At 47.1% G+C, this 227,762-nt stretch overlaps 2 protein-coding genes, 1 long non-coding RNA gene and 2 pseudogenes across 3 annotated transcripts; 3 read left to right on the top strand and 2 right to left on the bottom strand.

Moving 5' to 3' along the window:
- Window positions 1–11,261: 11,261 nt before the first annotated feature.
- On the top strand, window positions 11,262–210,000 carry LOC146205967 (putative E3 ubiquitin-protein ligase HECTD2; annotated as a pseudogene).
- LOC146205970 (uncharacterized) lies at window positions 63,446–102,173 on the top strand. The gene is made up of 3 exons (XR_014703232.1): window positions 63,446–63,712; window positions 70,965–71,053; window positions 102,010–102,173. It is a non-coding gene; the product is annotated as an uncharacterized LOC146205970 (long non-coding RNA).
- Window positions 78,220–91,894, bottom strand: LOC146205971 (uncharacterized). Its single transcript, XM_084587553.1, has 2 exons — window positions 91,674–91,894; window positions 78,220–79,998 (listed from the first exon to the last, which is right to left on the bottom strand). Exons 1-2 carry the CDS (start codon window positions 91,892–91,894, stop codon window positions 78,324–78,326), a joined length of 1,896 nt encoding a protein of 631 aa, XP_084443679.1. The 3' UTR covers window positions 78,220–78,323.
- On the bottom strand, window positions 126,924–129,868 carry LOC146205969 (uncharacterized). The gene is made up of 3 exons (XM_084587552.1): window positions 129,758–129,868; window positions 128,290–128,934; window positions 126,924–126,953 (listed from the first exon to the last, which is right to left on the bottom strand). The coding sequence occupies exons 1-3, from the start codon at window positions 129,866–129,868 to the stop codon at window positions 126,924–126,926; spliced, it is 786 nt and encodes a 261-aa protein (XP_084443678.1).
- On the top strand, window positions 189,883–206,029 carry LOC146205968 (putative E3 ubiquitin-protein ligase HECTD2; annotated as a pseudogene).
- Window positions 210,001–227,762: the final 17,762 nt, after the last annotated feature.

Raw genomic sequence — 227,762 nt, 5'->3', positions numbered from 1 at the left:
TGAATACAATAATAAAAGATGTATTTGGTATACACACTAGCGCAAATATTATTTCAAGACATTTTCGTTAAGAAAGAATGTGCGAAGGCAGCCTTAGCCCGGCTAGAAAGGCGGTCCCTTGAATCTGCCATGGCCAAGCGGGTAAAAGAAGGCGATATTTGTCTTGTCTAGGTACATTACGAAATTTCTGTACCGACGACAACTAGTGAAATACGGAAGAGCAGTACTGAATGCAATGCGTTTTATTTCTTTTATTTTTCTGAAAAAAATCTCGAAGAAATTTTCATTTTCATTTCCGCGACTCCAAGGTTACTTGCCGAGCCTCCGTATTATGCAAGGTTGGTCCGGACCCCAGTGGCCAATCTCTCAACGTTATATAGCTATGCACATGCCCTGCCATGTTCCGTATCCTCATTTGTCATTATTAAGGCATAATTTAAACAACCATTAGTAGAGGATATCCACGTAGTGCTGGGATAACGGTTACACTGACAAAAGTTTAGCGTTTTCAGAGTTCTTGGTACAATAATGTGTTAGAGCTACATTGATACTTTGTTCGCATTACCAGTAGCATTGCAAACTGGCGCGTACAAGTCAAACTTTAAAGGCTCAAAATGCAGAGTTGTAGCGCAACTCAAGCTTGGTCAGGGAGGTGCCTGCGCGAGCACCCCATCTCAGCTGGGCTAACCCACTTCACCATACACTTAGATCTATGAGCTCTTGTCTTGATGCATTTCGTTTCCTCGGCATGCAACTGGCCGTTTCTGTACGCAAAGCTGTTCAGAAAATTCCTACCTTCTTCAATGCCACATAGGTGTTTGATTTGTGTGGAACTTTCTTGCATTCACGTGTCACGCATCGAATGATAGATACTAGCTATGCATTGACAAGCGAAATCATAGCTAGGAAATGCATATACGAAAAAAAAAGTCTGCCAAAGGCGTTGAGTGAACTTTACCCGACTAAAAAAAAAAAAAAAAACAGCAAAAAAAAAAAAAAACCGCATTGAGTTCGACGAGAAGCTAAACACCCACTTGATAGTTTGGCGTTTCACGATCTCCCATGCACCCCTCTTCATCCAGTAGCATATTTAACCTTCATATTAAAACACATGCACGTGACAACAATAGTTCGAACTCGGGAACTGTTACAGAGGAAAGGTGAAAAGACTTATTTGGAGGAGTTCGAGAAAGGGTGCCAGCGTCGCCGCGAAGGCATTGAGGCGAGAAAAGGACTTGAAAATGAAGTACACTGAAGACAGAGTGCGGTAAGAGTTAAGAGTCCCAGAATGGATTGAGAATAAATTTCATCACATGCAGATCAACACGTTTCATTTACTTCGTGCCGGACACATGTTGCAGATATCCTCAGAAGTATCCTCAAAGACACCATCAGCAACAAGTAGGGCTCACTCCGTTATCAACTTTACTTAAATTTCGTAAAGCAACGAACTCTGACGCCTCCACACTTAGTAAAATACGCGATAATGTAAACTGGCTTCTACATTTCATGCTAATTTGCTTTCAAACTTCCCGATATTATTGTGCGCACCGGTGCAGTAGCGATGCGACATTGGTCAACGAACTAACTCCATGAACGGAAGCTGAAGCTTATATATAGGAAGAGCACATGAACGCACTTCGCGTTGAGGCACTCGGATTTTTCCAGCAAAGTCCCAGCTTGTAACAGGGCTTTTCGTCTCGGCAGGCCTAAGTTTTATTGCCTTACAAGAAATCAGAGAGGAAGAAAAACTTTAGGTGCTATTTCAGCCCTGCGTAGCGCCATTATTTGCTGCTACGACTGATATCAACGCCATTGGCTGTTTTATATCAGTCGTCTGCTCCGCCGTCATGTTGAGGCTGCCGGAAGCATGGGCTAGGCCGATATCGTCGAAGGTCTGGTGGATCCTCCTTCTGGCCGCCAATATTTCTACGTCGCAGACGTGATTTTCTTTGACGTAAGTTACTTAATAGCTGTGACTTTGGGTCGTAAGGTGGGCTGTTTGGGAAGTTCTATACAATGTGAAAGTGTCTGGCAGTAACGTAACACGTCAGCCTCGCCGCTAGCACATTTAATTTATATTAAGAACAAGATGCCGGCTCTACTCAAGCACTGTGAACCTCTGGCGCCTCCGCTGACACGTGAGCTTCCGGTCGATCTGGAGGCCGAGGTACTTCACTTGGTCCCTCCACGGCAGTACCCAGCGCCCTTCGGGCGTTAAATGAAGGTATCTGTCTTGTTAGTGAAGAGGTGGAGTCCGGTACCTTCTACATAGGCCTGTACAGAGTCCAGAACACCTTGGAGGATGTTGTGGGCTGTCTTGAGGCAACCGTGAGGGACACGAACGTAGATGGTCACATCGTGGGCATAGGCGGAGCATGACCTGCCCGGCTGAAGTCCATAGATACAGTTCACCGGACAGTCCTACATTCGTATCTGGGCCTCCCTCGCACCTGTTCTATCCCGACACTTATGCTGAGCATGGCACCTGCTCCACCCAGCTTCTCCAGACCTGACTCTGGCATGTGGACAGGCTTCATCATGGTCAGGAAGGCGGTGCTCTCATGGCCAGGCTCTGCAGCATCGCAGCTTGTCGTATTGTGTGCCCCCTTCTCCTACCAGACCTCCTATGGAGGTCCACTTCAACCTATCTGGCTGCAAAAAGTTGCGGACCCAGCTGCTGCCATGCGGCAGACTGCCTTGTTATTCAAGGAGACCCCGGAAAAGCACATCCTGGTCTACACAGATGGCTCGATCAGTCTTCCTGTTTACAGGACAGGTGGTGGCAGCCTGTCACATCCCAGCTTTGAGGCTGTATTCTTCCTGCCACCTCACTTTCCAGGTGAGCTCACCGGCTGCTGAGCTGGCTGGCCTCCAACTCGATGCGGCAAGTACCGTGAGCCAGCCAGTTGCATCCTATGTGTCTCTCGGGTGGCCCTGTTGACCCTTCAGAACGGGGGAGGCACGCAGCCATTCGTGACCGTTCTTCGAGCGCTCATACTGGCCTTTTAAAACTCAGCTCATCCAGCGAAAATTCACTGGCTTCCTTCCCACATATGCGTACTGAAAATGAGTAGGTGGTCCGACTGGCCAAAGCCGTGTGCTCACAAATATGGCTCACCCACCCCTCTTCAAGTCACACCATTTAACTTCTTCAGGAAGGTGTTAAGCCAGACATTCTCCACTCTTTATCCAGACGCTAGAGTGAAGTCTGAACATCGGCCGCGGCTCCTGCCTGACAAGCTTTCCTGTTCTGACCAGACCTGACCTTGCTGCTCCGTCTTCCTACTGGCTTGTCATGGGCGGCCTCGAGACTTCATTATAGGCGCGGCCGGGCCTCTTACACCACCTGTGGGAAGGACGAGACAGTGGCCCACCTGCACCTGTCCCTCGTTGGCTATCGCTCGCAATCTCCAAGGGATGGGTACCACCTCCTCGGGCTTTCAGCTGACACTTAGGCTGACATTCTGTTCCCGAGACGCTCCCTGTTTTCGGCCTTCAACTACTTAGTAGACTTTCTCAGGACCACCGGAATTGCCTCCCGATTTTAGCACCTCGGAGTCATATTCTTGGCATCTCCAGGACCACCACCGGAGCTCCATTACCACGCCACGCCTGGCATCCCCGCTGACCTATGCCGGCACGCTTGCCGTCGGCAAGCCCCCTCCTGCTTCCCTCACACCACGGCAGGCGAGTGAAGTCTCATACGTCCTGGTCAGCCCTTAGCCTTGCTGCACGCTACAGCTTGTCTTCCATTACCATCGAAGCTGTAATTCCGGTGTCACTGCAACTAGTCCCCTGCCCTGGACTGACCAAATGGTCTCTGGTCGAGCCTCCAAACTTGCTGCTTCTACTCGTGCATTATTTGTCAAGAGGTCCACTTGATCCCCGGCATACCCCTACCACCAATAACTTCAAGCCGTGCTGACACAAGCTGGACAGCAGTATGCGAGTCCTTCATCATGCATACACTATTACTCTCACTTCATACTTAGGCACCGGCTGCGTTCTCCTATGATGGCTTCTATGACGCTTTAGAACGGCCATGGAGTCCCACCGCCTCCTTGCAAACTATTAAATGTAATTGTTTGAGCTGCTAAAAAAAAGCGCCGCAGTGACAGCCCATAAGAGAAGAGAGCCCCTTCTTCCAGCCTCATAACATCTCTCGTTGCACGTGCTTGTAAACTCTGCTCAGCGTCTAACACCCAGCGAATGTTCAAAGCGCACGAGGAATACTTTAATACCTCTTCAAGGCTCGCACGCCATCTGCTTCAGCCGTCAAAGACAGCGACTGAAGTCGCTACACGCCCGCATCTCAATTTAGCGGAGAGCGGTGACGCATTCTGTATCTCTTCAGCGGAAACTGGAGACGCCGGGTACCCTCAGAGAGAACTTCCAATCTGGTACGAACCTTTATTTCTTCCACCCAGATCCAGTGCATGAGATGGAGTTGGTACCTACTAGGGGAGCGCCCCTTGCCTATTGGTAGCTGAGCCTCTGTTCCATGCGGTGATTATGAAACACTGGCTATAATCTGCAGCTCCGAAAATCACGATATTCATGGAATCGCCTGTACACGCGTAATGCGCGTGTAGACGAACTTGCGCCCGTCATACAGAACTGCAGCTTCGGCCACAATGTTACGCCACTCGTGTGAAATTCTAGCCAAATAACATTTACCCGATTGTAGGAACTCAGTAAACCGCAAAGACAAAAAAAAAAGTCCACCTCTGGCGTCCTATTCTGACTAGTGTGGTTGGTGGTTCAGCTGCTGGAATGCATCCGTTTTCTGTCACTCTATAGTCAAGGGTTCGACAGAATCCTGTCTTGCTAGGAACAAACATAGTGGCTGAAGAAAACGTACACTCGCCAACTACCGAAAAAAAATGGTATAAAACATGACATTTCGAGACCTCTACGGGTCCCTTGATTAGAGTGAAGAATGTGCGGTGTGGGCCGCCTCTTATAAGCGTGCTTGACAGCGTAGTGACTGTGCGTTTCGTAATACCGTTTCGTTATTAACGTTAATCGTCGTGGTCTCTATGTAAAAAGATTCCTGAAGTAATCGCGAAGATAGATTTCTTCATGTCCGAGATTGTGGTGTGGTCCCAATCAATAGTGTATATTAGTCGTTTGAAGATGCTCAGCAAGGGCGTTGGAGGATGTTGTTGCTGAACATGCAGCAGACGGTTTTGGTCTTTTGCTGCTGCGCGCGTGTTGAATGATGACTGCCTTATGTTTCAAAGTTTGTATCCTCTTAGCGGCGTTATTTACCCTTTATGGATCACTACCTTGTCGCGGCGGAGGGGCTTGTGAAACTCGATGAAGTCGTGAGCTCTGCTGTGTAGGGCCACCCAAGATAGACAGGTCACGGCAGAGAGTTCTTACAAAATGTGATTCACTGGAGAAGGTAATGGCAATTGCCCACTCCAGTATTTCCTGCCAAGACAAGCCTGTGGCTAGTCACAATAGCATTAATGATATGGTGCCGGAAGATGAGCACCCAGGTTGGAAGGCGTCCCACATGTTACTGGGGATGAACAAAGGACGATTCCTAGTAGTTCCAGGACGAATGAAGCGGCTGGGCTAAAGCCAAAAGGACGCTCAGTTGTGGATGTGTCGGGAAGCGACCGGAAAGTCCGATGTTGCAAGGAGATATATCACATAGCAACATGGAATGTAAGACATATGACGCAAGGTAAACTGGATGTCGTCAAGCGAGAAATGGACCGATTGAACATTGATATCTTGGGCATCAGCGAGCTCAAGTGGACCGGAATGGGAGAATTTAATTCCGGCGACCATTGTGTCTTTTATTGTGGGTACGAATCCAGGAGAAGGAATGGGGTAGCTCTCATAGTAAACAGAAGAATGGGCAAAGCAGTGCTAGGGTACAACAACAAAAATGACCGAATGATTTCACCTCGGATCCAAGGTCACCCTTTCAACATAACAGTTATCCAAGTCTATGCACCAACCACTACTGCCGAAGAGGCTGACGTTGAGAGATTTTATGCTGACCTGCAATGTCTTTTAGAGCGCACTCCATCATCAGACGTCCTTTTTCTCATAGAAGACTGGAATGCTAAGGTGGGGAGTGAAGAAATATCCGGAATTACAGGCAAGTGCGGTCTTGGTGAGCCAAATGCAGCTGGGCAGAGGCTAATAGAGTTTTGTCAAGAAAACAACCTGACCATAGCGAGTACTCATTTTCAACAGCACAAGAGGTGCCTATACACATGGACTTCACCGGAAGGTCTGTACAGGAATCAGACTGATTATATTCTGTGCCAGCAGAGATGGAGATGTGCTATACAAGCAGTAAAATCAAGGCCTGGGGCTGATTGTGGCACCGATCATCAGCTTATTGTTGCCAAATTTAAGCTTTGATTGAGAAAAACGCAGAAAACTAGAAGGCTTTTCAGCTATGATTTGGATCAAATTCCATCATATTAAGCTGTGGAAGTGAGGAATCGATTTCAAGAATTAGATTGAGGAAGCCAATTGAGGAACACAACAGCTCTGTATAAGACAATCAAAGATATCAAAGGAAGCTTCTGGGCTAAGCTGGCCGTGATAAAGGACAAACGAGGCAGGGACCTCTCTGAAGCCTCAGAGATAAAGAAGAGGTGGCAGGAATACACAGAACTGTACAAGAAGGACCCGGATGTGCAAAGCCAACATAAGACTGTTGTTATTACTGATCTCGAGCCGGGTATCCTGAAGAGTGAAGTTGAATGGGCCTTAGCCAGCCTTGCTAAGAACAAAGCTAGCGGAATTGATGGCATTCCAGGTAAGTTGCTTCAAAACCTCAACCATGACGACGTTGTTAACGTTCTGTATACATTATGTCAGCAAATTTGGACAACCCTGCAGTGGCCGCAGGATTGGAGGAGGTCAGTTTACATGCCCATTCCAAAGAAAGACAGTGCCAAAGATTGTTCCAACTACCGCACGATTGCTCTTATTTCGCATGCTAACGAGGTGATGTTGAAAATCCTCCAAGGTAGGCTGCAGCAGTATGTAGATCGGGAGTTTCCGGAAGTGCAAGCTGGGTTTCGCAAGGGCAGGGCAACTAGAGACCAGATTGCCAACCTTCGCTGGATCATGGAAAAAGCAAGAGAGTTTCAGAAACCCATCTACCTCTGCTTTATGGATTATGCGAAAGCGTATGACTGCGTAGATCACCGCAGATTGTGGCAAGCTCTCCAAGCGATGGCAGTTCCAATTCAATCATCTGTCTCCTCAGGAACCTGTATGAAGGGCAAGAGGCCAAAGTCAGAACTGGGCATGGTCTTACTGACTGGTTTCCGATTGAGAAAGGAGTGAGACAAGGCTGCATACTGTCGCCCTGCCTATTTAACCTGTATACAGAGTGCATTATGAGGAAGGCCGGTCTGGACGAGTCTTCAGCTGGAGTTAAGATTGCTGGAAAACGTATCAACAACCTTAGATATGCGGATACCACTTTAATGGCAGAAAGTGAAGTGGAATTCAAGAGACTTCTGATGCGCGTACAAGATGAGAGTGAGAAGTTTGGGCTTAAACTCAACATTAAAAAGACAAAGATCATGGCGTCTTGCCCTATCAAGTCCTGGAGCATCAAGGGACAAGAAGTGGAAGCTGTGACAGATTTTCTGTTCTTGGGCTCCAAGATTACTTCGGAAGGAGACTGCAGCCATGAAATTAGGAGATGCCTGCTTCTGGGAAAGAGAGCCATGGCTAGCCTTGACCGCCTAGTAAAGAGCAGAGACAGGCTGCCAACCAAGATGCGCATAACTCGTGTTATAGTCTTTCCAGTTGTGATGTATGGATGCGAGAGTTGGACTGTGAAGAAGGCTGACCGCCAAAGAATTGACGCGTTTGAATTGTGGTGCTGGCGGAGACTCTTGAGAGTTCCTTGGACTGCCAGAAGATCAAATCAGTTGATATTGTCGACCATAAACCCTGACTGCTCATTGCAGGGTCAAATTCTAAAGTTGAAGCTCAGCTACTTTGGTCATCTGATGAGAAGAGAGGAGTCGCTGGAGAAAGATTTGATGTTGGGATGTGTTTTAATTCCGGAGATGTCTTCAGTTAAGTTAATGACATTTCCGAAACGTGCGTGAACGGTCATATATGTGTACACGTAGTTTCATAACCATTAGGACACTACGGGCAGAGGGTTTTTGGTTTCAAAGCACCCTAACACACGACCTGGGGAAATTCCACTTGCATACTGTGCACACTGCACACACAACGTAAAGGTGCCCCTATGTCATCCACAATTTTGCTCTATGCCGCGCCACTCCCGAAATCCTAATACCTCTGACGTCAGCCCAATTAGACAATGAAATCTAGTTCCATTTACTTTTGACGCGACTGTTGCGCATGCTTCCCGTAAACATAGAAAGAATGCTCAAGCCAGTGGCTTGGGCTTATATTGGCGCCACTCAGCATTAGACGCAGCTGCAGCTCGGTCTATTTGCGGCGGCTGATGACAGGCCTGCACAGCTACTATAGCATGACCTTGGACATAGCGGTGTTAATTTTAGTCCAGGCCACCCACAAGGTCATTCGCGTGAAGTTTATTGGCAGTGGTACGTAGACAAGAGTAAATACGCGTGCACTGTCCCTCTCCGTGTATCAGTTTAAAGTGTGCTGATGCATATGGAGCAAACGAGTGCTTCTATGGCAATAAAAAAATATTACTTAAATTTACTGCATTCGCACACTGCTTTTTGGGGAGCTTGTTTCACTACAAAATGGCCTCAAAATCTTTGGAGATTTATATGTTTGCCACAGACGCTGTTCAGCTTTGCAATCTTTGAGGGTCCTGCAGGAGACAATGTGCTTCGGCCATTTTTTGGTGCACGTCCTGCCGTTGCCAAATGCCGGCTGGCTTGAATAAAGGCGGGCCAAAAAAATTATGACGACCCTTTGCTTTAAGCATCGATAATGGGAGTCATTAACGCTTTTCCGTCATGCGTCTGTCCTATTTTAAGTGTCCACACTATTTTTCCCTACCGCTGTCTACGGCGGTGGCGGCTTTTCGGCGGAACAAGCTATACACGCTCTCTCGTAAAATTTACTTCAAAGCTGTAGGTGGCGGAAGTGTTTCCCTGATTGGCCGGCGGTTGATGTGGTGTGACTTTTTGGGCGACTAGCTAACTGGGTCTGTATTCACTGGTGGATCTTTAAATGAGAGTGCTGCCTTGAAATGTTGGAGAAGAAAGCGGTGATCATGTTGGCGTTGAGTGCAGAGGACGAATTTTTTTCCCGCGTAATTTTAACACGACGGGCCGCACTTCATTACGCCCATCCTGCATGGGGATGGCTCGACAAACAGGGCCTCACAAATGACCCGCGCTGTGCCTGCTTTACTAGCGCGAGTTTTTGATGCGGAAATAGTATGAGTGCCATGAAGGAGAGAAATGAACTCCGGGTGTCTGAAGCCTCTGCTGCCTGCCACCTTCCACGGCTGACAAATAGCGAAAGAGAGAGAGGAAAATCACCTCCCTCTTCTTGCAATGTCGAGGCGGGAGAGACGAAAGACTCGTATATAACGAAGAACTTGGATTCCACAAATGACCCGTATATATATATATATATATATATATATATATATATATATATATATATATATATATATATATATATATATATATATATATATATCTCGTCGTGGTCTGCTTTCAAGACTACTTTTTCCGATATTTTCGGCAGGCCTGCAGTGCGGAAGCTGCGCGCTGAGCAACGCTTGCGCGACCGTGCACAGCTACCCGGCGAAAATTGCACTTACAAGTCATATTGCAGATGTTGTAGACCTGTGAAAGCGCGTGGACGCCTCAATGACAGAACATGCCAAGATTGGTCATATTTTACAAGGAATCGACGATGGCGCGTTCCAGATGCTTCTGGCCAGAAACCCAGCAACCGTGGTCGACGTAATCAATGCATGCCAAAACTTCGAGGAATTACGCAAGCGCCGTCAAATCACTCGTTCTTCGCTCTCACACCAGGATCCTCTTGCAGCTTTAACAGCTGACGCAGAAAAGTCCCCCTTGCTGCAACAAATCAAGCAGTTCGTTCGAGAAGAAGTTGCCCGTCAACTGTCCCTCGTTCTCCATCGTCCTGACGCTTCCTCTCCTTTGGTGCCAAAGTTGCAGCAAGTCATCCGCGAACAAGTCGCAGAAGCACTTCCCACCCTTCCTGAAGCTCCTGCTGTCGCTCCCTCCACATACGTCGGAGCACCAGTACAATATAACCAACCTTCTGTCCCAGCCCCTTTGAACTACGCGGCAGTGGCTGCGCTGCCTATGCCTGAGCCGTTACCACGCATGCAGTCTGTCCTACGCCATGCACCGCGTCCTTAAACGGCTCCGCTTCATCCTGCGACTCCGCGCTGTTACAACCCGTGGCGCACTTCGGACAATCGCCCAATTTGTTACTACTGTGGTTGCCCTGGACATGTGGCCCGTCGGTGCCGTCGTCGCATGGCTGCGCGTCCCGAGCCTGCGGCTTCGGAGTACTCCCCACCACTGCTTCGTTCTGCTCCCTCTTCGCCTGCATACGCCGCCGAACAGCGTTCGTATACGACCCATCGTTCTCCTTCTCCACGTCGCAGGTCACTGTCACCAATGCGCCGGCGACCACCCCCTGCTGATGAGGGTTCCGCGGTTCATGAGGCGGGAACTGCGTGCTCTGCGAAAAGCTCAAGGCCTCATATTTTACCCACGAACGTTATAGTAATCTCCATCTATGGTCTGTCTGTATATGCGCTGGTCGATACGGGTGCTGCAGTGTCTGTGATTCATGAGCGACTTTGCCGACGATTACGAAAAGTTACAACGCCATTTAACGGTTTGTCCCGCCGCACTGCCAGCGAAGAGAGGATTGCACCTTTAGCAGCATATACAGCGCGCGTCGTCATTGAAGGTCTTTTTTACAGTGTCGAGTTCGTAGTTTTGTCGTCTTGTTCTCACGACGTGATCCTTGGATGGGACTTCTTGTCTAAAAATAACGCCGTGATCGATTGCGCCCGAGCTGAAGTGGAATTTTCTGCACTGTGCGACGTACTGCCCGACGACAACCGTTCGGTGTGTCCTCAAAAGCTCACCATCGCTGAAGATGTCGACGTAGCTCCAGAGGCTTGTGCCCTTGTGCCTCTTTCTTGTCCTGCCGTGTCAGCCGTTAGTGTTCTATTTACGCCGTCTGCATCCTTCATCGACCGCAAGCACCTGCCGCTGCCGTCTGCTGTTCTCGATGTTCACGCTGGCATCATGAAGCTACTCGGGAGAAACAGTGAGTTAAGTGACTGGTCGGCCGAGTGCGACGAAGCGTTCACCGCATTGCGCCATCCTTCTACATCGCCACCAATCCTTCGCCACTAAGACCCGACAGCACCCACCGAGGTCCATACTGATGCGAGGGGCGTTGGCCTCGGAGCTGTCTTGGCTCAACAGAAAAATGGCTTTCACGAATACGTCGTCGCCTACGCGAGTCGTGTTCTCTCTAAAGCTGAATGCAACTACTCAGTTACGGAAAAGAAGGGTTTGGCAATTGTGTGGGCACTAACGAAATTCAGACCCTACCTGTACGGTCGCCAGTTTGACGTCGTCACGGTCCACCACGCGTTATGTTGGCTGTCCTCTCTTAAAGACCCGTCCGGCCGCCTCGCACGATGGGCCCTCCGCCTTCAGGAATTTGACATTCGCGTTGTATATCGTTCTGGCCGTAAACACATGAACGCTGACGCTCTGTCTCGTTCTCCCCTATCCAGCGAAGCTGCTTGCTCCACGGCGGCTGATCCCGTCTTCTCGTCTCTAACCATCGCTGACATGCCTGCGGAGCAGCGCAAAGACCCGTGGCTCGCATCTCTTATCGATATCGTGTCCACTTCTGCTAACGCTGCTGCGCCTTCTCGGGCTTTACGCCGTCAAGCACCACACTTTGCCCTACGAGACGGTCTTCTCTACCGCCGCAATTATATGACTGATGGTCGACGGTGGCTTCCCGTCATTCCCCGCCATTTACGACATGAAATTTGCGCCTCTTTCCAGGCCGAACCTCAGTGTGCCCATCTTGGTGTAGTCAAGACGTTTCAAAGAATTTCTCAACGCTACTATTGGCGTGGCATGTACGGTTATATTCGCAAATACGTCCGCTCCTGCATCGCCTGTCAGCGCCGCAAGCCATCCACACCTCGTGTTTCTGGCCCCTTACAACCCCTTCCATGCCCGGCCCGTCCTTTTGATCGCATTGGCGTTGATCTTTACGGGCCACTTCCCTGCACGGTCTCTGGGCACAGCTAGATTATCGTCGGCATCGACCACCTCACCCGATATGCGGAGACCGCTGCCCTACCTGCCGCTACTGCCCGTGAGGTTGCCCTGTTCTTGCTTCATCATTTTGTTCTTCGCCACGATACGCCGCGTGAGCTGCTCAGTGACAGATGCCGAGACTTCATTTCCAATGTCGTTGAAGCTCTACTGGCCGAATGTCGCATCATACATCGGACCACCACAGCCTATCACCCTCAAACTAACGGGATGACTTAGCGTTTCAATCGTACTCTAGGAAATATGCTCATGATGTACGTTGCCGTCGATCAGACTAACTGGGACGCTGTTCTTCCTTTCGTGACGTACGCTTACAACACCGCCACGCAGTCAACCACCGGATTTAGCCCTTTCTTCCTCCTTTATGGGCGTGAGGCGTCGTCCACGATGGACACTATATTACCGTATCGTCCCGACTCCTCCGAGTGGACTTCACTTTCTGACGCTGCAAAGCATGCGGAGGTATGTCGCCAGCTGGCCCGCAGTTTAACATCGGAATCTCAAGGCCGCCAAAAGCATCGTCACGATAAAGATCAGACGCCACATGTTTTCCCTACAGGGTCCCTCGTTTGGCTCTGGGTTCCTGGCACCCCACCGGGATTGTCATCGAAATTTCGAACAGAATACCACGGCCACTACCGCTTCGTTCACCAAACCTCCCCTGTAAATTATATCGTGGAGCCACTCACTCCCCCTTCGGACATGCGTCATCGCGCGCGCGAAACTGTGCACGTGAGCTGCCTCAAAACATACCACGACCCGCTCGTCTTGCCCTCGCTATAGGTCGCCAGTGTGGCTCCTCTTCGCTCCCGGAGAAATTGTAGTGAACGAAGAGCGGATGTCACGAAACACGAGGAAGAGAACAACGAAATGCCGCTACGCTGCTAGAGCTCGCTGGTTTGTGCCTAGACGGACTGTGTTCCTGTGCTGTTCGCCGTGCAGCTTACAGAGGGCTATATTCCCTGTTGAACCCTCAGTAAGACCCATTTCAGTATATATATATATATATATGTGTGTGTGTGTGTGTGTGTGTGTGTGTGTGTGTGTGTGTGTGTATTTACAACGTGTGGATTATTTACAACGTTGTTCAGTATTTGTGACAAAGCAGAAAATACATTGCACTATTCCACGAAGGCGTTAAGTTCGCAGGTGCGAATTAAGGCCGATAAATTACATCGACCGTAAAAGGACAGCAAAACACTGCTCTTGTAAGCGTTGTATAAGCTGTCTTAGTAAGTTTTCTTGATTGAGGAAATTAAGACATATGTTCTTACAATTTTGTTTGCCATATTATATGGGCGCGCATGCTTCCTGTTTCTCCGCCCTGCTAGTTATGTGCAATTTTTAAGAAGATTTTGGTGGCATTTTTGTTCGAATACATCACTCCTCACTTTTCTAGGAAAATCCAAACCAAGACGATGCAAAACTTGATGACCCTGAGATTAAAGCCGACTTGTTGCACGCTGTTTATGATACGTTGGAAGAACTGGTGAGTTTTTCAACCCGTTTCATGATGGCACAATTTTTTTGCGGCTGGCAGCGGAAATTCTGAATTTACACCGCTCTTTTGCAGCCTGCATACGTCAGCAAAGCGGTTTTAAAAGGAATTATTAATTCTTTACTTGCTACAGACATCAGGTAAACTGCAGCACATGTACCTGTTCGATTTGCTCGTGCCAATGATTTGCTGACTGCTGATTCAATCGTCTAGCCGAGTTCGCACATAATGATTTCTGATCATTTCTTTGCAGGTTGAAGCCGAAAGACGACACGCGTGCTGCATATATGCTGCTTCAGGTATCAAGTAGTTTTGATTTGTTAAGCCTTGTTTTTGGAACCCATTCTCTTTCTTATCATTACTGGGATATCAGTACAAGATACATTTTACCGCCATTTCAGAACCCCATTTTCAGTAGCCAAGCGTCATACACCGTATTCGCGCATCTTCTGCTAAAGTGGTGTCCTTGAAAAGTTCGGATCACCAACTGCTCATTCACTGGTTTTCAAAGTGAGTAGCGTTTAACCATGCTGCCGGTGTGTGTTCTGATACACCCGAGCACATTCTGATCATTGCGTTATGAGCCTATGTATCAATATATTTGATTATTTCACCTTCATGCTTCTCGTGAGTACTTGTATCGGAAATGAATTTAGTGGTTTTCATCACCAGCAACTGTATGCTTAAAAGTCTGTGCGTTGTAGCTTCCCTTGCGACCAAGTACAGCATTTTCAATATTTCTGTAACTATGTACTATATGCAGGGAGTATGAAAAAATCAAGATAACATATGATAAAGACACATTTGTTATGCATAATGAGATAGCTTTTAGGGTTTCAGCACATTCCTGAAAAAAAAAAAAAAAAAAAAGTTATGGTTAGGTGCTACTCAATACTGACGCTTACCTTGCCAAACAAGCTGTCAAGAATGGGAACCCACAGAAGCAAGTGAGCCATGCTTTAATAACCTATTAGAAACTCAATATGTACTATCGGGGACAAAAGTTTACAGGACGCATCATCAGGAATCGAGGCCAATAGCTCTAGCTTTAGCCGGTATCCGGGGACCATACTTAATTACCGATCAGGAAATAATACTCTTATATTGTGACATCATATAGTGCAACCAATAGATTGCCAAGGAATGTCGCGCTTGTAAGCCAAATTTACTTTTCTCTTTTTTTTTTTTTTGCCGGACTTTGACAGACATCAAAAGACATCGTAGAAAAAAAGTAAAAACCGCCAACTCTTACGAGTATGGCTTTGACACAGTAAAATATAAGCGCAACCAAGGGCTCTAACCTGAAACAGTAGATCACTTATTTTTGCACTGTTGGGAAGGGGTTTATTTCCGGGACGTGCTACAAAGAACTATTAAAGAAGAGTTACCGCTAACCTCGTATGAAATTAGATTTTTGCCTATAGATAATGAAGATTGTTGTCCTTTTGATTTATAGTTATGCTCGTGGGCCTCTATTGTATATGGCGCTCCCGAATGGAAGGGCATCACTATGATATGGATGCGCGGCCTGCACGCATGTAGTTTCGTGAAAGTATTCACGAGTTTATTGAGGTATTGAAACTTCAAACATATGTTACCTGGTTACCAAGGCCAAATTTGCTTTTCTCGTCTCCTGGAAATTTTTTTCCCAACAGTACCTCCCATTTGCAGAACAGTCTTTAAAAATTATTTTAAATTGTTGTCCTCATTTTGATGGTTGTGTGAGCAGATTCTAGGACACAGTGTGATAAAAAAACTCGAGTATGGAAAAAAATGGGACCGCTCCAAGAGTATGCTTAATTTAATTTAACGTAAAGGGGGCATTGCGGCTGATTCATAACAAATATGCGTGCACTGATTCACCGACTAACCTTGCGGCCATTTCGGGCCTAATGACGTGCCATCTAGAGCGAAACTAGCACGACTAATATATTTATTTCTGCTGATTCATGGCTACTACAAAATAGACCTAGCAAAATACATATCGTTTTCGCAGTCACGACCATCAAGGCATAACATGCATGGGCCATAACAGAATTCTCATGTCACAACGATTGCATTCACGTACTCCTATACTTCCTCCTCGTGATCAGAGAGTGGAATCGCCTAGATCCTTTGCTCATTTCTGCAGAGTCTTACCACAGTTCCCGTCGCGGCTGGACTTCATGTAATGTAATCAATAATACTCTTGGCTAACCATTCAAACGCCTCGCAACACTTTAATAGATTGCTGTCACGAAGGGAATTTAATTTTTTTCTTTTTATGTTTTCCGTTTACTGACAATGTGACGATACACCTGGCTACTGCTTATGTAATCATTGTTGTAGTGTTTGTTTGTGCTTGTTTTTATTATTCCTAAACTGATTGCCATTTTGTTTTTACCTTTGTTTCAGCTATTTACGCCATCCGTGAATGCGTAGTACATACCACATTGCTCCAATTTTGTATGCCCACCAGCCTTGGTCTCAGATGAGACTGGCAGTATTGAAAATAAATAAATAAATAAATAAATAAATAAATAAATAAATAAATAAATAAATAAATAAATAAATAAATAAATAAATAAATAAATAATTAAATAAATAAATAAATAAATAAATAAATAAATAAATAAATTTAATCAGGTCCGCAACGTTGCGTCATGCCGCCTGTCAAAACTTTCATTGCGAAAAGACTGTACACTTTAGTTACAATATTCTGCCTAACGATAATCCCTCAGCCATTGTTATTTTTTATTTATTGTTGTGGCGTCCTATCTTTCAGCTCTTCACCGGAGAGGCTTCGGGCTTTAGTCAAGCGCCTGTTGCAGTTCATCCCCATCAGAGAATTTCTTCCCGCAAACGGGCACAAACTGCCTTCTTTTAGTAAGAGTAGGTGGTGGATTCCCTGTGCAACGAGAGTGCTGGCCCTTATCAGTGCGTACACTGTAATTCACTTGTCTGTTTTTTTTTTTTTTGGCCGCCCCTCGATTCTGGTGTCCCGATCTTCCTCACTGAACGCGGGAACTCAGGAGAACATAGCCTTCGAGAAAAGCTGCAGCTGCTGAACAAATTTGTTTTAATCGCAGGCTTACAAACCTTCTTATTTACCACGCAGAGCTGAGATCAATTGTTCCTTTTTAACTTTAATTATTATTATTTTTTTTTGCTTTGTAAGCTCTTGTTTCAAAGTGGTCGAGTTAATTTGCCTTGCGAAAAAAAAAAATTGGTGCGCTAAATTGGACAAACATACACATAACTGTTTTTTAGAGGAGTAGATGAATGTTATCACGTTATAAACACTAATCACAAATTGTCATAAACGCGACTATGGGCCTGCATTTGTATTAATTATTTTTCTTTGGGGGCGGGGGGGGGGGGGGGGGGGGGGGGGGAGCACTCGTTATACAGCTCACTGCATGCCTGTAAAGCGTGCTCCAACGCGTGCTTGCTTGCTCAAGGAGATGCTGACTTTACAACGACCTTGAGAAGTGCTTTGTGCATTTTGATCGATTTCGCACGAGTTGTTTCGAAATAGCAAGTCAGATTACTTATGCCCGCCAAGTCAAGAAAGCTAAATAGTTCCCGCGAGAGATAACGAACAGAATTGAAGGGAAGGACGCGCACTCAGAAAGGTGCATATGGTGTGCGGTTGCGGTCTCAATCTTGACCTATTGAGCTAGTCGGCCGAAATGGATGGTACATGACATGCAGAACAGTAACTGGCGAAAATTGACGTCCTCGAGTGACTTTGAAGCCTTTAATGCCTGAATTTCATAAAAACAGTGATAAAGGTACGAACTAAGATATGGGTACTATATTGTGCGTTTTGTTTAGTGTGTATATTTAAGTTTATGAAAATAATTTTCAGGAAGAGTCAACTTTCTAAAGGCGACAACTCTTGATAAAAGTGCAGAGAATTTCGGCTCAAATTCTAATATTGTGGGAAAGTGGGTTCGCACAATCTTTTTGTGGCTATGGGCTTGATGTACTGCAGTTCCAGCTGTACATGTGGCGCCATCTAGGAGCCGCTGTGTCAAATGACATATGTTGAACCGTACTTAAACCTGATCATAAAGAGCAAAATCATGAGCCGCGATGACTCAGTGGATATATAAGACGCTCGGCTACTGAATCCGAGTGCATGGGCATGAACCCGACCAATGCGATCCAATGCGATGTTCTTCTCTGGCTTGAAAGAACTGGAGGAGGTCATGGTCAGTCATTGGTCAGCCATAGGCTCCATCGCTCTCTCTCTGTTGGCTGGCGAACTTGAAATATCTGTCGAGAAAACTCACGCGTTGGAGCCGCTGTACCGGATTCAGTTTGAATTACCCGCGCCATGACACGTGGTTGTGACTTCACAAAGCAGCGTAGCCAATCAGAGAGACGGCACAAGAGTTAGACGAGACTTCGACGCTCTGACCTGCCGGATTATTGCTTTATAACTAATATACGAAGAATGTTTCAATAGGGACGAGACTAGTCGCATTCATTTCCAGGGTGGACACGAACGCAGGGAAAATGCATGCAGCCGGGACCATCTCAGGCAGCACCGTTTTTTTTTTTTTTTGTGCTAATCTCGCATACAAACAGCTGCACTCGTAGCAATTGGATTGCTCTCAAGAAAAAAAAAAAAAAGAGAGATCAGGCACTTTTATAGAGTTTTCGCAGTCATTCTTCGGATATCACCCAGACGTCTTAATGTTTTTCGAGCAATGTGGCAACGTAACGAGCGGTGCAACAGGAAGGCGCAAGTCGAAAGATAAAACTTAAGGAACAGACACCATCGCACTGATATTTCTATTTGCTCGTCGTGGCATAATCTATTGACTGCTTTCAATGTTTCAGATGCTGCAAACAACAAGAAGAATCCTAACATTTTGAACTAGACCGAATTCTACAACAGTGCCTTGGACCATATCGACCTGATGTCTGAGTACTACCGGTGGCAGTCTCCCGGCAAGCACACCAAGTAAATTAGTTTCGGCATTTCTACACATATAATTTTTTTCCTGATATTATTATATGCTACAGGTAGTTTTTGAGGTCCTTGGAAAACAAAGACGTTCTAGGTACAGTGACATAGACATAAAAAAAAAAACAGCCATTAGGGGCCACCTGTTGCTTTCAGATTTTACGCCTGAAAACATTCCGCACTGCTGCTGTGTCAGAGAGGACAACTAATCAGTCTGTTCACTGTGGACAACGACAATACAGTGATCATCATCCGTGTGTCACCGGCGAAGCAAATAAGAAAAAGAAAATTATATGTGGTTCGGGCTAACAATGTCCTCAGCAGTATAAATATTTTGGGCTTAATTAAATTTTCGCGCGATGTAAGTGCGCTACAATTCCGCCTAACAGGTTCATACTTTATTGCAGGTTTTCGTACTGCCAGTACCCTTTTATTTTGAGCATCGTGGCCAAGAAATCCATCTTACAGCGAGATTCGGAACAGCAGATGATATTAAACGCACGGGTAAGCACAATAATAGCTCTCGAACATCGTGTACTCGTTCACAGCGACAGCTGCACAAAATTATGGTAAAAACCGGCTAGGCAGCTTTAGACTATGCGCGCGGCGTTCTTTTCACGTTCCTCTCGCTAACGGTTCACGCACACTAAAATGAACGTGATTCTGCACGATTATGTAAGGTGGCAGCTGCTGATAGGCACGCTTCTTTTCTCTTTCATTTTGCGACGTGGAGAAAGCCCACAGTGGGCTCTATTTCTTGAATCACATCCTTGAATCACATCCGGTTAGGGAGGACGTTAGGCAAGTTAACTTAGAAAGACGGGCTAGTTGGTCTTGATATGTAGACTGCATATTTTGGCAGCGTAAAATTAAAGACAGGACTAAAGGAGAAAGACAAGGGAGAAACGCTGAACTTCAACTGATAGTTTAATGGACGTAACATCAATATATACAAATACATTTTGTATATATTGATGTTACGTCCATTAAACTATCAGTTGAAGTTCAGCGTTTGTCCCTTGTCTTTCTCCTTTAGTCCTGTCTTTAATTTTACGCTGCCAAAATATGCACTCTAGTTAGGCAGGTATTCTTTGGAATTGGAGGAGGGAGAGGAGGCTGATCAGGGGGGCAGGAGGTAAAGCTATCGCCTTCACTTTGCCTTAGAAGAGGAAAGAAAGCCTGGAAGTTTTGAAGCGAAAGGTTCACTATGCTCGGTAGAGCCGATCTTAGCGGGGAACTAAATTTGACCTTAAAGTGACCTTGACCTAATTAAACGTGGGTGCCCACGATTCCGTGGCGTCCATACAAAAGTATACTGCGCCTTCCTTTCTCCAAAACCTAGCTGAAACGGAGAGACAGCCCTCTTTTGTGCGATGTCCGCGCACATTAAAGGCCCTCTGGTGGCCGAAATTACTCCGTAGTCCTCCACAACGGGAACTCTTTCACTCTTTCCGCTTTCATTTCCACCTTCCTCTCTTCCTTCAAGTCTGGCAGATACTGCGCCTGTCCTTCCTTATAAACCAATGTACAATTTACAAGCGAAAAAAAAAACGAAAACGACCTTGACCTGTTTTTGTGTAGGTGTCCACTATTCCATGGTGTCCACCTAAAGGACAATTCGAATTCCTTTCCCCATAACCTAAGAAAAATCATAAAATAAAAACCCGCGGATTGAAAAGGCGGTGTTACAGAGGCTATCGCTGCAACACTCACAGCTTTCGCTCTGTCACTAGGTTCAAGCCATGCTTTACCCTCACATTATTTATATATTCATTTTTGCAATACTTCTAACTCTTTCATCCTCAACAGAGGAGCCTGCTGAACCGCGCACTTCACCACCAGGCGCCGGATATTGATGTGTTCTTTCTCAACCTGAACGTTCGAAGGTCTCATCTCGTGTCGGACTCCCTCAACGAGGTGAGCAAGCAACTATGTTACCTTCTTTTTGTGCTTTCGACTGAGCACCGTTCACAAAGAATTGTATGATGCCAGAGAATACTTAGGAACAACACCCATCTTATCGCTTTCTCAGATTGCCCGGAAACAGAGTGATCTGAAGAAAAAACTCAAAGTTACTTTCGTGGGCGAACCAGGGCTGGACATGGGAGGGCTCACAAAGGAGTGGTTTGTGCTGCTTATCAGGCAGATATTCAGCCCTGACTGTGGTGGATGATATATGTGGCGATATGTTAACACGGAATTCACGCGATTAATTCATGCTGCGCACTTACCACCCATCGTTTCACTGATATTTGCAGGCATGTTCGTATACCACAACAAAGCAAGGTGCTACTGGTTCAGCACTACGCAGCTCGGGAACCTACGAGAGTACAACCTCATAGGCGTTATATCCTTTACTGTGCGCAAAGTAGGATGCGTTGTTGGGAAACTTGGTCGGTACCGAGTATCGCTTGATGGTTCATCTCGATTGTAGTGCTCTTCTCGTCTTGCCTGCCTTGCGAATATCCTTTCAGCGCAGTACACCTCGGTTGCCTTTGTGCTGCACGGTACAGGCCTGCCTCATCACTAGCAATAAGCTCTCGTGAACTGTAGCGGACTACGTAGAGCGAATTTGTTCTATTCCTTAAATTTAGCACCTAATGGGGCTCGCCGTCTATAACTCAATCATTCTGGACCTCCACTTTCTTACGGCGTGCTACAAGAAACTGCTCAACCCTCCTGTCGTGCAGCACAACATTGAGAATTCGTACGTCGGGATCTGCAAGTTCACTACAGATGACCTGGCAGAAGTGATGCCGGTAAGGTAGATTCGGCCGGTCACAATTCTTCGTTCTTTTTTTTTTAAAGCTCAAGTTCTTTTTTAATAAAAAAAAAAGAGGGGCAAGGAGTAGGCAGTGAGCCATTTTGGGGCTTGAAATTCCACATGCAACTTGGTCCTTACGCGACAAAATTATCTGCCAGCGTTCTTCCCTTCTGTCGTGTCTCCCGCACCCCATTTCCATTATAAGTTCTAAGTCTGTTCTTTCCGTTATAAGTCTGGGCTTTTACTGAATATATATGCTTAGAGCTCACGGCAGCCTTTCTGAATTGTTCAGTCGAGCAAACGAAATCCAACAAACTAAAACGACAAAATCGAAGTTTTAGCCTCCCGTCGAACACTGCTCTAGGTCTTGCAATAAAGGATGGCAGAGACATGACCGGCAAAACCCCAATGGTGAATAGCATATATTTGAGTATAATAGCAATGAAATTTAACGGAAAGATGCCAAGGGTAGAATAAAGGTTCACAGTGCAGGCGAATGACGATGGTAGTGATTTAATATCGCATAGACAGCGCTATGAATGCAGTTACCTCATCAAGGTTTTCCGCTTGCGATTTAAATCGAGCAGTCTGCAAACCATCTGACTATTTATGCACAACGTGAGGATAAAGTCGCATGGTTTGTTCCCGATGCGCAAAGTGGAATCCAGGGCGATGCATATAGAAGGGCATGTGGCTGAAAGAATGCTTCGTACGGTCAAGTGTTGGTGACAATGGCGTGGGCAAAAAAGGACAGACAGGCGTTGTAGCCCTGAAATCAAGCCTTTATTGGGCTGACTTGCGCCCGTAAAAGAACTATGCAACTCTGCGGCAGCGATAGCAGCAAACCTGCTCGCTAGTCGTTGAAGTACGAATACCCGTTGCACTCGTCAGTGCTCAATTCAAAGTCGTCGAAGAAACATCTGGATACGACCACCAAAGGTGGTTCGAACACCCTGGAAAAATGTGAAACAGGCGGGCGTTGTTGTAATCATTCCGGATACATCTCGGCCCATTTTGCGTGACACAGAGAATTAAAGATCCGAGTCTCACGCCACTTTGCGTAAACAAACAAAGAGCGCAAGATCGTTTCGTGCCCTACAATCACTGTGATGAGGCCGCATACTGTCGGCTGTTGCAAAACCAACAAAGAAAGGCTTCTATGGTTCGCGGCAGTATTTTCACCCAGAAGTTTTACTTATCGTTTTTCGACCAAGCCTGGTTATCAGCAGATGCTGCAACTTGTTCCACGTATCTTATACATTTGTGCACAAGCGCCTGCTAAGTGTGATGCAGTGTATCAGCTAACGACCAAAACCGTTATTTTTTCAGAGCAACATTCCGCCTCTACTCGAACTCAGCTGCTTCCTGTACCTGTTCAGGAAAAATAGGCGCTAATCATCAAGTGGTCCGTTGGCATTGTATAGTTATATTGGGTTAAAATACTGAAGTGACTTGGGCTATACAACAAAAGGGCACCGTAATTGAGGATCCGGGTAATTTCGACCACCCGGGGGTTGTTTGACAAGCACTGGCATCTCGCAGCATATGGCGTCTTGCGATTCGTCCCCTCGAATCGCGGCCGCCTCGGTTATAGGACCGAACCCCCGCCTTCGGGATCAGCAGTAACCCTAGCGACTGAGCCATTAACGGCGGTGTCAATGGTGCGTTCTATATGAAGCTTGAAACATACCTAGTACAATAGCACTCATTTTATAAACCAGGAGATACAATGGTTTCCGGTCCTGAAAAGGGTGAAAAAGCCGCGCTCCGCCGAGAGCAAGGCGACGAAGAAAAAAATGAGGAAAGCTCGCACTCTCGTGATACCGCGCGACACGTTCGCTCACGAACTGAGCTCGGCGTCTGCCACGTAGCCAACAAGAAGCGCCCGCTAAATATTCGTTAGGGCTCATTCACGGCTTGCGTTTCATCTTCAGCCATCCGACACCGAACGAAGTCCTCACTCCACCGCCAATTCTCGTTCAGGTCAGTGAAGTCACGCTTCTCTACCTCCTTCAACGGAAACTGGACGCAGGTGGCTTCCGGAAAGGACTTCGACTGCAGGTATAGCGCAACAGTTCTTCCATCTGGAACCAAACGCAGCGAACCAGTTCGAAGTTCCAGCCGCTACAAGGGGAGCGTCGCTTCTCTATAGGAGGCTGCTGTTCTCTTCCGTATTTTGGTGGCGCAGCACTGGTCGCACAATTCTGAGATGAAAGCACGTTCGCCTTGGAACCACTTCCTTGAGCTGGCCGCCTACATCGAGACACTCTTCCTCAAAGCAACGGAAGAAGGAGTTTCTCTTCCCTTTGGTGAGCTCAAGCGCATGCGGGAGTCTGTCCAGACCCAGGCACTCAATCGTGATATTGCTAAAGATTGCGACCTTGAAGCGCCCAACATAAGCCAATCGCCATCTGGCCTCGGTGGCGTCAAGCAATACGAGGAAGAACTTGGCGACCAGTTACTATCCGTCTTCCAGGGGGCCTACTATGTTGATGCATCGTTGGTGCTAGCATCATCTAGCCACAATGGCATCAAGAAACAAGAAATACTTGGCAGCGAGTTCCAAGAAGTCTTCAAAAAGGGTCGTCCTGATGTTGCACCACATGTGCTTCTTTCATCTTGCCGGAGTGGCTTCAAAGAAGTCGACGTATTTCGTGACGAACTTACAGCACTCTTCAAGAAGGGTCATCCTGCTGATGAACCGCATGCTCTACTGCCATATGTCCACGGTGGAGTCAAAGAAGGAGTACATGGCGGCGAGCTTCCAGCCGTTTTCAAGACAGGTCATACCGTTGATGCAGCGCGTGCGCTTCTGTCATCTGGCAGCGGCGGCGTCAATGAAGAGGGAGTACATGGCGGCGAGCTTCTCGCCTTCAGCAAGGGTCGCCCTGTTGACACACTGTGTGCGCTTCTACCACGTGACCGCGGTGCCGTCAATGAAGAGGAAGTTCATAACGCCCAGCTTCCAGCCTTCCGCCAGGGTCGCCCTGTTGATGCACCGCGCGCGCTGCTGCCACTTGGCCTTGGTGGCGTCAATGAAGAGGGAGTGCATGGCTGCGAGCTTCCAGCCTTCTTCAGCAAGGGTCGCCTTCTTGATGCACCGCATGCGCTTCTGACACCTGGCCGCGATGGCTTTCATAAAGAGGGGGTGCATGGCGGCGAGCTACCAGCCTTCTTCGGCAAGGGTCGCCCTGTTGATGCACCGGGTGCGCTTCTGCTACGGGGCCGCGGTGGCGTCCATGAAGAGGGAGTGCATGGCGCGGAGCTTGCAGCCTTCTTCAGTAAGGATCACCTTGTTGATGCACCGCGTGCGCTTCTGCTACCAGGTCGCAGTGGCGTCCATGAAGAGGGAGTGCATGGTGCGGAGCTTCCAGCCTTCTTCAGCAAGTGCCGTCCTGTTGATGCACCGCGTGCGCTTCTGCCACCTGGCCGCGGTGGCGTCCATCATGGCGGCGAGCTTCCAGTCATCTTCAAGACAGGTCATGCTGTCGATGCACCGCGCGCGCTTCTGCCATCTGGCCGCGGTGGCGTTAATGATGAGGAAGTGCTTACCGCCAAGTTTCCAGCCTTCCTCAGCAAGGTTCGCCTTGTTGATGCATCGCGTGCGCTTCTGCCACCTGGTCGTGGTGACGTCCATGAAGAGGGAGTGCATGGCGCGGAGCTTCCAGCCTTGTTCAGCAATGGTAGCCCTGTTGATGCACTGCGTGCGCTTCTGCCACCTGGAAGTGGAGGCGTCCGTGAAGAGGGAGTACATGCCGCCGAGCTTCCAGCCTTCTTCAGCAAGGGTCGCCCTGTTGATGCACCGCGTGCGCTTTTGCCATCTGACCGCGGTGACGTCAATGAAAAAGTATATGATGGCGACCTTCCAGTCGTCTTCAAGACAGGTCATGCTGTTGATGCACCGCGTGCGCTTCTGCCACCTTGCCGCAGTGTAGTCAATGAAGAGGAAGCACATAGCGTCGAGCTTCCAGCCTTCTTCAACAAGGGTTGCTCTGTTGATGCACCGCGTGCGCGTTTGCCATCTGACCGCGGTGGCATCAATGAGAAGGTATATGATGGCGAGCTTCCAGTCGTCTTCAAGGCAGGCCATGCTGTTGATGCACCGCGTGCGCGTCTGCCATCTTGCCGCAGTGTCGTCAATGAAGAGGAAGTACATGCCGTCAAACTTCCCGCCTTCTTCAGCAAGAGTCACCCTGTTGATGCACCGCGTGCGCTTTTGCCATCTGACCGCGGTGATATCAATGAAGAAGTATATTATGGCGAGCTTCCAGTCGTTTTCAAGACATTCCATGCTGTTGATGCACCGCGTGCGCTTCTGCCACCTGGCCGCGGGGGCATCAATGAAGAGGAAGTACATGGCGGCGAGCTTCCAGTCGTCCTCAAAACAGGCCATGCTGTTGATGCACCGCGTGCGCTTCTGCCACCTTGCCGCAGTGTAGTCAATGAAGAGGAAGTACATGCCGTCAAACTTCCTTCCTTCTTCAGCAAGAGTCGCCCTGTTGATGCACCGCGTGCGTTTTTGCCATCTGACCGCGGTGACGTCAATGAAGAGGTATATGATGGCGAGCTTCCAGTCATCTTCAAGACAGGCCATGCTGTTGATGCACCGCGTGCGCTTCTTCCACCTGGCCGCGGGGGCATCAATGAAGAGGAAGTACATGGCGGCGAGCTTCCAGTCGTCCTCAAAACAGGCCATGCTGTTGATGCACCGCGTGCGCTTCTGCCACCTTGCCGCAGTGTAGTCAATGAAGAGGAAGTACATGCCGTCAAACTTCCTTCCTTCTTCAGCAAGAGTCGCCCTGTTGATGCACCGCGTGCGTTTTTGCCATCTGACCGCGGTGACGTCAATGAAGAGGTATATGATGGCGAGCTTCCAGTCATCTTCAAGACAGGCCATGCTGTTGATGCACCGCGTGCGCTTCTGCCACCTGGCCGCGGGGGCATCAATGAAGAGGAAGCACATAGCGTCGAGCTTCCAGCCTTCTTCAACAAGGGTCGCCCTGTTGATGCACCGCGTGCGCTTTTGCTATCTAGGCGCGGCGGCGTCAATGAAGAGGGAGTGCATGGCGGCGAGCTTCCAGCCATCTTCAAGACAAGTCATTCTGTTGATGCGCCGCATGCGCTCCCGTCATCTGGCCATGGTGACGTCATTGAGAGGCAGTACATGGTGGCGGGCTTCCAGCCTTCTCGAAAAGGGTGATCCTGTTGATGCACCGCGTGCGCTCCCGCCATCTGGCCGCGGCAGTCTCAAAGGAGACCAGGAATAACTTGACGACCAGCCGTTGAATGCTCCACTGAATGATCGTCCTTTGATAATTCGACTCCATTTCCACAATGTCAAGAAATGTCTGCTTGGAGGAATACAAGGAGGAACTTGGTGATAAGTTTTTGACTATTTTGTGCATAATCAATATTCGACGTACCGAGTATGCTTATATCAACATGGTCTCGATTACATCATTGGAAGAGAATAGAAACTTCAGCTGCTACCGTCTTCATCCGACAGTCAGATGCCACAGTTGCTGACTGCCAGTGAGACATCTCAGTACAGTAAGGGTGCCGGCCTGATGCCTGCCAGCAGTAAAGCCAATATTTATCAAGAGCTTTGATGTCTGAAAGCTACATAGAGCGCCATATTTTTTCGATGTCGTTGATAGCTACTGACATTGGTCTTGGATTTGACAAGCCACATCTAGTGCATGGCTATGTGTGTGAACTGAGGAACTCTTCCTGGCTACCTCCTATAGGACAGGCAGCTTTTGAATATTTAAAAGGACCCCGCCAACATGTTATCGATAATTTGTGTTGTATTCAAAAACTCTGAGAACAGCGTTCGAAAGGATAGATGGTGGAACGCATAATAAATACCAATTTCACGGAGTTTGCTCTTGTGTTTTTATTTTCTTGTTTCGTGGTAGAAATTTTGAGACCGTCTCGTAATGAATGGCTTTTTATTTCACCCCAGACTAAGACGATATTTCATTTTATTGTCAGTCGCCTCTATATTGACTTGCCATACAATATTAACATTTGTTAACCTTAAGGTAGCATAAATACTCGGCTATTTGCGTTTCTGTGTATCGTTTCCAGAAACAACGTTCTTTTTGTGGAGATAATTCGCTAGCTGCTGAACACTTAACTGCTTGCTGTGCCGAGGGAAAAGCACTATTTTTCCCCTTCAGTTCAGGGTTTCAGTTTTCAATGAGCCATACGTTTTAGTCCAAACCAGCTACAAGCTCAGTCGATGTCGTTCTAGATTAAGTTTCAAAGGTGTATTCTTGTCTGGTAACAGTATGCTCTCTCGCAAACAGCATACAAGAAATGCGGCTACTTCGAACGGGCAGCCTTGATTATTTTTGTCTCAAGCGAAGACCAAAGGGTTGGTTTCCGACCCGTCTATTTTGGCTCTGGCGGCGCACACGAAGTTACGCATCTCAAAAGAGGGAAGAAAATGTTTGAATTCATCTCGCTGATATTTTGTTTTTCACTGTGAAGAAGCTTCTCAAGTATCGTCTATATCCTTTACCACGTCGCGATTGCTTAGTGGTATAGGTCGCCTTACTACTGAGCCGGGACGCCGGGTTTAACCATGTCAGAGCCAGCCGCTTTTCAATAGAGGCAGAACGTCAGACAGTAATGTTGATGAAATGGAGCTGGCTCGAAGTCTTATTCAGTGGAGTGGAGAAAAAGGGACAGGGAGGTCACAATTGGACGTTTATGCCTGCCTCACGTGCAAACTCCCAGAGGGATAGCAGCTTGAGTCGCGCCCGTGCGTCGTTGCTCGGTGTAGTCCCAGCATTGAACGTGGTGAAATGGCTTGGAACCTATTTTCTTTTGATAACCAGGGCAGTCCTACAACACGTGTTTTTTGGGCGAAATGTAGGACACTTGTGTACTGTACGATATCAGTTTACGTTAGAGAACCTCAGCTGGTCGAATTTACCTGAAGCTTTCCCCTGATACGGCGTCCCTCATAGCCAGAGTTGCACCCCGTCATGGTGGCGCAGTGGTTATAGGGCGCTCGACTACTATGCCCAAGGATGCGGGGTTGAATCCCGGCCGCGGTGGCCGCTTTTTTATGGAAGGGGGAAAAAAGGCGCCCGTCTGCTGTGCGAAGTCTGTCTGTGCACGTTAAAGAACCCCAGGTGGTCGAAATTTCCGGATTCCTCCACTACGGCGTCTCTCATAGCCTGAGTCGCTATACGTTAAATATCATAAACGAACTAAACCGATCAATCTTAGACAGGGATGCTGTGGGTCGTCGTTAAACCCCATGAACCAAAGTAAACTATACCGTAAAAAAGCAAGCAAAGTGGCTCGAAGACTTTGCACCAAAAGGCGCACATAGTTATAAGTAACTAGGTATAAAGTCATGCGTCATGCCATTAAATCGAGGTGTTATATAGTTTATCTGCGCCTTCGGACAGAGTGTGCCATATGCCTGAACAATGTTCCAAGTCTCGAAATTTCCTTGTCAATGAAGGAAAAACAAAACGCAAATAAAAGATCAAACGTGCACGCGCACTTCAGAGGACAAGACAGATCAGCTTAGGAGCTTGCCGGGCCTTCTTCGCAGTGGCTACAGGAAGAGTGTAGGTTTCATCGACATCAAACAATGGCCTCTTTTTCTAAAGCAGGAATACATTCGACGGGTACATTTCTATCTTCTTTTGTCCTTCCGTTCGTCCGTCCGTCAACACAGGGAGGAAATAACTATTTTAAATGGACGAAGTAGATTCAGGTAAAGGTCTACAGTCTACGAATCGACGCCAAATTTCTCACGCATATGTTCCCGTAACCAGAGCAAAGTAAATGAGCTGAAAAGGGGGAAATTCTGTTGGGTGGCTTGGGAATTCTAAAACCATCGGAATGCGGGATGGGCACACTGCCCATACAGCTCGAAGGGTCAAACTGAAAAGCGTTTGAGATCGCTGCGGTCACCTGCATTACACGAATACGGAAGCACGTCGCGCGTTGCTAGGCTGCGCCATAGCAACCGCGTCTTATGTATCTCATATACTGATTACGTAGTTTTGGACCTCTTTTTCCCTTATGTATGCTTTAATTATACTTCTCTTGATTAATTAACACGATTTAAACATTTTCTGACCACTTTCACTCGTTATTCAGCTCTTTCATGTCCAAACACGTCCATTTTCGGGTTTATGACATCGCACACTGACGCCAAATCCGACGTCGACATAATTACGTCACTATTACGACGTCTTCATAGGTAACGTGGCAGGAAGTGAGATACCACGTGATCACTTTGGACGTCGAAATCAACCCTTTTGACTATTTCTACGTATAATTGACTGCATTGGCTTTAATTAATTAACCAATGACTCCGCAAGCACCAAATTTTTTCTCTGGCGACATTTTTCAATCCTCTATAGACTACAACCATTCGCTTTTCCTATCTCCTGTCACTTTGGCCTAATCCTGCCGACAAAGTTCTGGTGACAAACTTTTCAAACATAGCTTCTTAATGCTTACACATTAATAAAGATAGGTCTAATGAACATGCGATGTGAACGGATGGGACACAGTACTACAAATACGGTCAGCTCTTAAGCAAACATTTATTTAAAAAAGGTGACATAGGAGAAAAAAGTTTTATCATTTAATGAATGCTATATTTCCTCTCGGTATGACCAGAAATAGGGCTCTTGAAAACCTTTTTTTAAATAACTTTTAAATAAATAACTAAGAAATCACTATAAAGGGTGCTTTTCTTTTTAGTGCGTTCTCAGTTGCTTTCGAGAACGCCCTCGTAGCCTCCTTCCTCGTGCGTGTTCTTTTGTGCGCTAGCATGTGCTTGCAATGACCGCGTTCGTTTTCTTTGTGGTTGCTTTTGAGCGTCTGGTTGGCTCGTCACTTGCACAAAATGTCTGCAAGTATGTCTATACGCATGCTATAACATCTTCGATGCTTGCATCTATCAGACGAGCTTCGCCTAGAACACGGGTCACGAATGCATAGTAAAAGATGTAAGAAAGAAATGCGTGAGCTCAGACGCCGATAATAGTTGAGGGGTATATGCGGTACACGCTACGTCATCTCTGTTGCCATGTGGGTGCGGTATAATTAAAAGAAGGAACAAATGCTTCTTTAGTGACATTTGTCTCTGTGCTTTCCTTGCGTATTTGAATGGCATCAGAACTTTGAACAACACGCATGTGTTCTGCAATGAGATGACCTAGCTGGAGGATGAATTTGAGGGCACCTTTTTTTTTTTCTATGCGCTATTTTGTACTGCACTCTTTTAACTCTGGTGGCCGTTCACGGGCGACATGAGCGCAACACCCCGTAGTAGCCATGCAACACAAGCGCAAGGAGCCATTCCTCTCATCGTGGCGTGATTCATTCATGCTGAATGATGGACTATTTTGTAAAAAAATATCCGGCTGGATCGTGTTATCAATCAGCAACGAAGAATGCCAAAAAACTGTCATTAACGCGTCCCTGTCAAAAATACTTGATGGCAATTGCTTGAGCTTATGGGCACATTCAGATTGTTTGTGTAACCCAATAAACTGTGGATCATGAGTCTCATAGATATTTGAGGTATCCAACACGCCCGAAATTGGGAATGTATAGGTTAGGTTGCCGGTTACCTTCCTCTCCAGAGCAAGAGGCAAAGAGGAAGAGATATGGCAACCGAAGGGCAGCCGCAAGAGTGACAGTGTGCAAGACTTACAAATAATTACAACTTTCTTCAATTCGAGGTGCAACATCTTTATTTTCAACGGAAAACGACAAAATCAGCTTTACCAGAATTATAAAGCAGACCTCCATAAATACTGCCTTGAAACCGACTGCCAAAGAAATGAGTTATAAAGGTTCATCATCATCATCATCAGCCTGATTATACCCACTGCAGGGCGAAGGCCTCTCCCATATCTCTCCACTTAACCCGGTTCTGTGCTAGCTGCATCCACTTGACCCCTGCGAACTTCTTAATCTCATCCGCCCACCTAACTTTCTGCCGCCCCCTGCTACGCTTTCCTTCCCTTGGAATCCAGTTTGTTACCCTCAGCGACCATCGGTTATCCTCTCTTCGCACTACATGTCCTGCCCATGTCCATTTCTTCTTCTTAATTTCCACTAGAATGTCGTTAACTTGAGTTATTTCTCTGACCCACTCTGCACGCTTTCTATCTCTTAATGTTACCCCTACCATTTTTCGTTCCATAGCCCTCTGGGTTGTCCTCAACTTAAGTAGAACTCTCTTGGTTAGTCTCCACGTTTCAGCCCCATAGGTGAGTACAGGCAAGATGCAACTGTTGTATACTTTCCTCTTGAGCGATACCGGTAAGCTGCTAGTTATAATCTGCGAGTGCTTGCCAAATGCGCTCCATCCCAATCTTATTCTTCTTGTTATTTCCTTTTCATGATCCGGATCTGCGGTTACTACCTGTCCTAAGTAGATATATTCGCCTACTACTTCCAGTATTTCGCTACCTAATGTAAAGTGCTGTTCCTTCCCGAGGCTGTTGAACATTACCTTAGTCTTCTGCATATTGATTTTCAAGCCTACCTTTCTACTTTTCCTGTCTAGGTCATCAATCATTATTTGCAGTTCATCTCCCGAGTTGCTTAACAAGGCAATGTCATCAGCAAATCGTAGATTACTGAGGTATTCTCCATCTACCCTTATCCCTAACTGCTCCCATTCCAAGTCTCTGAATACTTCCTCTAAACAAGCTGTGAATAGTACTGGGGAGATTGTGTCTCCTTGCCTAACACCTTTCTTTATGGGAATTTTGTTGCTTTCTTTATGTAGAACTATGGTTGCTGTGCAGCCACTATATATATCTTCCAACACTTTCACGTACGGCTCGTCTACGCCCTGATTTCGCAATGCCTGCATCACCGCCGAGGTTTCAACTGAGTCAAATGCTTTTTCGTAATCAATGAATGCTATGTATAAGGGCTGGTTATATTCCGAGCATTTTTCTATCACCTGATTGATGGTATGGATATGATCGATAGTAGAGTACCGTTTCCGAAACCCTGCTTGATCCTTTGCTTGATTGCAGTCTAAGGTTGTCCTGATTCTATTAGCGATTACCTTAGTAAATACCTTATACGTAACAGACAGTAAGCTGATTGGTCTGTAATTTTTAAGGTCCTTAGAGTCCCCTTTCTTGTGAATGAGGATAATGTTTGCATTCTTCCATGCTTCCGGTACCGTCGATGACACCAGGCACTGCGTATACAGGGTGGCCAGTTTTTCTAGCACGATATCCCCCCCGTCCTTCAGCAAATCTGTAGTTATCTGATCCTCTCCAGCTGATTTCCCCCTTTTCATAGTTTCTAGTGCTTTCTTGACCTCGTCCTTCGTTACTGGTGGAACGTCTGACTGTTTTTCCCTACCGCCAATCTCATTACGGTCCTGACTACTTTGGCTACTGTAGAGATCTGTATAGAACTCCTCGGCTACTTTGACTATCTTGTCCATATTAGTGATGACGTTGCCCGCCTCGTCCCTTATCGCATACATCTGGTTTTTGCCTATGCCCAATTTCTTCTTTACCGCTTTAAGGCTTCCCCCGTTCTTTACAGCATGCTCAATTTTCTCCATGTTATACTTCCTTATATCGGCCACCTTGCGCTTATTGATTAGCTTTGATATCTCGGCCAATTCGATCTGGTCTGTTGGATTGGAAGCTTTCATACTCTGCCGTTTCTTAATCAAATCTTTCGTCGCCTTGGACAGCTTACCGGTATCCTCTCTAACTATCCTACCGCCTACTTCTACCGCGCACTCAGTAATGATATCTCTGAAATTATTGTTCCTTGCCTCTAGGGTAATGTCGCCATCCTCAGTTAGAGCTGAATACCTATTCTGTAGCGAGATCCTGAACTCTTCTGCCCTCCCCCTCACCGCTAATTCGTTGATGGGTTTCTTTCTTACTAATCTATTGCGTTCCTTCTTCAGATTTAGGTTAATTCGGGACCTCACCATCCTGTGGTCACTACATCGAACTTTCCCGATTACCTCTACATCCTGCACAATGGCGGGGGTTGAACACATTATGAAGTCGATTTCATTTTTAGTCTCTCCGTTAGGACTTTTCCATGTCCATTTTCGGTTCTTCCGTTTGCTGAAGAAGGTATTCATGATTCGTAAGTTATTGCGCTCTGCAAACTCAACTAGTAACTCCCCTCTGCTATTCCTAGAACCAATGCCATAGTCACCTACTGTCTTGTCTCCTGCCTGTTTTTTCCCTACCTTGGCATTGAAGTCGCCCATTAGTACAGTATACTGCGTCTTTACTTTTCGCATTGCCGATTCTACATCTTCATAGAAGCTTTCAACTGCCTGGTCATCATAACTCCATGTAGGTGCATAGGCCTGTACAACCTTCAGTTTATACCGCTTATTAAGCCTAATTACGATGCCTGCAACCCTCTCATTAATGCTATAGAATTCATCTATATTACCCGCTATATACTTATTGACAAGGAAACCTACTCCTAGTTGTCGCCTTTCTGGTAAACCTCGATAACACAGTACATGCCCATCCTTCAGTACAGTATATGCCTCATTCGGCCTCCTAACCTCACTAAGCCCTATGACATCCCATTTCATGCCCTCTAGTTCCTCTAACAGCACTGCTAAACTAGCTTCACTAGCTAGAGTTCTAGCATTAAACGTTGCCAGGGTCAGTTTCCAATGGCGGCCTGTCCAGCGGAGCCAGGCTTTCTTAGCACCCCCTGCTGCGTCACAGGTCTGACCGCCGCCGTGGTCAGTTGTTCCGCAGCCGCTGGTGACTGAGGGCCGGGGTTTTATGGAGCTTATCATAGGAGGTTGTGGCCAATTACTGCACTAGGGTGGCCAACTCCTGTTCTGGTGAGGGAGTGCGTTGCCGGAGGTGTTCACCGGCATCAGGTCGCACCCCAAACCTGTATATGCAATTCCATCGAAACGCGGATTTTTTTTTTTTTTTTCATCCGGTGGAGAATTGCGCGGCACCGGGATTTGAACCCCGGTCCTCTTGCATGCGAGGCGGATGTTCTACCGCTACGCCACTGCTGCTGTCGTCGGTAATAGCAATCGCGGAACAGGTGACCAGCTTCGCCACAGTGGAAGCACAGCGGGCGATTATCGCGAGTGCGCCAGACGTCGCTTTTGCGTGGACGCACACAGGTTACACAGAGATAAATTCTAAAGCAAATATTTGCCTCTTACACCAGCATTTTCCTTTTCTGAGGAAGTATAGCATTCAATTTTTCGTCTATCCAGGGCAATACATTTTTTCTTCCTTGCCGCAGAGTGCATATGGCGTAATAATGGCGACTAGATGACGTGTAAGCAACCGCTTAGTTCTTTTAATACGCCTCAGTAGAGATGCTTCGGAGAGACCGTTTTCTTTCGAGGTCGTCCTCTGATAAGAAACTCTTTTATCGCAGGCAGTGGCACACACACAGAGTTCGAATGCCGACAACAGGCAGCCTAGGCAGGGTGGTTCTCTTTTAATGTGTTTCTTGCATATAGGTCTATTTATGAAGACGAGAAAGCACCAGGACTGACCGCGGAAGTGCTGTGCACTTTAAATACCTACTGCAGTTAATTGTACTCGATAAAACATTTTGAAAATGACCAAACGTGTCCTTGCTCAAATCAGGCAACTGTCATGCCTATTATTCTGGCGCGTGGGCAATTATTCACAAAATTTATATGACCAAAGCGCATGTGCCCTTGACTGGCCGCTGCACGAGTGCTGACCAACAAAGAAAATCTAACTAAAAAGGCCCCGGTCAATCATGGTTTGCGCTTACGCAGATGTTTTGTTAACATCGCCCCAGTTTTTGTTGCCGTAATGGATATTTGGTTATATTTGCGCATGACTCATATGCCACATGACCTTACGAGAAGAAAAAAGCTATTTCTGTGCACGCCTTCATCTCTTTCACTTTTTGCGTCCAGGACGTCGCTGTGGGTTTGAACGAGCTGCTGGCATACGAAGGCAATGTTGAAGAGGACTTCTGTATGAATTTTCAGGTAGTGAAAGCTCCAGAAAACTAGCATTTTCATAGTTTTTCCTCGCTCTTGCATCTTTTGCGTTCGCTTTAACATTGCAGGCTCGACTGTTTCTTTTTTTCTCATGAAAGGTATCCGTCGAAGAGTTTGGAGAAGTAAAAACTCACACACTCAAGTACGGCGGTGAGGACATTCCAGTTACAAGCGAAAATAGAGCAGGTGAGCAATCCATCGTCCACAAAATTGTTAAGAGAGAGAAAGAGAGAGAGAAAGAGAGAGAATCTTTGAGGGCAGCTAATCACTGTTGGGAATTCGACGGCATCAGAAGCTGATACCTTTACTTCGAATTTGTTCCCCACCGCTGGCAAAAAACGAGTGACACGCACCTGGAGGTACCGCTCCTTTTATACCTTTCCACTGCTTTTCCATCACTTTTTCCACTCAATATTTTTTAAGTGAACTGTCATTTTTGCCGCAATTATTGGGTTTCCCACTTTTTTTTTTTTTTTCTGCGATCTTTTGACAGTTGTGCGACCAGCGCCATATTATTTCTTAGTGGAGCTCCTGCTTGCAATGAACGCCAATGCAATAGAATTACTGCTTGTAATGGAGGCCACGTGAGGCGCTTTCAATTTTATGTTAAACGTTAAGCATTTAGCAACGCACTGAGGCATGGTAAGAGCGCAATGATGTCAGCATTGAGGACTGGCAAACGAATGTTTGACCGTCCTCGGTCTGCTCATTCTGGTCTTTGTGTCGCCACGCTAGTACTTCGTCTCATTGTGGCGAAAGATACCAACAGGCCCAGCTGTCTGTATTAAGTGATATACACATCACAAACTACCACTAGACGTAAGAAACCATGTCATAACGTGCTTATAGATTTGAAGAGAGAAAAGGAAATCAGCTAACGTACATTTGAATGAAGTGGTACACAAACGCACCTTCGAGCGCAGGAAAATTATTGGTGTATAAACGGCAGCACGATTTGCCTCTTCCTGCGCAGAATACGTAGACCTGTACGTGGACTTGGTCCTCAACAAGGCCATCGCTCAGCCATTTAAAGCCTTCTATCTGGGATTCCACAGCGTTTGCGCTTCGAATGCGCTCATGGTAAGTAACACAACGAAAGAGAAAAATATATTATCTCAAAGGTAACGATTCGTGGTTGCGTTGCTTTGAACGGCAGATGCTTCGCCCTGAAGAAGTGGAAATGCTCGTCTGCGGCTGTCCGAAACTGGATCTGGACGAACTACGAAAAGTCACCGTGTACGACAGCTTTCAAGAAGATGAACCAATTATCAGGTAACAACTTCTTCTGAGTTTATGGGCAAGGACATTATGAAAAGAGATCTAAAAGCATCAGCCCTTGATCACCTAAATTGTTGTTTGCATCTGCGCGCGAATTAACTTGGAGCAATTAATTAGCGACAATTTACGGCTGCTCTTTGTCTCTTGTGCTTGCTATCTGCCAAACGTGCAAGACGAGCAAGCCCTGTCAATGCTGCGATAGTGCTTACTGTGTAGACCATTTTGATTGGCCTCCACCTCATACTAGAGAACCTACTCAGTACGTCTAGCAAGCTGTGACAAGTTCGCAGACAAATGCAGCCAATACGTTCCAGAGCGAGGCCCACAGTACAGGCGCGGATTGACGTGGTGAAGCCTCTATTATCCGCAGGGTCCTTCGCAGAGCCTCAACTCGCAATACGACATAACAGCGATTATACACATACTCTCGTTTGTTCCAGAGAGAGACTCAGTATTACAGGTTGGATAGAGGACATCTCAAAATACTGCGACGGCTCGCGGCCTGAGCTGTGACCTACAAGGTCAGAGAAGCAGCGCTCTGACGTCGCACTTGAAGCGCGTTCGTGCAACCTTCCACAAAGATATGACCACTCAGTGCGACGAGCTATCGCCACAGCTGACGTCACACTCTTTGCGCTGCTTTGTGGAAAGTTAAACCTACATAATTGTGATCTATACAGGTTGTCCATCAGTGGCGAGGCATCGATAAGCAATGGAAGCTCGGCTACTGCATCACTATTCTTGCTATGATGAAATAAAGCCTTCCCTGTGCTCCGGCCCGCTATGCTGCTGTCAGCTGGAGTACACGTTGTTTTGCGTTTGAAGAAAAAGATAAATAATCGATGAGAAAGAAAAAGGGGAAATAATGTTTCAAGGGAAATACAGTGGAGATAAATGAGTGAAAACTGGCAGCGGCTTAACCATGCTTGAACGTAGTTAGCTCAGTTTTGCATGACTTTCGGGGTGTTAAGCGTTTGATTTTGGATGCTACTCATCGAAACCTTTTCAGCGATATGGCTTGACGTGGTGACGTAAAGTTAGATTATAATTTACAATAAACTAATTATCGGTAATTAGTCAAGACCCGCAGTTGTTCTGTTTAATTTTTACTCGATGTAAGCTATCCAACAATATGTGACTTGAGTCTGTAGCATAAAGTTAAACTTTCATCACAATGAAATAATTAATTTAATTACGGCACGTAATTGACGAAGCGATCAGTTAGCCATGTGGTCATATAATAGCTAAGAACAGTACTACGGCATTTATGACTTGTTATTTTCATGAAGTGCATACCTTTTTATTGTCATCCATAATGTACGTACAGTGCAATAAATGACTATGTGTGCACTGATTAAGAATTATTTGAGCTTAATAATCGGTCCACATTTTTTCGTCGGCATTTGAAGCCGGACGAAACAATATGTGCCGCGCTATATTAGACAATGTGCAGGAAACTAGCAATAGTGTGGCTCTTTCTTAAAAAAGTTTTCCTATCAAGCAGTGTTCAAACGAAGGGCTTTTCTATATTTATGATCTCGCAAACGGAGACATGCTGTAATTTTGATTTAGCAGTGCTTCAAAATGTTCTAACACCTTCAGTGCTACGCTCTGTGAGGTTTCAGGTATCCATAAACAGCTACACTCCGTTGATGGAAACGAATACATCTTGTTTATACTTTTTTTTTTCTTCGCAAACACCACGTCCGTACCACGTCCGGACGGCGGACGTGGTTCTTCGTACCACGTCCGCCGCTATGGTTGAGGGTGGCGCTGGTGAACACTCTCAAGGTTCGTATACAGACAACATAAATACCCAAGCAAGTTGTAGGGGGGACAGCGGCCGATGTAGCTCAGTTGGAAGAGCACCGGACGCTATATTCGGAAGTCGTGGATTCGGTTCCCACCATCGGCACGTTGTTTTTTCTTCTACTTTGTGTTTAATTATCTTTCCCCTAAACAGATTACATCACTAATTTCTGTGATTATCCAAGTAAACATTAAAAAAAATACATAAAGTACCATCCCCAACGCTTTCCTTGGCCTCGCCGACTGTTGGCTTCTTTCCTTCATGCATTATAACGAGTACCCTCATTTCCCCTTAATTGATCTGCTTGTAGCTTACGGGGGTCTCGGTTCTGGCAGTCTTGAAGCCATAGGTAGCGTAAGAGGGTTCTAGCAAAGCTTTCGCCCTCGCTCTTGATCACGTTCTACGTGACGCTGGCGGTAATAAAGGACGTACCACGTCCGCCGCTATGGTTGAGGGTGGCGCTGGTGAACACTCTCAAGGTTCGTATACAGACAACATAAATACCCAAGCAAGTAGCAGGAGGGACAGCGGCCGATGTAGCTCAGTTGGAAGAGCACCGGACGCGATATTCGGAGGTCGTGGGTTCGGTTCCCACCATCGGCACGTTGTTTTTTCTTCTACTTTGTGCTTAATTATCTTTCCCCTAAACACATTACATTACTAATTTCTGTGATTATCCAAGTAAACATTAAAAAAGTACATAAAGTACCATCCCCAACGTTTTCCTTGGCCTCGCCGACTGTTGGCTTCTTTCCTTCATGCATTATAACGAGTACCCTCATTTCCCCTTAATTGATCTGCTTGTCACATTTAACAAGAAGAGACAATTACGCAACGATGAGATCACAAAAACTGTCACAAATGTGTAAGTTTACCCCTGATCCTAATGTTAAACATGTTCGCCGGTCGTAATCAACCAATAGAAGCGGGGATAATTGGTCGGTTTGGGACTGATTTGCGACTGTTTTTGTGATGTGATCATTGCTTAATTCGGCCCAAATATGTATTATGCGGGTGCCGCATGACAATGCGCTTCTGGTGTCGAGACTGACACATTGTGCTGGTCTCGACAACAAAAGCGCATCGTAAGAGTGGCGCCCACATGCAGTGCAGCAGGGTTCGGAATTTGAAGGGGGATCTCTTGCTTTTGCTCACTTAAGTATTTTCCATTTTCGTAGAATCTTTAAAATTTTCTTCGATATAGTGCGCGATTCAACGAAATGAAGAAACAACACACCTCTGTGAAAAACCATGGACGGTGTTACAACTGGATTCGTAGTTGTTGAATAGTCCTATGTGTATAGCACATGCTGGCTACTCCTCCTTCCCCACCGCTCACAAAATGTCAGTTTTCAGGACTTGTGTGTTATGGAGATGCATTCAGCTTGCATACTAATTTTGCCATCAGGATGCTTCAAGCACATGCTCTATTGGAAAATTTCGCTTGCATTTCAGTGCGAAGGGACTAATCCGGCAGTGCAGAGCGTAGGAAAAAAAATCGTATAACGTTTGTATAACCTCTCAGACACGCTCAGACAAGCAGACAGATGAGCTGGAGCAAATCAAACTGTAACTTGAATTTTTAAAATTTAAAAGAGATTCATTCATTCATTCATTCATTCATTCACCTCGGCGTTGCCTTCAGAGTATTTCAATAATCTGAGGTGACCAGTATGTTTCACAGTCAAAGCATCAGCTGGTTTGTATTCCTGAAGTTGAAGTTTCAACCGTCTTTAAATATTTGCTCTTGCTTCCCGGGTTCTCGCTTATTTTCCAGGCTAAAAAGAACACAAACACTAACTGCAATTCAGAAACGCCATTTTCGGATCCATCCCAGCGAAATAATTATATTGTAGCAATCACTGCTCCCAGCCTTTATCGATATATGCAGGCCTGTCCTCCACATCCCCTGTCTAATCTAAAATCGCACGCACAAAGTAGTAGGCATGCATCACTATTTTCGCTGAGTGTTCTCGTTCCTTCATATTCAGATTCACTCATATTCAGCCAAAGCTAAAGGTCTTCTCTGTATGCTTGTGCAGGTTACCCGTGTCTCACACCTGCTTTAATCAGCTGGTGCTGCCCAAGTACAAAAGCAAGGACATCCTGCGAGAGAAGCTCACCATCGCGAACTCCAATGCCGAAGGCTTTGGCCTCGAGTAGGACACAGACCAGTCATCAGAAGCCGACAGGAATGGGGCCTTAAAAAGTTTTTCCACTTGTAAGCAGTCCACACTGATTTTACACTGGGGCCGCGCAAGAATGTATAGCATTGTACTGGGCACTGACAAGTTCGCCGCAGTGTCTTGGTGCAGAAGTCTCTCTTACACCGCCCTTCGAAGATGACCTAGAATGCTTTTGAGTGTTTTTAATTTCATTTTTATCAATTGCAATACAACAAATGTCCAGATATTCAAAGCGCGCAGTGTTTGAGCGTCTCTGTTGGAGTTGAAAGAATATGCTCTTTTATATCCGACGAGGGGACCTTGTAAATGTCAAGTATCACCTATCAAATGAATGTGCTCTTTGATATCCACGGCTGCGGAAAGCGGCAACTGATATAATTCGAAGAACAAGTGACGTCTTCTGAAGAAAATACGGAACGCTTTCACGTGGGAGACAGTGATTCTTACGTGAATACAATAATAAAAGATGTATTTGGTATACACACAAGCGCAAATATTATTTCAAGACATTTTCGTTAAGAAAGAAAGTGCGAAGGCGGCCTTAGCCCGGCTAGAAAGGCGGTCCCTTGAATCTGCCATGGCCAAGCGGGTAAAAGAAGGCGATATTTGTCTTGTCTAGGTACATTACGAAATTTCTGTACCGACGACAACTAGTGAAATACGGAAGAGCAGTACTGAATGCAATGCGTTTTATTTCTTTTATTTTTCTTTAAAAAATCTCGAAGAAATTTTCATTTTCATTTCCGCGACTCCAAGGTTACTTGCCGAGCCTCCGTATTATGCAAGGTTGGTTCGGACCCCAGTGGCCAATCTTTTAACGTTATATAGCTATGCACATGCCCTGCCATGTTCCGTATCCTCATTTGTCATTATTAAGGCATAATTTAAACAACCATTATTAGAGGATATCCACGCAGTGTTGGGATAACGGTTAAACTGGCAAAAGTTTAGCGTTTTCAGAGTTCTTGGTACAATAATGTGTTAGAGCTACATTGATACTTTGTTCGCATTACCGGTAGCATTGCAAACTGGCGCGTACAAGTCAAACTTTAAAGGCTCAAAATGCAGCGTTGTAGCGCAACTCAAGCTTGGTCAGGGAGGTAGGTGCCTGCGCGAGCAACCCATCTCAGCTGGGCTAACCCACTTCACCATACACTTAGATTTATGACCTCTTGTCTTGACGCATTTCGTTTTCTCGGCATGCAACTGGCCGTTTCTGTATGCAAAGCTGTTCAGAAAATTCCTACCTTCTTCAATGCCACATAGGCGTTCGATTTATGTCGAACTTTCTTGCATTCACGTGTCACGCATCGAATGATAGATACTAGCTATTCATTGCCAAGCGAAATCATAGCTAGGAAATGCATATACGAAAACAAAGTCTGCCAAAGGCGTTGAGTGAACTTTAACCGACTGACAAAAAAAAAAAAAACAGCAAAAAAGACAACCGCATTGACTTCTACGAGAAGCTGAACACCCACTTAATAGTTTGGCGTTTCACGATCCCCCATGCATCCCTCTTCATCCAGTAGCACATTTAACCTTCATATTAACACACATGCACGTGACGAGAATAGTTCCAACTCGGGAACTGTTACAGAGGCAAGGTGAAAAGACTTATTGAGAGGAGTTCGCGAAAGGGTGCCAGCGTCACCGCGAAGGCATTGAGGCGCGAAAAGGACTTGAAAATGAAGTACACTGAAGACAGAGTGCGGTAAGAGTTAAGAGTCCCAGAATGGAATGAGAATAAATTTCATCACATGCCGATCAACACGTTTCATTTACTTCGTGCCGGACACATGTTGCAGATATCCTCAAAAGCATCCTCAAAGACACAATCAGCAACAAGTAGGGCTCACTCCGTTATCAACTTTACTTAAATTTCGTAAAGCAACGAACTCTGACGCCTCCACACTTAGTAAAATACGCGATAATGTAAAATGGCTTCTACATTTCATGCTAATTTGCTTTCAAACTTCCCGATATTACTGTGCGCACCGGTGCAGTAGCGATGCGACATTGGTCAACGAACTAACTCCATGAACGGAAGCTGAAGCGTATATATAGGAAGAGCACATGAACGCACGTCGGCGTTAAGGCACTCGGATTTTTCTAGCAAAGTCCCAGCTTGTAACAGGGCTTTTCGTCTCGGCAGGCCTAAGTTTTATTGCCGTACAAGAATTCAGAGAGGAAGAAAAACTTTAGGTGCTATTTCAGCCCTGCGTAGCGCCATTGTTTGCTGCTACGATATTGAAGGTGGACGCCATTGGCTGTTTTACATCAGTCGTCTGCTCCGCCGCCATGTTGAGGCTGCCGGAAGCGTGGGCTAGGCCGATATCGTCGAAGGTCTGGTGGATCCGTCTTCTGGCCGCCAATATTTCTACGTCGCAGACGTGATTTTCTTTGACGTACGTTACTTAATAGTTGATACTTTGGGTCGTAAGGTGGGCTGTTTGAGCAGTTCTATACAATGCGAAAGTGTCTGTGGCAGTAACGTAACACGTCAGCCTCGCCGCTAGCACATTTCATTTATATTAAGAACAAGGTGCCGGCTCTACTCAAGCACTGTGAACCTCTGGCGCCTCCGCTGACACATGAGCTTCCGGTCGATTTGGAGGCCGAGGTACTTCCCTTGGTCCCTCCAGGGTAGAACCCAGCGCCCTTCGGGTGGTAAATGAAGGCCTCTGTCTTGCTAGTGAAGAGGTGGAGTCCGGTACCTTCTACATAGGCCTGTACAGAGTCCAGAACACCTTGGGGGATGTTGTGGGCTGTCTTGAGGTGACGGTGAGGGACAGGAACGCAGATGGTCACATCGTGGGCATAGGCGGAGCATGACCTTCCCGTCTGAAGCCCATAGATACAGTTCACCAGACAGTCCTACATTCGTATCTCGGCCTCCCTCGCACTTGTTCTATCCCGACACTCATGCTGAGCATGGCACCTGTCCCCCCAGCTTCTCCAGACCTGACTCTGGCATGCGGACAGGCTTCATCATGTTGATGAAGGCGGTGCTCTCATGGCCAGGCTCTGCAGCATCGCAGCTTCTGGTATGGGGGACCTGTGTGCCCCCTTCTCCTACCAGACCTCCCATGGAGGTCCACTTCAACCTACCTGGCTGCAAAAAGTTGCGGACCCAGCTGCTGCCATGCGGCAGACTGCCTTATTATTCAAGGAGACCCTGGAGAACCACATCCTGGTCTACACAGATGGCTCGATCAGTCTTCCTGTTTACAGGGCAGATGGTGGCAGCCTGTCACATCCCAGCTATGAGGCTGTATTCTTCCTGCCACCTCACTTTCCAGGTGAGCTCCCCGGCTGCTGAACTGGCTGGCCTCCAACTCGATGCGGCAAGTACCGTGTGCCAGCCAGTTGCATCCTATGTGTCTCTCAGGTGGCTCTGTTGACCCTTCAGAACGGGGGAGACACGCAGCCATTCGCGACCGTTCTTCGAGCGCTCATACTGGCCTTTGAAAACTCAGGTCATCCAGCGACCATTCACTGGCTCCCTTCCCACATATGCGTGCCTGAAAATGAGTAGGTGGACCGACTGGCCAAAGCCGTGTGCTTACAAAGATGCTCACCCACCCTCTTCAAGTCACACCATTTAACTTCTTCAGGAAGGTGTTAAGCCAGACAGTCTCCACTCTTTATCCAGACGCTAGAGTGAAGTCTGAACATCGGCCGCGGCTCCTGCCTGACAAGCTTTCCTGTTCTGACCAGACCTTACTGCTCCGTCTTCGTACTGGCTTGCCATGGGGTGCCTCCAGACTTCATTATTGGCGTGGCCGGGCCCCTTACACCACCTGTGGGAAGGACGAGACAGTGGCCCACCTGCACCTGTCCCTCGTTGGCTATCGCCCGCAATCTCCAAGGGATGGGTACCACCTCCTCGGGCTTCCAGCTGACACTTAGGCTGACATCCTGTTCCCGAGACGCTCCCTGTTTTCGGCCTTCAACTACCTAGTAGACTTTCGCACGACCACCGGAATGGCCTCCCAATTTTAGCCTCTCGGAGGCATATTCTTGGCATCTCCAGGACCACCACCGGAGCCCCAGTACCACGCCACGCCTGGCATCCCCGCTGACCTATGCCAGCACGCTTGCCGTCGGCAAGCCCCCACCTGCTTCCCTATCACCACGGCAGGCGAGTGAAGTCTCATACGTCCTGGCCAGCCCTTAGCCTTGCTGCACGCTACAGCGTGTCTTCCATTACCATCGAAGCTGTCATTCCGGTGTCCCTGCAACGAGTCCCCTGCCCTGGACTGACCAAATGGTCTCTGGTCGAGCCGCCATCATTGCTGCTTCTGCTCGTGCATTATCTGTCAAGAGGTCTACTTGATCCCCGGCATCCCCCTACCACCAATAACTTCATGCCGTGCTGACACAAGCTGGACAGCAGTATGCGACTCCTTCATCATGCAGACACTATTACTCTCACTTCATACTTAAGCGCCGGCTGCGTTCTCCTATGGCTTCTATGACGCTTTAGAACGGCCATCGAGTCCCACTGCCTCCTCGCAAACTATTACATGCAATTGTTCGAGCTGCTAAAAAAGAGCGCCGCAGTGACAGCCCATAAGAGAAGAGAGCTGCTTCTTCCAGCCTCATGACATCTCTCGTTACACGTGCTTGTAAATTCTGCTCAGCGTCTAACACCCAGCGAATGTTCACAGCGCACCAGGAATCCTTTAATACCTCTTCAAGGCTCGCACTCCATCTGCTTCAGCAGTCAAAGACAGCGATTGAAGTCGCTACACGCCCGCATCTCAGTTTAGCGGAGAGCGGTGACGCATTCTGTATCTCTTCAGCGGAAACTGGGGACGCCGGGTACCCTCAGAGAGAACTTCCAATCTGGTACGAACCTCTATTTCTTCCACCCAGATCCAGTGCATGAGATCGAGTTGGTACCTACTAGGGGAGCGCCCCTTGCCTATTGGTAGCTGAGCCTCTATTCCATGCGGTGATTATGGAACACTGGCTATAAACTGCAGCTCAAAAAATCACGATATTCATGGAATCGCCTGTACACGCTTCATGCGCGTGTAGGCGAACTTGCGCCCGTCATACAGAACTGCAGCTTCGGCCACAATGTTACGCCACTCGTGTGAAATTCTAGCCAAATAACATTTACCCGATCGTAGGAACTCAGTAAACCAAAGCCGCAAAGAACAAAAGTCATGAAAGCATCCACTTTGGCGTCCTGTTGTGACTAGTGTGGTTGGTGGTTCAGGTGCTGGTACGCGTCCGTTTTCTGTCACTCTATAGTCAAAGGTTCGACAGAATCCTGTCTGGTGAGGAACAAACATAGTGGCTGAAGAAAACGTACACTCGCCAACTACCGAAAAAAAAAATGGTATACATAAAATATGACGTTTCGAGACCTCTACGGGTCCCTTGATTACAGTGAAGAATGTGCGGTGTGGGCCGCCTCTTATAAGCGTGTTTGACAGCGTAGTGACTGTGCGTAGATATCAGGGAGATTGCCCTACGTTTCGTTAATAACATTCGTCGTGGTCTGTATGTAAAAAGATTCCTGAAGTAATCGCGAAGATAAAGATTTCTTCATGTCCGAGATTGTGGCGTGGTCCCAATCAATAGTGTGATTAGTCGTTTGAAAATGCTCAGCAAGGGCGTTGGAGGACGTTCTTGCTGAACATGCAGCAGACGGTTTTGGTCTTTTGCTGCTGCGCGCGTGTTGAATGATGACTGCCTTATGTTTCAAAGTTTGTATCCTCATAGCGGCGTTATTTAAGAGGGAATGTAGCCGGGTTAATTGGAGAAATATGGGAGAGGCCTTCGCCCTGCAGGGGGTATAGTCAGGCTGCTGCTGCTGATGATGATAATGATGTAGCCTGCGCGCAGCATGTCAGACAACAAAAGACGCTGTCGGGATTGCGAGAAGCACTCAGCAGATAACGAGCTTTTCAGGCGGTTCTTTCGTCGTACAAGGTGGGAAACAGCCTCAAAAAGTGACAAGTTTTAGTATGCATTTTTCGGGTGCTTATGGACTGTAGGGCCATCTAGAATCGACCAACAAAAGATATCTGCTTTCGCCTACGTTGTCGTCTAAAAACTGCTTTTCTTTCTTTTTTTTTTCACAATTAATTATCTCTATGGCTGTTACATATAATATATTTCGCTACTACATCTCTTCAACTGATTTTATTTGCCACATTGTTGTGCATTTATCAACAATCTGAAAGTTTGCAGCTGCGGGAACTTGCACAGCTTGTAATAATAAAAATCTGATTTTCAGGGTCATGCCAGTCTTTATAAAACATATTTATTGGGATATTTTAAAAATAAATTGACTTCAAAATGAGACATCATATTTTGTCACACTTTTTGTTCATAATATTCGCTAATTATTATTTTATTTATTTATTTATCAATACTGCAATCCCCACAGGGGATTTTAGCAGGGTGGGACACAGCATGTATGTAAAGAGCGCAATAGTAACACAGGTAAACAACAACAACAACAACGAAAACAATACAGATGGGATCAACGGAGCTCGAAGTTCGCGGTTTGTAGTCCTTTTTAAACAATGCTGGAAACAGACGCCGACAGTGATTTCAACACTTGGTCATGTGTCAGGCGATTCCATTCTTCTACTTTTCGTGAAAAAAAGTTGTTACGTGCGGTAAATGGGGTTATTGTACGACAATGCCTCTTGCCTAGTAGCATAACCAGAAGAAAAAAAAAATAGTATTTCCGTGAGGTCTATGTTATAGTGGCCGTTAATAAGTTGAGATATGAATTTAAGACGTGACAATCGGTTTTCTTGCGTTAATAGCGTTTGCTTTTGTTAAGAGTCCTGTTACTGAAGTACGTACAAATCTATTATAAATGAACATTGAGCACATTTATTGGTGCTCTACGAAAGAGGAAAATTATTTTGGCAAGTTTTCATTAGAAGTGCTTTCATGGGCCGCGTTCCCGACTAGTATCATCATTTCTTTACCGATGTTTTAAAAATACCCCGCCTCTGAAAATGCGTTCCATACTTTCACGTCATTCTACGATGCTCATGGTTACTCAGCGCCGAGTCATAACCTCATAGGCGCATTCTGAAATGAGAAAAGGGCTGTGAAATCGTTTGGTTCCATGTGGGTCACTGCCTTGTCGTGGTGGAGGGGCTTGCGAAACTCGATGAAGTAGTGAGCTCTGCTGTGTAGGGCCACCCAAGATAGACATGTCACGGCAGAGAGTTCAGACAAAATGTGATTCACTGGAGAAGGTACAGGCAACCCACTCCAGTATTTCCTGCCAAGAAAACCCTATGGCCAGTCACAATACCATTAATGATATGGCGCCGGAAGATGAGCCCCCCAGGTTGGAAGGCGTCCCACATGTTACTGGGGATGAACAAAGGGCGATTCCTAGTAGCTCCAGGACGAATGAGGCGGCTGGGCTAAAGCCAAAAGGACGCTCAGATGAGGATGTGTCGGGGAGCGACCGGAAAGTCCGATGTTGAAAGGAAATATATCGCATAGCAACATGGAATGTAAGATCTATGACGCAAGGTAAACTGGATGTCGTCAAGCGAGAAATGGACAGATTGAACATTGATATCTGGGGTATCAGCGAGCTCGAGTGGACCGGAATGAGATAAATTAATTCCGGCGACCATTATGCCTTTTATTGTGGGCACGAATCCAGGAGAAGGAATGGGGTTGCTCTCATAGTAAACAGAATGGGCAAAGCAGTGCAAGGGTACAACCCCAAAAACGACCGAATGAATTCACTTCGGATCCAAGGTCACCCTTTCAACATAACAGTTATCCAAGTCTATGCACCAACCACTACTGCTGAAGAAGCTGACGTTGAGAGATTTTATGCGGACCTGCAATGCCCTTTAGACCGCACTCCATTACCAGACGTCGATTTTGTCATAGGAGACTGGAATGCTAAGGTGGGCAGTGAAGAAATATCCGGAATTACAGGCAAGTTCAGCCTTGGTGAGTCAAATGAAGCTGGGCAGAGGCTAGTAGAGTTTTGTCAAGAAAACAACCTGACCATAGCGAATACTCATTTTCAACATGCACAAGAGGCGCCTGTACACACGGACTTCACCGGACGGGCTGTACAGGAATCGGACGGGCTGTACAGGAATCAGATTGATTATATTCTTTGCCGGTAGAGATGGAGAAGCGCTATACAAGCAGTAAAAACAAGGTCTGGGGCCAACTGTAGCTGGGGCCGACTGTGCACCGATCATCAGCTTCTTGCTGCCGAATCGATTGAGGAAAACGCAGAAAACTAGAAGACCTTGCAGGTATGATCTGGATCAAATTCCATCAGAATATGCTGTGGAAGTGAGGAATCGATTTCAAGAATTAGATCTAGAAGACAGAGAGCCTGAAGAGATGTGGACTGATGTTCGTGATATAATACAAGTTGCTACTAAGGTAGTTCCAAAGCAAAAAAAAAAAAAAAATGCAAGAAAGCAAACTTGGTATCTGAAGAGGCTTTGCAAATAGCTGAGGAAAGGAGGATGGCAAAAGTTATGGGGGAAAGAGAAATATACAAGGTTCTCAATGCGGATTTTCAGACAATAGCAAGAAGAGATAAGAATGCCTTCCTAAACATACAGTGCCAAGCAGTTGAGGACAACAGCCAATGGAGGAACACAAGAGCTCTGTATAAGACAATCAAAGATATCAAAGGAAGCTTCTGTGATAAGCTGGGCGTGATAAAGGACAAACGAGGCAGGGACCTCACTGAAGCCTCAGAGATAAAGAAGAGGTGGCAGGAACATCTATATATCTACCCTCAAAGAAGAATGAAGCAGCGAATACAGTTAGCAAATATGCCCAGCTAAAACTGTATCTCACTTCATACCTATAAAATACTCCTTACAATACTCACTCAATATCACCAACATGCTGCAAGTTCAGGCAGTTTAAAAGTTGGCTTCAAAGTTTAGTTCACAAAACCAAATGAACGGATATACAAATATACAACTGCAGGCACGCAAAAATATACGTCGTTTAAGGGGCGCGACAACTTGCCTTCAGATTTTGCAGGATGAAAGTGTTATCTTGGTTCAAGGATGCCTTATTTTTGCAGTCAGTCAAGTTTCACCTACCTGCAGACGTCACGGCAAACTGGCCTTGCGTTGAAGAAGTTCTTACAGGCATCGTTGAGCAAGTCCAGGTTGACGGGAATGTCGTGTCATGCATGGGATGTTGTTTGAAAGACTGTTTTATATTTTTCTTTAAGGTCATTCCCCCGTTGTCTTCGAACCACTCTGATAGACCGCGCCTATCGCGATACCGAATGCTTCAAACTAGCTTCTTACCAAGAGCCTGGGTTCATAGTCTTTAACAAGAAAAAGTGGCATCTTGCAGTTCGCTCCGTTGTAGAAAACGTCAACGCCGGCGCTACCCAGTAGTGAGAGGATCGATCTGCCTTGACCACGTCCTCGCTGATGAGAGTGCACTCCGCTGCGGAGTCCATCTCGAACTGCAGCAAATGGTGGTTAATGGTCAAGTGAGCCGCTGCTTACACCATGTGCAGATGTTAGCAACGGTGTTAAGGTCGTACAGTACTGACGGCGCTAATTGACCACGTTGCGTCCCAGCTTGTGTATACCGACTTCTGAAGCGTCTGCACTGTGGCTACGTGAATTAGCTGTTTTATCTTGCTTCTTTATCTTTATCCGTGCGTCCCCGCTGCAGGTTGCTATCAAACGTTGAACGTAAATACTTGAAACCCGACATGTCTGTGGAATGTGTTCTTCGTCACAGTGCCAACAGCGGGTAACTTTTGTCCTTTTTTAAAACTCGCTTTCGCGTTGTGGCTCTGCATGTGCGAATGGCTTGTCTAGTGCACTATCTCGATGGGCCGCCATATGCTTTTTAGAACACCACGTCCTTTCCCACAAACAGTTATATACGGCTTCGTCTCGATGTCCACACACAAACCGGTCAAGAAGCGCGGCTTCCATTGTGAGCACAGTGGGATAGCAAGCGATAGCGCACAAGATACTCCAGCGGACTATTCGGTGACGGCTGTGCTGGTAGGCGGTGTTTCAAATTTTCAGCCGGCAGCTTCTTAAAGGGGCGATGACAGGGCGTTCGATGTATTGCAGTTTTATACTTCTGTGAATAACATACGGGCCTGTGATTCTATTCGCAAAGTTTTCGTGCCTAGCGCACGGCGCATAATACAAAAAATGCGATAGAAATCGGAATTGGGAAGCTCCTCCCACCAAGAGCAACCGCCATTTTGAAATGCTGGTGTGACGTCACAGAGTATAGACCAACACCGTGTTTACAAACAAAGGGGGCGCTCGCAGCGCCGCAGCCGACTTATGTACAGCCTGCATGGCTAACCTGTTATGTACAGGTTAGCAATGCAGGCGGTGAAATTAAAGGTGCAAACATGGGTTGAAAGTAACAAAATACTCGCAGAACTTCCGAACGGCTTTAGAAATGGTAGGCGCTTAGATGATAGCCTGTTCGTGCTTACCCAATGCATCGAAATATCTAGAGTGGAAAATAGACATTTGTATTTGGCCTCCCTGGACATAAACGAGGCGTACGACAACGTAAACAGGGAACTCCTGTGGAACATATTAAAAGAAGAAGGTATCGGTTATGAGATAATAGAGTTCCTACAGGAAATATACCGGGATAATAAAGTAGAAATTACGTGGGAAGGGATAAGAAGTACGGAGGATGTCAAAGTATGCAAAGGATTAAGACAAGGCTGTCCTCTATCACCGCTGCTGTTCATGCTTTATATGATAAACCTGGAACGGAGGATACAAGACAGTAACCTAGGTTTTAACCTGTCATATAGATTAGGTGGAAGGGCGGTATAGCAGCGCCTCCCCGGTTTGATGTATGCAGACGATAGTGTGCTGCTAGCTGAGAGTCTGGAAGAATTGGAAACTCTAGTTAAGTATTGCGGAGACGAAGGGGACGCTCTAGGCTTCAGTTTCAGCGCAGTTAAGTCGGGTCTGATGATTTTCAACGGCTCAACTGATCAGGGTCTTAAAATACAAGGCCTTGAAATACCTAGAGTAGCAGAATATAAATATCTGGGGGTATGGGTAAGCGAAGGATTGGCATACATTGGAAAGCATGAGCAATCACTTAAGGCCAAAGGGCGAAGGAATGCCGGGATAATGAAGCACAACCCTTTCCGAAAATGTTTGGAAAGACAGCTGAATTTTTGGATCTGGGATATAGTCCTGCTTTTTTTTTTTTTTGCATTTTGCAGACGTTGCACAGTGAAAACCTGTATCCAAGCCCGAACCCAACAGGTCAAGAGCAGCAGAACAAGGGAACCTATATCCAAGCTCGAACCTGGTGGACCGAAAGCAGATGTTTTGTGACCGCGGTGTGTCAGCCATGCTGAGACATGGCATGAATAAAGCCAATCCAGGTGACCACATGTGTCTTTTCCAAGCATGCATGCTTTACACATGAGGCATATCTCATGGAGAGCATCATTTCTGCAAAACATTTTGTCGCAACTGCAGCAAACACTGATTGAGGCCTTGCACAAGGCCTAAAGATGGGATATTAGTATATGCGCAACACAAACATGAGGAGTGGTGTAGGAGCCTTGCAACCATGCAGAGTATCACTATAGCATGGTAGCCTTCCTATGTCAATGTCTCTCGTCCTCTAAGATCACACTGCTGTTTTGCGTCTTTTGAGTCCTGAGTCTCGAACAATCCTCACGCTGTGTGCGGGTCGGTAACCACGCACAGGTTTTTGCATGCCGTACCTTTTGAAGCGAAAGCTTGTCTACGCGTATCAGACTAGTTCTGCGCATGCGTGTGACGTCACAGCCAAGGCCAGCTGTGCAGCCTCTTCGCCAAGCTCTGCCAGCATTGCCTAGCAACGCTTAAGAGGTGTGCGACTCCTCCTCAAAAAAAAAAAAAAATTGTCTCCACCGGGAATCTAACCTCCATCCCTTGGATCCCCAGCCAAGTGCTTTACCACTGTGCCACCCCCAGATCGTTAAACGCTGTTCATAATTCCGCTTGTCTACCGTGATCCAATGGCTTGGCGCCACATTTGAATGTATCAAATACTAAAATATAGTTAAGTCAGTCAATTAGGGTGCGGCCGAGATGTATCAAATACATGTTAATTAAACCAGTCAAGCTGACGTCACGCTGCCTGAAGTCGAGCCAAAAAAAGGGCATAGGAAGGGATTGGGCGTGCAATTTGAAAGTACCAAAGACTAAAATAGTCAAATCAGTCAATTAGGGTGACGTCAAGGATGTGACACGCAACCGGAAGTAGAGCCGGAAAGGGGCATAAGAAGGTGTTGGCACGCAATTTGAAAGTACCAAAGACTAAAATGGGTAAACAAGAAGTGAATTAAGCAACCAACGGCAGCATCCGTGCTTTCATATTACTCCAATGCAGATTCTGCACTGCTCTAATTTTTTACACACCTGTCATGCAACAGTAGTACGATACATATTTTCAAAACATATTGATGCAAATACAAGAATTGTAACGCAGACTGAAGAGTCTCCAAACATAAATTGTGTGACATTACACTCCTGCTACATATTAAGGTTTGCACTTGATCGACGATGTCAAATACATGACAAGAAAGCGCAACTTCCCAATTCAACCTGCGAAGGGGGCGGGCAAATCAGGTGGTGATAAACTGATTAAATTTTGGCATGCAGCAGACCTCAAGGAACAGAAGAAAATAGGACATGAAACATCTGGCCCACAGACCAGTGGCAGTTCTTAACATACAGCTCTGCATATATACGCGTTTAGTTTTGTGATGGGATTACGCAGTCATGCATGTCATGTATGTCGTACACTTCACGTAGGCTGTACGGCCACGTTGGGTGTACGTTCACCTAGGCTGTACGTTCTCCTAGGCTGTACGTTCTTCTAGGCTGTACGTTCACCTAGGTTGTACGTTCACGTTGGTGTACGCAGCAATAATTGCGTACAGCAGTCTTGTACAAATCTCGTACAATTTTTCCAGTAGGGAAGGCATTGTGGGGATACAATAGGTATGAAGTTTTGAGGGGTATTTGGAAAGGAATTATGGTGCCCGGACTTACTTTCGGAAATGCGGTTTTGTGCCTAAAATCAGAGGTACAGTCGACATTAGAAACAAATCAGAGATCCGTTGGACGATTAGCACTATGTGCCCACGGCAAAACTACAAATGAAGCGGTACAGGGAGATATGGGCTGGGCATCTTTCGAAGTGCGGGAAGCTCAGAGTAAAATATTATATGAGGAACGCCTGAGGAAATTGGACAGTAACAGATGGGCAGCTAAAGTATTTAAATACCTGTACCTAAAAAGCGTTGACTCACAATGGAGGAAAAGAACTAGGAAACTAACTAGTAAGTATGCTAGTAACAAGAACGGAGAAATAAAGAGCATTAAGCAACAGGTGAAAAACACAGAAGGTAAAAATTGGATAAATTCGATGGAAAAGAAACAGAGTGTGGAATTATACCGAAAGTGGAAAATGCAGATCAGGAAGGAAGATTTCTTTGATAACTCAAGAAGCAGTGCCCTACTTTTTGAAGCTAGATCAGGGTACCTTAGAACACGCAGCTACAAAAAGAAACTTAACAATGGAGATGACGCATGTGCTGTATGTGGAAACTCCAGTGAAACAATTGCCCATATTATACTCGAATGTAATGGTATCCATCCGGAAGTTGGTGCAGGCGCAATCACTGTTCCTGAAGCTCTGGGGTTTAGAGATAACAGTGGCCGGGTGAATAAACTGGCGGTGGAAACTAGCAAAAAACGACTGGAAGATTGGTGGCTTAAAAGCAGAGAAGTGACATAATGTTAGTAATGTAGAAACAAAATTTAATAAATAGAATGATGGTTTAGTTAACCATTCTAAATCAATAATTAAGATATAGGGAGAAAAATGAGCATGATAGCTACTGCTACCACCCCGTTTCAAAGGGGACGCTCCTATATTCCATCCATCCATCCCATCCGACTAGGGGTGAAATATAGCGTTAGCATCCATAGGAATACATGGAATCGAAATATTCCAAAGCAGTTTTCTCATTTCACGGGGCACCTGTGATGTGATTATTCAGTACAAAGCAACTATGGACATCCTAGAACAGATCGTCAAAATATGAAATCCCATTACCGAGGCGAAGTATTTTTAAAATACCGCGAAACATGTTGGGGCGCGAGTTGGGAGGGCGACCCGTAGAAATACATGTAAACACAACTTACCGGAACATTTTTCTCATTTCGCAGAGCACCAGAAGTGGTGGCCGGTCGTTAAACGTTCACCGGCGCTTTGAAGAAGTGTGTGATAAAGTATGGTGCTTCATTACGGAGGCAGTCTACTTTTAAAACTCTCCGAATAACCTGTGTTATGAATCCAGACACCGCCAAAAGGCAAGCTGGGTGTAGCGAATCGCGCAGGTTTGCTTACAGTCTGATATCCTGCCGCATAGGGTAAATAAGCTTGATGATACTGTCGCTCCAGTGATACGTGCTAGACAGAATTACATTCAAAGAGCAGTTGTCAAACGCCATATGGCAATATGAACCGAACGAGATTCGCGCATTGCAGCAGACGACAGCGTAGCTGGCGATACCCACCGCGGCCGCCTCCAGCTCCGGAGCGTCTGCTAGTGACAGCGCCGGTGGTGCATTGCCGTCTGCAATTGTGCGCGGTCAGTTTATCGTGCTGTGAACGGTCCCGCAATTCGTCAGACTTGCAGTACTTGCAAGGGAATGTAGTATGCCATGCAGCATGATGTCGGAGCGTGATACAAGACGTTCACCAAAAAATGAGAAGGGTTCAACGCTGCTGAACCGAGTAAAATATGTTGCGGTAAGTTGTGTTTACATGTGTTTCTATGGGTCGCCCTCTCCACTCGCACCCGCATACGTTTCGCGGTGTTTTAAAAATACTTCGCCTCTTTAATGAGATTTCATACTTTCGTGATCTGTTCTAGGATGTTCATGGTTGCTTTGTACCGAATAACGACATCACAGATGAGCCGTGAAATTAGAAAACTGCTTTGGAATATTTCGCTTCCATGTATTCCTATGGGCGCTAAGCCTATTTTTCACCCCCAGTTGGACCACGCTGGCGATAGAAGCGCCACCGCATCGTGCTTACGTCACAGATCGCGATCTGTGACGTAAGCACGACGCCCCGACATCATGTTGCATGGCACACTACATTCTCTTGCAAGCATAGAGTTTCTTACTCTTACCTAGAGGGAAAGCTGTGCTGCCGTCTATGGGAGTTTACATGGAGTTTTCAGACGGCAATTCAGCTCCCATGGGCGCTCAAAGCATCATGGGCCGGAGAGCTACCGAGTGCAGAACTACAACTTTTGGCCAAAATTAATGTAAAGATAAACGTTGTTTTACCGTAAACAACGTCCTAAGATTGAATACTGTGACTATAAATTGCAAAAAGAGAGAGAAACAGCATGTCAGTGTGAAGTTTATCCAATATAAGCGATGGCTCTTTCTCCTATTGGCTTAGTTTTGAGCAGCACAAATACCAAAATTTCACACTTAGTAGGCAAACTTTGAAATAAAGAAATGTTATGAAAATATTTATCGTTGTGCAATCACTTAAGGAAGTTTTTAGTGGCATTTCGGGAAACAGAAACGATTTATTGGCGACGTCTGCTTTTGCGCCTTCGCTACTATGGCTTTCGCAGTCTATGTACGCACCTTCAAATGATGATGATGATGGCGAAAAAGAAACATCGCAGTAACGCCATTCCACGTACCCGAGAAAAACCGACACTCCCGCAACAAGTAGCACACCGGCCCATGATTCTTAGCGCACTCATGGTGGCTGAAGTGCAGCTTTCCCTCTAGTTAGTGTAAGGAACTCTATGCTTGCAAGTAATGCAAGTCTGACGACTTGCGGGACCGCTCACAGCGCGATAAACTGACCGCGCACAGTTGCAGACGACCATGCAGCTAATGCAGCACCCGCTGTCGCTAGCAGACGCTCCGGAGCTGGAGGCGGCCGCGGTGGGTATCGCCAGCGCGGCAGTTTCGCTGTCGTCTGCTGCAATGCGCGAATCTCGTTCTGTTTATATTGTCGTATGGTGTTTGACAACTGCTTTTTTAATGGAATTCTGTCTAGCACGTATCACTTGAGCGACAGTATTATCAAGCTTATTTACCCTCTGCGGCAGCATATCAGACTGTAAGCAAAACTGCCCGATTCGCTACACCCAGCTTGCCTTTTGGCGGTGTATGGATTCATGACACAGGTTATTCGGGGAGTTTTAAAAGTAGACAGCCTCCGTAATGATGCACCATACTTTATCACACACTTTTTCACAGAGCTGGTCAACGTTTAACGACCGGCCACCACTTCTGATGCTCTGCGAAATGAGAAAAATGCTCTGGTGAGTTGTGTTTACATGTATTCTACGGATCGCCCTCCCAACTCGCACCCCAACATGTTTCGTGGTATTTTAAAAATACTTCGCCTCAGTAATGAGATTTCATATTTTCACGACCTGCTCTAGGATGTTCATAGTTGCTTTGTACCGAATAACGACATCACAGATGCCCCGTGAAATGAGAAAACTGCTTTGGAATATTTCGGTTCCATGTATTCCTATGGACACTAACCCTATTTTTCACCCCCAGTCGGCTGCGGCGCCGCGAGCGCCCCCTTTGTTTGTAAACACGGTGTTGATCTATACGCGGCGGAGGGTCGTCTGCAATGCAGGCTGCAATATCAAAGAACACGCTTTTTTTTTTTCTTAACGATTGACGGTCGTCTCTCCTGCAGAAGTGCTTGGTGAAGATGTTACCGCACGAAAGCGATATAGAGTAAGGCATGTTTTCCTCAGCACGCTCACAGTCAGTGGGCTGCACGGTTCCTTAACTTATCGACGCACTAATCTTTCTCATTACACCGGTGACGACGCCACCATGACCAAAGGTCGCCTATCACCGTAGTGTGGGCTAGGTTTTCTGCCCCGTGACACCGACGGAACTGATCTGAGGACGGTCGTCCGATCTGTTTTGGTCGGATCGGAGGCCGAGCGAGAACTTGACACCCGATACTCGAGTGAACGGCCTGAACAGCTGCGCTCGTCTGCACCTTAACCGAGTCAGAAAAAGGCAAATAAGAAGCTACATTTTATATGTTCCCCCTTGTCACCAGCAATGACCTTGGCCAGAAATGTCAGTCGGCGCCGAACTGCCGGCTCGTTCAGCGACGAGTAGGTCTAGCGCGAGTACGTGCGTTCGGGTCTAGAGTTTCGGCGATTACGAAGCGCGCATTCACAAGCTTTAGCGGTTGCATGCGGCCATAGAGTGTAGTTCTGGCAGTAGCGACCCCAAATCGACGACTGTTTACATCACAAAGCGAGTGTACATTGAGCGGGAAGCGTCGATATATGTGACCCTGTCTAGCGAGCGCAGCAGGAAGCTGTCGGCGCCGCTTGTGTGTATACCCAGCATAGGCAGGGGATGGAGCTTCCACGGCTCTTCTTGCAGCGCAGTTGTAGTTTGTGAACAAATAAAGGGGCAACTAGTGCAAAAAGAAGTGAGTTTTGGTATTGCTAGCTCAGCTTGCATTTTATGCCGTGTGCACGAGCGGCATACATCCAGTCGTTGCAAAAGCTATGTAAACAAACACGCTGGGGCGCAGTCGTTAATCCGCGAATTAGGGAGCCTCGATGCGCGCGCCCTATGCTGAGCGGGCGTGCATCGGTACCCTACCGCGAATCGGCGAATTCTTGCGGGAGTCTAGGGTTCACGCACTAGATACTAAATGGTGTATGCTTACGTTGAAGCACTCACGAGTCATTTGCTGGAGAAGCACTAGAAATATGCAAGGTGAGGCCGAATCCGTTGAAGTCGCGCGCGCGGGTGCGGGGGAGGCCAGACGGATACGGAGGCGACTGGGGGCTCTTGTTCGGTGCGGGCATGCAGTGAAGACTGATGAGCAATAGAATCGCGTTGGGTACGATGACGGGATTGAAGCGGCAGAGGCGGCACCTGCTTTTGTGCGCTGGCCGTGTCCAGACTGAACATAGCTTTGCAAAAATGCTTTACCAGTCGAAAGTTTTAAGTCCGACTAACATGCGGATATAACAGCAAGTCACGAGGTAGCGATTCGTCCAAAACTTTTGGCTGCTCTTCTAATGTCGCAAGGTATGCTCTCACGTCATTTTCTCTTAGTTTTTGGACCCAAAGAGCGACGGCAATAGCTCGACAATCAGGAACATAATGCTATCCCCTCCCCACTTTCGCGACACATGTACACGGCCGAAGGAAACATTGGACAAGTGCCTTTTTATATGCTGGAGCGCTTGTTGCTAAAACAAGCTCTCTCATAACGTAAGAATAATACACTTCTGATTGCATGCCTAAATTATACAGCATGAGCCCGTCGATTTCGGTCTCCTCAGCAATCACTAGACGAAGCCCAAAACAAGTCCGAGAATCTCTAAGGTCGCATATTATAGTGAAGGCTTGTCAAGAAAAGAGAATATGTCAATAAAACATTTTTGCCGAAGAGAAAAAAACAAACAAACTCAGTGACTACCATCCACGACGTGCATGCAAGAGTGCAGCCGGTACCGCGAATTGCAGACGACATGGGAACGTCAGCGTTGACGTTGTGACGTCAGCGGCTAATGGTTGCCAGACCAGAAAGCTGATTTCGTTAATAATAATAAAAATAATTTTAAAAATATGTACGCCTCATTCCTCAAGACTGTCGAAAAATTATGTACGGCACGGAATGAGCTCAAATTTCGAGGATTTATAATTTACCGTATGAGGACTGAAATGCAATAATCAGTTTATGCTCAGTCATTCTGTCATGACCCCCTTAAGTACCGCGAATTATAGACACAATTCTCCCTCAAATTGGTCTCGTGGTTGGAGGCGAGCTCGGCTATAGATTTCAGATGGCCTCGGGTTGAAATACTTGTGCGGTGCAGCTAAGATGCCGTTGTGGGCCACGACAGCTAGTATACTTGGCTTGACCACGTCACCGATGGTGTCTTGTCTCCCCGCACATCGTGAGCAAGTGAGTTTTCTATCCTCCTCTACTGAAAAAGTGTGTGCGAAATGTAAGAACTATGCGATTTGTACAAGAATTTAACGATGTCTCGTAGAGTTGTACGAGGATTGTACGATGTCGCTAGGGCGTCTACGTTGTCTCCTAGGGCGTCTACGATGTCTCGTAGGGTTGTACGAGGATTCTAAGATGTCTCGTACAGATGCACGAGGACTCAAGCAGCTTGTAGAAGATCTCATACAGTTCATGTAAAACCCCGCAGACGCCGTACGCGGTCTCGTAGAGCTCGTACGTTTAGTTGTAGGAGACATCGTACAGCTCGCGAAAAATCAGGATGCTCGTACAGCACCAGCACTCGATTTCGCAGTGCTCATTCAGGGTCCATGCGAGTTCAGTTGGCTCACTAAGCCTCCCGTAAAAAAATGAAACCAGTTGTCATAACATGGTTCCATTCGGCCCCACACTGACCCAATTAGATATAGTCATATATGAGCTCAAATGGACACAAAATTACGACCAGTTTGGCAGCTAATGGAATTACCCAAATGGTTTTGCAAACAATGGACACTCCCAATTGTTCCCACGTTCATAATCATCATTTAGAATTCCAACTGGATTTTCCATATTATACAAGATTCCAATTCATATACGTCCTATTCTATTGGATATTCAAATTGGCTTTGAAAATTTGAATTGGTTCCCGGGATTCCAAATGACCCTTCATGATATATCTCTAACTTAAATGGATATATTTCTCAATTGGATGTTCTAGTTGGTTTGGAAGATTCATAGGTGTATGTCCTCATATTAACCAGTTAAATATAAAAGACTATTAAGAGAATTAAAGTTTGTGTCATAGTTTTACAGTTTATCACCGAGTTAGACTGTTCATACCAATTTCCTTCATCTGTTTGGTGAACCATATTGTATTTACATGTTAATTCATGAAGAATCATTGATATATACGTCATATATATTTCAAGTTTAATGCTTACACATATCTACATGGGCGTGCTGCTTATATTGAATGTAAAATATAGGCAATAAAACACATATTCTTTAATAATATACAGAGTTCAGCATGAATACATCACAAAACAAAAATGTATCCGCAGTATATATTATTGTATGAAAGAAATGCGAAAGAAATAAGGTGAACTAAGACAAGATTTGAGCATCGTAACTTAATTTCTTGAACACACATCAATTGCATAACATGCAAAAGATCAAGGAATAATTATAATTATCAGTGCAAAATATAAGAAGAAAAAGTAGTTACACAAAGTTAAAAATAATTCGGGCACTTCAGCTAGTTTACCTCAATAATAGACGTGACAGCATCTTAAACATGAACTGCCTTTTCATTCTGCAAATTTTTATATAATTTTTCTTGTTTAAGGTTATCTACTTTTCAAAATTATTGCCAATGTAACAGCATTCACTAAATGCCCCACTAACACACCTTTGACCCTACGTGGCTATAGACATTGCATGCAGAGGGCACACATGGGTTTGAGCCTCAATATTAACATATTTATTTTATTAAACTAATATTTTCTGAAATGCCCTCATTAGAAGAGCTTCCTTGATAATTGGCTTCATTTGCACCCTCCCCTATTTTGTTAGCTTTATTTCACTGTGGGATGTTTTGAAATTTTCATGCGAGGTCATGTAACTGTGACGTCATGACCAATATGTCGACTAATCAGGATCTTTTCGGTATTTATGATGCAGCATCTTTTCAGTAGAATGAGAACTGTTCACTTAAAGTTTAGTAAATGATGTTTCTATTGCACACCTCGACTAGCACTGCCCTTCGTTCATTGTATCTGCCACTATGCTGTGTGCATAATGTTGATGTGTTACCTGCCATGTACACGATAGTCAAACTAGCAGTCAAAATCCCCCTTATATTGTGTTTTGCATATGAATGGAGGTGATGCACTATAACTGCACAGTATTACCACCATCAGGCATCACAAGTTTGTATGAAGAATTGGCTTGGAGTTTCATCTGTAGAAGGAAAAGTAAATGTGATAGCAGAAATGTGAAAGCCAACTCCAGTACTGAACTTCAGGAGCTCATAATTTCTTGCAAAGACCACAGAAAGACAATTCTCAAACGACTGAACAACACTAACAGATGGATGGGAGAGAAGATGACAACAATTCTGCTTCTTTCTCTACATCACTCATTTGACTGATTATAAACAACCGGTGTGACTCTCTTTTTCAGCACAAGGATATGCTGAGCAAAAAAGCTGCTACAGTCTTTTGAGTTTTGACTTGCACATCTACATCTATACACCATTTTTAAGTTTCCTGAGACTATTACAAACCCTTGCTGAACTGAACTACTCTGAATTGAGTCTTTCTGCTGCATAATGACACTTGCAAATGCTGCCCGTCTCATTGTCAAATGCAAAAAAAACAATGAAAAAAATAGCAACGGTTGACTTGGTGATCTTAGACTGATGAAAAGATGCACAAATCCTAGTACTTTATGAGAGGCGATACCAACAGTATATGTGTTGCATCTTGAAGCTATGCATACTACACTTATATATATGCTGCAGCATAATATTGCAAGGAAATGTATTTTAGATGGCACATTTTTCAGTGTCACTGTAGGTTGCATCGCGCGAGATGCGTAACCTATTGAAAAAAGCTGCACGTGCAACTCCACCAATATATGCTGTGCAGTTTCCAACAGCAGTGAATAATTAATTATGCTGCATGGAACAAGCAGCTTGGCTGCTTTAGCTTCTTTACTGCTTGTGTGCTGTAGGCCACAGAGACAAGTTGAAATATTTGTATGGTCAGTTTTATTAGTCCTTAACTGAAGTAATGTGCACGCAAACACCCCACACTGCCTTCACTTGAAGCTTGACTGGTAAGCTATTTTTGCATGTCGCATATCTTGCCTGACTGAGGAGCCATGCTTTCACACAACTGCTTTTGCTATAAGCTAGAGCCATTAAAAATGTCGTCACCATTCAAGAGTTGAACACTGGTAGTAGTGATGCACACATCACAAAAGAAAGTATCGCTCGCAGGTGACCAGTGGAACAGTGGGCGAGCACGATTCGGCGTCTTCTGTTTCCAAACAGATCAGATCACTTGATCTTCCAAAATAAACACACAACTAAAACAATGGCCACTGTCACTGTTTATGATCAGCAATTTTCGCAAGGAACTTGGCGATGCATTGGGTCAACGCTCCGATTTGCTGAACCACCGCAACGCATTTCTAACCTGTCAACCCAAGCGCGCAGATAGTTTGTCCAGCATCGCAAAAATGAAGCGAAACTCACGGTGGTCTTTTCCATCACCGCTAGCTTTCGTTAGCCCCGCCACATTTCTGAATGCGCAAACTACAGGCGCGCATACACGACAAACATGTAGCGTTAGCGCGTAGACACCCGACATATCGTGATTGCCGCTGTTAGGCGAACAGCAAAGCAAGCCGTTTAAGTCGGCGAGTTCCGAAACCGAAACAAGTCGAAACCAGCTGAAACAGCCGAAGCTGATCGAAGTGCTAGCCATAGCCAATATGAGTTGGTGGTGGCATAGCCGGCTATGGTGGTGGCCATTGGTGGCGGCGTCTCGCAACTCGCGCCTTCTTTTGGGCTTGTGGCGGCGTCATGCTCTCGAGATTTGCGAGGCACAAAGCGCAGCAAAATAGCTTGTGCGATGTGCAGAAGCGTCGTCAGGTTCTGTGTAAACCTGTGCAAAAAGTGTGCCGGCGTGTCCAACAGATAGTGCGTCTTCCTTTGTGCGCTTTCACTGGAAACACTACGCTGACGGCGGGATATTGGAGGGCGGTCACCACCCGGGACACGTTTGGCATCTCAGATGTAAGTAAATTTCCTTCTGTCCTGCATATTCTCCTGAAAACAGCGCAGAACTGGTCATGCATGCCGACACAACTCTAGTTCGCAAGTTCGTAAACGGTTGTTTGCTTTTGATAAAGAAATGGGGGGGGGGGGGGGGGGGGGTTAATGCGTTTTTGCAGTGTCTTGGAAAGGAGACAGTGTCATGGGCTGCACGATCGAAGTAGAATATGCCGTACAAATCATCATTCGTAAGCGGGGTGCATGATGCCGGCGCCGTACTGTGCAAGAATTTAGAATGGGCCACTTCGTAACTGCCTTGACCAGGGCCTTATGTTGCGCTGCAGTTGAAGTTCCGGCGCTTGTGCAATTGAGTCTACACGGGCTAAATAAGCGGTAAAACCTACCTGTGTTACGACAGGGCTAGCTCATTATTCTTATGTTCCATAAATATTGCGGATTATGAGATGAGGAGCCGGCGAGCACGCGACGGCAGTATGATTCAGCTGCAACCGTACTTAAAGCTCCATTGTTGAGCCTTGGGTAGTAGGTCAAAAAATTTTTTTAGCTGTTTTGAATTTTTTCACCTGTATTGGCTTGACATTTTCTCTTGCATAATTTGTTTTGACTGAAGTAATCCACAAAAACTATGAAGTGCATATAAATGACAGACACCGAACTCAGGCCTTCAGTCCAGAAATGGCAGTAAGGTGTAAAGTTATGTATTCAACACTACCAGTAGTATTGATTTTCTTGTTTAATTGTTTACAAATGAAGCAAAAAAAGATCTGAGCTAATTGTGCTGAGATTCCCCATCGACATCTTCCTTGGTATGAAATGTGTATCAAAATGTGTGCAGTTTTTTCTGTCTCAGTGTATGAAATTCATGCAGGTTTTAAATTGAGGAGTGCATGCAGAATTCTAAGCAAAACAATCCTTTGCTTCTTAAGGTATCATTCAATTGTGGTGTTTTTGTTTAAATTTATGCATGTTTTGTAGAAACAACTGTAGATGTTGATATGGAAGGGGTTTCGTGGGGTGGCTGCTCCTGGCCCTACGGTGCTGGGATTGGTAGGTCACCGCTGCTTGCGGCGGGAGCTAGCCTGCCACTAGATTTGTATCTGTTGTAGGCCGTCATTGCGCCTACTATCGTTTCGGTGGTGGACAACAGCTGTCGCGACACGTTTCTCTCCCTCTTTTTTTCTTCTCTATTTTCTCTTCTGTCCGCACGAGGCAGTGGAGGTGGCTCAGCTACAGAGCCATTAGCAGGCCTGTGAATTTTCGTTTTCTTCCTTTAGTCACAACAACAACAAGTGGTGTCGTGTCTGGATCTAGCTCATGAATGGCTACCACATTTATGAATCGCTTGGTGGCCGCATGCACTTCCATACATGGTTTGAACAGTCACCTTACATTCTGCAGTTGGTTTCTTTTTACTTTTTTGAATCCATGTGTTTCCACTTTTGAGTGCGTAGCCTTTCACAATTCATAATTTATCGCGTGAGCGCGTTTTGACATGATAAAAGGTTTGGCAGTTCGAGAGCATTGGCCCTTCATTCATGATGCACAAGCGGCAGAATGCTTGCTGCGCTGGTGCCAATATCTTCCTAGATATCACTCGGTGATCATGTCAGTGTTGTGATCATTTAATGGAAGTGTGCAGATAGCTATAATCCCACATTTTTTGACTGGCTTGCAGGCAGGAACTTGTCAGCAAAGCAGCTTTAAAAAGGAAAGCTCACAAAAATGATTTCTCTAGTTGGCTCTTACAGCTGGAAAAAATTATTGTATAACCAGACTACTCGCTCACCATGTCAGCTTTAGCAAAAAAAAAAAAAAGGTTGGATAATAGAGGCAGTTGCACTGCAGTCCTGATAAATATGTTGAAGTTGTTGAAACATAACTTGAGCTTTGAGTGCAAAATGAATCCCAGCTAGATCTGCTAGAGAGCAAGTAAAGTTGAAAGGTGGAAACATGGCACTTGACTGAATTCTCTTGTGAAAATTTATATATCTGGTCCGACTCTGCGCATTCTTCAGAGGACATAGTGGGAGCTAGGGATGAACTTTTGCCTTTCTTGGTGCACTGCTCCTGTTTCGTTCAAAGAGCCACCACATTGTGTGTAACCAGAGTTGGGGTGCAAACACTGCATGTTCAGAGGGTGGTAGGGGAACAAACTTGGTGGCACTGGGAAGGCTATGAACAATATTATGATGATAGGCTGCCTTTAGACTGACTGGCTTGCATTCCGCGGTGTGTTTTGTATGTGCGAGTGTTCCATAAGCTTCCACATGTATTAAAACTTCCTGCTGGGCGAGTTGGTAGTTCATCTTGATGTAGAGGTTTTTGAGCGCAAACAAAGACAAAGACAAGAAAAGCGAGACGTACACACACAAGCGCTTGTGTGTGTATGTCTTGCCTTTCTTGTCTTTGTCTTTGTTTGCGCTCAAAAAGCTCTGCCACATATATGGCTTGGATTTGATGTTGAGGTGACTGGAATGATCAAAAACTCAATGTGATGATCGAAGTCCTCAGAACATGCTGTGATTTTACTCCTGGATCTAGTTGCAGACATTGTTTGCTGGGCATACATACCTTTGAGAGTAAATCTAGTAGATGAAGCTACGGGCAGAGGGTTTGCTTAGTATTCCAACCTAACTGCCCCAACATCATCACCGTTTTATGGAAACAGATTGTTAAAGCTTCCAGCCTTCCGGTTGTTCACTCGTGCAATACAGTGAAGCGCATTTACGCCTTGGCACATGGCAGGCTCAGGGGCTTGTTCATCGCCACTGTACTAGGTTAGACCTCAAGTGGACTCGAAATGCCTTTTGCCATTGCCATGAGGTAGGTTTGATGACGGACATACTGTTTGCTCTTTTAGCAGGTAACAAATAGCATAACATTTCTTACGAGTTGCATTATCTGGCACCTCTTGATGTGTGTTGTGCCTGCTACGGGCACTGAATCCTTTGTGTGAGATCGGAGGTCCCTGCAGGATCAGACTTTTTTAATGCTACTTAAATTATGAGCAGGTTGAGGTGGTAGATAGTAAAACTGTTAATTGTGAGTTCCAATAACAGACTGTGGTCACTTACAGAACATTCTTTTCTGGAGCGATTGCTGAGCCAAGATAGCTCCATGGAGCAGTCTGGATTGCTCTGCCGAAATCAACAGGACCGGCTGGAAGTTTACTTGAGTATTTGTTCAGCCACACCTACCATTTCCAGTAGATTTTCTCTGCTGCACTGGCTGTACCCTCTGCACTCCATAATGGACTATTGATACTTGTCGATGTTACGAATGTAAATTGCTGTCATGAACTAGTGCTCACTCTTGAGGACAGCAAGTCTGAGAGCAGCAGTATTCTGCAATAATCTTTTTTAAAGACTTCAGCTCAGAGTGTGACTGGAAAACTACGCGCGGAAACAATCTTTATGTGCTATTTGTGAACTCGGAGCCATTCCTCAACTCTGAAACAGTGAAAACGGGGATCTACGTCTTTGTTTTATTGGAGAATAGTGCCAAAGAAATCTTACCGTGCTTGCCCGCACTCGACTATCTGAAAGAATGGCATAAACTGTTGAGGTCAACACCATTCTAAGAAGCAGCAGGAGAAATGCAGACCCATTACAGGTTTGAAAACAGATGGCGTGTGTACACGAAGCACAGGCTAGTGTGCAGAATGACGGACAATTCTTGTGTCAGTTCATGGGCACTACCTACTTGCGCTAGCATGAGTTCCAAACGCAGTCGAGCTACAATCTGTGCAGGTGATCTGTCGTGGAGCGCGCAATCCACTTAAGTTCTGGGATTTTAATTCACTATGTGCGGAGGAAAAGCAAGTGAACAAGTCTCTCTGCTGGCATATGTCACATTGCTTGCTGCCATCGCTTTTGGTTTCAATATATGCTAGTGACAGGAATGCTCACAGCACAAGTGGGAGTGGAGACACTGATCTGCGCCATTATGGAAATGCCAAGATGTTAGCATGGGCAAACATCTCTTTGCATCACCACGAAAGTTGCTAAGGCTCAGCTCCATGTACGAACAAGCTAGCACAATGCTGGCATATGTCAGACAGCTCGCTAGCTATGGGCCTACAGCTGCAGCTGCCATACCTTTAATGAGAACTCTTGACTAAAAAGGCAAAATTTTTCAAAAAGCAAAGTGAATGATGAGAATGACTTTTTCTTTTTTTTTTTTTTTATTTAACAAAGCAGGTGGTCACAGTGATTAACTCATGCCACGACTGTTAATATGCCTCTACTGCCCCATTTGTAAAGCAAGCAGATTGAAGTTCTCGAATGAGCATGGTTACAGTCGTGAGCAGCTCTGTTAGATGTGTGTCCGTAAGGGTGGCACATTGTTTCATTGTTCAAAAGAATTCTTAACAATAGGTGGTTTGGAATTTAAAGGGCAAAGAACAGAGAAGCTGGCTGCAGATGCAGAAATACTGTGAATGGTGAGAGGTGGACAGGTGCCAAGCAGTCGTGAGCTGCACCTGGACTTTGCAAGGAGCCTCGTGCTACTCATGAGCCGCAGCTTGGCCATACCTAGCTAATATAAGCTTGGCTTGTACAAAACATGCCTGCAAATGTAACCCTGCCTCAAGGCTACCGTGGCAGCTTCAGCGTTTAGGACATTTGACTAGTGAGCTGGGTGAACCGGTGAACCCGGGCTCGGTCCGAGCTGGGGTGGTTACATTTCGATGGTGGAAAAACGCTAGGGGCCCATGTGCTTTATAGTGTCAGTGCACATTAAAGACGCGTAGATGGTCGAAATTATCCAAATCAAGGCTGCCTACTGTTAGCATTTGTAGAGTACCTTCGTAATGCCATAAAGTCTGCCCCTCACCACACTCCTAAATTTCGTTGTTTGCAACTCTACTTGGGTTACTTACAGCTTGATGACCCCTTTTCTTGAAACAGTGGCAGTTGACGAAAAGAAGTTTAAAAGCATATCTCACGCCCATGCACTGAACTCCAAGAAAGGTGTTGATTTGGTCATGTTTTTTTTTTTTTTTTCGTGAGAATTTGGTCAGTGTCATAATATGACCCTGAAAAGTCATATCTCTGCTGAAATGTTCATGTGACAATCTGGGTAGCTTTTATAGATGGCTTAGATATGATATCAGAAGTGCTGTGATGGTGAACTGTGCTTAGTCTCTGCAATACCTTCATGATGAAGGTGGTGAATGCAGATTAGACAAGATTTTTGCTGCACTTTTGGTTCGCCAGTGGGTGCCTGGTGAGTCGTCAGTGCAAGCTATCCATAGGTTCACTTTCATGCAATTTACATAGCTGTGGAGTTCTCATAATAGTTGAAGTATCATTTTATGGGTCACTAAGTTCTGTTTTTGTTTTTTTTAAATATAAGTAAATACGCCATCAGCAACCTTGGAGTGCAGCGTGCTCTTTACCTGGTATTACCTGTATATCATGGATAGATCAATGGTGCTGTACTCCTGTGCTACTTTCACTGTTCAGTTCTACAAGTCTTGATCACGGTAGCACATCACTATACTCGGGGCTAAATGTTTGGCTATGCAGCTGAAGCTAGGCAAGAAAGAGGAGGCAACATACTTCTCTCCCCTTGCCATGTAGAGTGGGTTACTTCAGCCCTTGTGACCTTGCATTAACTCTCCAACTTTCTCCCTTCACTTCTACCCTGCACACTCCTAGCCCAAATAGTGAGCAAACCACTTTCCACGGCATAGGGACTGAAACTTGTCTCCTTTCCTTTTGTACTTCTGCTGCATAGCCCCACAACATTGTCTCCGTGTACAGTAAGATTCAAAGCCACATTTCCTCTCACTGTTGGAGCACCCTCTGCTTGCTCTGTACCACCCTTGCAGCAGCCCAGTGTTTTGTTTACCACAGAAATTCATGTCTGTGCAAGCTACACTGGCATGGAGAGGTGCATTTTTAAGCAAACTTTCATGCTTTATGATGATGCTTTCTTTGATTGCCTTTAAGTTTCATCAAACCTGGTCATGTGTGTTGGTCAGTACCACATGAAGTAAATTTCTTTGACTAACATACTTTGAGAAGGATGGCAATTTGCACGAGTTGGTAAGGCATCATCTTGAAAGTAGCAGCTCGAAAAAACAAGGATGTGAAAGGAGGCAAGCAAGCAATAACTCGCAACTAAATTTTGTTGACGCAAACATGAAATATATAAAGCCAAGCAACACCGCAAACTGCTCAGTCACTGATAAGCAGACAGCAAAATATGAATCTCTAAAATATCCGAACGGTTCCATTTGTGTAGCTATAGGTAGAGGTAGCAACTTGGCTGTGCATTGTAAAGAATGCACTGGTTGCTTTCAGTTTCTTTCAGCTGCGCACATTCTGGCTGTCATCCATTGCAAATCAGCCGGGAAATCATTGAAGCTGAAGACATTTTTCGACTAGGTAATGAATGTGCTAGTGAGCCGTCCATCGTGTTAACATGCAGTGAGTTGGGATATCTATATTAAGGAAGTGCTCTTAAATTTTAGTGACTCATGTTTTGCTTTCTGCTTATAAGTGATTGAGTGGTTTGCATTGTTGCTTGGCTCCTTTATATGTTGCAAGTTAGCGCCTGTCTTGTCTCCTTTCACAGCCTTGTTTTTTTGTGCTGCTTGTTTCAAGATAAAATACAATTTCTGCTACTTCGGTCATAAAATGAATTCTAATGAAGTTCCGCATCTCTTAAAAAAGTAGTATTGTAGTTGCAGGCATGTAGTAAGGCCCTGCACTACAAATTAAGAGGCTCACTCGATATAAAGCATAAAGAAAGGGAGAGCTTGCCTGATCTTGGGCCTAGTGGGCACTAGTGGATTATGGATAGGTTGATGTTAAAATGCACTTGCAGTTAAAATCAAGTAAATGCTTTGTTATTTGTAACTAGGGGCACTGTGATGCCTGACCTGCTCTTTTGCCAGGCTGGCGATGAGATGGAGTGAAAGGAGTTATTTTATTTCAGTGTTGGTAGGTCTCGGGTGATGTCAACATTGTTTCTTCTCTGGCTTTATAGGCAGTCACCCTTCAACTAATTCAATCCTTAAGTGAAAGTTTGAATCCAAAAAGATAATTAAGATTATTTAGCCAGGCAGAGGTGAATTCATAGTGACCTACATCAGCACGCCACGCATCATTTCAAGGAAAAAAAAAAACAGTATTGTGGTGTTCCTACTCTGTGCCTTTATTTCTTGCTCACAAAGCCTCTGCATGTAGGTCTTGCACTATATTACGCTTTAATTTGTTGGTTCATGGTACTTTTTACCTTACAGCAAGCTCCATGTGGCTTCATAAGCAATGGCTTCTTCAAGCTCTGCCGGAATCACACAGTGCTATGATGGGCAAGAAGCAGGACATTAATGTAAGTGCTGAAGACATTTTTCAGCATGTGTAGTTTCTTACTTGCCTAACCTACTACTGCATTTGTGACCCCTCATGTTTATTTTTAGGCTTCTTCATTGTTTTCTTTGCTTGCTGTCATTGCTATTGGCTATGACATTTGGCTGCTGAGCATGAGAATATGGAATGGAATGGTGCCTGTAGCCTGTCGATACAGGCAAAATGCAAATTTGCCTACATGTTGGGCAGTGCCAGAGCACAAACTTTTTGTGGAAGAGGGAGGGCTCTGGAAATTTACCCAAAGCCCTCTTTCATGATGTTCCCGCAGGGGGCACCCGTTAAAGCAGGTGTTTGTGTGTTTCTGGGGCCAGCAGCCTTTTGGGCTGCTGGCCCCAGAGCCAGCAGCCCAAAAGGCTTCTCCCCCAGAAGGGAAGCTTGCAACCAACACTTAATTCTCCCCAAACGTCCAAAGCCCCTGAGGCAATGGACACAACACCTTCCTCGTCCACGCTGCAGCGGCAGCATAACTCTCTGGAAAGAAAACGGAGAGAAAATACTTGTATAACAGGACCAGACAAACCTGAAACCTAAATTCAGGTACATTCCAGAGAGAGAGAGAACAACTTTTATTTAAAATGCCTGCAGAATCGGTTAGGCTCCCTCCAAGCAGGGAGAACAAGCTTTTACCGCGACGCGGCCACTACGTCAGTCTCGTGCGTTGTGCTCCTTGAGGTCTTGTTACGTCCCTCGCTACTTCCGCGGGTTCGAGAGGGCCGCCGCCCCCTTCTTGGGGGTGCTGCCCCCCCTCTCCTCGGTTTCGCTCGGTCGCTGCCTGTCTAGAGCTGCCGAGACCTGCTGGACGGCCTTGAGTTGTGTCTCTTGATCATAGCTCCTCGTTGCAGCCTCTAGCTGCGGCGGGATCGTCGTCTTCTCGCTGGCTTCGCGCGGATTTACGCTACAGTCCCAGAGGATGTGAGCCGCGGTGGCTCTCTCCTTCGCGCACAGTCTACACATGTCGCTCGCGTGCACACTCGGACACATGTGCTTAGCTAGCACCGGGGTGAGCAGGGACCCCGTCTGTAACTGTCTGTATAACACTGCCTCCTTCCGGGTAAGCCCCGGGTGAGGTGGCGGCATAGTCTGTCTGTTCAGTCTGTACCATTTCACTATTTCGTTGAAGGTGGTCATCTTGTCCTTGGCACTGCGCCGCGACCAAGACTCCGAGTCGGCCGTGCTTGCAGCCGCGCGGTTGGTTAGTCCTCGCGCGGCCGAGTTGGCCGTCTCGTTGTGGTTCACGTTTTTGCGTTCCGACACGTCACTGCCCATGTGGGCCGGAAACCACTTGATCACCACAGCACTTTTGCGTCCGATGTCTTCGGCCTTGCACAGTATGCGCGCGGCCTCACTACATACCCTACCCTTGGCGTAGTTCTTCACTGCCGTTCTAGAGTCACACAACACTGTAGTGCATCCGGGGTCGGAAACGGCCAAGGCGATGGCCACCTCCTCCGCCCGGTGCGCTTCTCGAGTCCGGACGCTCACCGCGGTCTTCGTTGCACCCGTCGATGCCCCGACAACCACCGCCGCGTATACGTCGGTGTTCCCTCGATACTCCGCCGCGTCCACGTAGGCGGCGCCTTCTTCTCTGGCGTGGAGGTCTACGAGAGCCCTGGCCCTCGCCAACCTCCGCTCCCTGTTGTGCTCGGGGTTCACGTTCTTCGGGATCGGGAAGACCCTGAGCTTTCTGTTGATGCTATCTGGTATAGGTACGTCTTTCTGCTGCTTGCCTTCTCTCGGTTCGAGGCCAAGGTCCCGCAGTATCTGTCTTCCGGTTCTCGTTTCAGAGAGACGCTCGAGTTGCGCCGTTCTCTGTGCTTCGGCTATTTCGTCCAGCGTGTTGTGGACTCCCAGCGCCATGAATTTTTCGGTGCTCGTGCCCCCGAGGAGACCGAGTGCCGCCTTGCGTATGGTGGCGTCTATCTTGTTACGTTCACTCGGCCTCCAGTTGTGGAAGGCGGCCACGTACGTTATGTGGCTAACTGCGAAGGATTGAACGAGCCTAGTCAGGCTCTCCTCCTTCATCCCCGGTTTTCTGTTGGACACCCTTTTGATGAGTCTCATTGCCGCAGCCGCTTTGCCCGCGAGCTTGTTGACCGTTTCACCGTTGGCTCGGTTTCGCTGGATGAGCAGCCCGAGTACTCGAATCTTCTCGACATCCGGTATTACTTGTCCTCCCGCCGTTTTGACCGTGATCTTGGGACGCTCGTACTTGACTTCCATATTCTTTCTTTTCCTGCCCGATCCTTTCGGGGGAATCACCAGCAGTTCTGACTTGGCCGGAGAGCAAACGAGTCCAGACCCGTCCAGCTGCTCCTCGATGGCGTTGACCGCTTCTTGCAGCGTTGTCTCGATGTGTCCGTCGCTTCCTCCCGGTACCCATAGCGTAACGTCGTCGGCGTAGATGGTGTGCCGGACTCCCGCTACTCTTTCTAGCCGGGTGGCCACCCCGATCATCACGAGGTTGAAGAGTAGCGGGGAGATTACCGACCCCTGCGGAGTTCCGACGCTGCCCAGCTTCTTCTCTTCGAGCTGCAGGTCTCCCGCACAGATTTCGGTGGTCCGTTCCGTCAGGAAGTCTTTGATGTACTGGTATGTCCTCCTGCCCGTATTTAGCCTGGATACTTGGGCCAGGATAGCCGAGTGCCTCACTTTATCAAAGGCGCTCTGCAAGTCCAGCCCGAGTACGGCTCTGTTGTCCTTGGTGCCCGTCGTATCGTCGATGATCTCGTTCTTCAGTAAGATCATGGCGTCTTGCGTCCCGAGTTTGTTCCGAAACCCGATGATGGAATTTGGGTAAAACTCCAATTCTTCCAGGTAACGCTGCCACCTGTTCATGAGAACGTGCTCGAGGACCTTTCCCACGCACGAAGTGAGCGAGATCGGCCTGAGGTTCTCTATGTTGGGCGGCCTGCCAGGCTTGGGGATGAGGATCGTCTTGGCTGCTTTCCATTGCTTGGGTAGCCTTCCTTCTTGCCAGCACTTGTTGTAGAAGTTCGTGAGCGTTTCGATGGCCGCTTCGTTGAGGTTCTTGAGCGCTCTGTTGGTCACTCGATCGAGACCCGCGGCAGACCTTCCATTGAGATCCTGCAGGGCAACTCTGACTTCCCAGGTCTGGATGTCGCGATCTAGCGTCTCGTTCTCTTTGCCTTGGTAATCCGGGTGTCTTTCCGTGGGGGTGGTCGGCAGGTACTTGGCGTCCAAGCGCCGCTTGACCTCGTCTTCCCCATGTTCGCAGATTGCCTTGTGTAGGATCCTGGCCAGGTTGTTGTGTTATTGGCCCTTGGTCTTGGTTTCGTCGAGAAGGTTCCGCAGCATGTTCCACGTCTTGCCCTTGTGCATCTGTCCGTCGGCTTCGTTACAGGCCTCGTTCCACTGTTGGGTGCATAGCACCCTGCAGTGGACCTCGATCTGCCTGTTGAGCTCGGCGATCTTCTTCCTTAGACTTCGGTTGGTTCGTCGCTTCTGCCACCTCGCCTTTATGGACTGCTTGGCTTCTATCAGGTGGGCCAGCCGACTGTCCATCTTGTCTATCCGTTCGTCCGTCTCTAGCTCTTTGGTGGCTCCTTCCGTCGTCTCAACGACGTTGGCCGTCCATTGCTCGATGTCCGTAATGTCCACTTGCACCGCGGGTAGCGCCTTTCGAAAGGCGTCCCAGTCCGTAATGCGATGCTTCCTTATGCCGGTGTTGCCTTGGCCTTCGAGCGGTACGACGACCTCCACGATGTAGTGATCGCTGCCCAGCTCTTGGCCCGTGTTTCTCCATTTCGCTTCTCTTGATCCTCTGTCAGTTTTGACGAAGGTAAGGTCCGGAGTTGTGTCTCTCGTAACAGATGTGCCGATCCTGGTGGGAAAGGCCGAATCCGTGATTAGGTTCAGTCCGACGTCGGTGGCGTCTTGCATCAGCTCTCTCCCCTTGACCGTCGTTCTGTGGTAGCCCCAGTCTTGGCTCGGAGCGTTAAAGTCTCCGCACACTACGAGCGTATTGCTCCCCGCGACTGAAGTTGCCTTGTGGAGCAGTGCCTTGAATTTCTGTTGTCCGTGGGACGGATTGCTGTAGACGTTCACCAGGAAAGTGCTCTCCTTCCTCTTCTTGCCCGTGATTACTTCCACCGTGCAGTGTTCAATGGCGCTTCTGCCGATCATTTCGTGTTCCACGAAGGTGATCCCTTTCCTAACGAAGGTGCAGACCCCTCTGCCCTTGCCCTTGGACGTGTCCCTTTTGCTCGGCGGGCTGTCGTGCGACCGGTAGCCCGGCAGTCTCGGTGTCTCTTCGCTGTGTGTTTCTTGAATCATTATGACGTCTGGTTTCCTCGTTAGTTGCTGCAAGTGTTGCTGCAGCACCGCTCTCTTGCCGGTAAAGCCGTTGCAGTTCCAGTGCCAGACCAAGAGGTCTCTCACTGGTGGTGTGGATGTTGCTGTACGTGCTGTCCCGTCCATGATTGCTGCAGTTTGGCGATGATCTGTGCTTCCATACCTTGTATTTGTGCCTGTATATGCGTCTGCAGCTGTGCTTGCGTTTGCGCCATCATGTTCTGGATCGTGCTCTGTATGTTCGTTGTCATCTGCTGAACCGTTTGCTTGAGCGCAGTAAGGCTTTCGTTGGTTACCTTGCTGATCGCCTCGAGACGGTCGAGTCTGTCGTCCTGTTTTTCGATTCTCTCCATTGTCTTTCGTTCCTTGGCGCCCTCTATGGCTCTCCTCTTGGGAGCCGGTCCCGCCGCTTTCGTGGCTCTCAGGTCCACCTCGACCTCTGGTTCGTCCTCGGTTATCTCTTCTTGTTTCCTCTCTTGTGCGGGGTTCGGCAGCAGCTGCTGCTTTTGCTGCATCGCAATTAATGTCGTTAGCTTCGCGTTGATTTCCTTGATGGTTGCGTCCTGTTCGGCGATTCTCTGCTTTAGCTTCTCGTTCTCGTCTCTTAGGGCTTTTATTACCACCCCGTTCTCTTCTTGGAACTTCTTCGTGGCGTTTTGCGCCGGTGGTTGTCTCTTCTCTGCCATGTTTGCCTTGACTGTTTCGGCCCAGGCGACTCTTTCCCCCGATTGCGACGGTCTGTGGCGGCTGGCGCTCCTGCCTCCCTTGCTGTTGTCCCTCTTGCGGCTGCTGTCGCGCTGCCTCAAATCTCCGCGGGGTCTCTCGGCAGACGGCTCTCGCAGCGGCGGAAAGCTTTTCGGATCCAGTTGTTGCTGCTTGGCTTCCATCTTGCGTTCCCATTGCCGTTTTTTGAGCACATACGGCATCTTGTACTTGTTCTTGCATTCCCTCTCGCCCGTTGGATGCTGTCCCCCGCAGAGCCTGCACTTGGGCTTGCATTCGCGTTTGTGATCCTCGCTGGGGTTCGCGATTCCGTAGCCGAAGCATACTCTGGTGTTGGGATTCGGGCATACGTCTCTTCTATGGCCGATCTTGCCGCATTGCCTGCACACGTCAAAGTGCTTGCGGTAAAGTCCGCACCTGACTAATATCGAGCCATACTTGACGTAGTTCGATACTTTCTCTCCTGCGAAGAGTACTATCACCGTGGTTGTATTGCCGATTCTGTGCGCCTCCACCGCTAGGGGGTTGCACGGGTTCACGATGTTTTCGGCTATCTCCTCCGGGGTGTCGTCTACGGCTATGCCTCGGATGACTCCCTTGACCGTGCCGTCCGGCGCCGTTCGGTAGGCGCTGACTTCGTATGTCCTGTCTCCTACGTTAAGGATTTTGACCTTAGAGTACAGCGTGGCACACCTCTCGTCCGGGGTGCTGACCACGATGATGTTTTGCTGCGCGTTCGTGCAGATGGTGTCTGCTTTGGCTTCTTCCTTCGTTACTCGAGCAGCCGTCATGACAGCCGACATAATTATTGAAACCTCAGTTCTCGCTACGTTGAGACCTCCCCGTGGTCTCATGACTATCTTAGTGTCTTCCTTCGGCATGTCCATGGGCATCCTCGCCGCTTTCGTTACCAAGGCTGCAACTCTCTTAGCAAAGCTGGCCCTAGTCTTGGGTCTAGACTGGCGAGTAATGGCGGCGGACTCACCGTTTTCCTTGCCGGCCATGATCTGCTTGACGCGCTTGCCGGAGGCCGACCAGCCTTCGACTTCTTCCGGTGTAATGTCCTCTCCTTGAACTTCAATGCACGTACGCCCGCCGAGACTGCCGATGCTCGGTGCTGACGTCATGCTGTCTTCCATCGACGTGGCCACTTCCATTTCGGACGCCATCTTGGTCGTACTCGTCGCCGGGTTAGGCCTAGCGGCCGGGCCCGTCGCCACCGGTGGCCGTACTCGTGGTAGGCCGACGTTAGGCTTAGAGAAAAGTCCGCACCGCACCAGAGAAAAGTCCTCGTAAATCGGGAGAATCACGTACCGCTTGGTCAAAACTGGTACTGGTCGATGCCCCGCACCTTCGCGCACACTTTGGTACCAAATATATCGCGGTAACTGTAAATTAACACTGCGTTAATTGGCATAATATCAGGGGCCGATGAGAAGCACGTCCCCTCCCGTCGGCGACCGCAGCGCAGAAAACCATTCCATACATTCCATAAAAAAAAAAATACACTGGAACTGTCGAGGTCTCATAAACAACTACTATGATATAAAAGACATTTTACATTAATTTTCTCCTGTAGCCCTTTGCCTACAGGAAACTAACTTAGGACCACACCAAAACATTTTAAGGGGGGACACTGGTCTTAAAGCCATTTTCTTTAATTTTTGAACTAAAGTGATGAAACTTGGCACACGTGTGCAGTTCCTGGTGCTGATTCCAAAAATATAATTAGTTTTTCTCTGAACCAATTAGGCGTTGAGATAATTAAGAACAATGGTGCACTTGCTGTGAAAACAATAGAAAAAAAACCACTTCACAAAAACTTCTTAGCTATATACTAGAATGAATAAGGAACACAATGTTGCAAGCAGATTTTTGATTTAATGATTATTTTTCATTTTATTGCACATTGAAGTTTAGTAGTCGTAACATGGAAACACAGTGGTCACAAAAAGTGCCATTTTAAAAAATTTTAAAGCAATAATTAAGAAATCTGCTTGCAACATTGTGTGCTCCACATATTTGGCTTAATGCTGAAACAAAAATCATTGCTGTATCTGCAATGGGTGTTGAGATATCTCATTCACCAACTTGACAGGAGACCAAAATTCACATCTTGAGAAAATGAGAAAAACAAACGGAAGTCATTTTTAATCACTAAAAGTAAAAAATATGTACATGTCAACTACCAGACATTGTTAATATGCCCCAGGGGCATAGTCATTTTGAGCACTACCACCTTTGTGGCGCTTTTTCAGAGCACGCTGCAAATTTTCTGCCGATGCACGCTTGCTTGTAGATGCAACGGACCGAAGCTTGTCCTTTTCTACCATACGCCGCGCACTTCTCTGGCCAGGATTCAAACACAGCTCGTTCAAAATTCCTACCGAGGTCCTTTGGTACCCTATATTAAACTTCAAGACTGCTTCTGCAACTGCGGCCTCAACACTGAAGAGGGATGCGTGCCTTTCTTTTGGTGCCAGTGCCCATATGAGAGAGTGCAGGCTCTCATTATTATTTTGGGTTTTTCCCCTTGCACATCGCTCAAGGAGCTTCTTGTCAGAGAGGCGCTCATAAATTGGTCGCAATGCCTTGCATACATGACTAGGAAGGCTGTAGCGGTGCCTTGGGGCTGGCTCTCCTTTGGCACTGGCAGCATTTTGCCAGCACCAGGAACTTGAACCTGTTGGGCAAAGGCTGTGATCCGACTCCTGATCATTTGATGTCACATGATAATAGGTAGCCATCACCGCTTTTGCCATTTCTTCTATGTTGCCACTGTGGGACTTGAGTGCCCAGCCATAGTAAGAACTTAGCTTGTTGACTAGATCACCAGTTAGTCTGCCTTTACCACCAAGTGGTTCCGAGCCTGACCCTTTTTGTTTTGACAGCAGATTGCGGAGAGCTGTCCCCATCCGCTTTTGAACATGGTTAATGCAATCTTCTTTGGTGACCTCAACGTAGCCATACACTTCGTCATCTTTCAGGGCGAGGAAGGACCGGCTGTCGCCGTCTGACAGCACCGTTGTATATCTGAGGTTGTGCTTCTGGAGCGATCTTCTAAATAGGATTAGGGCTGCTTCTACTTCCATCTCACCAGCCTTTTTATCAGTATTTTTCTGGCAGACGTGGCTTGCTCTCCATTCTTGGTACGTGGGGTCGTCCACTTTCGGTCCCCGCTCACAACCTGCGCAAAAATTGCTCAGGACAACGTAGTCTAGGACAAGCTCCGTAAAAAGCTCGATGACAGTGCCGACTCCGATGTGGGAAGAATGCCTACGAGTCATCCAAGTCCCATCGTAGGACACGGCTACGTTGCCAGGATTGTCAACGTTCAGTTCATCGTACAGCTTCCGGACTGACTCCGGGCATTCAACGGTCACTTTCTCGGCTGCACGCGTCGCGGCAGGCGTCAGCTTTTCTTTTACGTAGCTCTGCCACGTTTTCGTGTGCAGTCCACGATGGGAAATATTCATCGCGGCAAAGATGTCGTTGAATGCAGTCCGCTGGTTGCCGGTACTTTGCATCGCGCGCGCAGCCAGAATGTTCACAGCGAAAGGATTTACACTTTGCTTTCCGTCCACACGCGGCGAACTCCACGCCGATGCCTTGTCGCCGCAGTTAACACATGTCAAGAAAAGCTTGACAGCGAGGCCGTATTCGCGATCACCTCGGCCGATTTTAACACTCCCTCCACACGTTTTACACTTTGCACCGTCAAGAAGGCTGTTGATCGACTCGATGCAAATCACGGCGAAGCTCGTCTCATCAAGCGGGCAGATCGCGGCATCGCTGGCGGCAAAGTCTGTCTTACGTTTTGTTGCTGGCGTTGAATCCAACTCCCGCAGTTTGGCGTCGGCTTTTCTCTTTTCACTTGCCAGATCGGAAGGCGTCAGAAGCGTTGTATCGTGACGAACGCGGCTGACGACGTCCGAAGTGTGCTCGCTTGACGGGCCCGCTAGGCCTAGCTGATCCGTAGGTTCGTCGACACGGTCACTGGACGCAGGAATCTGCTCGTTTTCGGCGTCTCGCAACACCAAAGCACCTTTCTTAGCATTGCCGATCGACGACTTTTTCCTTTTTTTGCCGTATTTATGACGCATCGCAAACTTTCTCGTTGGCGTAGACATCGCTGCGAGATCTCCGAGGCGTTCGAGGCTGACAGCACTAGGCAAGATGGCGTCTAAGGGCACGGCTCCGACTGCCCTGACGCGCGCAGCAGACGACGCGAGACGCGAACGGCCAATCACAGGGTCCCTTTTTGTCACATGCACCGAAGCAACGAATAGGAACGTGTGCTGTGGCTTTTTTTCTTTTCTTTGTTTGTATCGAACCAATGAGCGAAACGACGCGCAGGAGCGCGAAATTTGAAGGCGAAAAGCCACTCTTTCGAAAGAGACCAAAATCGCCGTGAGCGCGGCCGTGGAACGGAAGCTATACTTTTTTGAAAATGCGCTATTTTAGTGAAAACATCAGCTTGAAATGAGCCAGCCGACTTGTTATAAATTGATATTACGCCTCAAATATTGACACGAGAGGTGAGAAACTTGGTGGAATCAGAGAATAATAGTTGTAGATTCTAATACTTCACTTTTCTAAAAATTGATTTTTGGGTGATTTTTCCGCCTTCAAGACCCGTGTCCCCCCTTAAAAGGACACAACGTCTTTCGCTGTGACCGAAAAGAAGCAAATAGGCTATCTGGAGGTGTCGCTATTGTAGTGCAGAATGGAGTAGCAACACATGAAATTAGCCTCAAAACCAAGTTCGAAGCTGTTGCTGTCTCTATCATTCATTATAAAACAATAACTATATGCTCACTGTATCTCCAACCGCACCTAATTGTAACTCTTCATGATCTGGAAGAGCTTTTAGAACAACTGCCGGAACCATATCTGGTTGTTGGAGATTTTAATACGCACTCCACTTTTTGGAGAAGCGATCAGACAGACACTAGAGGTCGTATATTAGAGGATTTTATATTATGCAATGATGTCTGCCTGCTAAATACAGGAAAGCATACATACTGCTTCCCAAGCACGGGGAAAATGAGCGTTTTAGATTTATCATTTAGCTCCCCATCAATTTTTACTGATTTTAAATGGGATGTCTTTGACAATCCTCTAGGAAGTGATCATTTGCCTGTCATTATCAGCCTAACACCCTCACCCTCCATCACTCTAAACAAACCCAAGCGGTGGAAGCTGCGCCTTGCGAACTGGGCTCTATTCCAGTCTGAAGCCAGCCTTGAAAAGGTCTTTTCCGAAAACCTCAGTGTTGACGAGTTAAATGAAAAATTTACGGCCTGCATCATTGACGCAGCACTTGTAGCTATACCACAGTCTTCAGGAGTGGTACTGAAAAATCGCAGTCTGGTATTCTCAGGAGTGCAGAGATGCAAAGAAGAAACAAAACAAAGCTTGGGGAACCTTTCGCAGGTACCCTACAAACGAAAACCTTGTAAAATTCAAACAGGCGAAAGCTAGGGCACGGTACGTCCGCCGAAACGCTGAGAAGACTTCTTGGCAAAAATACATATCATCAATAAATAGCTCAATCACATAAAAAAAAATGTGGGAGCTTGTCCACAAACTGAATGGTAACTTCTCCCCGTACACAGTCCCCTTTCTAACATCTCCTGGCACCCAAACAAACTTACAGGAACAGGCAGATATTCTAGGCGAGCATTTTTCTGCAATTTCAAGCTCACTACATTACCCAAAATCTTTCATAACATACAAAAACAAGGCCGAAAAAAAAAAACTGCCAACAAGTGGAAGTACAAATGAAGCATATAACAAGTTAATAACACTACAAGAAATAAACACGGTTCTATCTGCCGGCAAGAAGACTGCACCTGGCCCAGATCAAATTCACTATCAGATGCTTGCACATCTTTCTACACCTGCTTTAGAAACTTTTCTGAAATTTTTCAACAAAGTATGGGTATCCGGGAATATTCCTGAGGCCTGGAAAAAAGCTATTATTGTGCCTTTCCTGAAACCAGGAAAGCCACCAACAGCCCCCAGCAGTTATAGACCCATAGCTCTCACAAGTTGCCTTGCAAAGTCTTTTGAAAGTGTTCTTAATACCAGTTTAGCCTTTGTCCTTCATTCCCGAGAACTTCTAGACATTCACCAATGTGGGTTCAAAACAGCATGTTCTACCATGGACCATCGAGTCCGCCTTGAAAACACTGTTCGTGAAGCATTTATTCACAAACAGCACTGCCTTGCCGTCTTCTTTGATATGGTAAAGGCGTATGACACTACATGGAGATTTGGCATTCTCCGTGATCTAGCAGATTTAGGCAGCTGGGCGTGATAAAGGACAAATGAGGCAAGGACCTCACTGAAGCCTCAGAGATAAAGAAGAGGTGGCAGGAATACACAGAAGAACTGTAAAAGAAGGACCCGAATGTGCAAACCCAACATAAGACGGTTGTGATTACTGATCTCGAGCCGGGTATCCTGAAGAGTGAAGTTGAAAGGGCCTTAGCCAGCCTTGCTAAGAACAAAGCTAGCGGAATTGATGGCATTCCAGCTGAGTTGCTTCAAAACCTTAACTATGACGACGCTGTTAACATTCTGCATACATTATGTCAGAAGATTTGGACAACCCTGCAGTGGCCGCAGGATTGGAGAAGGTCAGTTTACATCCCCATTCCAAAGAAAGGCAGTGCCAAAGATTGTTCCAACTACCGCACGATCGCGCTTATTTCGCATGCTAGCAAGGTGATGTTGAAAATCCTCCAAGGTAGGCTGCAGCAGTATGTGGATCGGGAGCTTCCGGACGTGCAAGCTGGGCTTCGCAAGGGCAGAGGAACTAGAGACCAAATTGCCAACTTTCGCTGGATCATGGAAAAAGCAAGAGAGTTCCAGAAACCCATCTACTTCTGCTTTATTGATTATGTGAAAGCGTTTGACTGCGCAGATCACAGCAGATTGTGGCAAGCTCTCCAAGAGATGGGAGTTACAATTCACCTCATCTGTCTCCTCAGGAACTGTATGAAGGACAAGAGGCCACAGTCAGAACTGGGCATGATCTTACTGATTGGTTTCCAATTGAGAAAGGAGTGAGGCAAGGCTGCATACTGTCGCCCTGCTTATTTAACCTATATGCAGAGTGCATCATGAGGAAGGCCGGTCTGGACGAGTCTTCAGCTGGAGTGAAGATTGCTGGAAAACGTATCAACAACCTTAGATATGCGGATGATACCACTTTAATGGCAGAAAGTGAAGTGGAACTCAAGAGACTTCTGATGCGCGTACAGGAAGAGAGTGAGAAGTTTGGGCTTAAACTGAACATTAAAAAGACAAAGATCATGGCGTCTTGCCCGATCAAGTCCTGGAGCATCAATGGACAAGAAGTGGAAGCTGTGACAGATTTTCTCTTCTTGGGCTCCAAGATCACCTCGGAAGGAGACTGCAGCCATGAAGTGAGGAGACGCCTGCTTCTGGGAAAGGGAGCAATGGTTAGCCTTGACCGCCTAGTAAAGAGCAGAGACATTAGTCTGCCAACCAAGATCCGTACAACTTGTGCTATGGTCTTTCCAGTTGTGATGCATGGATGCGAGAGTTGGACTGTGAAAAAGGCTGACTGCCGAAGAATTGACGCGTTTGAATTGTGGTACTGGCGAAGACTCTTGAGAGTTCCTTGGACTGCCAGAAGATCAAATCAGTCGATATTGTCGACCATAAACCCTGACTGCTCATTGGAGGGTCAAATTCTAAATTTAAAGCTCAGCTACTTTGGTCACCTGATGAGAAGGGAGGAGTCGCTGGAGAAAGATTTGATGTTGGGAAAGGTTGATGGTCGCCGGAGAAGGGGTAGGCAGCGAACGCGATGGTTAGATGGCATCCTCGAGGCACTGCAGATGAAGTTATGTGATGTTAGGAAGATAGTGAGAGACCGGAAGGCGTGGCGTGACATGGTCCATAGGGTCACGAAGAGTCGGACACGACTGAACGACTGAACTGAACTGAACTGGTAGGATGTTAAACTGTCTAAAGGACTTCTTGTCAAATCGCTCATTCCGTGTGCGCTTAGGCTCAACCTTTTCAAAGAACTTTGTACAGGAGAATGGCGTACCACAGGGATGCGTCTTAAGCACAACTCTCTTTATAGTAAAAAGGAATTCTGTGAGCACAGTTATCCCGAAATTCGTAATATATTCAGCTTATGTTGATGATCTACAGATTGCGTACACATCCTCTAACGTATCTACATGTGAGAGACAGGTGCAGTTCACCATAAATAAGCAGCATGGGCAGACACAAACGGATTTCAGTTTCTCCTCAAAAAACAGTGGCTGTTCTTTTTTCTCTCTCAAACAAGGCTTACAGACAGATCCTACACTACACCTGAACAAAACGAAATTACCGGTGAAAAACGAACACAAATTTCTAGGCGTAACTTTTGACAAAAAACTCACCTTTCTTCCTTATATAAATGTCCTGAAGAAAAAGGCTTCCAAATCTCTAAACATACTAAAAGTTCTTTCCCGTAAACACTGGGGCGCTGACAGGACATGCCTTAAACACATTTATAGATCTGTCGTACGTTCCTCCTTAGACTATGGCTGCATAGTGTATGGGTCAGCTAGACCATCATACTTAAAAAAACTAGACCCGGTACATAACACAGGACTTCGACTCTCATGTGGAGTATACCGAACTTCTCCTATATTCAGTCTGCTTGTGGAAACAAATTCACTATTCACCAACAAACCCAATGCAGTGAGACCACTGCTCCTAAGATTTGAGCAAATGTGTCAAGAGGTTGAGCTACCGGATTGTTTACCTAGTACAGTTGAACCCCCTTTTAACGAACACGGATACAGCGAATTATCGGATATAACGAAGTAAAAGCAAAGTTTGGTTGGCTGTGCTTTATTTCCATGGGAGTTCTATCTGTATAACGAAATGAAAAACTGAAAATTTGACACTAAATCGGTTATAACGAAGCATATTTCGTATTCACACGACTCAAAATCCGCAAAGAAAAAAAAAAAATTTTCAAAACGCTAAATTTCGGTTTTATCAATCGCCTCCACCTAAAATGTGCTTGAATCACCCGCGCTTTCGCACGCCATGCCATCTAGGGACCGCGAATGAATCTAGCATCAACGGCTGCCTGGCATGTGACCGGCACGTGATCAAACCACCACCTGCGTCACCTCCACCTAAAATGTGTTTGAATCACCCGCGCTTTCGCACGCCATGCCATCTAGGGACCGCGAGTGAATCTAGCATCAACGGCTGCCTGGCATGTGACCTGCACGTGATCGAACCACCGCCCGCGTGCCCCTGCCCCTACTTTTTGCCGACCCGCGCGTGTGCTCACTTTCCTCGAGGTCGTGCCGTCGTCTTGCAGCATGGCGGCGCCGAAACGCAAAGCAGTTTCTCTTGAAACAAAGATAAAAATATTCAGGGCGGTCGACAGCGGGCGCAAGAAGAAAGAGATTGCCGCAGACTTCGGCGTTGCACCTAGCACTCTGTCAACCATACTGAACGCAAGGCAGAAGATAGAAAACGTGCACTCTGCAGGCGCCGTGAAGAACGACAGGAAACGCGTCAGGTATTGTCACCACCAGGATGTTGAAGATGCCTTGTTCGCGTGGTTCAAGGACGTTAGAGCGCGCAACCTGCCTGTGTCTGGTGCCGTGCTTCAAATGAAGGCAAGTCTCGCTTGCGTCTTAGGGCACGATGACGTCTATGCAAGCAGTGGCTGGCTGCAGCGATTTAAAGACCGCCACCAGATTGTTTGCCACACCTTGTCGGGCGAAGAAGCAGCCGTCGATGTAGAGAACTGCGGGAAGTGGGCAGAAAGCTTCCGCATGCAACTGGATGGCTACGAGATGCGCGATGTCTACAATGTGGACGAGACTGCGCTTTTTTTTAAGCTGCTCCCGGAAAGGTCACTCGTTGCGAAGAACGAACTGTGCCGATAGAGGCAAGAAAAGCAAAGACCGCGTCACCGTTGTTGTTTGTGTCAACAACATGGATGGGTCAGATAAAAGGCGGCTAACTGTTATTGGTAAATCTGCTCGCCCAAGGCGCCTGCGCAACGCCCGGAATGTCCAAGCGGACTATCGCTCGAACAAACAGGCGTGGGTGACGTCGTCACTCTTTGAAGCATGGCTGAAGGCCTTCGACAAAGACATGGCAGAGCAGCGCAGAAAAGTGCTCCTTATATTGGACAACTGCTCTGCCCATAAGGTGTCTGTACCACTTGAAGCGGTCCGCCTAGTTTTTTTGCCGCCTAACTCGACCTCAGTGCTGCAGCCATTAGACAGGGGCATCATTCGCTCACTAAAATGCTGCTACCGAAAGCGATTGGTTACGCAGCTCATATTTGACATAGACAGGGGCATATCAACGGCCATAAACCTCAAAACTACGCTGGACATGCTGTACGGTGCATGGAACGAAGTGGCACAGTCGACAATAAGAAATTGCTTTGTTGATGCTGGCCTAGCCCCATCCACCAGCGAGACTGAGCCCAACGACGCCCACGATTCTGAAGGTGAAGCGGACAATTTCGACGAGACGACATGGCGTCAACTGGCAGTTCCGAATGTTACGTTCGAGGACTTTATTGCTGCCGATGACAACCTGGCTGTGGCGCCCGAATTGACCGAACAAGAAATTGTCGATCAGCTGCTTCCTACAGATGATGCTTTGAGCAGCGATGAGAGTGAAGAAGGCGAAGAGCGAGCTCTCAGCAGCACCGAGGCCGCCGATATGGCGAGGAAATTGAGAAGGTACCTTGAGAACCTACCTGTGGCCAAATCAGCTGACATTGGGAAAGCGCTGCACAGTGTCGGTTTCGTTGAGAAATTTATTCTATCGAATAGTGTGAGGTGCCGCCAAATGAAGATTACGTCGTTTTTTAAATAAATCAGTTCTGCGTGGCCTAAATCCCGATTTGTGTGCTCATTTTTGCTTGGCAGTGTAAAATGAAAGGTAAGGTTTCACATGCTTATACCACGCTTTAAAGAAAAAAAAATGCTTTTTTTTCAGCTCTGTGCTTTCCATTCTAGGGTAGCCTTTACTTGGGCTTGTGAACAGAATTTGTTTTTGTAGGAATTTGTGTGTACTTTTACAATGAATATCGGATATAACGAACAAATTTCCGTGCAAAATGAGACTTCGTTATAACGAGGTTTGACTGTATTGCCAAAAGACCTAACCCTCTGCCTCCTTGGTACTTGGTCCCTGCAGTTTGCGACCTCTCTCTCACACAGTTCCAAAAAACAATAACCCCACAAGAGCACATCATACAAGAATTCCTTCAGCTGAAAGAAAAATACAGTAGCTTCACGGACTTTTACACGGATGGCTCGAAAACAGATCATTGTCGGAAGTGCAGTTGTTCAAGGCGAATGGGAGGAAATAATAAGACTTGCACAGTGCGCATCCATCTTTACTGCTGAATGCTATGCTGTCTCTGTTGCCATAGAGAAAATAATAAAAGAAAACCTCAGGAGAAGTCTTATTTACACAGGTTCCTTAAGTATAGTCACAGCCCTTCACACAAGAAATGCAGTTATACCAATACTGGGAAACATCATACACAGCATAGCAACACTTACAGATGAAGGACGAAGCATACAAATTTGCTGGGTCCCCAGTCATGTAGGAATCCAAGGTAATGAAAAAGCAGATATGTGCGCTGCCAAAGCTCGAGACAAGAAAATAAAAGAAGTGCAGATACCATCTCAAGACTGCATGAAATTGATGCAAAGTAAACTGATACAAAAATGGCAGTCCACTTGGAACACTGAAACAAATAACAAACTACACCTCATAAAGCCTGTAATAGAAGAGTGGAAATTGAGCACCCACCTTGAACGTTCCAAAGAAGTGGCTCTATGCCGTCTTCGCATAGGACACACACATTTAACACATAGCTTCATTTTAACTAAACAGGATAAGCCCCTGTGTGATATATGCGGACACGAGCTAACAGTCACCCACATTTTAATTTCATGCAGACAACTTGAACAACTAAGAAAAAAACATTTTACGCAGTTTTACAAACAACACATTCCTCTTCATCCAGCGTTGCTTTTAGGTGAAAATGCACTCATTGATTTGCCCTATGTTTTCAGGTTTTTAATAGAAGCAAACGTTCTAAACAGAATGTAAGTTTAAATTACATAAATGCAAAACTCTTAACCTTGAAGCGCATGATAGCCTAAGTTGCTTATGCGCCACTAAACCCAACACATCTTTCATGTCTCTTATAGCTCATGTTCATCTTTAGGGTAATAAAAGGACATTGAGGACAAGCTGAAGCTGGCTTGTGTTATAAATTTCTGCATTTTATTCACTAAAATGCTATTTTTTCTGAAAATGCGATTTTCTTTTTAAGGTAGGAAAAGCCAGAAGTTTTGAAACAGATGTCATTACCAGCTGATTTCATAAGATGTGAAGATAGTACACCTCGAAGTGAAAGCTCATGCACCTTCACTCTGGTTGCTGCAGTTGTTGGGCTAGTTATATTCCTCTGACTGCAAGTTAAATTAGCAGAACACAGTAGTGGCAGGGCAGTCGATATGGGTTTCAGTGGTCTTGACATTGCACTGCTTTCGCAAAGTACTACCATCTTTCATTTGATAATGAGTGACAGTATTCTGAGTGGTAGCAGGCCGGCCGCATGTGATCAGAGTTCGTGAGTGCTTACTGGTCAGATTTTCACCATACCGCTATGGCTGGGATGCCACGTACCAGGATGCGAGTAGCACTGCGGCAACTGAGAAGTGGTTGAGAATTTAATTGGGTGGAAAAATTCAGTGTTATCTGTACTTTTAAGCGTTAAGCTGATGTAATTTGTGCGTGTGGAAACATGTCGAGCAGTTTTTACTTGTCGGCTAGCTGTATTGGCTGCGGAGGAACTACAAACTACTGAGGAAAGTGTTGCTGGCTTCTGTCCTCATTGAAATGGAGCTGCTGAGGATAACAGATGTGGCAAGAAACAGGTGGCCTTGCTTCCACCTTGAAATATGTGCGTGTTTGTGAAAAACATTGTTTTGAGGCTTTAAGGCAATCGATACTATACCCCTTCCATGGAGAGTAGACAGCACATCCTCATGATTTGCAGGTGAGGAGGGAGAACTGACAACTTTCAGCAAATGTAAATGGCGGTATGGGGTTGTTCTGGCAGAATACTTCTGCAGTGCTTCTCTCCTCAGCGAAAACCCCTTCACTGTGGCGGAAAAACCTGTTTTGGGGGCAGAAATAGGGTGCTGCCAGGAGACATCTCTTGTTACAATGACCACATCCATTACCTGCTCCACTCTGCCTTGGTTTGCTCTCACTATTAAGGAGATTAGGCGCTTAAGAGCACCTTAACCTCCCAGGTACCATTCATAACCCCCTCCCTTCCCTTCTGGTTTTCTATAGGGAAGGCATGTTCCTCCCCAGATTCGTGCATAATATGAGGCTTGATACAGAAATATTCAGCGTTGCACCCAACTTCTTTTGCAACGGGGATTAGGAGAATATTTTTGCAGGCCCTCAGTGCACAATCACGTGATACATCATTGACATAGCCTACTATATGTCACGTACACATTACTCGTGCAGTTTGTATTCTTTTTTTTCCTTGAGAGAAAAGCACTGCTCAGTCAAAAGGCACGATGCGGGGGAATGTGGAGTGAGCACTGATTCTGTGTGTTTGCAATTTTTGCTTAGCTTTCGTTCTTTTTTTTCTGGTGATTTGGCAGGGTTGCTGATATTCGAGCGACACAAGAACTAAGTCATGAGTCTGCTTCTTCGCAGTGCGCTGCAGGGATTGTGCGTTTGCTTTCCTCATTGTAATGAAAACGTGCAAGGTTACTGACCCTATGTGGGGCTGCAAATATATTTATAGTGCATAAGTTATTTGCACACACACACACCACACGCATGCAGTTTTGTAGTGGCCGGAAAGAAATAACTGTCAAGACTGAGAGCATCTTCTAAGGGCACATAAAAGTTGATGTTTGAAATTAAGCTGTGAATTTATACAAGATGTGGCTTAGCTTATGAACAAACAATTTTTCAGCACTATAGTTGTTTCACATAACGGGTTTAATTTAAGGTACAAAGGTGGCCGATTGAGCCCTGTGCTCTAACACGCTGTGCACAGAAGCAGTCAAATCTTTAGTGCTCCCTATCTGCTGCTCGGGCCAAAGCAACCCATACCTTGTTGACTCAAAAGTGACGTGTCTATGTTATTCCTGCATATCCTGTGTGGCGTTTTTTTTTTTCTTTTTTATTCTACTGGGAGGAAGGAAGAAAAGGGCTGCAAGGTCTTTCTCGTCTATGTAGGAAGGACGAAAGGGTGCTGGGAGGTTGGCTGTCAAAGTGCTTTAAAACGAGTGACTGCTTCAAGCTGCCCTGGGCGCTCGATAAATTGTGGGTGGGTGGGAAGGGGGAGTGGAGGTAGTGGGAGGGGGGTCTAGCTGTCCTCTGAGCTAAGCGCACAGCAGCATGCATGCTTTCTTCTTTCTTTTTTTTTTTTACTTAGCAGTGCGGAAAGGATAAAAGAATGGTGGTGGAGAGGGGGGTTGGGAGGCTGGCCAACGCAGGTGGCGCTGTTTCAAGTGAGTGACGGCCAGGAGCGGCCCTTGGCAAAGTACAGAGCAGTATGCACGCTTGCTCCTTTTTTTTTGTAGCAGTGAGGTGTGTGCTGTGATGGCCTGGGTGGCAGTGGAGGAAGCACTGAAGGTTTGGCTGCTTCTGTGCCCATGCACTGGGGCAGGTTTTGTACCTTAAAGGCCCACTGTCCACCCTCCGGTCGAAAATATTTTCTTCCCCGGTGACTGTGAGACTTCGCCCCTGGAACGCAAGGCCGCAAAATGTTTTTGAAAAGAGTAACTAATAACGCAGTTACAGCCACCGCAATCACCCGATTCTATCATGCTTATCTCCTTCCGTTCCCTCGCAAAGGTTTTTCACTCTCCTGCCCGAGGTCGTCTAGCCTCTGCAATACAAATTCCCCTTCCTCCTCCGCGTTTGGCGGGAGGTGGGGCGTGGCTCTCCGCGAGCGCGGAAAAAAAAAAAACGGTCGAGGGAGCGCGCGCCGCTGGATTCAGTCTGGTCGTGGCGAGGGAAAAGCGCGCTGCGAGCGGTAGACACCCATCCTTTTCCCGTCAGTCAGCGAGACGGACCAATGGACAGCGTTCGCGGTACGTACGTCATTGCTGTGGCCCGTCGGGCCAGCGCAGGAAACGGGGAAGCTGGCTTCCCAGAGGAGAGCATGAGAGAGCTTTGAATTGTATTTTCGATGCTTTGCGGCGCGCATGTCACTGTAGCATTTTGCACAGACTATCTCCGGTACCTGATCGAAACACTGGGCTCCTTTGCTTAAAAGGGCCTTCCCTGGACAGTGGCCCTTTAAGTCCGCTATGTGATACAAGCCTGAATCACTTTGGGGCGTTAAACCCCATAAACCAAACCTTATGTGAAACATCTTGTATACAGTTTCATGGCCATCAGCTAAAATACTCTCCACAGTATTTTGCAGGCATGTTGCCACGCCACTGTTAATTCTGACATACTCTTCAAATTTTATGCCCATCGCAGCACAATTTTCCATCAGCAGATCTTCCTCGGCTGCATCGCAGACATCAACATCAGGCTCGTCCTGTGTGCAGGGTTTTTCTGCCGTTGAGGCAAACCCAGCGTGTCTGAAGCAGTTGGCAATGGTCGTCGCGCCAACCTGCTGCGAAGCGTCAAGAATATAAATGGCACGCACCTTGTAGTCTTTCCCTCGGTCCATACATAACACCGTCCTCCGAAAAAGGATTTTGCGGAAGCGCGACTTCTATGCTTGAATTACACCCTGATCCATATGCTGTAGTAGTGCTGTGGTGTTGGCTGGCAGGAATTCCAATGTGATGGACTTCAGCCCCGGCACAGTGCCATGTCCGGGGCAATTATCCACAAGGAATAAAACTTTACTTTTCTCTCGCGAAAAGCGTGCATCCTCGCGACAAATCCATCCTCTAAAGGTGACCTGCATTATCCACGCCTTACCGTTAGCCTGGTAGGAAACGGGCAAGGTAGCGACATTTTTGAAGCAGCGAGGATGCCTGGATTTTCCAATCACTAGCGGCTTCAGTTTGTCGCTTCCAGTCATGTTCGCACCGATAGGACGGTCAATCTGTCCTTACTCAGCTTCCCGCCGGTGCACTTCTCTCCTTTGAATGAGAGGGATTTTGAAGGCAGCAACTTGAAAAATAATGCCGTTTCATCCATGTTGTAGCTGTTTTCAGGGTCGTGCTCCTTCAAAAAACTTGAGTTCTGATTAACGAGATTTTTTTACATTGCGTTGATAGGAAACCAACCAACTCTGATGAGTTTCCGTTTAAGCGTCTGTTCCGCGTAACCGATTTCCATTTATCGAGAATCTGCTGTAATAGCAAGTTTGCTCTGCATGGTGACTTCCAGAGACAGGGACACACTTGTGGGGAAAGGCATGTTGCATACATACCTTCCAACCTTTGGATTTTCCAGAAAACCAGATTTTTGACCGAACTTTCTAATTGCACGATCACTGCCCCAAATGTTCCGATAAGGGGCTTCTGCCTGCAAAGAATGGCTTTTGCAAAACCGGCACTGAGGAATAAGCAGCCACATCATAATTGCCAGCATCTCCATCAGAGGCGCCACTAGCACCATTGGCATCATTGGCTAAGAAGGAAATCAATCAAGGCAGACTTTAGCTGACCGAGAGTATGTGTGGCTGGCTGCACACACGGTTGGTGTATTGTGTTTCTTGTAGGCAGCGGTACGCAGCCAATGCAGGCACAGTAGATATAAATGCTTTGCTGGCTTCGCTTTTGATCTCAGCTAAGGGCAGCTGCTCGGTGCACTTGACATTAAGGGGGCACACCCCTCTTAAAACTTTTTTCCTTATTTATGGGTGGATCTGATTGAAACTTGCACCATTAATGCATTTTTGCCTGCGGATTTCAAATATCTGATTAGTTTTCTTGTAGATGAAATAGCTTTCAAAATATTACCTAATTCATGTTCTTCGTTTGGAGGCGAGTTAATTACTAAACACTTTATGGCATGATGAGAATAGCCCTGCCAGAGTGATCTAGAAGGATCATAGAGTGCCGCTAGTCAGGAATTAACGTGGTAGAAGAATTTGAACCAAAGTTACAATAAGTCACTTTTATGACTAAAAGCCCAAGTTGGCACCTAAGATTGATAATTAATTCTGTAAGTGTTGCCGCATAATAACTGTACATATTTTAGTCCTACGGCACTGTCGAAGGTTTTCTCTTTCTAACAAGACAAGAATGAGAGCCATAGCACAAATAGATTAAGAAATATCTCTCCTCTAAAATTGCAGCACCCTCAAAATTGCAAGTTTTGAGAAAACGAGGAAAAACACTTTACAGCATGTAGGTGTAAATTATGTCAATAATTGATATGTCAACAAGATCAGAAATAGGTGGAAAGTGATCTGAAGCGAAAATTAATGGTCTATGCCAATTTGAGCCAAAGTTACGCAATAAGAAACGTTTGAAAGGAAAATTCCATTTGGGTACCGAAAACAACATAACCTTCCCAGCAAATTTTCTTTTGTGGTCACTGCATTTACCTTGGTTTCATGAGACTCACAGGATTCCCTTTCTAGACAAAAAAAATTTTAAAGCAATAGCAAGAACAGGACCAGAGATATTGATCTTTCAAAAATGCAACACCACCAAAATTGGGGGATTGTCGGAAGCACTCAAGCCTCACAGCATTTAATCAGGAAGGGCAACCCCAAAGATCTCATGCTTTTAAAATGCACCAGGTGCATAGTCGGGGTGCATGCTGTCGCGGTGTTTTCTTTTTCCTGTTTTAGCAATGCCAAGCGAAGCCGCCCGCTTCTTTGCAGAACGTGCGCTACGGCGCAAGTCCTTTTTTTCAGCTCTCCTGGAGCCAGTTGCTGTCACGTTTGTACTGCATTCTTGCAGAATTGCTACTGCTGTATGCTTGTAGCCGGCATTGAAGCGCAGCACAGCTTCTGCTGTGGCTGCTTCCACAGTAAACAGTGATGAGTGCCGCTCTTTGTGGATCAAGGTCCAGAGGATGAGTGGAAGCTTTCGTTCGAGTTCTGGGTCTTCCCCTGAATGCACCTCTGCAGCAGGCTCTTCTCTGATAAACGACTATAAACAGGCAAAAGAGCATCAGCCACATCGCTTGGCAGACTGTAATTGTGCTTTGGTACAGGCTCTTCTTTTGCCTTTGCAGCGTTGTGGCGGCACCTTGGTTTCTCACCGGTAGGACACAAACTGTGATTGGGGCAGTCATCAGTAGATGTGATGTGGTAATATGTCGCCATTATAGCTCGCTGCATGGCATCCACATCACCTACATTTGATCGAAGCGCTCGGCCATAATATACTGCCAGCTTGTCAACTAGGTCAGCTGTGAGCCTCCCTCTGCCGCCAAGACTTTGCTTCCCTGCACCCTTGTGCCTCTGCAAGAGGTTGCGCAGAGCTGCTCCCATACGCTTGTGCATGTGATTTATGCAGTCCTCTTTGACTATTTCAATGTAGCCATAGATTGCAGCATCTTGAAGAGCATTGAACGTGCGACTGTCCCCATCGCATAACATGGTTGTGTAGCGCATGTTGTGGCGCTGCAGAGACCTTTCAACTAGAATTTTGCCAGCCTCTACCTCCATTTGACCAGCCTTGCAGTTGGTGTTTTTTTAGCACTGGTGTCGTGATTTCCAAGGTTCGTAGCCGTCGCTGTTTGGCTTGGGACCAATTTCGCAGCCCAGACAAAAGTTTGATAACACCACATAATCAAGCACATAACCATGAAGAGTTCCACCACGGCACCGACGCCTATATGTGATGAGTGTCCGCACGTCATCCATGTGCCGTCGTAGCACACGGCAATGTTCCCCCTATGCTCAAAACACGTCATCGTAGACCTTCGCCACTGTCTGTGCGGCTTGTGTCATAGCGGCCGTGGCGGCTCGGGTGGCAGCAGGTTGCAGTGTGTTCTTCAGATGTTGTTGAAACGTCTTGTTGTGCATCCCGCGCCGCGACAACCCCATCGCCAAAAAGATATCATTCATTGCTGTCTGGCCGTTACCGGTCGACAGCATTGCTCGACTAGCCAGAATACTCAGCTCGAAAGGATTGCATCTTTTCTCACCGTCAACCCTCCGCGAGTTCCACTCGGCTGCAATCTCAGCGCAGTTGTCGCACAGCACGATCAGTTTTACGGCGAGGCCATAGCTCTGGTCGCTGGTGATTAAACGCACGCATCCACGACACGTTTTGCACTGTACGGCATCCAGAAGGATATTCGCTATGCTGAGGTCAATTACCGCATAGGAGGCTGTTCCGTCCGCATCTGACTCTGCGGACACACCACTTGCATCGGCGAACAGCGCGGTCTTTCGTGCCGGCGCCGCCGTCGATACCAGTCGATTAAGCATAGCCTGCTCACGGGCACTCACTTGAGTTACGTCACTGTTAGTGACAGGCGCGGTGTCAATTCGTACACGACTGCAGTCTGCACGAAGAACGGCGCCGTTGTCCAGTGGAATCGGAGAAGCGTCGCCGCCCGCAACGTGATCGTCACACAGTCCCACAGCACTGGCACTTGCTTCTTGCACAGGATGCAACGTTGTCGCATTTTTAACGTTCTTTGGTTGCTTTCGCCCGAACTTGTGCAAAGAGCGGTACTTCTTTGTGCCTGGCATGACTCTCGCGTTGCACTAGCGTGGTCGGCAGAAAGACAAAATGGTGTCGCCGGGAGTCCGCATTTCAGGGCTAGCTTGCCGGAACCAACCAAACGACGCCATTTCGATCATGTGCCTTAACCGACCAGTAGCAGCGTGCGCTGCATGCTATCTTTTTGTTTGTTTTTTTGGGGGAAGGCGGAGCGCACAGGGTTGCTTTCCGAAAGAAAAAATAAGCCAAAAGAGCGCGCGCTTTCGAACGAGACCAAAATCGCCGCGGTGGAGTGCATAGTTCTCATGCGCCGCGCGATCTAAATTGGGTGTCGTTTGTCCACAATTTAAAGGGCAGTGGGTGTGGTACTGCATTTTTTAATCGCTATAACTTCATAAATACGCGGGGTATAAGGACGAAAATTTCCGTGTAGATGCGGAATGATGCGAGGATACGATAATGAAAAAATTGAAAATCTGATTTTTGGGCCGATTTTCTGTGCTAAAGAGCCGTGTCCTCCCAGGCTTTTCCCAAATGTCACGTCTTCTGATCCTCCTGTATTGAGCTCAGCCGCATGCCTCATGTTACCAAGCTGCTCTATGCACAACAATGGCGTGATAGCTCTTCTTTTAGAACCATCGCAGCCAACAACGGTCGCAGACGACATTACGTGTAAAAGGGGCTAGTAATGGTTTAGCATTGAAAACTTACAGCGCTCCGATGGTGCTGAGAAAACTGGTGGTGGTGGGCGCGAAGATCAGTTTTGCGTTAGCTATGGAGACTTAGCGAGAACACTCAGTGACGGCCTGTAGATATCTCGGCGCATACCTTTAGACATGCATTGCACGCTTGCTGCTGCATGTGTGTATGCTCACGATGTTTAGATTAGGATGCATCTGACACTGCTTGAAAGTAGCAGTCCCCCCCCCCCCCCCCCCCCCTTTCGGACATTGAAACATCAAACCACGGCCGGTCTCGAGGGAGAGAGCGCGCGCTCTTTCTTACGGCCTTCTCAATCGCCGCGGGGACAATGGGAACTTTTCTCCTTGAGTTACGCTCTCCGCCACCGCAAGGGGCGCGACCTGCTCACTGTTCGCTCCGCATCTGCTTCAGCCTCGGCGGGTGGCGTTTGCCTGGTTTCGCGCTGCCGCTCGCGAGTTTCGTGGTGAGTGCAGCCCTGAAATTAAAGAGCACAGAAGGTAGATGCTGCAGCGGCATGTCGTCAACGTGCTACACACGTGAACGGATATAAAAAACACTGTCGTTCAGCAAACGTTCGACAAGCATGGTATACACTGCGGCACGGTAGCTACTTTTGTCCATTTTAATCCGAATTTTCCCCAAGCCTGTACAAGAATAGGAACAAAAAGAAAATTGAATGAGCAGTGATCACATCGAATCTTCTTCAAGGCTGACATGACAGCAACTCGTCTGCAACAGCAAAACCGTCTTTCAGCGCTAGATGCGAAAAGATTCATGTAGCACCGAAGATGAAAATAATTTCATAAAAATGTAATGTAAATTGCAAAATGCTTGCATGATATAAAGTATTAGTATAACAGTCAAAGTAAACGTTGTAGGGTTGAGTTTTAAATGTTATTACAATTCATATATTACGCAATGTGTGGTATTATAAACATTATTTTAATTTTGGAAATAAACATTGTTTTCATGAAATTTTTACATGATATGCTCATTATGAAGACAAAAAATGGTTTGAAATTCATGACACCACTAGTGCTCGAAGTGGTAAAAAGAGGCCAATAAATGATGAAGGTGATACTCGATGCAGTGACTTACAAATGAGTTCACCTGCTATATCGAAAGTATGCAAGAAACTTCTAAAGCGTTAAAGAAGGACACTTTCACTGAAGACTCATTTCAAGCCTTATATAGCGACCCATTGAGGCTCTCTTCGGGAAAGTAAGGTTAATGTGCGGAAGGGAATGACATGCTAGATGCGAGGGCCGTAACAGCTAGCGGCACATGACTACATTGTCAAGACGGATGTTTCATCTGAGAGCAAAATCAAGGCACTGAAGGAAGTGATGGCATCTCCTACCATCCCATTTCCCACTGTCACTTCCGGTTCACCTTACGTTGCTGGATATATCGTTTAGTTAATCAACTTCGGGTGTGACGCTTGCGCTATTCTTCTTGAAACTAGTCAAAGAAGCAGCTCCATGTAGTACGCTCTTCTACGAGGACAATGTTCTGTGGACTGCATTATTCGAAACCAGAGCTTGTTGCCCTATTGGACAAGCTTTTTTTTTTTTTTTTCTGAAAAAGCTGCCGTGCACCTACTACACACAAATGTTCTTGAAGTACTGAAGATCCTGATTCAGTCAGCATTTCAGAACTCAACACTGAGTTGCCCGAAAGGAATTGACAACAGCTACGTTATCAGGTCCACTCTTTGATATTTGAAAAATTTCTCAGGATTCTTCTTCTCAATTAATTATACCAGGAAAGTGACAGAGAAGACCGAGAGGCCAACTCCTTATGTGCACAAGCCGTGCAGGAAGATTTTGAGCTGGAATTTTCTAGACGCAGGTCGCATTTTGATGAATTTATGAATATATAGTGCAATGTGTAACTTTGAAGGATAATTTTTTTATTGTTTGCCGCTCTTTTCGATTCTGCTTAACTGTTTATGCTCATTTCCTTGATTAAAATTAGTTGCGAGACTACATATATACATCTTCGGTGTTTCAACCGACTGATATGTTTTAAACGAAGCTAGAACAGCCTACTCCACTAGACAAGTGAAAATTCTATTATATGAGTAAATTTTTGTTCTTTACTCTGAATCTGAGACGCGCCATGAATTTTTGCCGGTGCCTCTTCTGATCTAAACAAAAACGGTAGCGGTCGACAGAATTTCCACCCAACAGTTCACCATGCACTCACGTCAGGTCGCGCTACACCTGCTTAAAACATTCAAAGGCAGATTGCATAACCTGGTAAATTTATTTTTGTACAAAACTTAGGGGTAAAAAATGTTGAAGTGCACCCGAGGCTTCATTCGACCTAGCACGGCCGCACTGATGAAGGAGCGCGCTCGTGAGCGGATTGTTGACTGTATTTTATTCTTCGTACACGATAAATGTTCGATGTTGATGACGGACTTTGTATAAACCATAAGGGGCCAAAATGTCAGGACCTGCCGGTTGCAACTGACGCGGGCGAAGCTAAAAGCGAGCGCGCGTTTCCCTTGCGCGTGAACGGCTGTAGCGGAGGAGCAGCAGTGGGGCGGTGGCGACCCCACCGAGGCGCGGCGGGCGGTGGAAACAGACCCCATTGGAGAGGCCGTAAGAGAAGAGAAGCGCTCTCTCCCTCGAGACCGGCCGTGATCAAACATGGTCTCTCCATCACCCCCAGTTGGGCAGTCTTCCCATTTTGGTCTTAGTTCATACGTATAAAGGAAGCTGTGGAGCCACTAGCAGTGCAGTTGAGCCTTTGTAACAACGTGAACATTTGTGCTAGAGGCATCAATGGCTTGGTTGTCATGTCAGGGTAGTACATACGTCTTCGGACACGCAGTGCTGTCTAAGCGGCTGGTTCACTCGTTTTGTGGACACACATTCATGGTAGGCAGAAGGCATGGCTTTTCAAGCACAGTAACCATTATGGCTCCCAGCTTTGTTTGGAAAATGAAATCAGGGAGTTCAATTCTTTGGTTTCGGTGTATACGTTGCAAAGCAGCACACATGCTCTCTTCCCTTGCCCCTGAGCCCTGCAAGGTCAAAGAGCAAGTGTAGCAGCAGCTTCAAACCAAACCTGAATAAATAAATTTGGTCACTAAATTTCACATTTCTCAATGTGTATGTCATGTTCTACATGAACTGTATCACAGTGGCAGCGAGATTGTTTGACATTAAAGTGTTTCCCGCTGTTTTTCACAGCTGCCTTTTCATGCATCCTGGGAAACATGTTCTGCTAGCCTGTGAATATCGAGGTTGCTTCTTAATGTTCAGAGGACTTGACATTAGGACATGAGTCTGTTATGCCTGTGGAACAGTTTTTAATTCAGATTTTGCCCTTGTGGTCAAATTCACAAATGTCTCGACTTGACGCTACCTCAGCTCCATAAAGTGAAGAAAACAGTCTTCTCTACTTAAGGTTCAGTTGAGATTCTTGAATGCTTTTCAGCATTTCCTATGACTTCGTATCCTCTAGAAATATCCCTTCACTCTAGACAGCACAAATGGCATACGGGAACAAGACTAAGGCTAAAATTTGGCCCGGAAAATGCATGCCACTACGTGTAACTTGCTAACTTTCTAATGTCAAGTCCTGAACAACTTCCACAAGCTGCCTCAAGAGTCACAGCCTAGTAGGTTGCGGCAGCCGCTTTTCGAGAAAATTAAGGTGCCTGTGTGCTATGCAAAATCAGTGCACATTGAAGAACCCCAGGTGATTGAAATTTCTGGAGTCTTCCACTACAGTGTCTCTCATAGCCTGAGTTGCTTTCGGGCGTAAAAGAAAAAAGTCACAGCCTAGTAAAACTGCTCTGTCGTGGCCAATAAAAGGCAGACAGCCGGGAACGGAGGTGAGTTTTATTCACGAACGCCTCGGCCTATATAGCCCTTGTTTTGCGCAATATCAGATGTCAGTTTAGGCGCATGCGCAATGCAAGGGCTATATAAGCCGAAGTGTTTGTGAATAAAACTCGCGCTCCTGGTTGCCTGCATTTGTCTTTCTTCGGCCACAACAGAACAAAAATATGTTTTGCAAACTGCATGAACAAGGCAGCTGTGAAAAATGGCTGAAAACAATTCACGTCTGGCAACATTTGCTGTTGTTGACATAAAGCTCGTGTAGAACAGGATTTAGGCATTGAGAACTGCTAGAATTGCTGTGAAATCTAGTGATCTAGTTGCGTGTTCGCCCTCGGATCGCTCGGCGCTGAGCGTTGAGCACATGTGAGGTGTAAAGAAGCATGTTGCAGCGCATGCACCTCAGCCAACAAATTTGACTTTCCAGAATCAAATGCTGCTTGTTTCCAAGCAAGCTAGGAGCTGTAATTGTAAATGCACTTGAAAAGCCATACTTTTCACCTATTGCGAATATCCCTGAGCCACTCAGAAAACAGAATTGAACTCCGCTTCCCACAGCACCGTGCGTCTAAATACATACACCGAGGCAATCGGCAAGCCATGTGTGCAGCACAGGTGTTCTGTGGCACAACTGCACCTCCAGTGCCTCCCTCTTCCTATTTAATTTATGCCATTCCCTACAATTGCACTACTGTCTACAGTGGTTCATAGAAACCCCTGCACATACTTTGTTTGCTGTTAGCTGTCAAATGCTTGCTGCAATTTGGCACTCGGTACGCTCTTGCTTGGTATGCAGTAGAATGAAGTTCGCACAGCATGTGAATGCTACAATGCCCCATGTTTGCAAGTGGAGGTCGAAGTGTCCCCATATTAGTGTCATTGCCACTTTGAAATTCGTGAGAAAACTAGTTTTCTTCTGCACTCGAGGGGCGTTTAAAGTAAAGCTTCATTTCTAAAAAAGAAAAAAAAAAACGCCTTGAGGACCGTTGGGAGTAAAGGTTTCAGTCAAGGCATTTTTCCCGATATAGCAGTTAACCTAGTCTCCATGCATTCTTTCCGCATGGTATTTTTCAAGAAGACCTTGTTGGAAGGAACGCTCGGGGGCCATCATGAATCCTAACCAAGCCTTGAGTAAAGGAACGGCTGTTTCCTTAACTCTGGAGCGGAGGCAGAAGGTTGAGTCGAGGTGTATCTTCATATGATCGTATATGTAGGATTGCATAATCTTTCAGGTTAGGTTTTATTCCTTAGCCATGTATGCTGAGCCATATCCAAGAGTGCACACTTCTACTTCTCGAAGGCCATTTAAATCTCCAGTTTTGCACTGCTCTCTAGACTTGGTAGTTATTGTAGCTTTTCATGAAGCAGTGCTCAGATGTCATTGATCGATAGGATATGGTTCGAAGGCCCTTGAAATATCTGTTCGACTGAGGTATTAGATTTTGTGAGGGTCTGATGCTGAACACTCTGTATGCTTGTGTCAGTTCCTCAGATTTCTGTAGTTTAGAATCGAAACTTTTTGAATTGAATTGTCAAATAATAGTATAGCACCTACTTGTGCCTTTCCCAAAATGTTTGAAGACATGAGCTGAATTTTCGGATCTGGGATATAATCCTGCCTTTTTTTTTGCATTTTGCAGACGTTGCACAGTGAAAACCTGTATCCAAGACCGAACCCAACAGGCCAAGAGCACCTGAACAAGGGAACCTGCATCCAAGCTCCAACCTGGTGGACCGAAAGGAGATGTTTTTTGACCGCGGTGTATCAGCCATGCTGAGACATGGCATGAATAAAGCCGATCCAGGTGACATGTGTCTTTTCCAAGCATGCATGCTTTACACATGAGGCATATCTCATGGTGAGCATCATTTCTGCAAAACATTTTGTCACAGCTGTAACAAGCACTGATTGAGGCCTTGCACAAGGCCTAAAGCTGGGATATTAGTATTATGAGCAACACAAACATGAGGAGTGGTGTAGGAGCCTTGCAACCATGCAGAGTATCACTATAGCATGGTAGCATTCCGATGTCAATGTCTCTCGTCCTCTGAGATCACACTGCTGTCTTGCATCTTTTGATTGCTGAGTCTCAAACAATCTTCGCACTGTGTGCGCGTCCTCATGCTGTGCGGGTCGGTAGCCACATACAGATTTTTGCATGCCGTACCTTTTGAAGCGAAAGCTTCACTACGCGTATCAGACTGCAGTAGGGTGCCTCGATACCAGCGCCGCCGTACAGGGTGGTGACACCCTTTGGCATGCCCCGCGCCGCCGCTTTCTCCGCGCTCGCCATCTTGGGGCAAGTCGCTTCAAGCCGTTGCTGCGGAGTGTCCGAAGCGGTTGTGCTGTGCGCTGGGTGCTGGGTGATTGAACTGTGTTCAGTCGCGAAAACTAGCATGCCAGGCTGTTGTGTTCCATTGTGTGCTGGTTCAGCAAAAAAAAAAGAGCCAGATGTTTTCGTTCTCCATGGGATAAGAGACGGAGAAATGTATGGGACGCGAAATGAAGCGTGAAGACTGCGAAGTAAGCCACAATACCTGTGCTTCTTTTATGCATTCATAAAATTGTTTTGAGCAAATAGGTGCATTTGAATCATGTAAAAAGGTCTAGCGCAGACACAGATCACTAGAAAGATGATAAACACACACAAGCGCTTGCGTATGTGCGCGTGTCGTCTTTCTTGCGGTCTGTATCTGTTTATACGAAAGCGTTTTAAAAGATATTTTTGTACTCGTCTAACGCAGTTACGCACTTCTGTTTGGAATGACATTATCTCACGCCGCTTCACCCACTTGCTTGCAATCACAAGCTTTGTGCGGTTTTTGGCTTCCCCATCTAGCATTGTGCGCAACAGATTTTGGTCTGCCTTCTTCAACGTTGAAGCAGGTCGAAGCATCGCATTGCGTGGCATCGGGAGTAGCGCGCTGTGTTTTTTAAGTGTAAATTTTGAATTTTCAGCGTACGTGAGGGCTTATAAACTAAATATATGGACAATTGCATCTGCTATGTTGTAGTCACTCGGGCAAATTTAGTGTAACTTTCAGTGAGTGACACTCGACTTTAGTATCATTCGCGTAGTGTCACACAATAATATCTGCTGTTGAGGATCTGCCTTCATAGCTGCACCAAGAACATGTGGAGAAGGTCGAGCCTGGTATTTGTCAAAGGAATGCACCATTGTGCCCTTTCGATCGCTCCCCTTTACACTCGATCTTGAAAGCTGGTGGCAACCGCCGAGCTTCAGATTTATACAGATTACATTCCCTCTCTCCTTCTCGGGAAATAATACAATGGAGAGCGACGGATGGCATGTCATCTCGCGACAGAGTATGAAGGGAAACGCAGTTTGTAACAATTATTTTGGTCGCAAAAAAAAAAAACACCCCGTGAGTTGGCCGCGCTAGAATTTGGCAAGTGGGCTTAACGCTAGTACAACATTTCGCGAAACAGAGATAACAGGTCCTCTGAAACTGTTCTTTTTTAAATATACACAGGAGCAGTTTTACGCGAGGTTTTTGAGATTCGCAATAATATAGAAAGTTGGGTTCTCATGAAAATTAGGTCGTTTTAAGCATATGATTGGCAGCTCGACAAGTCTCAAAGAAACTTCTCTCGTACGTGAGCTGGGAGGTGTAGCGACATCATCTTATGAAAACGGTCGTGAGGAAGCAAGGTTCTTGCGCAGTACAACAGTTCATCCCGAATGCAGCTTTTCCTTCCCTGTATAATAATTACGCATCGCGAGGTAATGTTCACACCCTGTTGTCCCCGCAAGTACTCGTCTGAGGTTAAGCCAAAATTTGGTGAAGCTAAATTTGACTGCCGAATTAGTGCTGTCGCTTGTTTGGCATCCATGGAAAAATTTTGCTATCGTACATGTAAATATCGCATTGCTTCCATAATGTTTTTATTATTTCATTCATTTGCGTGCACACTACAAAATACGCAAAATGACTGTTTCGTTGCCTATCTTGTTTCAGCGCCAGTTCAAGGGCAAACACAGTGTATGGACGGTGGCTCCTCAAGTCAACAGCTGTCCCGACATTGTTTGATTGCGTGTAAAAATTTATCAGAACAAAACGACATCTTCCGCTTGAAGAGTCGAGTAAAATCCTATAAATGCCTTATCGAACAAACCGTTCCGATTCCAGTGGTTGATTGCGCGGAATACCCAAAGCTTATGAACAGACTGTTAGAGCGGTTTGGGACGATCCGCTTGCGCATTTACTTCAGTTGGCTAAGTCAGCCAGAAAAATCGAATGATGGGTACGGCATCAAAACTGTAGCTGACGGCAACATTTATTAAAGGATGTGTCCTAGGCGTGCATCCAAAATCAGCTTCAAAGTCTTAATGAGGATTGTTTTGGAATAAAATGCCGTGTGCATATGCGACACGTGCCAAAGGTTGATTTACGCATCGTTTTTGCTGTGTTTTTTCTACGGTTTACGATGGGCCAATGCGATACAAATTATTTTCGATATACGGCTCCCTGAAACGTACACATCTATAGCAATAGACGCAACTGAATGTTATGCACCTCATAAACTCAATCATGGTCGGCAGTGCAAAATGCATTGCTTTATAAAACAGCCAGTCGTCAAAATAACCGCATTTGAACATCCGAGACGACGAAAGAGTAAATGCTTACCATCTGCAATTTGATCATTTCCTCTTAAACTATGCATGCTAGCAAGCAGTAGTTGCTTTCACATTTTTTTTTTCGAGCGAAAAAGCGCTCAGGATTGCGAGTATGTGTGTAAAAACGGTACACAGCCGAGCCTGCTAGCGCAAGCGCGTGCTGAATAAGAAATAGGGCCGCGGCTCCATAGCCTGCCGTATCTGAGCTTGCCCCAACATGGCGCCGTCGAAGGTGGTGTCTCCACCCTGTACGGCGGCGCGCTACATCGAGGCACCCTAGACTGCAGCTTCGCGTGGCTCCACATAGTCTAGTTCTGCGCATGCGCGTGACGTCACAGTCAAGGCCAGCTGTGCAGCCTCCTCGCTAAGCTCTGCCAGCGTTGCCTAGCAACTCTTAAGAGGTGTGCGACTGCTCATCAGAGAAAAAAACTGTCTCCACCGGGAATCTAACCTTCATACCTTGGATCCCCAGCCGAGTGCTTTACCACTGTGCCACACCCTAGATCGTTAAACGCTGTTCACAATTCCACTTGTCTACCGTGACCCAATGGCTTGGCGCCACATTTGAATGTATCAAGTACTAAAGTATAGTTAAGTCTGTCATTAGGGTGATGTCGAGATGTATTAAATACTAAATAGTTAATTAAATCAGTCGAGCTGACGTCACGCAACCTGAAATCGAGCCAAAAAAGGGCATAGAAAGGGATTGGCGCGCAATTTGAAAGTACCAAAGACAAATAGTTTAGTCAGTCAATTAGGGTGACGTCAAGGATGTGACATCACGCAACCGGAAGTAGAGCCGAAAAGGGGCATAGGAAGGGATTGGCACGTAATTTAAAAGTACAAGACTAAAATGGGTAAACAAGAAGTGAATTAAGCAACCACAAACAACCAACAGCAGCATCCGTGCTTTCGTATTACTCCAATGCAGATTCTGCAGTGCTCTAATTTTTTACACACCTTTCATGCAACAGTACTACGATACATATTTTCAAAACATTGATGCCAATACAAGAATTGTAACGCAGACTGAAGAGTCTCCAGACATAAATTGTGTGACATTCCAATCCTGCTACGTTTTAAAGGGACGCTAAAGACAGCCAAAGATGGTATGAAAATCTAATAAACTGCATTTGGTGACACTGTCGCCGCATATCCGGCAGCAAAAAATCGAATAATTGCTGAGATATTGCGTAAGAAGTTGAGGTTTTTTCTTGTTCCGGCCGGTCGAATTCAAACTGGCCTCCAACTACGTAGTTGGAGTTGAGTGACGCACACTATGACGTAAGCGGAGACTCCAAGGGACGCTAAAGACAGCCAAAGATGGTATGAAAATCTAATAAACTGCATTTGGTGACACTGTCGCCGCATATCCGGCAGCAAAAAATCGAATAATTGCTGAGATATTGCGTAAGAAGTTGAGGTTTTTTCTTGTTCCGGCCGGTCGAATTCAAACTGTGGCCTCCAACTACGTAGTTGGAGTTGAGTGACGCACACTATGACGTAAGCGGAGACTCCGTGATAGCTAGCGAGCCGGCGCGGCCCGCGGCGTCGCATCTCTCAAGGGCCAACTTGGCAACAGCGTACTCGCAATGACAGCCTCAGCCGAAATAAATAAAACGATGAAGAGAGTAATTTACCGAGCGATGGGCCCATAAAAGAAGAAAAAAAAAACAGAGCGCTTGTAATGCACAATACTTTACATGTTTCTCAAGCTTTTGCGCTCCTTCTTGCACTGTGTATAAACAAACCGAGCCCTCGGTCATCGCAACGCTTCCTGACATGTTTACATACAAATAAGATTTAGTTACCAGCAAAATAGTGTCCTCGCTGCTGCGCTTGTCAGTTTTGAAGCTTCGTCGCACTTTTTTCCTTCATGGTTTGTGCTACAGCTCCGTGTTCAGCGAAAATTACGTCCACGGTAGCAGAACATGACCGAAGTGCCGGCGCCACTACATTTGCCAGCGCTGTGAAATTCCACATGTTAAAATGGATCCAGTGCACAATATAGTGCGCATAGGCATCCAGAACATTAGTTGCAAGACGTGAGAGCAGGCAGCAAGCGCCGATGATCAAGAAGTTGTAATATTTAGACCGGCAGCAGAAACACTTTATTGTAAATGGGGCTATGACAGAAAAACTAGAAATATTTCCAAGGTTCTTGTGGCGCGGCGTAGCCGAGCGGTTAGCGCCGAACGTTACGGAGCAAGCAGTAGCGAGTTCGAGTCTTACCGCTTCTAGCGTTCTTTTTTTTTTTTTTTTTAACAAATCGATTTTTTTTTAACCTTTTGTAATATATTTCTGGTGCTTCGTTATTTTTAGTTTTTGCTTTTTACCTGAGGCCCTTTTTTTTCGCCGGGCGACGAGCGCAATATATCGACGCTGTCCTTGGTATGAGCGGCAAGTATGCCCCTTTTGTTTACGACGCCTGCAAATAGCACGTTGAAGGTCTTGTTGACGCAGTATATGTTGGTCAGATGTGCCATGATTTAGTGAACAATTGAATGATAATGCGTTTTTCCTTCGGTACTTAGCATATGTATGCTTTTCGTGGCGTACGTAGCTGCAGTCAAGCGGTCAGGTCGCAGTCGAAGTGGCAACGGCGGCGATATGTTGGCGCAGAAGTGTGAACGAAGGAGTGTGTCGGCGGTAGCGGATTTCGCACGCTCGTGCCTCCGAATGCTCAAATGGGAACCATCAAGGCGCATCTGCTGCTTCAAGCTCGTAATTCAGGCGCTGGAGGTTCAAACAAACTATCCGAGTGCGCGCGAAATGCCTGAGCCGAAACACAACCAAAACTGAAGTGGGCGCCTGTGGCGCCTCCAAGTATATTTTTGTATTTGCCTTGCAACGTTTACGTTGTCTTTTCGCCGTCATTTACGTATGATAAAAGCGTGTTATCATGTTTGAGAAAAAACGTACTACCGCATTCAAAGATGCAACGTAATTTGCATTTGTCAGCCTCCGGGATCCCTAGCGTGTCACGTGATTTGTAGTTGCGAGCCTCGGCCGTTTGGCTGTGGTGGCGATACCTGTATTTCTGTTATTCTTCATTACTACCTTATAACAGCTTTGTTTTTAGTAAGAGGGGTCTTTTTGTAATCAGGAACTGGCATACTATCGATGCAAACCCACTTCCTTTCTCTCTTTAGTGTCCCTTTAAGGTTCACACTTGATTGACGATGTTGAATACATGATGAGAGCACAACTTCCCAATTCAACCTGCGAAGGTGAAGGTTAAATCAGGTGGTGATAAACTGATTAAACTTTGGCATGCAGCAGACCTCAAGGAGCAGAAGAAAATAGAATGTGAAACATTTGGCCCACAGACCAGTGATAGCTCTTAAAGGCCCACTGTCCACCCTCCGGTTGAAAATATACTGCGAGACTTCGCCCCCAGAATGCAAGGCCGCAAAATGTTTTTGAGAAGAGTAACTAATAACGCAGTTACAGCCACCGCAATTGCCTAATTCTGTTGTGTCTCTCCTCCCATTCCCTCGCAAAGGTTTTTCACTCTCCTGTCCGGTCGTCTAGCCTCCGCGAGACAAATTCCCCTTCCTTCTCCACGTTTGGCGGGAGGTGGGGCATGGCACTTTGCGGGCGCGAAAAAAAAAAGCGGACGAGGGAGCCCGCGCCGCTGGATTCAGTTTGGCCATGGCGAGGGAAAGAGCGCAGCGAGCGGTTGACACCCATTATTCACCCTCAGACAGCGAGACTGACCAATGGACGTCGTTTGTGACTAAGACGTCATAGCTGCGGCTCGACGGGTCAGCGCAGGAAACGGGGAAGCTGGCTTCCCGAAATAGAACATGAGAGCTTTGATTTGTGTTTTCGTTGCTTTGCGGCGCACGTCACTGTAGCATTTTGCACAGACTATCTCCGGTACCTGATCAAAACACTGGGCTCCTTTGCTTACAATGCCCTTCCCTGGACAGTGGCCCTTTAACATACAGCTCTACATCATTACCCGTTTAGTTTTGTGATGGGATTACACAGTCATGCATGTCATGTATGTCGTACACTTCACGCAGGTTGTACGACCACGTTGGGTGTTCGTTCGCATAGGCTGTACGTTCTTGTACGTTGTACGTTCACTTAGACGTACGGTCACGTAGGTGTACAGCCACCTAGGTCTATGATCACGTTGGTGTGCGCATCAATAATTGCATACAGCAGTCTCATACAAATATTGTACAATTTTTCTAGTATGGTCTTCGTGCTCTTCGTGACACAGAAGACCAAGGAAAGCTGATGAATTCCGGCATTCGCCCCATAAGTGGTAGTGTAGCCAAGGTGTAGCATAGGAATTGCTTAACGCTAGGACTGGGATCTTCTTTCTCGTCACCACTGTTATGACCGCCATTGTCTTGAAACAAAGCGTTTGCGGAGAAAAGAAAACTATTCACACTCGACACGACGGCTCATATTTGCTACAGCTTGTGGGCACGATTCAAAAGCACCTCCCCTTTCACTGGGCGTCAACGGCGAAGACAGGGACAAGGTGGAAAAAGGGGGAAATATGGGGCGCTTCGCTGGACGGAGAGGAGGAAGGCGCATTCAAGATGCTAGTTCGGGCCATTGTCTGGTTGCGGGAGACGGAGCACGCTCAGTCTATTGTCCACTCGTGTACAAACATAACATCTTTGCACACAACCCTTGGCCGTCAGCACCCTGGTCCTGCCGAGAGAACCAGCTGCAAGAATGCAATACAAGCAATTAAAGGCTAACACAGGATCGACATCTTTTGGGGGTCATGAGTTCTGATTAAACAAGCAATACGCGCACAATCAATTCTGCTGCTTCATGCAGGTCTTGGCTGCAAAGTTGCAGTGTAGAAGCGCGTTAGAAGCTCTGAAGTCAACGGTGCACCAATGAAGTAAAAGGGCAAAATGGCAAGGCATGCCAGAACAGCAAAAAGCACCACAAAAGGAGACAGTTTTCCGATGGTAGAAAGAAAACAAGCGGGATCTGGCTACACCAGCGTACCTTGCGTTTAGATTTGTCAAGGTGGGCAGGGCCGGTGCATGTACGTTTCTTGTGGTCGATTCCTACACTGAGTAGCTCGATGTGAAAAAGATGGGCAAAACAACGCTCACTGTCATTGGTGTGCAGATAGCATTCTTTGTTACGCTAGGACTATCCTGAAAGATTGTTTCCTATAATGGAAGCGCCTTCGTGTCGACATAGATCTAAGAGTTGTTGAGAAAAAACGGCATCGCAGCAGTCACATCAGCACCCTACTATCCTGCGAGAAGCAGCCAGGTGGAGAGACAGTGCACGTGGTGGAGCTAAACGGTCAAGGTTGAAAGCATTACAGTTCAAACACAGCACGGCTCAGAGTACAAGAAGGCAAATGCCGAGCAGCTCAAGCTCTCACATGAGCTTTGAATATACATATCGCTGCAGTTCTTCTGGAGCCACCATCTGAACAAGGCAGCAAGAGGACAACCTTCTGCGCTGCAATGAGATACAAAAAACGTCTTCGCATACCAGCTCCACGGAGGTCAAGCGTAGGCACCAGGTGTAGTATTTAGGGTCACTGGAAAGAGGTTGTGGCTGTAGATGGAGGGGTACTCATCCAGATCTCATAGAAAAAGCCGTTGCAAACCCGCGGCCTTTCAGTTGCCCCTTGTAGAAAGGCTCGGAAGTCGAGACATCCCTGAGGGAGGCTCGTAATGCGTGAGCTGCTGCTCCTTAACTGTTTTATTACACTAATTTCCTGCACGATATCACATTATTGTTAATCAAATCTCTAATATAGCTTTAAGAAAATTTGTTCCCCAAATACAGAAGCAGAAAATAGTCTTTCCTCCTCTCCGTCTCGTGGTAGTGTTGGTAAAAACTTTGTTGATGAGAAGAGATTTTAAGTGGTGTGGGTCGGCTCCGGATGGCGGGCGATGGCCGGCAGGCCATGCCTGATAGCAACCGTCCCAGTCCATTCGACCAGACTCCTCTGGGCGTGCGAATAAGAACGGGAGACAGTGATTTCCCAGCATTCAAGGTCCATGAGGCCCCAGTGGTCCGGTGGTTGGAATTCACCACAAAGGAAAAATATGTACTCTAAGATACTTTGTTGGGCGAGTTGGTACTTATTCATTATTGATATAAACAGCGTGAACACGAAAACAAGGGACAAGAAACAAGAAAGCCATGTACTGTGGCTTTCTTGTTTCTTGTCCCTTGTTTTCGTGTTCGCGCTGTTTATATCAATAATGTACTCTAAGGTAGCCCTAGGGGATCGCAGAGGGTACTGTACTGTACATACGGGTTGGCAATGGAACGGGAGGAACAGGGCCAGCAATCTTGATGAGAGAATACGAACTTGGAGTTGTCTCCATGTGATTTGACGTGGCTTAGAAGGGGATGGATGGGGAGGAAGTTAGCAGAGGCAGTCTGCTTGGTGGTGGAGCGTCATGTCATTCTGTGAGTAATTTGTCTCTGGCAATGCCTGGGTCCACGGTACCAGCCGCTTGGTCGATGTGTGGTTGAGCAGCAGATAGGGTCGCCTCATTACCGGGGTTGCCCGAGTGAGCGGGTTCCCACACGAGTTGAATGGGTCGGGGTGATATTGAAGACGAGAATTCTGTGTGTGGCGGCATGTAGCTGTCCTTTGTCAAAATTTTGAGGCGCACTTTTATAGTCACTGAGGATGAGTTTGGCAGTGGAAAGAGTGATCGCAAGAGCTATGGCAGCTTCTTTTGCTTCTACTTACGTGTGGGCTCTGATGGAGCACATTTGGGAGGTCTGAGTCACCCGTTTGTGCCTTGAGGAGGGCTCACGCACTGTCCTCTCTACGGGGCTGATGATAGTCTGGTTGCATGTTCTTTGGTAGAGGGTTAACAAAGAGGTAATAAAGAGTGGTTTTAAGGATATGTAGATGTGTTCTTAGGGGGCACCAATCGGCGGCAGTTGTAGAGGAGAGAGAACACTGCCCTTCCTTCCCCGTGTGCCTGTCTTCTTGCCGCCGACTCCCGTCTTTGGATCGCCGACAAGTGGTAGCAAAGATACTCCGTCACATTGTTTGTAAAATAGTTTTCTTGTATCCGCAACCTTCTCGTTTTAAGATAACGGCAGATATACAGAAAGGTCACTTGGTGCTTGGTAGACACTGCTAGTTGGATTTCAAGACATTTTGAAATTCAAGGTTTCGAAAGATCGTCCTTTCTCTCCCATAGTGAGGTGGCCTACCTATGTGCTTCAATTTTTATTCCTTGCCCTTTTATGGTTCCACCAAAAGGAGAAGTTGAGGAAGAACGTTAATCGTCTAAATTGGTGCATTTACTTCTTTGGACATCACCTTGTCTGCCCTGCTATGATCGGTAAAGGGGCCGACGGCTTTGCTACAGGTACAGGGGGCAGACAGAAGACCGCGAAGGGCAACCTCCAGACATGGCAAACTTACCTATTTATTTCAGTTCAGTTCAGTCGTTCAGTCGTGTCCGATTCTTCGTGACCCTATGGACCATATCACGCCACGCTTTCCGGTATCTCACTATCTTGCTAACATCACATAACTTCATCTGCAGCGCCGCTAGGATGCCATCTAACCATCGCGTTCGCTGCCTATCTCTTCTCCGGTGACCCTCAACCTTTCCCAACATCAAATCTTTCTCCAGCGACTCCTCTTTTCTCATCAGATGACCAAAGTAGCTGAGCTTTAACTTTAGAATTTGACCCTCCAATGAGCAGTCAGGGTTTATGGTCGACCATATCGACTGATTTGATCTGCTGGCATCCAAGGAATTGTCAAGAGTGTCCACCTGCACACAATTCAAACGCGTCAATTCTTCAGCGGTCAGCCTTCTTCACAGTCCAACTCTCGCCTCCATACATCACAACTGGAAAGCCCATAGCACAAGTTATACGGATCTTGGTTGGCAGTGTAATGTCTCTGCTCTTTACTAGGCGGTCAAGGCTAGCCATGGCTCTTTCCCAGAAGCAGGCATCTCCTAATTTCATGGCTGCAGTCTCCTACCGGGGTAATCTTGGAGCCCAAAAAGAGAAAATCTGTCACAGCTTCCACTTCTTGTCCCTTGATCCTCCGGGATTTGATAGGGCAAGACGCCATGATCTTTGTCTTTTTAATGTTCAGTTTAAGACCAAACTTCTCACTCTCTTCTTGTACGCGCTCAGAAGTGTCTTGAGTTCCACTTCACTTTCTGCCATTAAAGTGGTATCATCCGCATATCTAAGGTTGTTGATACGTTTCCCAGCAATCATCACTCCAGCTGAAGACTCGTCCAGACCGGCCTTCCTCATGATGCACTCTGCATATAGGTTAAATAGGCAGGGTGACAGTATGCAGCCTTGCCTCACTCCTTTTTCAATTGGAAACCAATCAGTAAGACCATGCCCAGTTCTGACTATGGCCTCTTGTCCTTCATACAGGTTCCTGAGGAGACAGATGAGGTGAATTGGAACTCCCATCTCTTGGAGAGCTTGCCACAATCTGCTGTGATCTGCGCAGTCAAACGCTTTCACATAATCAATAAAGCAGAAGTAGATGGGTTTCTGGAACTCTCTTGCTTTTTCCATGATCCAGCGAAAGTTGGCAATTTGGTCTCTAGTTCCTCTGCCCTTGCGAAACCCAGCTTGCACGTCCGGAAGCTCCCGATCCACATACTGCTGCAGCCTACCTTGGAAGATTTTCAGCATCACCTTGCTAGCATGCGAAATAAGCGCGATCGTGCGGTAGTTGGAACAATCTTTGGCACTGCCTTTCTTTGGAATGGGGATGTAAAATGACCTCTTCCAATCCAGTGGCCACTGCAGGGTTGTCCAAATTTGCTGACATAATGTATACAGAACATTAACAGCGTCGTCATGGTTGAGGTTTTGAAGCAACAGCTGGAATGCCATCAATTCCGCTAGCTTTGTTCTTAGCAAGGCTGGCTAAGGCCCATTCAACTTCACTCTTCAGGATGCCCGGCTTGAGATCAGTAATCACAACCGTCTTATGTTGGGTTTGCACATCCAGGTCCTTCTTGTACAGTTCTGTCTATTCCTGCCACCTCTTCTTTATCTCTGAGGCTTCAGTGAGATCCCTGCCTCGTTTGTCCTTTATCACGCCCAGCTTATCACAGAAGCTTCCTTTGTTATCTTTGATTGTCTTATACAGAGCTCTTGTGTTCCTCCATTGGCTGTTGTCCTCAACTGCTTGGCACTGTATGTTCAGGAAGGCATTCTTATCTCTTCTTGCTATTGTCTGAAAATCCGCATTGAGAACCCTTTATCTTTCTCTTTCCCCCATAACGTTTGCCATCCTCCTTTCTTCAGCTATTTGCAAAGCGTCTTCAGATAACCAGTTTACTTTCTTGCATTTTTTTTGCTTTGGAACTACCTTAGTAGCAACTTGTATTATATCACGAACATCAGTCCACATCTCTTCAGGCTCTCCGTCTTCTAGAACTAATTCTTGAAATCGATTCCTCACTTCCACAGCATATTCTGATGGAATTTGATCCAGATCATACCTGCAAGGCCTTCTAGTTTTCTGCGTTTTCCTCAATCGGAGCTTGTATAGCGCTTCTTCATCTCTCCGCAAAGAATATAAGCCCGTCCGGTGAAGTCCATGTGTACAGGTGCCTCTTGTGCCATTGAAAATGAGTATTCGCTATGGTCAGGTTGTTTTCTTGACAAAACTCTACTAGCCTCTGCCCAGCTTCATTTGGCTCACCAAGACCGAACTCTTCTGTAATTCCGGATATTTCTTCCCTCCCCACCTTAGCATTCCAGTCTCCTATGCGAAAAAGGACGTCTGATGATGGAGTGCGGTCTAAAATGCATTGCAGGTCAGCATAAAATCTCTCAACGTCAGCTTCTTCAGCAGTAGTGGTTGGTGCATAGACATGGACAACTGTTATGTTGAAAGGGTGACCTTGGATCCGATGTGAAATCATTCGGTCGTTTTTGGGATTGTACCTAGCACTGTTTTGCCCATTCTTCTGTTTACTATGAGAGCGACCCCATTCCTTCTCCTGGATTCGTGCCCACAATAAAAGACATAATGGTCGCCGGAATTAAATTCTCTAATTCTGTTCCACTTGAGCTCGCTGATACCCAAGATATCAAAGTTCAATCTGTCCATTTCTCGCTTGACGACATCCAGTTTACCTTGCGTCATAGATCTTACATTCCTTGTTGCTATGTGATATATCTCCTTGCAACATCGGACTTTCCGGTCGCTTCCCGACACATCCACAACTACCCCGCCGGGGTGGCGTAGTGGTTACGGCGCTCGACTACTGTCCTCATGGACGCGGGATCGAATCCCAGCCTCGGCGGCAGCTTTTCGATGGAGGCGAAAAGCAAGGCGCCCGTGTGCTGTACGATGTCAGTGCACGTTAAAGAACCCGAGGTGGTCGAAATTTCCGGAGTCCTCCACTACGGCGTCTCTCATAGCCTAAGTCGCTTTGGAACGTTAAACCAACCACAAACCAACCAACATCCACAACTGAGCATCCTTTTGGCTTTAGCCCAGCCACTTCATTCATCCTGGAGCTACTAGGAATCGCCCTTTGTTCATCCCCAGTAACATGTGGGGCGCCTTCCAACCTGGGGGGGGCTCATCTTCCGGCGCCATATCATTAATGCTATTGTGACTGGTTATAGGGTTTTCTTGGCGGGAAGTACTGGAGTGGGTTGCCATTACCTTCTCCAGTGAATCACATTTTGTCAGAACTCTCTGCCGTGACCCGGCTATCTTGGGTGGCCCTACACAGCAGAGCTCACGACTTCATCAAGTTTCGCAAGCCCCTCCGCTATGACAAGGCAGTGATCCATGAAGGGGACTTATTTATTTAATTATTTTTGATACTTGCAAATGATTAGAGAATACGTGCAAGCCCGTAAAAGAGACCAGGGAAACCAAAATTAATTTAAGCATGAAGCGTGGTCTAACCCATCAGTTTGCGTTTTACAATTGATATTCCCCAAGTGCATATAGTTCACGGTGTAAGAATATATTTAGGTGATGACACTGCGCCCAGCGGTGCGACCAGATCTATTTCGCCGCTCCATGCACTTCTCTTGAATGTAGACAGATAGCGCCACAATACGGGGGTTATGCCAGTCGCTTAGCTGCGGCTGCCGTAATTCAAATGAAGCGGGATCATTTGGTGCCCCGGTGTGTACGTGTGCTTTGTTAGGATGGACAAGGGCTCAAAAAATCGAAACTGCTGCCGATGCGTAATAATTTTTCGAATACTTCTTGCTTTACTTGCTGGGACAGCATGAATGGGCGCTACAGGAGCGGGAACGCGGGCGAATGATCTATTCGAACTCTTTATTGAAATGGATCATTGCAGTTTTCTTAGTTCATCCGCACGACCGTTAGAGCATAAGTTAACTATATTGCCCCTTTGCACTTTAATATAAAAGGTGGGCCTCAACGCGCATGTTCCCACAGTTGGGTCAAAAAGCCTAGTGCGCATTCAAGCATTGCTTGAACAGTGTAATGCGCCGACGCTGCGAGATGATGCCCGCCGTATAAAGTGTATGCTTTACTGTGGCCACCTGAGGTCTAATGAGCAGAGAAACCTCAAGGACGTTTCTGCATTTCACCAGTATTAGAAAAACTGCCTCCGCAGTCGGACATAGGAATACGCTCTTAATCTGGATCCACATCAAGTTCCAGTTAGTAAGCGGAGCATTTTTCTTTAAATGTTCCCTTATATATGTGGGGCAGTGTTCTAGATACAAGTAGACTGTATATTTGGAACAACGTTCCCGTTAAATTGTAAAGGTTTTATGTGGAACATACATTTAACTGAAACACCGTTCCACGTACAGGGTCTACTCGCGGCGTTGCACACGTATCAGTGCAATTGAAAAGCCGCTTTCGTGGAATAGGGGAGGGGGGGGGTCCCTTCAGCTTCGCAGCGTGACGAGTTCAGTTGGCTTCAAACAGGCGAAGCAAGTAAACGGGCTTGAGAGTGTACCCTTGTTTCGTAGTTGCGTCGAGCAAACTGAAGCAAACGTCAGAACAGCGATACGCGATGAAATTTTGCAATAAACTGGGACGTCGCCTACTGGGGCAGCTATCCTAATCAAGACAATGATGCGATGTGCTGAGTGCGACTGTTCAAAGGGCACAAACATATATAGAAACGGCCGTAAAGATGTCCAGCCCAGCAATGGTCCGGGTTCTCGTCGATGGCTATGTACACCGATAACAATAGTGTGGGTGTTTTACGAAAACTGATATGCTTTTATGTATCCGTATGATTGTAAAAGAGTTAGAGATTTTAATGCGATCATGACCAGTTTTCAGTAAAGAGATCATGACATCAGTTTTCAGAAAAACACGAACCATTATCGTTATCGGCGTCCGTGGCCGTCTCGACGGGCGCCCGGAGCGTTGCTGGGCTGAACTGCTTTAAGGCCGTCTGAATTCTTTGTGCCCTTTGAACAGTATGTTGCTATCAGCACATTACATTATTGCATTGATCAGGCACGAATACCCCGGTAGGCGACTTCCCTGGTTTATGAAGGCGAAAGCCTTCTCATACTGTCGTGGACAAAGTGTGTCCCGCTTTTGCGGCGGCTGTCGCGTGGCGTTCCTTGGCGCGCGTTCAAGTTTGGGATGGCAGATGGCAGGAAAGCTAGACAAGATGTGAATTCTGGAGGAAAGGTGCAGTATCTGTCACACTTTCTCGGACAAGTGTGCGTTTGGATGATACGCCATCGTTTCTGTCGCGTGGCGTTGCTTGACGTGCGTTCAAGTGTGGGATTGCAGATGGCAGGAATGCCAGACACGATGAGACTTCTCAGGCTCTTGACTTCACTGCTTTAGTCGCTAAAGTCCCTCGTAATTTTTTCGAAACTGCACCGTGCATCGCTGTTATAACGTTTGCTTCAGTTTCCTCGACGCAGCTACGAAACTGGTTTACATGCTTCGTCAACGCGCTTCGACTGTTCGAAGCTAATTGAACTCGTCACACTGTGGAGTTGAAGGTTCCCCCCTATTCCCCGAAACCAGTTTCCCAAATGAGCTGATACATGCGTAAAGCCACAACTAGTCTCATTAGTTTCAGGCAGTCTCTGTATTCTGGACGGTGTTGTTTCTACCTATCTGATGGCTTCTCTCCTCGACATTGTTGCTCGACACTGGTGCCAAACTTGCTGGTTGAGCTTTTCGATGGCGTCACTGCTCGAAGTCGTTGCCCGGCAGGAGTGCCCAACTTCTTTTGTGGTTGATTTTTTCGATGACAGCTCGACATGACTACCTAACATAGGAGGCAAACGAGCTGGGCAGTTAATCGCAATCACACTGCAGGTTTTTGGAGTGCTGGCAATGCTGTTCCTGATTCAGTTTCAGGCAGCAATTAACTGCAGTACAAGCGCTCTTGTACATGTGAGATAAACGTTTCTACCATCGACATTGCTTGTATACTGAGAGGTATAGTGCTTAGTGTTTAAGAATTCAGAATTCAGTGTTCAGAATTGTCTTATGTTAGCTGCTGCTAAAGCACTTGCAATCATAGCTAGGAAACAAACGTGCAGGCGTTTCTTGAATAGCAGAATGAAATAATTAGAATTATGTTGATCAGGTATAGCTATCAGCAGAAGATAGTACACAGTATCAAAGAAAAGTGAACAAAGTTTCAAAGCTAACCTCAGCTCACAAGCCAACGTTTTGACGTGACTTCTCTTCAGCTGGGCATGACACCCATCACTGGCAGGGTATGTAAGTTATGCCTCGAAAAGAAGAAATGTGGTGGAGGCAGACGAGTAGGGCGAAAAATGAAAGGATGTTTTCTTGGGGATGGATTTCTCAGTACTGAGAACCGGTGTTCCATGACTAGGAAAATAAAACAGAGGCGACCGCAGGAGAAACAAATTCAGGGCTTAATACACCGTGATGTACACGTGCCCATGAAAGCTTATAGAACGGCAAAATAACAATAAAAATTAAACTGGCAAATTTATGTGTACAGCAAGGGTTCGAGTGGTGTTTTGGCCGCTTCCTTGTGTGACCTTCACAATCCGTCCCTCAATGCCTTAGTGTTCCTGGAGACTGTGATGTGGTCCGATTGATTAGATTGGGGCGAGACACTGATGAAGCGAGCCTGTTAAGCCGCCATGTTTTTATTCTATAGCGGCCAACAGAGTGGTAACATTCGGCTAGATGCCGATTACAAGCACTACAGTACCCTCCCTGGGGAAAGTAAATGGATGTGCACACACTGTCACAGACCACTGTAGAAAGGTCTCTCACTGGCAAACAGTCACAAAGGCAGGTCTCAATGTCAGACAGATGACGCGGAGGTTTTCTGTTTCTCTGTGGATAGCGCCGTGTTGGAGAACTCTGGTGCAATGCAGGTGGTGTAGGCGGGTGCAATATAGGAGGTGCAGGCTGGTTCACTACAGATGGTGGATGTATGATGTCATTGCGGTCGAGTGGTGTTGTGGCTGATGCTTGTTTGAGGCCAGAGACATCCTTGAAGAAACTTGAGTTGCGCGTTATTACTATTTTTCCTCTCGATGCCTTGATTTGTGATCCATGAATGCTTGCAATGATATAAGGGTCTGGATCATAGTAAGGAGTGAACTTGTCGCGTCTCTCTTGCTTGCACAGGACTTGTTGACCGATAGAGAAGCGAAGTGATTGAATATGTCTTCGTGCGTCAGCATGATGTTTGTTGTATGCCTTTTTCTCGAGCGCGGTTGTTTTCAACCTTGTTAAGTCTTCATAGTGCGAAGGAGCTTCAGGATAGCACAGCAGAAGATTCCTCAGTGGTCTGCCAAACAGCAGTTCACATGGTGATCTTCCTGTTGTAAGGTGTTTGGAAGATCTGTATGACATCAGGAAAGTGTTAAACTCTACAATCTGTGTTCTCAAGCTGACTTGTGTGCACATGCTTTTTCAATGTTCTCATGAACCGTTCATCTTCACCATTAGCTTGAGGCCACAAAGGTGTGATCTGATGGTGTCGAAATCCTCTTTCTGGAGTGCTGCAAACTCTCTGCCTTGAAATGGTGGTCCATTGTCAGTTTTTACCTGTGCAGGGATTCTGAACTGGCAAAACACTCGTCGCAGCAAGGGGAGCACATTGTTCACACTCGTGGAATGTGTGACTTGTACTACTGGGTATCGCGAGAAGTCATCTATTACCACCATAGCGTACTTTCCACCTGGGAACGGACCACAAAAGTCAATCGAAACTTCCTCCCAGGGACCATTGGGTGGTTCAATGATGGCAAGTGGTTCTTGCTTTGCTTGGGGAACGACTGCTTGACATGGTAGGCAGCTTTTAATCAAAGTGTGTACTAGTTTGTTCATGCCTGGAAACCAAACTTTTTCTCTCAGCGTTTGTTTTGTTTTTACAATTCCTTGATGACCCTTGTGGGCGAGCAGCACTGCTTGCTTCTGCAGGCTAGGGGGAAGAACTAGGCGCATTCCTCGAAGGACGATGCCCTCAGGTGTTGTTGTCAGTTCAGTCTTTATGGAGGCAAATGGCTTCAGTTCAACTGACACCCAGCTGCTAGGTGTGGGGTGCTGGATAGCACTGACAAGTAATTGTAGCTGCTGGTCTACTTTAGTTTCTTCAGCAACTTCTTGAACTGAGAAGGCGTTTGGGATGCTGTGGCGCTGGATAAGTTAACATACTCATTGGGTACTTTGTCGATGCGGGCATGTATTTTTATCGCAGGAACCAGATGCCTGGAAAGCTAATCGGAAGGGTTGCTACTTCCTGCGGTGTGCTGTACATCAAACTTGTACTGTTGAATGTGTAGAGCGAGGCAGTCAATGGGGGCAGATGGTGATGATCTTGGGTTTCCCAGTATGCTCACTAAAGGCTTGTGATCAGTTAGCAAAAGAAAGTGAATTCCACAAAGATAAAGGCGAAAGTGTTCCATTGCCCATTGTGGGCGATTCCTCTGCCCGAGGGATGCGAAAGACAAATACACAGCGGGCCGTGTAACAAACATCTTTAATCTCACGTCCAGAAGGGGGTCGTTCAAGGCAGTGTGGGGTCATCGTCCGTAGTGAAGAGCCAGGAGCGAAGAGCAGGAACGAAGAGGGCGAGGCGGCGGCGCGTGCCTTCCTTTATAGCCCCCTCGCGCGGGACCGGTTATCCCCGAACGAGCGGGGAGAGGGAAACAGGCAGTGGGCAGGGGGTATTGGGAAGTGGCACGGCCTTTGAATGCGCGGCGCGCCACGGGCCTTAAAGATATGTGGCGCAGGGCCCCGCATCTCCCCCCCCCCCCCCCCTCAGTGTCCGACCCGGGCTCCGCCAACAGCGTAGCCATGTCCATGTCCGAGCCCGGGTCGGCGTAAAATATGGAGGCTTGTCGCCTGGCTCTGGCAGGATGCCATCTCAGCTGGTCCGTGTGACGGGAGAAGCAGCAGGCATGGCGGGACTGTTCCGCCTGGTCCCTCTCCGGCAGCGGCCACATCCTCGGGGTCACAGCGCAGCTGGGCTCGGCCACAGATACGCCTGGCAGCGGCCCTGAGCTGCTACTCTACATCGCTGACCCCTTTCCACGTGGCGCCATGCTGGATGCACTGGGACCCCTTTGCAGCAGGCGTTTCCGCCCCGGGCACACCTGGCTTCCTGAGGCCCGTACTCCAGGCCTGGGCAGCGGGCTCTAATCCAGACTCGTTGAAGACGGCCAGCATGGCCGCGCTGGTCACAGTGATGGGCCACAAACCACTACAAACTAGGGGGTACCCCCTGTTTAAGTGGCCCCTCCTTTTTGAACCATGCGCTGGGTGCGGTTTCCCGCCCCAGCGACGGTGGTTCATCTGTCTGCTGCAAAATCTTATCAGAATGATCTGAAAGAAGCAAGGACGTAGTGCACTACCTTGGCCTTAGGTTATAGCGTCGGTTGCGAACCGGGTTGCTACCTGTACGCTTTACTTTGGGGGAGATCGCTGCATCGCTTTGAGCTTCCCCCGCTTCGCAGTTATAGTCCTTGCGAAGGTGATAAGCTTTCAAGTCTGCGACGTGCACCGGACCAGCGGTTTCACCGCTCGCCATCAACTGCAGCTGGTAGGTGAGTGGCGTAGTCCGTGCCGTAACTTCGAAGGTCCAACCCACTTGTGCGCTAGCGACGCGGCGAAACCACGTGCTGCGTTACAAAGCGGGTGCGTTCTTTTCAGTACCAAGTCGCCCGTGTTGAAAACGATGTCACGACAACCTTTTGTACTGATCCGCTTGCTCCATGCGCGCGACATCGAGGTTTTCACGAGCCGCGCGCTGCGTGCCTCAAGGCGCTCGCGGAGATTTGCCGCGTACTGCGTAAGCGGAGGGGGCGCGGGCCCCGCCGCGTCAAGTAGGTCGTTCTCTAGCGGAAAAGCGATCTCTTTCCCAAAATTCAAGTAAGCAGGTGTCATACCCACCGACCTGTTCACGGTTGTTCGAGTGGCGAAAGCCAGTTCGGACAGCCGTGCGTCCCAATCTCTGCGCTGCTCGGTCGTCGCGACCAGCATACTCTTAACATTCCGATTCACTCTCTCGGTTATGTTGCTCTGAGCGTGGTAGGGACTCGTTTTCCTGTGGCGGATTTTAAGCGCCCGACAGGAATCAACAAAGACTTTGCTTGTGAAATACGAAGCATTGTCTGTAATCAGGTCGGAAGGGAAACCGAAACGAGTGAATGTCTCCAAGTTTCTCCCAAATCCGTTCTGACACAAGCTTCCTAAAAAACCTCAACCCACTTGGAATAGTGGTCCGTTATTACCAGGATATATTGGTGTCCACGCGCGGAGCGAGGGAGGGGTCCCATGATGTCGCACGCGACCACTTGCCACGGATAGTTGCTAACTACCGGCTTCATCATGCCAGCGGGTTTCCCCGCCCGAGGCTTGACTACCTGGCAAACAGGACATGTACGGGCGTAACCCAGCACATCCTTTCTCATACCTGGCCAGGTCGCGACACGGCATAACTTGTCTTACTGCCGCTGCCGTGGCCTGCCAGCGCTGAGTCATGGAAGTACTGGAGGAATCGTTTCCGCAACTTCCTCGGGACCACGACTCGAAAGGGGGATGCAATCGCCTCTTCCTCGTCAAGTTGGGGGATGTAGCGGAGCAGTAAGCCATCATCGCCCAGCATATACGCGTCGTACTTGCCCTCAGCGTTCCCGGTGCAAGCTGTACTATTCGCAAGCTCTGTCAGCACCCGCTGGCATAGACCGTCTGCTTTCTGGGCCTCAATTAGCTCTTCCCTACTGACCACTACTCCCCAAGACAGATTTCTCTCTGCCTCGCTTCTTGGCAGGCAAGTAGTCGCCGCCACCAGCTGCTGCGCCTTCTCTCTCTCGCAGCACCGCGCGGCAACTGTCCGCCTCCTTTCTCTCTTTAACTGCGCAGGGCGCGACACTCGCGTCCGCCCTCTCCTCCTCTCCAGTAGCGGCGATGCCGCTTTCAGCAATGCTGGTTTGCGCCTCTGATACGCTTCTGCCAGCCTTCCATGGTGCGCACGATAATGCATCGGCCACCTTATTCATGCTACCGCGGCGGTACTCAATGGCGTACGCGTGACGTTGCAACGTCAGCGCCCATCTTGCGAGTCTGCCTGCGGGGTTTTTCAGCCTCTTTAACCACGAAAGTGCCTGGTGATCTGTTTGCATGGTGAAAACCGTTCCGTCTAGGTACGTGTCGAACTTTGACATTGCGAACATTATCGCCAGGCATTCCGTTTCGGTCACGGAGTAATTCCGCTCCGCAGATGTGAGCGTGCGGCTAGCGAACGCGACAGGGCACAGCTTGCCCTCGTGTTCCTGCAACAAAACAGCTCCAACACCGGCATCACTAGCATCTGTCTGCAAGACAAACTGCTTGTTCAGGTCGGGGAGGCGCAAACTAGCGGTGTTCGCTATCGCGCGAGCCAAGGCAACAAAAGCGTCGCAAAAAGGGTACGCAACCGTAGGCGTCAGTGAGTTGAGCTTTCGATAATCAACACACAGCCTGACCGAACCATCTTTCTTTGGCGCTAGAACCACTGGGGACGCCCAGGGACTTTGTGAGGGTCGCACCGCGCCAGTATCAATCATCTCGTATAGGGCGCTGTCGAGAAGCTCTCTCTTATGCGCGCTTAACGGCCGCGGGTTACATCTGAAAGGGCGGGCATCACCCGTTTCGATCTCGTGCTGAAGCAAGTCGGTTCTGCCTGGTTTCTCTGTGAAGCAATCCGAAAACGGGAGCAAAGTTTCCATAAGCCTTCGGCGCTGACTACCGGTTCCTGAGAAGGACGCGATAATTGCTTCTAATGGGCTACCATTCAGTGTCGCGGGGGAGCCGTCGGCCACACAAGCGTGGACGCTCGCCTGTTGGGCGACGCATTCCTGTTTGGGTGCGCTAACAAAGGGAATGATGGGGGTGAAGGGGCTGTAGCGATAGCCGTTCTCCCCCATGTCGAGCACAATGCCTTCGCTCGAAAGAAAATCTTTTCCCAGAATAACTGGTATGGCTAAGCCGGGCAGATAGACGAAGCGATGCCTTCGCTTCCTGCCGTCAAAACGCAGGACCAGACGTACCGCTCCCTCCGCTTTTGCCGTCCCTGCTGCTAAGCTCAAAGGGGTTTCGGCTGGCCTGACACGGATGTTACATCTACGGCAGGCCTCGAACACGTCGTCACCGACCAGTAACAGCGTTGAGCCCGTGTCAACGAGTGCAGAGTAGCTATGACCAGCTAACCGCACTAGCATAAAAGGGCTCGAGCGCGACAACATTCCTTGCGCTCTACAGGCGAGGGGGACAAAAGCCTCTGCGCCGCCAGTGCGGCCGCCCGGTGACGCGGCGTGGGAGTACATTTCCCATTTTCCGCCGTGGCTTCCACGAAATTCTCCCGCCGACGGCGACAGGCTGGTGTTACCAGTTATCGCTGCCGGTGGTCCGCGTTTCCTTGCATACGCCTTGCTTGACACTCGCGTGCCACGTGGCCCGGCTGGTTGCAATTCCAGCAAAGCCGATCGTCCACCTGCCGCGCGGTCGGGGGATGCCGCGTTCCACGAAGCGGTTGGGGACGTCTTTCCCCTCTCTCCGCGCCTGTGTGGACGTCGCTGGCGAACCCAGCTCGACGCCGCTGCTCGAACGCGTACGGGTCAAGAGCGCGAGGAATCGCGGAGCCTTCCGCTGGCTTTTGCTGCCCTACCGTCATTACGTCTGCGCCTCTGGCGCGCGGCGCGGAGTCATGGCCTCCGGCCCTGGCGCATCGCGGCTCTAGCGATTCGGCTGGCCTGGGGGGTGGCGGGTAGCTCAATTCAGCGAGTAAATCCGCCTGCACTACCTTCGCTTCCTGTGCTAAGGCCTCGAGGTTTGCAAAACCACGTCCCCGCAAATACGGCTTGAAGCGCGGATGGCATTGCCTGATCACGCGCGCGACCTGTTGAAGATGGGTTGCCGTGAGATCTGCCCTCTTGTAGAGCTCCTGCATTGCGCGTACATACTCGAGGAGGCTCTCCTCTGGGTGCTGTGTGCGCAACGCTAGCTCCTCAAGCATCCGGCGCTCGTAATCGGGCGGCAAGAACTCGGCACGGAAGTGATCTGTGAAGTCTGCCATCGACCGAAAAGCCGGTTGGCAGCGTCTCCATCGCGCCGCGCTATCAACAAGTGCTACGGGAATTACCTGCGCTAGCACCACGTCGTCTTGGGAACCCAGTGCAGTCTGATAATCCTTGAGTTCTTGTAAGAACTCGTGGACTGACTTCACGTCCGTGTAGCCGGAAAAGGAGGGAACCTCTACATTTATCCGCGGACGCGAGACTGTCGCCGCAGCTGCGGCTTGGTTGGCGCTAGCCACCGAGCCGAGCTGACCGGCTAATACAGAAAACATCGCGGTCATGTGCTGCATAAGAGCTGCTTCGTCGGGCACCTGTGCGAGCTCTGCCGCATCCCTTGCCTCACTCCCGGATGCACCGGCATCCGAAGCGGCGTTCTTATCTGCTACGTCTTTTCTCGGTGACATTCTCACTAAACAACTAAGGCCGGCCGGGAGGCGCAGAACAGCTGCACGCGCACGACTACCACCTAGCTCGCGTCAGGAGGCTATTCACAAAGGCTAATCGGGGCGATAACACTTTATAAAACTAACATATGCAAAAAAAAATTAAAACACAAACCGCCCGACACTAAAAACACACACATAACCCAAAATAAAATTGCACAAACACAAAAACACTGCACAAACACCACTATACTACACTCCGCCTCATATACACACACGCTAACCCTAAACTCAAAATGGCGTCGCGCCTATCATACAAAGAACCGGCCCGTCGTGTTGCCGTACGCTGCCACGTCGGCAGAGAAATCGTCCACATGGGTGCTAATTCAGCCCCAGTTGGGTGCCAGTTGTGGGCGATTTCAAAAAATGGCCTCTATCCCCTAACGAGCGGGGAGAGGGAAACAGGCAGCGGGCAGGGGGTAATGGGAAGTGGCGCGGCCTTTGAATGCGCGGCGCGCCACGGGCCCTAAAGATATGTGGCGCAGGGCCCCACACCATACAGCCGCGAGTATTTCACGTTCTATTTGGGAATAGCGGCTTTCAACAGGTGTGAGCGCTCTACTTTCATAGGCTGTCACTGCAATGTGTTCACTGACACGTTGTGTGAGGATAGCACCCAGTCCATGTGGACTTGCATCTACTACCCGTTCTGTCGGCTTGGATGGGTCAAAGTAAGCAAGGGTGGATGCATCAGACATGGCTTGCTTTAAGCTCTCAAAAGCATTCTGCTGTCCTCTCCCATGCAACGTTCTTCAATGTCAGTTCACGTAATGGCTGTGTGAGGTCGGCTAGATTTTTCAGGAATCTGCCTAAATAGTTGATCATGCCTAGCAGGCTGTTTACTTCTTGCGGTGACTCTGGTGTTTTGATATGTAGGAAGGCTGCTATCTTCTTGGGATCAGGACGAACGCCGTCAGCTGAGAAAATAAGTCCAAAGAAGTTCTTTTTTTCCGTTGAGTGTCAGTCCAGCTTCTTGGAGTCGCTGCAGAACTGCTTTCAATGAGGCGTCATGCTCCGGGTTTGTTTGTCCAAAAACAAGGATGTCGTCACTAACATTCAGGACATTGGGGATGCCATTGAGCACTTAGCGGATGGTGTTTTGAAAGTATTCAGCCGCACTGCTGATGCCAAAGTTGCGACGTTTGTAGCAAAACAAGCCAACATGTGTCGAGAAAGTTGTGAGCTGCCTTGAAGAAGCGCCAAGTTCTGACTGGTGATGTCCATTCTTCAGGTCAAGGTTGGAGAATACTGTTGCTCCATTTAAGGCAACAATGATGTCATCCACTGTCGGACACAAATGTCGTTCACGTTGAATGGCACTGTTCACAACACGCATGTCAATGCAAATTCGAATTTCATAAGGCTGATGTGGTTTGAGCACAATAACCACAGGGGACACCCACGGTGTCGGTCCGATGGCTGGCTGTATGATGTCTTCTGACAGGAAGCGTTCAAGTTCTTTTTCTGTGGCATCGCGCAAGGCAAACGGAATACGTCTGTGTGGTTGTGCAACAGGTGGGACTCAGTTGTTCACAAAAAGGTGGATGTGCTGGTTTTTGTTTTCCAACTCCACTAAACAATTTGGGGAATGCTTCCACGACTGACAATTGTCACCTGGATTGTCAGAAACTTGGTACCTGATCTGGACAAGCCCCAGGTTGGTTGCTTCTGTGAAGCTTAAGAGTGGTGCACAGTTTCCTGGAATGACAAAAATGTCTTCTTCAATGCACTTATCTTTGTATCTCATTGTAACAGAGACTTTGCCCAAAAGTTCAAGTGGAGACGTTGATTTGTATGGGAACACTCTGATTGATGTTTCTTGGAGATTCACATTTAGGCGACAGCTCTTGAAGTAATTTTCGCCAACAATTGACACTGTAGCACCCGTGTCGATTACGAAAGTGACTGGCACATTGTTGACAGTGACAATAGCCTTTGAAGGTGAACTTGCTTGAGGGGAAGTCATGGCAACAAAAACGTACTCGTCGCTGCTTGGACTGGTGTCACAGGTGGCTGCAGGCTCCCTAGTACTTGAACTCTTCTTACTGCAGGCTAACTGTGTGTCTGAGTCATTGTCACAGTCCACTGCATGTACTGTTCTCCTGGTTGAGCGACAGAATCGTGCAAAATGACCAAAATTGTCACACGCCTTGCAAGTCTTGCCCCATGCAGCACAACTGGATCGACCGCCTTGGTGAGGCCACTTGCCGCCACAGTTGCGACAATCTGCTGACGAGACACGAGGTCGCTGCGGTGCGTAGGCCTGCCGTGGCATCTGTCGTTCATTTCTTGGGTGTTGGCCATGGTGTTGTCCTTCCTTGTGTACTGCGAACACCGCCGCATTGTTATCAACGTGCTTTTCGATTTTGGACACATCCCGTTCGACATCGTCGAGCATTCTTCCTTGCTTAAGTAAGTCTGGTAACGTGCGGGAATGAAGCATGGCATACTTTCGGAGGCAAGACGACGTTGTGGCGAGAATGATTTGGTTCTTGACCTCAGAGTCGACGTTTTCGAAGTTACAGTGGCGAGAAGGCTGCCGGAGGCGCGCGTAGAAGGCGTCCAGTGACTCACCAACGTTTTGCTGAGCTTGAAGAAATTTATAGATAGCAAATGTTGAGTTCACTCGCGGCGCAAAATATGCATTCAGTTTCGCTCGAGCGGCATCGTATTCAGGCGTCGATGTACTCTGCGTGGTTTGGGTCGTGCTTGTAGCCGTCGCACCTTGCGCAGCACTCTCGGGGAGCGAGCTATATATGTCGTAGACTTCTTCACCGGCGTAGTGCAGGAGGAGCGCTTTTTTGCGTGCATCTGCCGAGATATCGCAAGCTAAAAGAAAGTTTTCGAACCTTTCTATCCACTTCGTCCATTCGTGACCAATATTGTTGTCGTCGGTAGCGCGCAGGTCAAAACTTGGGAAGGCAGGGAGCACATATGTACCATGGCTACGATTGCCGGTAGCCGCTTGTTGCTGATGGGGGATTGGACGGACTGACTCTTGATGTAGTGGTACTCACATGAGATAAAAAAGCACTTCTGACACCATCTTAGTGTTCCCGGAGACTGTAATGGGGTCCGATTGATTAGATTGGGCGAGACACTGATGAAGCAAGCCTGTTAGTTAAGCCGCCATGTTTTTATTCCGTAGTGGCCAACAGAGTGGTAACATTCGGCTAGATGCCGATTACAAACACTACAAATGTTTGGCAGGATTTTTAAATACAGGAAATAAATTTGGCTTTTCATTGCATCACACATTCTGAAAACATTGCACTTTCCCTGCTGCTGTCGGCTTTTTATTTTCCTTTTCAGGGAATCAGATTATTCACCCTGCGTAAGGTCAAGTGATAGTTCTTGGAAACTAGTTTTGATAACGTCTGAGTTCAGCCTATTATGCTATTAAGCGTACCATGCAAACGCACACTTGTCGGAGAAAGTGTGACAGATATTGCGCCTTTCCTCCAGAAGCTCCAGAAGTCTCATCTTGTCTAGCGTTCCTGCCATCTGCAATCCCACACTTGAACGCACGCCAAAAAACGCCACGCGAAAGCCGCCGCATAAGTGGGACACACATTGTCCATAACAGTGTGAGCCATTAAAGGCTTTCGCCTTACAAGACTGCGTCAGGCATCGAACGCAAGGTACGAGTTCTTCCGTGCAAGCGGACACGGGACAATGTTTTTTTTCTTTTTTGTGGGAGAGATTGGAACGCCAGGTGTATGAGCGTGGTACATTCAAGATGTGATAATTCTATTGCAGTGTTTGAAAAAAATTAATACTGGGGCCGAACTTACCGTTGTTCCGTCTTTTCCAGGACTCCCTGTGAACTTAACAAGAGCCGACGAGGTGTTGACAGGCGCGAGTGGTTCGCACCTCAATGTTTTGGGCAAATTCGAGGCAGACATTGCCTGGAAATGGAAACTTTCTCGCCAAGCGTGTTATGTGGGCAGCCCGCTAGACATGTTCTTTTCGGTTTGCCCGCTCTGGAGGCACTTGAAGCCGTGAAGTTTGTCGCCTCATTCGCGCAGGAGGGGTCTACAGGTAGCGTTCCGGGCCCCGAAGTTTGCAGTAACCTGCGCGCTATGCCAGGAGAGTATCGGACACGGCTTCGCCCAGACGCGGTTCCATATGCTATAACTGCACCACGCAGAGTTCCGATTCCGCTCAAGGAACGCGCCTGCCTTGATCTCGAAAAAATGGAGCAAATGGGCGTTATTCGTAAGGTTGATGGGCTACGGAGTGGTGTGCCGGTATAGTACCAGTGCCAAAGCCGAGTGGGGATGTCAGGACCTGTGTAGACCTTACACAATTGAATAAGTGCGTTCTACGAGAGAAGTTAATCTTCCCCACAGTGGATCAAGCTCTGGGTTCTATATAGCCGGCGCGAAACTTTTTTCTAAGCTGGGCGCAAATTCTGGGTTCTCTCAAGCACGCCTAAGCAAGGCTTCGGAGGAGTTTACTACATTCATTACACCATTCTGGTGATAGTTTCACCAGGTTACCTTTCTGAATTACTTCAGGGGCTGAGTATTTCGATAAAAGAATGTCCGAAATCCTGGCAGACTTGCCTGGAGTCGTCAACGTAATGGACGATATTTAAGTCTTTGGAAACAACCAGTAACAACATGATTCTAGACTTGCTAACGTCTGGACCAGGTTGGCAGAATCCAATCTATACGTTAAACAAATCCAAGTGTGTCTTCGGTTTTAAAAGGCTTACTTTTTTGGGTCATGTTCTAAGTGAGGAAGACGTACAACCCGATCCAGCTAAGAAAAATGCTGTGAAGAAAATGAAGCCACCGACCAATATAGCGGAATGATGTAGCGTTCTGGGAATGGCAAACCATTTGGGGCGCTTCTTGCCGCGTCTGGCTTACACTACCGCTCCTTTGCGTGAGCGTTTGCATAAAGATTGGGCTTGGATATGGGGCCCAGCCATCACCGCCTAGACAAGAAGACCTCAGCGCTCCTTTCTGACGTCAGTGACATGTCACGCAAAGAGCCGTGCTATTCGACAATCGGCTCAATTGCTACCGAAATGGATGCTACGTTCCCAACACTTCTGACTCCACAGTGACGGACGCAGGGAGCAGACGCGTGTTTGTGGGCATGCAATCTACCTTTTGTCAAACTAGGTCAATGGAACACGCTGTGAACGTTAAACAAGATGTTAGCTGGTTTGATTGCTTCTTTTCCGCTGCTTTCTATAAGACTACCGTGTGCGGTTGTCGCAATATTTGTACCACACTGTCATGACAGCCCGTTGCCAGCACAGTAGAGCAGTGTCTATCTAGCCCATGCTTGTTTTTCTGTTTTTTTTTCTTTTTTTTTTTGCTGTGAGAGCTTTTCCTAAAGAATTTGGATGTGCGGTTCTGGCGTTCATGTTGGTTAGCTACAAGTGCTGAAGGCATGTGTGAAGTAGTCATGTTCTTGCTGCAGATGAACATGCCTAATGGTGTGTGCTGAGTTATTGTGGGAACTATATAGTTGTAGCAAAAGTCTACGCTTTCCATCGGGATCAACTTCCCTACCACAAGGCTGCACGTCATTCTTCGATAGTATGTGATCTGTTTGTCGCATTGCAGCGTGAGGTATTTCTGTTTTTAGAATATTGAAACGAAAAGCTTCACTACGAGGGTCAGAGCAAATTTCGCGTATGCCGTATGCCGTATGCGGTAGGCCGCAACCGATTGACGTCACAGCCAAGGCAAGCTGCGCAGCCCCCTTGCCAAGCTCCGCCGGCGTTGCAGAGCCCTTAGGAACCCATGCATCTAAAGGTCATCGTAACTATCAATAACCATGACTTACTAGTTAAAGGATGTTTAACTTACACTAATCAGACTTTACCTAGTACTCAGAAAGTGCAAGTCATGGTTAACTATCCCGAAACTGTAGTAATGGTTAAACGTTTCGAGAGGTCCATAGCCGTTACATGGTGACGTCATCGGTCATGACGCCATGATGGGATGTGACGTCGTCATTACGCCACATCCGCTCATGTATAATAACCGAAAGTAATAATGACGTCCCATCCGGTCATGACGTCATGACTGGTGGTGAAGTCACCAGCAGATTCACGAATATATATGAAGCTGACTCCGCCGGGCGTTCCATCCCTGTGTGCGTGCGGCGCCTTTCATCTGGCGCTTCCTCGAACGCCGCACCACACAGCATATGACGTCACCCATCTGCCGTCAGCTATGAGGACCAAGCGGGAACGAGTTCGCTGCAACGCCGCCGGGCGGCACTTTTTGCCGTCCTCGAGCGACAAATGCTGCGCCTTTCCTTTCCTGTAAACGAATTACAGAACGCCGGTGAACTTAGACGCGCTCGTCATGGAAGCCAAGGAGAATTAAGCTGCTGGCGAACGGACCAGAAGACTGGAGAAATTAACTTCTTCTGATCCCGAGGTAGTCACTGCTTTTCGCTACGTATATCCAGGAATAGCAGATCTAAGCCATTTTTCATTACTCCTTACATTACAAGCCCAGGCACTTTTGTTTTTAGAATTTTTTATTGATGAATACAGAGATACAACGTGCATGGTGAATGTTGGTATTTTGTCGGCTACTTGTACCATCTTGGAGGAACGTTTTCTTGAACACATCTTGAACACGAATGCAGTTTGCAAAGCCCTCCGATTGTTGTATTGCCAAGGCCGGCCAGAAACAAATTAGAGGGTCTCTTAGATGTCTTTTAAGAGGAGAATGACGAAAACCTGCCTTTCCTATCCTATAATTTTCGTCCCATCGTTAGCCTCTTGTCGCCGTTCGTTGCAGTGCTACACGTAATTGGTTTACGGGAAAGGAAAGGCGCAGTATCTATCACACTCTCCGGCAAATGTCAGTTTAGACGGTACACCATCGCTCCTGTCGCGTGGCGTTCCTTGGCGCGCGTTCAAGTGCGGCATTGCAGATGGTAGGGATGCATCCCGCCTCGGCCAATCGAACGCCGCAAAAGCGGGACACACTTTGTCCACGACAGCATGAGCCATTAAAGGCTTTCTTCTTAAAACCGAGGCTTCCTTCCTATCTCGCCCTTTCTTGGCAAGATCGCGCCGTTACAGTTGAAGACAAAGGGTTGCTTTTAAAAGGAACCAGACTCGTAGTGCCTCAGTCCCTCAGAAAAGAAGTGCTAGAAAAGTTGCATGATGGGCATCAAGGCATTTCCAGAGGCTGAGCATTGGCTAAAGAGTTAGTTTGGTGGCCAGGCCTTAGCGAACAACTTGCGCAGCAGGTGAAAGAATGTGGAACTTGCGCGTGATGTGCTGTTCAGAATTCAGAGCCGTTGATGCCCACTGCTACTCAGAATTTTGCATGGGAGAGAGTTGCTGTTGACTTGTGTGCTATCAACAATCGTCGTTATTTGGTGCTGGTCGATTATCTGTCTCGCTACCCGGAAATTGCGTTTCTCTCATCAACTAAAGCTGAAACCTTTATAGAAAGGATGAAGAGCATTTTTTATTATCATGGCATTCCGGAGGCGGTAGTGACAGATAATAGACAGCAATTTTCATGCTATGAATTTGAACATTTTGCTGGTGGATATGGCTTCAGTCATGTGACTGTAAGCCCGACGCACCCGCAAGCTAATGGAGAAGTGGAAAGGACGGTTCAAACAATCAAGCGTCTTGTACTTAAATTGAAAGACCTCTACCTCGCACTTCTCGCATACAGGGCGACCCCGGGTGTGCTGGGATACAGTCCTGCCGAAATTCTGATGGGTCGACGCCTTAGGCCACGCATTCCAATGGCACTTCAGCTGCGGGGCCCAGCATAGATACGAATGACTGATGTTATAGCTATGGATCATTCGAATAGAAAGTCGCAAGCGCGTTACCACAACAAACGTCATCATGGTAGGGATCTCGTTTGGTTGGCGGTCAGTGATCCTGTCTGGGTTCAAGACATAAAAAACCAAGGCCACTGTAGTGAGTGCTGTAGCTACCCTACGGTCCTTCGTAGTACGCACAGAACATGGTGCTCTGCTGTGCCGTAATCGACAAATGCTAAACCGCTTGCCTATTTTTCGGAAAGCAGAAGGAAGTTGCGAGTTCCCCAGTAAAACTGGTCAGGAGGAGCCAGGTGGGTCAGTCAGGGATGCGCCTGCCAGTGTAAAGAGCTGTGCGGCCGAGGCAAACGCCGTACACCAGGTGCCTTCGGCTCCAGTTATGATGACCAAGACGAGAAAAAAAGTTCGCCATCCCGTTCGCTTGGGATATGATGAGTGAATTTTTATGTGTGTGTGCGCGCTCGCTCTTAGCCATGCGGATGGTTTTTTAAAGAGAGCAAAGCTGTCTGTTACCTGGTTGTAAAGTTTGTAATTTTGCCTGTGAAGTAGTTAGTGCCTCAAATGTGGGATAACGGAATTTCTGATATTGTTCAGAAAGGGGATGTGCTGACATGCGTCTGTATTCGAGTCCCGTGACAACCATGACGTCATCGTGCCTGTATATATTTCATTGCAATAAACAGGCGGGCGTCTTTCGCTCTGGCCTTGCACACGGGCCTCGCTGCTTGACGATGCGTCTTCGCTCCTTTGGACGCTCAAGCTGATAGCGGCCGGACGCCGCTACGACAACCCGAACCCAGTGCATGGTGGCTTTAAGGCGAAGGCCTTTACTGCCTCAGGCTGTCGGGGACAGTGTGTCCCCCTTTTGCGGCGTTATGACTGGCCGAGGAGGGATGCGTCGCTGCCATCTGCAATGCCACACATGAACGCGCCCCAAGCAGCGCCACGCGACAGAAGCGATGGTGCGCGGTCCAAACTCACACTTGCCGGAGAAGGTGTGATAGATACTGCGCCTTGCTTTTCCTGTAAACCAATTATATTTATTTGTAGCACTGCAACGAATGCTGACAAGAGGCTAACAATGGGAGGCAAATTATAGGATAGGAAGGGTAGGATTTCGCCATTCTCCTCTTAAGAGATATCTAAGAGACCCTCTAATTTTTTTACTGCGTATGGCCTGCAGCACCATCGTTGCGCATGCGGCTACCTCGCCCAGTTGGTTCACGACCTTGTCCCCCGTCGACTCCCCTTCTGCAGGCAAAGCCCGCGTTTCTATCCTGATGTGTCTGCGGCGCCTACATAACCCTGCCTCGGTGCCAGCTGAGGAGCTCGCCAGTGGGCGTGGAGAGCTGGACGTTAACAGCATCGCAGTCGGCGGGAGGTACGCGATCATTGCCCATATCCAACCCATGGTAGCTGGCCGCACCGTCCCGGCCTCGGTGCCAGCTGAGGGGCCCACCGGTGGACATGTACAAGTGGACGTTGACGGCGTTGCAGTCGGCGGGAGGCAGGTGATCGTAGCCCGCGTCCAGCCCATGGTAGCTGGCCGCACCCTCCCTGCCTCAGTGCCAGCTGAGGGGCCCACCGGTGGGCATGTACAAGTGGACGTTGACGGCGCTGCAGTCGGCGGGAGGCAGGTGATCGTAGCCCGCGTCCAGCCCATGGTAGCTGGCCGCACCCTCCCTGCCTCGGTGCCAGCTGAGGGGCCCACTGGTGGGCATGGACGGCTGGACGTTGACGGTGTCACAGTTGCCGGGAGGCACGCCATCATTGCCCGCATTCAGCCAATTTTGGCTGGTCGCACCGTACCTACCTCGGTGCCAGCTGAGGAGCACGCCGGTCGGCATGAACAACTGGACTGAGCCGACAACGCAGTCGGCGGGAGGCACACCACCACCATTGACCGCAGCCAGCCCATGATGGCTGCTCGCAGCATCATCGCGAAAGTCACTTCTTGGAGCTGGCTCGTTTCCTGCGTCAAGCCACCGACCGGCGCGCTCACTTTACTTCCACCACTGGGCATGGAGCTGCTGAACCCACGCGATAAGGCCTCGCGCGCAACTCGTGTAATGTGGACGCACCGTGGTCGCCGGTGTGTGTGTGAGAGGCCTCCAGAGCAAATAAATTTGGACAGCCTAGTGTGGCCGCGGCAATGAGGTGCAGGTGCTCCTTAGTGCCGACAGCGAGCGCCTGCGTTGTGGTTGCAAGGTGACCGCTTCCTTCGGGACGGTCATTATGAGGAGTGGTGAGGTGTTCTTTAATTTTACGGAACGTGCGGCCAATTGTAAACAGGGAGGCTACCCTGATGACGGCCGCTCGACTATTCCCTTCACACTGTACTCAGAGGGAGAACCAACACGAAGCCGTCTTTCCGGGCTTCGGTTGAAACTGACCATGAATGGGCCGTGTGGATGATATAGTTTATCTTGAACCGGCATTTGCTTACAAATATAATACCTGTCGGTCTACTGCCTTAGCGGGTTGAATAATGGCCTATCCTGAGTGGGTACAAACCTCTTACTGTGAGCTGCGATTCAATGTTACGTCACTTAATTTTTTCGCCGAAAACAAAATTAGTTGTGGTTTAACTCTGGTTAATCCTAGTTGAATTGTGATAGCAACGGCATGAGCTTCTTTTGCCTGCTACATTATTCTCCTATTACGCCCTATCAGTGTAAGGTGCTACATTATTGGGGACACTCAAGCTCATCCTTTAAGAGTATGACGCGAGAGCGTAAGCTACCAGCCTTCTTTTTTTTCTGCTTCGCCTCCTATTCGGCTGTTCAAGGTCAAGCGTGTCCTCCTCGGGCCTACGCGACGGCTCGAAACCTGTCGTAGTATTGCTATCGTAATAAAACGCCGATGTGTTCGCTTGCGGCTACGTAGTATTTCGACGAGAACTGCCCTGCACCGCACTTTTTAACGCGACAGTATTAAAGGTCCATTTCTCAATACCTGGCGTCTGCGCTTGCGTTGTAGGTTTTAGCGAAAAATCCCGGACATGACTCCTGAAGGTGGTAGTTGGTGGCTTACATGACATGGCCACTGGTTGGGCTTAGGGTTGTCTGAGGTCACGTGACCACATGACGCGGCGAATCCGGCAGGAGCTGCCAACTCGGGCCTCTCCATATGGGTGCGATCAGAACACGCGCTGCCCCTAGGTTACGTGGGCAGTACGTTTGTACGGCTTGGTTAATGGCGGTCTTATCCATGTCGGATGGACTTTCACTAATCATTCTACGACAGACCGCATGTTTCAGATATTAGAGGATAAAATTAACGGATTACGAATTGCAGTAGTAGCGAAGACCGTGTACGTGAAAAAAGACGCTTAAGGAAACTTGATAAACTGGAGCCATTACCTTTATCGCGTCATACCCTTAAAGGCGGAGCTTAAGTGTACCTGAATTTATATAATGCGAAGCGGGTTTGCAAAAACTATAGTAAAGCCCGCATTGCCCTCTGCTTGCAGAGTTTCCGCCATGTTACGAACCTCTTTAACCGATTGCGCCACGCTGTCCGCAAACGTTCAGGCGAATTTGAATTTGAAACTCTCTTCGCAGCGTCTGCGGTCACCAAATCAGTGACGCCGGCTGCATTTCAAAACCCTACCGAACAATATAAGGGCCAATTACTTGTCTAGAAAAAAAGGGAGTTTTTAAAACAAGTATCAATCATGAAAACAAGTATCACGCATTATTTTTTTTTCTTTTTTTTTTAAGGCCATATAAAGGAGCTATGGGTACTACGATAAACAAATCAACTGACTGCATGGTGGAGCACGCTGTTCATAAAATGTGCTGCCTCGTGCTATAAGTGTTTCTTTATTGTTCTACGCTATGCAATGATTTATTGCTCCTTGCCAAGACAGTTTCGGTTGAGGTCACTATAATGTTCTTATTTTTTTGAAAAAGAAGAAATACACCGCTGAAATTCGCCTCAATAATCTACAAGCAGTGTCTGCAAAATGAACGTTTATGAAAACATTATTGGCATGCATATACTCGAGTGCCACTGCGCAGGACGTGATCCTGTAAAGACGGTAACTGTTTTACTACCAATATAATTACTAAACTAGCAAGCGCATAATCGCGCCTATATTCAGTTCAGTTCAGTCGTTCAGTCGTGTCCGTCTCTTCGTGACCCTATGGACCATGTCACGCCACGCTTTCCGGTCTCTCACTATCTTCCTAACATCACATAACCTCATCTGCAGTGCCTCGAGGATGCCATCTAACCATCGCGTTCGTTGCCTACCTCTTCTCCGGCGACCCTCAACCCTTCCCAACATCAATTCCTTCTCCAGCGACTCCTCTCTTCTCATCAGATGACCAAAGTAGCTGAGCTATAACTTAAAAATTTGACCCTCCAATGAGCAATCAGGGTTTATGGTCGACAATATCGACTGATTTGATCTTCTGGCAGTCCAAGGAACTCTCAAGAGTCTTCGCCAGCACCACAATTCAAACGCGTCAATTCTTCGGCGGTCAGCCTTTTTCATAGTCCAACTCTCACATCCATACATCACAACTGGAAAGACCATAGCACGAGTTATACGGATCTTGGTTGGCAGACTAATGTCTCTGCTCTTTACTAGGCGGTCAAGGCTAACCATTGCTCTCTTTCCCAGAAGCAGGCGTCTCCTAATTTCATGGCTGCAGTCTCCTTCCGAGGTAATCTTGGAGCCCAAGAACAGAAAATCTGTCACAGCTTCCACTTCTTGTCCATTGATGCTCCAGGACTTTATAGGGCAAGACGCCATGATCTTTGTCTTTTTATGTTCAGTTTAAGCCCGAACTTCTCACTCTCTTCTTGTACGCGCATCAGAAGTCTCTTGAGATCCACTTCACTTTCTGCCATTAAAGTGGTATCATCCACATATCTAAGGTTGTTGATACGTTTTCCAGCAATCTTCACTCCAGCTGAAGACTCGTCCAGACCTGCCTTCCTCATGATGCACTCTGCATATAGGTTAAATAGGCAGGGGGACAGTATGCAGCCTTGCCTCACTCCTTTCTCGATCGGAAACCAATCAGTAAGGCCATGCCCAGTTCTGACTGTGGCCTCTTGCCCTTCATACAGGTTCCTGAGGAGACAGATGAGGTGAATTGGAACTCCCATCTCTTGGAGAGCTTGCCACAATCTGCTGTGATCTACGCAGTCAGACGCTTTCGCATAATCAATAAAGCAGAAGTAGATGGGTTTCTGGAACTCTCTTGCTTTTTCCATGATCCAGCGAAGGTTAGCAATTTGGTCTCTAGTTCCTCTGCCCTTGCGAAACCCAGCTTGCACGTCCGGAAGCTCCCGATCCACATACTGCTGCAGCCTCCCTTGGAGGATTTTCAACATCACCTTGCTAGCATGCGAAATAAGCGCGATCGTGCGGTAGTTGGAACAATCTTTGGCACTGCCTTTCTTTGGAATGGGGATGTAAACTGACCTCCTCCAATCCTGTGGCCACTGCAGGGTTGTCCAAATCTTTTGACATAATGTATGCAGTGTGTTAACAGCGTCGTGGTTGAGGTTTTGAAGCAACTCAGCTGGAATACCATCAATTCCGCTAGCTTTGTTCTTAGCAAGGCTCGCTAAGGCCCATTCAGCTTCACTCTTCAGGATGCCCGGCTCGAGATCAGTAATCACAACCATCTTATGTTGGGTTTGCACATCCGGGTCCTTCTTGTACAGTTCTTCTGTGTATTCCTGCCACCTCTTCTTTATCTCTGAGGCTTCAGTGAGGTCCTTGCCTTGTTTGTCCTTTATCACGCCCAGCTTAGCACAGAAGCTTCCTTTGATATCTTTGATTGTCTTATACAGAGCTCTTGTGTTCCTTAATTGGCTGTTGTCCTCAACTGCTTGGCACTGTATGTTCAGGACGGCATTCTTATCTCTCCTTGCTATTTTCTGAAAATCCGCATTGAGAACCTTGTATCTTTCTCTTTCCCCCATAACTTTTGCCATCCTCCTTTCCTCAGCTATTTGCAAAGCCTCTTCAGATAACCATTCTTGATGGAACAGCGCAAAACATTGGGACAAGAGACAAGCGCTGACTTACAACTGGTTTTTATTTCGAAGAAACATTGCTTCTTATACCTTCATCACCCTCTCAAAAAACACATGCGTCGCAACCATATCGTTCAAGCGTCCACAAAAAAGCATAAGACACATAATCGCTGATATTTATGGACGCTTGAACGATATGGTTGCGACGCATGTGTTTTTTGAGAGGGTGATGAAGGTATAAGAAGCAATGTTTCTTCGAAATAAAAACCAGTTGTAAGTCAGCGCTTGTCTCTTGTCCCAATGTTTTGCGCTGTTCCATCAAGAATGAATAACCAACATGCTCAAGCTGCTGTCCTGGTCAGATAACCAGTTTGCTTTCTTGCATTTCTTTTGCTTTGGAACTACCTTAGTAGCAACTTCTTGTATTATATCACGAACATCAGTCCACATCTCTTCGGGCTCTCTGTCTTCTAGATCTAATTCTTGAAATCGATTCCTCACTTCCACAGCATATTCTAATGGAATTTGATCCAGATCATACCTGAAAGGCCTTCTAGTTTTCTGCGTTTTCCTCAATCGAAGCTTAATTTTGGCAAAAAGAAGCTGATGATCGGTGCCACAATCGGCCCCAGGCCTTGTTTTTACTGCTTGTATAGCGCTTCTCCATCTCTGCCGGCAAAGAATATAATCGATCTGATTCCTGTACAGACCATCCGGTGAAGTCCATGTGTACAGGCGCCTCTTGTGCTGTTGAAAATGAGTATTCTCTATGGTCAGGTTGTTTTGTTGATAAAACTCTACTAGCCTCTGCCCAGCTTCATTTGGCTCGCCAAGACCGAACTTGCGTATAATTCCGGATATTTCTTCAATCCCGACCTTAGCATTCCAGTCTCCTATGAGAAAAACGACGTCTGATGATGGGGTGCGGTCTAAAAGGCATTGTAGGTCCGCATAAAATCTCTCAACGTCAGCTTCTTCAGCAGCAGTGGTCGGTGCATAGACTTGGATGACTGTTATGTTGAAAGGGTGACCTTGGATCCGAAGTGAAATCATTCGGTCGTTTTTGGGGTTGTACCCTAGCACTGCTTTGCCCATTCTTCTGTTTACTATGAGAGCGACCCTATTCCTTCTCTTGGATTCGTGCCCACAAAAAAAGACATAATGGTCGCCGGAGTTAAATTATCCCATTCCTGTCCACTTGAGCTCGCTGATACCCAAGATATCAATGTTCAATCTGTCCATTTCTCGCTTGACGACATCCAGTTTACCTTGCGTCATAGATCTTACATTCCATGTTGCTATGTGATATATCTCCTTGCAACATCGGACTTTCCGGTCGCTTCCCGACACATCCACAACTGAGCGTCCTTTTGGCTTTAGCCCAGCCGCTTCATTCGTTCTGGAGCTACTAGGAATCGCCCTTTGTTCATCCCCAGTAACATGTGGGACGCCTTCCAGCCTGGGGGGCTCATCTTCCGGCGCCATATCTTTAATGGTATTGTGACTGGCCATAGGGTTTTCTTGGCAGGAAATACTGGAGTGGGTTGCCATTACCTTCTCCAGTGAATCACATTTTGTCAGAACTCTCTGCCGTGACCTGTCTATCTTGGGTGGCCCTACACAGCAGAGCTCACGACTTCATCGAGTTTCGCAAGCCCCTCCGCCACGACAAGGCAGTGATCCATGAAGGGGCGCGCCTATATTAGGTCGTATTAATTCCGGCCCCGTTCTGAAGTAATTCCCTGCGCGAATTACTGTTCAGGCGAAGATTGGGCGTCCGCTAATTTTTACAAAGCACTCGTCTCTTGATAGCATTATAAAGAGGATAAATATTGTGAGTAATCTGCAATCTTAAAGAGAATGACGTGAAATAAGCTTCATGAAAACAGAAGCATGAGCTGCAAATAAATGTTTTGTGAATATAGGCGCCTGAATAAATGTCGCCGTTTCTTTTTTGGAGTGAGAGCTACATTGGTCATAGTCTCACTATTTCACCGTGCCTGTCTTTGCTTGTCCGAAGTGCGAAGAAAGAATAAGAAGTCGTGTGAGGCGGTAGCTTGCAGCTGACATGGCCGAGCACTAACTGGAAGTAGAGCTTCCTGACATTACGTATGGCAGGAGTCGACCACTCGGGCCTCTCCTTTCATATGGGAGAGTGATATCAGAATCAGCCTGCCGGGACCCTTGCAATCAAGTTATCCCTAGGCCACGCATAGGCACGTTTACACGGCTCGTTTAAAGCGGGGCTTTATATGTTGTCTGGCAGCTTACGCTCTCGCGTCATCGCGAAGGTGGGAGTGAAAACATAGAGAAAGAGGTGCCGTAGTGAAGGGCTTCGATCCACCGCGCGATAGAGGCTTTCGCCTCATCTCACTTAGTGGTCAAAAGTACCCCCTATGCCATAAAGCTGAAACCATAGAGTAAACTACTATGTGCGAAAGCCAGGTCTTTACGTTCAAGCTGAACCTAAGCGTAGCCATGCAGATAGCTCTCGCGTAAATCCAGGTGTAACCACAAGCTAAGCCGCAGCTCATTTTTTAAAAAATGTCATTACGACCTGAACAATACTCAGTCCTGCACCACAAATATTCCTTAAATTCATGCTTATTTTATACCGCGGCTTCTAGGCAAATGTCTTTGATCGGACAACACTCGCCATAACAGTGCATGACACCTGAGGTGTCTGCGCTGCTACTATTGCGCAGATCCAATGTTCGGAGCACACAGCAAATGCAGGCAGCCTCCACCGCACAAGTGTCAGCTTCAGCGTACCTCTCTGCTTTTCCTGACCCTATTGCCATGATATTAGTGTGAGAAATAAAAATAAATTCTACAACTGCCCCCCCCCCCCCCCCCAGTTAGATTTCATTTTAAAATAGCCTACACATTTATTTGTTCTTTCATTCGTGTTTGTTCAATGCAAGCCAAAACATTTGCCCACTAACAAGTGTCACAAGGGCGCCCCTCGATTCTGGTGTACCGATCTTCCTCATTGAACTCAGGGACTCAGGGGAGAATAGCCTTTGAGAAAAGCTTCAACTGCTGGACAAATTTATGTTAATCGCAGGCTTACAAACCTTCTTATTTACCATGTAGAGCTGAGATCAATTGTTCCTTTTTAACTTTCATTATTTTTTTGCTTTTGTAGAAACTAATTTGTATAAACCTCGGCGGTGATGCAGGCATTGCGAAATTAGGGGGTAGACGAGCCGTACGTGAAAGTGCTGGAAGATATATATAGTGGCTGCACAGCAACCATAGTTCTACATAAAGAAAGTAACAAAATTCCCACTAAGAAAGGTGTTGGGAAAGGAGACACGATCTTCCCAGTACTATTCACAGCTTGCTTAGAGGAAGTATTCAGAGACATGTAATGGGAGCAGTTAGGGATAAGGGTAGGTGGAGAATACCTCAGTAATCTGCGATTTGCTGATGACATTGCCTTGCTAAGCAACTCGGGGGATGAACTGCAAATAATGATTGATGACCTAGACAGGAAAAGTAGAAAGGTAGGCTTGAAAATCAGTATGCAGAAGACTAAGGTAATGTTCAACAGCCTCGGGAAGGAACAGCACTTTACATTAGGTAGCGAATCACTGGAAGTAGTAGGCGAATATGTCTACTTAGGACAGGTAGTAACCGCAGATCCGGACCATGAAAAGGAAATAACAAGAAGAATAGGATTGGGATGGAGCGCATTTGGCAAGCACACGCCGATTATGACTAGCAGCTTACCGGTATCGCTCAAGAGGAAAGTGTACAACAGTTGCATCTTGCCTGTACTCACCTATGGGGCTGAAACGTGGAGGCTAACCAAGAGGGTTCTACTTAAGTTGAGGACAACGCAGAGGGCTATGGAACGAAAAATGGTAGGGGTAACATTAAGAGATAGGAAGCGTGCAGATTGGGTCAGAGAAATAGCTCAAGTTACTGACATTCTAGTGGAAATCAAGAAGAAGAAATGGGCATGGGCAGGGCATGTAGTACCTAGAGAGGATAACCGATGGTCGCTTGAGGTAAGAGACTGTATTCCAAGGGAAGGAAAGCGTAGCAGGGGGCGGCAGAAAGTTAGGTGGGCGGATGTGGTTAAAACGTTCGCAGGGGTCAGTCGAGTACATGCAGCTAGCACAGAGCCGGGTTAATTGGAGAAATATGGGAAAGGCCTTCGCCCTGCAGTGGGTATAGTCAGGCTGATGATGATGATGATTTTTTTTTTGCTTTATAAGGTCTTGTTTGAAAGTGTTCGAGTTAAAAAAATGTTGGTGCCATATATTCAGCGAACATGCACACAACAGGTTTTTAGACAAGTAGACGAATATTAACACGTTATAAATACTATTAAGAAATAGTCATAAACGCAATTATGGGACTTCATTTGTAATAATGATTTTTCGGGGGCGACTGTAATACATCTCACTGCATGCCTGTAAAGCGTGTTCCATCGCGTGCTTGCTTGCTCAAGGAGATGCTGACTTTACAACGCCCTTGAGAAGCGCTTTATGCATTTTTATCGATTTCGCACGAGTTGTTTCGAAATAGCGAGTCCGATTACTTATGCCCGCCAAGTCAAGAAAGCTAAATAGTTCCCGCAAGAGATAACGAATACAACAGAAGGGAAGGACGCGCACTCAGAAAGGTGCATATGGTGTGCGGTAGCGGTCTCAATCTTGACCTACTGAGCTAGTCGGCCGAAATGGATGGTACATGACATGCAGAACAGCAACCGGCGAAAACGGATGCCCTCCAGCGATTTTGAAACCGTTAGTGATTGAACGTAATAAAAACAGTGATAAAGATACGAACTAAGATGTACGTTTTGTTTCTTATCTATATTTAAGTTTATAAATATGATTTTCAGGAAGAGTCAACTTTCTAGAGGCGACAACTCTTGGTAAAAGTGCAGAGAATTTAGGCTCAAATTCTAATATCGTGGGAAAGTGGGTTTGCACAAACTTTCCGCGGCTATGGGGTGGATGTACTGCAGTTTCAGCTGTACATGTGGTGGCATCTAGGAGCCCCTGTGTCATAATGACAGATGTTGAACCGTACTTAACCCTTTTCATGAAGAGCGAAATCACTAGCCGCGGTGACTCAGTGGCTGTAGATGCTCGGCTACTGAAACCGAGTGCACGGGCACGAACCCGACCGATTCGTATCCAATGCGATGTTCTTCTCTGGCTTGAAAGAACTGGAGGAGGTCATGGTCAGTCATTGGTCAGCCATAGGGTCCATCGCTCTCTCTCTGTTGGCTGGCGAACTTGAAATATCTATCGTGAAAACTCACGCGCTGGAGCCGCTAAACGGATTCAGTTTGAATTACCCGCGTGATGCCACGTGGTTGTGACCTCACATAGCAGCGTAGCCAATCAGAGCGACGGCACAAGATTTAGACGAGTCTTCGACGATCTCACCTTCCGGATTATTGCTTTTGAACTAATATGCGACGAATATTTCAGTAGGGACGAGGCTAGTCGCATTCATACCCGGGGTGGACAAGAATGCAGGAAAAATGCATGCAGCCGGGACCATCTCAGGATGCACCATTTTTTGTGTGCTAATCTTGCACTCAAACAGCTGCGCTCGTATCAACTGGGTTGCTCTCAAGCCGAAAAAAGAAAACAGGCACTTTTATAGAGTTTTCGCAGTCATGTTTCGGATATCGCTCATACGTCTTAATGTCCTTCGAGCAATGTGGAAACGTAACGAGCGGTGCAACAGGAACGCGGAAGTCGAAAGATAAATCCTTAGGAACAGACACCATCGCACTGATATTTCCATTTGGTCATCGTGGCATAATATATTGACTGCTTTCAATGTTTCAGATGCTGCAAACAACAAGAAGAATCCTAACATTTTGAACTACACCGAATTCTACAACAGCGCCTTGGACCATATCGACCGGATGTCTGAGTACTACTGGTGGCAGTCTCCCGGCAAGCACACCAAGTAAATTATTTTCAGCCTTTCTACGCATATAAAATCTTTTTCTTGATATCATTATAGGCTACAGGTAGTTTTTGAGATCCTTGGAAAACAAAGACGTTCTAGGTAGGGCGACCTGTACAAAAAAAAAAAAAAAAAAAAGAAAAAAACAGCCATTAGGGGCCACCTGATGCTTTCGATTTTTCGCCTGAATACATTCCGCACTTGCTACATAAAGGCCCAAATGATGGTCTGTCAGAGAGGACAACTAAAATTGAAACAGTGAATTCAACTTGGAGATCGACAATACAGTGACCATGATCCGTGTGTTGCCGGTGAAGCAAATAAAGAAAAGAAAATTATGTGTGGCTAGCAGAGGTGGGCAAATGCCCTCATTTTGGCCTTTCCTCCCTCGCCCTCAATTTACAATCGGCAGCCCTCCCTCACCCTCACCCTCACTTAAAAAAAATTATTCGCCCTCCCTCGCCCTCATCCTCACTTAAAAAATATTGCTGGTCCTCACCCTCACCCTCATCTCATTTGCCCCCCCCCCCCCCACCCCCTCACCCTCAACCTCATGCTCAGCAGTTTGAATATTTTAATTATTTTTCATTATTTTCGATCTATGACAACGTTACAGCGAGTCAAAGTAGGCGCAAACTATTCTTACCTGCGTCTGTTTTCGGCAGTGTCAAGCCGCGTTGATCATTTAGCAATCCGAATTTTTCGAAGCTAACAATGCACTTAAATAAATGACGGGGCTGCGTTCATGCTGTAGCGTATCACTGGCAAGAGCCATCTGGTACTTGTTCCGACAGTTGGGGAGATTAAGATATGCACTGCACATGGAAACCAGAGGCTGTGAAAAGTGCAAAGAACAATTCTTGCAGTGCCCTAAGCATGCCAATCAAAGGCGAAACTTCGAGGAGGAAGGAAAATAACCACTGTCATAGTTACCAGGCATACCTGCCCACCGGTTTACACGCCATGTGTTTGAAGGAGATAGAGTGATGAAATACGTTTACACAGCGCGTGAGGAAGGAGGAGGTTCTAACTTCTAACCAGCCGCAGACGGAAGGCATGAGGCGTATAAGCCATATTAGACAACGGAACAATGTAATCTAACTGAAGTAACAGAAAAACGCTATCACACAGAAGCGTAAATTTCGAGGGAGTCAGGGGATCATGACCCTCGATCGCATCGCAGAGGGGGTTGGAATGGGGGGACATAGCATGCGAGCCCAGGGCCATGCGCGACAATTTCCGACATGTACATGTATAGTGTTATTTGGGAAACGCCGCGTAAAAATGCGGTTGTTAGGACACGGCGCCGTATCGCATCCCGCTTTCGTCCAAGAACAAACCGAAAACGCAAAGTGAAACACGTACCTCTGTTGCGCTTCTGGTTTTCACGAACGCCGCCTCAGTATTGCGTAAAATCTCTTTTTTTTTTTTCAATTTCTATTAAAGCTATACGAGAATAGGACCAGACAGCGCCTAACTAGAACAGTACGATGTGCAAAGTGAACAGGCCAGATTTTCATGCATATGGTTTGATTATGCTTCCTGAATAGTGTGCTTATATCTAGGATCACTTATGAGAAAAGCAGTGCTTACAGAACGGGAACAGAAGAGCAACACATATGCGCCAACTAGCCGAAATCAGCACTCTGCATTAATTCGTCTAAGTTCACATCTCCATAGCTGATCTGCTTCATTCCGGACAAACCCGCATATGCAAAAGCCGGGAAACGGATTGTCTGCACTGTGAAGGCAAGAGCGGCAAAAAAAATGAAACTCACCCGGAACCTGCATGACGTCCTACACACCTTTCACTTGGACCGCGCATTTGCCAATAATATCCGAGGACACTGTCACAACGGAAACTTATTCGCGCACATAGTACACAGACGTCCTTGAGCATATAGAATTTGCAACAGCGCACCAAAGTGTTGTTTCAACAAGCGTCAACAACTTGAGCGGTCCGATCGAAAGGACACAGCAACACAAACTGAAGGGCTTCCCCAGCCATTCCTGCAGTTCGCTGTTTCTTTTCTTTTCTTTTTTCTTTTTTTTTTGGGGGGGGGGGGGAATGAGCTGAAGGAAGACCCTTTCTTTGGACAGAGAGCGGGAAAGGACCGCGCGGTGGTGGACGCATGTGTATCCTTCCGAGAGCAATGCTGCTACGTCCATCCATGTCTCCACCCGGTGCCTCAGGGAGATCTGATAAGACCAGCCACAGCCGCCTTTTGAGCCCAGCCGTGGACTAGCGTGCATGGTCTGCCCACCGCTCTGATATATATTTTTCTTTTTTTAACAGCTTTCCTAATGACAGCTGCCCTCGCTATGGCAGGGGGGGTGGGGGGGGGGGGGGGGAAGGAGGGGAGTCAAGCGCCTGTCGTCGGCGCATTGCCACAGGGTGCAAAGCTAGGCGCACACTGATTGTTTTGTGCGTTATCTGTCGCCCTCCCAAGAGGTCTCCAAACGAAGCGCCGCTAACCAAACCTCTCGGGCATGCAGGCTGAGGTGCACCCCGGCTAACAACGTTCCGGCTTACAGCCTTGTAGAATACTGTAGCCCGCCGAATGGAACATCTTCCCGCGGCCTAGTACGAGCAGTGGCGTTCGTTGCTTCGTTCACACTTCACACTGCTTCGAACCCATTCTCGAACTCGTTCACTGCTTCACACGAGAAGCAATCAACCGCTTGCACAACAACATGGGAAATCCGCGGAAGAGAGGAGGCCTCTTTCCTTCCACAGAAATGGCTAAGCACAATCAGGTGCACAAAAATCAGGGCTGCCATAGTTTCAGCCTGCCAGATGGAGATCCTAGGACATACCACGACTACGCGGAATTGGGCTTACTTTTATCTCAGCTGTCTGGTTTATTAATATTGAGTCAGTCTTAGAGTGAATGTGGGGCGCTGAAGATGAGAGGTAGTGTTGAGCGTTCGAGAGCAGGTATCACGCAAACCCTCGAAGCCTTCTTCCCTAAAGTCTTCCTCTTCTTCTGACCTGGTAGACGTTTTAACAGTATGCGAGACAGGTGCTCTCTGGTGCGACTTTAGCCTTAGCGGCATGTATCTCAGCTGGTCATCTTTTTGTTAAGAAAATGTAGGGACACTTATTAAAACGTTCTCATAAAGTCCGAAGCTTTGGCTTTGAGGCAGTGGGTCTTACTCGAAGTCTAAGCGTCCTGGAGGGCTGGAATTCGACGTCACCCTCTCATCGCATAGGTCAAAAGCACTCAGTGCGGACCTCTATAACCAAATGTGAATTGATGTTTTGTAGCTTTCCTGAAATCTAAAACCCTGCTTTACGTCAGTTAAAAATTCCAGTTCAGCGGTTGCCCTATTCTGCAGCATTGAGCCTACATCACTTTTTCGCTTTATATCGTGACGTACCAAGCACAGTGAATCATGTTTTGGATAAGAAGGTGCTGAAAGCCGACATAAACGTGGTCCACCTCTAGAGTGAAGCTGATCTTGGCAAATTAAGTAATGGCAAAATAAGAACACTGGCACGTTGCCGTACGTGCGACTCTTTAAGTTATCGGATAAGGCGACGGAGGCTTCAATTGCTAACACAAGTGGTGAATTCCATCTTAATGTATAGTATGCTTCGTATACTTTTCTGCTTGTTTCGAACGCGAACTTCTTCAAGATTGTCGTTTCGCAGAATGGAGGTGCACGTTTTTGGAACAGAACCACGACACTGACGACATAGACGGCCAGTTCCCCACCACCCCGCCAGTGCGTCTAATCCTGCGTGGAGCTCTGAAGTGCGACGTTTCTGCAACATCCAATTTGTTCTGTGTAGCTTCTGACACGGGAGATTGGTATATGGTAAATGACGGCACTCTCCCTCGGCACGAACCTGCCTAAGTGTTTGATACTGCATCCTTAGCTGCTTGTGCTTTCCTTGCACTATATTGCACAAGCTAGCCTGTTTTTCGTGTACAGTGATGACTACCAATACGTCATCTTTCTGAGCCATGTTTTTTAAGCGGTGGGAAATTTGATAGTTATATGGAATGACAACGGATCTTGTACCTTGCGCTTCTTCAGCGCAGCGGTGCTGCTTTACATCCCTAGCATCCCTGGCAAGGTCCTCTAAAACAAAGGTGACCACCTCAGAGGCAAATCTTACACTGGGCAGTGTTTGCAGCCAGACATCCACGCTTATATGTGCCTATCCCCGTAGGCAGGATTTGTCAAGAGCGGCATACAGGTAGTTTTTAGCAATGCTCTTCTTAGGAACCTTTGAATGAGCTAACTGCTGGTTTAAAATACCTTCTTTTTTTTATAGCGAGGCTGATACCTCAAGCATGGTTTGATTTTGCAAACAGCAACACATGTATCTAAGAACTGCAAGCACCCTTGCGCACCCAACCCGAAAGCGCATTCGGCAAAGAATTAAACCTGGTACAGTATTGTCATATCCCCGTCATGTGTGAGTCTATGACAGCATTCAGCCTTACGATCGTCGGGCATTCCGATGCATTAAACTTATTCTGAATACAGAACAGATGCTAAAATCAAAGAATATTAAAGAACCTTCTCCGGTGCAGGACTTCAACAGGTTAGCACGAAATGAGAACACTCTATAGACTTTGGATACTGGAAATGAAACAACTCTTTCGCGAAATTGTGCTCAATGCTCACACGCTGTAGTTATTACTTTCAAATCGATGCTATGTTAACACCCATCTCAAGAAAACTGTCTTAAGAAAATAGAAAAAATAAAACTTAATGCTATTGAAATTGCGGAAAAAACAATGCGCTGTAATTACGAGCCACACATATTAATGAACGATTTGGCAATTTTGATAATTCACAACAAGGAGAAAATCGATAAAATAAATAAAATTTTTCTTCTTCCTGCAAACACATGACAAAGATTGCAACGGATATTGAACTGCGGTTTATTTTATTGCAGCTATTATCAGCACAAATTCAATGCTGTTTGTTTATTTCCGTTGGTTTTGTTGCGAATTGTAATTTACACAACTTATTAAATTTTATGTAAAACCTTGCTAACCAAACAGTCAAGTAACACTGTCAAGAAACATTTCGCATGCGTCGGCTACTCATGCAAGCTATCTGGACGAGAAAAAAAAAAAAAACATGTGGCTGGGTCCCAGCAGATAAGATCACCCCACCTCGGTCTTTTGTGTTCAACGTTTCTCTGCGCGTCCCCTCTACTTTAGACGCGCTTTTTTTTTTTCTGGGCGTGTTTTTTCCTAAATGGCAAAGAAACTTTAGCAGTTAGAAACGGGGGTCCTGTGTATTTTGCCGGTACTGTCGTGTTCTGTGAGGCTGGAAAAGGCGACATCGTTCTCGGTGACTTCCTGGAGCTTCCTAGGGTCGTTTTTAGACTTTTCTTCACCACGAGCGCCGGGGCAATTTTGTGGCTTTCGTTCCGGCATCTTCTATAGCTGCAGCACCTGTGCCCCGTTCCATTACATCTGTTTTCTATACAAAACATGCCCAGTGGAGGAGAAAGTGTGTTGTCCCTCATGCCTTTCGGGTTGCCGCGTGTTTTTTCTTACTGCAGAAACTACGCCTTTCGTGGAACATTTGCCCTCGCCCCTCAAACTCTGTATCTTTCCCTCCCTCACCCTCCCCTCACCGCCTCTGCCCTCCCTCACCCTCGTCCTCATGAATTTTTCAGCGCCGATCCTCCCTCGCCCTCACCTCACCGAGTCAGATCCTCACGAGGTGAGGGTGAGGACGCCCTCATGAGGGTTCACCCTCGTAAGGATGCCCATGTCTGGTGGCTAGTGCTAACGATGTCCAAAAGCGTATAAATATTTTGGGCTCAAATTTTCGCATGGTGTTACAATTCCGCCTAACAGGTTTATACTTTCCGGCAGGTTTCTGTACTGCCGGTGCCCTTTTATACTGAGCATTGTAGCCAAGAAATCCATCTTACAGCGAGTTTCGGAACAACAGATGATATTAAACGCAAGGGAAAGCACACTAATAGATCTGGAACATCGTGTACTCCCTCGCAGAGACAGATGCACTAAATTATGTTAAACCCGGCTAGGCCTGCTTTAGTCTAGGCACGCGGTGTTCTTTTCACGTTCCTCTCGCTAACTGTTCCCGCACGCTAAAATGAACGAGATTCTGCACGATTATAGGCACGCTTCCTGATAGGCACGCTTCTCTTCTCTATCATGTTGCGACGTGGAGAAAGCCCACAGGGGACTTTTTCCGCATATTTCTTGAATCAAATCTGGTCAGGGCGGACGTTAGGCCGGTGGTCCTTAGAATCGAAGGAGGGAGAGGAGGCAGAGCAGGGGGGCAGGAGGTAAAACTATCACCTTCACTTCACTTTAGAAGAGGACAGAAAGCATGGAAGTTTTGAAGCGAAATGTTCACTACGCTAGGTAGAGGCGGTTGTAGAGTGGCACTAAATTTGACCTTCGGTGACCTTGACCTAATAAATCTGGGTGTCCACGATTCCGTGGTGTCCATCCAAAAGTATACTCCGCCTTTCTTTCTCCAAAACCTAGCTGAATTGGAGAGACAGTCCTCTGTTGGTGCGATGTCCGCGCACGTTAAAGGCCCCCTGGTAGCCGAAATTACTTCGCAGCCCTTCACTACGGGAACTCTTTCACACTTTACGCTACCACTTCCACCTTCCTCCCTTCCTCCAAGTCTGGCAGATACTGCTCCTTTCCTTCCTTATACAACAATGTACAATTTACAAGAAAAAAAAATATGAAAACATGACCTTGACCTGTTTTTGTGTAAGTGTCCACCATAACCGTGGTGCCCATCTAAAAGTGTAATTGGCCTTCCTTTCCACACAACGTAACTTAAAGAAAAAATCTGAAAAGAAAAGCAGCGGACTGAAAAGGCGTTGTTACAGAGGATATCGCTGCAACACTCACAGCTTTCGCTCTATCACAAGGTTCAAGCCATGCTTTACCCCCATGTTTTTCTTGTTATTTTTGCAATATTTCAAATTCTGAATTGAAATATATCCTCCGCAGAGGAGCCTGCTGAACCGCGCAGTTAACCAGGCGCCGGATATTGATTTGTTCTTTCTCAACCTGAACGTTCGAAGGTCTCATCTCGTGTCGGACTCCCTCAACGAGGTGAGCAAGCAACTATGTTACCTTCTTTTTGTGCTTTCGACTGAGCACCGTTCACAAAGAATTTTATGAGGCCAGAGAATAACTAGGAACAACACCCATCTTATCGCTGCCTCAGATTTGCCCGGAAACAGTGGGATCTGATTAAAAAAACTCAAAGTTACTTTCGTGGGCGAACCAGGGCTGGACATGGGAATGCTCACAAAGGGCTGGTTTCTTCTGCTTATCACGCAGATATTCAGCCCTGACTACGGTGGGTGATATATCTGGCGATACGTTAGCACGAAATTTACGCGATTAATTCATGCTGTTCATTTACTACTCGTCGTTTCATTGATATTTGCAGCCGTGTTAGTATACAACAACAAAGCGAGGTGCTCCAGTTTCAGCACTACGCAGCTCGGGAACCTACTAGAGTACAACCTCATAGGCGTTATATCCTTTACTGTGCGCAAAGTGGGATGCGTTGTTGAGAAACATGATCGGTACCGAGTATCGCTTGATTGTTCATCTCGATTGTAGTGCTCGTCTCGTCTTTCTTGCCTGCCTTGTCAATATCCTTTAAGCACTATGAACCTTGGTTACTTGTGTGCTGCCTGGTACAGGCCTACCTCATCACTAGCAACAAGCTCTCGCGAACTGTAGCGGACTACGTAGAGCGAACTTTTATTCCTTACATTTAGCACCTAATGGAGCTCGCCGTCTATAACTCAATCATTCTGGACCTCCACTTTCCCACGGTGTGCTACAAGAAACTGCTCAACCCTCCCGTCGTCCCGCACAACATTGAGAATTCATACGTCGGGATGTGCAAGTTCACGATAGATGACCTGCAGGAGTGATGCCGGTATGGTTGGTGCGGCCGGTCTCATTGCTTTGCTTTTTTGTAAGCTCAAGTTCTTTTTTAATTAAAAAAGAGGGGCAAGGAGTAGGCTGTGAGCAATTTTGGGGCTTGAAGTTGCGCCTGCAACTTTGTCCATACGCGACAAAATTATCTGCCAGCGTTCTCCCCTTCTGTAGTGTCTAGCACACCCCAATTCCGTTATAAGTTCTAACTCTGTTCTTTCCGTTATAAGTCTGCGCTTGTACTGAATGTATATGCTTAGAGCTCACGGCAGCCTTTCTGAATTGTTCAGGCGAGCAAACGAAAGCTAGTAAATTAAAACGACAAATCGAAGTTTTAGTCTCCCGTCGAACACTTCTCTAGGTCTTGCAATAGAGGATGGCAGAGACATGACCGGCAAAAACCCAATTGTGAATAGCATATATTTGGGTATAATAGCGATGGCATTTAACGGAAAGATGCCAAGGGTAGAATAAAGGTAGAGTGTTTCGGAATCTGTCTATGCGGACCCCTCGTTCACAGTGCAGGTGAATGGTGAAGGTAGTGGTTTTATACCACATAGAGCCATGAATGTAGTTACCTCATCAAGGTTTTCCCGCTTGCGATTTAAATCGAGCAGTCTGAAAACATCTGACTATTTATGCACAACGTGAGGATAAAGTGGCATGGTTTGTTCCCGATGCGCAGGGGAATCCAGGGCGATGCATATAGAAGGGCATGTGGCTAAAAGACTGCTTCATACGGTCACGTGATGGTGGCACTGCCGTGGGCACAAAAGAACAGACAGCCGTTGTAGCTCTGAAATCAACACTTTACTGGGCTGACTTGCGCCTTTAAAGTACTGTGCAACTCTACGGCAGCGATAGCAGCAAACGCGCTCGCTAGTCGCTAAGAAATCAGGCACTAATTATCAAGTGGTCCGTTGGCTTGTATAGCATTTTGAGTTAAAATACTGAAGTGACATTGGCTGTAAAAAAAAAAAAAAAGGCACCGTAATTGAGGACTCGGATAATTTTGATCACCCTGGGGGTTGTTTGACAAGCACTGGCATCTCGCAGCATACGGCGTCTTGCGATTTGCCCCCCCTCGAATCGCAGCCGCTTCGGTTATAGGATCAAACCCACGCCTTCGGGATTAGCAGTCACCCTAGCGACTGAGCCATCCGCTGCGGTGTCAATGGTTCGTTCTCTATGAAGTTTTTAGCATACCCAGTACAATAGCACTCTTTTTATAAACCAGGACATAAAATGGTTTCCGGCGCAGAAAGGAGAAAAAAAAAAGCCACGCCCCGCCGATAGCAAGGCGACGAAGAAAAAAATGAGGAAAGCTCGCACTCTCGTGATACCGCGCGACACGTTCGCTCACGAACTGAGCTCGGCGTCTGCCACGTAGCCAAGAAGAAGCGCCCGGTAAATATTATTTAGGGCTCATGCAAGGCTTGCGTCTCATCTTCAGCCATTCGACACTGAACGAAGTCCTCACTCCATACTCAATTCTCGTTCCAGGTCAGTGAAGTCACGCTTCTCTACCTCCTTCCACGGAAACTGAACGCAGGTGATCGCCGGAAAGGACTTCGACTGCAGGTATGGCGGAATAGTTCTTCCATCTGGAACCAAATGCAGCAAACGAGTTCGAAGTCCAGCCGCTGCAAAGGGAGCGTCTCTTCTCTATAGGAAGCTGCTGTTCCCTTCCGTATTTCGGTGGCGCAGCACTGGTCGCAAAATTCTGAGATGAAAGCACGTTCGCCTTGGAACCATTTCCTTGAGCTGGCCGCCTACATCGAGGCACTCTTCCTCAAAACAACGGAAGCAGGAGTTTCTCTTTTTTTGGGTGAGCTGAAGCGTGTTCGGGAGTCTGTCCAGACCCAGGCACTCAATCCTGATATTGCTAATGATTGCGCCCTTGCAGCACCCAACATATGCCAGCCGCCATGTGGCCTCGGTGGCGTCAATGAAGAGGGAGTACGAGGCGGCGAGCTTCCGGCCTTCTCCAGCAACGGTCGCCCTGTCGATGCACCGCGAGCGCTTCTACCTTGTGCCCGTGGTGGCGTCAATCAAGAGGACGTAGATAAGGCCGACTTTCCAGCCTTCGGCAAGGGTCGCCATCTTCATGCACCGCGTACGCTGCTGCCACCTGGCCGCGGTGACGGTGGCTTCAATGAAGAGGGAGTACATGGCGGGGAGCTTTTGGCCTTCTTCAGGAAGGGTCGCCCTGTTGATACACTGTGTGCGCTTCTGCCATCTGACCGCGGTGGCGTCAATGAAGACGAACTTCATGTCGCCAAGCTTAAAGCCTTCTTCAGCAAGGGTCTCCCTGTTGATGCACCGCTTGCGCTTCTTTCATCTGTCCGCGGTGGTGTCCACGAAGAGGGAGTTCATGGCGTGGAGCTTCCAGTCATGTACAGCAAGGGTCGCCCTCTTTATGCACTGCCTGCGCTTCTGCCACCTGGCCGCGGTGGCGTCCATGAAGAGGGAGTGCATAGCGCGGAGCTTCTAGCCTTCTTCAGCAAGGGTCGCCCTGTTGATGCACCGCGTGCGCTCCGGCCACATGGCCGCGGTGGCGTCCATAAAGAGGGAGTGAATGGGGCGGAGCTTTCAGCCTTCTTCAGCAAGTGTCGCCTTGTTGTTGCACCGCGTGCTCTTCTGCCATCTGACCGCGGTGGCGTCAATGAAGAGGAAGTACATGCCGCCGAGCTTCCAGCCTTCTTCAGCAAGGGTCGTCCTGTTCATGCACCGCATGCGTTTCTGCTATCTGACCGCGGTGGCGTCAATGAAAAGGTGTATGATGGCGAGCTTCCAGTCGTCTTCAAGACAGGCCGTGTTGTTGATGCACCGCGTGCGCTTATGCCACCTAGCCGCGGTGGCATCAATGAAGAGGGAGTACATGGCGGCGAGCTTCCAGTCGTCTGCAAGACAGGCCATGTTGTTGATGCACCGCGTGCGCTTCTACCACCTGGCCGCGGTGGCGTCCATGAAGAGGAAGTATATGCCGCCGAGCTTACCGCCTTCTTCAGCAAGGGTCGCCCTGTTGATGCACCGCGTGCGCTTCCGCCACCTGGCCGCGGAGGCGTCCATAAAGAGGGAGTGCATGGGGCGGAGCTTCCAGCCTTCTTCAGCAAGGGTCACCTTGTTGTTGCACCGCGTGCTCTCCTGCCATCTGGCCGCAGTGTCGTCAATGAAGAGGAAGCACATGCCGCCGAGCTTTTAGCCTTCTTCAGCAAGGGTCACCCTATTGATGCATCGCGTGCTCTCCTGCCATCTTACCGCGGTGGCGTCAATGAACACGTATATGATGAGCTTCCAGTCGTCTCCAACACAGGCCGTGTTGTTGATGCACCGCGTGCGCTTATGCCACCTAGCCGCGGTGGCATCAATGAAGAGGGAGTACATGGCGGCGAGCTACCAGTCGTCTCCAAGACAGGCCGTGTTGTTGATGCACCGCGTGCGCTTGTGCCCTCTGGCCGCAGTGTCGCCAAAGAAAAGAGGAAGTACATGCCGCCGAGATTCCAGCCTTCTTCAGCAAGGGTGTCCTGTTGATGCACCGCGTGCGCTTCTGCCATCTGACCGCAGTGGCGTCAACGAAAAGGTATATGATGGCGAGCTTACAGTCGTGTTTAAGACAGGCCATGCTGTTGATGCACCGCGTGCGCTTTCGCCACCTGGCCGTGGTGACATCAATGAAGAGGGAGTACATGATGGCGGGCTTCCAGCCTTCTCGAACAAGGGTGATACTGTTGATGCACCGCATGCGCTCCCGCCATCTAGCCGCGGCAGTCTCAAAGGAGACCAAGAAGAGCTTTGCGACCAGCAGTTGAATGCTCCACTGAATGGCTATCCTTTGATAACTTAACTCCATTTCTACAATGTCAAGAAATGTCTTCTTGAAGGAATACGATGAGGAACTTGGTGATAAATTGTTGACTAATTTGTGCATAATCAATATCTGACGTACCGAGTGTGCTTATATCAACATGCTCTCGATTACGTCATTGGAAGAGAAAAGAAACTTTAGGTGCTACAGTCTTCATCCGACAGTCACAGTTGCCACAGTTGCTGACTGCCACTGAGACATCTCAGTACAGTAAGGGTGCCGGCAGGATGCGTGTCATCAGTAAAGCCAATATTTATCAACAGCTTTTACCTCTGAAAACTATATAGAGCGCCATATTTTTTCGACGTCGTTGGTAGCTACTGACATTGGTCTTGAATTGGACAAGCGACATCTTCTGCACGGTTATGTGCTTGAAGGAACTCTTCCTGGCAACCTCCTATAGGACAGGCAGCTTTTGAATGTTTAAAAGTACCCCGCTGGCATGTTATTAGTAATTTGTATTGTATCCAAAAACTCTTAGAACAGCGTTCGATTGTGTAGAAGGTGGAGCGCATAATACCAATTTCACAAATTTTGCACTTGTTGTTTCTCGTGTTTCGTGATAAAAGTTTTGAGAGTGGTTTTGTAATGAGGGGCTTTTTGTTTTGCGCCAGGCTAAGACGATAATTCATTTTATTGTCTATCGCATTTTTCTTGACTCGTGATATAGTATTAACCCGTGTTAACCTGAAGTAGTATAAATACTAGGCTTTTTGCGTTTCTGTGCATCGTTTCCAGAAGCAGCGTTCGTTTTGTGGAGATAATTCGCTAGCTGCTAAACGGTGAACTGCTTGCCGTGTCGAGAGAAAACCCCTACTCTGGCCCTTTACTTGAGGGTTGCAGTTTTCCCATTCAGTTCAGTTCAGTCGTTCACTGGGGAAGGTAATGGCAACCCACTCCAGTATTTCCTGCCAAGAAAACCCTATGGCCAGTCAGTTTTCCCATTAGCCATACGTTTTAGTCTAAATCGGCTACAAGCTCAGTCGATGTCGTTCTAGATGAAGTTCGATGCAAAGTGTATTTTTCTCGGGTAACGGTATTGTATCTCGAAAACAGCATACAACAAATGGGGCTACTTCAAACAGGCAGCCCCAATAATTTTTTCTCTCAAGCGAAGGCCAAAGGGTTGCTTTTTGACCCGTGTATTTTGGCTCTGGCGTCAACTCGAAGTTACGCATCTCAAGAGAGGCAGAAAAACACTTGAACTCATCCCGCTTATACCGTTTCGCTCTGAAGAAGTTTCTTAAGTGCCGTCTATACCCTTTACCCGTCCCGAATGCTCAGTGATTAGGTCACCTAACTACTGAACCGGAAAAGCCGGGTTTAACCATGTCCGCGCCAGCCGCCTTTCTATAGAGGCAGAATGTGAGAGAGTAATGCTAATTAAATGGAGCTGACTCGAAGTCCTATTCAGTGGAGAAGGGGGCAGGGACGCGAATTAGCAAACCATATCCTGTAGGAGCACTCGAGCAGACGACGCTCTGGCGCGTGGATGGATGGATGGATGGATGGAATATAGGAGCGTCCCCTTTGAAACGGGGTGGTAGCAGTAGATAACATGCTCATTTTTCTTACTATATCTTAATTATTGATTTGGAATGGTTAACTAAACCGTCATTCTATTTATTAAATTTTTGTTCCTACATTACTAACAGTATGTCACTTCTCTGCTTTTAAGCCACCAATCTTCCAGTCGTTTTTTGCTAGTTTCCACCGCCGGTTTATTCACCCGGCCACTGTTATCTCTAAACCCTAGAGCTTCAGGAACAGTGATTGCGCCTGCATCAACTTCCGGATGGATACCATTACATTCGAGTATAATATGGTCAATTGTTTCACTGGAGTTTCCACATACAGCACATGCGTCATCTCCATTGTTAAATTTCTTTTTGTAGCTGCGTGTTCTAAGGCACCCTGATCTAGCTTCAAAAAGTAGGGCACTGCCTCTTGAGTTATCAAAGAAATCTTCCTTCTTGATCTGCATTTTCCACTTTCGGTATAGTTCGTGATTCCTCTGAGCAGCGCCACCTGGCGACAAATAGTAGAAATATTATCTAAACGAATAAGAACGAATTTAAAGGCCACTGTTCCCGTTGTTTTGTGGCGCAATGCATTAATACCACCCATCTCTGCACTGATGCCACTGAAACATCCGTTCGACTCCCGTGTTGCATTTCTTTTTAATATTTTTTTTGTGATTGCCTTCACCTTAATTATTTCCTGCCTTCAGTGAGTGTATGTTACCTTTAGGTTGCGTTCACAGATACCTTTCAGCAACAATCGGTATGGCAACGGTTACACTAAGCAATTACCTTCCCCGTAATTATTTCCTGCCTTTAGTGAGTGTATGTTACCTTTAGGTTGCGTTCAGAGACATCTTTCAGCAATAATCGCCGTTTACAGTGAGTATGTTACCTTTAGGTTGCGTTCAGAGAGACCTCTCAGCAACAATCGCCGTTTAATTAGCTGAGAGCGTCTTCTGCTCCAGTGCGCCTACGGGATATGGTTTGGAAATACGCGGCAGGGACAGGGAGGTCACATTTGGATGTCTATACCTGCCTCACGTGCAAACTCCCAGAGGGATAGCAGCTTGAGTCGCGCCCGTGCGTCGTTGCTCGGTGTAGTCCAAGCATATGAATGTGGTGAAATGGCTTGGAAGCTATTTTATTTTGATAACCAGGGCAGTCCTACAACACAGAAGAACGGAAATCTGAGCTAGTTGGTGCATTGCAAGATCAAAAAACAGCGCGGCTACTTTGGACAAACGGACAAGCGCTTGTCCGTTATTCTCCTCTCTGTCCCAAGTAGCCGCGCTGTTTTTTGATCCTACAACACGTGTTTTTTGGGCGAAATGTTGGACAGTTGTGTACTGTACGATATCAGTTCACGTTAAAGAACTCCAGCTGGTCGAATTTACCTGAAGCTCTCCACTGATACGGCGTCCCTCATAGCCAGAGCCGCACCCCGTCATGGTGGCGCAGTGGTTAAGGCGCTCGACTGCTGTAAGCAAGTATGCGGGATCGAATCCCGATCGCGGTGGCCGCTTTTCGATGGAAGCGAAAAGAAAGGTACTCGTGTACTGTGCGATCTCAGTGCACACCAGGTGGTCGACATTTCTGGAGATTTTCACTACGGCGTCTTTGAGTGGAATTGCGACTTTAAATCTCATAAACAAACTAAACCAATCAGTCGTAGCCAGGGGTGCTGTGGGTCATCATTAAAGCTTATGAACCGAAGTAAACTATACCGTAAAAAAGCAAGCAAAGTGGCTTGAAGACTTTGGACCAAAAGGCGCGCATAGTTATAAGCAACTAGTTATAAAGTCATGCGTCATGCCATTAAATCGAGGTGTTGTATAGTTTATCTGTGCCTTCGGAGAGAGTGTGCCATATGCCTGAACAATGTTCCAAGTCTCGAAAATTTCTGGTCAGTGAAGCAAAAAAAAAAGAAAAAAAGAACGCAAATAAAAGATCAAACGTGAGCGTGCACTAAAGAGGACAAAACAGATCAGCCTAGGAGCTTGCCGGGCCTTCTTCGCAGTGGCTACAGGAAGAGTGTAGGTTTCATCGACATCAACCAATGGCCTCTTTTTCTAAAGCAAGAATACATTCGACGGGTACATTTCTACCTTCTTCTGTACTTCCGTAAGTAAAAACTCACACACTCAAGTACGGTGGTAAGGGCATTCCAGTTACAAGCGAAAATAGAGCATGTGAGCAATCCATCGTCCCCAAAATTATTGAGAGAGAGAGAGAGAGAGAGAGAATCTATAAGGGCAGCTAATCACTGTTGGGAATTCGGCGGTATCGGAAGCTGATACCTTTACTTCGAATTTGATCTCCACCGGTGGCAAAAGCCGAGTGACACGCGAGGCGCCGCTCCTTTTATACCTTTCAACTGCTTTCAACTGCTTTCAACTGCTTTCAAATGCTTTCAAATGCTTTCAACTGCTTTCAACTGCTTTTTCCAGTAAATATTTTTGAAGTGCACTGTCACCTTTGTCGCATTTCCTGGTTTTCTCACTTCTTTTCGGCGGTCTTTTGACAGTTATGCGACCAGCTGCACATTTCTTTCACACTGAAGGTCCTGCTTGCAATGAACGCCAATGCAATAGAATTACTGCTTGAAATGAAGGAAACGTGAGGCGCTTTCAATTTTATGTTAAACGTTAAGCATTTAGCACAGCACTGAGACATGGTAAGAGCGCAATGATGTCAGGATTGAGGACTGGCCGACGAATGTTTGACCGTCCTCGGTCTGCTCGTTCTGGTCTTTGTGTCGCCACGCTAGTACCTCATCTCATTGTGCTAAAAGCTACCAACTGGCCCAGCTGTCTGCATTAAGTGAAATAAGTATCAAAAAATACCACTAGACGTAAACAACCATGTCATAACTTGTTTTATGATAAACTGCTTATAGATTTGAAGACAGAAAAGGGAATCAGCTAACGTACATATGAATGAACTGGTAGACAAACGCACCTTCGAGCGCAGCAAAATTATTGGTGTGTAAGCGACAGTACGATTTGCCTCTTCTTGCGCAGAATACGTAGACCTGTACGTGGACTTGGTCCTCAACAAGGCCATCGCTCAGCCATTTAAAGCCTTCTATCTGGGATTCCAAAGCGTTTGCGCTTCGAATGCGCTTATTGTAAGTAGCACAACGAAAGAGAGAAATATATTATCTCAGAGCTAACGATTCGTGGTTGCGTTGCTTTCAACGGCAGATGCTTCGCCCGGAAGAAGTGGAAATGCTCGTCTGCGGATGTCCGAAACTGGATCTGGACGAACTACGAAAAGTCACCGTGTACGACAGCTTTGAAGAAGACGAACCAATTATCAGGTAACAACTTCTTCCGAGTTCGTGGGCAAGGACATTACGAAAGGAGATTTAAAAGCATCAGCCCTTGATCACCTAAATTATTCTTTTCATCTGCGCGCGATTTTAACTTGGAGAGATTAATAAGCGACAATTTACGGTTGCTTTTTGTCTTTTGTGCTTGCTATCTGCGAGACGCGAAAGACGTGCCAGCCCTGTCAATGCTGCGATAGTGCTCACTGTGTCGACCATTTTGATTGGCCTCTGTCTTATACTAGAGCACCTACTTGTCTAGCAAGCTGTGACAAGTTCGCAGACAAGTGCAGCCAATACGTTCAAAACCGAGGCCCACAGTGCAGGCGCGGATTGATGTGGTGGAAGCCTCCATTATCCTCAGGGTCCTTCGCCGAGCCTCAACTGCAATACGACATAACAGCGAATATCCTCATACACTCATTAGTTCCAGAGAGAGACACAGTATTACAAGTTTGATAGAGGATATCTCAAAATACTGCGACGGCTCGCGGCCTGAGCAGCGACCTACAAGGTCAGAGAAGGAGCGCTCGGACGTCGCACTTGGAGCGCGTTCGTGAAGCCTTCCACAAAGATATGATCACTCAGCGCGAAGAGCTATCTCCACAGCTGACGTCACACTATTTGCGCTGCTTTGTGGAAGGTTAAACCTGCATAATTGTGATCTATATAGGTTGTCCATCAGTGGCGAGGCATCGATAAGCAATGGAAGCTCGGCTACTGCATCACCATCTTTGCTATGATGAAACAAGACCACCCCTTGCTCCGCCCCGCCATGCTGCTGTCAGCTGGAGCACACGTTCTTTTGCTTTTGAAGAACAAGATAAATAATTGAAGAGAAAGAAAAAGGAGAAATAATTTTTCAAGGGAAATACAGTGGAGATAAATGAGTAAAAATTGGCAGCGGCTTAACCATGCTTGAACGCAGTTAGCTCAGTTTTACATGGCTTTTGGGGTGTTAAGCGTTTGATTTTTGGATGCTACTCATCGAAACCTTTTCAGCGATATGGCTTGACGTTGTGACGTAAAGTTAGATAATTAATCACAATAAAGTAATTATCGGTAATTAGTCACGTCCGGCAATTGCTGTTTTATTGCGAAAGCAATACTGCTCGCAGTTTGAGCCGTCAGCGTGGCCCGGCGGTGACCACCATTGACCTTTGACCTTTAGACGACCCCCGTAGACGACCCCAAGCTGGCAGGAGCTGCCAACTTGGATATCTCGTTTCACATGGGACGGTTATGTAAGAATCAGCCTGCCAGGACCCTGGCATTCACGTTACTCCTAGAGCCCAATAAGGCACGTTCATACGGCTTGGTTAAAGCGGGGCTTTATGTGTGGGCTGGAGAAGAAGAAGAAGAAGAAGAAGGAGAAGGAGAAGAAGAAGAAGAGGAAGAATAAGAATAAGAATAAGAAGAATAAGAAGAAGAAGAAGAATAAGAAGAAGAAGAGGAGGAAGAGGAGGAAGAAGAGGAAGAAGAAGAAGAGGAAGGAGAAGAAGAGGAGGAGGAAGAGGACGACGAAGAAGACGAAGGCGACGAAGAAGAAGAAGAAGACGACGAGGAGGAGGAGGAGGAGGAAGAGGAAGAAGAAGAATGCTCGGTCACCAGCAGCTATTGCTTTCGCTCAATATTCGGTTCAGCAGCGTCGAACTCTTCTTATTTTTAAATTACAGTCGATATAAGCTATCGGATAATATATAACTTGATTCTCTAGCTATAAAGTAAATTTTCATCACAATTTTATAAATAACTTTAATTATGGCGCGTAATTGGCGAAGCGATTAGTTTGTCATGTGATCTTATATTAACTTAGCACAATACATCGGCATGTATGACTTGTTATTTTCATGAAGTGCATACCTTTTATTGTCATCCAGAATGTACTGTGCTATAAATGGCTATGTGTGCGCTGAATAAGTATTCATCTGAGCCTAATTAAGCCGTCCTCATCTTTTCGTCGGGATTTGAAGCTGGCCGAAGCAATATGTGCCACGTTATATTAGACAATGTGCAGGAAACTAGTAATAGTGTTTTTCTTTTTTAAAAAAGTTTTCCTATCAAGCAGTGTTCAAACGAAGCGGTTTCCTATATTTATGATATCGCAAAAGGAGACATGCTGTAATTTTGATTAGGCAGTGCTTCAAAATGTTCTAAAACCTTTAGTGCTACGCTCTGTGAGGTTTCAGGTGTTCATAAATAGCTGCACACCTTTGGTGGAAACGAATACCTCTAGTGCCTATTGTTTTGTTTTTTCGTAAACACCCAGTATTGGGCAGACTACTCATGGGGGAACAATTCGGTAAACGAAAATTTGGAAAAAGGCAGTAGTTATCATCGCCATTAAAAATTAAAAACCGAAGGAGCCCTAATGCCTGCTTCAATGGCTGTTTACAAGTATTTTCTTGAGCACACATCTATCGGTGGTGTGTTTCTTTTGCTCAGGGACTTTTGGGACATACTCAAGTCTTTCAACCCCGAGGTGCAGAAGCAGTTCCTCCGATTTGCAACGGGCAGCGACAGTGTACCCGTCGGCGGCATGGGGGAAATGGCTCTCAAGATATCGGTTCAGAACGGTAACACAGAAATGTAATCATAGTCGTCGTATGAAGAAGTGTTATTGTTTATTGTTAATGCTCACTTCGTCCACAAATAAACTGAATTTCATCACTACGGATCACTGTGCTAGGATCATACGGCCTTTCTTACCAGGTGTCACGAAATCGGCGCCCATTTTCATCAAGCCGGTACGGCGCGAGGCCCGCACGGCGTCGCGTGGAAGGCATGGAGAGCAAAGCCCCCTTCCCCGCGCGGGAGAGCGCGTAGCTTTGTACGCGTTGTTGTCACCCTCTTTCCCCTTGCCCGGGGAAGACGGTGGTTCATCGGCCTGGAATGCGCCAGAAAAATCGAGCATCTTCTATGGGACCCTAGCCAATGACGACGCGCGGCTCGACGGGAGGAGAAGAGGGAGCTATAACCAGCGAAGCTATGTGTGTGTGCGCGCTAGCTTTGGCGCGTGTTAACAAACAGAAGCGACCGCGCCGCTTGTTGAGTCAGTCAGTCAGTCAGTCAGTCAGTGTTTTGCGACGTGCTCGCCTCTGCTTCGGCTGGACTCCCGGGGATCACCCGCTGCTGGCAAGCCCACGGACTTTCAAGGGAGCGGCGCTCGTCTCGTATGGCGGCCACATCGTGACTCTTGAGGCGTCGGACTGCAACAGTGCCCGGTGAACAATTTGGTGTTTGTTTATGTAACTCTCTCGTGTTTGATCTGTTGTAAAGCCTGTGTTATTGAATCATTCTGTAGTTGCATGCTTAGCGTTTTTTAATCTGTGAACCTCTCGTCTGTGCGTTTTAAGTGATCTTGTGTGTTCCTTTGTATCGTCTCTTGCTGTGCATAAAACTGTGTTTTGTTTGTTACCTCTGACTCCGATCCTAACTCTGGTTTGAACCGGCGACCGCTGGGCACCAAACGACCACCCCCTTCTGTCACTACAAGGTAGTTGAATTCCGGCTGAGCTTGCCACGCAAGTAGAGAGCATCTCCTTTGCGACCGGAACAGCTACCCCCACTCACTCTAAGGATGTCTGGGAGTGTGCGCACCGTTAAGGGCGCATCGTTAATAATACCCCCATAATTATTAACGGGTGACACCAGGCAAATTGCAACCGATGGAAAGTATATATCTCCGCTTGATCTCGTAGGCTGTGTCATTGTGATTTTTTTCCCTCCTTGAAACGGAGGCAACGCATATGGAGAAGAAATAACGCAGTCGTTACCGAAGACTTAAGCATCTTAAACCTAAAAAGTTAGTTTTTTTTTATTAATGCGAAAGCTTTTAACGGCTCATACTGTCGTTGGACAAAGTGTGTCCCGCTTTTGCGGCGGCTTTCGCGTCGCGTTCCTTGGCACGCGTTTAAGTTTGGGATTGCAGATGGCAGGAACGCTAGACAAGATGAGACTTCTCAGGCTCTCGCCTTTCATTACTTTAGTTGCTGATGTCCCTCGAAATGTTTTCGAAACTTCACCGTGCATCGTTATTATGACGTTTGCTTCAGTTTCATCGACGCCGCTACGAAACGGGTTTATGCGCTCAAGCCCGTCCACTCGCTTCGCCTGTTCGAAGCTAATTGAACTCGTCACACTCTGAAGTTGAAGGTTCCCCCGTATTACCCGAAACACGCTTCCCAAATGAGTTAATACACTCGCAAACCCACAACGAGCCTCATTAGTTTCAGGTCAGACTGTATTCTGGATGGTGTTGTTTCAACCTATCTGATGGCTTCTCTCCCCGACATCGTTGCCCGACACTAGTGCCAAACTTGCTGGTGGAGCTTTTCGATGGCTTCACTGTTTGAAGTCGTTGCCCGACTGGAGTGCCCAACTTCTTTTGTGGTTGATGTTCCAGATCACAGCTCGACATGACTGCCTAACATAAAAGGCAAGAGTACTGGGCAGTTAATCGCAATCACACTGCAGGTTTTTGTAGTGCTGGCGACACTGACAGTAACTGCATTAGAAACGCTTTCGTACATGTGTGACAAACGTTTCTACCATCGATATTGCTTGGATACTGAAAGGTGTATTGGGGATAGGCTTAACCAAAGCGTTTGATAATATCAGCCACTCGGCCATCCTTGACGGCCTGTCAGATATTAGCGTAGGGACGATGACCTTTGATTACGCCAAATCATTTTTCAAAGACAGAATAGCAATTCTACACATGCGGAGCCTCAGCTCGGAAGAGATTAAATTAGGAAACAGGGGCAAACCACAAGGGGTCATCTTATACCCCGTCCTATTTAATGTAGTTATGAAAGGCGAAAATTAGGAAGCATCGAAGGGCTGAAAACGAGCGTCTACGCAGGCGACGTGAACGTTTGGCTTAATGAGGGCAGCGATGCGTCTATAGAGGGAAGGCTCCAGCGGGCAGCCTACATCATCGACCTCCATGCCTAAAGTCAGGGGCTGAGCTTCTCCCCGACGAAGTCGGAACTACGAATCATCAGGTCTCGGACGAGGACAGCCAACGCATCTCCTCCCAAAATCTCGATAGAATTGAACGGGAAAGAAATTGCGCAAGTAGATGAGATCCGAATTCTGGGCATGCTCATAAGCAAATCAGGAAGCAATCCCACGACTATAGCTAAGCTAGACAAGCGTGCAAACCAAGCGGTAGGCATCATTATAAGAATGTCGGCCAGAGGTAGAGGGCTAAAGGAGTAGAACAGGTTGAGGCTGGTCCAGGCCTTCATCTTGAGTCGGATCTGCTACTCAACCCCATTCCTTAAGATCAAAAAAGCAGACAAAAACAAGTTAGACGCCATAATAACGAAATGCACGACACGAGCTCTGGGACTCCCAATCTCGACCTAAACCGAGACACTAGAGGGAATGGGGGTGCATAACACATGAGAGGAACTAGCGGAAGCAACGAGAGCGGCGAAACTCGAACGCCTAAGTCTAACTGAGACAGAACAGCAAATTCTAAGTTGGGTAGGACTGCAAGGGAACAGAGGCACTAAATACCAGACATTCCACATTGAGTCAAAAATTAGGAAAACCCTCACGATCTTACCGATACCCAAGAACATGCACCCTTAACACGATCAGGAAAGACACCAGCACAGAGCCAAACACTTGGTAACAAAACTAAGCAGAATGCCGCCCGAGACGGTTGCTATACACATACGCCGATTTTGACGATGACGGGAACTCCGTCTCAGGGGTAGTCGACGGGTCCGGAATCGAGCAAGACAAGATATATACAAGTGCAGTAGACGACACGGCAGCGGAGAAAGCGGCGATCGCCCTGGCATGCGTTAGTACGGACGCGAAGGCGATCATCAATGACAGCAAATCGGCAAAAAGGAATTTCTGCAAAGGCAAAATATCACACTACGCGTTGAACATATTATCGAAAATCGACATAGACAGAGGGATCACCCTAACCTGGGCCCCCGCTCACTCCAACATACCAGGAAACGAAGCGGCCAACGCCCTTGCCCGAGCGCTCATTATCCGGGGGGGACGCCGGCGTCAACCTAACTTTAAGGCCGAGACGCTCGCGACCTACAACAAAGTCATCGAGCACTACAAGTTAGGACGGAGGAAATATCCACCCCCAGATAGGTCCCTCACGTCCACGGAGGCAGTCACCTGGCGCCGCCTGCAAGCCAAGAACATGTTTCCCAGATGGAGATACCTCACGCAAAATGGAAATCCGAAGGACCAATTCTGCAAATTCTTTAAAGATATAGGAACTCTAACACATATCCTCTGGGAGTGCAGCCACTCCCTGGGATACAATTTATTCAAAGACACAGAAGCATGGGAGACCAGGCTTGGTAGCGAAGACCCGGTGACACAGGCCAACATTGTTCGTCTGGCAACCGAAGCGGCGAACCGCTTCGTCTACTAACTCCTGCCACTTAGTGTGACATCGGGCTCCGTGGACGCCTGCGAGCGGTACCGGAACTCCGGTGTCACCTCTTCCGGACAATAAAAGTTTTCACATCCACCTGAGAGGTATAGTGCTTAGTGTTTAAGTGACCGAGATCTGCTCAGAATTGTCTTATGTTAGCTGCTGCTAAAGCACTTGCAATCACAGCTAGGAAACAAACGCGCAGGCGTTTCGTGAACAGCAGAATGAAATAATTAGAATTATGTTGATCAGGTATAGCTATCAGCAGAAGATATTACACAGTATCAAAGAAAAATGAACAAAGGTTCAAAGTTAACCTCAGTCACAAGCCAACGTTTTGACGTGACTTCTCTTCAGCTGGGCATGACACCCATCACTGGCAGGGTATCTAGGTTTTGCCTCGAAAAGACAAAATGTGGTCCAGGCAGACGAGCAGGGCAAAAAAATGAAAGGATGTTTTTTGGGGACGGATTTCTCAGTACTGAGAACCCGTGGTTCCGTAACGTGGAAAATAAATTAGAGGCGACATCAGGAGAAACAAATTAAGGGCTTAATACACTGTGATGTACAGGTGCCCATGAAAGCTTACAGAACGGCAAAATAAGAATAAAAATTCAACTGTCGCAAATCTACGCGTACAGCAAGGACATGGTGGTGTTTTGGCCGCTTCCTTGTGTGACCTTTACAATCCATCCCTCAATGCCTGGCAGGACGTTTAAATACAGGAAATAAATTTGGCTTTTTATTGTTTTACACATTCCGAAAACATTGCACATTTCCCTGCTGCTGTTGGCTTTTAATTTTCCTTTTCAGGTAATGAGATTATTCACCCTACGTAAGATCAAGTGATAGGTTTTGGAAATTGTTTTTAAGATCAAGTGATAGGTTTTGGAAATTGTTTTTTTAACGTCTCAGTTCAGCCAATTATGCTATTATGCGTACCATCCATACGAACACTTGTCGGAGAAAGTGTGACAGATACTGTGCCTTTCCTCCAGAAGTCTCATCTTATCTTGCGTTCCTGCCATCTGGAGTCCCAGACTTGAACGCGCGCCAAGGAACGCCACGCGACAACCGCCGCAAAAGCGGGACATACTTTGTCCACAGAAGTATGAGCCATTAAAAGCGTTTGTCTTACAAGACTTCGACAGACAACGAACGCAAGGTAGGAGTTTCTTCCGTGCAAGGGGACACGGGACAAATTTTTGTGGTAGAGATTAGAACGCCATGTTTAAAAGCGCGGTACATTCAGGTATGTGATAACTGTATTGCAGTGTTTGCAAAAGTTAATACTGGGGCCGAACTTACCGTTGTTCCGTCATCTTTTCCCGTTCTCCCTCTGAACTTAACGAGAGCCGACGAGGTATTGACAGGCGCGAGTGGTTCACGCCTCAATATTTTGGGCAAATTCGAGGCAAAAATTGCTTGGAAATGGAAACGTTCTCGCCAAGCATGTTGTGTGGTAAGCTCGCTAACACATGTTCTTCTCGGTTTGCCCGCTCTGGAGGCACTAGAAGCTGTGATGTTTGTCGACTCAGTTGCGCAAGAGGGGTCTACAGGTAGCGTTCCGGGCCCCGAAGTTTGCAGTAACCTGGGCGCTATGCCAAGAGAGTATCGGACACGGCTTCGCCCAGACGCGGTTCCGTATGCTATAACTGCACCACGCAGAGTTCCGATTCCGCTCAAGGAACGCGCCTGCCTTGATCTCGAAAAAATGGAGCAAATGGGCGTTATTCGTAAGGTTGACGGGCTACGGAGTGGTGTGCCGGTATCGTACCAGTGCTAAAGTCGAGTGGGTATGTCAGGACCTGTGTAGACCTTACACAATTGAATAAGTGCGTTCTACGAGAGAAGTTAATCTTCCCCACAGTGGATCAAGCTGTGGGTTCTATATAGCTGGCGCGAAACTTTTTTCTAAGCTGGGCGCAAATTCTGGTTTCTATCAAGTACGCCTACGCAAGGCTTCGGAGGAATTTACTACATTCATTACACCCTTCTGGCGGTAGTTTCACGAGGTTATCTTTCTGAATTACTTCAGGGGCTGAGTATTTCCATAAAAGAATGTCCGAAATCCTTGCAGACTTGCCTGAAGTCGTCAACGTAATGGACGATATTTAAGTCTTTGGAAACAACCAGTAACAACATGATTCTAGACTTGGCAGACTTGGCAGGTTGGCAGAATCCAATCTATACGTTAAACAAATACAAGTGTGTCTTCGGTTTTAAGACGCTTATTTTTTTGGGTCATGTTCTAAGTGAGGAAGACGTACAACCCGATCCAGCTAAGAAAAATGCTGTGAAGAAAATAAAGCCACCGAGCAATATGAATTACGTAGCGTTCTGGGCATGGCAAACCATTTGGGGCGCTTCTTGTCGCGTCTGGCTTACACTACCGCTCCTTTGCGCGAGCGTTTGCGTAAAGATAGGGCTTGGAATGGGGCCCAACCATCACCGCCTTGACAAGAAGACCTAAGCGCTCCTTTCTGATGTCAGTGACATGTCAAACAAAGAGCCGTGCTATTGGACAATCGGCTCAATTGCTACCGAAATGGATGCTACGTTCCCAACACGTCTGACTCCACAGTGACGGACGCAGGGAACAGACGCGTGTTTGTGGGCATGCAATCTACCTTTTGTCAAACTAGGTCAATGGAACACGCTGTGAACGCTAAACAAGATGTTAGCTGGTTTGATTGCTTCTTTTCCGCTGCTTTCTATGAGACTACCGTGTGCGGTTGTCTGTTGCAACATTTGCACCACACTGTCATGACAGCCCGTTGCCGGTACAGTAGAGCAGTGTCTATCTAGCCCATGCTTGTTTTTCTGGGTTTCTTTGCTGCGAGAGCGTTTCCTAAAGAATTTGGATGTGCGGTTCTGGCGTTCATGTTGGTTAGCTACAAGTGCTGAAGGCGTGTGTGAAGTAGTCATGTTCTTGCTGCAGACGAACATGCCTAATGGTGTGTGCTTAGTTATTGTAGGAACTATATAGTTGTAGCGAAAGTCTACGCTTTCCATCGGGATCAACTTCCCTACCACAAGGCTGCACGTCATTCTTCGATAGTATTTGATCTGTTTGTCGCATTGCAGCTTGAGGTATTTCTGTTTTTGAAGATTGAAGCGAAAAGCTTCACTACGAGGTTCAGAGTCAAGCTTCGCGTATGCCGTATGCCGTATGCGGTAGGCCGCAATCGACTGACGTCACAGCCAAGGGAAGCTGCGCAGCCCCCTCGCCAAGCTCCGCCAGCGTTGCAGAGCCCTTAGGAAAGCATGCATTTGGAGGTCATCGTAACTATCAATAACCACCACTTACTAGTTAAGGGATGTTTAACTAACACTATTCAGACTTTACCTAGTACTCAGAAAGTGCAAGTCATGGTTAACTATCCCTAAACTATAGTAATGGTTAAACGTTTCGAGACGTCCATAGCCGTCATATGGTGACGTCATCGGCCATGACGGCATGACGGGATGTGACGTCATCATGACGCCACATCCGGTCATAACGTCATGTCTGGTGGTGAAGTCAGCAGGAGATTCACGAATATATATGACGCTGACTCCGCCGGGCGTTCCATCCCTGTGTGCGTGCGGCGCCTTTCATCTGGCGCTTCCTCGAACGCCGCACCACACAGCATATGACGTCACCCATCTGCCGTCAGCTATGAGGACCAAGCGGGAACGAGTTCGCTGCAACGCCGCCGGGCGGCGCTTCTTGCCTATCTCGAGCGACAAATGATGCGCCTTTCCTTTCCTGTAAACGAATTACAGAACGCCGGTGAACTTAGACGCGCTCGTCGTGGAAGCCAAGGAGAATTTAGCTGCTGGCGAACGGATCAGAAGACTGGAGAAATTAACTTCTTCTGATCCCGAGGTAGTCACTGCTTTTCGCTACGTATATCCAGGAATAGCAGAACTAAGCCATCTTTCATTACTTCTTTCATTACAAGCCCAGGTATTTCAGTTTTTAGAATTCTTTTTATTGATGAATGCAGAGATACAACGTGCATGGTGCATGTTAGTGGTGTTTTGTCGGCTACTTGTACCATCTTGGAGGAACGTTTTCTTGAACACATCTTGAACATGAATGCAGTTTGCAAAGCCCTCCGATTGTTGTATTGCCAAGGCCGGCCAGAAACAAATTAGAGGGTCTCTTAGATGTCTTTTAAGAGGAGAATGACGAAAACCTGCCTTTCCTATCCTATAATTTGCGTCCCATCGTTAGCCTCTTGTCGCCGTTCGTTGCAGTGCTACACGTAATTGGTTTACGGGAAAGGAAAGGCGCAGTATCTATCACACTCTCCGGCAAATGTCAGTTTAGACGGTACACCATCGCTCCTGTCGCGTGGCGTTCCTTGGCGCGCGTTCAAGTGCGGCATTGCAGATGGTAGGGATGCATCCCGCCTCGGCCAATCGAACGCCGCAAAAGCGGGACACACTTTGTCCACGACAGCATGAGCCATTAAAGGCTTTCTTCTTAAAACCGAGGCTTCCTTCCTATCTCGCCCTTTCTTGGCAAGATCGCGCCGTTACAGTTGAAGACAAAGGGTTGCTTTTAAAAGGAACCAGACTCGTAGTGCCTCAGTCCCTCAGAAAAGAAGTGCTAGAAAAGTTGCATGACGGGCATCAAGGCATTTCCAGAAGCTGAGCATTGGCTAAAGAGTTAGTTTGGTGGCCAGGCCTTAGCGAACAACTTGCGCAGCAGGTGAAAGAATGTGGAACTTGCGCGTGATGTGCTGTTCAGAATTCAGAGCCGTTGATGCCCACTGCTACTCAGAATTTTGCATGGGAGAGAGTTGCTGTTGACTTGTGTGCTATCAACAATGGTCGTTATTTGGTGCTGGTCGATTATCTGTCTCGCTACCCGGAAATTGCGTTTCTCTCATCAACTAAAGCTGAAACCTTTATAGAAAGGATGAAGAGCATTTCTGATTATTATGGCATTCCGGAGACGGTGGTGACAGATAATAGACCGCAATTTTCATGCTTTGAATTTGAACATTTTGCTGCTGGATATGGCTTCAGTCATGTGATTGTAAGCCCGAGGCACCCGCAAGCTGATGGAGAAGTGGAAAGGATGGCTCAAACAATCAAGCGGCTTGTACTTTAATCGAAAGACCTCTACCTCGCACTTCTCGCATACAGGGAGACCCCGGGTGTGCTGGGATACAGTCCTGCCGAAATTCTGTTGGGCCGACGCCTTAGGACACATATTCCAAAGGCACCTCAGCTGCGGGGTCAGCACAGAGAAGAATGACTGATGTGAGAGCTAAGGATCATTCGAATCGAAAATCGCAAGCGCATTACTACAACAAACATCATCATGCTAGGGATCTCGTTCGGATGGCGGTCGGTGATCCTGTCTGGGTATAAAGACTTGAAAACCAAGGCCACTGTAGTTAGTGCTGCAGTTACCCTACGGTCCTTCGTAGTACGCACAGAAGAAGGTGCTCTGCTGTGCCGTAATCGACACATGCTAAACCGCTTGCCTAATTTTTGGAAAGCAGAAGGAAGCTACGAGTTTCCCAATGAAAATGGTCAGGAGGAGCCAGGGGGGTCAGTCAGGGAAGGGTCTGCCAGTGTAAAGAGCTGTGCGGCCGAGGCAAACGCCGTACACCAGGTGCCTTCGGCTCCAGTTATGATGACCAGGACGAGAAAAAAAGTTCGAAAAAAAGTTTGTCATCTTATTCACTGGGGATATGGTGAGTGATTTTTTATGTGTGTGTGCGCGCTCGCTCTTAGCCATGCGGATGGTTTTTTAAAGACAGCAAAGCTGTCTGTTACCTGGTTGTAAAGTTTGTAAATTTGCCTGTGAAGTGGTTAGTGCCTCAAATGTGTGATAACTGAATTTCTGATGTTGTCCAAAAAGGGGGATGTGCCTGCATGCGTCTGTATTCGAGTCACGTGACAACCGTGACGTCATCGTGCCTGTATATATTTCCTTGCAATAAACAGATGGGCGTCTTTCGCTTTGAGCTTGAACACGGGCCTCGCTGCTTATCGATGCGTCTCCGCTCCTTTGGAACGCTCAAGCTGATAGCGGCCGGACGCCGCTACAACATGGTGTCAGAAGTTTAAAAGCTGTGACCAGGGATGGAAGCGAAACATCGAAAGATGGACAGAGCCAAAATCTTCACGACACCGGGCCTTCAAAGCCACTACCGCTGGACTTTTACAATACAGCGGAGTGGCCCGCATGGATTTAAAATTCTGATGACTATCGCTTAGCGTCGGGCCTCAACGAATGCTCAGAAGCACAGGTACGAACGCTTGCCTACACTATGTGACGTAAGGTCGGGACGTTTTTACCTAGGCGACCTCGAGGGGAACGCGAACCTGTACCCCAAGATTATTCGGTGATACTAAACCATTACAAGGGCTGCAGAAAGCGGTACCCACCACCACACAACTCCCTTAGCAGAGAGGACTCAGTCGCGTGGAGGCAGCTGCAAACCGGCTCGTACCCGAACCTACACGTACTCAACAAAATGTATCCCACACAGTACACTGAAAATGCCCTTGGTGCCAAGAAGCACCCACGCTGTACCATATAACGTGGGCATGCCAGAGGATAAGCGTGGTACCCGTTATAACAAACCCGAGTGCGGAGCAATGCATGGGAGGGAGTGGTCTCCAGCGATCGCCGAGTCGATAGAGAAGGTCAGATTTGGCGAACACAACTGGCGGAGCCAGTTGTATCCAGCGGAGCCCTGGACTAAGGGCAACCGACCTTTGTCTTAGAAGATGGACGAAGCCATCTGAAAACCGCAGAAGACAAGCCAATCTAGAGCTTAATAAAGTTTTTCACTCCCTCACACACTTGCCACCTTCGGTCTCGCGGCCGAGGATGCGAAGAAGTTCGAGACCTATTTCATAAAGGAGATGAACGGCGTGTACGAGAGCGCTTGCTTTCACAAGCGGCACCAAATGCCCGGGGAGACAGCAGACCGATTCATGACTGCGTTGAATGTCTTAGCAAACCGATGCGAGTTTGGGGAACTTAAGCAACGACTTATCAGTGACAGGTTCGTCATCAAACTGAGAGACGAAAACTCGCGGAGTGTCTACAGATGGACTCCAAGCTGTCGCTAGCGTCCGAATGTTCAAAAGCAAGCCTTAAAGAGACGGTTGAGTAGCAGCAGTAATTCCTTCGCAACTCCACGGCAGACAAAGCATCGAAGGTACCTTGCGTGCGAAAATGGGACAGTTGGCACCGCAGCAATAGTCGACACCGTAGGAAGTCACAAAAAGCCTCAACGTCGGAGCGCCAAATCTTCAGTGCGCCATGACGAAAGCTGCATCTAATGCAGTGGCTCCCGGCATCCCCGAACAGTTTGCCCAGCGAGGAGAGTTAAGCGCAATTACTGCGGCATAAAGAAACACTTTGCTAAAGCATGCATCAAAAAAATTACGAGTGACTTTAGCGACTAATGTAGTGAAAGGCGAAAGCCTGAGAAGTCTCATCTTGTCTAGCGTTCCGGCAATCTCCAATCCCACACTTGAACGCGCGCCAAGGAACGCCATGCGACAGGAGCGATGGCGTACCATCCAAACTCATACTTCACGAAGAAAGTGTGACAGATACATCGCCTTTCCTCCACAAGTCTCATCTTCTCAAGCGTTCCTGCCATCTGCAATCCCACACTTGAACGCGCGCCAAGGAACGCCATGCGACAGGAGCGATGGCGTACCATCCAAACTCATACTTCACGGAGATAGTGTGACAGATACTGCGCCTTTCCTCCACAAGTCTCATCTTGTCTAGCGTTCCTGCCATCTGCAATCCCACACTTGAACGCGCGCCAAGGAACGCCACGCGAGAGCTGCCGCAAAAGTGGGACACACTTTGTCCACAACAGTGTGAGCCTTACAAGACTGCGGCAGACATCGAACGCAAGGTACGAGTTTTTTCTGTGCAAGCGGACACGGGACAAATTTTTTTTGTGGGAGAGATTGGAACGCCAGTTGTATGAGTGCGGTACATTCAAGTAAGTGATAACTATATTGCAGTGTTTGCAAAAGTTATTACTGGGGCCGGACTTGCCGTTGTTCCGTCATCTTTTCCCGGTCTCCCTGTGAACTTAACGAGAACCAACAAGGTTTTGAGAGGCGCGAGGGGTTCACGCCTCAAAGTTTTGGGCAAATTCGAGGCAGAAATTGCTAGCAAAGGTAAGCGTTCTCGCCAAGCATGGTATATGTTCAGCCTGCTACTACACGTTCTTCTCGGTTTGCCCGCTCTGGAGGCACTTGAAGCCGTGAAGTTTGTCGACTGAGTCGCGCAGCAGGGGTATACCGGTAGCGTTCCGGGCCCCAAAGTTTGCAATAACCTGGGCGCCATGCCAGGAGAGTATCGGATACGGGTTCGACCAGACGTGGTTCCGTATGCTATAACTGCACCACGCAGAATTTTAATTCCGCTCAGGGAACGGGTTCGCCTCTAACTCGAATAAATGAAGCAAATGGACGTTATTCGTAAGGTTGACGGGCCTACGGAGTGGTGGGCCGGTATACTACCAGTGGTAAAGCCGAGTGGGGATGTCAGGATCTCTCTAGACCTTACACAACTGAATAAGTTCGTTCTACAAGAGAGGATTTCACCCTTCCCACAGTGGATCAAGCTCTGGGTTCTACATAGCCGATGCAAAACTTTTTTTCTAAGCTGGATGCAAATTCTGGTTTTTATCAAGTACGCCTAAGCAAGGCTTCGGAGTAATTTACTACTCTCATTACACCATTCGGGCGGTACTGTTTCACCAGGTTACCTTTCGGAATTAATTCAGCGCCTTAGTTTTTCCAGAAAAGAATGTCCAAAATACTTGCAGACTTTCCTGGAGTTGTCAACGTAATGGACGATATTTTAGTCTTTGGAAGCAACCAGTAACAACATGATTCTAGACTTGCTAACGTCTTGACCAGGCTTACAGAATCCAATGTAACGTTAAAGAAATCCAAGTGATTCTTCGAAGTTAAAAGGCTTATTTTTTTGGGGTTGTGTAAGTGAGAAAGGCGTACAACCTGATCCAGCAAAGAAAAATGCCGTCAAAAAAATGAAGCCACCGAGCAATGTAGCGGAATTGCGTAGCGTTCTGGGCATGGCAAACCATTTGGGGCGCTTCTTGCCGCATCTGGATACACTACAGCTCCTTTGCGCGAGCTTCTGCGTAAAAAATAGAGACTGAATATGGGGCCCAGGATCACCGTCTAGACGAAAAGGCCTCTGCGCTCCTCCCTGACGTCAGTGCCACGTCACGCAAAGAGGTGTGGTATTCGACAAGCGGTTCAATTGCTACCAAAATGGATGAGGCGTTCCCAACGCGTCTGACTCCACAGTGACGGACGCAGGGAGCAGGCGCACGTTTGTGGGCATGCAACCTACCTGTCGTCAAACTAGGTCAATGGAATGCGCTTTGAATGTTAAACAAGATGTTAGCTGGTTTGATGGCTTCTTTTCCGCTGCTTTCCACAAGACCGCGCTGTGTGGTTTGTTGTCTATTAAAACTGATTGCTGGGCTAGTTGGTGCATAGTCACATAAAGGAAAGGTTAATAGTGCAACAAAAAGACACTCTCAAATAGGCACAAATAGACACACAGGACAGGCGCTGACTCCAAATATTTCTTGGAACCCCACATACAAACTTCTTCTTCAACATCCAAATGCTCCCAGAAAGTCAGCAGCATATGCATAGCAAATTTAGGTCTAACCTAGCCAACAACATTTCACAGTCGACCTTCACAACTATACAGCGAGAGAGGTGATTCAATAATACATTATGAACCAAGTCTTTTTATATACGAGGCTTCTAGCAGCTCACGGTCAAGATTAACTCTGCTCCTGCCTAAAATCTTAATTTCTTTGAAGGTCGGCTCAAATTTGTCTTGAAATCGCACGATTTGCATTGAGCAGGTAGATGTAAATTGTGATTGTCTTTCAGAGAGCGCCTATGTTCTGCAGCTCTATCGTTGAAACATTGCCCAGTTCCCAATGTATACCTTTTCACAGATTAAGGGGATTTGGTAAAAAAAAACAAAAAAAACCTGTGGCGCATTTCACATGGGGCTTGACATGCCCTATGTGAAATGCTGCCGATTTTGTGGAAGCATTTGGATGTTGAAGAATTGAATTTTTTATGTGGTGTTCCGAGAAAGAAGTCAGCGCCTGTCCTGTGTGTCTATTCGTGCCAAATTGTGAGTGTATTTTTGTTGCGCTATTAACCTTTCCTTTATGGGTTTGTTGTCTGTTGCAAGATTTGGACCAGACTGTCATGACAACCAGTTGACGGCAGAGTAGAGCGGTGTCTTTCAAGCCCATGCTTGCTTTCTGCGTTTCTTTGCTCTGCGAGCTTTTCCTAAAGAATTTGTATGTGAGGTTCTGGAGTTCATGATGGTTAGCTACAGGTGCTGAAGGCGTGTGTGAAGTAGTCATATTCTTGCTGTACACGAACATGCCTAATGCTGTGTGCTGAGCTGTTGTGGGAACTATATACTTGTACCGAAAGTCTCAACGTCCTTACCACAAGGGTGCACGTCATTCTCCGAGATTATTTGATCTGTTCGTCGTATTGCTGCGAGAGGTATTTCTGTTTTTAGAATTTTTAAGCGAAAAGCTTCGCTACGAGGGTCAGAGTCGAGCTTCGCGTATGCCGTATGTAGTATGCCTTTATGCCACATGCCTTATGCGGTATGCCGCGACCGAGTGACGTCACAGCCACGGCCAGCTTTGCAGCCCCCTCGCCAAGCTCCGCCGGCGTTGCAGAAGCCCATAGGAACCCATGCATTTGGAGGTCATCGGAACTATCATTAACCATCACTTACTAGTTAAGGGGTGTTTTCCTAACACTAATCAGACATTAACAGGTTCTTAGAAAGTGAAAGTCATGGTTAACGATCACTAACCAATAGTAATGGTTAGACGTTTCGACGCCCATAGCCGTCTTATGGTAACGTCATCGATCGTGACGTCATGACCTGAAGTGTAATGAATTCATATCCGGTCATGACGTCATGACTGGTGGTGACGTGACCAGGAGATTCACGCATATACGAAGCTGACCCCGCCGGACGTTCCATCCCTGTGTCCGTGCGGCACCGTTCATTTGGCGCTTCCCAGTCTTTCAAGGCGCAGAAGACTCGAGATATTATTAACTGCTTCTGATCCCGAGGTAGTCACTGCATTTCGGAACGTATATCCAGACATAGCAGAGCTAAGCCATCTTTCATTTCTTTTATTGATGAAGACTGAGATACATCGGGCATGCTGCATGTTAGTGATATTTAGTGGGCTACTTGTAGCATCTTGGAAGAACGTTTTCTTGAACATATCAGCATTCTGTCTTATTCACAGGGCGAAAAAAACCGTTGTAGGCCTACCAACGTTACTTGAGTGAAGGTCATCATTCGGGAGGATTATCATTAGAACCAACGAGGACCTTTGCCAATTGCGTGCCTGCGAGGATGGCCTCACATTTAAATTTGCTTTGATGCATATTTATTGGTACAGCACAAACGTTCTGCACAAAAACGTTTGCCCCTGGACGAACGAAAAACGGTTGGTGAGAAGTAGCTTGAAAATGAAACGCTAAAACCCTACATGCTAAATGCTAAATAGATTCTACTACCATCTTATGATTTTGATGGCAATGCGAGAGCATTGCTTATCACCCTGAACATCACTGAGTTATATTGCTGAGTTTAGTGATACGGTGAAATAGTTCTGAGTTCAATCTACGGAGAACCAAAGTTATACTACGTTCTTCAATTTTAATTCGACCGACCTTATTCTCTCTTAATCAATCTTTATGCAGTGTTTTCAAAATAATGCAAAACATTTATTCTCTATTGAAAGTAAATATGTCGTGCTGCACTGTAACTAATGCATTGCATCATTGTTCTAACCTAATCTACTCTAATCGACTCTTAATTCAATCCAGTGCACTATTCATTGATCTTAATCTGCGTTAATCAGTTCTTTTACCGTTCGTCCAACTCGGGGGCAACTCCTGCTTCTTAATTCATCTTTATCAAACTAAATTAACTGTAACCCACCCTCAATTCGTTGGCCGCACTTTCGCCACAATATTCTGACACTCGTTCAACAATCCAATAAGATCCTCGTACAAACCTTTGCACTATGTCTAGCTGTAAGCTCTGTCGACAATTTTTTTGCATGCAAATCTGCTTCGCCCGGTGGCCTCGATTGCTGACGTCACGACGGGAGCACTGCGGCTTCGTTTGTATAGGAGGTATTGGGGCAGACGCTTCGTCTTTCGGCCTGGGCCACGGTGCAATATTCTTACACCTTGGCCTGGGAGCAGCTCTTTCCCCAATGCAACGTAACGGTGAGCGACGCCCGGTAGCTCTCGCCTCGCGCTCCCTCACGAAAACTGAAGACCGCTATGCGCAAATAGAAAAGGAGGCGTTAGCCCTGACTTGGGCTGCCGAAAGATTCGACGAATACCTCAGATTTCTGGACATAGTCTTCTAAACTGACCATAAGCCACTTGTTTCCTTACTAGGAAAAATGCCCGTTGATACGGTCCCGCCAAGAATTCAGCTGTTCAGATTGCGGCTCATGCGCTATCGTTTTGAGATAGTCTAGGTTCCGGGAAAACACTTGGTCACTGCGGACGCACTTTCGCGAGCGCCAATCCCTGGAGAGAAGCGAATCCTATGCAAATCATGCATTGAGGGACTTGAAACCAGAGATAATATTTTGAAAAGAGTGAGAATGGCTCAAGAAACGAATGCAGTTTGCAAAGCCCTCCGATTGTTGTATCACCAAGGCTGGCCAGCTTCCCATCTCGCCCCTTGTTGGCAAGAGCGCGCCTTTATAGTTGAAGGCAACGGGTTGCTTTTAAAAGGAATTAGACTCGTAGCGCCTTCGTCCCTCAGAGAAGCAGCGCTAGAAAATCTGCATGTCGGGCATCAAGGCATTTCTAGAAGCCGCGCATTCGCTAATGTCTTGGTTTGGTGGCCAGGCCTTAGCGAAAAACTTGAGCAGCTGGTGAAAGAATGTGAGACTTGTGCGTGATGTGCTGTTCAGAATTCAGAGCCGTTGATGCCCGCTGCTACTCAGAATTTTGCAGGGGGGAGAGTTGGTGTTGACTTGTGTGTTATCCACCATCGCCACTTTTTTGTGCTGGTCGATTATCTGCCCCGCTACGCGGAAATTGCGTTTCTCCCATCAAGTACAGCTGAAACCGTTATAGAAAGGATGAAGAGCATTTTTCCTCGTCATGGCATTCCGGAGACGGTAGGGACAGATAATAGACAGCAATTTTCATGCTCTGAGTTTGAATGCTTTGCTGTTGAATATCGTTTCAGTCCTGTGACTGTAAGCCTAAGGCACCTGCAAGCTAATGGGGAAGGGGAAAGGATGGTGCAAACAATCAAGCTACTTGTAGGCGAGCCAGGGTGTGCTGGGATACAGTCCTGCATTAATCCTGATGGGTCGACGCCTTAGGCCACGCATTCCAATGACACTTCAGCTGCGGGGCCCAGCATAGATACGAATGACTGATGTTATAGCTATGGATCATTCGAATCGAAAATCACAAGCGCGTTACCACAACAAATATCATCATGGTAGGGATCTCGTTTGGTTGGCGGTCAGTGATCCTGTCTGGGTTCAAGACATGAAAACTAAGGCCACTGTAGTGAGTGCTGCAGCTACCCTACGGTCCTTCGTAGTACGCACAGAACATGGTGCTTTGCTGTGCCGTAATCGACAAATGCTATGGTGCTTTGCTGTGCCGTAATCGACAAATGCTAAACCGCTTGCCTATTTTTCGGAAAGCAGATGGAAGTTACGAGTTCCCCAGTAAAACTGGTCAGGTGGAGCCAGGTGGGTCAGTCAGGGACGCACCTGCCAGTGTAAAGAGCTGTGCGGCCGAGGCAAACGCCGTACACCAGGTGCTTTCGGCTCCAGTTATGATGACCAAGAGGAGAAAAAAAGTTCGCCATCCCGTTCGCTTGGGATATGATGAGTGAATTTTTATGTGTGTGTGCGCGCTCGCTCTTAGCCATGCGGACGGTTTTTTAAAGAGAGCAAAGCTGTCTGTTACCTGGTAGTAAAGTTTGTAAGTTTGCCTGCGAAGTAGTTAGTGCTTCAGACGTGGGATAACGGAATTTCTGATATTATTCAGAAAGGGGATGTGCTGACATGCGTCTGTATTCGAGTCCCGTGACAACCGTGACGTCATCGTGCCTTTATATATTTCATGCAATAAACAGGCGGGCGTCTTTCGCTCTGGGCTTGCACACGGGCCTCGCTGCTTGAAGATGCGTCTCGGCTCCTTTGGATGCTCAAGCTGATAGCGGCCGGACGCCGCTACGACAACCCGAACCCAGTGCACGGTGGCTATTAAGGCGAAGGCCTTTACTGCCTCAGGCTGTCGGGGACAAAGTGTGTCCCGCTTTTGCGGCTTTCTGACTGGCCGAGGCGGGATGCGTCCCTGCCATCTGCAATGCCACACTTGAACGCGCCCCAAGCAACGCCACGCGACAGAAGCGATGGTGTGCGGTCCAAACTCACACTTGCCGGAGAAGGTGTGATAGATACTGCGCCTTCCTTTTCCTGTAAACCAATTATATTTATATGTAGCACTGCAACGAATACTGACAAGAGGCTAACAATGGGAGGTAAATTATAGGATAGGAAGGGTAGGATTTCGCCATTCTCCTCTTAAGAGATATCTAAGAGACCCTCTAATTTTTCACTGCGTATGGCCTGCAGCACCATCGTTGCGCATGCGGCTACCTCCCCCAGTTGCTTCACTGCCTTGTCCCCTGTCGACTCCCCTTCTGCAGGCAAAGCCCGCTGTTTGTATCCTGATGTCTCTGCGGCGCCTACATAACCCTGCCACGGTGCCAGCTGAGGAGCTCGCCGGTGGGCGTGGAGAGCTGGACGTTGACGGCATCACGGTTGCCGGGAGGCACGCCATCATTGCCCGCGTCCAGCCATTGGTGACTGGTCGCACCGTACCTACCTCGGTGCCAGCTGAGGGGCCCACCGGTGGGCATGGACGGCTGGACGTTGACGGCATCACGGTTGCCGGGAGGCACGCCATCACTGCCCGCGTCCAGCCATTGGTGACTGGTCGCACCGTACCTACTTCGGTGCCAGCTGAGGGGCTCTCCGGTGGGCATGGACGGCTGGACGTTGACGGCATCACGGTTGCCGGGAGGCACGCCATCATTGCCCGCGTCCAGCCATTGGTGACTGGTCGCACCGTACCTACCTCGGTGCCAGCTGAGGGGCCCGCCGGTGGGCATGGACGGCTGGACGTTGACGGCATCACGGTTGCTGGGAGGCACGCCATCATTGCCCGCGTCCAGCCATTGGTGGATGGTCGCACCGTACCTACTTCGGTGCCAGCTGATGGGCCCTCCGGTGGGCATGGACGGCTGGACGTTGACGGCATCACGGTTGCCGGGAGGCACGCCATCATTGCCCGCGTCCAGCCATTGGTGACCGGTCGCACCGTACCTACTTCGGTGCCAGCTGAGGGGCCCACCGGTGGGCATGGACGGCTGGACGTTGACGGCATCACGGTTGCTGGGAGGCACGCCATCATTGCCCGCGTCCAGCCATTGGTGGCTGGTCGCACCGTACCTACTTCGGTGCCAGCTGAGGGGCCCTCCGGTGGGCATGGACGGCTGGACGTTGACGGCATCACGGTTGCCGGGAGGCACGCCATCATTGCCCGCGTCCAGCCATTGGTGACTGGTCGCACCGTACCTACTTCGGTGCCAGCTGAGGGGCCCACCGGTGGGCATGGACGGCTGGACGTTGACGGCATCACGGTTGCCGGGAGGCACGCCATCATTGCCCGCGTCCAGCCATTGGTGGCTGGTCGCACCGTACCTACCTCGGTGCCAGCTGAGGAGCACGCCGGTCGGCATGAACAACTGGACTGAGCCGACAACGCAGTCGGCGGGAGGCACACCACCACCATTGACCGCAGCCAGCCCATGATGGCTGGTCGCAGCATCATCGCGAAAGTGACTCCTTGGAGCTGGCTCGTTTCCTGCGTCAAGCCACCGACCGGCGCGCTCATTTTACTTCCACCACTGGGCACGGAGCTGCTGAACCCACGCGATAAGGCCTCGCGCGCCACTTGTGTAATGTGGACGCATCGGGGTCGCCGGTGTGTGTGTGTGAAAGGCCTCCAGGGCGAATGAATTTGGACAGCCTAGTGTGGCCGCGGCAATGAGGTGCAGGTGCTCCTTAGTGCCGACAGCGAGCGCCTGCGTTGTGGTTGCAAGGTGACCGCTTCCAACAGGACGGTCATTGTGAGGGGTGGTGAGGTGTTCTTTAATTTTACGGAACGTGCGGCCAATTGTAAACAGGGAGGCTACCCTGATGACGGCCGCTCGACTATTCCCTTCACACTGTACTCAGAGGGAGAACCAACACGAAGCCGTCTTTCCGGGCTTCGGTTGAAACTGACCATGAATGGGCCGTGTGGATGATATAGTTTATCTTGAACCGGCATTTGCTTACAAATATAATACCTGTCGGTCTACTGCCTTAGCGGGTTGAATAATGGCCTATCCTGAGTGGGTACAAACCTCTTACTGTGAGCTGCGATTCAATGTTACGTCACTTAATTTTTTCGCCGAAAACAAAATTAGTTGTGGTTTAACTCTGGTTAATCCTAGTTGAATTGTGATATCAACGGTGGAAGCTTCTTTTGCCTGCAACGTTATTCTCCTATTACGCCCTATCAGTGTAAGGTGCTACATTTTTGGGGACACTCAAGCTCATCCTTTAAGAGTATGACGCGAGAGCGTAAGCTTCCAGCCTTCTTCTTTTTCTGCTTCTCCTCCTCCTCGGCTGTTCAAGGTCAAGCATGTCCTCCTCGGGCCTACGCGACGGCTCGAAACCTGTCGTAGTATTGCTATCGTAATAAAACGCCGATGTGTTCGCTTGCGGCTACGTAGTATTTCGATGAGAACTGGCCTGCACCGCACTTTTTAACGCGACAGTATTAAAGGTCCATTTCTCAATACCTTGCGTCTGCGCTTGCGTTGTAGTTTTTAGCTAAAAATCCCGGGCATGGCTCCGGAAGGTGGTAGTTGGTGGCTTACATGACATGGCCACTGGTTGGGCTTAGGGTTGTCTGAGGTCACGTGACCACATGAAGCGGCGAATCCGGCAGGAGCTGCCAACTCGGGCGTCTCCATATGGGTGCGATCAGAACACGCGCTGCCCGTAGGTTACGTAGGCAGTACGTTCGTACGGCTTGGTTAATGGCGCTCATATCCATGTCAGATGGACTTTCACTAATCATTGTACGTCAGACCGCATGTTTCGGATATTAGAGGAAGATATTAAGGGATTACGAATCGGAGTAGTAGCGAAGTCCGTGTACGTGAACAAGGACGCTTAAGGAAACTTGATAAACTGGAGCCATTACCTTTATTGCGTCATACCCTCAAAGGTGGAGCATAAGTGTACCTCTAAATTAATATAATGCGATGCGGGTTTGAAAAAACTATAGTAAAACCCGCATCACCGTGAGCTTGCAGAGTTTCCGCCATGTTACGAACCTCGTTAACTGATTGCGGCATGCTGTCCGCAAACGTTATGGCGAATTTGAATTTGAAACTAACTCTCTTCGCAGCGTCTGCTGTTACCAAACGAATGAGGCCGGCTGCATTTCAAAACCCCACCGAACAATATAAGGGCCAATTACTTGTCTAGAAAAAAAATGGAGTTTTTAAAACAAGTATCAATCACGAAAACAAGTATCACGCATTATTTTTTTTTCTTTTTTTTCTAAGGCCAGATAAAAGAGCTATGGGTATTACGATAAACAAATCGATTGACTGCATGGTGGAGCACGGTGGTCATAAAATGTGCTGCCTCGTGCTATAAATGTTTCTTTATTGTTCTACGCTATGCAATGATTTATTGTTCCTTGCCAAGACAGTTTCGGTTGCGGTCACTATAATGTTTTTCTTCTTTTGAAAAAGAATAAATACACCGCTGAAATTCGCCTAAATAACCTACAAGCAGTGTCTGCAAAATGAACGTTTATGAAAATATTATTGGCATGCATGTACTCGAGTGTCACTGCGTAGGACGTGATCCTGTAAAGACGGTAACTGTTTTACTACCAATATAATTACTAAACTAGCAACAGCATAATGGCGCCGATATTAGGTCGTATTAATTCCGGCCCCGTTCTGAAGTAATTCCCTGCGCGAATTACTGTTCAGGAGAAGATTGGGCGTCCGCTAATTTTTACAAAGCACTCGTCTCTTGATAGCATTATAAAGAGGATAAATATTGCGAGCAATCTACAATCTTAAGGAGAATGACGTGAAATAAGCTTCATGAAAACAGAAGCATGAGCTGCAAATAAATGTTTTGTGAATATAGGCGTCCGAATAAATGTCGCTGTTTCTTTTTTGGAGTGGGAGCTGCATTGGTCACAGTCTCACTATTTCACTGTTCCTGTCTTTGCTTGCCCGAAGAGTGAAGAAAGAAGGAGAAGTCGTGGGAGGCGGTATCTGGCAGGTGACATGGCCGAGCTCTAACTGGTCGCAGAGCTTCCTGACATTACGTTTAGCAGGAGTCGCCCACTCGAGCCTCTCCTTTCATATCGGAGAGTGATATCAGAATAAGCCTGGCGGGACCCTTGCAATCAAGTTATCCCTAGGCCACGTATAGGCACGTTTAAAAGGCTCGGTTAAAGCGGGGCTTTATATGTTGGCTGGTAGCTTACGCTATCGCGTCATCTCGAAGGTGGGAGTGAAGACATAGAGAAAGAGGTGCCGTAGTGAAAGGCTTCGAACCACCGCACGATAGAGGCTTTCGCCTCATCGCACTCCAGTGGTCAAAAGTGTTCCCTATGCCATAAGTAAAGCTAAAACCATAGAATAAACTACTCCGTGCAAAAGCCAGGTCTTTACGTTCAAGCCGAACCTAAGCTTAGCCATGCTGACAGCTCTCGCGTAAATCCAATTGTAACCACAAGCTAAGCCGCAGCTCATTTTTTTTTAAATGTCATTACGACCTGAACAATACTCAGTCCTGCACCACAAATATCCCTTAAATTCAAGCTTATTTTATACCGCGGCTTCTAGCCAAATGTCTTCGATCGGACAACACTCGCCATAACAGTGCATGACACCTGAGATGTCTGTGCTGCTACTATTGCGCAGATCCAATGTCGGAGCGAACAGCAAATGCAGGCAGCCTCCATCACACAAGTGTCAGCTTCAGCGTACCTGTCTCCTTTTCCCGATCCTATTGCGATGATATCAGTGGGAGAAATAAAAAAAAATTCTACAACTGCCCCCCCCCCCCAAACCCCACTTAGATTTCATTTTAAAACAGCCTAAACATTTATTTGTTATTTCATTCGTGTTTATTCAATGCAAGCCACAACATTTACCCACTAACAAGTATCTCAAGGGCGCCCCTCGATTCTGGTGTACCGATCTTCCTCATTGAACTCAGGGACTGAGGGGAGAATAGGCTTTGAGAAAAGTTACAACTGCTGGACAAATTTATGTTAATCGCAGGCTTACAAAACTTTTTATTTACCATGTAGAGCTGAGATCAATTGTTCCTTTTTAACCTTCATTATTTTTTTGCTTTCGTAGAAACGTATTTTTTACGAGCCGTACGTGAAAGTGCTGGAAGATATATATAGTGGCTGCACAGCAGCCATAGTTCTACATAAAGAAAGTAACAAAATTCCCATAAAAAAGGTGTTGGGAAAGGAGACACGATCTCCCCAGTACTATTCACAGCTTGCTTAGAGGAATTATTCAGAGACTTGGAATGGGAGCAGTTGGGGATAAGGGTAGATGGAAAATACCTCAGTAATCTGCGATTTGCTGATGACGTTGCCTTGCTAAGTAACTCGGGGGATGAACTGCAAATAATGATTGATGACCTAGACAGGAAAAGTAGAAAGGTAGGCTTGAAAATCAATATGCAGAAGACTGAGGTAATGTTCAACAGCCTTGGGAAGGAGCAGCAGTTTAAGTTAGGTAGCGAAGCACTGGAAGTAGTAGGCGAATATGTCTACTTAGGACAGGTAGTAACCGCAGATCCGAACCATTAAAAGGAAATAACAAGATGAATAGGATTGGGATGGAGCGCATTTGGCAAGCACACCCCGATAATGACTAGCAGCTTACCGGTATCGCTCAAGAGGAAAGTATACAACAGTTGCATCTTACCAGTACTCACCTATGGGGCTGAAACGTGGAGGCCAACCAAGAGGGTTCTACTTAAGTTGAGGACAACGCAGAGGGCTATGGAACTAAAAATGGTAGAGGTAGCATTAAGAGATAGGAAGCGTGCAGATTGGGTGAGAGAAATAGCTCAAGTTACTGACATTCCAGTGAAAATTAAGAAGAAGAAATGGGCATGGGCAGGGCATGTAGTACTTAGAGAGGATAACCGATGGTCGCTTAAGGTAACAGACTGTATTCCAAGGGAAGGAAAGCGTAGCAGGGGGCGGCAGAAAGTTAGGTGGGCGGATGAGGTTAAACAGTTTGCAGGGGTCAAGTGGATGCAGCTAGCACAGAACCGGGTTAATTGGAGGAATATGGGAGAGTCCTTCGCCCTGCAGTGGGTATAGTCAGGCTGCTGATGATGATGATGATGATTTTTTTTGCTTTATAAGTTCTTGTTTGAAAGTGTTCGAGTTAAAAAAAATGTTGGTGCCCTAAATTTAGTGAATATGCACATAACAGTTTTTTAGACGAGTAGACGAATATAACCACGTTATAAATACTAATCAGAAATAGTCATAAACGCAATTATGGGACTTCATTTGTATTAATGATTTTTCGGGGGCGACTGTTATACATCTCACTGCATGCCTGTAAAGCGTGTTCCAACGCGTGCTTGCTTGCTCAAGGAGATGCTGACTTTACAACGCCTTTGAGAAGTGCTTTATGCATTTTGATCGATTTCGCACGAGTTGTTTCGAAATAGCGACTCCGATTACTTATGCCCGCCAAGTCAAGAAAGCTAAATAGTTCCCGCAAGAGATAACGAATAGAAATGAAGGGAAGGACGCGCAGTCAGAAAGTTGCATATGGTGTGCGGTAGCGGTCTCAATCTTGACCTACGGAGCTAGTCGGCGGAAATGGACGGTACATGACATGCAGAACAGTAACCGGCGAAAACGGATGCCCTCCAGCGATTTTGAAACCGTTAATGATTGAACGTAATAAAAACAGTGATAAAGATACGAACTAAGATATGGGTACTACATTGTGCGTTTTGTTTCTTGTGTATATATATGTTTATAAATACGATTTTCAGGAAGAGTCAACTTTCTAGAGGCGACAACTCTTGATGAAAGTGCAGAGAATTTAGGCTCAAATTCTAATATCTTGGGAAAGTGGGTTTGCACAAACTTTCCGTGGCTATGAGCTTGGTGTACTGCAGTTTCAGCTGTACATGTGGTGCCATCTAGGAGCCCCTGTGTCAAATGACATATGTTGAACCGTACATAAACCTGATCATAAAGAGTGAAATCACGAGCCGCGGTGACTCAGTGGATATATAAGACGCTCGGCTACTGAATCCGAGTGCACGGGTTTGAACCCGACCGGTTCGTATCCAATGCGATGTTCTTCTCTGGCTTGAAAGAACTGCAGGAGGTCATGGTCAGTCATTGGTCAGCCATAGGCGCCATTGCTATCTCTCTGTTGGGTGGCGAACTTGAAATATCTGCCGAGAAAACTCACGCATTGGAGCCGCTGTAGCGGATTCAGTTTGAATTACCCGCGCGATGCCACGTCATTGTGACCTCACAAAGCAGCGTAGCCAATCAGAGAGACGGCACAAGAGTTGGACGAGTCTTCGACGCTCTGACCTTCCGTATTATTGCTTTAGAACTAATATACGAAGAATATTTCAGTAGGGACGACACTAGTCGCATTCATTCCCAGGGTGGACACGAACGCAGGGAAAATGCATGCAGCCGGGAACATCTCAGGCAGAACCGTTTTCTTTGTGCTAATCTCGCAAACAAACAGCTGCATTCGTAGCAGTTGGATTGCTCTCAAACAAAAAAAGAAAAAAGAAAAAAAAGAAAACAGGCACTTTTATAGAGTTTTCGCAGTCATTCTTCGGATATCACCCAGACGTCTTAATGTCCTTCGAGCAATGTGGCAACGTAACGAGCGGTGCAACAGGAAGGCGCAAGTCGAAACATAAAACTTAAGGAACAGACACCATCGCACTGATATTTCCATTTGGTCGTCGTGGCATAATTTATTGACTGTTTTCAATGTTTCAGATGCTGCAAACAACAAGAAGAATCCTAACATTTTGAACTACACCGAATTCTACAACAGTGCCTTAGACCATATCGACCTGATGTCTGAGTACTACCGGTGACAGTCTCCCGGCAAGCACACCAAGTAAATTATTTTCGGCATTTTTACACATATAAATTTTGTTTCTTGATATCATTATATGCTACAGGTAGTTTTTGAGGTCCTTGGAAAACAAAGACGTTCTAGGTAGGGCGACATGGACAAAAAATAATAATAAACAGACATTAGGGGACACCTGTTGCTTTCAGATTTTACGCCTGAAAACATTCCGCACTTGTTACATAAAGGCCCAAATGCTGCTCTGTCAGAGAGGACAACTAATCAGTCTGTTCACTGTGGACAACGACAATACAGTGACCATGATCCGTGTGTTACCGGTGAAGCCAATAAGGAAAAGAAAATTATCTGTGGTTCGGGCTAACAATGTCCTCAGGCGTATAAATATTTTGGGCTTAATTAAGTTTTCGCGCGATGTAAGTGCGCTACAATTCCGCCTAACAGGTTCATACTTTCCTGTAGGTTGTTGTACTGCCGGTGCCCTTTTATTTTGAGCATCGTGGCCAAGAAATCCATCTTACAGCGAGATTCGGAACAGCAGATGATATTAAACGCAAGGGTAAGCACAATAATAGCTCTCGAACATCGTGTACTCGTTCACAGCGACAGCTGCACTAAATTATGGTAAAAACCGGTTAGGCCGCTTTAGACTATGCGCGCGGCGTTCTTTTCACGTTCCTCTCGCTAACGGTTCACGCACACTAAAATGAACGTGATTCTGCACGATTATGTATAGGTGGCGGCTCCTGATAGGCACGCTTCTTTTCTCTATCATTTTGCGACGTGGAGAAAGCCCACAGCGGGCTTTCTCCGCACATTTCTTGAATCACATCCGGTTAGGGAGGACGTTAGGCAGGTAGTCCTTGGAATCCGAGGAGGGAGAGGAGGCTGATCAGAGGGGCAGGAGGTAAAGCTATTGCCTTCACTTCGCCTTAGAAGAGGACAGAAAGCATGGAAGTTTTGAAGCGAAAGGTTCACTATGCTCGGTCGAGCCGGTCTTAGCGGGGAACTAAATTTGACCTTAAAGTGACCTTGACCTAATTAAACGTGGGTGCCCACGATTCCGTGGCGTCCATACAAAAGTATACTGCGCCTTCCTTTCTCCAAAACCTAGCTGAAACGGAGAGACAGCCCTCTGTCGTGCGATGTCCGTGCACATTAAAGACCCTCTGGTGGCCGAAATTACTCCGTAGGCAGGTATTCTTTGGAATTGGAGGAGGGAGAGGAGGCTGATCAGGGGGGCAGGAGTTAAAGCTATCGCCTTCACTTTGCCTTAGAAGAGGAAAGAAAGCATGGAAGTTTTGAAGCGAAAGGTTCACTATGCTCGGTAGAGCCAATCTTAGCGGGGAACTAAATTTGACCTTAAAGTGACCTTGTTCTAATTAAACGTGGGTGCCCACGATTCCGTGGCGTCCGTACAAAAGTATACTGCGCCTTCCTTTCTCCAAAACCTAGCTGAAACGGAGAGACAGCCCTCTGTTGTGCGATGTTCGCGCACATTAAAGGCCCTCTGGTGGCCGAAATTACTCCGTAGCGCTCCACAAGGAAACTCTTTCACTCTTTCCGCTTTCATTTCCATCTTCCTCCCTTCCTTCAAGTATGGCAGATACTGTCCTTCCTTATAAACCAATGTACAATTTACAAGAGAAAAAAAAAACACGAAAATATGACCTTGACCTGTTTATGTGTAGGTGTCCACTATTCCGTGGTGTCCATCTAAAAGTACAATTCGCCTTCCTTTCCCCACAACCTAAGAAAAATCATAAAATAAAAACCCGCGGATGGAAAAGGCGGTGTTACAGAGGCTATCGCTGCAACACTCACAGCTTTCGCTCTGTCACTAGGTTCAAGCCATGCTTTACCCTTACATTATTTATATATTTATTTTTGCAATACTTTTAACTCTGAATTGAATTTCATCCTCTACAGAGGAGCCTGCTGAACCGCGCACTTCACCACCAGGCGCCGGATATTGATGTGTTCTTTCTCAACCTGAACGTTCGAAGGTCTCATCTCGTGTCGGACTCCCTACACGAGGTGAGCAATCAACTAGTTGCTCAATGCAATCAATGGTACCTTTTTTTTTTTTTTTTTGAGCTTTCGACTGAACACCGTTCACAAAAAAATTGTATGATGCCAGAGAATAACTAGGAACAAAACCCAGCTTATCGCTTCTCAGATTGCCCGGAAACAGAGTGATCTGAAGAAAAAACTCAAAGTTACTTTCGTGGGCGAACCAGGGCTGGACATGGGAGGGCTCACAAAGGAGTGGTTTCTGCTGCTTCTCAGGCAGATATTCAGCCCTGACTACGGTGGGTGATATATGTGGCGATATGTTAACACGGAATTCACGCGATTAATTCATGCTGCTCACTTACCACCCATCGTTTCACTGATATTTGCAGGCATGTTCGTATACCACAACAAAGCAAGGTGCTACTGGTTCAGCACTACGCAGCTCGGGAAAATACGAGAGTACAACCTCATAGGCGTTATATCCTTTACTGTGCGCAAAGTAGGATGCGTTGTTGGGAAATTTGGTCGGTACCGAGTATCGCTTGATTGTTCATCTCGATTGTAGTGCTCTTCTCGTCTTGCCTGCCTTGCGAATATCCTTTCAGCGCAGTACACCTCGGTTACCTTTGTGCTGCACGGTACAGGCCTGCCTCATCACTAGCAATAAGCTCTCGTGAACTGTAGCGGACTACGTAGAGCGAATTTGTTGTATTCCTTAAATTTAGCACCTAATGGGGCTCGCCGTCTATAACTCAATCATTCTGGACCTCCACTTTCTTACGGCGTGCTACAAGAAACTGCTCAACCCTCCTGTCGTGCCGCACAACATTGAGAATTCGTACGTCGGGATCTGCAAGTTCACTACAGATGACCTGGCAGAAGTGATGCCGGTAAGGTAGATTCGGCCGGTCACAATTCTTCGTTCTTTTTTTTTTAAAGCTCAAGTTCTTTTTTAATTAAAAGAAAAAAAGAGGGGCAAGGAGTAGGCAGTGAGCCATTTTGGGGCTTGAAATTGCACATGCAACTTGGTCCTTACGCGACAAAATTATCTGCCAGCGTTCTCCCCTTCTATCGTGTCTCGCACACCCCAATTCCGTTATAAGTTCTAACTCTGTTCTTTCAGTTATAAGTCTGCGCTTGTACTGAATATATATGCTTAGAGCTCACGGCAGCCTTTCTGAATTGTTCAGTCGAGCAAACGAAATCCAACAAACTAAAACGACAAAATCGAAGTTTTAGCCTCCCGTCGAACACTGCTCTAGGTCTCGCAATAAAGGATGGCAGAGACATGACCGGCAAAACCCCAATGGTGAATAGCATATATTTGAGTATAATAGCAATGAAATTTAACGGAAAGATGCCAAGGGTAGAATAAAGGTTCACAGTGCAGGCGAATGACGATGGTAGTGATTTAATATCGCATAGACAGCGCTATGAATGCAGTTACCTCATCAAGGTTTTCCGCTTGCGATTTAAATCGAGCAGTCTGCAAACCATCTGACTATTTATGCACAACGTGAGGATAAAGTCGCATGGTTTGTTCCCGATGCGCAAAGTGGAATCCAGGGCGATGCATATAGAAGGGCATGTGGCTGAAAGAATGCTTCGTACGGTCAAGTGTTGGTGACAATGGCGTGGGCAAAAAAGGACAGACAGGCGTAGTAGCCCTGAAATCAAGCCTTTATTGGGCTGACTTGCGCCCGTAAAAGAACTATGCAACTCTGCGGCAGCGATAGCAGCAAACCTGCTCGCTAGTCGTTGAAGTACGAATACCCGTTGCACTCGTCAGTGCTCAATTCAAAGTCGTCGAAGAAACATCTGGATACGACCACCAAAGGTGGTTCGAACACCCTGGAAAAATGTGCAACAGGCGTGCGTTGTTGTAATCATTCCGGATACATCTCGGCCCATTTTGCGTGACACAGAGAATTAAAGATCCGAGTCTAACGCCACTTTGCGTAAACAAACAAAGAGCGCAAGATCGTTTCGTGCCCTACAATCACTGTGATGAGGCCGCATACTGTCGGCTGTTGCAAAACCAACAAAGAAAGGCTTCTATGGTTCGCGGCAGTATTTTCACCCAGAAGTTTTACTTATCGTTTTTCGACCAAGCCTGGTTATCAGCAGATGCTGCAACTTGTTCCACGTATCTTATACATTTGTGCACAAGCGCCTGCTAAGTGTGATGCAGTGTACCAGCTAACGACCAAAACCGTTATTTTTTCAGAGCAACATTCCGCCTCTACTCGAACTCAGCTGCTTCCTGTGCCTGTTCAGGAAAAATAGGCGCTAATCATCAAGTGGTCCCGTGGCATTGTATAGTATATTGGGTTAAAATACTGAAGTGACTTCGGCTATACAACAAAAGGGCACCGTAATTGAGGATCCGGGTAATTTCGACCACCCGGGGGTTGTTTGACAAGCACTGGCATCTCGCAGCATATGGCGTCTTGCGATTCATCCCCTCGAATCGCGGCCGCCTCGGTTATAGGACCGAACCCCCGCCTTCGGGATCAGCAGTAACCCTAGCGACTGAGCCATTAACGGCGGTGTCAATGGTGCGTTCTATATGAAGCTTGAAACATACCTAGTACAATAGAACTCATTTTATAAACCAGGAGATACAATGGTTTCCGGTCCTGAAAAGGGAAAAAAGCCGCGCTCCGCCGAGAGCAAGGCGACGAAGAAAAAAATGAGGAAAGCTCGCACTCTCGTGATACCGCGCGACACGTTCGCTCACGAACTGAGCTCGGCGTCTGCCACGTAGCCAACAAGAAGCGCCCGCTAAATATTCGTTAGGGCTCATTCAAAGGCTTGCGTTTCATCTTCAGCCATCCGACACCGAACGAAGTCCTCACTCCACCGCCAATTCTCGTTCAGGTCAGTGAAGTCACGCTTCTCTACCTCCTTCAACGGAAACTGGACGCAGGTGGCTTCCGGAAAGGACTTCGACTGCAGGTATAGCGCAACAGTTCTTCCATCTGGAACCAAACGCAGCGATCCAGTTCGAAGTTCCAGCCGCTACAAGGGGAGCGTCGCTTCTCTATAGGAGGCTGCTGTTCTCTTCCGTATTTTGGTGGCGCAGCACTGGTCGCACAATTCTGAGATGAAAGCACGTTCGCCTTGGAACCACTTCCTTGAGCTGGCCGCCTACATCGAGACACTCTTCCTCAAAACAACGGAAGAAGGAGTTTCCTTTCCCTTTGGTGAGCTCAAGCGCATGCGGGAGTCTGTCCAGACCCAGGCACTCAATCGTGATATTGCTAAAGATTGCGACCTTGAAGCGCCCAACATAAGCCAATCGCCATCTGGCCTCGGTGGCGTCAAGCAATACGAGGAAGAACTTGGCGACCAGTTACTATACGTCTTCCAGGGGGCCTACTATGTTGATGCATCGTTGGTGCTAGCATCATCTAGCCACAATGGCATCAAGAAACAAGAAATACTTGGCAGCGAGTTCCAAGAAGTCTTCAAAAAGGGTCGTCCTGATGTTGCACCACATGTGCTTCTTTCATCTTGCCGGAGTGGCTTCAAAGAAGTCGACGTATTTCGTGACGAACTTACAGCACTCTTCAAGAAGGGTCATCCTGCTGATGAACCGCATGCTCTACTGCAATATGTCCACGGTGGAGTCAAAGAAGGAGTCCATGGCGGCGAGCTTCCAGCCGTTTTCAAGACAGGCCATACCGTTGATGCAGCGCGTGCGCTTCTGTCATCTGGCAGCGGCGGCGTCAATGAAGAGGGAGTACATGGCGGCGAGCTTCTCGCCTTCAGCAAGGGTCGCCCTGTTGATACACTGTGTGCGCTTCTACCACGTGACCGCGGTGCCGTCAATGAAGAGGAAGTTCATAACGCCCAGCTTCCAGCCTTCCGCCAGGGTCGCCCTGTTGATGCACCGCGCGCGCTGCTGCCACTTGGCCTTGGTGGCGTCAATGAAGAGGGAGTGCATGGCTGCGAGCTTCCAGCCTTCTTCAGCAAGGGTCGCCTTCTTGATGCACCGCATGCGCTTCTGACACCTGGCCGCGATGGCATTCATGAAGAGGGGGTGCATGGCGGCGAGCTACCAGCCTTCTTCAGCAAGGGTCGCCCTGTTGATGCACCGCGTGCGCTTCTGCTACCGGGCCGCGGTGGCGTCCATGAAGAGGGAGTGCATGGCGCGGAGCTTGCAGCCTTCTTCAGTAAGGATCACCTTGTTGATGCACCGCGTGCGCTTCTGCTACCAGGTCGCAGTGGCGTCCATGAAGAGGGAGTGCATGGTGCGGAGCTTCCAGCCTTCTTCAGCAAGTGCCGTCCTGTTGATGCACCACGTGCGCTTCTGCCACCTGGCCGCGGTGGCGTCCATCATGGCGGCGAGCTTCCAGTCATCTTCAAGACAGGTCATGCTGTCGATGCACCGCGCGCGCTTCTGCCATCTGGCCGCGGTGGCGTTAATGATGAGGAAGTGCTTACCGCCAAGTTTCCAGCCTTCCTCAGCAAGGTTCGCCTTGTTGATGCATCGCGTGCGCTTCTGCCACCTGGTCGTGGTGACGTCCATGAAGAGGGAGTGCATGGCGCGGAGCTTCCAGCCTTGTTCAGCAAGGGTAGCCCTGTTGATGCACTGCGTGCGCTTCTGCCACCTGGAAGTGGAGGCGTCCGTGAAGAGGGAGTACATGCCGCCGAGCTTCCAGCCTTCTTCAGCAAGGGTCGCCCTGTTGATGCACCGCGTGCGCTTTTGCCATCTGACCGCGGTGACGTCAATGAAAAAGTATATGATGGCGACCTTCCAGTCGTCTTCAAGACAGGTCATGCTGTTGATGCACCGCGTGCGCTTCTGCCACCTTGCCGCAGTGTAGTCAATGAAGAGGAAGCACATAGCGTCGAGCTTCCAGCCTTCTTCAACAAGGGTTGCCCTGTTGATGCACCGCGTGCGCGTTTGCCATCTGACCGCGGTGGCATCAATGAGAAGGTATATGATGGCGAGCTTCCAGTCGTCTTCAAGGCAGGCCATGCTGTTGATGCACCGCGTGCGCGTCTGCCATCTTGCCGCAGTGTCGTCAATGAAGAGGAAGTACATGCCGTCAAACTTCCCGCCTTCTTCAGCAAGAGTCACCCTGTTGATGCACCGCGTGCGCTTTTGCCATCTGACCGCGGTGATATCAATGAAGAAGTATATTATGGCGAGCTTCCAGTCGTTTTCAAGACATTCCATGCTGTTGATGCACCGCGTGCGCTTCTGCCACCTGGCCGCGGGGGCATCAATGAAGAGGAAGTACATGGCGGCGAGCTTCCAGTCGTCCTCAAAACAGGCCATGCTGTTGATGCACCGCGTGCGCTTCTGCCACCTTGCCGCAGTGTAGTCAATGAAGAGGAAGTACATGCCGTCAAACTTCCTTCTTCAGCAAGAGTCGCCCTGTTGATGCACCGCGTGCGTTTTTGCCATCTGACCGCGGTGACGTCAATGAAGAGGTATATGATGGCGAGCTTCCAGTCATCTTCAAGACAGGCCATGCTGTTTATGCACCGCGTGCGCTTCTTCCACCTGGCCGCGGGGGCATCAATGAAGAGGAAGTACATGGCGGCGAGCTTCCAGTCGTCCTCAAAACAGGCCATGCTGTTGATGCACCGCGTGCGCTTCTGCCACCTTGCCGCAGTGTAGTCAATGAAGAGGAAGTACATGCCGTCAAACTTCCTTCTTCAGCAAGAGTCGCCCTGTTGATGCACCGCGTGCGTTTTTGCCATCTGACCGCGGTGACGTCAATGAAGAGGTATATGATGGCGAGCTTCCAGTCATCTTCAAGACAGGCCATGCTGTTGATGCACCGCGTGCGCTTCTGCCACCTGGCCGCGGGGGCATCAATGAAGAGGAAGCACATAGCGTCGAGCTTCCAGCCTTCTTCAACAAGGGTCGCCCTGTTGATGCACCGCGTGCGCTTTTGCTATCTAGGCGCGGCGGCGTCAATGAAGAGGGAGTGCATGGCGGCGAGCTTCCAGCCATCTTCAAGACAAGTCATTCTGTTGATGCGCCGCATGCGCTCCCGTCATCTGGCCATGGTGACGTCATTGAGAGGCAGTACATGGTGGCGGGCTTCCAGCCTTCTCGAAAAGGGTGATCCTGTTGATGCACCGTGTGCGCTCCCGCCATCTGGCCGCGGCAGTCTCAAAGGAGACCAGGAATAACTTGACGACCAGCCGTTGAATGCTCCACTGAATGATCGTCCTTTGATAATTCGACTCCATTTCCACAATTTCAAGAAATGTCTGCTTGGAGGAATACAAGGAGGAACTTGGTGATAACTTTTTGACTATTTTGTGCATAATCAATATTCGACGTACCGAGTGTGCTTATATCAACATGGTGTCGATTACATCATTGGAAGAGAATAGAAACTTCAGCTGCTACCGTCTTCATCCGACAGTCAGATGCCACAGTTGCTGACTGCCAGTGAGACATCTCAGTACAGTAAGGGTGCCGGCCTGATGCCTGCCAGCAGTAAAGCCAATATTTATCAAGAGCTTTGATGTCTGAAAGCTACATAGAGCGCCATATTTTTTCGATGTCGTTGATAGCTACTGACATTGGTCTTGGATTTGACAAGCCACATCTAGTGCATGGCTATGTGTGTGAACTGAGGAACTCTTCCTGGCTACCTCCTATAGGACAGGCAGCTTTTGAATATTTAAAAGGACCCCGCCAACATGTTATCGATAATTTGTGTTGTATTCAAAAACTCTGAGAACAGCGTTCGAAAGGATAGATGGTGGAACGCATAATAAATACCAATTTCACGGAATTTGCTCTTGTGTTTTTATTTTCTTGTTTCGTGGTAGAAATTTTGAGACCGTCTCGTAATGAATGGCTTTTTATTTCACCCCAGACTAAGACGATATTTCATTTTATTGTCAGTCGCCTCTATATTGACTTGCCATACAATATTAACTTTTGTTAACCTTAAGGTTGCATAAATATTCGGCTATTTGCGTTTCTGTGTATCGTTTCCAGAAACAACGTTCTTTTTGTGGAGATAATTCGCTAGCTGCTGAACACTTAACTGCTTGCTGTGCCGAGGGAAAAGCACTATTTTTTCCCTTCAGTTCAGGGTTTCAGTTTTCAATGAGCCATACGTTTTAGTCCAAACCAGCTACAAGCTCAGTCGATGTCGTTCTAGATTAAGTTTCAAAGGTGTATTCTTGTCTGGTAACAGTATGCTCTCTCGCAAACAGCATACAAGAAATGCGGCTACTTCGAACGGGCAGCCTTGATTATTTTTGTCTCAAGCGAAGACCAAAGGGTTGGTTTCCGACCCGTCTATTTTGGCTCTGGCGGCGCACACGAAGTTACGCATCTCAAAAGAGGAAAGAAAATGTTTGAATTCATCTCGCTGATATTTTGTTTTTCACTGTGAAGAAGCTTCTCAAGTATTGTCTATATCCTTTACCACGTCGCGATTGCTTAGTGGTATAGGTCGCCTTACTACTGAGCCGGGAAGCCGGGTTTAACCATGTCAGAGCCAGCCGCTTTTCAATAGAGGCAGAACGTCAGACAGTAATGTTGATGAAATGGAGCTGGCTCGAAGTCTTATTCAGTGGAGTGGAGAAAAAGGGACAGGGAGGTCACAATTGGACGTTTATGCCTGCCTCACGTGCAAACTCCCAGAGGGATAGCAGCTTGAGTCGCGCCCGTGCGTCGTTGCTCGGTGTAGTCCCAGCATTGAACGTGGTGAAATGGCTTGGAAGCTATTTTCTTTTGATAACCAGGGCAGTCCTACAACAAGTGTTTTTTGGGCGAAATGTAGGACACTTGTGTACTGTACGATATCAGTTTACGTTAGAGAACCTCAGCTGGTCGAATTTACCTGAAGCTTTCCCCTGATACGGCGTCCCTCATAGCCAGAGTTGCACCCCGTCATGGTGGCGCAGTGGTTATAGGGCGCTCGACTACTATGCCCAAGGATGCGGGGTTGAATCCCGGCCGCGGTGGCCGCTTTTTTATGGAAGGGGGAAAAAAGGCGCCCGTCTGCTGTGCGAAGTCTGTCTGTGCACGTTAAAGAACCCCAGGTGGTCGAAATTTCCGGACTCCTCCACTACGGCGTCTCTCATAGCCTGAGTCGCTATACGTTAAATATCATAAACGAACTAAACCGATCAATCTTAGACAGGGATGCTGTGGGTCGTCGTTAAACCCCATGAACCGAAGTAAACTATACCGTAAAAAAGCAAGCAAAGTGGCTCGAAGACTTTGCACCAAAAGGCGCACATAGTTATAAGTAACTAGGTATAAAGTCATGCGTCATGCCATTAAATCGAGGTGTTATATAGTTTATCTGCGCCTTCGGACAGAGTGTGCCATATGCCTGAACAATGTTCCAAGTCTCGAAATTTCCTTGTCAATGAAGGAAAAACAAAACGCAAATAAAAGATCAAACGTGCACGCGCACTTCAGAGGACAAGACAGATCAGCTTAGGAGCTTGCCGGGCCTTCTTCGCAGTGGCTACAGGAAGAGTGTAGGTTTCATCGACATCAAACAATGGCCTCTTTTTCTAAAGCAGGAATACATTCGACGGGTACATTTCTATCTTCTTTTGTCCTTCCGTTCGTCCGTCCGTCTACACAGGGAGGAAATAACTATTTTAAATGGACGAAGTAGATTCAGGTAAAGGTCTACAGTCTACGAATCGACGCCAAATTTCTCACGCATATGTTCCCGTAACCAGAGGAAAGTAAATGAGCTGAAAAGGGGGAAATTCTGTTGGGTGGCTTGGGAATTCTAAAACCATCGGATTGCGAGATGGGCACACTGCCCATACAGCTCGAAGGTTCAAACTGAAAAGCGTTTGAGATCGCTGCGGTCACCTGCATTACACGAATACGGAAGCACGTCGCGCGTTGCTAGGCTGCGCCATAGCAACCGCGTCTTATGTATCTCATATACTGATTACGTAGTTTTGGACCTCTTTTTCCCTTATGTATGCTTTAATTATACTTCCTTTGATTAATTAACACGATTTAAACATTTTCTGACCACTTTCACTCGTTATTCAGCTCTTTCATGTCCAAACACGTCCATTTTCGGGTTTATGACATCGCACACTGACGCCAAATCCGACGTCGACATAATTACGTCACTATTACGACGTCTTCATAGGTAACGTGGCAGGAAGTGAGATACCACGTGATCACTTTGGACGTCGAAATCAACCCTTTTGACTATTTCTACGTATAATTGACTGCATTGGCTTTAATTAATTAACCAATGACTCCGCAAGCACCAAATTTTTTCTCTGGCGACATTTTTCAATCCTCTATAGACTACAACCATTCGCTTTTCCTATCTCCTGTCACTTTGGCCTAATCCTGCCGACAAAGTTCTGGTGACAAACTTTTCAAACATAGCTACTTAATGCTTACACATTAATAAAGATAGGTCTAATGAACATGCGATGTGAACGGATGGGACACAGTACTACAAATACGGTCAGCTCTTAAGCAAACATTTATTTAAAAAAGGTGACATAGGAGAAAAAAGTTTTATCATTTAATGAATGCTTTATTTCCTCTCGGTATGACCAGAAATAGGGTTCTTGAAAACCTTTTTTAAATAACTTTTAAATAAATAACTAAGAAATCACTATAAAGGGTGCTTTTCTTTTTAGTGCGTTCTCAGTTGCTTTCGAGAACGCCCTCGTAGCCTCCTTCCTCGTGCGTGTTCTTTTGTGCGCTAGCATGTGCTTGCAATGGCCGCGTTCGTTTTCTTTGTGGTTGCTTTTGAGCGTCTGGTTGGCTCGTCACTTGCACAAAATGTCTGCAAGTATGTCTATACGTATGCTATAACATCTTCGATGCTTGCATCTATCAGACGAGCTTCGCCTAGAACACGGGTCACGAATGCATAGTAAAAGATGTAAGAAAGAAATGCGTGAGCTCAGACGCCGATAATAGTTGAGGGGTATATGCGGTACACGCTACGTCATCTCGGTTGCCATGTGGGTGCGGTATAATTAAAAGAAGGAACAAATGCTTCTTTAGTGGCATTTGTCTCTGTGCTTTCCTTGCGTATTTGAATGGCATCAGAACTTTGAACAACACGCATGTGTTCTGCAATGAGATAACCTAGCTGGAGGATGAATTTGAGGGCACCTTTTTTTTTTTTCTATGCGCTATTTTGTACTGCACTCTTTTAACTCTGGTGGCCGTTCACGGGCGACATGAGCGCAACACCCCGTAGTAGCCATGCAACACAAGCGCAAGGAGCCATTCCTCTCATCGTGGCGTGATTCATTCATGCTGAATGATGGACTATTTTGTAAAAAAATATCCGGCTGGATCGTGTTATCAATCAGCAACGAAGAATGCCAAAAAACTGTCATTAACGCGTCCCTGTCAAAAATACTTGATGGCAATTGCTTGAGCTTATGGGCACATTCAGATTGTTTGTGTAACCCAATAAACTGTGGATCATGAGTCTCATAGATATTTGAGGTATCCTACACGCCCGAAATTGGGAATGTATAGGTTAGGTTGCCGGTTACCTTCCTCTCCAGAGCAAGAGGCAAAGATGAAGAGATATGGCAACCGAAGGGCAGCCGCAAGAGTGACAGTGTGCAAGACTTACAAATAATTACAACTTTCTTCAATTCGAGGTGCAACATCTTTATTTTCAACGGAAAACGACAAAATCAGCTTTACCAGAATTATAAAGCAGACCTCAATAAATACTGCCTTGAAACCGACTGCCAAAGAAATGAGTTATAAAGGTTACACAGAGATAAATTCTAAAGCAAATATTTGCCTCTTACACCAGCATTTTCCTTTTCTGAGGAAGTATAGCATTCAATTTTTCGTCTATCCAGGGCAATACATTTTTTCTTCCTTGCCGCAGAGTGCATATGGCGTAATAATGGCGACTAGATGACGTGTAAGCAACCGCTTAGTTCTTTTAATACTCCTCAGTAGAGATGCTTCGGAGAGACCGTTTTCTTTCGAGGTCGTCCTCTGATAAGAAACTCTTTTATCGCAGGCAGTGGCACACACACAGAGTTCGAATGCCGACAACAGGCAGCCTAGGCAGGGTGGTTCTCTTTTAATGTGTTTCTTGCATATAGGTCTATTTATGACAACGAGAAAGCACCAGGACTGACCGCGGAAGTGCTGTGCACTTTAAATACCTACTGCTGTTAATTGTACTCGATAAAACATTTTGAAAATGACCAAACGTGTCCTTGCTCAAATCAGGCAACTCTCATGCCTATTATTCTGGCGCGTGGGCAATTATTCACAAAATTTATATGACCAAAGCGCATGTGCCCTTGACTGGCCGCTGCACGAGTGCTGACCAACAAAGAAAATGTAACTAAAAAGGCCCCGGTCAATCATGGTTTGCGCTTACGCAGATGTTTTGTTAACATCGCCCCAGTTTTTGTTGCCGTAATGGATATTTGGTTATATTTGCGCATGACTCATATGCCACATGACCTTACGAGAAGAAAAAAGCTATTTCTGTGCACGCCTTCATCTCTTTCACTTTTTGCGTCCAGGACGTCGCTGTGGGTTTGAACGAGCTGCTGGCATACGAAGGCAATGTTGAAGAGGACTTCTGTATGAATTTTCAGGTAGTGAAAGCTCCAGAAAACTAGCATTTTCATAGTTTTTCCTCGCTCTTGCATCTTTTGCGTTCGCTTTAACATTGCAGGCTCGACTGTTTCTTTTTTTCTCATGAAAGGTATCCGTCGAAGAGTTTGGAGAAGTAAAAACTCACACACTCAAGTACGGCGGTGAGGACATTCCAGTTACAAGCGAAAATAGAGCAGGTGAGCAATCCATCGTCCACAAAATTGTTAAGAGAGAGAAAGAGAGAGAGAAAGAGAGAGAATCTATGAGGGCAGCTAATCACTGTTGGGAATTCGACGGCATCAGAAGCTGATACCTTTACTTCGAATTTGTTCCCCACCGCTGGCAAAAAACGAGTGACACGCACCTGGAGGTACCGCTCCTTTTATACCTTTCCACTGCTTTTCCATCACTTTTTCCACTCAATATTTTTTAAGTGAACTGTCATTTTTGCCGCAATTATTGGGTTTCCCACTTTTTTTTTTTTTTCTGCGATCTTTTGACAGTTGTGCGACCAGCGCCATATTATTTCTTAGTGGAGCTCCTGCTTGCAATGAACGCCAATGCAATAGAATTACTGCTTGTAATGGAGGCCACGTGAGGCGCTTTCAATTTTTTGTTAAACGTTAAGCATTTAGCAACGCACTGAGGCATGGTAAGAGCGCAATGATGTCAGCATTGAGGACTGGCAAACGAATGTTTGACCGTCCTCGGTCTGCTCATTCTGGTCTTTGTGTCGCCATGCTAGTACTTCGTCTCATTGTGGCGAAAGATACCAACAGGCCCAGCTGTCTGCATTAAGTGATATACACATCACAAACTACCACTAGACGTAAGAAACCATGTCATAACGTGCTTATAGATTTGAAGAGAGAAAAGGAAATCAGCTAACGTACATTTGAATGAAGTGGTACACAAACGCACCTTCGAGCGCAGGAAAATTATTGGTGTATAAACGGCAGCACGATTTGCCTCTTCTTGCGCAGAATACGTAGACCTGTACGTGGACTTGGTCCTCAACAAGGCCATCGCTCAGCCATTTAAAGCCTTCTATCTGGGATTCCACAGCGTTTGCGCTTCGAATGCGCTCATGGTAAGTAACACAACGAAAGAGAAAAATATATTATCTCAAAGGTAACGATTCGTGGTTGCGTTGCTTTGAACGGCAGATGCTTCGCCCTGAAGAAGTGGAAATGCTCGTCTGCGGCTGTCCGAAACTGGATCTGGACGCACTACGAAAAGTCACCGTGTACGACAGCTTTGAAGAAGATGAACCAATTATCAGGTAACAACTTCTTCTGAGTTTGTGGGCAAGGACATTATGAAAAGAGATCTAAAAGCATCAGCCCTTGATCACCTAAATTGTTGTTTGCATCTGCGCGCGAATTAACTTGGAGCAATTAATTAGCGACAATTTACGGCTGCTCTTTGTCTCTTGTACTTGCTATCTGCCAAACGTGCAAGACGAGCAAGCCCTGTCAATGCTGCGATAGTGCTTACTGTGTAGACCATTTTGATTGGCCTCCACCTCATACTAGAGAACCTACTCAGTACGTCTAGCAAGCTGTGACAAGTTCGCAGACAAATGCAGCCAATACGTTCCAGAGCGAGGCCCACAGTACAGGCGCGGATTGACGTGGTGAAGCCTCTATTATCCGCAGGGTCCTTCGCAGAGCCTCAACTCGCAATACGACATAACAGCGATTATACACATACTCTCGTTTGTTCCAGAGAGAGACTCAGTATTACAGGTTGGATAGAGGACATCTCAAAATACTGCGACGGCTCGCGGCCTGAGCAGTGACCTACAAGGTCAGAGAAGCAGCGCTCTGACGTCGCACTTGAAGCGCGTTCGTGCAGCCTTCCACAAATATATTACCACTCAGTGCGACGAGCTATCGCCACAGCTGACGTCACACTCTTTGCGCTGATTTGTGGAAGATTAAACCTACATAATTGTGATCTATACAGGTTGTCCATCAGTGGCGAGGCATCGATAAGCAATGGAAGCTCGGCTACTGCATCACCATTCTTGCTATGATGAAATAAAGCCTTCCCTGTGCTCCGGCCCGCTATGCTGCTGTCAGCTGGAGCACACGTTGTTTTGCGTTTGAAGAAAAAGATAAATAATTGATGAGAAAGAAAAAGGGGAAATAATGTTTCAAGGGAAATACAGTGGAGATAAATGAGTGAAAAGTGGCAGCGGCTTAACCATGCTTGAACGCAGTTAGCTCAGTTTTGCATGACTTTCGGGGTGTTAAGCGTGTGATTTTGGATGCTACTCATCGAAACCTTTTCAGCGATATGGCTTGACGTGGTGACGTAAAGTTAGATTATAATTTACAATAAACTAATTATCGGTAATTAGTCAAGACCCGCAGTTGTTCTGTTTAATTTTTACTCGATGTAAGCTATCCAACAATATATGACTTGAGTCTGTAGCATAAAGTTAAACTTTCATCACAATGAAATAATTAATTTAATTACGGCACGTAATTGACGAAGCGATCAGTTAGCCATGTGGTCATATAATAGCTAAGAACAGTACTACGGCATTTATGACTTGTTATTTTCATGAAGTGCATACCTTTTTATTGTCATCCATAATGTACGTACAGTGCAATAAATGACTATGTGTGCACTGATTAAGAATTATTTGAGCTTAATAATCGGTCCACATTTTTTCGTCGGCATTTGAAGCCGGACGAAACAATATGTGCCGCGCTATATTAGACAATGTGCAGGAAACTAGCAATAGTGTGGCTCTTTCTTAAAAAAGTTTTCCTATCAAGCAGTGTTCAAACGAAGGGCTTTTCTATATTTATGATCTCGCAAACGGAGACATGCTGTAATTTTGATTTAGCAGTGCTTCAAAATGTTCTAACACCTTCAGTGCTACGCTCTGTGAGGTTTCAGGTATCCATAAACAGCTACACTCCGTTGATGGAAACGAATACATCTTGTGTATACTTTTTTTTTTCTTCGCAAACACCACGTCCGTACCACGTCCGGACGGCGGACGTGGTTCTTCGTACCACGTCCGCCGCTATGGTTGAGGGTGGCGCTGGTGAACACTCTCAAGGTTCGTATACAGACAACATAAATACCCAAGCAAGTTGTAGGGGGGACAGCGGCCGATGTAGCTCAGTTGGAAGAGCACCGGACGCTATATTCGGAAGTCGTGGATTCGGTTCCCACCATCGGCACGTTGTTTTTTCTTCTACTTTGTGTTTAATTATCTTTCCCCTAAACAGATTACATCACTAATTTCTGTGATTATCCAAGTAAACATTAAAAAAAATACATAAAGTACCATCCCCAACGCTTTCCTTGGCCTCGCCGACTGTTGGCTTCTTTCCTTCATGCATTATAACGAGTACCCTCATTTCCCCTTAATTGATCTGCTTGTAGCTTACGGGGGTCTCGGTTCTGGCAGTCTTGAAGCCATAGGTAGCGTAAGAGGGTTCTAGCAAAGCTTTCGCCCTCGCTCTTGATCACGTTCTACGTGACGCTGGCGGTAATAAAGGACGTACCACGTCCGCCGCTATGGTTGAGGGTGGCGCTGGTGAACACTCTCAAGGTTCGTATACAGACAACATAAATACCCAAGCAAGTAGCAGGAGGGACAGCGGCCGATGTAGCTCAGTTGGAAGAGCACCGGACGCGATATTCGGAGGTCGTGGGTTCGGTTCCCACCATCGGCACGTTGTTTTTTCTTCTACTTTGTGCTTAATTATCTTTCCCCTAAACACATTACATTACTAATTTCTGTGATTATCCAAGTAAACATTAAAAAAGTACATAAAGTACCATCCCCAACGTTTTCCTTGGCCTCGCCGACTGTTGGCTTCTTTCCTTCATGCATTATAACGAGTACCCTCATTTCCCCTTAATTGATCTGCTTGTCACATTTAACAAGAAGAGACAATTACGCAACGATGAGATCACAAAAACTGTCACAAATGTGTAAGTTTACCCCTGATCCTAATGTTAAACATGTTCGCCGGTCGTAATCAACCAATAGAAGCGGGGATAATTGGTCGGTTTGGGACTGATTTGCGACTGTTTTTGTGATGTGATCATTGCTTAATTCGGCCCAAATATGTATTATGCGGGTGCCGCATGACAATGCGCTTCTGGTGTCGAGACTGACACATTGTGCTGGTCTCGACAACAAAAGCGCATCGTAAGAGTGGCGCCCACATGCAATGCAGCAGGGTTCGGAATTTGAAGGGGGATCTCTTGCTTTTGCTCACTTAAGTATTTTCCATTTTCGTAGAATCTTTAAAATTTTCTTCGATATAGTGCGCGATTCAACGAAATGAAGAAACAACACACCTCTGTGAAAAACCATGGACGGTGTTACAACTGGATTCGTAGTTGTTGAATAGTCCTATGTGTATAGCACATGCTGGCTACTCCTCCTTCCCCACCGCTCACAATCTGTCAGTTTTCAGGACTTGTGTGTTATGGAGATGCATTCAGCTTGCATACTAATTTTGCCATCAGGATGCTTCAAGCACATGCTCTATTGGAAAATTTCGCTTGCATTTCAGTGCGAAGGGACTAATCCGGCAGTGCAGAGCGTAGGAAAAAAAATCGTATAACGTTTGTATAACCTCTCAGACACGCTCAGACAAGCAGACAGATGAGCTGGAGCAAATCAAACTGTAACTTGAATTTTTAAAATTTAAAAGAGATTCATTCATTCATTCATTCATTCACCTCGGCGTTGCCTTCAGAGTATTTCAATAATCTGAGGTGACCAGTATGTTTCACAGTCAAAGCATCAGCTGGTTTGTATTCCTGAAGTTGAAGTTTCAACCGTCTTTAAATATTTGCTCTTGCTTCCCGGGTTCTCGCTTATTTTCCAGGCTAAAAAGAACACAAACACTAACTGCAATTCAGAAACGCCATTTTCGGATCCATCCCAGCGAAATAATTATATTGTAGCAATCACTGCTCCCAGCCTTTATCGATATATGCAGGCCTGTCCTCCACATCCCCTGTCTAATCTAAAAGCGCACGCACAAAGTAGTAGGCATGCATCACTATTTTCGCTGAGTGTTCTCGTTCCTTCATATTCAGATTCACTCATATTCAGCCAAAGCTAAAGGTTTTCTCTGTATGCTTGTGCAGGTTACCCGTGTCTCACACCTGCTTTAATCAGCTGGTGCTGCCCAAGTACAAAAGCAAGGACATCCTGCGAGAGAAGCTCACCATCGCGAACTCCAATGCCGAAGGCTTTGGCCTCGAGTAGGACACAGACCAGTTATCAGAAGCCGACAGGAATGGGGCCTTAAAATGTTTTTCCACTTGTAAACAGTCCACACTGATTTTACACTGGGGCCGCGCAAGAATGTATAGCATTGTACTGGGCACTGACAAGTTCGCCGCAGTGTCTTGGTGCAGAAGTCTCTCTTACACCGCCCTTCGAAGATGACCTAGAATGCTTTTGAGTGTTTTTAATTTCATTTTTATCAATTGCAATACCACAAATGTCCAGATATTCAAAGCGCGCAGTGTTTGAGCGTCTCTGTTGGAGTTGAAAGAATATGCTCTTTTATATCCGACGAGGGGACCTTGTAAATGTCAAGTATCACCTATCAAATGAATGTGCTCTTTGATATCCACGGCTACGGAAAGCGGCAACTGATATAATTCGAAGAACAAGTGACGTCTTCTGAAGAAAATACGGAACGCTCTCACGTGGGAGACAGTGATTCTTACGTGAATACAATAATAAAAGATGTATTTGGTATACACACAAGCGCAAATATTATTTCAAGACATTTTCGTTAAGAAAGAAAGTGCGAAGGCGGCCTTAGCCCGGCTAGAAAGGCGGTCCCTTGAATCTGCCATGGCCAAGCGGGTAAAAGAAGGCGATATTTGTCTTGTCTAGGTACATTACGAAATTTCTGTACCGACGACAACTAGTGAAATACGGAAGAGCAGTACTGAATGCAATGCGTTTTATTTCTTTTATTTTTCTTTAAAAAATCTCGAAGAAATTTTCATTTTCATTTCCGCGACTCCAAGGTTACTTGCCGAGCCTCCGTATTATGCAAGGTTGGTTCGGACCCCAGTGGCCAATCTTTCAACGTTATATAGCTATGCACATGCCCTGCCATGTTCCGTATCCTCATTTGTCATTATTAAGGCATAATTTAAACAACCATTATTAGAGGATATCCACGCAGTGTTGGGATAACGGTTAAACTGGCAAAAGTTTAGCGTTTTCAGAGTTCTTGGTACAATAATGTGTTAGAGCTACATTGATACTTTGTTCGCATTACCGGTAGCATTGCAAACTGGCGCGTACAAGTCAAACTTTAAAGGCTCAAAATGCAGCGTTGTAGCGCAACTCAAGCTTGGTCAGGGAGGTAGGTGCCTGCGCGAGCAACCCATCTCAGCTGGGCTAACCCACTTCACCATACACTTAGATTTATGAGCTCTTGTCTTGACGCATTTCGTTTTCTCGGCATGCAACTGGCCGTTTCTGTATGCAAAGCTGTTCAGAAAATTCCTACCTTCTTCAATGCCACATAGGTGTTCGATTTATGTCGAACTTTCTTGCATTCACGTGTCACGCATCGAATGATAGATACTAGCTATTCATTGCCAAGCGAAATCATAGCTAGGAAATGCATATACGAAAACAAAGTCTGCCAAAGGCGTTGAGTGAACTTTAACCGACTGACAAAAAAAAAAACAGCAAAAAAAGACAACCGCATTGACTTCTACGAGAAGCTGAACACCCACTTAATAGTTTGGCGTTTCACGATCCCCCATGCATCCCTCTTCATCCAGTAGCACATTTAACCTTCATATTAAAACACATGCACGTGACGAGAATAGTTCGAACTCGGGAACTGTTACAGAGGCAAGGTGAAAAGACTTATTGAGAGGAGCTCGCGAAAGGGTGCCAGCGTCACCGCGAAGGCATTGAGGCGCGAAATGGACTTGAAAATGAAGTACACTGAAGACAGAGTGCGGTAAGAGTTAAGAGTCCCAGAATGGAATGAGAATAAATTTCATCACATGCCGATCAACACGTTTCATTTACTTCGTGCCGGACACATGTTGCAGATATCCTCAAAAGCATCCTCAAAGACACAATCAGCAACAAGTAGGGCTCACTCCGTTATCAACCTTACTTAAGTTTCGTAAAGCAACGAACTCTGACGCCTCCACATGCAGTAAAATACGCGATAATGTAAACTGGCTTCTACATTTCATGCTAATTTGATTTCAAACTTCCCGATATTACTGTGCGCACCGGTGCAGTAGCGATGCGACATTGGTCAACGAACTAACTCCATGAACGGAAGCTGAAGCGTATATATAGGAAGAGCACATGAACGCACGTCGGCGTTAAGGCACTCGGATTTTTCTAGCAAAGTCCCAGCTTGTAACAGGGCTTTTCGTCTCGGCAGGCCTAAGTTTTATTGCCGTACAAGAATTCAGAGAGGAAGAAAAACTTTAGGTGCTATTTCAGCCCTGCGTAGCGCCATTGTTTGCTGCTACGATATTGAAGGTGGACGCCATTGGCTGTTTTACATCAGTCGTCTGCTCCGCCGCCATGTTGAGGCTGCCGGAAGCGTGGGCTAGGCCGATATCGTCGAAGGTCTGGTGGATCCGTCTTCTGGCCGCCAATATTTCTACGTCGCAGACGTGATTTTCTTTGACGTACGTTACTTAATAGTTGATACTTTGGGTCGTAAGGTGGGCTGTTTGAGCAGTTCTATACAATGTGAAAGTGTCTGTGGCAGTAACGTAACACGTCAGTCTCGCCGCTAGCACATTTCATTTATATTAAGAACAAGGTGCCGGCTCTACTCAAGCACTGTGAACCTCTGGCGCCTCCGCTGACACATGAGCTTCCGGTCGATTTGGAGGCCGAGGTACTTCCCTTGGTCCCTCCAGGGTAGAACCCAGCGCCCTTCGGGTGGTAAATGAAGGCCTCTGTCTTGCTAGTGAAGAGGTGGAGTCCGGTACCTTCTACATAGGCCTGTACAGAGTCCAGAACACCTTGGGGGATGTTGTGGGCTGTCTTGAGGCGACGGTGAGGGACAGGAACGCAGATGGTCACATCGTGGGCATAGGCGGAGCATGACCTTCCCGTCTGAAGCCCATAGATACAGTTCACCAGACAGTCCTACATTCGTATCTCGGCCTCCCTCTCACTTGTTCTATCCCGACACTCATGCTGAGCATGGCACCTGTCCCCCCAGCTTCTCCAGACCTGACTCTGGCATGCGGACAGGCTTCATCATGTTGATGAAGGCGGTGCTCTCATGGCCAGGCTCTGCAGCATCGCAGCTTCTGGTATGGGGGACCTGTGTGCCCCCTTCTCCTACCAGACCTCCCATGGAGGTCCACTTCAACCTACCTGGCTGCAAAAAGTTGCGGACCCAGCTGCTGCCATGCGGCAGACTGCCTTATTATTCAAGGAGACCCTGGAGAACCACATCCTGGTCTGCACAGATGGCTCGATCAGTCTTCCTGTTTACAGGGCAGATGGTGGCAGCCTGTCACATCCCAGCTATGAGGCTGTATTCTTCCTGCCACCTCACTTTCCAGGTGAGCTCCCCGGCTGCTGAACTGGCTGGCCTCCAACTCGATGCGGCAAGTACCGTGTGCCAGCCAGTTGCATCCTATGTGTCTCTCAGGTGGCTCTGTTGACCCTTCAGAACGGGGGAGACACGCAGCCATTCGCGACCGTTCTTCGAGCGCTCATACTGGCCTTTGAAAACTCAGGTCATCCAGCGACCATTCACTGGCTCCCTTCCCACATATGCGTGCCTGAAAATGAGTAGGTGGACCGACTGGCCAAAGCCGTGTGCTTACAAAGATGCTCACCCACCCCTCTTCAAGTCACACCATTTAACTTCTTCAGGAAGGTGTTAAGCCAGACAGTCTCCACTCTTTATCCAGACGCTAGAGTGAAGTCTGAACATCGGCCGCGGCTCCTGCCTGACAAGCTTTCCTGTTCTGACCAGACCTTACTGCTCCGTCTTCGTACTGGCTTGCCATGGGGTGCCTCCAGACTTCATTATTGGCGTGGCCGGGCCCCTTACACCACCTGTGGGAAGGACGAGACAGTGGCCCACCTGCACCTGTCCCTCGTTGGCTATCGCCCGCAATCTCCAAGGGATGGGTACCACCTCCTCGGGCTTCCAGCTGACACTTAGGCTGACATCCTGTTCCCGAGACGCTCCCTGTTTTCGGCCTTCAACTACCTAGTGGACTTTCGCACGACCACCGGAATGGCCTCCCAATTTTAGCCCCTCGGAGGCATATTCTTGGCATCTCCAGGACCACCACCGGAGCCCCAGTACCACGCCACGCCTGGCATCCCCGCTGACCTATGCCAGCACGCTTGCCGTCGGCAAGCCCCCACCTGCTTCCCTATCACCACGGCAGGCGAGTGAAGTCTCATACGTCCTGGCCAGCCCTTAGCCTTGCTGCACGCTACAGCGTGTCTTCCATTACCATCGAAGCTTTCATTCCGGTGTCCCTGCAACGAGTCCCCTGCCCTGGACTGACCAAATGGTCTCTGGTCGAGCCGCCATCATTGCTGCTTCTGCTCGTGCATTATCTGTCAAGAGGTCTACTTGATCCCCAGCATCCCCCTACCACCAATAACTTCATGCCGTGCTGACACAAGCTGGACAGCAGTATGCGAGTCCTTCATCATGCAGACACTATTACTCTCACTTCATACTTAAGCGCCGGCTGCGTTCTCCTATGGCTTCTATGACGCCTTAGAACGGCCATCGAGTCCCACTGCCTCCTCGCAAACTATTACATGTAATTGTTCGAGCTGCTAAAAAAGAGCGCCGCAGTGACAGCCTATAAGAGAAGAGAGCTGCTTCTTCTAGCCTCATGACATCTCTCGTTACACGTGCTTGTAAATTCTGCTCAGCGTCTAACACCCAGCGAATGTTCAAAGCGCACCAGGAATCCTTTAATACCTCTTCAAGGCTCGCACTCCATCTGCTTCAGCAGTCAAAGACAGCGATTGAAGTCGCTACACGCCCGCATCTCAGTTTAGCGGAGAGCGGTGACGCATTCTGTATCTCTTCAGCGGAAACTGGTGACGCCAGGTACCCTCAGAGAGAACTTCCAATCTGGTACGAACCTCTATTTCTTCCACCCAGATCCAGTGCATGAGATCGAGTTGGTACCTACTAGGGGAGCGCCCCTTGCCTATTGGTAGCTGAGCCTCTATTCCATGCGGTGATTATGGAACACTGGCTATAAAGTGCAGCTCAAAAAATCACGATATTCATGGAATCGCCTGTACACGCTTCATGCGCGTGTAGGCGAACTTGCGCCCGTCATACAGAACTGCAGCTTCGGCCACAATGTTACGCCACTCGTGTGAAATTCTAGCCAAATAACATTTACCCGATCGTAGGAACTCAGTAAACCAAAGCCGCAAAGAACAAAAGTCATGAAAGCATCCACTTTGGCGTCCTGTTGTGACTAGTGTGGTTGGTGGTTCAGGTGCTGGTACGCGTCCCTTTTCTGTCACTCTATAGTCAAAGGTTCGACAGAATCCTGTCTGGTGAGGAACAAACATAGTGGCTGAAGAAAACGTACACTCGCCAACTACCGAAAAAAAAATTGGTATACATAAAATATGACGTTTCGAGACCTCTACGGGTCCCTTGATTACAGTGAAGAATGTGCGGTGTGGGCCGCCTCTTATAAGCGTGTTTGACAGCGTAGTGACTGTGCGTAGATATCAGGGAGATTGCCCTACGTTTCGTTAATAACATTCGTCGTGGTCTGTATGTAAAAAGATTCCTGAAGTAATCGCGAAGATAAAGATTTCTTCATGTCCGAGATTGTGGCGTGGTCCCAATCAATAGTGTGATTAGTCGTTTGAAAATGCTCAGCAAGGGCGTTGGAGGACGTTCTTGCTGAACATGCAGCAGACGGTTTTGGTCTTTTGCTGCTGCGCGCGTGTTGAATGATGACTGCCTTATGTTTCAAAGTTTGTATCCTCATAGCGGCGTTATTTAAGAGGGAATGTAGCCGGGTTAATTGGAGAAATATGGGAGAGGCCTTCGCCCTGCAGGGGGTATAGTCAGGCTGCTGCTGATGATGATGATAATGATGTAGCCTGCGCGCAGCATGTCAGACAACAAAAGACGCTGTCGGGATTGCGAGAAGCACTCAGCAGATAACGAGCTTTTCAGGCGGTTCTTTCGTCGTACAAGGTGGGAAACAGCCTCAAAAAGTGACAAGTTTTAGTATGCATTTTTCGGGTGCTTATGGACTGTAGGGCCATCTAGAATCGACCAACAAAAGATATCTGCTTTCGCCTACGTTGTCGTCTAAAAACTGCTTTTCTTTCTTTTTTTTCACAATTAATTATCTCTATGGCTGTTACATATAATATATTTCGCTACTACATCTCTTCAACTGATTTTATTTGCCACATTGTTGTGCATTTATCAACAATCTGAAAGTTTGCAGCTGCGGGAACTTGCACAGCTAGTAATAATCAAAATCTGATTTTCAGGGTCATGCCAGTCTTTATAAAACATATTTATTGGGATATTTTAAAAATAAATTGACTTCAAAATGAGACATCATATTTTGTCACACTTTTTGTTCATAATATTCGCTAATTATTATTTTATTTACTTATTTATCAATACTGCAATCCCCACAGGGGATTTTAGCAGGGTGGGACACAGCATGTATGTAAAGAGCGCAATAGTAACACAGGTAAACAACAACAACAACAACGAAAACAATACAGATGGGATCAACGGAGCTCGAAGTTCGCGGTTTGTAGTCCTTTTTAAACAATGCTGGAAACAGACGCCGACAGTGATTTCAACACTTGGTCATGTGTCAGGCGATTCCATTCTTCTACTTTTCGTGAAAAAAAGTTGTTACGTGCGGTAAATGGGGTTATTGTACGACAATGCCTCTTGCCTAGTAGCATAACCAGAAGAAAAAAAAAATAGTATTTCCGTGAGGTCTATGTTATAGTGGCCGTTAATAAGTTGAGATATGAATTTAAGACGTGACAATCGGTTTTCTTGCGTTAATAGCGTTTGCTTTTGTTAAGAGTCCTGTTACTGAAGTACGTACAAATCTATTATAAATGAACATTGAGCACATTTATTGGTGCTCTACGAAAGAGGAAAATTATTTTGGCAAGTTTTCATTAGAAGTGCTTTCATGGGCCGCGTTCCCGACTAGTATCATCATTTCTTTACCGATGTTTTAAAAATACCCCGCCTCTGAAAATGCGTTCCATACTTTCACGTCATTCTACGATGCTCATGGTTACTCAGCGCCGAGTCATAACCTCATAGGCGCATTCTGAAATGAGAAAAGTGCTGTGAAATCGTTTGGTTCCATGTGGGTCACTGCCTTGTCGTGGTGGAGGGGCTTGCGAAACTCGATGAAGTAGTGAGCTCTGCTGTGTAGGGCCACCCAAGATAGACATGTCACGGCAGAGAGTTCAGACAAAATGTGATTCACTGGAGAAGGTACAGGCAACCCACTCCAGTAGTTCCTGCCAAGAAAACCCTATGGCCAGTCACAATACCATTAATGATATGGCGCCGGAAGATGAGCCCCCCAGGTTGGAAGGCGTCCCACATGTTACTGGGGATGAACAAAGGGCGATTCCTAGTAGCTCCAGGACGAATGAGGCGGCTGGGCTAAAGCCAAAAGGACGCTCAGATGTGGATGTGTCGGGGAGCGACCGGAAAGTCCGATGTTGAAAGGAAATATATCGCATAGCAACATGGAATGTAAGATCTATGACGCAAGGTAAACTGGATGTCGTCAAGCGAGAAATGGACAGATTGAACATTGATATCTGGGGTATCAGCGAGCTCGAGTGGACCGGAATGAGATAAATTAATTCCGGCGACCATTATGCCTTTTATTGTGGGCACGAATCCAGGAGAAGGAATGGGGTTGCTCTCATAGTAAACAGAATGGGCAAAGCAGTGCAAGGGTACAACCCCAAAAACGACCGAATGAATTCACTTCGGATCCAAGGTCACCCTTTCAACATAACAGTTATCCAAGTCTATGCACCAACCACTACTGCTGAAGAAGCTGACGTTGAGAGATTTTATGCGGACCTGCAATGCCCTTTAGACCGCACTCCATTACCAGACGTCGATTTTGTCATAGGAGACTGGAATGCTAAGGTGGGGAGTGAAGAAATATCCGGAATTACAGGCAAGTTCAGCCTTGGTGAGTCAAATGAAGCTGGGCAGAGGCTAGTAGAGTTTTGTCAAGAAAACAACCTGACCATAGCGAATACTCATTTTCAACATGCACAAGAGGCGCCTGTACACACGGACTTCACCGGACGGGCTGTACAGGAATCGGACGGGCTGTACAGGAATCAGATTGATTATATTCTTTGCCGGTAGAGATGGAGAAGCGCTATACAAGCAGTAAAAACAAGGTCTGGGGCCAACTGTAGCTGGGGCCGACTGTGGCACCGATCATCAGCTTCTTGCTGCCGAATCGATTGAGGAAAACGCAGAAAACTAGAAGACCTTGCAGGTATGATCTGGATCAAATTCCATCAGAATATGCTGTGGAAGTGAGGAATCGATTTCAAGAATTAGATCTAGAAGACAGAGAGCCTGAAGAGATGTGGACTGATGTTCGTGATATAATACAAGTTGCTACTAAGGTAGTTCCAAAGCAAAAAAAAAAAAAAATGCAAGAAAGCAAACTTGGTATCTGAAGAGGCTTTGCAAAGAGCTGAGGAAAAGAGGATGGCAAAAGTTATGGGGGAAAAAGAAATATACAAGGTTCTCAATGCGGATTTTCAGACAATAGCAAGAAGAGATAAGAATGCCTTCCTGAACATACAGTGCCAAGCAGTTGAGGACAACAGCCAATGGAGGAACACAAGAGCTCTGTATAAGACAATCAAAGATATCAAAGGAAGCTTCTGTGATAAGCTGGGCGTGATAAAGGACAAACGAGGCAGGGACCTCACTGAAGCCTCAGAGATAAAGAAGAGGTGGCAGGAACATCTATATATCTACCCTCAAAGAAGAATGAAGCAGCGAATACAGTTAGCAAATATGCCCAGCTAAAACTGTATCTCACTTCATACCTATAAAATACTCCTTACAATACTCACTCAATATCACCAACATGCTGCAAGTTCAGGCAGTTTAAAAGTTGGCTTCAAAGTTTAGTTCACAAAACCAAATGAACGGATATACAAATATACAACTACAGGCACGCAAAAATATACGTCGTTTAAGGGGCGCAACAACTTGCCTTCAGATTTTGCAGGATGAAAGTGTTATCTTGGTTCAAGGATGCCTTATTTTTGCAGTCAGTCAAGTTTCACCTACCTGCAGACGTCACGGCAAACTGGCCTTGCGTTGAAGAAGTTCTTACAGGCATCGTTGAACAAGTCCAGGTTGACGGGAATGTCGTGTCATGCATGGGATGTTGTTTGAAAGACTGTTTTATATTTTTCTTTAAGGTCATTCCCCCGTTGTCTTCGAACCACTCTGGTAGACCGCGCCTATCGCGATACCGAATGCTTCAAACTAGCTTCTTACCAAGAGCCTGGGTTCATAGTCTTTAACAAGAAAAAGTGGCATCTTGCAGTTCGCTCCGTTGTAGAAAACGTCAACGCCGGCGCTACCCAGTAGTGAGAGGATCGATCTGCCTTGACCACGTCCTCGCTGATGAGAGTGCACTCCGCTGCGGAGTCCATCTCGAACTGCGGCAAATGGTGGTTGATGGTCAAGTGAGCCGCTGCTTACACCATGTGCAGATGTTAGCAACGGTGTTAAGGTCGTACAGTACTGACGGCGCTAATTGACCACGTTGCGTCCCAGCTTGTGTATACCGACTTCTGAAGCGTCTGCACTGTGGCTACGTGAATTAGCTGTTTTATCTTGCTTCTTTATCTTTATCCGTGCGTCCCCGCTGGTTGCTATCAAACGTTGAACGTAAATACTTGAAACCCGACATGTCTGCGGAATGTGTTCTTCGTCACACTGCCAACAGCGGGTAACTTTTGTCCTTTTTTAAAACTCGCTTTCGCGTTGTGGCTCTGCATGTGCGAATGGCTTGTCTAGTGCACTATCTCGATGGGCCGCTATATGCTTTTTAGAACACCACGTCGTTTCCCACAAACAGACGCTGTTATATACGGCTTCGTCTCGATGTCCACACACAAACCGGTCAAGAAGCGCGGCTTCCTTTGTGAGCACAGTGGGATAGCAAGCGATAGCGCAGAAGATACTCCAGCGGACTATTCGGTGACGGCTGTGCTGGTAGGCGGTGTTCCAAATTTTCAGCCGGCAGCTTCTTAAAGGGGCGATGACAGGGCGTTCGATGTATTCCAGTTTTATACTTCTGTGAATAAGATACGGGTCTGTGATTCTATTCGCAAAGTTTTAGTGCCTAGCGCACGGCGCATAATACAAAAAATGCGATAGAAATCGGAATTGGGAAGCTCCTCCCACCAAGAGCAACCGCCATTTTGAAATGCTGGTGTGACGTCACAGAGTATAGACCAACACCGTGTTTACAAACAAAGGGGGCGCTCGCAGCGCCGCAGCCGACTTATGTACAGCCTGCATGGCTAACCTGTTATGTACAGGTTAGCAATGCAGGCGGTGAAATTAAAGGTGCAAACATGGGTTGAAAGTAACAAAATACTCGGAGAACTGCCGAACGGCTTTAGAAATGGTAGGCGCTTAGATGATAGCCTGTTCGTGCTTACCCAATGCATCGAAATATCTAGAGTGGAAAATAGACATTTGTATTTGGCCTCCCTGGACATAAACGAGGCGTACGACAACGTAAACAGGGAACTCCTGTGGAACATATTAAAAGAAGAAGGTATCGGTTATGAGATAATAGAGTTCCTACAGGAAATATACCGGGATAACAAAGTAGAAATTACGTGGGAAGGGATAAGAAGTACGGAGGATGTCAAAGTATGCAAAGGATTAAGACAAGGCTGTCCTCTATCACCGCTGCTGTTCATGCTTTATATGATAAACCTGGAACGGAGGATACAAGACAGTAACCTAGGTTTTAACCTGTCATATAGATAAGGTGGAAGGGCGGTAGAGCAGCGCCTCCCCGGTTTGATGTATGCAGACGATATTGTGCTGCTAGCTGACAGTCTGGAAGAATTGGAAACTCTAGTTAAGTATTGCGGAGACGAAGGGGACGCTCTAGGCTTCAGTTTCAGCGCAGTTAAGTCGGGTCTGATGATTTTCAACGGCTCAACTGATCAGGGTCTTAAAATACAAGGCCTTGAAATACCTAGAGTAGCAGAATATAAATATCTGGGGGTATGGGTAAGCGAAGGATTGGCATACATTGGAAAGCATGAGCAATCACTTAAGGCCAAAGGGCGAAGGAATGCCGGGATAATGAAGCATAACCCTTTCCGAAAATGTTTGGAAAGACAGCTGAATTTTTGGATCTGGGATATAGTCCTGCTTTTTTTTGCATTTTGCAGACGTCGCACAGTAAAAACCTGTATCCAAGCCCGAACCCAACAGGTCAAGAGCAGCAGAACAAGGGAACCTATATCCAAGCTCGAACCTGGTGGACCGAAAGCAGATGTTTTGTGACCGCGGTGTGTCAGCCATGCTGAGACATGGCATGAATAAAGCCAATCCAGGTGACCACATGTGTCTTTTCCAAGCATGCATGCTTTACACATGAGGCATATCTCATGGAGAGCATAATTTCTGCAAAACATTTTGTCACAACTGCAGCAAACACTGATTGAGGCCTTGCACAAGGCCTAAAGATGGGATATTAGTATATGCGCAACACAAACATGAGGAGTGGTGTAGGAGCCTTGCAACCATGCAGAGTATCACTATAGCATGGTAGCATTCCTATGTCAATGTCTCTCGTCCTCTAAGATCACACTGCTGTTTTGCGTCTTTTGAGTCCTGAGTCACGAACAATCCTCACGCTGTGTGCGGGTCGGTAACCACGCACAGGTTTTTGCATGCCGTACCTTTTGAAGCGAAAGCTTGTCTACGCGTATCAGACTGCAGCTTCACGTGGCTTCACATAGCCTAGTTCTGCGCATGCGTGTGACGTCACAGCCAAGTCCAGCTGTGCAGCCTCTTCGCCAAGCTCTGCCAGCATTGCCTAGCAACGCTTAAGAGGTGTGCAACTCCTCCTCAAAAATAAAAAAAAAATTGTCTCCACCGGGAGTCTAACCTCCATCCCTTGGATCCCCAGCCAAGCGCTTTACCACTGTGCCACCCCCAGATCGTTAAACGCTGTTCGTAATTCCGCTTGTCTACCGTGATCCAATGGCTTGGCGCCACATTTGAATGTATCAAATACTAAAATATAGTTAAGTCAGTCAATTAGGGTGCGGCCGAGATGTATCAAATACATGTTAATTAAACCAGTCAAGCTGACGTCACGCTGCCTGAAGTCGAGCCAAAAAAAAGGGCATAGGAAGGGATTGGGCGTGCAATTTGAAGGTACCAAAGACTAAAATAGTCAAATCAGTCAATTAGGGTGACGTCAAGGATGTGACACGCAACCGGAAGTAGAGCCGGAAAGGGGCATAGGAGGGTGTTGGCACGCAATTTGAAAGTACCAAAGACTAAAATGGGTAAACAAGAAGTGAATTAAGCAACCAACAGCATCATCCGTTCTTTCATATTACTCCAATGCAGATTCTGCACTGCTCTAATTTTTTACACACCTGTCATGCAACAGTACTACGATACATATTTTCAAAACATATTGATGCAAATACAAGAATTGTAACGCAGACTGAAGAGTCTCCAAACATAAATTGTGTGACATTACACTCCTGCTACATATTAAGGTTTGCACTTGATCGACGATGTCAAATACATGACAAGAAAGCGCAACTTCCCAATTCAACCTGCGAAGGGGGCGGGCAAATCAGGTGGTGATAAACTGATTAAATTATGGCATGCAGCAGACCTCAAGGAGCAGAAGAAAATAGGACATGAAACATCTGGCCCACAGACCAGTGGCAGTTCTTAACATACAGCTCTGCATATATACGCGTTTAGTTTTGTGATGGGATTACGCAGTCATACATGTCATGTATGTCGTACACTTCACGTAGGCTGTACGGCCACGTTGGGTGTACGTTCACCTAGGCTGTACGTCCTCCTAGGCTGTACGTTCTCCTAGGCTGTACGTTCTTCTAGGCTGTACGTTCACCTAGGTTGTACGTTCACGTTGGTGTACGCAGCAATAATTGCGTACAGCAGTCTTGTACAAATCTCGTACAATTTTTCCAGTAGGGAAGGCATTGTGGGGATACAATAGGTATGAGGTTTTGAGGGGTATTTGGAAAGGAATTATGGTGCCCGGACTTACTTTCGGAAATGCGGTTTTGTGCCTAAAATCAGAGGTACAGTCGACATTAGAAACAAATCAGAGATCTTTTGGACGATTAGCACTAGGTGCCCACGGCAAAACTACAAATGAAGCGGTACAGGGAGATATGGGCTGGGCATCTTTCGAAGTGCGGGAAGCTCAGAGTAAAATATTATATGAGGAACGCCTGAGGAAATTGGACAGTAACAGATGGGCAGCTAAAGTATTTAAATACCTGTACCTAAAAAGCGTTGACTCACAATGGAGGAAAAGAACTAGGAAACTAACTAGTAAGTATGCTAGTAACAAGAACGGAGAAATAAAGAGCATTAAGCAACAGGTGAAAAACACAGAAGGTAAAAATTGGATAAATTCGATGGAAAAGAAACAGAGTGTGGAATTATACTGAAAGTGGAAAATGCAGATCAGGAAGGAAGATTTCTTTGATAACTCTAGAGGCAGTGCCCTACTTTTTGAAGCTAGATCAGGGTGCCTTAGAACACGCAGCTACAAAAAGAAACTTAACGATGGAGATGACACATGTGCTGTATGTGGAAACTCCAGTGAAACAATTGCCCATATTATACTCGAATGTAATGGTATCCATCCGGAAGTTGGTGCAGGCGCAATCACTGTTCCTGAAGCTCTGGGGTTTAGAGATAACAGTGGCCGGGTGAATAAACCGGCGGTGGAAACTAGCAAAAAACGACTGGAAGATTGGTGGCTTAAAAGCAGAGAAGTGACATAATGTTAGTAATGTAGGAACAAAATTTAATAAATAGAATGATGGTTTAGTTAACCATTCTAAATCAATAATTAAGATATAGGGAGAAAAATGAGCATGATAGCTACTGCTACCACCCCGTTTCAAAGGGGACGCTACTATATTTCATCCATCCATCCCATCCGACTAGGGGTGAAATATAGCGGTAGCATCCATAGGAATACATGGAATCGAAATATTCCAAAGCAGTTTTCTCATTTCACGGGGCACCTGTGATGTGATTATTCAGTACAAAGCAACTATGAACATCCTAGAACAGATCGTCAAAATATGAAATCCCATTACCGAGGCGAAGTATTTTTAAAATACCGCGAAACATGTTGGGGCGCGAGTTGGGAGGGCGACCCGTAGAAATACATGTAAACACAACTTACCGGAACATTTTTCTCATTTCGCAGAGCACCAGAAGTGGCGGCCGGTCGTTAAACGTTGACCGGCGCTTTGAAGAAGTGTGTGATAAAGTATGGTGCTTCATTACGGAGGCAGTCTACTTTTAAAACTCTCCGAACAACCTGTGTTATGAATCCAGACACCGCCAAAAGGCAAGCTGGGTGTAGCGAATCGCGCAGGTTTGCTTACAGTCTGATATCCTGCCGCATAGGGTAAATAAGCTTGATGATACTGTCGCTCCAGTGATACGTGCTAGACAGAATTACATTCAAAGAGCAGTTGTCAAACGCCATACGGCAATATGAACCGAACGAGATTCGCGCATTGCAGCAGACGACAGCGTAGCTGGCGATACCCACCGAGGCCGCCTCCAGCTCCGGAGCGTCTGCTAGTGACAGCGCCTGTGGTGCACTGCCGTCTGCAATTGTGCGTGGTCAGTTTATCGTGCTGTGAACGGTCCCGCAATTCGTCAGACTTGCAGTACTTGCAAGGGAATGTAGTATGCCATGCAGCATGATGTCGGAGCGTGATACAAGACGTTCATCAAAAAATGCGAAGGGCTCAACGCTGCTGAACCGAGTAAAATATGTTGCGGTAAGTTGTGTTTACATGTGTTTCTATGGGTCGCCCTCTCCACTCGCACCCGCATACGTTTCGCGGTGTTTTAAAAATACTTCGCCTCTTTAATGAGATTTCATACTTTCGTGATCTGTTCTAGGATGTTCATGGTTGCTTTGTACCGAATAACGACATCACAGATGAGCCGTGAAATTAGAAAACTGCTTTGGAATATTCCGCTTCCATGTATTCCTATGGGCGCTAAGCCTATTTTTCACCCCCAGTCGGACCACGCTGGCGATAGAAGCGCCACCGCATCGTGCTTACGTCACAGATCGCGATCTGTGACGTAAGCACGATGCGGTGGCGCTTCTAACGCTAGCGTGGTTCGAGGGGGGGGGGGTGAAAAATAGGCATAGCGCCCATAGGAATACATAGAAGCGATATATTCCAAAGCAGTTTTCTAATTTCACGGGTCATCTGTGATGTCTTTATTCGGTACAGGGCAACCATAAACGCCCTGGAATAGATCGTGGAAGTCTGAAATCTCATTACCGAGGCGAAGTATTTTTAAAACACCGCGAAACGTATCGGGGTGCGAGTAGACAGGGCGACCCATAGAAATACATGTAAACCGAACTTGCCGCAACATTTTCTTCGATTCAGCAGCGTTAAACCCTTCTCATTTTTTGGAGAACGTCTTGTACGACGCCCCGACATCATGTTGCATGGCACACTACATTCTCTTGCAAGCATAGAGTTTCTTACTCTTACCCTATGTACGCACCTTCAAATGATGATGATGATGGCGAAAAAAGAAACATCGCAGTAACGCCAGTAACGCCACTCCACGTACCCGAGAAAAACCGACACTCCCGCAACAAGTAGCACACCGGCCCATGATTCTTAGCGCGCCCATGGTGGCTGAAGTGCAGCGCCCTCAGCTTTTCCTCTAGTTAGTGTAAGGAACTCTATGCTTGCAAGTAATGCAAGTCTGACGACTTGCGGGACCGCTCACAGCACGATAAACTGACCGCGCACAGTTGCAGACGACCATGCAGCTAATGCAGCACCCGCTGTCGCTAGCAGACGCTCCGGAGCTGGAGGCGGCCGCGGTGGGTATCGCCAGCACGGCAGTTTCGCTGTCGTCTTCTGCAATGCGCGAATCTCCATCGGTTTATATTGTCGTATGGTGTTTGACAACTGCTTTTTTATGTAATTCTGCCTAGCACGTATCACTTGAGCGACAGTATTATCAAGCTTATTTACCCTCTGCGGCAGCATATCAGACTGTAAGGAAAACTGTCCGATTCGCTACACCCAGCTTGCCTTTTGGCGGTGTATGGATTCATGACACAGGTTATTCGGGGAGTTTTAAAAGTAGACAGCCTCCGTAATGATGCACCATACTTTATCACACACTTTTTCACAGAGCTGGTCAACGTTTAACGACCGGCCACCACTTCTGATGCTCTGCGAAATGAGAAAAATGCTCTGGTGAGTTGTGTTTACATGTATTCTACGGATCGCCCTCCCAACTCGCACCCCAACATGTTTCGTGGTATTTTAAAATACTTCGCCTCAGTAATGAGATTTCATATTTTCACGACCTGCTCTAGGATGTTCATAGTTGCTTTGTACCGAATAACGACATCACAGATGCCCCGTGAAATGAGAAAACTGCTTTGAAATATTTCGGTTCCATGTATTCCTATGGACGCTAACCCTATTTTTCACCCTCAGTCGGCTGCGGCGCCGCGAGCGCCCCCTTTGTTTGTAAACACGGTGTTGGTCTATACGCGGCGGAGGGTCGTCTGCAATGCAGGCTGCAATATCAAAGAACACGCTTTTTTTTTTTTTTCTTAACGATTGACGGTCGTCCCTCCTGCAGAAGTGCTTGGTGAAGATGTTACCGCACGAAAACGATATAGAGTAAGGCATGTTTTCCTCAGCATAGGCACGCTCACAGTCAGTGGGCTGGCTGCACGGTTCCTTAACTTATCGACGCACTAATCTTTCTCATTACACCGGTGACGACGCCACCATGACCAAAGGTCGCCTATCACCGTAGTGTGAGCTAGGTTTTCTGCCCCGTGACGCCGACGGAACTGATCTGAGGACGGTCATCCGATCTGTTTTGGTCGGATCGGAGGCCGAGCGAGAACTTGACACCCGATACTCGAGTGAACGGCCTGAACAGCTGCGCTCGTCTGCACCTTAACCGAGTCAGAAAAAGGCAAATAAGAAGCTACATTTTATATGTTCCCCCTTGTCACCAGCAATGACCTTGGCCAGAAATGTCAGTCGGCGCCGAACTGCCGGCTCGTTCAGCGACGAGTAGGTCTAGCGCGAGTACGTGCGTTCGGGTCTAGAGTTTCGGCGATTACGAAGCGCGCATTCACAAGCTTTAGCGGTTGCATGCGGCCATAGAGTGTAGTTCTGGCAGTAGCGACCCCAAATCGACGACTGTTTACATCACAAAGCGAGTGTACATTGAGCGGGAAGCGTCGATATATGTGACCCTGTCTAGCGAACGCAGCAGGAAGCTGTCGGCGCCGCTTGTGTGTATACCCAGCATAGGCAGGGGATGGAGCTTCCACGGCTCTTCTTGCAGCGCAGTTGTAGTTTGTGAACAAATAAAGGGGCAACTAGTGCAAAAAGAAGTGGATAGTTTTGGTATTGCTAGCTCAGCTTGCATTTTATGCCGTGTGCACGAGCGGCATACATCCAGTCGTTGCAAAAGCTATGTAAACAAACACGCTGGGGCGCAGTCGTTAATCCGCGAATTAGGGGGCCTCGATGCGCGCTCCCTATGCTGAGCGGGCGTGCATCGGTACCCTACCGCGAATCGGCGAATTCTTGCGGGAGTCTAGGGTTCACGCACTTAATACTAAATGGTGTATGCT

Source organism: Amblyomma maculatum, chromosome 1 (genome assembly GCF_055883805.1).
Source record: "Amblyomma maculatum isolate TAMU_Amacu chromosome 1, ASM5588380v1, whole genome shotgun sequence".
Lineage (NCBI taxonomy): Eukaryota > Metazoa > Arthropoda > Arachnida > Ixodida > Ixodidae > Amblyomma > Amblyomma maculatum.
This window is presented reverse-complemented; position numbering and strand designations above follow the sequence as displayed.

Excerpts from the sequence above, each read along its gene's own strand:
- LOC146205971 (XM_084587553.1), bottom strand. The coding sequence starts at position 91,894 with ATGGACCGAGGGAAAGACTACAAGGTGCGTGCCATTTATATTCTTGAC. Across the intron at positions 79,999-91,673 it reads ATGGGCATAAAATTTGAAGA|TGAAAAGAGAAAAGCCGACG; the intron begins GTATGTCAGAAT and ends CGATCTGGCAAG.
- LOC146205969 (XM_084587552.1), bottom strand. The coding sequence starts at position 129,868 with ATGTCTGCCTCGAATTTGCCCAAAACATTGAGGTGCGAACCACTCGCG. Across the intron at positions 128,935-129,757 it reads CTGGAAAAGACGGAACAACG|CAACAAGCGGCTACCGGCAA; the intron begins GTAAGTTCGGCC and ends ATCCCCCATCAG. Across the intron at positions 126,954-128,289 it reads ACAATGCGGCGGTGTTCGCA|TTCTGCAGCGACTCCAAGAA; the intron begins GTACACAAGGAA and ends CATTGAAAGCAG.